This window comes from Plectropomus leopardus, chromosome 9, assembly GCF_026936395.1.
Source record: "Plectropomus leopardus strain MGB_pleo_1.0 chromosome 9, ASM2693639v1, whole genome shotgun sequence".
NCBI lineage: Eukaryota > Metazoa > Chordata > Actinopteri > Perciformes > Serranidae > Plectropomus > Plectropomus leopardus.
The window spans coordinates 30,553,666-30,771,756 of NC_142184.1; the positions used below are offsets into that span (position 1 = coordinate 30,553,666).

Sequence of the window (218,091 nt, forward strand, 5' to 3'; positions counted from 1 at the left end):
ACGGTGAGTCATGAGTGTCAGAACCACAGCAGAGCTGTTTTATCCAGTGTTAAATATCCATCAGTCATGCGAGCCACAGATGAGTCTGACAATTTTTTTTCTTTCTCTTCACTCTTTTGTCTTGACACATCTTATCTATTTTTTCACCAGCGACTTGCTTAAGTAAGGTGTCTAATACACTTCACCAACTTGCAAAAGTATTTTAATTTATAGGTGCAACTTGGGAAGAGAAAACATGATGACAAAGAAAATGTTACAGATTTGTTTTAGCTGGAGACTAGTTGGAAAGTATAGTTAAAAACCAACAAATCTTAGCCGCGTAAAGCAAAGAAGAGCCTTTTTTAGTCAGATGGTGTCTATGGCAACATACTTGCAATAACAAGTTAGAGCGCCAAAAAAAGCATAATGCAAGACAGGACACCTTGCTGCTATTCAGCATCTCCAGATGTATTATTTTTCTTTTGTTTAGAAGTACAGGATTTGTCATAAACAATTAGCCCGTCTTACACATATGCACTCTTGAAATGTTGTTTTCCTTGCTGTTTTTTTCCCCAAAGAAATAATACAGCAGCCAAATTAAATTCAGCATGAATTTCAGGCAACAGAGAAGTACTATGAGATTGGTGCTCGCCTGTGATGCCACATCTAGTTAACAACTCTGCAGCTGTACAGTTCCCAGTAATAAATTGGATGAATCATTTTATGGTTGATGACACAGAAAGAATACAATAACAGCACAATAAAACAAGCTAAGATGTCCTAAAACACACAAAAATCTAAAGGCCTCGTAAAGGTCTCCAAAGTAGATAAGTGAGATATTTTTGACGAAAGAAAAAAAAAGAGAGATTTAGAGCAATAGGTATTTAAGTAAATGCCTCGCTAAATGCATAAGATGAGGGGAGAATGTCAGGATGTTATTTTGCAGGTAGAAAGAGCCACTTTTCGATCACGGCTCCTCCAGGCTCAACTTCTGCAGGTGCTGTTTCTGCAAAGCGATTATCATCCTCCACCACGCTCTGATGGCAAAAGCAGATAGACAGCCTCCGTCTTGTATGTTTACTGCCAATATTGCTTTTAAAGAGACGCCGTCCTTCAAGGCTCTGGAGGATGGCCCTGACATTTCAAGGAAACATTCTCTGAAAGGTGGCGTCTTTATTGTGAAGTCTATTGAAAGCAACAACAACAGCTCACATTTACCGGCCTCCCCTCTCTATCCAACTTTGGTGCAGATGGAAGTGTTTGTCTTTGACCTGCCATATTTTACTTCCACCCTTGATCTCAAGCCATTTATAAAGCACTGCATTGCCTGGGGAGACTGGAATTTTGGGAAATAACTTTGGAAAAGGGGAAATAATATTGTTTGAGCTTTTATAACAAAAAGAAAATGCTTTGTTTTTCTATATTTCAGTAGTAAGTTCTATATTCAAGTAGAAAAGCATTTAAAATGTAGAGGGAAAAAACTTTTCTAAGGAACAATTTATTACAGATCCATAATTTACAAAAAAAAAAAAAAAATTGAAAATGACAAGATCTTACTATAGGATGTATTAATCATTTTATTTAATCACTACATACAACTATCTGCACATGAATGCAAAATCTTTAGACAATGGGACCAGTTCTTGTGTTCTGGTTCCCATTTGCAGTCTGAGTTATTTGGACCAATTAGGTTTGAGCAGCAAGTCAATACCATGTATGGAGAGGCGCATGACATCCAAAATTTGAAAAAATGCAAAGTCAAGCAGCAATGATGTTGCTCCTCTAATATCAGTGCAAACTGGCGGGGTGGGAGCATGGGTTACTAATGTTAGCCTGGCTCTGCTAGTTGGCTGACAATGAAGCAATGTTCTTTTTATATTTGACGTTTGATCAACTGATCGAGTAAAACTTAAGTTGTGAATGAATTGTGAGCATTCTGACAATTGCAAAAGGCTGCCTCTAGGGCTGGATTTACATTGGACACAGAAGTAGTGTGTTACAGCAACCTTGCCGAACTGCAGCTTGTTGCATGCTCATGGTGTTTGCACTGGCAGTACTGTGGCTGTGACGCTTCTGCAGGGCTACCTGCTGCTATGAGTTCTGTTGTTCCACATTTATAAGCACAAATTCTACTCATTTCTTAAGTTTTTATTTATTAATCGTTATTTCACAATAAAGTGCCTTGTGTCAACAACTGATGGGATTCTGTCAACAGAGACATTGTCAGCGGCTTCTATTTTGAAAGGGAGCAGGAAAGGTTGAGTAAAACAGACACCTTTGTATTTTCTTATCTCTGTGACAGAGACAGACTTTTAAACTTAAGTAAGAGGTGGTAATATAATATTATACAATATAATTATCAAAACACCATTTTCGCCACTGACAAGCAGCTGAGACACGCCTGACCAGCGGTGCTCATGCAGGCAGTGTGGCTGCTCTAATATGTTAACATGGATGCTGAAAAAAAAACCCAACAGGTTTGGCGACGCTCATGCACTGCTTCTGCTTCCCTTGTGAATCCAGCATAGCCCTGGCAAAAGAAATCACCACTGCAGAAGATGACATATTGGCAACATCCAGCAAAACACCAGCATATCGATTATGTATTAGAGTCTTGAAGGGTTGTCCCATTTTGTAGAGGAAGTTTACAACCACTAAATCTTGTAACTCAGTTGTGAGGGCCAAGGTGGCTTTTGAAAACAAGTGGTAGGGGTAAGAAATATTAAATGAGATTGGGCCAAAGTCTTGGTCTGGATATATATCGATTACACTGGATATTTCAAAACATTGACCACTGCCCCTAAAAGCTTATCATCCTAGGAATGATAGCCAGTGAGATCTGGAATTGAAGATGATATAAATTTACAATTGGAGCTTTCCCGTGCATGCCATTTGGCATCCCCAAATCAATTACAGAGAATCCTCACTTCAGGCAATCAAAAATGTCAGCCAGAAATTAACCGCACAGGGGAGCTAATACTCCAAGGAAGAGCAAATGACAGTAATTTACCCTCCACCTTCCTATCATACAACAAACTCCTCACTGTTCTTCAGCTCATTTTGGCACAAATAGACTCTAAAGACAAGCTCTTATCTCATCCTTTAAAACCTCAGCGTAATTGTCCTCCTTTGCTCTAAGATGGGAGTTCACACCTCTTCCTCCACATCTTGGTTCTTTTATGTGTCTGATGTAGTGGTGAATCACACTCAGCCATCTTTTATGCCCCCTTTAATAGACACTCACGGTAATTGCGCCGTTAACTTTGGGGACTTCTGGCACGGATGCTCGTGGAAGAGCGGGCCTGTGTTTTGGGGATTGGATGAGATTGGAGTGAGCGACTATTTTGGGCTTCAACTGCTGTAATAATGATATGCGGAGGAGGGGAGGCTTGGTGTTGCATATATTACACGACAGTTCCCAGTTTCATTCAAGTGCTGTCACATAACTGCATTCTCCGAGCAATGGATACAGACTTCAGAGGTTTTTGCGTAAATTCAGATGAGGCAGCTAGACAGTAGCTTTACCACGGATTGGAATGAAACAAATCTGCAAGGAAATATAAGGATGTCAACATTCCAGAGAGGCGATGAAAGTGGTATCCTCTGGCATTCAGAGTGTTCAGAGCTTATATAGAGTGGCCTTGGTTCTGCTACGTGACAGTAGCTGGCTTGCACTCCCTGGAATACCAAACAGGCTTTGATCTAAACAGCAGGTTTCCCGAACTCAACGTGATACGACCAATCTCCAACCCTGGTGCCCCTGTTTTTCTGCCCTATGCTGGGGGTTAAATGGCTTTAACTCAAGGGGCAGAAAAGGCAGGATGGACGTGAGGTGAGTTGGAGGGTGCGAGGGATTATTGGCAAAGAGCCTGGGGTGTGGGGGTGCAGTTTGCGGGTGCTCGTGGTGCTGGAGAGGGTGAATCGCTGGTCAAGCACCGCTGCCTGGTTGTCTGGAGCAACCCACCGCCACGGACGGTCCACCGCGGGCTAATTTCATCCTCCAGTGAGCAGGGGAGCAAAGGGGAGCTGGCTGTCCTCCGAGGCCCACGTCAAGCCCCCTCTTATAGGCTTGGGATTGACATGGTTCCCCTAGGGGCCTTGGGTGCTGGGTGGTGGTGGTGGTGGGGGTGGAGGTGATGAAGCAACATGGAGGGTTGGGAGCGACGAGGAGGAGCAGAGGAGCATGAGAGAGATGGATGAGAGAGGCTGACTCACTGAGACTGACAGATTCTGTGGAGCAGACGGCTGATAGATAACTGGGGATAAGAGTCTGTTTCAGTGGATGAGGAGGCTGGTAGTCAAAGGAGGAAAGACACATGGATTAAAAGGGATGATGGCTACATGGGAACATTTTTTTATTCTCTGACTAGACTTGGGTTGTCAGTCAGCTGCTTCTCCATCAGTGCTGTGGGTTAAGGAAGAAGGATATGTGCTTTAAAAACATGACATAGCAGAACTCACTAGTTATTCTTTTATATCCAACAAAATCAGCAAACTCTCTCTCACTAACATTATTGTCTGTTACATAAGTTAGACACAGCACTGAAGGGCAGTCTCCGGAGTCTGGAGTCACTATCCTCCCTGACAGTTCAACGTGTGCCCAGTTAGCACGAGCTAACACAAAAGTAACAGCTAACATCTGACAGCAAGCTGATGAACAGTACCAACAACCTTACACCAACACCAAACAGCTCGACTCTGTCATTAACCCCATTAGTAACCAACAGGTACTCATCCCAACTTGTCAAATGTTTCTGCTTTGTCAGTTGACTTCCGTGTCTATTTATTACTTTTTAGGTATCCTTCTGTATCTTCTGTTATGTTCTGAGATGCCGTAATCATGATGTAAACCCATGCACGTCATGAGACAACGCAGCACGTGGTTATGTTTACACAATAGGAGCACATGGAAAACCAACGCCGGACCATCAACAAACACACAAGCTGGCACAGAAGGTTAGGATTAGGCAACAAAGGCAAAGATGGTTAGGTTTAGGGAAAGGAGGCATGGTATGGTGTAAAAAAAAACAAAAAAAACCCACCACATTCAGATGGGCGGCAAACACCAGACTCCCACATTACAGTCCCTTGTTTGTGGGTCCCATCCACCATCCCTTCCGCCAACCCCGTGGGCACTCTCGCGCTCCATATATTATGCTTTTACTGGCAGCGTTTTTGCCTGACGCTGTCCTGCCGCATGGTATGCACACACCACCAGTTCCATCCATCTGCCTTCTAAAGTGATGCCCCCTGTGCGTATATGCAGCAGGTGCCGTCTGGCTGTCTGCCAGCGTATATTAACAAAACGATCAGTTTTGTCCAGCTGCGATTTCACCTGATGCCATCTAGCATCACTTCATGAGCATGCAAAAGGTGCCTTTTGGCATCGCGGTCTTACACCAAAAGCACTGACAAAGCAGGGCTATTTTACGAGAATAGGCTAAAAGTCATTTTTTTGTGAAACCCATCCACCACCACTCCCAAGTGCCCTTTAGGCGTACTTGTGCTCCTTATATTACATCGTTGCTGGCTATATCGTATATCGTGGCCACATTTTAAAGTAAAGCCACCTAAATGTTGCATGTGGACGTGCCTGGAGCCATCTGACTGTCTACCAGTGTATAATACCAGCCCTACAGGTTCTCATCTGATGCCGGCCAGCCACGTTCCATCTGGTTGTCAAAGGTGGCTTTTGGCCTCACGCTCATATGCAAGCACTGACAGAGCGGATGTATTTGATGTATTTGGATCAAAACAGACTGTAAATACTAGCTATGTTAACTGGCTTCATTTATTATATCTGTACACCTACACTCATGAGTTTGAGATAAAATAACAGCATCACTGAAACCACTGAGGTGTCAAACCTGGTTGAATGAATTCAAGGTTCTTATCTTTTTCACCTGAGAACTAGATTCAAGCATGAGCCTTTATTATCAGCGTTATTAGCCACAGTCAGAGAAGCTCTTACTCGCATCGACCTGTCTGCATGGATCTCAAACAGCAAATTGGAAATATATCATGTTCATCAGACGTTGGCCCCATCCATTGTGGCAGACGCATTTACAACCATTTCATATTTATAAATAACACAATTAGGCGGATAACCTTGAGAGGGCCCTTGCCATTGTTTTTTATGATAGCCATCCACGGTAATTACACATTGATTGAGTCTCCTGACAAATAGAAGGGTCGAATGAGAGACAGGGGCCGATCTCTCTCTCTCTCTCTCTCTCTCTCTCTCTCTCGCTCTCTCTCTCTTTCCCCATTATGAGTGATAAGTACAAGGCCCTGCTGCTCTGTTCTGGTCTACACTGACCCCCGCAAAGTGAAAAAGAGGGAGGAGTAGGAGAGTAGGGTATAACGGGACAAAGAAAAAAAGATTTCATTATCACTTCACATCGTTAGTAACAGATACACAGTGACAAGACAGTAGTGGCCGATAAATCAGATACGGGGGTGACGACAGGAGCTAATAGGGGTTTGATGGTTAACTAACAGCCTGGATTTATTAAACTCGTAGATAACGACCTGCCTGATCACATCCTCAGTTCATAAACTTAGGTGAAGGATTAAAAGTAGAGGGAGAAACCTTGCGGGTAAGACACTCAGAGAGAGTAAGTCATGTAATTTGCAATAAAACTGAAATAAGATTACATACATAAAATATCATAATAAAGCAATTACATTCTTGTCATAATTTGACAAGAATTACAAACATTTTCTTTTTTTTCTCCTCGTCTTTGTCTCATTTAAGTTAGTTCTTTATATTTCAGAGCTTTATAAATGAGCTTTATTACCTCTGGTAGAATTAATATTATTGAGCCTGTGCTTTGAAAGCATAACAGTCTTCTTAGAATTTATAGCTGTATATGGAAACAAATGCAATGGCAATTGTTGCTGTTGTTAAGTGCCTTTGGTCTATTGTTTTCAGCCACTTGGTGAGAGATCAATATGGACACGTTTAGATCAATGTAAGAGTTTTAATAAAAGGCTTTACTTTAGGCGCGTTTCCACTACATGGTACTGGCTCTACCCTACTCTACTTTACTCTACTCTACTTGCCTTTCTTGGTTTTCCATTAGGAAAAAGCGCCTGGTAGCACCTTTTTTGGTACCTGCTCTCCTGGGGTTCCAAAAAAAGCTGAACAGTTACTATGAGGTACTAAAAGGTGATGTGGAAACACTGCAGACCACTGATTGGCCAGAGAGAATCGTCACTGCGTCATTGCATCATCAATACGTGGCACGCACAGAACAGTGCAAATCCATGCCCGCCATTTTTAAACAGCCAAGCTATTGTAGTGGCCCAAGTTTTTTATCATTTTTTTTCTGTTCCCAAAATAGCAATCAGAAAGATCTTTCCGTGGTCACTCAAGTCGGTGCAAATGCTCCTCACCTTGCTGGCTGACGAGCATATTCAGCGAGTGCGAGTCTGTGCGTATGTGTGTGTCGCGTTGAAGATGACGTCATGGCAGTTTCGTGCGCCGTTGTTATGATGTCCAGCTACACTGACGCGGTACTATCTTCTAATGGAAAATGACCCCAGAAAAGTACCCAATACCAGCTGCCTTAGTTGCCGTTCTGCTGCTGCCTCAATGAGTTAGTGTATTTGTGTTATTGTGTGACTTTGATGATTCCGAACTAACTCTTTTAAACACCAAAGTCACAGAATTACACAATTACACCTACTGATCAAGGCAGCGATGAGACCAGCAGCTCCTGTGTTCAGTGATGTTAAATTACTGTTTTTCTCAATGAAGTCTGGCCTTGAAGAGGGCAATATAACGGCTTCATTTTCCCATAAGAAGTTGCTGTCTGACATTGAGGTAAAGCAGTGAAAACATTCTAAATATGGTGTACACTCCAAACAGGTATTCATTTCTTTTAGGTTGGAATTTTTTAGCTGGCTAATTTTTTTCATTTATTTTTTTTGTTGCTGAACTCTCCACAGCAGTACATTGCTTTGTTTTCATGTCAGACTACTGCCTGTTTCCCGAAACTGAGGGTGTGCTGACTAATATTTACTGTTTGTAATATACTCACTATTAATAAGTACCCCATACAACCCCATTTCAAAAGATCTGAACTACCTCTTTAAGTCAATAAATCCAGTCCATATCCGTCACTCACAATCGTAAGCACAGACAATGAAAATATCACATAAAACATTTGAGCCCACAGAGCAACATCTGACCCAAAACTAAATGACATTTCAGTCCAAAGGTTGTGGAAAATTTCCGCAAAGCGCCGTCCTTATCTGATTTCCAACCCGTGACTATAATGCAAAGTGTCAGTGCAGGGTTGAAGGCCATGACACTGTTTGCAGAAATGTCACCCTTGAAACATGGCACACACACATGCATGCACTCACACATACATAAATGTCAACACGCCACTATTTAGGCCCCAAGACGTAATGAACATCAGCACTGACACAAATGCATGCACTATTACACATATATGTACTAATATTAACATGTACACAAAGCAATCTGCAGAAGCACGTACACACACAGCCACACACAAACTCACACTTTCTATTATCTGTAGGACAATTTCTGCTTGTGGTAAAATGACCCTGTTGTCATTCATCTTTACATCTCTTCCCTTGAGGTTGGACTGGAGAGAGGAAGAGAGAGCGGAAGAGAGAGAGAGAGCATGAGAGGAGAAAAAGAAAGTGCCGGAGACTGCAAATCTGTTACAAAGGCGAGTCATTGATTCTAGGATGGGGAATTAATGAAGCCTCGGCCGGATATGACAGTACAGTGTCAGACGGTGAAGAGTTATGCAGGCCGTTGGGCTCTGGCAGCCATTAGCTTACAGATAGTGTGCGTCTGAGGATGACAAAAGAAGAAGCAGGACAAGTTAAAAAGGCATTCATTAAAAAAAGAAAAAAGAAGCCAATTCTCTCTGACGCGATGTAGGCGCATCTTTAGGCGTGCTGCCGCTCTTAATGGTAGTTTTCACTCAAAGCCGTTCAGAGTCTGCTCTTATCTCAAACAAACGCTCGGTGGTGTCGTTTCATTTCTGATGAGTCATGGTTGTGATAAATCAAGTGTAATGTGTCTGTTTTTGCTTGATTTTTTTTCCACAAAGGCACTGCGTTTCAGGCTATATCAAACATTCTTTTATCTTGATGTTTCAAAATAGATTAAATGTTTCCATTATTGCTGTACCAATATCATTTGGCTTACTGTATGCGTGTGTGTACATTTCTGTGTGGAGGGTACGGAAGACTTAAAATGCTACAAAAATCAAACAAAGAAATAAAATGAAATATTATACAAATTGTTACACGTACAGTGGAAACTGCTTATAGTAATAACAATTACAACAATCAACTGCTTATATGGATCAAAAATCTTGGGACAGATTTATTCCTGTACAAGTTACATTTAAATAATTTATTTACATCCATTAAGCAGTTTGCTTACAGTGGAAACGGAATTTTAAACTATGATAAATCTCTCTTTGTAATTTTTTTTTTACTTCACTCCAGTGAGACTTTGCCTTGCAGTTACCCGTCTCCCTTCAGCTGGCTAACTGATACCAGATTCACACTGGACATGGAAGTGCCGTAAAGCTTGCCAATTTTCCATGGAGCGCTGGGGGCCTCCTCTTAGTGACCGTGTTGAGCAATCAGATTGTGGGACAGTGGGACACGCCACGACCTTGAGCTCCATGGCACGCTTCTGAAATGCAGTGATAGCTTCTGCATCTGGTCTATTTTTGCGCAGGCAAATCTGGCAGTAAAACACACTGAAAATATAAAGTGCATCAAAAATATGACATACATAATTTGATTATGACACATGATAAAATATGCATCTGATGCATCCATATGTTTGTCTATTATGTCTAAACAGAGAGCGAGAGACACACAAACAGACAGAGACAGAGCTCAAACATAGCAGAGGAGCTGGACTGTTGGACTTTTTTTCTTAATTAAATATGTAGCTTACAACAAACCGCCAAAAACAAATCAACAAGATATAACAGCTTAACTTGTTTTTTCTCAGGCTACCTTTTGTAGTCTACTCAATGAGTAACAGTCATGACTGCAGAGACAGAAAACCTCTGTGCTTAGGGAAAGCACCTGTGGTTGAAGACTGCCTCGTCAAGTTAAACTCATCAGCTTTACTGTATTTTGAAATAGTCAATGAAATTCTGTAAATAGCGAAGCTGTCTACTTCATTAAGGTATACTCATGTACTAAATATACAAATGACAATTAGATGGTAATTAGCATGAAAAAGCTGAATTGAATATACCTTATTTTGAACTTATTAAAAAAATACTATGTAAAAAAACTAAGGTAAGCAATAAAAACTATAAGCATATACAATAGACTTTTAATAAGCAATATTAACGGACATTATATGTCTGAAAAGGAGTTGGAAGAAGCAATGTGCTTGTCTTGTCCCACCCCTATTCCTCTCTAATCCATCAGTACTCATTTAAATTAACCAACTGTTTGCCATCTTCTAAACATCTAAACTACCCTGTTCTCACTCTTCATTTATAATCAACAAAACTACCCTGCAGACTGTGAAAATTAAAAAAAATGAAATAAAACTATAACACCATCACCATAAAGAGGCTTTACATTCCCTTTTCTCATTTCTGTACCTGGCAAAAAAAAAAAAAGTACATCTTTTTAAACTGTGAGATATTTTTACTTTGTTTGATTTTGTCCTACAGTACATTCCACGCAATTACCCCACAAATAGATGCACATACTTGGAGGCTAGTGTGAGAACAAAACAGTTTCAAATTAAATTTCCTCTTCAGTTATAAAGTAAAGAAAATGAAAAAAAGAGAGGGAGAGAAAGGGGTTATAATAATCATCCACTTATAATGATGAATTTGACCCGGACGGATGCGATCATTATAAAAAGTTTCCACTGTTTCTTTTTATCTATGCATTTGTCATAATTCAATGAAAAACAGATGTTATTAAAACAGTTTTCTCTTGCAGGGTCACTGCTGTTGACTGTAAATGTGAAAATAACTAAAGATTAAACATCAAGATTCTAATTACAGTGAAGTGAAACTTGAATGAAAATATAAGGTTATCATTTTCTAATATGAATTTCTTTGCACTCTGCTCATTCTGCTCATTTGACAAGTGTGAAAATAGATCATACTGACATGGTTGTTTGCTAAAGACTGGAAAGAATAGTCAGGTGTAATCATGCTCAGCTGACAGGATGGTCCTATGTTTATTCTATATTGAGAAGTCAATTGCAGCTCAGCTGACAAGCAACTTTGTTCTTGAAAAAGCTTTAAGAAATACATTTCTGCATCTCTGCTTAGAAGTTGTGCTTTTTTTCCTCCTGATTGCCTAGTATTGTGGTAAGGATTGTCCCTCTATTAAAACAACTTTGATGTTCAATGTATCAAAGTAAAGGATGGACTCCAGCAAGCTTTGCAAGCACACACATCATGGAAATGTTGATAGCTTAACTAGTTTGTCTGCAAGATAAGCTTAGAGTTTTCACCTACTTGTTTCATGGAGGAGGATAAGATTAATGAAATACATGTTCTTCATTTAATTATGATACAGTAGATTTGTGCATAAGAAAGAAATTCTTATAACAATCTGTTTCACTTTGTCTTTTTAGGCATTCTTGAATCTTCCACATATGTGTATCTGAAGTGTGAACTTTAGTGTGATGTAGCCTGCTGTGTGTTTACACGCCTGCATATGGGTGTGCCTTTATCACTGCATGTCATACTCAGTTACTGGCCACAGATAAATAATAGCACAAAGCCTGGAAGCAGCACCGGCGCACATTAACCGATAGATCTGAAGTGACAAGTGTTGAGGGCAGATTTTATCGCAAACACACTCGTGTGACAGTAAGTGGGCTGTTTGGAAATTCACCAACGGACTCAAAAGTTTGCAGAAGACATCTCTAAAGAGAACAAAGCTACCAGACTGCTTTTGATTTCGTGCTGATATTAATGCCAATATTTCATAAATGGTGTTTTTTAAAAGTTAAAAACATCTGAGCTGTGAAAAAAAGTGCAGCATATTGAAGTTCAAGGTCAAACACAACCGTGGGATGGCTTTAGACCAGAGCCAACATTTAGATAACTTGTTTTTAAACTCTCCACCTTGCAGTTCAGTTTCAAGGTGGACACCCAAGATTAGTGTCACCAATTCAGTATTTAACCAAATGTCTCCCCTTCTGTCCCTGAGATATGATTATGAATAATGACCAGCAAAATGTTTCTTGTAGAACACTATAATGTCACAGTAAGTTGATATTTAAAATTTTGGATTTAAAATGTTGTAAAATGATGTCACATCATTGATCATTGATATTGCATTTATCAGAATGACACTGATGCAAAGTCACATTGACTAAAATCAAATCGGTTCATCTTTAAGTCCAAGTGAATGTTTGTGCCAAATTTGAAGAAATTCCCTCAAGTTGATTGTGAGAGATTGTGATTCATGAAAACAAGATGGATGCAAGATCACAAGATGAGATCATAGTGAACTTGACCTTCGACCCATGACCACCAAAATGTAATCAATTCTTACTTGAGTCCAAGTGACCATTTGTATCAAATTTGGAAAAAAATTCCAATAAGATGAATGCAAGGTTGCACTGACCTTAACCTTTGCCGTTCCAAAATCGAATCAATTCATCTTTCAGTCCAAGTCGACGTTTGAGCCAAATTTGAAGAAATTTGCTCAAGGTGTTCTTGAGATGCCTCCTGAAACAGCTATTGCCAGCACAGAGGCAAAAGAAAATACTGAGAAACAAGCTGTGGGATCAAGGTTTTTGGCTCTTTTATACTCAAGGGCTGTGTTGTTGAGTGAATGATGAAGTCTCCCTTTTCTCTTTCACTCCTACATGAATGCGTGACGATCCAGCCAGTCAATCATCATTTTCAGGTAATATCTCAGCCACTTTATCACTGCAGGATATCAGCTATGATTTAAACTCGGGGAACAATTTAAAGGAAGTTTGCTAACAGTCTAATCTCGGTCGAGATGAAAAATGTCAATATTCATTCCTGTCAAGAAAATATATGACACCTGAGATTCCCTGGAGAAGAATGAGGGACACGTAAGCATTTTCAGCACAGGCTCAACATCACACACACACACACACACACACACACACACACACACACCCACACACACACACACACACACACACACACACACACACACACACACACACACACACACACAATCTTTTTGCACACCACAAAAACCTTTTTGAGCCATGATAGCCGCTCATTGAGGGAAGGTGGCAGCACTGATTATCTGGAGGTATTCCTGTCTGACCTGGATTCGAGGGTTATTAGGGTGAAGTGGTCCGACTGCCTGGTCCTCTTCTCCTCCTTCCCTTACCTCCCCCACTGCCTCCCTCCCTCCCCTCTCTCCTTCATCGCAAGCCATTAATGCAGAGGCATAGCTGCGCCCGCATCTAAATGTTTCATTATAGCAAGAGTGGAGATACCAATTTCTTTGCCCATCTCTCCTCACTTCTCCTGACGCACACTCCTCTTCAACCCGCCTTCCGCCCCGCCACCCTCCACCCTGCACCGAGGGAGGAGAGCAAAGCATGACAAATTGAAATAAATGAGAGAGGAGAAAAGGTGGTGTGGGGACAATGCCAGCGCCCGGCTCCTCCTCTGGTCGGAGAAGGAGAAAGACGACAGACAGAAGAGGAAGATGATGGGGAAAAGCAGGAAAAAGGCGGCTTGTGAGGATTCAGCCAAATACATCAAGAGAGAAAAGAGGAGTGGAGGGGGACTGAGGAATGGTGAGAGAGACAGATTATTTATCCAACTATTATTATCATTTCACCACCAGCTGTCCTCTCTCAGTCCGATGTTTCATCCTCCGCTCCCTCTCTCCGCTGTGAGTAATGAGTGGCAGTAATTGGTGGATCTTATTGACCTTTCCGGCTCTTCATTTTCTATGTGCGTGTGCATCTGTATGCATGTGTGTGCACCACAGGTCCCCGCTCAGGTTACGTACATTACAATATGTCCTCTTATTCGATCCAGCTCACAAAGCGCTCTTAACAATGTTTTGCTATGTAATGTGACAAATTGGGCCGACCCTGTCAGAGAAGAGGATATAGGCAATAATGGTGTCTCCTCAGACAGGGCCACTTGTGTCAAAACAATTCCACTCCGGTCAGCTTTACCTCCAGCTCATTAGGAAAACTTGGGGTAAAATGAGATTTAGACTTTTTTAATGGTAACTCCCTGTGTGAAGGCTCATTCTTCTATTTTCTTTCTTTCACACTGTGATTTTATTGAAAGTAATTGCCCTGCTTGTCGATTTAAAATTGAGCTTCTTTGCAAAGTCAAGTGAAATAAAAAAGAAAAAGAACAAAACATCAAAGCAACAAGCTTTGCAATGTAGAAAATCATAAACTAACATGACGATTTGCCCCATAAAACGGGTCAATTGATCTACTGACTGAAAACATTTTCGATTACGATATAAATTTTAAAAAGCCGAATAAGTTCAGCTTTATGAAGTCATTATTACTGATTTGGTCCTACTTTGGTCAACTGTGTTCACATGCTTAAATGGTAAAAAAAACAAAACAACAACAACAGTTTACTGTCCTCATACTGAAATATCACAACCAGACATGATCCAAAATCCGAGAAAAATTAACAACAGTGGCAACCAAGATTATGTTTCACTGAAATTAGCATGTAGCAGTATACTTGTTGCTGGGGAATGATTGTTGCAGAAAATAGTGGCACTTTCTACTATGAAAAATCACTTAAAAACTTATCACAAATCTATTTCCATATGGAATCTGATCTGAAATTGGGTAAAAATTTTAAACATCAGCCACCAAGATGACATGTTGTCCATAAGTTAGCAAGTTGCTACATGTAGCAAAGTACTCGCTGCCAGGGTTTCACTGTAACAGGTAAAAAGTGGCACTTTTCACCATGAAAAATCACCAGCAAAAGTTTTTTTTTTAAAAGAACCAGGCATGTTAAAGCAGGAACCTGATCCGAAATCAGGGTGAAATTAACATCAATAACCATTGACCACATCTTTCCCTGAAGTTAGCATGTAGTTACATGTAGCAGTGTACTTGCAGCTAGGGAACGACTGTAACACAGAAAGCAGCACTTTCTACCATTGAAAATCAACAATAAAAGCTTTAACTCAACAGGACATATTCCAGCAGGAATCAGAGAGAAAATCAGAGAGAAATCAATAAAATCAGAGAGAAATTAATAACATCAGCAACCAAGAATACATTTTTACTTGATGTTAAAATGTAGCTATATGTAGCAGTAACGGAGTGTGACTGTAATGGAAAACACCTGCACTTTCTATCCTGAAAATCACCAATAAAAGCTTCTAACCCAAGATCCTCACAACTGGACATGTTCCAGCAAAAATATGATCCAAATAGGGGAGAAAACACCACCACATGACGTTGGCATGTAGCTTCATTCAGCAGTGTATACTACATAATGTGTAAACATTTGCAGTAACATACCTGGAGCATGACCATATATAAAAATCCAACACACTCTGACTTTATACTGTAGCCTGAGGGCAAAAAATGAAAACAGAGTATTCAAAATGGTCTCAAATCCTGGGGTTTTTGCTCACACAGATTACTTCTACACAGGTTAACCTCATTATTTGAAATGTTGGCCTTGTTTAGTGTGAACATCCTACACTGTTACACCATATACAGGACAAAAAATATGGAAAAGCAAAACAGGTCCCATTTAACACCCTCTCATTGTTTGATAGAAGCTTGCTTAATGCACCATAGGCATGTGATGTGACAGAAAGAGAAGCTTTCATTTCTCTTTGTGAGGGGAGAGAAGTCCACAGGCGAGTGTTTCAGCCTTGGGAAACACGCAGCTGACTTTAAATCATCTGTGCAAAGCGAGAAGTTAGACTCTGATATTCAAATCATATGAGACAGACCATCTGTATCAGCTTTGCTTTCAGCATTATTGTCAGAACCATAGTGTATTAAACAAATACATTCAGTAGGTTAATACTCGCCATGCTGTTCAAAGCACCTCAGGAAATACTTTCCAGTTTGATCTCTTGCAGTGTATATTTTTCATTTCAGAATGAGAAAGATGATTTTATCTAGTAAACATGAGACTTTTTAAATAATAAAAAAAAATGCTTAACCCTTATAAACCTGGGTAGATGTTTCTTTTTTATATTGTGTTAAGACATCTTTCAAAAGTATTAAAACCTTTGAACCCTGAGCAAACTGGTGCGATTTCTCTCAAAAACCTGAAGTAAAACAACAAGTAAAGTCCCATAAATTGCAATAAATTAGTGGATTTTGAAAATTAGTTTTTAAAAAGCTAAGGAAAAATATTTCTAATCATCATAAATATACAGAATTGCTGTGGGGTTTTTAGCAGTTTTTTCTTTGTTGTTGCTATTTTTTTGGTTTTGTTTTGTTTATTATGTTTTTACTTCCCCTGTTGTTTGTTTTTTGTTAATTTGTTTTGGGGGTTTGGGGTAATTTTCAGGTTTTCGTTGAACTTTTTACCAATATCTTGCTAATTTTGGGGGCATCTCTTTATTAGTTGCTCATTGCCTTCTTCCCATGTTTTTAAAAGAAATTAAGCCAAATTCCCAGGTTCTAAAGGGTTAATAAAACATATAACAGGAAGCATGAGATCACTTGATATAATTCATGGTTTCTTAACAAATGGTGCTGCCTGGCTGATTTCTGTGGTAAAAAAGCATTGGTCAGCAGAGATCATATAGCTTGACCTGTTTTTCCTGGTCCACCACAAAACCCCTACCCTAACCCCTAACCCTGCTCCCAAAAAAGTCAGTGTTCTCCAAGTAGTTCTTTCCAGTTTACGTGATTCGACCCATGCATATAGGGGTGAGTACCCATTTGAAAGATGGATGACTTAATAAAATAAATGAAATAACACCAGCAGAGGGCACACTTAACCTGAAGGGAACAACAGGTTTCAAGAAGTCTAGTTATTTATGCCAGTAAAGGTCCACCAAACACTCCACTAACTCCCCATGGCAAAACAGACATCTCAGTCTACTTTCTCAAGGGGCCGTGCCGCAGAGAAAATCAGACGCATGCTCTGAGGCAGCCGGAGGAGCCCCCAGTCTCCTAACAGACAAGCTCAATGTACACAGTAGAAGCTGTCTCTCCACAGCCCCACTCACCTGCTTCCAAAACCTCCCATTCCAATAATGATACTCTAATTAAATGAACCCGTCAGCCCAAATTTCCCTGTGATGCAGCCGGTCATTGATATGTATTTTAGAGCTAACTCAGAATTTTGCAAGATCAATAAAATTTGGCTATTAAATACAAATATTGAAAGATTCAGGTTTGTTTTTTTCCATATAAAGTTTGAACGAGGTTCAGCGGAATGTGTAGTGTGACAGCAGCATTCACGTGATAAAGTAAACAAGGGGAAGCCCTAATGTATTGATCTATATTTCGCAACAAAAAATCTGTACATGAGGTCAAAAGCCATCGGCTGTAGATCCATTACGTTTTTCCTTATTTTCTGTAATTTATACATGATTTTACGACATCAAATGCTCATCCTAAACATGGTCAAATCTTCAAATAATGAGGTAAATTTATGCAAACGTGATCCCAGTGAGCAAAAAACACATGCTTCAAAATGTTCTTAATACTCTGCGGCCAAGATTCATTTATTTTTGGCTACAAATTGACATCAGCTCTTGACAGATTTATTTACACAGGCATGCATCTGCAAGTGTTTACATAATGCGACCTTCATGAATATGTGTAGCTACATGCTAACTACCTTGCTAATGTAGTTACATGTAGTCATGAGCTTCTGAGTATGAGTTAACAAAGCTGTTTTTGGCTTGGTAACTGCAGTTTTGGTCTCTATCAGACTTCAGATGCATAAATTGAAACATTTTGTGCCAACCAATTATGTGGCCCACCTATCATAAAATTTCTGGCTACACTACTGAAATGACCCAGTGTGTTTGGGCGATTAAGGCTTTTGGATTTGGCAGGGTCCAGGCTGGGTAACTTTCAAATGATACGTATCAGAAAATGTATCGCTTGCTCTCTCTGACTGTACTAATCATCTGTGTCCTGACGTGGAGACCGCACAGGGAAGAGGAGAGGAGACAGAGTGGACAGTGTGTGCTGCAATAGCTTGGCAAAATAGTGAAAGGATAAAAATCAACAATAAATATAACCTCAGTTCTCACGTCAGGTGAAATTCTCAAATGTGGCAATACTGGGTTAAGTCAGGCCTTAAAGGTGGGTACAGGCCTTCTGGCTCTGCCATGGCCTGTAGGCTGCTGTTTGTTTGTGTCTCACTTTAGGTCCTGGTAGGTGGAGAATGTATTCTTGTATGGTCAGCCTATCCAGAATTTATTTATGATCAGCCACCCACAAACCTTGCCTCTCTGACTTTGTTGCAGGCTTTTCCTCTCGCACTACAACTTTCTTTTGTCTGGTTTTGTAATTGTCTTTTTTTCACACCTTACTACGGTGCACATTTACACACCCCTGATCCACCTTCTGATGGGTTTATATATTTTGTTACAATTTCTGTAAGTAAAAAAAACAACACCCAAACAAACAAAAAGAACTTTTCCCCAACTGTTTGCATCCTCATAACACCTACAACTTGTGAACAGAATTTTCAAACACAAGCAAGAGAGCAAGAAAGAGCACTAAAACTTGCAAATGCAATTTGGTAACTTAAGCAGAAAAATAACACACTCAACACATCACTGCTACTACTCAGGCATCATGCCTTTCTGACATTTTCATTTTCCCTTTCCACCTCTGCACTTCTCTCCAGCATCTCCTTAAAGCAGCTATAAATGATAGTTTTCCAATAACAATGTATCACAATGGTAATATTAAAGGGCTCTTTTATACATTTTTATACATTTGCCATGTGACCAGAAACTCCATTCAGAATGAACGCTAAAGTTTCTCTGTAATTGCTGGATGTGTATATAAGCAACTGCTTTGCTATTCATCATTCACCATACCAGCTTGAAACATGATGATATGTAAATCATTTCTGCTGCCCCACAGTGGGCAAAAAATTGCACTTATATGACTCTGCAAACCAGTCAAGCTGCAGTTACAATATACATCCATGTCTGTCCATGCTCATATGTAGCCATTATAGTAGAGAATACTTCTAATATGGATGTTGCTTTAAAGTACAAATTCTGAAATGTGGATGCTTCACACATAGTTTCAACCCGGCAACACATCGGCACACACATTTAGCACAGTTTCAAGGTGGGGACCCAAGAATCATGTCATCAATTCAGTTTCTAACCAAATGTCTCCCCTTCTGTTTCTGAGTTATGGTGTTAACTAATGGCCAGAAAAGTGCTCTTGTAAAACATTACGAAGTCACAGTAGGCGGGTTTCCATTACAGGATAATGCAAAACTTGAGCAATATTTTCGAAATGTCGATAAAACTGAATTGCTAGATGACTGCGTTTCTATTGAGTGATGTTATGCGACTAATGTTCACAGCATTAGCAGGTTTATATCTATTGCAGCCACTGCACTACCCGTCATTATTTCCAATCAAAGGCCCCTGCACTATGAGGGATTTTTGGGAGGTGATAGTCCACAATTTTGCAGAGGAATTGTGGAGTCAAAACTTCCAGATGATCTGCTCAACTTTTAAATAGTTATGTGATGCAATAACACCTCTTGTAGTGCCCAAATACCACCTCATGTGAACATGAAAACTTTTGGGCGATAAATGGCAGTTTTTTTCAAAATTGACATGTTCCCATAAGGCCAATCTTATATTCACAATTTCAGTTTGGACAATTTTAAAGTTAATGGAAATCTGCCTAGTGAAGTTGACCTTAGACCTCTTGGAAATAAAATGTCACCACCTCATCATTTTGTCCTATTAGGCACTTCAGTTAAATTTTGTCACAGTTAGGGTAGGAATTTTTAAGTTATGACCAAAAACACGTTTAGCGAGGGAACAGTGACTTTTGAAATCTATTCAGGTAATGTTTGAGTCCAAGTGGATGTTGGTGCCAAACTTGAGAAAATTTCATTAAGAGCTTTTCTGTTATCGCTAGCAGAATAATGAGACGGACACAACGTCACAGTGACCTGCAAAAGAAACTCAAACTGGGATTTCATTTCTCAATCTCTTAGTTTCTGGGACTAAATCGTAGAAAGATACATAAGTAACAAATGACAGGCTTGATGCTACATTATTATAACTGTATATGCTTTGCATGATAGAAATCGCAGCCTGATGTATTACAGGCTCATGTATTCAGCGCTTGAAAGGCGAGACAAAAAGAGAAGGGAAGGAGGTACTTTCAGATCTACAAGAGGGTAAAATAGCTTCAGCCTCAGTCATTTATTGCATCATATACATCCTCACCTTAAACCCCAGTAGTGTTAGCTAGAGCAGTGGCAAGACTGGTGTGGATGTGTGTGATGTTAAAGTAACCTGTCTTCCCCTTCTATTACTGTACTCTCCATGCCACTAATGCAGAAATTACACTGAAAATAAGTGTTCTTTTATCTATTTAAACAAAACAAACATCTGTAGTGTCCCTGCATTAACTGCTGCTTATCTCCTTGGTCTGGGTTCCTGGTCTTACCATGGACCAAGTTAATTATCCTCTTTTGTTACCCGTTGGCTAACGGTTGCTTTGATAGCTGTCGGCAGCTGCACACTAGAGCCAACTGGGCCAATAAAAAATGGGCTGTTTCCAGCTCCTTATGTGTGCTGCAGTGAGAAATCATTTTAAGCATATGCCAGTTGTAAACTTTACTTTTTATGAATAAAACTGTAATCAGTACAATGTCACTTTATATCTTCCTCCAACAACTGATGTTTGCCTTTGAGCTCCACAGCACTGTTCACACACCGCTGCCTATATGTGTGTGTGGGTGTATTTGTATCAGTGACACTGCAGTTGAGTTTCATATATCTCACATTTGGGGACAAAAAACAGTCCCCTACCATTATAGGGTTAAAGGAAAACTAGAGTTAATCATACTTGTGTTTTACTGTCTTTTCTAGTTCTCTTTCTGTGTTTTCCTTTTAGACATCTCCTACACAACATGCACTCCAAGTCATGCAGCACATAAAGGTCTGTCACCCACTGCAGCACCCACTAAAAACAAAACACAATCCCACAGTGTTGCCAACTCTCACGCTTATGGCACGAGATGCCCTCTTTCAGGTGCTGTCTCTCGCTCTCACACTGGCCAAATACAAAGAAAGCTACTGCTTGAACGAACGCAAAACGTTCAATTTACACTTACAGTTTACATCCATGTCAGCGAAAACACATATGCTTCACACACATCTTCACCCCTGCAGCACAGAAGATCAACACAATCAGCACAGTTTTAAGGGAAGCAACAGTTTTGGAGTGACCTTGACCCTTGGCATCCCATCACCAAATTCTTATCACTTCATTCTTAAGTCCAAGTAAGCGTTTGAGCTGAATTTGAGGAAATTCCCTAAAGGTGTACTCCAGATATTGTGTTAATAACAATAAGATGCACATATGGTCACAGTGACCTAACTTTTGACCACCAAATTCTAATCAGTTCATCTGTGATTCAAAGTGGGCGTTTGTGCCAAACTTTAAGAAATCCCTCACGCTGTTCTTGAGATAACACGTTAATAAGTATGAGACAGATTCAAGACCACAGAGACCTTGACCTTTGATGATCAAAATCTTATGAGGTCATCGTTGAGTGCCGTAATTTTGTGCCAAATCTGAAGACATTTCTTTAAGGTATTCTTGAGATATCTCATTCATGAGAGTGGGACGGAGAGACAGGCAGACAAACGGAAGGACAACCCAAAACATAATGCCTCTGGCCACAGCTGTTGCCTGCGGGGAGGCATAAAAAGACAGTTGTATAAGTTATACAGCAGAGAGAGAAAAGCTTGATGTTCAGACCTGGTTCTGTTTCGGCACTAACATCGGTCCTTAAAGATAACAGAGACTAGAAAGACAAAAGCTACAAATACAGAAACCTCTTCAGAATCACAAAACCTAAGGCTGAGTCTGTAATGGGATGAATTAATTGGCATTTTTGATAATCTTCAATCATAACCAAATGTGATTCAAGGTTTTGCAGAAACATCACTCTTGATGATCTGTTTATTGCCCACAGCTCTTTCTCTGTAGGATTCTGTCCTCTCAGTTTATTAAAGACCTGTTGCAATCATACAGCAGCAGGATCAATATGTGTGCTTCCACTTCAAAGAGTGGCTGAACACATTTGTTACACCAGTAGTCACTTCAATAATTATTCAAATCTCCCATCAGCTTCCGATAGTAACTGACCCTTTGTAATTCAGCTGGTAAGATATAAGACAGTTTTAAAAGCCAAATGTGCTGTTACATGGCAGCGGCCCTCAGGATGAATTTGGCTAAATGTGGGGACTTTTTTCCCCTTTATAGGTGAAATATGACAAGAAAAGAGTGACATGTTTACATGTACACATATACGCATAAACAAAATCGACATGATGTTGAAAAGACAATAACATAAAGCAGTTATGATGATTTATGTGATGATATGATAAGAGGCTGGATGAAGAGTTTAGATTAGGTAGGGTGTGTATGAGTAATGTGTGTGTGGATGTTTGGATGAGAGGCAGTAACATGTGTATGTGTTAAGTGATCCTCGATAGGTTGGTGTTTGGAGTAAGGAGGAGGCTTTGGGATGTGTGGTGGGAAAAAAAGCAAACACAGTATAAATGTTAAAGTGACAATAAATAAATGGTGTAATAGCAAAATCATTATAATGATACATAGAACATAATAGTAGGATAAAATAATAATAAAATAATTTTGTCGTCATTATATGCAATACAATATACTGTACAACCTCTCTGATGTTAAAACACATTTTATTGTATCATAAGTTAATGAGGCTGTTGCCTGAAGAGCTTGTCAAATAAAACAACTCAATGCTGCAGAGGTGACTGCTTGGGTGTCATAAGCCCACCTCTGCTTGAATAAGGAAATAAGGACAAGGGTGAGGCTTAAGAGTGTGTAGTGTTTATGGTTAAGGTAGTATCAATTGATCATAGAATGCAATGTTTCCCTAAAAGGTAAAAAAAAAAAAAAAACATGTGTCTAAGGTCTTATTCCTAAAATCAAACCAATGCAAGACTGAAACACTGTTTCAATTTACCAACTGGTCTGGTTTAAGATAACAGCAGCAAACCTCAAAACAGAAATTGCAAACAAAAGTCATGTGTTGAAAAGGTTGTTCAATTATTGGTTATAGACTACAAAAAGTCAGCTTTAAGAAAAAAAACTACACAAAAAACAATTAAATTATGAAATACTAGTTCAAATTAGCAAAATCATCCAGATTTGTTTTTGAAAACAAGTTAATACCAAGTCTCAAAGAACACAGATATTTCTTCAAAGTAATGTGGCCTGACTAAAAACAAGTACATTTCTCTGGATACAAGAAAATCTTTTAGAATTATTTTCTTGAATATTTAGGAATATATGCTTACATGTAGCAAATGCTATATCATTATATCTTATAACCAGTGCAGCTACAATAAAAAAGGTACATTTGTCTAGATACAGAGAAAAGATTAAGATTGATCTCTGACCTATTAATATCATCAGTGATTTATTTATTTATATTTCCCTCATTTGGGTCTCCTTCGTTTGGCTTTGATTATTCATGGAAAAACTCTTCAGGTCCAACTGGGTTTAGACAAGCCTGCCAAACTTACAATTTTCTGTCCCCCATAAGACAGGCTCTCCTGAACTATGATTAAAACCTATGATCCTACAATTCACAACATGTGTTCACTCCCGCCACGTGTCATGCCACTCTGCTCTGGACTCTCTCTTCAAAAAACAGGGCTTTCTGCCAGAAAGCCTTTTATTGGTTAGGTTCAGGAGAAAAAAAAATCATGCTTTAGGTTAAAATCCAAGGGAAGGCTTTCTGGCTACTACTACTACTACTACTACTACTACTACTACTACTACTACTTGTCAGTGTTAAATGAACAGCTTTATTAATTTGAACTGAATTGAATTTTATGAACACACAAGATGTGATAAAAAGTTAAGCATAAAGTTGCTCACAACCAGTAATAAAATTTAAGTTAAGAGCTATAATAACTCAAGATAATTAAGGGGGGAAAAAGGCTTGCAACAAGTGAAATGCTCTAACTCAAAAACTGACCACATCTTGTTGGACAAAAACAACCATATTTTGACTCAATTTAATTCTTGCTTAGATTTCACTCTTTGCAGTTAGCTGGTACAAAGACAATAAATGCCTTCTGACTGCTACTATATTAAATATCATGGAGGACCGTTATATTTATGTTGGTAATGATCTAGAGCACATATCAGCCTTCATAGGACTGTGCATATTAATGTCTTATAAGACAGCGGGCATTAAATTATTAAATAATGCAAGTATTTTGAGGAAGATGCTCAGCCATCAGAGAGTCTTATCACAGAAGATAACTGGCTCTGATGAGATCCGATGTCTTGTCCCCTACCACTCCAGATTTGGGTAGAAAACATGCAAATAGGCTACTAGATCACTAGTCTTCAAAGCAGAAATAAAAAATGTTTGGGTTTTGAATGAAATGACAAGAAATGTAGGGCTTTAGCCACCTCAGAATCATGTCAGTTAATTAACTCAGATTTGGATGTTCAACAGTGATCTGATTTATTCCATATAATGTTTAAAATGTTTGAACTGGTCCAGTGAGACGTTCAGTTTGACAGTAACATGTAAACAATTTAACGGCAAATAGGATATGTGCAACAACATTTTTTTAAGACACTAGACATCAAACAAAAGCCAGCGACTGAAGCATATTTAGTTGCTGTGAGCTTAAATTCATCACTTCTAAGCAGAAGAGAGAAGAGCTGGGCTGGGAGCCCAAAGTGCTGGTGCTTTTTCTCCTCTGTGCTGCTGCATCATGCACGCAGCTGCTTGTAACAAAGAGTAGCCTGAAAATGAAGAGCGTTCACTGTGCAGCAAAATCTGGGGACCACATTTCACAGCACACTGACTAGAAAAGAAAAAAAAAAGAGCGACTGCTTGACTTGAAGAACCATCGGTGGACTGAGGGGTCTCGGGCCAATGATTCGAGTCTTGTAAGGGCAAGCCCTAATATAAAGGTACACTTCCTGTGATAGGAGTGAATGTTCACACCAGAAGTTAACAAATTCTAAAGTTTCAGTACTACCCCTTCAAGGTGGACCAGTGAGCGAATGTTTGGTTCGCACTTGTTTGAGTCCGGCATTGCCAACAACCCAAATCAACCTCACCTTAGGGGTGAACGCTCCAAGGTTCGGCCCACCAGGACTAAACAAGGCTAACGTGAACACACCCAGTTTCATGAGCATTTCTAGCCAGAACTCTGGAGGCAAAAAGAATCTCATTGGGTGTGTTGCACCTCAGTGGGGGAGCTGAGGAATCCCAGCTTCTCAAAGTGCAGATTAGGCAAACTTACATGGGATAAAAGGAACTCTGGCCATACAGAGAAGAAGAAAATACATTCAAAAAGACATTAATTTTGCTAACGCTGCAGCTTCAGTGGTGCAGTGAAAACTAAATAGTAGCTTGAGGAGGGGTGACCATTATTTATTAACTTTTCTTTACCCACTACTTTCTGTCCTCTTTGGCTTTCCCATCCTCCCTTTTCCCTTCATGCCTCCATCTTTACCTTCCACCCTCTCTCACACCCTCTGTGTTTCTGCTCCTTCCCATCTTTCTCTCCCTGTTGCCCTCATTACTTCATCTCAGGACACGTACTCTTTCTTCACAACTTACTCTCCACCACCATCTATCTTTTCTTCCCCCTTAGCTGTTCCCACCTCTCTGCCTTCCATTTTCACTACGCAACCACACCTCTCCCCCATCCGCAGCTTCACCCATTCGTCTCGACCACAGCTTTTTTCCGTCAAACCTCCAGTCCACCCATGATCCACTTTTGTGTAGCTCTCTGATTACTTTGCCACCAATTTTCCTCACCCACCCAAAAAATCTTTCATTCCCTTCTTCTGCTTATTCATCTCGCCCATTTCTCTCTCCCTTTTCTTTTCATGATCTGGGTCATCCGCCCCTACACTTTTCCTTTTGTGTGACAGAAAGGCAGAGAAACAGACAAGCCACACACACACGCACACACACACACACACACACACACACACACACACACACACACACACACACAAATAATTTCCCTGTCTTCAAGTTTAATTCACACTTTAAAGCACTTTCCATCAATATGCAGCAAAGGATCAGGGCCATTACACCAATGCATCAAATCCAGATAATCATTCCTTTTCTTACAAAGGTAAAAGCAGAGCAAACATAATTGTGGACTGTGGGATTGGAGACCTTGAAAAGAAATAAAGCCTGATACACTTTCAGCTGAAGGCTGAAATAAAATCTGTAATGCAAAGAGTCTTTGGGCAGAATGCTCAAAAACACAAGTGGCCCACACTTTTCAGTCCACCTCCGTTCCATGGTCCACTGAGTCTGTGCAAAACTTTGATTAGATCCAAAAGAACCCGAGATAGAGTTTGAGCATGAACAATTTGTGCCATTTACACAGGGCTGCTGCTGGACATTTAGGAGCCCAAAGCATAATTACACCCTCTACAAACACACACATATGCGCATACTCTTTGCAATCTTCTTTAAAAAGGGCATATATTTTCATTATCAATGTTACAAATAAGAAAAACGCCAACTATAGAACAACGGTATAAACTGTATATTGTATATTGCACTGCAGGATCAACTGGAGGGATTGCTCTGGTCTCCACCAACACCTTCTCACTCCCAACTGCTCAAATACCGACAGTGGTCCTAATTTATGCTCATTATATGCATGTGTCTTCTGTCTCAAAATAAACTTCAAATTTTACAGTAACTATAGAAATTCCATTTTTTAATGCATAGAGGTTCTTTACAAAATAAACTTACAAAATACATATGTTTACTTCTTTGGTTTCACATGGGCAACGACAAGTGGTCCAAAAATTATGCCACCCAGCGCAATGAATACCAGCCCACTGACCAAGTGTCAGTATTTGATGAGCTGGGAGTTGGACTGGATTGTTTCTACAGTCTCACTTGTTGACAGGGCTGTGCAAATCACAAAAATAACTGTAATATCAGTTTCGCCCCAAGTTGTATTCCACAGAATATTGACAGGAGAGTGAAGTTTTGGTAAGTGAGCAAGAAAGAGAGAGTAAGAGAGAGAGAGGTGCCTCCTCCAGCACTTGATGCCCTACACATAGAGCGTGATACAAATGTACGTCATGCCAGCACTGCATTTACAAACCTTTAAACAAACAAGGAACTATAAATCTAACTTGATAGCACAAACATAAACCTCCAATCTATAAATGTCATTCAAAAAATGATGACATTTCGTTTGTATTGCAATCATTAAAATATACTTTCCAAACTTATTTTTAGTGATGAAATGAGAACACAATGTTACTGTTTGAATTTGAAGTTACAAGAGCAAAGGCACTACAACTAGTGTGGTTCAACACAAAAATATGTGTGAAAAAAAGAAAATACAAGTGAGATGTAAGGACTTCTTGACCCACAGTGCACCTGACTGGTTATTAATCACTTGGTTTTTGCAGCCTGTGTTGCTTGAAGAACACACAAGGTCATGTTTTGGCCTTGTTGCAGTTCTAAAGAACATGTTTGCCAATACTTTTGTTGATTACTTTTGCTGTCGACCTCACTTAACTTCTGGAGTGTTGACATAATTATATAACCATGAGCACTCGACTACGAAGCGGCAGAATGGCATCAAAAGAAAATCATTTTGATGTTCTGTTTATCAGTTCCTTTAAAAACCTTCCTCAGACTTAGAAGTACAGTATTTCTTTAAATGAGATGTCTGCGCACACTTCAACGAGTTAGCAAAGTTTCTTAAAAGGAAAAGTATATGCTGCCTTATAGTCTCACTTACACACAAGTGAGGATGGTGATGAGAACAACTGAGCATTAAAGGTTCTCTGACAACCAGGTGCCCCGAGCGATGGAAAGTACGTTAATCAGCCTAAGGGGACTTCAGGGTTCACCGGCCGCTGCCGGTGCTCCTGTCAACATGGCATTTCACACTGATGGTTCTTGATTAGCAGTTCATTTTCAGATGCAGAAAACACTGATAAAACTCAAAAGAAAAAACTGACAGAGAGAGCTGGAAACTTCGGCACTCAGTAGGAGCTTCTTTAATGTGGGCAATCACCTCCACCTTTCAGCGCAGCTCTGCAGCTGTAGTCAGCTTATACCCAGCAAATCCAGTAGCCAAAAGAGTGGCAGTTAAAGTTTACATCATCTGTCCAATCTCCAATGACAGTTGACTTACCTTCAAATGCGGATGTCACTGCTATAGCCACATATTCTAAATCAATCAGCAGAGATTTAAGGTGGACACCCAACATTCGTGTCACAAATTCAGTATCTCACCAAATGTCTCCCCTTTTGCTCGTGAGACATAGCGTTGAATAATCAAAGGGGTTTTTGCTGAACATTTCAGAACAGTGAAGTGGACCTTTGATCTTTTTGATTTAATATATTATCACTTCATCATGTTATCCTTTAGATATTTGTGTGAAATGTTAATTACCATATGAATTTGTGAGTTATGGCCAAAAACATGTTTTGTGAATTCACAATAAACTTTGACCACCAAAGCCCAAACCTAATTCCATGCCCTTTTCCTCTGTTTTCTCTGATCATGTAGCACCAATTTGTAAAGTATTTGCATCTCTTTATTGCATAGACAGCCCAGTTTTATGAAAGGACCATTTTTCCAGCAGTGAAATACTTCTATAAGCACCATAAGCCTGCCCTCAGTGCCAATTATTCTGGAGAAGGACTTACACATATTTGTAGCTGAGAAAAAACAAGACAGATTGTCAAAATATGATTTTGATTATATGGTGAATGGAGGAACATAAATACATGTGGCTAAGTGTTAACAAAAGAGCATTAGAAGTCATCTAGTGTTAATCTGGATATAACAATAAGTAATATGCATTGGTTATATGTCATAGTTTGATTAATTATTTTCTATTTATTTATGTAGATAATTCTACAGTTATAAAATACACTGTGTAAATAGAGGGGTAAAATACAGTGATACAATTAAAGAAACTAAAGCGCCAATTCAATTCCATAAACTACCTTGAAACTATAATTTCTATTTACCTAATACAATTAAAAAAAAAACAGATTTATGAACATTACACAAAGTCATTACATTGTAACAATAAGTTCCATTAAAAAAATTAAGTTAGAATTTACATTGGAAATAAAGTGAGGTGGGGGTGACCTTTAGTGTGAGTGTGTTGTGAGGATATGTATCAGTGTATGTGTGTGCATGAGGGTGAAAAGGAGAGAGACAAAGAAAACACTTGTGAAAGTCTTCTCTTAAACTGATGAATATTACTTCAGTGGGTTGTAATGATTTGTCCTCTGTGCGTTCTGCAATGTTTACTGAAGGAAATAGGAAAAGAAGAAAAAAAACCTTTTTTACTCTTCAAAACATTTTTCTTTTCTTGTTTTGCATAAATTACTTTTCTCTATTAGGAAGTCACCAATACTCAGAGCTATTCCTTTCCTCTGCAGCAAAACTTAGTTTAATTCTTATGCAAACAAATATCTCTTTTTCAAGGACACCTTAAGCACGCGGAACATTTTTTACTGTAGATCGTCAACACAACTCACGGCACAGAAGCACTGGGAGTAGTGAGGTGCAGTGTGGAGGCGGGTGGGACAGATCAATACATTGACAGACAGCTATCCTCATGCTGTCTGTCAATCCAGATGACTCTTTACAAAGAATTATTCATCCTTGCTCAAGGTTTTAGAACAACCTTAAAAGATAGTTCTGAAATTTGTACAACTTTTTTGAAAAAGCACCAAAATTTAATAGAATAAATCCTTGAATTCATTCAACTCAAAGAGCACTCACCCACATAATTCTGTTTTTTGTGGCAGTGTGAGTTGCTTTCAAAGGGAGTGTGCATCTCTGATATCTGCTCAGTTTATCATCGAAAACTCATTCGCTGCTGTGTCCACCCTTGTCAGTAACTGGTGTGGTCAAAACCTAAAACATCAAGACAGAGGAAGCTTAAACTTTGAAAATGAAACTACAATTAATAGAGCTTTGTCTTTTCAAGTTTCAAACCTTGATCTGCCCTGAGAAACAGCTTAAAAAAAAAAAAACTAGCTCTGTGAGGCTGTATTTAGCTCAGTGCTAAATCTAGAATTGCCACATTTTCATAGTGACAATGCTAACATATTGATGTTTGACATGTTAGCCATCCAAATATGCTAAAATTTAGCAGTTAGCGGTAAACTTAAAGTTCAGCTGAGGCTGATTGAATGTCATAAGTTTTGCTGATATTTTGTCATAAATTTTGACCTGATGATAGTGCTAGGTTAAACATTTCAAATTACTATGGGTAATTTTGTAGAGCTGGATGTCCATATCAAGTTTAATGTCAATCTATCCAACAGTTGTCTGGATATTTCACTCAAAACCACAAATGTTAGTGCCATGGTTTTAAGAAAAAAACAGAGAATCTCAAAAGTTCGCAGGCTTCATCATCTGAGGATTATGAATCTCTGTAGAGAATTTCATGGGAACCCATTCATTCAGGATTAGACCAGAATATTTTCCTGCACTAACCCCAAGGGCCACCAAGTCCCACCAATATTTTAAAAAAAAAGGCAAATTAAAAAAAAAAAAATCAAGTTCTTTGTGAACATGTCTACAAAAAGCATACATACATACAACTCCTGCTCTCATTCACTCCAATTTTTTTTCATAATCTGGCTTTTGTGTTTCTGGTTCTTCTGTAAGGATCATGTTAGAAGTTTCAGTTGGCTTAGTAAACACACACACACACACACACACACACACACCTACAAACATCAAAATCTTAGATTTTAAACCCACTTACAATGAGGCACCCAATCAAATCTTTGATCTGAAAAAAAAGTCAAACTAAACTAAAATATATTTAGTTTTCATTCAGTCTGTTTGAATTAACTCAATTGTAGATATCCTGAGGGAAATATGCAGATTTTGTGCAGAACAACACTGTGTGCATGTAAGAATAGTTATCAGGAACACTTTAAGAAAATCATTTAAAAATGCACTGCACGAGAAACACTTCCAACCCTAATTTAAAGCAACAGATTCCAGCTATGCAGAGCTCTCCTCACCTTCCCTGATAAGTTTGTTGCTATGCCGACTACTGACAATAAAGTGGCTGAAAAACATTTCTGAATCATCTGTTTGTATTATGGTACTGTACCATCCATTATGCTGAAAAGACTGACAGCACATTTCCAAGGCCATATTACTTAAGAATGGCTCTCAGTGCAAATCAGATATGATTTTGTCACAAACACAAACAAACAGCCTCAGATAAAACTGGTATATTTGTGTAAGAAAAAAAACCACACATTTATATTGCATCTGCAGTGTGTAATTGTGTACACTGCAGTATGCACTAAAAGTGTATTTTAAAGGTATTGGTCAGAATGAATGCAGAGAAGCTCCAGTGTTAAGCTGCTTCACTATGTACTGGGCCTGGACCTATAGATATGAAAAAAAACAAAACATGTTTTTTAAGTGTTGGGCAAAATGCAGGCCCTGAGGATCAATACACTGCATATTAAGAACACACATGCATATAGATATGACACAATTAAATTTGATTATAAATATGCAGCGTAAGGATGGGCGAAAAATGATAGCACAATAAAAATCTTTATATAATTTCAATATTGATGATAATCACAATAAATGTTGAATCATTATTTCTTATTCCGTTCTGTCTTCTTTTGGTGTTGTTTTTCTGTTATTTTGTTTTGTGCAAATTAAATCTTAAATTTTAATCTCAAATCAGGTTTTACAAACTGAGTTTTGCCTCTGAGTAAAAGTTGAAGAAATTATATGATTAATTGTGGTTTCAAATATTATTCATTGTCAGAATATGAACACTTGTCAAAATATGATACATTTTACAATTCTGAGAATAGCTGCAAAACATTCATAACGTAATAATGTAAATTATTTTAAAAAATCTCTAGACAAAGAAATCTGAATTCTGATTAGCAGTAAAACCCTTTGCACATATGTTTTAAATCATTTTGTGTTTTAGTCGACAATGTGAGAAGACAAAAGAAAAATATCAACTGTGATCAGTATTTTCTGTATAATTTTGAAATGCACAGTTTTGAATTTCTGACTTTTCTCAGTCAAAACAACAAAAGACAGATTTTGACACCGTCATGAAGTAGCTTTGGATCAGTCATTGGTAAACAATTATTGCAGATAAAAGTCTAACTGACATGACTTGGGCACAAATGATGTTCATGGACAAAGAAATGTAAAGTTATTCTAATGAAACAGATGGAACTAACATTAGCTTATGTTACGATAACTGTCAAACTCAACATTAGATAAACTGACTACCTGTTGAGCTACTGTAGCTAACATTATGAGGAATTCAATCATAGGTAGCATTGTGCTTTTGTCCAAAATCATAGCAGTTGTACTAAAAATAGCTTTATGAGGCACTGAATGCTGTAATGTTGTATTTGTGATGAGACTCAACAATCAATAAAAAGTTGCATTATGTTGCTTTAAGGTGCCTAAGCTTCCCTTATTCTCAGTGGTTTAATTATATCAAACACCCAGCATTATGTATTGGTTATATTTCAATCAAGAAACTTATATCGACATAGTTATCATTAACGATTCAAGTATTTAAATCCGTTGGAAAAACAACTACTGGCTCTAAGAGCCACTACAAGAAGTCAAACTTTAAATTTAAGTGCAGCAGTGGGTCTTTTCAAACTGCATACAAAAGCTGAGTTCCTGAGAAGGAGAGAGCTTTTGTAAGCATCTGACTCAGAGGCTGTGACTAATTCCTGGATGCACTGCATACCTGTGCAGAGAGGTACGTAGGTACCCACTTGAGAAAAAGTCCCAGGTTAAAAGATTTGTTGATATTTTTTTTTTCCAGGACTAGTTTAGTCAAAATCTATTCATGCCATCAATTAGCAATTTAAACAAATAGAGAGTACACATCATTTGGACATAAACCTGTTCTGTCACTGAGCATGTGTGTGCATGCGTGTGCATGTGTGTGCAGGCATGTGCGTGCGCATGCATGTGCGTGTCTATCCAACACATTCTAATCCCAACTCGTAACACGGTGCCACTCTGTCAGATACCTTCTGCGTCTACTTATGACATTTTAGGTATCGTTATGTGTCAGCTGTTTCTGTTTTGAAATGCCATTATGGTGATGTCAATAAATGCACATGATGGGATGACACAGCACGATCCTAATGTTTACACAACAGCTCATGATAACAAAGTCACGGATGGTTAGGTTTGGGCAAAAGAGGCACATGGAACGGTGTAGAGAAGAAAAATATTCACATCCGACTTAAGTCCAAGTGTCAGATCAATGTAATAGAGTAAAAAGTACAATATCTCCTTTAGAAATGTAGTGAAGTGGAACATGCAATATATTCAAATCCAATGCACTGGATTCAACTTTAGAATAGATTCAGTCATCAAAATAGATTCAGTCATCAATCCAGCAACCTATCACAGCGAGCAGCCAACCCAGCAGTCCCAGTCACTTCTGCGTGTGAAGTTCCGTCTAACTTTCTCTCTCTTTGTGTGGCTTGCCATCATGTATTCTACATCTTGTGTTATCTCACCACATGCAGCTGCGCACAGTGGCTGCTCCCTGCTACGAACAGACATTCACCGAGGGGTACTTCAGGGTGAGCGCCAGAGAATTAGCCTTTGCGAATATGCATAAAATCACTTCAATAGACGGAGAGGGAAAGAGGGAGAGAGACAAAGACATTATCTGCGTAGCTGGCATAGATTTCCTCGGATAAGACCGTCTGTAGACTTTTGTTTGAAGGTTTAGACTGTGGGTGTTTGGGGAAGCAATCATACCAATTACTTTGTGTGTGTGTCTTTGTGTGTGTGTGTTATAATGAACCCGTTTGTCTTAAATCTTTTGCTCGTTCATAAAATATAGATGCTACAGATTCCCATTAGAATTGCAATGGTTATTTATTATTTCTGTGGGATGAATAATTCAGTTTTCGTTTTTGCAAATGCAGCACTCAAAAAGATGAGAAGATAATAGTCGTCATTAACAGCCACTCTCTCTCCCTCTATTCCTGACTCTCACTCTTGTTGCTGATGTGACACAAAATGCTTCGTATTTCCACCCCTATCACTGCCACTGGCCGGGGCCCAGTTTTGTATCGCCCAAGTGAAAACTTTGCAAATGAGAGGAAAAAAAAATGGGCCATTTTCCTGCAGATCGTAATTACATACATTTTAAACATTTTGCAAGAATTGCAGTTATCTGTTACTGTGCCAGAATTGCTGCACAGAACATTTCAAGTATGAAAGGATGTGACAATTTAACCTACAAAACAGACATTTGTTGTTGATGAAATGACTTTTTATACTTCTTTATCCAGCTTTGAGATCTGGGGGCTGGACTCTACCATTGCTGGTCTATAAAAGGAAAGGAGCCAATGGCTTGGGGTCAACCACCCAGATTCTTATTGCTGTGAGCCAAAATTCAAATGTTTGGGTCACCACTTTTTGTAATATGTAATTTGAGGCAACAAGACTCTGGGATGCTGGAAACAGTCATTTACCCAGGCTTTTGAGAGCCAGAGTGATACTTCAATGAACCAGGCGAACCATGTCCTGATTCCAGCTCTGTATTTAACACGACACTGGCATCAATCTTCGCATCGCACTCTCAGAAAAGAAAGCAAATAAGTGCATTTCCCACAATGTTTAAACTATTTGTTTGATAAACTGTCACAGACTGATGATGCCATGTCAAGGGATAAAAGTATAAACAAGTCTGATTCAACAGGCTTTTATTTCCAGCCTCGTAAGTTATGACCTTTCAAAGTGTGTGTGGGCTTTTGATATCCACTCTGTGTCACGATCCTTTCTCCCTTCAATGCCTTTCTTTTTCCTCACCAGTGCTAATGAAAAACAGAAATTCAAAATGCCATAAAATCATCTTTAAAAGAGCGAGATGAAAGGCTATTGCAAGTTTTAATTCTGATGCTGTGACAGTTGCAGAGACAGATGCTTCATTCGTACTTCTGACAAGGAGCGCCAACAAAGACAGATCAGAGATTCTAACACGGAATTACTAACTTCTGAGTTTGATTTTCCTTTTGTTATTCTTCTTCTGTCAATCCAAGTCTTACTCACTTTTTTTTATTCATTTTTTTTATTGCCTCTCTAATTTTCGTTCTCTACCGTACTTTCCTGCCCCTCTTTGCGTCACTATACAACAGGCCAGTGGGGAATTGGAAATGGGATGTCTTAAAGAGGCCAGTTCTGACACTGGAGATTGAATACTAACAACACAAACCCAAATTTCTGCCACTCTCATCTTAACATTTTTACTTCCACACATTTCACTCTTTTCATATTTTTCCCCTTCCCACACTTAACTAAAAAGGTCTGTAGAGCTCTGAATTTGCATCATACAATTGGCTCTGATAATTCCTCAATACAGGAACAAATAATGGCTCTATAATTGACAAATAACTTGGGAAAGTAATGTAATAATGCTGGTCTGAGTCAATTTAACAATCCAAGAGGTGAAATAGAATAATCAGTTGTTGATTTGTTCATAAATTGAATATACTATGACTCTTTTGTGCCGTACCTAACATTCTCCAAAGCACTCCCTAAACCCAAAACAGCAATCGTCCAATCATAGTATAGAATCTTAGTATAAATGGTATCTAAAGGCTTCTTCTTTTTTATTGCCTTTTCAAAGTAAAAAATTCAAGGGTCAGAGAGTTGTTAATTGATTAAATAATGTGTTTCTTTGCTCCAACGTAAGCCGCTAATGTTGGCAATTGTGAACTAGTTAATACCCTGAGGAGTAACTCAGCATTACAACCAAGGTAAAGAGTCAGTATTTCATTTGTCAAGTTACAAAATTCTGTATTCAAAAATCATATGTATATGAAAGACACTTGAAATGCACTTTTAGAAGTCTCATTTTCACAAGACTTAGCTAGAAATATTAAGTAGAATTAGCACTTTGAGGTAGTATAATTCCATGAGCCATTCAAGTTGCAGTTACAGTTTACATCCATGTCTGTAAATACATGGATGCCTCACACACATCTTCCCCCAGCAGCAGCAGCACAGAGCATCTATACAATCAGCACAAGGTGGACATCAGAAATTAGAGCCACCAGTTTACTATCGTAACAAAGTAATGGCAGATTGTTGTTGAGTCCAAGTGAATAAACTCCCTCAAGGCGTTCTTGAGATATCGCGTTCACAAAAATAAGACACATGTAAGGTCACAGTGACCACTGACCACCACAATCTATTCAGATCATCACTGACTCCAAGTGAACGTATCTGCCAAATATGAAACATTTCTGTTGACTTGTTCTTGAAATATCACAAGAATGACACAGACAAGGTTCCAGTGACCATGACCTTTGACTACTAAAATGAAATCAGCTCATCACTAAGTCCAAATGGGAGTTTGTGTCAAATATGAAGAAATAACCCACTAGGTGTTTGTTTTTTTTTTTTTTTACATTTTGCGTTCATGAGAATGAAATGGGTGCAAGGTCACAGTGACCTTGATCTTTAACCACCCAAATGTGAACTGTTCATCAATGAGTCCAAGCTAACATTTGTGATAAATTTGAGGAGATTCACTAAAGCTGTTCTTGAGATATTGTGTCTAGACAATGAGATGGCTGCAAGGTGCACAATGACCTTGACCTTTAACCAACAGAAATCTGATCAGTTTATCTTGGAGTCCAAGTCAGCATTTGACAATTTGAAGAAATGCCCTCAAGATGTTGAGGCTTGAGACATCGTGTTCACAAGAACAGAATGGACGGATGGACGGACAGAAGAACAGACAAACCGAGCACATAATGCCTCCGGCCATGGCTTTCTCCAGCACAGAGGCATAAAAAGCCAACTGAAGTCAGTCTTCAACCAACTCACAGTCAATGAAAGATAAGCGAGCTAATCAAATCTACCAGCAAAAGTTTCAGCCTATAAAATCCACTATTCTCAAATGAAAAGTGTGTCGCGATCTACTTTTTGTGAGGTAAAAACAAACAAACAAACAGTGATTTTAATGACATCAATCAAGCAAAGGGAATCAGTCCTCTTTGTTTTTTTCCCTTTTTTATCCAGAGTCCCACAAATATAATCTTTTATACATCTTTAACCGATCTTTAATTTTCCACTATTGTCTGGTCAGCCTCTCCTTGTGTGAAGCCAGTTCTCTACTGTCCTTTAATGACGTGTCCACTGCAGTTGCTATGAAACCAGTGAAGTATCTACAAAGCCTCCATGCAGACAGTATGAGTTCTGCTCCTCTTTCAGCTGCCAGATATTGTGAAGGTTTTTGAGTTTGACATTATACAAACCTTCTGCACTGCATTGCATTTAAAAGGGAATTGTCTGCAGTAGTACTGTAGGATAAACGTGCAGGCAGACACTGGCAAGGGATACCAGTGTCCTTCATGCTATACTTCTTTATCCCCTCTCAATTCCACTGTTCAAGTGTTGAGATGGAATACACAGTCAATTTAGAAACGGTGAAACTGCATCAGACTACAATGGCAAGATGTGAGTGGACCATTCCAGCGACTGTGAAAAACGGCTGACCTCTCCACAGAGTTGCGAGCTTTAATAAGAGTCACATTCTGGTGATTTTTTAAACCTTTCCAAAACAAAAACAAAAAAACAGAGTAAAAGTGTAAAGCATGGATTAATGTAATAAGAAACTGTTACAGCAGGAACCCAATGGCCAAGGAGCATATCATTGATTAGCTAACAAGATCACAACACTGCAGGAGGTTTCAGGTTATGTTAAAAGTCCCATTCACGCCTATCACATTCACTGAGTATTAATTAACCGCTGCTTGGATTGCAAATCTGGATGATGGTTTTAGCTGACCCGTTGCCAAAAAACACAGGGTTAACATGAGCTGTTCCCCCTTTGAAACGCTGTCTCGATACTTAGTGTTTTCTCTGCTGATTAAAGGCAACACCAGCTCCTCTAAACAACAAAACTTCTCCATGAATAGACAACTGGCATAAATTTGTACCGAAATTTGTATGTGAGTAACTGCATCGTCAAAGATGGCAATGCACTATTTTGGAGTGTGTGAATCTCCATAGACCTGAGGATGAAACTAAATTGAAGAAGTTAACCACAACATTGCTAAATGAGTGGCACCTGATGGCAGAGAAGTCAACAGTCACAGGGAACAATAGCTTCATGCATACAGGACAAATCAGAGAAATTAACCTAACTGGAACTCCTGAAAAATGCAAATGGTGCCATTTGATTACCGTTTAAGAAAATCTGGTAAGAACAGCTTTACCTTGTCAATATGGACTTCAAAATTGTTTTGAAATGCAAAATAACGGAATAGTAAGCATGCAATTAATCACAATTAACTACTGAAAACCAGTGATTAATCAGGATTAAAAAAAAAATAAATTGATAGCCCAATTAAAAATTAACCCCTGTACATTGTCAAGAAGGGGAAATTTAACGACAGTGCCGATTTTTGTACCAGGTTATAAACATGTTGATTCTGCTGTAAAGTTAGGCATTTTAACATGGGTGTGTATGGGGATTGATTCACTTGTTGGGGTAAAATCAAGTGTCCATTCAAAGAACTGCCGTTTTTTGCACACCCGTGGTTGCATTTTTCAGCTCAGGAGGTTGCCACGAGAGGAAACTGTATTCCTCTTTCGAGGACAATGACAGGAAAGGACATGATGCTACCTGTGGCAGAAGTGAATGATGAATATTGCAGCATGTTAAAGGTTAATAGACCAAGGAGGGATCCACTGCTGCACATCATAAAAAAAAACCACTATCAGATGATCACTGTGGTTGCTGTTTGTCAAGGGCGAGTTGATAACACGTGACACCATGTGAGAGGCAAAGTCTATGATGGAGTCAAACAGTTTTAAGGAAATTAAACTTATTGTTCTATACAAATATCTGTTTTTGATAATTATCCATATTAATTGGTTAAACAATTACAACAGTTTTAAGCTGACTTGATGTGTACACATATACAGTATGAGAGTACTGTATTTATGTATATTGTAATAATAAACAAGACTCAAATTCCTTTTGTGTACTCATACTTATATACACAGCACAGTATATGAGTGAGAACTAGGTGCACAATGTGTGGGTGTGTGTGAGAAACGGACAGAGAGACAGCATGAAAATACCCTGTAAGTTTCACTCCAGCGCTTCTCATCCTGTCAGCCCTGTGCAAGGCCGGGTCACCGCAGGGTCAGCCCATTTCTGATTATCCCAGATGATTGGCGGCTCTGTCTGCAGCCACGGGTGAGTGCCTCGCTATGACATCGACCCTTATTGGAGGAGACCTGAGTTCAGGGGCAGGGGCAGAGGTGACAGAAGACCAGAAGAGGGAGATGTTAGCTTATGATTGGTTTATGAGTGACAGCAAGACACAGCCAGGTGTGCAGAGAAGAGGAGCGGAACATGGGGGTCAAGGTATCACTTGAATGTTGAATTAGATTAGCTGCCTTGGCAATGGTTACAAGGTTAGTTTAAATAAATATCTGCATCAGACTCATAATTCATTTGTGTACATGGAGGAGCAGTATGACGAGCAAATTATTGTGATGCTGCTGCCTGAAAATGTCAAAAACTTTTATTAGAAAAAGTGTAAAATACTTTGAGTTTTTACCTGTTTCCTGCATGCCCTTGGTTATCTAACACACGAAGATTCAATTACTATCCAACAGGGTAGAAGCGGTAATATCAAAAAATACCAGCTGTTTTATTTCAAATCTACTTTCAAGTTGCTATCATTAAAGTAAGTGTCTTTCATAAGACTGTGTAATTCTTGTTCTACTTTGATCGAGTGCTTAGTCACAGGAAAGATTGGTCAATCAAAAGTTAGATTTACCACACACACACACACACACACACACACACACACACACACACACACACACACACACACACACACACACACACACACACACACACACACACACACACACACACACACACACACACACACACAATCTAATTCTTTTATTTATTGTGAAAAAAAAACAAAACGTTTTTTCAGAGGACTGCAAATTCACAAGAAAATAAATAATATTACAGTCGCTATTACTGGATAATGGAAGACAAGGGTCCAGTAATGAATGAGTTTTCAGTTTTGAATCAACACACAATGTGCAACCTGAACTGAATTTAAGTTGGGAACTTTTAAATTGACACATTTTCATTTTGAAAATGAATCCTCTAAATAATTTCAACTGATAAAGTTTTATTTTGACAGTAAATGTGCATCAAACCTAGAAAATAAATTAGATTTTAATTTTTTTCCTTTTTTTTCTTAAGGGCTGTCAAAAATACAATATTCATTATTTCGCAGCAGACATTATGACATAATAGAAAAAGCACAGGTGTGAATATTTCCATTAACAATGGCTCTGTTCTATTCTCGTGTCCCAGTGACAGTGAGCCTGCATGCACAATACAGAGACCCTGAAACTGAAGCCATCATTTAATTCATTATTTACACCTGTGCTGACATGTCAAATTGTCCTCTGTGGAAGGGACCTACTAAAATGTAATAATCCAGTCAAATTGAAATTTCATTTTCCATTTATGTGCACATAATTTATGACTACATTAAAGGGTAACTTTTTTAACCTGGACCCAAATTTCATGTTTTTGTGTTTAAGTGACTGATTAGAAGAACTTTTTTTTTTTTTTTTTTACAATTGGTCTGATATTGTAGCCAGCGGCGGCAAAACAGGCTGGAATGTAATCTCTGCTGGTAATATAGAACTGTCAATGTTTGTGACCTAAAACTGGTAGTTTTTGTCACTGACAGGCTCAGATTATTATCCAAAGTGTCTCACAACATTATGGAAATAATCCCTACGCAGGCCAGCGTCTTTGTTAAAGAGCAAGATCCTTTGTTTAACCAGAAACACTCCTGAAACAACTTAACCCACCAATCCATACAATCCATTTACATAAAAAGTAATTTTATTATCGTAAAACACACCTTTTTCAGAGTCAACAGAAACAAAATAAAATTCATGGACACCAGCCTTGGGTCGTCTCTCTACTGTTCCAACAGTTACCAACTCTGGTTTTGTAGAATGAAAGCCTGAATTCACTCAGTTAGATGTGAAAATATGCTGACAATACACACGCTTAAGTTACTGTTTATTTAAATGTAGTCTGCTGTGTTTGTCAATGGAGATTTTTGGATCTGGCTCTGATTAAACAAGAAGGCTCTTAATCTTTAACAAAAAGGATCCTTTCCATAAATTGTCAGACACTCAGAATAATAATCCAAACCTGTCAGTGGCATATACAAATACTTTTAGTGAAGGTTACTTGACGGTGCTCAAATAACTCTGGCAGAGGACTGTGTGCTGGCTGCGGCACAAGGCGAAGCTAAACACTGTTCATCTACACACACTGCAAATGAGTAGCATATACATTCAGTATATACATATATACATTCAGTATCTAAGTCAGCAACCTAACATTAGCTGGCTAACCCCACACATTTCAGGATCTGATTTTGGTTTTGGAAGAAACATTCACCTTCTTCAAACTTCTCCAGGTAACGGTTATAACGGGTAAAATTATTGCACGTGCTCAAGACACAACGTTCAGCAAGAAACCCGTAAAACAATCTGAAACTATTACATGAGAGTCAATGGAGCACAGCTGTGTAGTTGTTGGACCCTTGTCAGAGCTAGCCAATGCTACGCTGTGATTGGCTACTTTGAGTTCAGGGGCGGGACTTAGCGAAAGATCATTTGCCTCTAAGTGCACTGCAGCCTGTTTTGCCGCTGCTGGCTGCAGTAGTTGTGCTTAATACTGGACCAGTTTTTAAAATTGTTGTTCTCATTGGTCACAGACAAAAAATAAGGGAAAATAGGGTTAAGTTACACTTTAAAGTGTAAATATCTTATCATTTGTGCAATATTTTTTGAAAATGCATAATTGTTCTCACAATAAAAAACACCATAAACAAAAAAAACAAACAGCCTGCTTATTTAAAAAGCCTGTCTCACATTTCATTTTATTACAAAGGAAGTGTTAAACTTTGGAGTAAACTGAAAATAATGGCAATTATTATGTTATTTCAATTTTTAATATGGGTATAAACAAAGCACACATAAATCAACAAAAAGAATCAAATCTGATTAAAACATGTCCTTTTAATATTGACAACACTGAACCTCCATACTGTGTAAATGGCCACTTACAGGGTATCGCAAATAAAGTAATTTATGGGTAATTGGCGAGCTAATTAATACAGTATTAATATACACACTAAAACAAAACCACAGTGGCTAAAATAAGAAGACAAGTAACTACTGGGTGAATTTGAAAGTGAAGAAATGTGTTCAACTTTGGACTCCTTTCGGACAAATAAAGGTTATATAAACTATGAAGTGCAAGCTTTTGCGATACTTTATAGAAAACAAGTGGTGCAGCTGCCTCTCCATACGCAGCTTCCTCTCTTGTTCTCTTAACTGCTGCTCTCAATTCATCCTCCCTTTCTTAATCATTCCTGCACTTCAGCCCTGCTTTGATACGCTGCCTCAGATCTCCACCTCCGCCCACGCTCCTCTTCTTTAAAGCCTTCACCCTCGTGTTCATCCCTGTCTCTGCACATATTTAGCCCCCTTTCCGACTCTCTCCCCTCTCCCTCTCTCTGTCCATCTTCATCTCTGTACACTATCTCTCTCTTTCTACCCTCTCTCAACCTCTCACTAATCAGTGTCTCATCCTTAAAAGCTTCTTGTTACAGCTAGAGAAAAAAAAGGCTGAGCTTCAGTGGAGAGTGAGCATGAGGCCAATCATCTCCACTCTCGCTCTCAATGGTCCATCTCAGGTAAGAGTTCAAGTGCTGCTAAGGGCTGTTCAGATCACATCAAATCCACATCTAACTTCACCCCAGGGACTGTTTGAAATAGTAAGATTCTTATTAAAACTGCCCGAGCAAAAAGTCAAATGTCAGAGCCCCGCCGAGTCTGCAAAACTTTAGCACCAAATCCTCTGTCCATATTATAGGCTGACAAGAGAATGTCAGGTGAAAGACTAGATCATTATTGAGCCAGCCAACAGCACCCAGTCAGAAGATGTAAATGCCATGTAGGTGATATGGAGATGAATGAAGGAGTGTTATTAAGACCTGGAGGCCTTCTGATAAATACAGGCAGAATATAAGAGTTTGAACCCCACATGGAGGAAATGTGGGTTTAGTGCCAACACATACTCTGGCCCTCTGCAGGTTACTTATTAAGATATCTTGTCTGCTTCATGGATTGGTATATAAACGTATGAATGTCCCTTTGCACCGCTTTGGTTGTGGGGTTGACAGTGCCCTGGGAGGATTCCGTTGGGGAGGCCTACGAACGGAAGAGCCTTAAGTACTCTGAGCTGGCAGCTGACGCGGAACAACACGGATGGAAAGTCTGGGTCGATCCAGTCGACGTCGGCTGCAGAGAGTTTGTGGGCAGATCAACAACCAGGCTCCTGTTGGACTTGGGAATCTGAGGTCAAGCCCTGCGGCAGGTCATCAAATCCCTCTCCAGTGCTGCAGAAGAGTCCAGTCACTGGCTCTGGATGAGGAGAAGAGACATTGTCTGGGCCCCAAAGCAGCAGCAGTAGTAGCAGAGCAAGTAGAGGATCCAGAGCTGAAGACCTCTCCTGCAACCCATGGCATGAAGATCCTAGCACCTCAGGTAATGACGGTCACAAGGGATTGTATCACCTAGTCCTATCTCTGAACTATTGTATGACAAGTCACGTTTGATAAGTGATGCATAAACACAGATGTAGAAGCCAGGAATGAGTCAAAATGAGATATGTAAACAAAACTAACTGCTTATTGTAAGTGTCACAGTGGTCAAAATACTGTACATTATTGCAATTTTACAATTACTGATCATACAGAGGGCAAAATCATTGTACAAATACAATGAATATCGTACATCTGGCAACACTGAAGCAAAAGCATGGTACTCGACCATGCACGACTATTTATGCCGAAGTGTGTAAAATAGAAATGTTGCGAAAAATGCATGTGTTTGTAAAGGATAAATGAGACTAAGATTATACTACAAGAGTTGTATAAAAGTTTGTAAGTGGATGTTTGATATAGTTTTGCTTTTGATAAACGTGGCCTCTTTCATCAAGGATTTTCCCAGTTTTCGGATTCTTTGTTCAATGCGGAGCGAGAAAAACAAAGTTCCCGTTACAAATTCAAAGTAACATGGGGGTGATTGATTGTTTTACCATTGGTCATTTTGTGGATGAAATATTCCTTTAATTCTGCTTTACTGTGTTGTAAATGACTGCATATGTGACACAGCTGTTTTGTGTATTTAAAGAGTAAAATATGATCGAGGCGCCTGGTGGCTCGGTGGATGGAGTGGGTGACTCGTGTTTAGAGGTTTAGACTCGTGTCCCTGCTGCAGCAGCCGCAGGTTTGACTCCAGCCTCGGCCCTTTGCTGCATGTCATCCCCTCTCTCTCTACCCCTTTCACACCTGTGCTGTCCTATTGATCAAAGGCAAAAATGCCTTAAAAAATATCTTAATGGAAAAAAAATATATATAATATGAAACGCTGGGAAAAAAATGCAAAAAAGAAAGAAAATCAGGTCACGACACACAGTGTTGACAAACTCCACTAATATCCTACAATAACAGGCAGAATATTTAGTTTTAACCCACTAGTCTGATAGTTATTTGGTTATTTTTTAACAGCTTGATGCCATTTGCATGTGATTTAAAGGAGGTAAACAAAGTGGATGCACATATTGGCACTGTGCTCTGACGTGGCACGTCTTTAACCAGAGCTGCAGATTTATCAACATATGTGTTCTGCTGCCTTCAGATGGCTGCAGAGATATAATAAACTTAAAGAGAAGCTTTTCAAACAGATGCACCTGTTTGCAGATAGTGTATAAATCACTCTAATAAATTCATGGATCCATCAGACCATTCTTGCTTTAACCACATTAAACGTTATTTTGTAATGCTGATTTAAATGCATCTACTTGCTGAAATGTGTTTTATTTAAATAAATACAATAAAAATGGTTTATTTTTTATTTTAATCATTGTTATGTTTTTGGTAATGTCATTTTGACTAAATACATAGGCTAGCTCAAACAAAAGTCACAGATTTATACTGTGGATAGATGTATTAGGAAAAAATATTTTAATATGGTTGGACTTTAAACTACAAAAAGAGGTATCAAATAATATAATTTATACTGCTTGTTCTGATTTTGTAGATGTTTTAGGATATACTAAATAGTTTCTAAATTACTTTGTCCAGCTGTTCATGAAGAGCAGCTTAGTACAATATTCCCTTTCTGGTCCAGAGAGGGATAGCAGCCGACAGAGCAGAGGTCGCAGATATCTAACATCCACTGAATGGAAATAACTATGCTATAATATTAGAATACCAATGCTTTTTTGAGATAGTCATTTTCACACTTAAATTTTGAGCGCAAGGCAGCAGTAGTATGAAATGTGATGCTTCACTCATTCATGGTTCCAGTCACTGATGAGTACTTGAAAATGTCAGCATGTGGGCAGAAAAATGTTTAACTTAAAAAGGTGCGTAGCTCAGCTTCATAACAGGTAATTTCATTGAAAAAGAAGAAGAAAACAAACATACAAACATAAAAGTCAATAATCTAAGCTCCCGGCCACGTAAAGATGGAAATATGAGTGCTGTAGACTGTGTAATGAATTTGTGCTATGAGACTATACTTTAAATTTTTTCCTTTATGCTCTTTGAACCCTTAACATCTCCAGCAGAAGTGCTCTCTAGTTTTATGAACTTCTCCTGCCTAACTAAAAAGAATGTGAGTCTAGTTGCTGCTGAAAACAAGCACATCTCTGAAAAAACCTCCCAAAGTAAATAGAGGATTAAACTGGAAACACGTACTTGGTAGAGTGCACATCTCTGCAAGCCGCCTGAGCTGATCGCAGCATGATTCAGAAGTGTCCCAAAATGTGCAGCTTGTGTACATTTCACAGAGCTTCAGTGCGTTCCACAGACCAGCTCAAGCTCTCTTGTTAATAGGCACTGCATAAAATGCAATAATGAGGATGAATTCATTTTTAATATACAAATGAAATAAAACACAGCCACAATTAATAATAATTAATTAAATAAAAATAATTAACTTTGTCTGTAGGCTACAGCACAACAAAGTAGACGATAAATACAAATAAAATACAGTTTTTTAAACTATGTAGCTGACTTGATTACTTAGGGTAGAAACACAAATATCAAGGAAAAATGAACAAAATTTGAGTCTTCAAAATCAGGCAGGAAAAACCCTCCACTTCTGAAAATTGTTCCAGTGCGGTATGTTACTAACGACATCTGGAACACAACGCCAGGTCGCAGCCACGACAGTTGGAATGAGGAGCAAATGCTGTAAATGTCCATCCTGGCTTCTTACAGTCAAGATGCCAGCATAGATATTTTCCCTAACTTTAGTGCATGATGACATATTGAGTATGGAATTTAAAATCGAGACTGAGCTGAAAACAAGAGCAAAGTTTTGAGCCTTGACGAAGGCCAAAAGGTGACCTGTATCATAGAAGAGAGGGCTTGTTGTTTTTAGCTGAACCGATCTCTGGGAAAACTTGCGGCTCCTATTTCCCAGTTAAAAGGAGTGAGGAGTCAGTCATCAATGAAATATGAAACAGTCAATTGTGAATCACTGCAACGACAAGAGCTCCTTGATTATACAGTCATAAATGTGCTACAAAATATTGTATTTAAAAGCAGCTGCGGACTGAGGCTGAAAGATGAAGACAATGCCGTGCCAAAAACTGCAGTTCCTCAAATGGCCACATCTTCAAATCTTAAAAAGCCCAACTTTACAGCAGAAATAGACATGTTTGGAGCCCGTTGCTGATGTTTTGGTCTCTATAGCTCATGTCAATATCAGTGATAACTGTGCAGGGGTTGAGTTCTTTCATAACTGTTAAGACACAGATAGTTAAGGGCATGGCTGCTTTCTATGACAGGATGCCCGTCACTCCTCCACAGCTTCACTCTCTCATCCAAATACGGTCACTTCTGGCTCCAAAACGACAGTGTATGGATGAAACATGGTCCCCTTTAGGCTTATTCCTGTATAAGCGATGTGGATAGGGCATGAAAAGATAACAAGAGGGAATAATTTTCCAGCACTTATTCTCTCCTGTAGAAGACAATGTGGCGCATAAATTCCCTTCTGGTCTCTAAATTCTGCACCTCTGCTCCTAAACATGCAAAATAACAGCATTTTACACCAGGAAGTGGATGATTAAAAACTGCAGCCTTACGCTGGTCCCATGACACTGAGTGGCTCGCCAGAATGCAGATGGTGCTGCAAAGTTACACTAAAAACATCGACAAAAATTATATCAGCAGTAGAAACGACACAAAACAGCTGATTAACGTAACAGTATAAACAGTAAACAATATACACCAAACGTGACTCAAATTATTCAATATTTAAAGTAAACACAGAAATGCAAAACTGCACTATGAGGGGCAGATGGAAGGAGCTACGGAAACCCCAGGAGCTACAGGAACCCAAGAGGTACAGAAAAGGCACTGTGCAGCTACTTAATCTCCACAGAAAACATTCAAAATAATGGTAAATGAGATTAACTCAGAGATAAATTTCACAAACACTTAGAAATTTTAAATGATTAAATAAATATAAATAAGTTAAGGTTACACAAATTAATAAAATGCACTTTTATCCATTTCACCTGACAGAGATAAAAATGAATTTTCTGTCTGCTAAAGTGCAAAAACAAAACCAAAATGTCAAAAATATCTAAAAACAATCAAACCCAACAACAACAAAAGAACAAAAAACTAAATTCCTTTCATAAATTAGTAGTACACGTAGATCCATCCATCCACAACATATTATTATACTCTATTACAGTTTTTATAAATTCAAAGGTTTCATCTTTACCTAGTGTAGATCCAAAACACTTTGATGACATGAATTACCTCTGAATCAAGGGTCATTCTTTTGCTAATGCACTGACCTGAATGTCCTCTTTGGGATAATTAAGTTTGATCTGACATGTTGTGCCGCGGGGCTGTAATCATAGAATGCATTTCGAGCAGCAGGGGTTGCCTTTTGTAGTTGTTCTGAATGAGTTTGAAGCACTTTGCATTCCACATTTGCACTCCAGGTGCCTCTCATTTATCCACTTGTGTCGCCCCGCTTTTATTGAGAAAGCACCTGCGCTCCTAGTTTAAAAATTGGCTGTGATTTGATGGGATACACACCAAAAAAATGACATTGCTCAACCTTTTTTTTGTGTTTTTACTCGTGTTGTCCAATCAAATGAAACTAGAGGCAGGCCTTATGTCCTGTTAGCGAGGAAAATAGAGGGGCGTTGCCCATAGCTGCTCCTATCCATGCTGTTTCGGTAATAGAGAATACTATGATAAAATAAAGAGCATCGGACTGAGACTAAAACATATGTTAAGTTTCTTCTTTAGCTAGCTAATTACATTACTTACTATGTTATTCTTTATTTGCTAAATGATTGACAGCAGCTGACTTTGCCTTGTTGCCTGGCAACACCAAAAGAGACACTTGAAGCACCTCTGCCTGCACAAGCTTTTCAAAATCAAGGCCTTGCACAACGTGTTCTGCCCATTGTGCCTGGTTCAACGACACTGAATGAAATTGCACGGAAACAAAGCAAAATGAAATGTTGATGCGGCATGAGTGTGAGACTTGAATATGAGCGCGACATTCACTCCACATGCTCCAATCTCACTTTAAATATGGAATATTTCTGATAAATATGCTGCTGGTCTCTCACACATTCACACACACTGCAGGGCTCTACCCGGGAAATGTCAGCTCACAGGATGGTCAATATCTGATAACCTTTTTATGCTTGATCAGAATGTTTAACGGCGACTACCAGGTTAGGCAGTGCCTCAAGCATCACTCCATAATCTCTTTGACAATATCAAACGCTCACCAACCTGTAGATTTGAAGGGTGACTTGAAAATGTTTGGAACTTGAGGAGGGCAGTGGCCGCAGTTGCCGTTGACCCAGTTTTATGCTGATAAAAAAAAAAGTATCAAATCACAGAAAGTTCTCAAACACTCCTGAAGCATTACCCACTGCTTAACTGTCCATATATACTGGTATGTATTTCCTGATGAAATTTGCAAAGATTAAAAGTAAACAGTGTTTCTGAAATGTTGGAAAAATTACTCAGATTGCAACAAAATATTCCAAATAATACTACAATGAACTTTACATATATATATATATATATATATATATATATTTTTTTTTTAAAGAAAACTAAAAGAAAAAAAACCCACTTAGTATTACTTCTTCTTTAGAGGTCATACCACATGATATCCAAAAGTGGCGACAACATACTGGCGAATAAAATGTTGGGCTTTTTTTTCTAAATTGGAGAGAGTAACAAACCTGCTAACTGCATACATGGCTATTTGGAAAATTGGTGTTAAATGCAACCTCATGTCTTCGAATGGATTTCGCCATAAAAGTCCGAAAGTGTTTTTTTTTTTGTTGCTGGTCACATCATTTGATATTTCAGGGGTCAGCAGGTTCAACAAACTCTGAGTGTAACCCTGAACTCTGAGTTGATCTACTCTGAGATAGGAAACTCTGAGTTTCCGGTTTCAGAAGAGCTGATTTGAGTTGGTTTAATCAACTCGGAGTAGTTTCACCTGGAGTTAAGCGCGTGCACCACAACTATAAAAAGCCAGCATCAATGGAGCCCCGATTCGATGAGTCACCATGGCAACGGGGAAGCGGAGGGCTGCGTTCTTCACCCCACTCCAATTGGAAATTTTAATGCGCTCATATGCGGAGTTTGAACACGTTTTTAGAAAGAAGTGCAACACCACTGCAGCTGCAACAGAGAGGGAGACGGCGTGGGAGAACATTGCTGCCCGGGTCAATGCCTAAGTTTAAATGTAGTCCTTTGCAATCACAATACTATTACAGGGGAAAACTGTTTGAATGGTAGCGTATTAATTTATTTCATTTTATTTCATTTAGGTGCAATCCCGCAGGGGAGAAGCGCACGTGGGGATGGGGATGGGGATGTGTGTGCCATCTATGCAGCCAATCACACTGGGAAATCCTAAAAGAAATTAAAATTACTAATCCCAGTCTGAGGTTGCAGCACAATGTCATTAACGGAATATGATTCAAAATTAATGTAACAGATCTCTACATCATTCACCTGCAGTCCTGTGGAACTCCTCCTTGATGGCTCTGACAGGTTTATGTCCAGGGAAAACGACAAAGATGTGTAAAAGTCGTTTCAGGGCCAGGCACACTTTTCTGACCGCCCTGCATACGGTTGCCTTGCTTAAATGCTCTGCATCTCCGACATTATACAAGAAACTGCCATTTGCAAAGAACCGCTGCGCAACACACAATATCTGATAGGATGTGAGAGCGTGACTGCGGTTGGTAATGTTGCAAATGTACGGACGGATTAGGTTGTGTGTGTATTATATGGACTGTGATGTGAAACGGTACCACTCAAAAAGATAAGTGTCCAGAAATGCGAGAACATCTATCCGTGGTCTGAAAACAATCTCCCGACGAATATTTAGGCCTAATTCTCTGTGCAGTAATGCTGCTCCTTCATCCACTGGATCATTAATGAAAGGGCATGCCATTTTGACAGACGGCAGAACTATACTCCGACACTCGCCTGCTGACTGAATGAATGAATGAGGAAATCAAATTGCGTATGTGGCTGAAAGAGGGCGGAGACTGAGAGAAACTCGAGGTTCATTGAGAAAAACCTGGTCCCGACCAGGTTAGGTTCATAGAGTCTGTTACTACGGTAACTGACCGAGAGCTTAAGTTACCCCTCTCTGTGAAACAGGCTAGAGTTACACTTCTTTCTCTGGTTTGAGTTACCTCCCTTTTTGAAACGGAAAACTCAGAGTTTCCCTCATTTCAGGGTTAACAGACTCAGAGTTTTCACTAAACCTGCTTTGTGAAACGGACCTCAGAAAATGGACATCACCAGACAAAGTTTGTTTGCATAATATGTTAGAAATATACATACAAATGCAGTGCAATTTTGTAAAAGACTGCAAAACACTATTATGCAAAATAGGGCAGAAAATATAATGAATTAAATAAATGCATAGATTGAGAGCTATTTCAAATACATTTTCAAAACATAAATTATGCCATGATGGTTGCACCACATATTGATATTTGGATATTTTAAATACCATAAAATTAAAAATAACTTTTTTTTAAAAGTAAAAGTGAGAATATATATAATTATTATTATATTTTTTTTTTTTTAATGTATGACATTTTCCTGTAAGAGGGCATTTCTACACTCTGGAATTGCTATTTATTTGCATACTTTGGCCATAAAGACACAATACTTGTATGTTGCCACCAGCAGCAACATGCCAACCATGGAATTTTTTAAAGTAGCTGATGATTTTAATCAACTCATCCTTCAACTCCAAAAATGTAGCAGGATCAAGGACAAATGTAATTTCTTTTTTCAACATCAGTGCTCTGCCTGAACTTTGTTTTACACTATGCTAACAATATGCTCAATCACATGGAGTTGAATGTGAAAAGCAACCACGTCTGACCATGCTACCAGCAAGCCGGAGCTCTGTATTTAACTATATATTGGTAGGTTTAAATGAAAGTAATTCCAGAAAATCAGCCTCCTTTTATTTATACTGTATATGTGGAAACACATATTTGTTCCAGCCAATACACACCCTGCAGTCATGGTATCACATCATCCAAAACAGCAAGGGAGAGGCGCCTACATACAGTGAGCGAGTGCATGTCACATCGCCCACTCACTCTGTTTCATTGATCCAAATGGCTACTGTTGGTGGTTGTAGTTTTACTCTTGAAGACACTAAACAGCAGGACTGACTGCCTATGCAGCCATGCACACTCAGGGAGTGTGGTTCACATTATTGAGAACAATGTTGCTCCTCCTCCTCCTCCCCTGTGTTAGTGTCTCTCTCCAACAGAACATGAGTGTGAAAATGACTAAGGAATGATCCGGTGATGGAATAAAGGGCATGCGTGTGTTTCTGTGTGAGGGTTAAGTGAAGGAAAAGGAAATTACAGGCAGAAAAATACCTCAAAGCTAATAAAATCTGATGGCAAAGTTGGATGGAGGTAGAATGAGTCCTAAAAAGCCAGTATGGTGAAAAAAAACATGGACAAAATGAAAAGTTCTGATGACAAAATTAGATGATGAAATGGCTTTTTCAGATTTTGGAGGCCTGTCAAATTGGACTGAAGGTAGTTATGTGGACCACCCTTTAGTCCTCCTAGCCCCTTACAGCCCATTTTAACTGCACTGTGCTGCACAAAGCCGTGAACACGTGCCTTTTCACTGCGACCTGAATGCAGGGGGTAGTCATGCTGACCCATGCACCTGCAAACCAAAGCTCATGCTAAACTGATTGAGTAAACACGTGTGTGGCTGTGTCGGTGTCCTACATGTTCTTGTTACTTTCAGTTATCATCCTTACTGTTTAACGATCACATTCTGATTCATTGGAGCTTTATTTAAGCTGTGATAATCCAATGCTAATGCAAACCAAATACTCTCTGGCTGCTCATTTACATTAAAGGTTTACCAACTAAAAAACAGCACAGAGCTCCATTGTTAAACAGCTATAGGAAATGAAATATTATCACGCTCCGTTTGCAGAATACAAATCGGCTTCATGACCAGATATGGACGTACTGGGTGCATTTGGTCAGGAGGTCAGTGAAATGTTGTTGTGAGGAATGTTATGAGAAAAAAACACCCACAGTGAGATGATACATGAGGAGCTGAAGGCAACAGGCTCAGCTGTGGTTTGGGTGAACCAGCACATCTTCAGAAAGTCACCAGTGACTTTTGAATATGCTGTGGTGTCCAGTGAAAACCACTAGTGCCACTGCACACCCATGGCCACGGTCACAGCTGCTCACAGCTGGACTAAGTGCAATTATCCCACAAGAATTAAAAGACAGCATAGATGTTCGTAGGCAGTAAACAGTCTTACTGTTTGAGTAATGAGCATCGCAGTAAATACTATTTTATTTTTATCATTAAAGTCACTGTTTAGGTGGACAACAAGTTATTCAGTTATTCAGACATGCTAGCAGCTGTGCAAGGCTAGCCACACTTAGAGCTAAACGTAGGTATATATTTATATTTAGGTAGCAGGTATATTTACCATGTTTTCCTTCAACATTTGACATATTAGCATGCAATCATTAGTTTATTTTCTATAAATAATAATGTAAAATTTAGGAATTTGATGTGCAGGTTTAAATTAATAAGGAAGCTGGTTAAGAAAAATTCTAAGACTTTTGGTGAAGGGGTGGGATTAAATAAATTTGCACTTCTTACTCCTTTTCAAATATATAAACCAAGTCATCATGTTTTTAACCATTTCTTTTCTTTGTTTTCCATTGTCTGTACATATTACTCTTTTTTTGTCTGTCTGCTTGTTTGTATAATCATTTCTCTATTTTCTTTTTTACATGTTAAAAATAAATCAAATCGAATTAGCATAAACACATTTGTAAGTACAACTGAGATTGAGGGGAATGTCATTAGATCTGTAGGCAATTAACATTGAAGTCAGTGATGGTGTTATACATGAAAACATAGTAAAAACATAGATCCATATCATCTTTAAGATATGGCTTCAATTTAAAATGTCCTTGACACTTCTGTGACATCATCCAACAGCGCCAGACAGACAATGGCAAGCAGCAAAGAGAGGACGACAAGGGGTCCTTTCCAACACGATAACCCAACTCCAAGCATCCTTCACTTAGCTCCTCTCCTCGCGTCTTAGTCCCTCCCACAGAGGATGCGGGCAGAGGAGTCAAGGAGGGGACGCGAGGAGAGAGGAGGGGAAGCTGTGAATTGGGAAATCCTTGGTCCCACAGCGTTTGTTCGAAGCGACGTCAGTAACAGATGACGTGCTGCACAGCTGATCAGCTGTCAGACTGACAGGGAGAGAAGAATCTTTTAAAATCTAATTCATATAGGAATCAGTTAGAATCATTCAAACCATCTATTCCCTTACAGTTATACACCGCACTGACTCTCTGTGTAAGACTGTGTGTTTTAGTGATGTATGTTGCCTATCAGCAAAAAAGAAACAGGTGGCAGCCACTTCTGTTATCGACTGTATGAAATGGACCTTTATGATATCATCTCATATCAATTCAAGGCCCCTGAATTGAATCGAATGAGATTTGTTACATGGAAGACTCTGATATCACCAAATGTCGCATTGATATCCAAGGAATCAGTAAAATATCATAATGTAATTAACCCTTAGAAACCTGGGCAAATGGCTTGATTTCTATTTCTCTTAATTTCTTTGAAAAACATGGGAACAAAATGAGTAACTTGGTAATAACTCAGAAATTAGCAGGAAATCAGAAAAAGTCCATCAAAATTATATGGAAATCCAAATGAACAACAGCAAAATAGGGAAAGTTTAAAAAAAGAGGGAAAAAAATAACTGCTAAAAAATTATAATAATTCTGTAAAATAATTTATAATATATAATTATAAATAATAAACATAAGAATAAAGTTCTCTGTTTTTTGGCATATGTTTTTAAATTCTACATCTGCTAGTTTCTTGCATTAGCAGGACATTTCTCACCAAGTTGCTTATTGAGTTCTTTCAAAAACATGGGAGAAAAAGGCAAAAAAAGGCTCAGGGTTCAAAGTTTTTAAATACTTATGAGAGGTGTCTAAATACAGCACAAGATAAGTGATGTTGATGCAGGTTTCAGAGGGTTAGGCAAATGATTTATACCCCTAATTCACTGCAAGAAATAAATCTCTGTACCAAGCCAGTCTCCTGTAAAATTTGACATTGATTTTATCATCTCCAGAGAACAATTCTAAAGGATTTTGGGGACCCACTTAAATTTCGAGTTGGTAGTTAAAACTAAGTCCTGGATTTTCATTAAATTATCTGTATATATTAATTGCCCACAGAGGAGGAATCTAATGTCCGCAGTGGTCCTGTGACCTTTCCTACCTTCACCATACACAAAATACATCAAAATCTAATGGGCAGATTGCCAACAATCACTGAGCACATTCATGCTCGCCAAAGGATGAAACCCTTTCCATTTGGACACTTCATGAGCTTTCTTCTTGTACCGCTCTCTTGCCAAAATAGTATGTTTCCACACAGGATATCTCATTATCCAGGAGACAGATTACTGTGAAAATGTATTTGCCAAGCACATCCAAGTAAATCAGTTAGCCTGGCTTTTTATTTCATCCAACGCTCTCATATTATCAGGTACAATAAGCTGTAGGAGGCGCTGATGTAGCTTCAGACTTTGAGTCACCAACATGATAAATTAATCCAAATACCGGCTTTAATCTTCTTTTACATTACATTAGCTTCCATTGTCCTGTCTTTGCATTAACACTTCATTACCATTTCTCACAATGAACATCAACACTATGATTTCCTTATAATTTAATCTGACTGATCTGACTTTAAAGGTAGTACAAGGTCATGCAGGAGCCAATATGGCAACAGTACCAGCAAACTCATGTGCATGTAGTGTAGCACTACATGTAGTGTAGCACAAAATGCATAAAAAATATCCTTGTCCCACCTTTTGTACCTAAGTATCTAATATAAAAAACACACATAAATACAAAACATGTAAGCACGTTAACTCCGCCTCTCTCCCTCTCTCCAGCTCTCTCACAAACACTTTCCTGTCCACTAACTAATGCATGCTTCGAGGGTTTCTCCTCTCCTTCTCCATCATTAATGCTCATCTGACGTCTGATGCTCAGTGACTGATCAATCCCAGCGTGTCAGAAGCTCCACAGATATGTCTGATTAGCACAAACGCTCATACGCAGCCTCACACCCCGTGATTGACACTTCACTGAGGCTAATGAAGGAGACATCTCAGTGGTGGGGGCTAATAAACTCATTGACAGGGGTAGCAGGATGAGTTATTTAACACCTCTGATCCTTCTGTGTGGGCCAACGGCACTGCAGGATCAGGATGATGATTATTTTGGATACACATCGAGTTCACTTTGAAGTCTAAACACAGCACTGCTCATTTTCCCCAAATGCTTGGCTTTTAAGGAATTTCAGTGGATTTATCAAAAATGTGATCAATGCTACCTGTAGATTGAAAAATAAAATTAAAAAATTGCAGACCTATACATGCATCCATGTGTGTCCAGAGACCTAAAAAAAACCCAGACAAATCTGCAAGATCATGTCTTATTTCCTCTGGCAAATGCGCCTTGTCCTCTTCCCAATCAATCAGATCTCCATCCAATCCTACCTGCTCTGGATAAATCACAACCGTTTATCTGGTGTGGAGCAGGTTTGAGACAATATGCCTCCATGTCTAACACAAAAAACAGGCTTTATGCAAAATCACAATTTTTAGTTTGCATACCATCATATCGGGGACACAAAGGCCAGTATAAACTCAGCTTAGATCTCTAGTGACGCATTTTCAAAAAAACAAAATGGCAGCTCTTGCAGTAGCTTTTTTAAAACTCTGATGGCAAAAGGTGCAACACTTGTTAACAGACATTGAAGGTACACCATTACAGCTCAGCTCAGCCGCTGATAACGCCCCACAGAAATTGAAAATGGATCAATAGGTTTTAGACTTTCATTTGCAAATTGGTCTGATGATGCTAGAACACAAACACTTTGGGCATACTTTTTACCCAAGCTTTTGTCTGAGCGAGGCATTTCAGATATTTATATTTTTGCTAGCCTTTTTTCTGTGTAACTTTATGTAATAAAGGCATAATTACTCAAGCTTACGCAAGCTTTTCGCTCTTTGCACACAACCCAATCACCAGAAAAAGTGCCAGCATGCTGTATTTCATCAAATCACAGATATTACATTTGTATGTTATTAAGTAGCTGATACAGTGAAGCTTTAAATTTCAATAACACTGCAGTTATTGTGTGGTTAGATTTAGGTACAAAAAACACTTGATAAAGGTTAGGAAAAGCAGCCATGTCATCATTGCATACATCCCCTATTCTTGGCACTATCCTTGCTGGAAAAACAGCGATGTGTTGCTACAAAACATCCACTTCCCAAAAAGCCTTTGGACACCGAGCATTAACTTGATAAAACAAAACCGGTTTTGTTGGCCTTCAACAACGGTCCTTCTGCTCGGCAAAGGTCTCCCCCAGCTGACCATGAGTCAGCTCATTCACTATGCCACTCTGGAAATGTAGATATGACATGTATGAAATGTACTAATTCAACGTATGAATGGTTTGCAGAAATGCAAGAATTTTCTTCTGGTGACTGGTACACTCAGTTGATCTCCTGACTTTCTTTAGAATAAATCTTAACTAATTAAAAGCATGACATTTCTTGAGAATTTGTCTGTAAATGTGACAATATTATATATATCTAATACATTTTATTTTTGTTTTGTTTCCATACTACAAGAGGCATATTAGATCAGTACAAATTGGTGACAGAACACAGTTGGTGCTGATTTAATCCGGAGGTCCCGGATACTCTTCTAGCAGGATCTAGCACAAATTTAATCCTGCTTTAAGCAAAGCATCAGCTGTGAGGCTGTGAAGTTCAGCTGGGTTACTACCCTAACTTCTCTGCTGAGCTGGATCCAGCGAGAGAACTTCACTGACCTGTTTTAGCTGAGAGGAAGAGGAGGACTACGAGAGATAAAAGTTGAGATGGTGTGGGAGGACGAGCAGGGGGAGGAGGAGCTGGAGAGGTGAGCGTCGAGGAGGGAGGAGATGGTGCCTATTAAATATGGATAACCCCCCCTTTTCCTTCCCCTCCCCTTACTCCGTCCATCCATGAATCTATTTCACATCCAGTCCACCATACTGCTCTTACTCGACAAGCCCTAAACACCCGATGCATAATTCACTCCCCTCCTACACACACACACACACACGCACGCACGCACACACACACACACACACACACACACACACACACACACACACACAAACTCAAAAAGTACAAAATGTCGAAAATGTTTAATTTTAACTTAAATTTTAAGCACAAACTGAGTGCAAGGCTGTTACGAGGAGGGTTGAATACTATATAGACTCTGTATTTTTTGACATGACATAAAATTGGGTGTAATTCTCTGATATTTACCTTGAAGATATACTGTAAAAAAGAAAAAAACATCCTTCTGGAGGGCGTTTGATCTGCTTGTTATGCATCGTATCACACTTCAAGTAAAGTGTGACTCAAGTGTGTGTATGCCGTGTTAAATTTATGCGTCGAGAACAACTCACATCATTAGAACAATGAGCGCCTGTATGGTAATATCATGTTGGGGAGACGTTTTTATAAAGAGAGCGAGACAAGCCCGCCGATGGAATAGAGAGAAAAGGATAAAGCGAGCGTATAAAAGCGGCGGAAGGACGGAGCGAGTCAGAGAAATGGAGAGAAAGAGAGGGCAGATCAAAGCTGTTTTTCTCGCTTTTTGCAGCACTTCATTCGGAGCAGCGGGAGGTTGTGCGATGCGAGCGGCTTCATCCCCAGTCGTAGTTCTCTGGCTTTGGTGTCGTTCAGGGAGCCTCACTGTCCCCCCTGGGCTGTATACATGCCAGCCAGCCAGGCAGGCAGCCTGCACAACCAGGCCAAGCAGGAGAGCGAGAAAAAAAAGTTTCCCATCCTACTGTATCTGACTTGCTCTCTCACATGCACTCTTTTTTCTTGCTCTTTCTCTGCTGCCTCCAATAGTTTATCCTTCTGCGCTGTATGCCCCTTTTCTTGCTCTTAACTTTCTTATCTTACAATCAATGTTTTTCTCTTTTTTTATCTTATCAGGAGAACTTTTTGTCCTCCAAGGACAAGTGCACACTTGCAAAACTTTATTCACAGACAGTTTGCAGCACAGCAGAGGTGGTACTGTTTGTTATAAAACTTTTAGGTGTGTGTGTGTGTGTGTGTGTGTGTGTGTGTGTGTGTGTGTAGGGGGGGTGATTAAAGCTAGGGTTGCTTTTATGCTTCGCTGAGCTCCTCTCTCTTATTTTTACTCTTCCTCGCCTTTTATTCCCCCTCTTCACGCCACACCATACAGCGGGCCATGAAACGTTTTTTTTTTTCCTTGTGTTCTTCAAAAAGAGCAATTGGGGGCAGCCAACAAAAGGGGCCTCTAATAAGCTGCCTACATATCACAGCGGAGGGTGAGTCCCGCGTTGCGTTGGCAGAATGATTAAAAGTTACCTGTGCCAAATGATTACTGCTGCGGTGCCCCGGGTTCAGGCGCACTGAATGCGAGGCGGCCTTTTACTTAGCCAACACTGTTTAATTAAAACGCAGTCAAATGAGATTTTGCCACAATAAGGGACGATAATGGGTCAGCTAACTGATAGGGAGAGCTTTATCCGTTCTCATTAACCACTCCCTTGATAGCATTCATGTAATGGAGGAGTCCATCACCACATCTCATTTGGGAGAGAAGAAAAAAAGGGGGGGTGGGGGGTGGGGGGGTGGAAGGATGGCAGAAGGAGGGCAGTATGTTGGAAATAATATAATTAAGAAAATGCTAACACTTTGAGACTTATTATCCCTGTAGGCAGACGTCATGGGATGCAGCATAGCACTTTTGAGCAGAATACATCACCCAAGCTCTAATTGCAATCGTATATTTAGCTGGACCCCCAGTCTGCTGACACTGATAGGCCCTGGAGTCATTGTCTGTCCAGTTGACACTTAACATAACCCAATAACTACACACAGTAATTGTATGTCAGGAGGAATACGCAGTGTCATGGGGAGTGGATAGGTACCAGTCTGACTTTCCTCTACCAACATTGATCCTTCAGCCTGGCACCCTGAAGAAATATGTCCACACTGGACCACACACAACTCATGATTTCTATTCAGTTTAAGTCAGTGCCAATGTAGGAAGTAGCATGGCCTAAATGTATGGCGGTAGAGATTAAGAGTAGGGGACAGCAATATGTTTTTAAAATAATATTGTGAAATTTTAAGGCTATATTGCGATACACAGTACACTGTATATCACGATATTGTTAAATGCCCTTTAAACTAAAGATAATTACTAAAATACCAAATTGTTCAATGAACTGCAGTTACAAAAAAGTCAAATATAGACGCTACTGTCAAATAATGAATTAATTATAATAACATTTAATACAAATATGGTTATAAGGAAGTTAGATAAAGTACTTAAGTGTCAATGTTTTTGCCGCAGACTTGAAGCTTCCAGTCAACAGTTGGATGTTAGCTTTAGCAAACAGTTTAACAGATACTGCGGCGCCTTCAACTGTGAGGAATTACTCACTGTGAGTGGACAACAATCAAACAGCTCTCCAGTTCATATATTACTCATATTTGCAAGTCACACTGATGCTCTGTGGTCACAAATTGTGACTAGTCATGACTGAGGCTCTGCAAATACAAACATATGCCTCACCTGCTCACACTACCGCAAGTACCTCTCATTAAGTTAAATCGTTACGACAGAATTGTTTAATGTGATGATTAATTCACTGTAAGCTGGAAACAAACTAAGCTCTCCAGTTCATATATTAATGGTATTTGCAAATCACAGTCATGCTCTATGTTTGCACAATGTGATTAAATAGTCACAGTCTGGAGCTCTGCAAAAGTCCTGCTTTCTGTGTGTGTGTCTGTAAGAGGCAGGGAGCCATAGAGGAAGACAAGAGAACAGAAACGCCAGTAGCTTATAAAACAGATCTAACAATTTTTACTTGATGTTCGCAATATATCATTTTATGTATTGCACGTGGAGCAAGCCGCTATTCCTCTATTTTTGATATATATCGCCATCCCTAATTAGGAGTGTGGAGATCAGAATGGTCTGACTCAGGATGCAGGAGATCAGAGAGATGTAACATGAAACAAGTTCAACAGAGCCAGGCTCGCTTTGTTGCAGGAGATAACAGGTACGACAAGGGTGGTTATCAGCAAGCTCTGCTGACTCTCGCTTTCTGCTTCAGGCTCTATCCCATAAAACAAATCAAATGACGCATTCAGCACGTCATTTGACTGTGGGCCCCAATTTACAAGCTTTGAATAGCTTATTAGGGTGTCCTACTCCCCATGTCTAATTTAATTTAAAACCATGTTTGTATTTAAATTTTCAACTGTGAATAAACTATGAAAGGAAACAAAACGAATGACTCATTTTCAAAATGATCAACCGTGCGCTCCCCACTTCCACCTTTATAGGATATTTACGATTAAAGGATATTTATTTAAGAATATTACCATAAAAAGCAACTCTGTTGCTTCAGTTAAGGCGAGAGAGAAATACAGGCCAAAAATTAATATTTGTGTGAATGCACAAATTAATATAGCCTATTTATTTTATTACTCCAATTATTTTTAATGTGACAGCTGCATATTCTACAGCTCTACTTAAAAGTCTTTAAAGTCGGTGCAGCAGATTTAAACTTGATTCTCAAGAACTATATTTAGGCCTAACACTGTCTCTTAATGACTTATACATTTAAATTGCTTTAGTTTTTTGTTTAACAAATCAAAGTGAAATTAATCTTATTGAATATTATCTGTGATGAATACCAGTAAACTAATCTATAAGCTGAAATTTAGCAGCAGTGTAAAACCGATGTCAGCAAATCAGGACCAAGCATATGTATTGTTACATGGTATGATGTGAAGGAATTATAGCACATTTTATATCCAAGTAAACATCATCCTTATTAAAAATATTGTAAACTATTAATGTATAATACTACCTGTGATTTTATAGAAGGCATCTTTTGGAGTCAATGCGGACAAATGGATCAGAGAACATTACAGACACATTCAGCAGCTCAGTGAAAGCAAGTGAAAAAAATAAAACAATATTTTTGCTCAGATTTTCAGATATTTAGACAAAATGCACATGGTGGTGCAGTATATCTAAAATCCTACCTACAGCTACACTGATGACCCTGAATTAAAATGCTAAAATAGATCCCTGAATGCAGCACACATAGCTCAGATGTAACGTAGCATGTGATGAAATGCCTCGCTGTGTTTACAATAATTTCTCCAATGAGAGCATAATAAAAATGACGCATCTCAGCACTCTTCAGCGGTCTTAAATCTGCCTCTCAATAAAGACACCGTAAGTGAAGTCAAAACTCCAGATAACCCGTGTTATACAAACACTTAAACCAAACACGGTGTCCTTGGCGCTTCAACATCCAGCACATAACAAAACACTCTGCTTTTCAGAGCATCATCTGACCCTTGAGACTGCACTTGGTGTCAGCCTTCGTACGTCTCTCATTCACGAAGCAGCCTATTGTATACACATAGAGGGTCACTGATGACTGTGACCTTGGGCGAAAGCTTTGAACAGGAACAAATGAATGACAAGGAGGTTTGGCAGATTTGTAATTGGTATAAAAAAGAACTCTGAAAAGCATTTGTGTTGCAAGAGTTGAATGGAAATTTTGAGGATGGGATGGTTGTGAGGATGCTGGAGTGAGTGAAGAAGGCCTTGGACTGGAATCCTTTTGAGAAACTGAAGAAAATCTATGCTGCACAAGATATTAAGCCCTGTTAACATTTTTTGAATGTGCTTTTTAATTGTTTCTACCTATTTCACCTATTTTACCAATATCTTGAAATAAAGCAGCTCTCTACATCCGATTAAAAAAAAAAAAACTAGTTCATCTGCAGTCAGAAAAAGCAAGCCATGATCTGATCCAAATGGTATACTGCTTTTCTTTCTAAAAATGTATTCAACTCACCAAACTAAGACAATGCGATATTACACATAGATTTTTAGAGCTATAAATTGGAGCTTGATAGTAGAACATATTTCATAAAAACTTTTCAGTTTTAATGCAGGTCTGTCTGAATACACCCACACTCACTAGTTTACAACAGTGTTTAACAGTGATACTGGAAGAAATTCATTATAGCAGCAGTAGAAACATTAAATGTAGTACTTAGAATGCATTGTTGTCGCAATGTGTGTAAATGGCAGGGCTGCAACTCATAGTAGTTTTAATATGCCCAAGGGGCTATTTCGTAGCCAACATTAAATACAACAATTAATCAAAAATAGATGTCCATGCAATATGTACACACCTACGTAATATGGACAAGGACACTGGTTAGAGCCACCATAGCTGTTGTCATTATCACTTGTCACCAAGATCATCAAAGAAACTAATGGGTAAAAGATAATAAATATTAAAGTGCCATAATAATAAAAGACTTAATGCATTTGTTTCTGTTATTTTAATGTAGACTGAACCTTTGCCATGATGGAAGCAAATTAAAGTCAATATATAAAAAATGAATTTTTTCCCCAAAGACTTTTTGTTTTTTGTACTGAATTGTCCAAACCAACAAATCAAAGTACATGCTAAAACTGAATTTCAACAGAAACTTTTAACATTAAACTTGTGATATTCCTTACGAAAAAGTCTTTAGTTTGCCTTTATAGAAATAAAATCAGCCTGATAGTTCCCGAGTATTTGCACTGCAGTAATGCAGCAGGCTCCCCTTTAGTAATGCTGGTAATTGATCGGCACGAGGACGCATATTTACCATCCGCGACAGTGGTCCAGATTGCACCTATTGTAGCAGGGACTACCACAGGAGCCATTTTCAGTATTTTGCCAGGTGTTTATATGTCTGTCTAAGGACAGATTTTCAATATTCAATATGATAACAACGCAACCATGCAAGATAAAGTTTCAAAACCTAACAGGTGGGCAGTTGAGGTCAAAATGAAGGCAGAGTTTAAAGATGGCCGTGGCGCAAGCAAGGGGGCTGGAAGCTGAGGGGCAGGAAGGAAGGAACTATTGACCCCTATTTTATATCCCTAACTCACTTAACTTTATGTGTGTATTGTGACCAAGGTTAGTAAGAAGTTAAGAAAAATGTATTTATAAAGTGCTTTTCCAGACATAGGTCACAAAGTTCCTTACCAGGGCAATAAACATTCTACAAGAATGAAGATAAAGCCACTACCTGAACCCTGTGGTTAAAAGTGCAGAACTATTTGCACTGTACATATGGGAAAAAAAACAAGAATACACAATATATAAAGGGAATACAGGAATACAAGTTAACCAAACACCTGTCAAAACAGATTTGTCTTTAGCTGGCATATAAAAGAAACCACAGTCAGCAACCCGAAAGAGTGCAGGGAAAGCGTGACAACATTTTGGTGCTACAGCTCCAAAGCTTGTTCACCATGGGTCTTAAGGCAGCTGCGTGGGCCAGACTACATATTTAGTCTATTTGACTGAAGAGCGAGCAGAAGAATACAGGTGAAGTACTCCAGCTAAGTAAGCAGTAGCCTGATTGTGTAATGCTCTAAAAGTAAGAATGACAAATATTATTATCAAGAGCAGCCATACAAAGTGACAAGAAACGCACAGTGATGGCTGAGTTCAAATATTGGTGTGGTCGAGCAAAGGTGGCGTAAGTAGGCAAGGGGGCCCGTGGTCCCCCTACTTTACACCTCTGGCTGATATTTGCTTTTAATCATGGATTGCTGTATTGCATCTGGAGTGATCCCATCTCAAATGGGCTCTGGTGTGTATGCGTTTGCAGTGTAAACACAGACAACATATTTCAGAGAACTGGTAAGCCTCCAGAACTACACGTTTAATTCCCCTACTTCTTATCCTCCTTCCTCTGGCTCCATTGCTTGGACCCAAGGTTTCCCACACAAGTGTTTCCCCGACACTTGTGTTGGGCCAGCTGGACCATTCATTAGGAACGCTAATACTGTTCAATACTTATATCACCACAATGTCGAAGTGCAGAGTGTACTCGAGGCAGGATGGAGCAGTACAGTGTCAGGTGTATTGAAACTGAAACTTAACCCTTCATTTTGCTGGGTCTAAAAGTTTGCATTCACTCACATGATCAGTTGTCAACAGTTTGACGGATCAATTATCCACTGAAAAACTACCGCCACATATACACTCTCATTACGAGGGAAACACTGTTGGACAACACCCATCTGCGTACTTGGCCTTCATTTTGATTTTAAAATTTAAAATTTTATGACTGCATCTTGTGGGGCTGTGGTGCTATCATGTTGACAAAGATCGGCTATAGACAGACAGATATAAACACCTGGCAAAGGCCTAAAACTCCTTCTGTGGTACTTCCTGCTACAGTCGCAGTCTCCAGGACCACATTTGCCATTATGACACACACACACACGCACGCACGCACGCACGCACGCACGCACGCACACACGCACACACATACACACTGATTCACAGAGTGAGAACGATGCCAGCCGTCGCAACATTGTTCCAGCTGGGGAAAAAAAGTTTTTAAAAAGTATCAAAGCCTAAAAAGGTCTGTGCACTCCACAGACTTCAGCAAACACTCATCCTACTAGTTAACTCATAACTCAGACTTTTCTGCATTTTGAATATAAGCAGTTTTCAGTGCAATCTAGAAAACAATTGACCAACATGGTTTTTGGATCAATTCTCTGCATTTAGCATATTCTCCCTATGACACTGAGAGAAAGGAGGACTATACCAAAAGTGTGTTATCAGTGCACATCACTCTCTGTGAGCGGCAGTATTTTAGAGCTAATTGTTTGTACTAATTCTCTTTCTAATTCACCACCCCCTGCCTGTTATTATCAGAATCATTAGGCAGAATCATTAAGCATTCAGCAGCAGCATGCCTACCTTTGTGTGAAACAATTGCACTGAACTGCACTAAAATCTACCCGCTTGCTTGAGTGTCAGTGAAGTGATTTTCAAATTAAAGGACAGATAGTTGATGTGATGAAGGTTCCGGGTGTTTATATGCTGACTGATTATCCTCTGCTCGCTTCTCTCCTTGGAAAATCCACTCTTTATTATACTAACAACAGGCTATGTGCTTTGTCAATGAAATAAGATAATTTCACTTGTTTCCACTGCAGTTTGTTTCCTTTTTTATGAACCACGATTGAGCTAATGCCACTTGATTAACAATGTGTTCCTCAAGCCTGTGTACATGAATTAATTCTATGCTGAGCAGCTTAAAAAGTATCCATTTTAAAGAACTTTATGTAAATATTTAGTGCTGTCTTGGTTCGTGGCATTCATGAGAAAAAATGTTCTTCTGTATATGCCTCTTTCTTTATGTTTCAGTGTGCGGCTCTTTCCCTGTATTAGCCTACATAATGATCTCTGTAGGGAGAATTCTTTGACAGAGCAAAGACAAAAAGGTTATAAATAAAACCACACTGTAAAATCTAGTGCAATCTTTCAGCCGGCAGCTAGCAACTAATGAGGCTAATGGCATAAACAGTGCTAAACAACAGCAACAGTGTTGACAGAGCTATTGGTGTTAAGCAGGGGGGCACTGCTTTTTAGGACAATGGTGTCCCTATATCAGTGAAAACTGCCACACAAGTACAGTGACGACACTGAGATAGCCAGTGGGGACAAACCACAGAGAAGCTTGGATTACAGTGCACAAAGAAGGTGTGTGACTTAATTCTCTGCTCAAGAAGCCATTACTGGACTACATCCTTACATAGCAGATAGTGCATTGTATTAATACAAGCATTAATGCTCTGAATGTTGCATACACAACCTTTGAGATTACAGTAATATATATAGTGTTTGACAGCTAAATATGTTAGCATCTTCATTTTGACCACAAAACCACTTAGTATTGTTGAAGATGTTAGCACCACAAACCATGCTGACACCATTAACAATGGTAACAGGCTAACAGTAATTACATAGTAAACAATGCTAAAGGGGTTTTACAGCTCAAAGCTGAGTCACTTACTCACTGGGGCGAGCCGGGGGGTGACCTGGGGATTGGTACATTGTTTCCACACACTCCAGTGGATCAGGACAGCGTCACTGGCAGTACAATTTTCAAATTATTTCCACTCAAAGATTAAAAAAACAACAACAGAAACAGACATTTGGTATTTCTACAAATTAAGATAGAGTCAATGTTTTTGTGTTTTCAAACTTTTCTGAGATAAAAAAAAATAGAATGGATGCAACTTGTTTACTAATACACATAAATTCCAAAGTTAATTTGTTTAATTTTGCCTACTTGTCTGCTGTAGGATACTGAATTTTTTTCATGTCAATCATGAAGATATAAATTTACCTCTCATTGGAGAATCTGAAAAAGCAAACTACCACGATGCTGCCACTACACTTCATTATTGAGATCGCTTGGTGCTCATATGCATGAGGAGGTTATCTTTTAAAACAAGGTAGAAATTCACATCAAGCCCCAGTGTGTGTGAACATAAAGTAATGTATGTGATTAGTATAGCTGTAGTATCCATGTTGTGTGCTCTCATAAAAGTATAGTATTTTTAAGCTTAAAAATGATTCAGTCAAAAAGTAAAGTGCAACAAAACAAATATAAAACAAAACAAACACCTCAGCTGTTTTGAAAACACAGTAAAATTTCTCCCAAACTATCCATCAAAATGAGTTCAGATCTGAGAAGAGCAGCTTCTGAAATATGCTTCATTTTTAATTTACAACACCACGTTTCAAAAGCTGTTTAAGAGTTTCAAGTGGATTTTTCAGACTTCAATTTTGCAGCGACAACTGAGGCAGCAAGATGCAGTCTGGCTGGTTTCCCTCCTCAGGCTGCATAATGAAATTTGTAGCTTAGTATGAGTCATATGAATCATAATTCCAAGTTTAAAATTATGGAAATGTGACTGATCTGCTAATAAAATCTGATCCATGAATATATGCCCTCTTTGATGTAATAAAACACAGTTTTATCATAAAAGTTGTAGTTTCACTGTACATCCAGCTGATGGGATAAGCAGTAAGCATGTACACAGAGCACACTCATTAGTGATCCTCCCCCATTGTGACTGTCTCATCAAGTCAATTAACACTAAAGGTTCAGGCCTGGACTCCCCAAGCGGGTGTCTGCAGACACCTTCCATGGGGGGCTACTGTAACACACACACAGGCACACAGACACACAGAGACATAGGCACACACACACACACGCTCACAAATATGCACACTTATACATAAGCGTGCATGTACCCCAACACTGTCAAATAAAACCATACATTCTCTCCCACATGTCTATGTTTGCCACAGATGTCGCAGGATGCCCTCAGGCTCAATCTGAATGATGTGTCAGTTACAGCGAGAACACCAACAGTTCATAGATTTACACATATCTCCGCAATAATTATTATATACTGTTCTTTCAGAGCCAAACTACAAAAGTGCCAGGGGTATAACAGTCCCTGGCCCTGAGAGTGCAAAAAACCAATTGTTTTTGTAAAGATTATGTTTTTCTGTCGCACAATTGTATTTTCAGGACTTGGGATGGTCGAAAACTCATTAAAAATGGCACACACATCAGAAATGGCAAAAATTGCAAAGTTCTGCAGTGACTGCATTAGGGTTTAACCAGCTGACTCCATAGCGCCCCCAAACACGAGCCAGTGTTAAGATGAAGTTCTCTTAATGTCCATTACATTTGTTAGGACTATTGCTCTCATCTTTAGGAACATATAATTATTATTGTTTATTTTATTTTATTTTTTTTGTTCTTTTACCTTACAGGAAGTCAGCCATATTGGATTGAGTGGGTTAATTTTCATTTGAATAAAAATGTAATGAGAACTTTTGGATGCAAAAAAATTTTCCACCTATGTCTATTCTGGTATTAACTTAGATATGTTATCAAAATTGGGCTTAGGCGTGGCATATTGACTCTAAAACACCCCCAGTTACTTTTAGCCTTTGAACAGTTTTTTTAAAAAAAAATTTTATGGTATACTGAAAAAACACAAAAAAAATTGCATTTATATCCAAAGATTGCGAGAATATACAGTGGATAGGTTCATGCATGTTTAGAAGGCTCTCTAGTGCCCCCTTACTGCCCAGAAGGCCTTAGTTTGGGAAAAGTTGCTCCAATATTCACAGAATTTGGTATGCCTCATTATTGTCATCATGGCAGATGTACTGTATATGCCATTTGCTTTCATGAGAAGGTCGAATATTTGGAAGGGTTTTTTGCTTTTGTTGCATATTTCATACAAACTTTTTCAAACTCCTCCTAGATGATTTATCAGATTAATTTCAAAAACTTAACTGCAAAGGAATAGCTATTTACCTACGTAATGACACAGAAATCCGTTGTAATTTGACTTTACATGTTCCAATGTGCTCCAAATTTTCATGCTGGATCGGAGTCGAGGTCTGAAGACATCTACATTCATGGTCATAGCTCTACTACTGACAACAGGAAATAAGCCTTATGTGACAAAGATGATCCAGTTAACAAACTAAAATGGTGTGGTTGACACATGAAATAGGAACAAGATGTATAATAAGTGCGTGTTCTTAAGAGCCAAGTAATGGACACAGGAGTGGTACAAAATATGCAATACATCATTTAAGCATAAGCACCACAAACTCCACACAGGGAACACTATCTAATAGTAGTGTGCATGGTGAAACCTGGTTTCCTTACCAGATCTTTCCTAAAAACACCAACGAGGAGTGTTGCATTACATGCTGTGTATGGGTAAATGTGACAGCAGCAACAGATTTGTCATACAATGACTTTAAGACAAGACATATGTAGTGCGACTGTAAATAAGCCTTAACAAACTGACAAGGCTGGCTGTTGCCACTGCTGCTCATTAGATTCACATTAATTAGATTTTTAATTAACTGTACCTCTGACTGTGATTTACTGCCAAGACTTATATACTTAAGTTGTCGGCAAAAATCACGTATCTCCAGAAAGTCTGTATCCAGGGAGCCGTTAAAGCTTGATGACAGCACACTTTTGAAACCTTGTAATGGATTTCGAAATTGTTTTATGAGTATGAGAAGTTCTTTGAACTCACAGAGGACCAGCTTTGAAAACATGATAATTACTAAACGAAACTAAATTTTTACTGACGAGACATGGGTATTCACACATATGTGGAATCAAATATTCCACACACACAGTCACAGTAACAAAAGCCAGTGACACACTCACACTCACAGTTTGCCAGCTGGGTGAGTTACATCACAAGTTTTATGCTCCTTCAAAGAAAAAAAAAAAGTCACCCTATAACTTGAATGTTACACTGTCAGCACATTTCTTTATAGCAGAAGACGACAGGACAGCCAGAGGGCCGTCAGCTGCTTCATTAAGGATCTCAGCATATCCAATTACAGAGTTACGACTGTTTGGTTAAGGGACAGAGAGCTTGAGAAGAAGACGGTACCATAAAATGAGGGGAAGGAAGTGAGGGTTAAAGAATGAGTGGATGCAGAGGACAACAAAAAGGAAAGACAGAACAGCAGAAAGTAGGGAAAATAACTGAATCCAATATGCATCTATTATTTCTAAAATTAATCAAAGGGTAGGTGCCAATATATTCTGGGTAGGCTTGGAATTTGGGAATAATTAAAACACATTGACTATCAAACAGCTTTAATGACTCAAAATATAACCAAATGCTTGATATCTTGGTGTTTGTGGAATAACAATAGCTCTCAAATTGTATTCCTGCTTCCAGTTTGCTGCATGTTTCATGTCGACCAAATGGATTTTAACAATAAAGAGTCAACTGACATGTCATATTTTTATATTTTTTAACATACTACAGAATGGCATTTTCAGTCATTTTTTGACATGATGTTTTGGCAATTTATTCAATAGTCTATGAAATAACGTGTCTTGGCATGGTATTTTATTTGGTTTTCAGCTGTTTTTTGGCAAGTCACATATTGAGATTTTTCACCATACTATAGGAAAGCCTTTTTTTTTGCCATACCGCGTATGGCATTTTTGGTCATTTTCTCAACATGCTATTTCATGGTGTTTTTTTCCATTTTTGGTCGTTATTTCAGCAGTCTATGTTTTAACATGACTCTGCATGTTATGTAATGTTGTTTTTAGCTGTTATTTGGACGTAATATTTTGACATGTTTCGCCATATCTGGTATTACATTTTTGGTCATTTTCTCAACATGCTAATTTAGGATGTTTTTAGTTGTTTTTGCCTGTTGTTGCAAAATTCTATGTTTGAAAATGACTCCATGCTATTTAATGTGGTTTTCAGCAATTTTGTGGACCTTTGCCATCCCGTGCATTTTAGGTCATTTTCTCAACATGCTATTTAATGGTGTTTTTGTCCATTTTTGGTCACCATTTCAGCAGTCTATGCTTTAACATGACTCCGCATGCTATTTAATGTGGTGTTTAGCGGGTTTTTGGATATTTCATGTTCTGACATTTTTAGCCACACCGCTTATGGCAGTTTTTGTTCATTTTGTCAACATGCTATTTCATGGTGTTTTTGTCCATTTTTTGGACTTGTCATAATTTGACATTTTTTTGCCATAGAACGAATGGCATTTTTGGTTATTTTTTCGACATGCAATATTATGGTCTTTTTTGCCTTTTTTGCAACATTCTATGCTATGACATGTCTTTGCTTGCTATTTTACACATATTTTGATTTTTCGCCATACCTCCTATTGCATTTTCAATCATTTTCGAAATGCTAAATTACATTGTTTTTGCCCTGTTTTGCAACATTCTATGCTATGATGTGTCTTGGTATGCTGTTTCATGTGGTTGTCAGCTGTGTTCTGTCATGTCATATTGCTATATTATGTTGTTTTGGGGCAGGGTTTTTTTTCGACATTCCTTGTTATGTCATGTCTCGGTATGCTATCATGTGTTATTATATATGCTATTATGTGTTTTAAATTTTCTTTTTTGGACATGTAATATTTTGACATTTTTCGTCCTACAGCATATGGCGCTTTTGGTCGTTTTTTTACACATTTATATTATGATGTTTTTGGCCTTTTTTAAGACATTCTTGCAGCTGTACTGAGAGGGACCTCATCACAAAGACCTGCAAAAGCCTTAAACTATGGCACCTTGCCAGCACTGTCCCAACAAAGTCTGCAAGTTTTCAGCCTAACATAAAACTCGGCTCGAGACAAACACCAATAACACTTAAAACGCTGACTGGCGCACGCACATACATACATACATTACAAAAATACATACACACAATCAAACTCTGCCTGGATTAATTAGTTGGGGAAGCCCAACATGATTAAAAATCTTTACAGCCACAAAATAGATTTTATTTTTGGAGCTGGGCAGTTCATTTGGAAGCGCTACTGAAATGTACCTACCAACTGGGTTATTCATTGCACAACACTCTCGGAGCATGAAGGCCACTCTGGGCACAGATGGAGCAGTAGAATGTCATGTGCATTGAAGGTCTAATGGGGTCTAAAAGGTTTTATTCTTTGACAGCAGCTGCTCTGACAGTCCATTGATCTGATCTGATCAACACTCACAGATCAGTTATCCATCATGCAAGTCATAAACTGCTGCAGAGTGGAAAAAGAGAAATCACGAAGAGATTTGCCTGTGCTGTGTCCACCCTCTAAACCTTTGAGTTTAGAGAGAGTACATAGAATGATACAGAGGGAGACACAGGGCACACATACAATCTAATTCTATGGGAAACACTGTCTACTAAGAGGTAAATTAATGACAGGCCTCAAAAACAATAACCAGTGCTTATGACAATCTTGTCAACTGTCCATTAAAGAGAAGCATAAAGCAGCGGTATGCATATACAGGGTTTTTCCTGCATATTAATTTTAGTGGCGGCCACTTCCGCCGAATTACTGGCCACCACCACTTAAAATGGTCCATGTCGGCAAAACCTAAGGCAATATAATCATTCCATATCTTCATCAGTTTTTTCTTCTTTTTTTTTTTTTTTTTTGACCAATGACTGCAGCTGTCCATCACGGCGCTGCCGTGGTACCTGACTATCCGCATCACAGACTGAAGCAGAGTAACAAAGTTAACTTTACAGTTTCCTACACTCCAGTAAACTTTATTTCCTCTGAGGAATTTCCTCTTGTCTGAAGAGCGTCAGTGTCAGGCGTTGTCCTGATTCATAAAAAGAAAAATTAGTTTATCAGATACATTTATTTATCAGCGGAGAGGAGCAGCTGAGCGTAGGAGAAATGAGGAGTGCAGGCCAGGAACAGATAAATGTTATTTATACAAACTGCACAAACAGTAAACTAAAACAAGATACCTTTTTAACCCAAGACCAGTCTATTAAAAAAAAGTGTGCCCTGAATCGACTCTAGGCCCCAAAGCTCTCTAGACCTCTACCATGTCAAGGCTGCCAATGGCCTTTTGAAATCTTACAGTGGTGACCGCTCACTGTTAGTTCTGTTAGATATGAATGTTGCTTTTAACACGATTACTCACTCTTGAAGCATTACTACCTTTAACTTTTTACAGTAAGTATAAGGTGCCTGTAAGTTAAAAACTATCTACTGCATAGGTTCCTAAATTGTTACCCCCTTGTTCGCTTATTACTAACATGTGTGTTCCTGCACTGGTGCACTATACAAACAATTAGACTATACATTTGATAGAATTACAATGTTTGCTACAAGAGGAATTTTAAAGCTATACCACACATTTCTGTACATTTAGAATTAAATTTATTTGCTAGTTTATGAAATCTGTAAAGCATGCAATGTAGAGATTCTGCTGGCCTTTCAATCCAGAGAATTTTATTGTAGATTCATCTAGTCTAGGCTTATCGTCTTAAGAAGTGTACTCATCAAAGGAGTTGCTTGAAACCATGAAAACAATGGATATGAAAATGCATAAAACTATTGGGAAAATGTTTTGCATGCAAGTTAAAAACCCTGAGTGACACTGTTTATAGACCTTTTCAAACTTGACAACAAAAATATCCTCAATGGGTCCCTTTGTATTTCCTGTTGGGATGTTTGTTAATGCAGGGGCTGATAAAGTAAACAGGGGCCATTTTGTTACCTTGGCAACAGAATAGCAATGACAAGGTCCATATCTGCTGTTGATATTTCAGTGAAAGACCTGTCTAGACATTTATTTTGTTCATAAAAGCTACTGCATCTATAATGCCTTATGGATTTCTTCAACAAGGTCTTGCATTAAATCATCAGCACACAAAGACCACAGAGGTGAACTCACAGCAAAACAGAGATAGATTTTGAAACTGTAATGCATCCACAGCACTAAGCTTTAAACTTAGTGTGATTTAACACTTGTAGTTTAGTTCATGTGGACTGGTTCAGAGGGACAAAAATGAGACATTGTAGCATTTAGTTCTGGCATGATTCCTGTTCACACTGACTTTTGACAAAGGAAGTAAGAGGAGTACAAATGAACTTACACAGATTGACAGGTAACTTGTTGATTGGACAGTCTTGGCAATTATCATACTGCATCATCAGGGCCTTTTCAGGACCCACAAGCAAGTGTATCTGGGGCACCCTGCACCTCATTGCTGTCCTACACTTCACCTTATTCCACCAGTTTATCTCCAAAAGCATCTCCACTTATGTTAGCATTGTGGACTTTAGTTTAAATTCCCAGATACCAAACCGACATCAGAGAACTAGCAGTGACAAAAACCCCCATGCCGCCCCCAAGTTGCACATAAACACAGCGCGGAGACTACGGCCAGTGGCCACCAAGCAAGTATCTTTTGCAGCTCCATGAAAGAAAACACCCCTCCAAACTAACAGAAGACAGTAGTTTGTAATCCTCATTCAAAAGGGGAAATTGGATGATCACCTTAATACTCATTTGCCTGTTGGCACATTAACAACACAATCCAATGTTGAAAGAACAAAGCATACGTACTGTACGAAGTAAACATTTTTTCACTGTTTGTTTTTCACTGATGGGAAAAAAACTTTTTTAGCACAGACAAAGACCAACAATATGGGACATACCACAGTGACTAGGGTGACGGATGCTCACCGACAGCCCAACGTCAACCGACAGTTCGACAATCAACGACCACCCGCCTAGTGTTTCAGGGCCTTTACACACGCAGCTTAGTCATTGTATACTTCCGTTAAACACATCCCTTCTCTGCAACAGCTAATGTTAACTAGCAACATGGCCCGTCCTACTCTCCCTCTGATTGGCTAGTAGTTGTTGTCTTTGTTGGATGGATTGTTTAGGTATAGCCAACAGATTGAGATTGGATAGGGTTAGGGTAAGAATTTTAGGTGAGCCAATCAGAGGCAAGGTTACGCAGAGTAGGGCAGGTTTTGCCTTGACCACCCCAGGAAAAACAACTTGCCTCCACTAGCTAACATTAGCTAGTCACAACAGCATTGTTCTTATAATACATCAATGCACTACACAGCCATGGCGTAATTGGTTAACAGTAGAGAGAGAAAGATTGAGTAGAAGAGACTTGTGGTGAAACAAGTAGTGGTACAGCTTTGGCTGGGGAGGATCATAAAAAGGATCGTAAGGAGTGGAAGGGCAATGAAACACAGCTGGGAAATCAAATCCCAGTAACTAACAGATATATATGTGACAATTTGAAGCTTCTGATGTGTTGATTTATGTTCTGTGATGTCATAGAAAAATCATGAATAAATAAAAATCAAAATGAATTCATATGAGAGGGGAAAAATATGAACACAACTTTTCTTAGCTGCTATCACCTTAATGCCGGGGATTGACGAAGACTTGTTAAAGAAAAACAGAGACAAACAAATAGATGTACATGATAACAAAGAGTAAGAATGATGTGGCATTATCCTAAGAAGTACTATGTATATAATACGTATTTTGACATAAAGAAAAAAAAATACCTTCTAAATGCCAACTCAAACAATGGAGAATCTGCCAGAGAAATACACTGTGGGAGTTTTGAGGGACAGAACAAAAGGAAAGACCACTAATATGCACGGATAGCCCAGGGCTCTCTACACTTACACTGAAGTTGATGTACCATTCTACAACTTGCACCATTCATATGCAGCCAACAGGCAACAGCCAACATTTATATGCATCTAATCTGCATTTACATCAAGTGTCAATGCAAGATGTAGTGGGATGTTTATATAGTGTATGCAAAAGTAAGGTTTTGGAGGTCAGGGAGTTGGATGGCTGTACAATACAAATCTCCTGCACAAGCACCAATGGCACTGACATCTTTATCACTGAACCATGAACGTGTTCTTTCTTTAACTTTCACCAAGTCCTTTTAGTTGCCCTAACTTAATGTATTTTTAAGATCGGCATGTCAACTCAACTGAGAGGATAATGCAGAAACTGGACTGGAAACTGGAAATGTAAATATACACTGTAGTTACGTGTGGATTCATTTTTGCGAGGTCCTTTCCATATTTACCTTAAAACATAATAAATAGACTTGATCTTTCTTAAAGCTGGGGTAGATCTATCTACAAAAGGGCAAAAAAAAGACCTGGCAGAATTTAAAAACACACTCTTCTTCTGCAGTTCTCCCTACTCAGGCCCTCTAGCCCCAATGCTCCGCCAACAGTATCATGTTTTAGTTTGTTCATTGTCAGACTCTCTTTTAGACTCTTTTTTCAACAAAAGTTTGTATTCTTTTTTTGGATTGCTTTGCAGTGTAGGCAGTTGATGCCAATGCTGGAATAGCAACTTTCTCTAAAGGATTCTCCACCATTGAATTAGGCTTTCATTTAGGGGGCGGGCACGCACATCAGCATTTGTAGAGCATCCAACAGCAAAGCCCTCTCTCTGAAATGACCCGGGATTGACCAAAGTCTTCTGTCACAGGACTTTCTAAAGTCTGACAACAGAGTCAAGAGGTGGTGAAGAAGTCCAGAATTCTTCCAGACAACTGAAATTACAGTATGCTCAAAGATTATTATGGGATTTATGCCCAAATATGCTAAAATAAAAGTGTCTACCCCAGCTAAACAAGGTCAAGTTTAACAATAGTGAATATGGAATAATTTCAAGATACACTATTCCTAATGGCCATGTTGGTGGGTCCACCACTTAAATGTCAAAACAACCACCGCATGGACAACTATAAAATTTTGTATAAACACTCATGATGCCCTGTCATAATGACTTCAATGACCCTCTGACTTTTCATTTAGTGCCACCAACAAGTACACTTTTGCTGTTTTTAGTGAAATATCTCAACAACTAGTAGTAGGATTAAGATAAAATTTGGTACAGATGCCCATGGCTCCACTCAGGATGAAATGTGATAGCTTTGGCAATCTTAGACAATTTCTTTTATTTGGTGCCACAAGCAGGTTAAAATTTTCATTTGTCCAACACTTGGGCTAATAAATGACTTCTTTTTTTTTTTTTTTGTTTATACATTATATTGTTTGACTACTACTGCTCTCATCCACCATGTAATCATGGGACAGTGGTGTCTTGCAGCCCGTCCACCTCAGACCACAGCTTCAGCTTTAATCATACTTAAATAAAGTCTCCCCAGGCTATGAGGTCCCAATCGTCTGAAGTCTCCTACTAATACAGTTGTGGAGAGTGCTAATGAGTCTCCAGGACCAGTCAAGAAGAAATTGCTGTAAATGTGTTTATTGCCACTGCTGTCTTTCCCCTTTCTCCCCATTTCTGTGTATATATTTCTAAACAGGATTGAGATTTGATTTGAATTTGTTGTTATTTTGGCACATACCTGTATATTCTGTGTTCTTTCACAGTAGCACCCACAGGTTAATGTGGTGACTGGAGCCGGCGGCCAGTGCCAGTACGCTGGCAGTGCATTTCCTATCCAGCTTGGCAAAGAGCCTGGCATTGGCAGCATGCCGTACCTGGCCAGCACAGCAGAGCAATGTGGTCCAAATACCCACAGAGCCCCGAGCAGCTCAACCTCACATTACCAGCCAGCTGATTAGCATAGACGCTTTGATATAAAGAAGCACACACTGTCGTCCCTCTGTTGCATTCACTCTGCTACTTGCTTGTAGTCCTTCCAAAATCTCCATTTGGCACAATAACGGAGGACTGTGAGAGTAACATGGCACAAACTGAGTGAAGTATTATTTTTAAGTATTTGGACATTTGTGGCCATTGATTATTTAAAAAAACAGAGTCTGTCTTTGATTATTGTACTCATTTTCTGGATATTTTATTGTGGGAAATTGCAAAGAGATTAAAATAATTGGTAGCATTAAGTATTGTATACACTTTTAAGAAACCAATTGTGGCTATAGCATCTCATTTTGTTAACTGCAAGAAAATGTCCTACATCTTAACACCCCAGATCATTTAATGCATATTCGTTTTAAAGTCACTTAAAAATGTTTCTCTAATAAAGTATTTTAAGTGATTAGAAAATGTCTCGTTTGCACTCATGGGCAAGGATAAGGATCTAGTCATCTACATAATGCACTGTTTTTCAAACTATGTCACACATGTCAATTTACAGTTGTTACATGCACTGTGTCTTTTAAAATAAACTTTAACTTACTTTAAACTTTATATCTAAATTTTACAGGAAATGTTCAGTTTCAGCTCCTTAAAAGTATGAAAGTATGTAGTCTTTTTTCAAAATGAATTTAGATTGTAGGTAAAAAAGCTTATGCTTAAAATAAGTATGTTTGTTAATGTAACATAATGTCATGTGACATATGTCACATATATCATGTGACTAGCATAGTTGATACACATACTACCACCCTATGTTGTTTCTGGGGTGAAAGTCTTGTGTTTGTTTGACCCATTCACCAACTTGACCTTCCTCCCTATGAGGACTTTGTTATTCTTAGGGATGAACTATATGTCGTCCATCACATCTGCATCGGCCGATGTTTACAGCAGATGTTTGTTTACATTTTGCTGCCACTCTGTGTCTCGGGGCGATGCGGGTGTTAGGGGTTGTGTGGTTTTTTTTTAGGCTACACAGAAGTGGCAAATCTGGTGATGCAGTACGTGATTACATGCAGAAGGAGAAAGTGAAGCAATTTCTGCAGTCTGGGCATTTTTCATGGTGAAAAAAGACGACACCAACTGCAGTATGTAATACTTGGAACGGTGAAATAATGCGAGGAGGATGCCGTGTCAAATCCTTAAACACCACCAATTTGATTACTCATATTAAGAACCGCCATCCAGAAGTTCACGAACAATGTCAGGAGCAAGCTAACAGCCTAAACGGCAAACAGCCTAAACCGCTAACAGCAGCAGCAGCAGTTGGGAGCCAAATACAGCAAGCACTTGATCGAACGAGGAAATTTAGCAGGACAGCGCAAAGGCCAAGTCCATCACAAAGAGAATCACGGAGATAATGGCCCTTGACGACCAACCATTTTCCATAGCGGAGGACCAAGGATTTCAACAGAGCCCATTGAGCCCCGCTACAGCCTTCCAAGTCACCGCAACTTTTCTGACGTCGTCCTTCCTACTTTACACAACATGGTAGCTACGTATATTCAAAAGTTGTTAGACAGCAGTGTGAATGGCATTAGCTTCATGATGGATATATGGAGCTACGAGGTAAGATAAAAAAAATTTACTATTTTCTGTATAAACTGAGTGAACCTTTAGCTGCTGTTATCACAAGTACAGAGGAGACAGACCAAGTATACATTCCAGAAATCCACAGTGAGTGGCCATTTCCACAGACTGCCTGTAGTTGTATTATGATGGGACTAAGATTATGCACGTTTCTTGGAGACACTAATGCATTTCCACCTTTTCAACATCTGGCCATAATGTTTCTCAGAGCAGGTAGAGGTGTTAATCAGATTTCAATCTTTCTTGAAGGCTTCTTGGATACATTTGCACTTGGCTTTTGGGGATTTGATAGCTAAACAATTAGTGAAAGATACATGAATATAGAAAAAAACAAGTCTGTAAAGCACTTGTTGCTGCTCGGTAAAGTCTGATTGAAAACTGATTGTTGAAAACAAGTTACAAAGACCCTTTACTATATAGTACTGAATTGTGGAGTTAGACGGTTGACTGTTTTATGACTTTTTTGGCGGGCCTAAAACCATAGCTCGATGATGCAATGGAGCTATACTCAGCATAGCACCACCCTTAGAACGTAGCAGTATAAAAATGAGAAGCATCATTAGCATAGTCCTGCGATTGGGCATGGCCTCTGCTCCTCCAGCAGACATGCCCCCAGCGTTTCAGATCAGAGAACACTGTGCATTTTTTCATGATTTTCAGACCCTCTTCTACATAAAGTACAGTACACACATATCTTTCTGTGATGTGAAAAACTCAGAACACATTTTAATTATCACCTTACCTAGACTTTAAGCTTACTGCCTTGAGTGCATGGTAATACCTGACTCAGACAAGCTTACAGACATTTTGTCAACTACTCCTTCTTTCATGTGGACTACAGTGACTGGACACTAAGAGAACAATGAGAATTAAGAAGGGCATATTCTTCCCATCCCCAAAGGAAACCCAATTATGCATTATGGACATACTCTGTTTCCTCACTTAGAGAAAAAAGTGACACAGCATGACTCCAGTGTGCTCCTGCAGCACTACACTACTATTTATGAGGGCACTAAGAGAAAAGATGAACAGGGACACTGGCCGAGCAAAGAAATTTCAGACACTCAACTGCTGTGACATTTTGCAATGGTATGTAGCAAAAAAGCCTCCAACTGTGATAGTTTAAGCCAGCTAGACAACAAGGCATGCATTAGAGATCAATGAGAAGACTAGCTAATTAATATACACATGCCACCAACTGGACAGGGGTGTGAACTACTTGATTTTGTGGTAGATCCCAAAATCTTTTCTGTCAAAATGACAGATACACTACATATTTTACTACAAATATGATTTTAAAAAATTCAGTCAATGACAACTGCTGTACAATACATAGTTACTGCTGTAACTCTGCATGCAATCATGCAGGGGACTATAATTGTTCCTTTTTCCCTGGACTAAAATGTCATTAACTACACCACATCACGTAAAAATTAAAAGGTAAGTAAGTACTGTGCTCTTTCAATCTCATCCAATTTATTCGGATCACATGTGAGTCATTAAAACCTTGCGTGTAATGAAAGCACTTCCTGTCTGTGCCTCTGATTCTCGGTGAGAGATAAAATCTACATGAGTGACAGAATCAACGGCACAGCCGTCAGCGTCATTACAACTCTTTCTGCCTGCCTGTGTTCCCCCTCTTTAAATCTGAGCTCCAGCATAGACTGATGTCTCCTTAATTATTTGGCAAACAAACAAGTTGCTTGTCATCCCGTCTTAGTCTATCTCTTCATCTCCCTCCTCCACATTCCCTGCTCTGTTGGCAGATTGCTGAATAATGGAGCAGCTCAGTCTAGTAGCCTGTGTGCAGCGGAGTGTGTGGTTTTTGTGATCATGCTAACATTTATATTATGTGTGTATATGTGTGGTGGATGGCGGTGTGCGTGGAGTTGATGCCTGAGGGTTGTCCTGGAGCTAATCTCTGGCGACCTGCTCACATGCCCCCAATAACGCGCACGCGCGCACACACACACACACACATACACGCTCTCCTGCCATAGACAGGAGAGGGCATAGAGACAGGTGAGGAAAATAATAGATGGAGAAGAGGTAAAGAGAAAGTCAATGAGACCAATCCCCAAAAGATCCCCCAATACATTATTTAGCTACAATGTCAAAAATCCACCAATGCACACATCAGCAACAACATCAGTTACCATGCCATTATATGCTGATGATATGCAATTTTCAGACATACTTATAGGTCATGTGTGGGTCATTTAAATCAAATTAAGCCCCCTCGATTTGTGGCTCTGAAGCCCACTATCTCTCTCACTGAAGGAGTGCTACCTTACATCACCCCCTTGTCTTGCAGCACCCCATATCAGGTCACACTGAATTCTGTATCACTGTGACTTTGATAGCCTCCAGTATGTCCAATTTTTCTCATCAGTTCTGTCCATTGCTTTGTGGTGGGACAGACTTAGCTGAAAAAGCTCATCTGGAAAAGCTTTACTACAGCTGTACTGCATGCAGTTTATATTTAGATAACATTAAATATGTTGCATTTATTTTCTATTTGCCCAATAGGATGACTGCACAAGGCATTCCAATTGCCTGAGCGCAGAGTTTTTTTTGCCTAGAGCAATTGTTAATATTGAGCCGTGACTATTTACAAAAAGGAGAGATAGTGGAATGCTGTTTTACTTGCGAAAAAAACTCTAATATTATTACAGATTTTGTCACAGTCCGACCAAGGTATTGGATTTCTTTTATGATGGAACTGTAAAATTTCATATATTATTATAAAAATGAAGACTATAGTTTTAAAAGTGCATTTGTGTTCATTGATGGCCATAAATACAATGCCAATTAAAAGCTAATGTTCCTCCTTTTCTGCTGGATGCATAAATAGGTAACAGTTTGTTAACTAGTTCTTCATAACTCTTTTCTATTGTCTATTCAACTCAAGTCACCTCAATACAATTTCAATAAGTAAGTAGCAATTTAAAACAAACAGACAACATATGTGTACAGACATATTTCCAAGCAAAGGAGCTTTTTAAAGATATGTTTGGCTGATCATTGACTTTTTAAAGAAAAGTCATATTACGTAAGTAAATATAGCCAACGTGTTTACAACTTATTTCACCGCCTCCAGGAGGGAAAAAAAAAAAAAAATGAATGCACCTTTAACAAAATATACTTAAGAGAGCCAATGTTTCTCAATCTAATTAAAATACAGTCTAAAGTATTAAAAGTATACAAGCCTAATAATCTGACCAAGCATTTCTAGGAGCAGTGTGTAGGATTTGTTAACATCTAAAAATAATAACCAACTGAATACATGCGTCACGTGTATGAGCATAGAACTACAACAGATAGAATGTGCACTGTAGCACGATACAAAGATCTCTCCATGATGGCAGATCGTGGACACATTCTAATTCTTCATGATCAGCTCTGAATGTATCGACAGATCAAACACCCACCTCGCAACTCACAAACCGCTGTGGGGGGAAGAAAGAAGAGGTCAGTCGGCGCTGCGTTCACAGAGTCGTGAAAACGTGAGAGGAGAGAGGAGACACAAAATAATACAAAGGGACACACAAGAATGTTTCATTGTCACCTACAACCACAGATGGACTCGTTTTCTGTAGGGAACACTTTAAAAAAGTATGAACATTATATTCCATCTCTGCCAATAGATCCCCCTAAACTGCACTGCTTCTTCAATGCTAACTTGATCCATGAAACGTTTCAATACTCACTGCAATACAAAACAATACATATCAGCCTGAGCCACGTGATTTGTAATGTCTTTAGGTCATTGCACTTTTTGTTTCCCTCTTGGTTTCATTTGTGCATAATAAAACCACCCCTCCTTTCCTTGTAACTAGACTATGGGATTTTGTGTGTGATCAGAAGCCTTCCACTGTACATCACTTGCTCCACACAAGTTTCCTACATTCTGTGGGCAGAAAAAAAGATTATTTCTCACCACATTTTGATTTTGTAAAGCAAAAATCCAGTGCCTTTTGTGGATTTTTTTGCATCATGATTGTGAATAAATAGTTGCTTAATGTTGCGTGGCCTCTTCAAGGTTTGCATGGAGCATTACTGAATGATTGGACAGCGTTAGCCTATGATGCATCCCATCACCGTGGCAGATCTTTTGTTTTGGCCCTCTCAGTACTGCGTGTGGGTTATGCAAATTTTTCTGCACCAAGCCTTGTTTTAATGACCAGGAGCCACCAAACACGCATAATTTTGTTGGTGTTATATGTAAATGATCGGTTGACTCATGCACTTCTCCTTTCCACAGCTGCCTCCGATTCATCAGTCAGCTGCCAGAGATTCGTCATCGTGTTTCATCATAGAAGTGAAATTTCACTTCGGTGGTGGGAGAAAGTGAATCAGAGATGTTAAGTGTCTGAGCATCATTTCCACAGTAGATTATGGGCTCTTTTGCACAATAGCTTAACGAGGGCTACGGATGTGATGCTATTGAAGTGAAAAGTGATAGCTGTGAAGGGCAAATGAGGGAGAGCGCAGGCGCAAACTTCACACATTTACCACATAAAAGGAAAGAGGGATGTATGGCCGATTGTTACCCTTTATTATGTGATTATGTGAGTCATGTGGTGGCTGTGAAATAACTTATTTTTCTCTTTCTTAACCACCCACAATGCAGCCTTGAAAAAGTTGAAGTATGTCAGGTGCTTCATCACCCACAACCCACATATAAAAGCTCTTTCAATGGAAGCTTCAATCATTCACACTGAATTAAAAAATTCAGCAGACTGATTGAAAAAGTTCAAAAATGCCAATGTCATTAAAAGAAGCATTTGACTTTGTACAGAAAAGGGGCTTTTTTCCCTTTTTTTTAGCCTTTACGTCATTTTTTTTCCTGCTTTGGATTTCCAAAGAGCTGCCCTCAAGACATCAGACATCATTTTACTGTTTACTACTTCAGAGGCAAAGCAGCGTTTCAGCCGCTCCTCGCACGCTGTTGATTATTCATATCAACTGTGTGGAACGGAGACAGAAAAAGTCAAGTGAGATGGCGTGGTGATGAAAGAGGACGAAATAGCAAGATTAGAGTAGGGAAATATTGGTGGAGAGAGAAAATAAAGTTCAGAGAAAAGAGAAATATGAAGGGAATATAAGGAGAAAGAAAAACAGAAAAGGAAGAAGAAAAGAGATAAAATGTGCAAAAAGGAAAAAAAGTAGAAGAGGAGTGTACCTGTCAGCCTTGTGCCGCTCATCCTCAGGCCATCTGCTCCACTACATCAAGGGCTTTGCATTGATTAGCATGCCATTACACCCTTCACATAGTGTGTGTTTGTGTGTTCACCCATACAAACTATAGTGTTTGTGTGTGTGCCTTCATATGCTTGAGTAAGTGTGATGTATTAATGTGTTTGCATCTGTGAGCTCATTCACAGATACGTTCTCCTGTGTGTGTGTGTGTGTGCGTGTGTGTGTGTGTGTGTGTGTGTGTGTGTGTGCTCATTTGTGTCCGACTGTGTTGGTCCTGCGTGTACATATGGGACTTGTTTGGCCATAATTACACCGGTGCATTGAGGTTTCCAGTTGAATGCTAGTGGGAGGTGGGTGACGGCCTGAGTGGAATAACCAGGGTTACAGATCAACAGGGTTTCCTCCGGGGCCTTCACCCTGATTATGGCGAGACGTGTGAAAGAATGGCAAGCTGAGGCTGCCTGGGACTGTTCTCACCGTGGCTTAAAAAAATATTCCTGCCAATTGAAACACTTGCAGATTCTCAGCACCTTCCTAAAACCATACGCAGCCAAGGCTTGCTATTGAACCTCAATAATTTTTTATGTTTTTTTTTGTGTGTGTGTGTGTGTGTGTGTGTGTGTGTGTGTGTGTCGGGGTGGGGGGGTATCCAAAATTATCCAAGTATCCAAAACTCAAATGTCTGGTCAGATTTATAGCCTTGTTTACTTAATGTTTAATGTGATATACACTTAGTTGTGATATCTGACTTTTTTAAAGTTTTTTTTTGGCTTTTTTGCCTTTATTAAAAATAGGACAGCAAAGAGCCGAGGCCTGATTTGAACCCGCGGCTGCCGCAGCAAGGACGCATCCTTTGCACATGGGGCGTCAGCTCCACCAATGGAGCCACTGGGCGACATACAAATTTGAGACTTTGTTCACATTACAGAACTGGATGCTCAATTTCGATTCTCTCTTAACCATTGATTACCGAATTCTAATTGGTTGACGTCTTAATTCAAGTAGGTTTTTGTGCCAAAACGAAAGAAATCCCCTTTAGATATTCTTTAAATTATTGCGTTCACAAGAATGCGGCAGATAGTGACCTTGACCTTCGACCACAAAATAGTCAGTCAGTGTCTCAAAGTGGATTTTTCTGCCAAATTTTAAGAAGTTCCCTCAAGGTTTTCCTGAGATAACATGTTAATGAGAGTAAGATGGATGAAAGGTGAAGGTGAACTCAATCTTTGACCAATAAAAATACAGTCAGTTCGTTGTTGAGTTCAAGTGAATTTTTTTGCCAAATTTAAAGATATTCCCTCAAGCTATAAGGTCCCTTGGCCTTTGATCAGGAAATCTGAATCAGTTCATCTGGTACTCAACGTGGACGCTGTGCCAAAGAAATCCTTGAGATAACACGTTAACCACAACAAGATGAATGCAAGGTCACAGTATCCTTGACGCTTGACCAACAAAAATCTTATTAGTCCAGGGCGCTTAGTAGCTCACCTGATAGAGCGGGCGCACCTTTTACAGAGGTAATATCCTCGCCGCAGCTGCCGTGGCAGCAACACCTTTACAATTCCAGTACCCTTAAAGTGATACTGATAGCAACAGAGTACTTCATTTGGTACCTTTTTTCTATTTAATTTGATAGCCAATACTTCAACTGAGGCATTAAGGTGCGAAAAAGGCCACCAATGTTTTAATGGCATCTCAGCACACTGAACTGCCAACTTCGTCAAATACACCGTGCGCAACTTCACCACACTCGATATAGTCCAGAAAACTAACTAATGAAACTAACAATAACAACAAAATGAAAAAAAAAAACAACAAAAAGTTATTTTTTTGCTAAAAAAAATCAAAACAGGTATCGTTTGACTGGAGAAGTTACATATGGAAGTGGGTTATTTTGGTTGATAGCTTTAAAGTATCAGGTACCCATACCCAGCTCTATAACAACACATCTTCCAAGGTCACATGTGAAGCTGCAGTGAAACATACTGTAGCACATACTCCGGTGTGTTTTATGGCTGAAATAAAAACTGTCCAGTGTTCAACTATCCTGTCCCAAAAAAAAGATCAAGCTGAGGAAGAGCACTGAGTATTTTATTACATAATTAATAAGTATAATTTGGTCACAGCTCATAGTACAGACGCTTCACAGAGTCCCTGCTAACTAATCTTTATATCACAGTAAAAGTTCCCATCACAGCTGTGATTGAAGAGCAGCTCCTACCTCCAAATTATACCCACTCAATAAATTTGAATTATGCATAATCTAAGCACATTATATAATAGTCTCTCTGTCCTTGTTAAGTCATCACAACACCTAATATGTATCTTGGAAATGCATATTTATAGCTTTTATTACAAGCAATCAAACAGGAGGAATTATTGTTAAAGGATTATATTTTTATAGAAGTAGAACATTAGATCCAAGCTTTTATAGACAGTACTTATTACACCATTGTGCTTCAATTATATTAGAAATGACTGTGTGTGATGATCAGACATTTTGATTCAGAAGTGAGAGAAAATAACAGCCTGGCAGCAGGTTTATATACTTTTTTTGCACCGCTGCACTGTGGAGTTACTTTCACATGGCAGACCTCAAATGTTTGATGCTCTGAATATTTGATAGTGAAATAAATCCCTCGGTGCTGCTGGTGGTGGTGTCTTTTGAGCGAGCATGTGTGTGTGTGTGTGTGTGTGTGTGTGTGTGTGTGTGTGTGTGTGTAGAGAAAACACACACTGGTACAGCAGTAGGTGTTTTTCTTTTTTGTCTGGATGTGAAGCCGCACCGATCACACGCAGACACACACAGACACACAAAGACACACACGCGGTTGGCAGTAGACAGCTTGCCAGCACGCCAGCTGTAGCATGAGGCTCCAGATCCATCTCAAGCCAACAGGATCAGAGCAGCAGGCTTCTCTCTCATGACAACACACACATACACACACGAAGCAGCAGCTCAGAGGGGCTGTGAGCGATACCTTTAGCTGCTGCGCTGTTCGGTCACTGCAAGGTTCATGCATGAGATATCGACAGAGGCCACAGGGGGAAGAGGAGAGACACAGAATCAAGCAGGCGTGGGGTCGAGAGCACGGTCTGTGATTGCAATATGGTGCTCAGTTTCTAAGCTCCCACTTGCTGCCGTCTCTGTTTGGGTCAAAGGTGGTGATAGATCCATGTTCCCACAGCTGGAGAGAGGCCCAAAAAAGTTCAAGTGGGATGTAGGAATTAATAAGGAAGTCTGAGTATAATATTGTTCAGTTAGGAACAGACTTTTAGATTACTGAAAACTACAACACATCTGAAACATAATGACTATTTTTTTTCTAGACAGAAAGAAGCACATATTAAACTAGATAATGCATGTCCTGCGGAACTTGCATGTGGATGCTTAAAGCTGAAATATCTGATTTATATCTGAAAAACTGGCAGAATTGAAAGCTGAACTGCTCTAAACTGAAGAAGCTACGAGTTGAACTGGAAGAGTGTCAAAGGAAGAAGTTGATATTAACTGAAAAGGTTAAAATAATACATTTTTTATATTTTGAGGCATGAAATGTAGAAAAAAAAAAATGAGAGGCATGCATGCCCTTCAAGAGCATAACATTTTTCCATTTTAATTTCTGCAGCTTAAAGTATGCAGAAGTAGCAGTTGAGCAAAAAAGTACAGAAGAATTACTACTAGTAGTATTAATAGCATTAGTGGGAGTTGTATTCATGGAAGTATAAGAAACAGCAGTACATATATTACTACTAGGAGTAGTAATATTATAAGAAGCAGTAGTAGCAGTAGTAGTAGCAATTGCAGTAGTAGTAGTAGTAGTTGTAATAGTAGTAGAGGTAGGTGTATTAACAGTAGCAATAGTTCCAGAACACAACTACCAGTATAAGCAGTAATGGTAGTAGTAAAAGTAGTAGTAGTAATAGCAGTAGCAGAATTTAAGTAGTTGTTGTATAACTACTTCTAGTAGTAATAGTAGTAGCAGTAGTTGTAGTAGAAATAGAAGTTGTATAAGTAGCAGTAGTAGTATTTTTGTTGCTAGGAGTAGTGATAATAGCAGTGACAGCAGTGGTAGTAGTGGTAGAAGTAGTTGTATTAGTAGTAGACGTAGTTCTAGTGCTACTAGTAGAAGCAGAAACGGTAGTAGTAAAAGAAGAAGTAGTAAAAGTAGTAGCAGTAGTGGTAGTAGAAAAAGTAGCAGAAGTTTTTGTAATAGTACTACTGTAGTAGTAGCAGCAGAACTAGTATAAGTACAGTAGTTACTATTAGTTATAGCAGTGGTTAGTTATAGCTATTAGTTATAGCAGCGGTTGTCGAAGTCATGGTAGCAGAACTACGACTACTACTACCAGTTTGCTAGTACAGCATTTTGAAGAAGTTTTTCGTATAGAATTTCAAAAGAGCAGTCCAAAAAGTCAACATTTAAAATGTTGATCAAGTCATACTATAGTATGTCACAAATGCCATACTAACGCTGTGGAAAAAATGGTTGAAAAATTAATTGTTCCAATTGTCAAAAAAATTTTTGACATTTTGAAGAACATTATAGTATAGAATGTGGAAGAAACGGTTAAAAAAGTCAACAATAAAATGTTGAAAAAAGTCATACTATTGCAGGTGGTAAAAACGATCAAAAAAGTAATCATTCCAGATGTTGATAAAAACTTATGGTACAGCATTTTGAAGAAGTTTATAGCGTAGAATTTCAAAAGAACGGTCCAAAAAGTCAACATTTTATCTAATAAAGAAACTTGGAGGATAACAATAGCGTGAATGATAAGAGTGAATAAATACAAACACAACCAAGGGAATGACAGGTAGACTATGATTAAAGTTGCGTCACTAGATAACCAAAAAATTGTTTTTTTCTTTCCAATTTATGCGCCAACGTGCAGGAAAAAGCCAATGAAACTGAGGAAAATTGCACATTTTGGTGAGATGCTGGATAGAGAAAGAAATAGCTGTCGCTCTGCACTTAGACCTAAATGAAATGGATCATAAAATGAATCTCTTTTCTGGCTCACACTTATGATCACAGTTTCTTCCCCAAGTTTGATTCCGATACCCTGAGGTGAGTACCGATCCATTAACATGCCTCCCTGTGCCAAACTGATTATGACTTTTAAGAAGTGGATACAAACATGCTTGTGAAAATGTTGTCTATATTGTTTGTAGGCTTATAAAACTGTATCTTTTAAAGCATCAACCTTATAATGACACATCATCAGGTCTTTGTCTTAGGCATGTAACACATCACAGCTGCTGTAGGATTACTGGAGCTGTGAACAGATATGGACCTTACAGACAGCAACGAGCTGCTTTGAACAGCAGGGATCAGAGTCGATGCTGCACTCCGTGCCCTCTGTGTGTCCACATGAAGCCGGTTCAGCTGTTATCAGGCCATTAAATGCTTGTTATCAGTGGAGCTGGGCAAGATATCGATATTATGTCAATATTGTGATATGAGACCAATTATTGTCTTAGACTGTTGTCTTTTCCTGGTTTTAAAGGCTGCATTACAAGGAGAAGTCATTTTCTTAACTACCTGACTGTTCTAGCTTGTTCATTAATTGCCTTTACCCATTTAGTCATTGTATTGACATTGCTGATGATCATTTAACAGAAATCTCTTTGCGTAAATATTTTGTGAAAGCACCAATAGTCAAACTAAAGATATCATCCCAATATCGATATGGTGGTATTTTGTCAAAAATATTGTGATATTTGATTTTCTCCATCAGCCTCATAAATATGGGTTAGAAGGGGCCTGCCACACACACACACACACACACACACACACACACACACACACACACACACACACACACACATTAGTTACAGAAGACCATTGTCAGACCATTAAAGGGCTGCTTACGTTTGTTGCTAGATGGTGACGTCTCGTGGCTGTAATAATTATGACAGGAGACAAGGTGGAAGCCAGGGGTCATAGCATAAAGAGCGAGAAAGTCTGCCTGGCTTAAAAATACGCAAAGGACTTCCATCCAGAAAAGTGCGGTTTGTGTGCCATGTGAAGGTAAGTTTATGCAACTAAACCTCACTGAAATGGAAACAAAACTGCAAAACTTTTCTCAATGTATGTCATTAAATTTGTTTTTAAAAAATTACACACGCAACCTTTAAAGAGTAAGTGCATACACACACAGCCATACCAAGATTCATGCACTGTGTTTGGTACCCAATGAGTAACCCACAAAAAAGATATGTATTGGTAAAAAATACAATTATATAAATTCAATTACTTATAATTATTCACCTGTAATGGGCACAGCTAAAAGTGAACTAAATTTTGGCAGGCTGTGGGTAAGAGTAAAAATAATCATATTTTATCTGGTCCGGCTGTGTGGATGCTCAGCAGCTTCTGCCAGATCTGAAATCTGATCTGATCTCCTGGCTTACCACACTCCTGGCTACAATCAGTTCATCAACCCACAATACTCTGGCCTTCCACTCATTGCCAGATTGTTGTTCCAGTCTGAGTAGCAACCACGTTCAGACAAAAGCTCTTCTGTTATTGAGAATAGTTTTCCTCGTGTTGTATTTTTATTGCTTGTTTGTTCTCTGTGCTCCAGGATTCATGTTTGTCCGTCTACCTGCTTGCCCACCTGCCACGTTGCTCTGCTGCTCGCCATACCACCTGTTCACTCTTCTGTTCCCAGTCATTCCCTCTCATCAACGCATCTCCATCTACAGTAGAATTACAATAAACCTGTTAAACTTCACCTGCATTGTTGTCGATGTTTTGACCCTGGGTCCACTCAGAAAATCAACCTGACATAACCAGCCTCAATCAACATCCAAATCATAGCTATAATGAACTCTTCAGTTATGATTAGGGATGTAACAGTTACTGATTATCATGATAATCACAGTTAAATTCCCTGATGGTTAGTAATACCGTTCAAATTTTAGTTTTATAATAACTGTGTGTGATTACCGTGCTTTGAAAACGTAATAAATATTGTCAGACTGTAATGCATTGAAGTTAGCAGTAATAATCTCCTACAGACACAGTGATGTTAAACATGCAGCCTGTCCCTCCCCCTTCTGAAAACTTCTTCGCATGAACCCAAAAGCACGGCGTAAGGCAGTACTAGTGAGAGTAATGTTCTAAACATTGCTTTGTTTATTAGAGTTCCGTGTTGCTTTTATATTTGCACATTTGCCTAGTTAAGGTTGTGTCCATTAAGACCTGCCACATGGTGCCAACGTTGCACATTTAACATGATTTTCATGTTGTTTGTTATTACGTAACTGTTTTTATTTTAATGTTAATGCAAAAAGTGTGCAGTGCTGCTGCTGATAATGTTTGTGTTTAAAACAAAATTTGGTGAAATGATTTCAGTGTGAGTAGCAGCACATTTCAACAATATCACAATAATACTGATAACAGTGATAATTTATCACGATTGTGATATGGAAAATTCATATTACATCTGTAATTGTGATAAGTATGACTTTTTACCTTACACCTGGAATTCCTGAATGCACCAAGTTAGCAAAAATTTCAACATAACTAAAACTTAAAGCATTTAATAAAAAGGCCTGGATTGTATGTTACATCTTAAATCAGACATTGATATTATTTAATCTTTTGGCATGAGTAGACCATTTAATTCTATTTTTTTTCATAGTCAGATCCCATGCTTCGCATTTCATGATCGCACATGTGACCTAACTGTTAGGTATTATCGCACAAGAGGGCTGGCAAACATAATGATGTGCAGGACAAGGCACTGGATTGCCTGTAGGCTAATAGAGCCTTGTACTAAACAGTTACTATTGATTAAGTCTTAGCCTCTAAATGAGTTGTTGTAATAAGATCAATCTTAATTTTATCTGGAGACACCGACCCTCTTCATCAGCGTGAGCTCAGTATGGTAATTTTCTTTGTTCAGAACAAATTTGACACATAGGCCACAGAAGGTTTCACATCTAATAGCACATAAACAAAATGCTTACATTAGCATAATCCAACCCCTGTTTTGACCCCTTTTCTTAAGTGGGTAAGCCATATTTAAACTGATGTAATTCAGATGGAGGAGAAATTAACTGAAATAAATTCAGCAATCAGTCTGTAACAGGAAAAAAATTGATTAAATAATTTGTTTTTTGTCCTTGATGATTTGTCTTATGATCATCAACTGGACTTGTGTATAAATAACCAATTATCTAATTTCATTGAGAGCACCATAGTGGTTAAAGTCTACGACAATTACACATCAAACTTTGGGAGATGTATGGAAAAACTTAAAAACTACCAGAGACAAACACACACATACACACTGTAAAGTGCTTTCTTTAAAAAAGTTCAGGTTGGACCTGCCGCTGACTGTGGAATGAACACCCTGGTCCTTAGAGGCTGAGATGTTTCGTGTTTTTTTTGTTTTTTTTTCTCTCAGTAAATACGGCATGTCACAGGGGTTAAATACCACCTTAAGGAACAATGGAATTGAAAGTGAAGGCAATTAGCAAATCAATAGCTGTTTAGAGCTGGCGGTTTCTAGGGAGGTTAAACATCATCATTCTAGAAGTGGGGTTGGCAGCGCTGTTTTTTTTTTTTCACCCCGTCTTTTCATTCTGAAACTTTTTTTTCTCTTTCTTTGTTACCGCTAATTAGCAATAAAATGCAACTCTCCAAAAGCACTTCAGTGGAAAATGGAACATTGATTTTATTTATGTTTGTATCAAGGCGCTTTATAAAATATTGAGGTGGGTAAAAAATGCCGCAAATTGATTTAGGCAAACAGGGAGGAAGAGGTTGGACAATCTAAATTATAAAGTAGAGGTTGCTCTGACTAAAACTTCTACATAAAGGCTTTTAATCTATCACTCTGAACGCATCTAAGATGAGAATTCTCAAGGAGAGCATTGATTTCTCAAAGTAATTGCTCACCTTCCAATTCATGTTAAAGTAAGCTGGTGCAGAGAACACTCAAAACAGTGTGGCCGCGATAAATGTTGACAATGAAATGTGTGCAACATAGTGTTGCGTTTTAAAAATACTAATAATAGAAGAGTAAGACACACTTGCAGTGTTAACACTAGAACTACCAAGGCAGTCATTTTGACTGCTTTCAAAATTTGCGACGTCATAACTTGGTTATGTACCAAAGTTAAACCTATGTACCAATAGGACCCTGACTTTTCCTAAATGTGTGTATATTTTATTCTAACATTGTTTTATCATTAAAATTTCAAAACACAAAAGAGATCTGAGTATTACTACCTCGAATGACCATAGCAGTCAAATTGACTGCTATGGTCAGGGGGTGTCATATTTCACTATTTGCTACATTTTCCCGCTCTTTCTCCTGCTCTATTGTCTGTTTGTTTTTTATGCTCTGTGAAGCTAAAACCTAGTTATAGCTTCACTCTAAACCCAAGAGAGACAAAAATGACAAGTAGAAAGAAAATGTCTGTTATGGAGGCTTTAGCCTTGCTTCAGAGTCTTGATGAGGAAGAATCCGACGGAGGAGCAGGTTCAGAGAGTGATGTCTCTTGGTGTTTGGAAGAAGCTTCATCTAGCTCTGAGAGTGATTCAGAAATCATTTCAGAGATGCCCACTAGCAAAAAAAGACGACTGGAAACATCGAATTCCACACTTGCTGACATCCCATCTGCTAATTTTCAAGGTATGAGGCCTACAGGAGGACTCCTTATTATCATCATTATTATTAGGCTATTGTTTGCTATAATGCATATTTCTGTAATGTAAGCCTGTGCTAGTTTTATGTGATCTTGTGAGCCTTTAGCCTGAGCCTTAGCCTTTATTTAGGTATTGCAGGGGGCCTCCAAATAATTTACAAAACAGCATGATTTTCTGATAGACAGCTTTTTGGTCTATCAAGTGTGCCATAAATTGGAAAAGGTCAATTAAATAAATAAAACACTGATTCATTATAGTTTTCATTTAGTGTCTTGATGTGTTTTTTACCTATTCCACCAATTTATTCTTAGATGTTTTTAATGATAATCCAAATTATAATCAAATAATGTCCGAGCAGTCAAAATGACTGCTATGGTCATTCTAGTAGTTGCAGATTTCTGGTAGACCGAGTGTTAAAGGAAACACTCGCCACGTTTTAAGTGGATATTCAACCGATATTCAACGTTTATGGTAAATGCATTCAACTGAAGCGATGACAGAGAGGCTGAGTTTTTCTGAATTTTTCTTCTTTTTTTTGCAGTGCCTACATTTCCCAATGCTCAAACCTGAAATATTGCCCAAACCTGCAGGGCTTTCATTACAAAAAGTAAAGGCGCCTGAAATCATTTACTTCATTTTTTGAATAGAGCACAGTAAAAATTGACAAATTTAGTTACACTGTCTCATTGTGCCTAGAAGCTGTGTATGACCACCACAGCCAAAAGCTGTTACTTTGTTGGCCAAAACACAAGGTTAGGTGACAAAAATGCTCAGTGTTCATCTGCCCTCTCAGCCCCGATAGCCTTGGTTGTTTTTTCCAGTTTATCTTTGTGAATCTGAAGAAGCTCTCCAGTGAGTCATCAAAAAGGCCACAGTTAGCCCGACAACTGGCGATTGACGATATTCAAACACATTATTCAGACTTAACAGGAACAAAATGAAACTCACTAAAACTGCCATGGCAGGTTAGTTTGATGTTCCTACAATGATCAACTCTGGTTTGGTCAAAATAAACTGTTAATTGACACAGTAAGATGTGAAGTGGTCTACACGCTGTTTTTCTGCACTGTCTCACAGCCAACAGCAAGCAGCGGCTCTCAGTCATTCTTCAGAGGCAGAGGCAAAATAAAATGACAACAACATGGCCATGTACTCAACCAATACAATATTGTCCAGTAGTCCAAATGTAGTCTCCAGCATACCTCTGGCCAAGTGAGGAGCAAAAGCTTCATGTATAGTAAGGCACACACAGGCTCTCTGGTTTGTAGTTAGCATCAGATTCCAGCAAAAACTGCCTACACTGAAATTCAGTCCAGCAGAATAATTATGTTTCTGTGGGAATCAGAGGGAATTATCAGTCACTGTTTGTTCTCTGCAGCTCAGGTTCAGGTGGGCCCAGAATGTTGTAGTGTTTGAGGAAATGTGATGTTGTTATCTGTAAGGTTTTGTTTTGGGAAATGTAGAGTTTTGTCAAACATAGTATTTTTGGAAATGTTATAGTGTTTTGGGAAATGTTTTTTTTGTTTTCTGAAATGTTATTTTGTTCTGATCAATGTTGTCATGTTTTGAGAAATGATGTTTTCTTGATATGCTGTTTGTTTTTGGAAATTTAGTGTTTTGGGAAATGGTTGAGTGTTTTCTGAAATATTGTAGTGTTTTGACCCTCAGGGCCACCAAATCTGCACTCATAACCTATAATGCCATTTTAACTGGTGGACATGCAGCTAGTTTGCAATGCAAGACCAGCAGGAAGAGTTGTTTTGGGGTGCATGTACAGTAGGCCTTAGTCTCCTTAATACCCACAGGCGGAGACTAGAAATACAAGCCAAATTAGCTTTTTGTTCTTCTGAGCACCAATAATGCCACCTGTTCACGGAAGAACGGCACATTTTAAACAGCCCCAAGAGACTACAATAAAAAAAAACACATGTTGTGTTATGTCCTGCTATACCCCAAATTTGGATAAATAAAAAAACTGCAGTTATGCTTTTAGTATCAGATTAGGGCAGCAACATCCCACCTTATAATTGTGCTGCAACCACTGAACTTTAATTCAATGTCAGAGCTCACGTGTCAGGTACAAAGCTGTTTCTTCAGAACATATAGCACGGTGGCTCCATTGTGATATCGCCTGTATGATCAGTGTTCTGTACTCTAAAGCAAAGGGAACTACAGTGTGTAGCTGTCACCAGACCTGGTCGGACCTGACAGGCCGGTGGGATGTTGCCCGTTGGTGCAGCTCTGCGAGGATGCCGCTGGGTCGACGTTGGGCCGACACCTCATCCATCTCAGCCTCCCTGAGCCACCTGAGTCTGCCCCTTAACAAGGAGCCGGGGGAATCGGGAGATGGGAGGGGGTGTGTGGGACATGGAGAGGGGAAAGGGGTGAAGGGGATGAAGGGCAAAGGAGGAAAGGATGAAGGAGAAGGGAGGAGGTCAAAAGAAAGTGAAAAGGGGCAAAGAGAAAAGGGGGAGCTGCCCCAGAGGAGATGTGTTCCTCGATATAAAAAATATAAAAATAGACAGGACTCATGGGTGGGTGTTGTTGAGTAGAAAAGCGTGAGGAAGGGTAGACCTAGTGGAAGGAAAAAGGGAGAAGGAGAACAAATCCCTGGTCAGCGTGCCTGCTTGAGGGGCTGTCATTATATTATAGCTCCCAAAGGCATTCTACCTTTAGAGCTGGCAAGGTGACTTTTTGTGCTCAAGCAATGGAACAAACCAACTGTCAATTAGTGTTATCGCCCACTGGTGGCCTTCGCAAGTTGAGTGTGTGATGGGTCCACCATGGATTCCTTTTTCTTTAACCTGATCTTTATCTGTTTTTTATGGCGTTTGGAGAAAAGCTTCAGGTTACCCTTAATCAGAAATCCAAAAGATTTCCTACTATATCTCTTATTATGGGAGGAGAGAAATTACATTTAAAAACAGTGCTGTTCCATGTTCATATGTATTGGTACACAGACAGTTTAACCAACTTTAATTAAGTGTGACGTACCTAATTAAACAGCACGATTGCACCGATTACAAATAGAGGTAAACCAACTATGGAGTTTTTTTTTTTTTATCTGTTTAGTTGTTGATTCAGTGTACCATGGCTGACAAAGGGAACTAAAACATTTAAGTGACTCACAAAATTCAGTATGAGAGAATGCAGGCTGTTCTCATGCACTGTTCATATGTATACCTACAAAAGGCAGTAGGATTTATATATAAAGGGTTCCTACACATTTTTATGGACAAAATTTCAAAACTCATCCATGACTTTTCATTGACCTATAATTTAGTTTTTTTTTTTCTTGCCCCACTTGCCTGGCATTCAGATTCAAACTCTGTTCAAACATAATTTCAGCCAGCAGGCATACAGCATACATTTTCCGTTATGCTACATTACATGGAAAGTTAGCCATGATAACTACAACAAATTCATTACACAAAACAAAATTTCATGACTTTTCCTAAAGCTTGAAATTATTTTTACTACTTTCAGGACTTTTCCAGTTTTTCTATGACCATGGGAACCCTATACATATCCCACTTAATCATTAGCCAGTAATTTTGTGGATTAATCAGAAAATGTAATCAGAAAGGCTGCAATCACATGATCAATGCACTGATAGGAGTGAGATGGAAGTAGTATAAAAACAGAAAGTCCCTATAAGGTGGTAGGTTTGGGTAGTGGATGGGTCACACAACACAGGACCCCCCCCATCCTGAAAACTGATGACTGGCAGAGAGTGAAACAAAGAGAAGCTCAAAATACTTTAAGGTACGACATAACCATGTTTCTTTTGCAGTTCAGTAGAAGTACAGGTGATGAAAAATGTGACAATATTGATTTTTCTTTCCTTTTATGTGTAACTGCTTTTAAATATCAGTATCAATGAATTAATGGAAGTTACCCACTTGCTGCTGGTCAACAGAAGTCTGCAAAGACTGCACAAGTGTGTCACCAGGCCAGCTCCCACTCCACTGACCAGCTCTCTCTTCTCTGGAACCTTAAAACTCTCCTCAAATTAGGCATGAGACAATAAAAAAATTGCTACCAAAATATGCTTAAAAGTCTTATAATGCAGCTAAAATATATCTGACTTGACAGTGCATTTTGTTAAGAAACACATAGTTTTATTGCATCACAGATAGGACACGTCTTTTTTTAAGTGTACGTTCTTTGTAGTGATAAATTCCTGAAGCTCTGCCCAAACACACGGACGCTTCAGGACAGACACTTAACAATCCAGCCCCACCAAATCATCTCAAAACAAAAAGAAAATGATAATAGATATTAGAACGAAATCTGGCTGGCTGGCAGAATACCTGACCACCATGACAGATATAAAACAGATGAAAAACATTGACAATGTACAGACTGAGTGTTCACTCTGTCATCACAGAGAAGTCGAGAAGTGAATCTCACTTCCTACTACACTGTGACAAATACAACGATTTAAGAAAACATTTCTTTGAAAAAAATGAACGACATATATCCTGGGTTTATCCATTTTCCAAATCTTCAGAAACTGTCATATATATGTGGAAAGAAAAGTCAGTGTGCAGTTTTAGCTGCAAAATATGTGGAATATTGTCATAAACGAAAAGAAAGAAGCTATTCACTAAATGTTTATATGTAACTAAAGTATGTACATAATATGTATATATTATGTATATATATCCGTAATGTATATATATATATATCCGTATGTATATATATCCGTAATGTATCTCATAATCTAATCATGTTATTTTCCTTTGGCAACAATGTGACAAACATTTGTGCCAATAAAGCTTATCTGAATTTGATAAATTACAAAAATGGGAAAAATGTTGCCAATGTTTGATTAATCTTTAAAAAAAAAGCTTTAAAAAAAAATTGGTGCATATGTAGCCTTTTTGACATCTCTTAAGGTGATGTTCATGATTATCCTATATTTACTTACTGTGGGTGGTTTTTTTTGTTTTTTTTATCATGATATATGAAAAAATCATATATCATCCCATCCCTACATCAAACATACAGTAAAGAATCCAGTGCAGACTGACTACAAGTTGGATTTCAATAGTTTCTGTTTTGTTTCTGCTTTTTTAGTGATGTAGCATTATTACTTGAAAAAAATTGCTCACTTATGGGAACATTACAAAATTTTGAAAATGTCAGCACAACCTGAACATGACATTACTGAGGAATGTAGTCAGACTGAAACATTCTTTTTAAATCTGTGCAAATACTCTGGACACACACACACGCGCACACACACACACACGCACACACACACACACACACACACGCACACACAAAAAGCATAACAAGACAGCAAAACACACATGAGATTATCTAAATCAGAATATATTTTGTTTATTGAAATAATGCTTGCAAGGCTTCGTTGGACACTAGTCGTGCTTCAGAATAGTACTGGGAACTTTGCTATAGTATCACCACCTGAGCAGTGCCAAAATTCAGTTCCAGGAATGCATCCAAGAAGCAAAGGAAACAGTGGAAATGAGACCAGAACACATAACAATGGTGACGCGTCAAGCTGTGGAAAAGGCCTATGACTGAATCCAATACAGGTGATCTTGTCTCAGTGCTATGCTATTTAAAAACCATTGCAATCTTGGGGTCTTAGTTTTTATCTCATCCTCTTACCTGTACATGTATCAACACCCCCCACACCTCCACGGACACTTTCAAAGTCATCCCTTAGACACTGTTGTGTTCCACATTTTGACCTCTACAACATCAACATATCCATAAAAGTGAATCTATGAAAGTAAACCAAAGTATAAATCATTAAGCATCCTCTCCAACTCCAGGGCCAAACTGACTCCACTTCAGCACTCCCTCTCTGTGATTTGACTCCGAAGAGAGTCCACTATTCTCGAGAATGTTCTCTCCGCTCTCCTTTAAAACACTCTCCCCCAAAACCCAGAGTCACTAAAAAGCCCTTCCACTATCATTAATTAATGCAGAGTTGATTAGTTTTCCCCACTTGCCGCTTCACAGCCCGGTTGACTTTTTTCCACACTTATAAAATAGAGAGAAGCAGTGTTGCGGTGTTGAAATGTGGTCGATCACTGCTGGAAATTAAACCCCATTGAAAAGTGGACTGAGTGGGTTCAGTGGTGCGTGTGGAAGGCGAGCCTGAAGGGTGTGCATGAAGTGTGCATCTGTTAGTGTGTTGCAGGAAAAGAAAATAAGCAGAGTGGTGTGATGATGCATCTACATAGATAGAGAGAAGAGCATGATCTGTGCGATGTATTGCTATTAAATAACTGTCATGCAAGCTTATAATGTTCATTTTTTATTGTGACTTTCAGAGAATTTGTGGGGTTTTTTTCAAACCACAGTTTTTGTTGTTGGTCTCAGTAGAAACTGATTATGTGGCCTCAAAGGTTTGGATTGCAATATTTTGTAAAGGTGTTGCTTTTATTGTGTTCAAAGCTTGCAGATATCCTTCCTATCTGTGAATTGCACTTTTGCATATGTGTGTGTTTCTGAATACGGTGCAGCAGAATATGAGCACACATGCATGTGCAAGAGCTCGGAGGAAAGCCGGAGCAGGTGAGAGAAATGAGCGAGCGAGACGGAGGATGGAGGCAGAGGGATCTCATAGTAAACACACAGCCTGGAGCTCATTAAAAGTGTCTCTCAGAGGGCTTCAGAGGCAGCAGCAGAGTTGGACTCAGTCTAGCCCTTGTCCTCCCGGCTCAATACTAAACAGCCTAATTAGACTTAGATTCTCCTGAGCTCCCTAATGATAGCGCTTCACAAAGACAACATAAGGAAATACAGCACGTCGGGTGCCTTAATCTGATGCTCTCTGGTTATGCTCGCTCCCTCTCCCTCCCTTACATCAATAGTGTCACTTTATTCACTTGTTTCTTTTGCCGCAGTGGAATTGTGATGTGTTCAGGGAACGGAGCAGTTCAACTGTTAACGCCAGTTGTTTTAATGCTCGGCAAATAGACTATACAGCTATCGAAAAATGCAGCATGATGGCATGAAAAACAACTCGAAGCTCAAGAATAATGCTGCGTTCACATTTAATCCAGCAGACTGTAGACAACAAACCGGATGTCATCTTAGAGAACGAGAGCAGGCTGGGAGAGAGAATGGGAAACAATAGATGGTATTGCTGTCCAAAGTAAAAAAAAAAAAAAAACAACAACTTTTCGCCGCCCTCCGCAACAGAATTTTCAACCAGACATTGAGTTGATATGTTGATATTGAGTAGCTCCCACACAAGAAAGAAAAACACAGTCAATTTGGACAATAAAAAGCTAATAATTTTGGTGCAACAACACTCAGAATTGTATGATCAAAAATTGGAATACTACCAAGACGCTATAAGGAGAGTGGACATATGAGAGGCAATCAGTGCTGAGCTGGGTGGAATACCAGGTGGGTAATATGGAAAGGTTATTGTGTGCTATATTGGCTATCTAGTGTGCGTATTGTATTTTGCAGTCCTGCCATTCCGTCACATTGTTTTTTTCCTTTTTCCAAGTGCCATCTAGGAGGTGTCGTCAGCTTGCCGTCTAGCATGTGCCAGATTCCAAGTGAACGCAGCATAATTCAGAGTACAAACATTTTCACACTAAGGCCCTGTACCCTCAACCCGTATAGTCCTGAGCTGCTGTGATGTTTCTCCTCTTGATTTACAGTTAGGGCTGGGCAATATGGAAAAATGAATTCACTTTTTATTTCTTTTGACCAAATGCTGTGTTATAGATATTGCGATTATGACATTATTCACAAATAATCATCTGTAATGAGGATAATGACTAAGTGTGTAGAGGGAACTTCAAGAATAGCTAAAACAGACTGTTAAGGTCAGAAAATTACATTTTTTGCGATAATGCAGCCTTTAAAACCAGAAAAGACGACACTTACAATATTACAATATCCAAAATCTAAGACAATATCTAGTCTCGTATCGCAAAGTCGATACAATATTGATATATTTCGCAGCCTTGCTGATAATGGCCATTTAATGCCCTGATAGCAGCTAAACTGGCCCCACGTGGACACACAGACGACAGCGAATGTGACATCGACTCTCAGCCCCGCTGTTCACAGCAGCTCATCGCTCTCTCTGAGGTCTGTATCTGTTCACAGCTCCAGTAATCCAACAGCAGAAATGAGCTGTTGCATATGCAAGACCAAAAAAATATGATGATGCAGTCTTTTAAACCAGGCAAAGATAACTGGGATAACTAATCTCAAATGTGATAGATATAATATCGATATGGTTAGAGGTCTGGTTACAGGTTCATGGCATATTCACTACATGACATGAATTACAAATACTTATTACTATTTTCAGAATAAGCTGGACTACTCTGACATGTCATCATGTCAACATCTTCTATGACAATTAGATTATATAATCATAAAATTTGACACAATTACTTGGATTTTTGTCCAAAGCTAAAGCTCTAGTCTGGAGAAGCTGAGAGATTTCTGATGAAAAATCTATCTTTTAGGTGCTGAGGATTAGCTGCCTGCAGTCTAACAACCTTGCCTGTTCATGTGTGTAAATTATGTCTGCAGTTAGTATGCATGATGATCTACATTACACTTCCCACACATCACTTGCTCTGTCCAGAAATGCGAATTTTCTCTTTAAATTACATGTTGATGAAGTCTGTGTTTCTGAACATGACTTTATATTTTTCCTATTAAGCCATCAGGCACCTTTGCTGCTAAGCATAGTGCCTCTATTTTTGTTAATAAGCATTCATATGAAAATGTCAACAGGGCCTCTATGTTCTAATTACTTGTGTTTTTGTCATGAACCACTCTCAAAGCCAACAACATGGAGACTAAATATGCGACAGGAGTGCAGTATGGAAAAATAGAAACAAATAAAGCAGGCAGAGGGAGTGAATCACTGACAAGAAGTCAAGTAGAAGAGGGCAGCAACAAACAGAGAAGGTTTTCAATATTTGTCCTTTCTCCTTATCAGGCTAGCTGTTACTTTCTTTCATTCGTGTCTTGATGCTCGGTGGCTGCGAGGAAGAACTGAAACACTGAGCCGAGAAAGATGAGGAGATGAAGAGGAGAGGGGTGCAGGGGGTTCACGAGGAGAGCAGAAAATTGAACGATCAGCTAACAGGCTTTGTTGAAACAAAGCTTGCTGGGGGCATCAAAGGCGATGGGAGTGAAGGGGGTGGGAGACGATGAGCAAAGGGGTGGGGGGGGGGTACAAACAGACAATAAACACTGTATCCCCAAAGGGAAAAACAGGAAAATGAGGATGTGACAAGAGTTCTGATACCTTGCTGTTACTCCTCGGCTATGAAGTAGTCGCATTGAACTTACAGAATGCTCTCACAGCTGCAACAAGACACACAAATTACACATACCTGTACATACATATTTGTAGACACACACTGTATGTATTAGTATCAGCACTAGCACAGGATCATACAGGGGCTCAGCAGTCTGCAGGCTTCTTCTAACATGCAGGATTACAGTGATTTGCTGTGATTAAGCAGCAGCCAGTTAAGTTCAAGCAGGTTTTTGTAATAGTTTAATTCATGGGCAAGGAGACGGGCTTAAATGAGATTGTAGAGTGTGGTCGATTAAGCTCATTAGGCGTTTTGAAGAGGGCAGCCCTTCTCACATCCCTCTTTTCTTGCAATCAGATCCAGGATGAAAATGGGAATTAATTAGGAAGAGAGGCACCCTCTGTCCTGTCCCAGTGCGTTAAACTGTCAGTGTGTGTGTGGCCTACAAGTTCACCACGTCAGTCTCAGGCCAGACTGCTCACTTTGCACAAAAAAATCCACACTCATACCTGTATAACTTCCACATAAAGAAATAATGTGACTTTTAAATGCAAAAAAAAAAAAAAAAAATAGCATGTTAGTAAATAAATCACCAAGCAAGACAAGCCAAATATTTATGGCTCACATTAGATGAGTAACACCTGAAAGGTGATGGAGGGTACTCGGCAATGAGATGTTTATTTTGGTATGTATATACTGTATTGTGTATGCGTATGTATGTAATATGTATTTCTAAAAGCGATTGGGGTGTTAGGGTTGGTTCTGTGTGGTTGCCCTTTAAATTGGACAGTTTGGGTTTTTTGTTTTGTTTTTGGTTTTGATTTAGTTTGGTATGACTTGATTTTTTTTTCTTTGACTGCGGACCCTCTTATATCTACATCATTTGTATTTATGTATAAAGTCCATAAAGTCAATATGTTTAAATGAACGTTAAAATGAATACGAGTTTTAATGACAATTTAAAAAAAAACAAAAAACGTACGTCCTTTCTCAAACTAGAATTACCACCTCATGGTTATACACGTCTCTGAACCAGTCAGTTGCACTTGCAATGTCTGTGAAAACATAGATGCTTCACACACATCCTCCACAGTTTCAGGGTCCAAAATCTAATCAGTTCATTGTTTTGTTCAAGGGACATTTATGTAAAATTTAAAGAAATTCCCTCAAGATATTGTTGAGATATCAAGTTCATAACGGACATACTGACTGACACAGGGACAGACATCATGAAACCATGATGCCAAAAGATATATTTCCAAACCATAAAATAATGTACCACACCCACCCTAACTTCTGCTTTGACCGCTGCACCCTATTTTTCTCTCAGCACTTGGGAGAAGTCTCTCCCAAGGCCTTCTCTACCAGAAAGGGATTTATTTGTTAGGGTTATGAAAAAATTTGGTTTCGCTCAAACATTAAGATTTCTGTTACAAAGGGCTTTCTTAAAAAAAAAAAAAAAAAAACTACAAGTACAATTTCTCTGTTGTGCTCTTTGCAGCTACAGGTAAAACAAAATTTTAAAAAAGTTAAACAATAATTTCAGCACTGCAGAAACTGACCTAAAAACTTCAGTGCTGATACACTTGGCTGTGTTCTGGCACTGGGAGGCCAATGGTGGACCAACTGTGGACTGCTGGATTTGGCTAGGTCTTCAAGGTGCAGACCTGGACTAAATTGGGATGCGAAACAGATGTGAATATTTTACCTCCAGCCACCTCTCAGCCACTGTCGACACTCAGAATCTGACCAGTGTGCCTGGACCTGTTCTGCTGCATCATTCATCAGGAGTCAGCTGCTACCAGCTGTGCCAGATTTAGGCTGCTGTTGGGATATGCCACTTCCAGCTTGGCTACCTGGGACATCGCCTCATACTCTGCTTCAGAGGCACTGGGAGCATCCACCCATTTATGTCTAAGAAGTTACAAGAGAGAAGAAAAGACTGAAAAAGGTCAGTAAAACTGCTTTGCAGCCAATTGAAGGAACAAAGTGTCTACCGATGGGAAAGCCAGAGGTATGTTCTTCCAAACTGCTGAAACAGTAGTGACACCATTGGAAATGCCCCCACCTCTGCAATAATTCAAACTGGGGCAAGCCAAAATCATGACAAGTGTCGACAGTGCTTATTGGCCGAAAGGCTCAAGGGACAAGCCCTGGTCAAACAGCAAAACTTAACTCCTCCGACTTCTCACTCACATTTAGGTCTGGGATCATTTGGAATGTCTCTATGCGCATCACTCAATATTCACAATTGGGGCCTTTTTTCATGCTGTGAAGTAACTTCTGTGTGGGACTATTCTCTCTGCAAGAGCAAATGAGCATATTTCACAAAATGCCAAACAATCCTTAAAAACAGGTATGTTTTCAAAGTCAGCATTTCCCTTATATTTGTATCAAAAAGCCCAAGGGAGCCTCACCAGTCCAGAAATCTATTTTTTTATTGCCAAATATAACGCCAAATATCCATCTACTCAAGAATCAATGATTTGTGTATGTGGGGGCCTCTGTGCAGCGCTGCCTCGAAACAAATTATATATTCACTCATTGAATTTTCAATTCATTGCAAGAATCTTTACTGTGTTTTGTTGTCTTTTTCGGACATTTCTCTTTTTCACCAGTGGCCAAGCTTTGTCGTCTGCGGCACAAGAGAAAGGACTACTGATGTATATGAAGAAAACCGGATACAGCATTGAAGGAAGGATCCCTTTCATTCCTATGAAAGTTGCTCAGTGGAAGAGGAAGCCTAACCAGTTCAACAGCCACTTGTGAAATTACCAGGTTGAACTGCACCACTTCCGCATCATTGGGGCCATAAGGAAAGCACACTAGGGACTTCTACTAGCCGGGCCAGCTATTGTGAGCTATTGTAACTATTTATGGATTCACGGATGTCTTTTTCACAACAGCAAAAAGTGTTTTTTGTAGCATCACGTGATCTGGAGTTGTAATTCCACTGTTTGGCTCCAATGAAAATTGGTGTCAAAGCCCTGCACACTTCCCAGATGCTTGTACAGGCTTTGATCATCCACCACCCAAAACCACCAACCTGGGGGCAGTGACTTGAGTCCAGATTCAATTTGTTTGGATATAAGAACAAATTAGATCTACTACAAACATGCAAATTTCCCTTTCCCCATGTATTTTAGACATAGTCCAGTAGGATTCATATTGGATAACCACAGTTAGTCAGTGCCAATGCAGGGAATGGCGCCTTATTTGTAGCGAGGCTTAAAGCATCTCTTCGTTAAACATTTAGCCATAAGGAGAGGAGGTGCTGTGGAAGTGTAAATAGAAGCCATTTAGATATTTGGTATTCCCTTTGTCTTTGACTGGCCTGCCAGAGCCACTTTTATGTGGTTTTATGTTTACATTTACAACCCGCAGAGAGTTTCCCAGATGAAGACAAATGATATTCATTGCTGTTAATTATTCAACGTGAATTCATAAAGGATAGTTTAGTGTGATAAATAAATAATTTAAGAACAGGCAGTCTCTTTGAGAAGCCTCTTTTTAGAGGGTAGTTACAGACGCAGCTCTACTTCAGTGGAGGGTCACTGCAGACTGACAGAGCCATGACAACACCGCAAGCACTTGGTATGCTTCTCTGTGCACTGAACCATCAGAGGGCCCGCGGGCCCCTCACAAGCTTTCTGTTCACATCCTCCAGAGGTTGTGTTATGTCAGATTTTTTTAATCTATCCACTTTGAAGTTAGCTTTTTGAAGCTTAGTTAGTTAGTTTTAACCCAGTGGAGCTCTTTTAAGTCAATAGTGGGGCTTTCATGGGGAATCTGCAGTTATTATTGTTATAGTATATTCTCCGATAACTGAATTTAGCTGAGTTTTAAAGTGTAATAATAATATTCAAGCAGTAGCAATGGATATATTTTTAAGGTTTTGTGGTGTACCCATTAAGAAGAAAAACACTACTGATGGCTCACTCATTACAAAAGATGAGATACTAATATACTAATTACTTCAAGCCAGATTTTGATGGAAAAAATATGCATAAAATGGGTGTGCACAAAACATCTAGGCCCCAATAAAGCCATTAGACAGACACTTCGAGTTGCACGAAACAAATTGGTGACACTAGTTCTAGACTAGTCTGTCTGAGACTTGGATTATACTGCATGAGTTGGTGTGATAGTTTGCAAACTAATGTTTTGACATAGCTTTGCTGTTGTAACACTTGGATGCTTATCATTTAAATTCATCAAGAATTTTTTTCCATTTTAGGATTCTCCATTCACCATGAGGACATGTCAGAAACAAACAGAAAAAATATTTCTTCAAGAATTCAACGTAATACAGGGTGAGAATTTGATACACAAATGTTCATTTATGGCGTGAAGTATCTCCTTAACTCTGCCTGCCAGCCTGCCTAGCAACAACTCTGCCTAACCGGCACTGCAGCCTCACATATTAAAAATTTATATTTATCATTAAAAGTAATTACATCCCCATTTTTCAGACAAACATTTTTTAAAACACTTTGTTGAACCACTTTGTGTAACCTCATCTCAATGAACATTTTGTGCATCTATTCCACAGCTGACACAATATCTGCTTTAATGTTACATTACTTCGCCACTGTGATTTTATTAGAGCATTAAACACCGCTAATGAATGAAAATAATCAAGGTAACTGACAGTCTCAATCGTTTTATCATTCAGTTATCATCACACAGGAATAATTGGCTTAAATAGGTCTGTGTATCCGTAGAGATGTTTCACAAGTGTTTAAATGAAATCAATCATAGACGAGCCTCTCTTTTTCATCCTGCCTTTGAAGCCAAACCCCCTGGTTTTCCTTCTTGGGCTACTTTCTGGTAGCTCCACCCTCTGTGCTGCTGAGCCAGATGTTTGGTGGAGACAAGGAGGGGTGCATCTACACACACATTTTACTGGGTTTGTATTACCAAATGCACATACTAAAATGGCAAAGTAGGTGGCAGCCTGTTCTCATTCTGAACTTGTCAATTACAGCAGCTTTTGCAGTGCACTCAGCATAAGATTCTGATGCCAAAAGCCACCTATCACATCCACATGATACAAAGCTGGACAGCATCAGCTGGCAGCACAGCTGGACAGAACTGTTTACAGTGTAATTATATGCCGCTGGACAGCCATGTGGCACCTATGGCATCCGCATGATACACGGAAGTTCGGCTTCAGTTGAGGATGCAGTAGGACGGAACCTGTTGCGTCTGCATGATACATCGCTGGATCGTGTCAGGTTGAAACGCTGCCAGAAACTATGGAATATTAGGAGTGCGTGGGTGCCTGTAGGGTAGATGGGAGGGGTTTTCCTAAACCTAACCATCCATGGCCGTGTAGCCTAATCCGAACCATCCATGCCAAATGTGCTTTTGTTGACCTTCCAGCATTGGATGCCATGTGCTTGTGTTGTGTAAATCTAATCACATGCAGCATCACCCCACCATGTGCATTAGTTGACATCGCGGCAGAGTCTTTCTGAAACATCAACAGCAGACCCAGAGGGATACCTAGGATACCTAATATGTAGATGCAGAAGTCGACTGCAAAGCAGCAATATGTAACAACTAGGGATGAGAACGTGTTAGAATTGATCATGTGTGCTATATTGGCCCTGTGTTGTCCATTGATAATTGACAGTATGGTTGGTATTGTTTTGATCCAGTGAGTCTGTGCATCATCATGACAAATTGTGGTCCTAGTGGCACTTATTGCAGGGGGACCTACTACATAAGCAGTTTTGAGTGAGAACTTTATATGTCTGTCTGTCCATCTGTGGATTGATTTTGTCACTGCAATGGTGTCAAAACTATTCAAGATACAGTCATAAAACTTTACTGTTGTGTACATGAGATAATGAAGGTCGAGCTGGAAGATGGGTGGGGTTCGAGCAGGGGAGCATGAAGTCGGGGTGTAGCAGGTAGGATAAAGGCCATCGTCCCCCTCATGTTACGCCCCTGGCAAATTCATTTTACGTTGTAGAATGGCGTGATCCCATCACAAGATGATCTCTAGTTTACTGTGTTATCTGTTTATGATGAATGTAAAAATGCAATTTACTAGATTACTAGTATTAAAATAGTATTTCTCTCTGCCTTGGTGCCCTCCAGGACATTCAGAGGTGCATCCAGGAAAACTGGGAATCAATATATCAACAAAATCCTTTAAGTCTTAGTGATCCCTCTCACCATCAATGGATGAAACGGATAAATCATTCAGAGTTATATTCGGGTTAGAGGGAATATAAAAAATCAGTAGCTCTTCAAAAGAGTTGTTAGAAACTTCAGCGGTTCATTACTTATGAACGCTGATGTTTGTGATATATTATTTATTCAGTGAACGCATTTCAAATGCAGCGCTGTTTACAGTATTTCTTTACAAGTCGTTCAAAGACATGCTTCAGGCTAGAAAAAGCATTTCATCATAGCATGCAAGTTCGCCCTCTGCAGTAAGACCGATTCCGACACAAAGAGCTTTATTGAGCTGATGCTGGGCTTACCTGGCATTCTGCATTAGAGGAGAAATAGTAAGCTGTGTTCTCCCTCAAACCAGGATGAGGAAACAGGTCTATACTGGCTTTAGACCATACTTGACCCTGAACTAAGTTTGCTCTCAATCTTTAACTCACGTCAACTCTTGTGATCACTTCCTTATTGTTGTTTTTTATTTGTTTGTGTAAGAATATAACACCTATTTTTCTATAAATATAATTTCTTTTTCTAAATTTAGTTTATCACATGTATATACTGTATGTAAAAGTTAAGGCCAGAACACATCACCACTAAATGGCAGGCATAATAAAAGTAACCCCTATTGCTTTCTTCATACAACACTACACTAGCTGTGTTTACATGCACACTTTTTTTTCTGATTGAAATCAATGTGATGGAAGATTTCACGTCAAGTGTTTTTATGAGATATCCTCTAATATCATGTAAACGGACTAGCTAAACATGCGCAAAAATTACAAATATTGTAATTTGACAGGGCTGCCAGCTCTCACATTAACCATGAGACGGATGTAACTGACACTTTTCGCATGCCGCAACTGCATTTTCAGCAGCACAGCACGCTCTCTCACTCTCTCTCTCCTCTTGTGCACCCAGGCAAGACATCAAACTAAGTTGAAGTTAAACTCACGACGAAATTGGTATTTATCAGCTGTTCAGAAGCGGTGCTACCTGTTATTTTGAAAATCTTTATCAAGCAACAGATAAAAACAAGCTCTCTGCTATCGTCCACTTCTGATTGAAAATCACCATTTTCTGGAAGTTGAGAAATGTATGTCGTCACATCCCCTTACGGGAGGACGAAGCATTGCAGAAAGAATGCAGCCAGAGATGAACAAGGTTCATCATTTACATGAAACACAATTTCTTTTGATGGGTTTATGAAAAGGTTTAAACTACCCCTCTGCAGTGAAATTTCAATCAGTTTGGGCCTGTTTAAACTGATCGAGGTGTTTAAATGGATCATGTTTAATCTGTTTGGGCTTTTAAACCTATTCTAATCAGATCAGAGGGCTCCATGGAAACGTGCCTACTGCTTATGTCTATAGGCACGCACCAGCACTGATGGACAAGCCGCCCCATGACATTTTTACCACTGTTCTACCACTGCTCCCTTTAGAGTTTAGTAGTTTTTGTTGGTCTGGTGTGTCGAATGAACTTAAACCGGTTTGATTTTATGCAAGCTGAACCTGCATTGTTCATGATGACACTTAAAAAAGTGGTCTATAACAGAAACCTGTGTTGATGGTGTCACAGCACTAAATCCAACACATATAGTAATTAGCAAAATGACAACATGATTAATATACTATTTTATGCATAAATGGACTAACGGAGCCACTAGTGTCTGACGAGGCTGTGTGCAGTTTACAGCTGCATCTATGCTGGTGTCGGCATCATGAAGGAGATCAAATTTTAGTTGAGGTGGAAGGGGGAAGAGTGATGTATGCTGTGTTTATTTACTTGAAAGTTCATGTGTTTTTGGGGGGTGACAAGGCTCATAAAAATGTCTGAAAACATTCACACCCGCCCAACCCTAGCTCTCACAGCAGGTCTCTTTTGTTGAAGACTGGTGTCCTTTTTGGAAGATTTAAAATAATCATTAAGTTACCCACATTGTGCAAGCGTATTATTTCGGATAGTTTTATGAAGGTGTGAGCATGTGTTTGATACATTAGGTTGGTCTGAGCAGGAGGAAACACAACTGAAAGTAATTGGAGGCTGCAATCTTCACGTCTTTGTTTTATTTCTTTTTTAACATTTATTTTGTCCCCTGTTGTGTAGTTGTGCGGTTTGTGCCTACACTGCCCAGGAGACATCTGGGAGCAGGTTTGTTGACCTACTGGTCAGGTTGCGAATTGATTTAGAGATGACTGCAAGTAAAGGGTTGGTTCTGATGCTGAACTCTGCAGACATACGGCTGGGAAATGTCCAGAACTTGGGTCAGAACATACAAAATGTCTTTCTATTCTTGCAAATTTGTTTAAATGTGTTATTCTGGTTTTATTTCCCTATTATTTTTATTTCCCTTTGTCTCCCTCTCTTTTTCCCACAGCTCAGTTTTTCCCCCCTTCCTTTTTGCTCTCAAATGCCCTGCGGAGATGTGACTCCCTCTGGCATCCTTGATATACTCAAGGGTCAGCCTGATGTGGCTTGCTCTAACCATGAAGAGATACCTGATTAAGATGTTTAAAAAAAACTGAAAAAAACCCTCTCTTAAATATCCTCTCTTACTTCTCATGTTACAGCTGCTGGAACAGAGCGAGGCAGAGCTGGCGGTGGATACGGTCACAATGTAATTACCTCTAATTACCTCGTCTAAAAACAGACACATATCACACATTCGCACACAGGCAGATAGATTTGTACACCGCAGCATGTAATCATGCTGCAAACATCATAATAGGTTTTTGGTATGAAAACGCCATAATGATAGAGAGTCCTAACAATTATTCTTTCTCCTGCCGTCTCTTCTTCTGATGTCCTCCCCTGCACTTAGGTCTATTGAAAGACTTATGAGACTTGTTTTGAACGGTATGATTTCACATTGAGGTGCGTACAATGTAAAATGATTGTGTCACTCCCCTTGTGTGTTTGTGCAGAGGGGAAAGGTAAACAAGTAGCCTCATAAGAGTGCGTAAAATAAAAGCGCACAAGAGACCCTTGTGTAGGTGCACATTTTTATCATCTGTCTGTCCCTCTTCTTATTTCTATTCCAATCACTCACACAAGGCAAACACACTTAGGCAAGCACTGCAAGAAAACTCACACCCGAGCACTCACTCACACAGGTGCATGCGTACACACACTCGAGCGAATGGCTCTGGTAAATCAGCCTCTTTGCACATGCTAATACTATTCTGCCTTTTGCTGCATTAGAACTTCCTCCAGGCTGTGGATTTGAGAGCTGGTACGACTGACTTTGTTTACTATAAAAGGCTGCTAGTTGATATAGCAATAAATTATATATACATCTGCCTCAACTTACAATTTCACAATAAATCAGAAAAGCTAGAAGTCTACAGGTAAATGTAGATATAGATGTAAACACATCAAGAGTCAGGACTACACACCTGCTCAAACACAAACTAACAGCATGCCCATATTTATGCACAAAAAGCATGCATGCACGCGCGTGCACACGCACACACTCTCACTCTCACACTCTTACTCACACACACTCACACTCACACACACACACACACACACACACACACTCACACTCACATACATCTTCTAAGTGGAATCAAACCAAGGAAATCAAACCAGAGTTTTGAAGTCGTCTTACCCTAGGGCTGTTGCCCTGGCAACCTTGTCTTAGAGGAAGAATATTCCTGCCAAGGATCTAGAAACAGGGTGGAAAATCACTCGGAGCAAAATCAATTGAACATCTATGGTTCTGTGTTAAATCAACGCCGTTTTACAAGAAAACATTTTTGGTGTTTGGTGTGAAGATAGTGCCGTGAATTTCGAAAATAAATGAGAGTCGTCTAGAGTGTGTTAAATTTGTAGCTGGGAATAAACATATGCTAATGTTTTAACTTTAACTTGAAAGAATATGTGCTCCTGCATGGGTTGGGAGAAATCTGTGATGCCAGTCGATAAACTAAAAAACGGCAGGTTGTCATTTATGAACAAGAGTGATTTGATGATTTCTTGACTAGTTGACATAGCTTTTCTACCAAACGCACCAACACACCAGTTACACGGATTATAAAAGACAAGACAATTTGCCAGTTTTCTCTTTTTCAGTTGGTCTTACTGTATGTGTTAAAACACTTACCAAGATCATATAGTATGTCAGTGAAAGAGAGGGTGTGTGTGTAAAGATCAACTTTGTCTTCATCTACAGAGTGATGTCAGGGAGGGGGTGACATCACAAATAAGGATAGGACTAAAGCAAACTGCAGAGTTACAATTTTAAACATTAAACTGCAGTGTAAGGTTCTTGAGGCCACAAAATCCTGTTTCAGAAATGTTAAAATACTGGCTTGAATTAATGTTTATAAAGAAGGCAGACAAATAGGATTAAAGCTGCAAAAAAAACCCAAAAAACACCATCTACAGTTTAATTGCTCATTAAAGCCGAGAGCAGGAGTAACTTTGTTGGCATTTCAGAGAAAAAAATGAATTAAACATCATTATAAAACAATAAACGCAGGCCTCTCTGTCAGAGTTATCTGTTTACAGCTGAAAAACAGTTCAAACTGAATACAGAGCAAAAAGGAATAATTGAAAGTGCATGACAATAAATAACTAAATTAAATCAATATATTATTATTAATGCTGTTTGATTTAAACAGAAGTATCAAATGCATAATAAATGTTATTTCACAGCCTGAAGTCTTCTGTTGCAAAATGAACACTGGCCTAAAACAAAGGCACATACAACCCTAGTTAACACTACCTGACAGAAGGCAGGATTCTATATTAGATTTGCACAAAACCTAAGAAATATTTTCGAAATGGGATAAAACACAATTGCGAGATGACTGCATTTCCACTGAGAGATGTTATGTGACTTCTCTCAGCTTAATATTCCAAGAAGCATGGCGATGGATGTTCAAAACATTAGCAGCTTTGTTTCTGTTGCAGCCACCACACTAACCAATCAAAGGCCACATAGGCGTGTTATGTGAGCAATAATAGAAAGGTGAGCCCCTTATACGTGGTACCGGCTGCGTATGAGGGATTTCTGGGAGGTGATAGTCCACGATTTCACAGAGGAATTGTGGATTCAAAAACTTTCAGATGATTTGCTCAAATTTTGAAGAGTTATCGCTGCAGTAACATCTCTTGTAGTAATTCTTTGACTCTTTGTTGTACATCATGTGGCCAACAAAAGCAAAAAAAGTGTTGCAGTTTGCAGTTTCGCGAAATATGGCTTTTTCGAATATCCTGAAATACCACCTCACGCAGGCGTAAAAAAAGTTTGGCGATTTGAGGGTTAATGGAAGCCCGCTTACTGGCCACACTGGCTTTATCAGTAATGCTGATATGGGCCAACAACTGTTCTGCTTAGGCTTGTGATTAAAAACAATTACAAACCAGTCTCAGAGCCACAGTGAGGACATATAATTAAATCTTAGATTGTAAAATTAGTTGAAAGATGAAAAAAAAGATGAAGTTGAAAAATTGGAAGCACAAAGTTGTATGTTCAAGAATAAAACCAATATTATGAGATTTCAACTGTAATTTAATGAGAAAAAAGTTTTATTATTTCAAGAAAAAAAAGAGGAAATTCTACGAGAATAAAGTCATAATTTTATGAAAAAAAAGCCATGACATAAATAAAATAAAATTGTAAATTGATGAGAAAAAGTCATGTAATTGTGCCCGGGTGACATGGTGTTGAGAGTATCAAGCAGCAACTGAAGGAAAAGCAATCGGTATGTGGCCAAGGACCGGAGTGTAGAGTTTGGTTGCAGAATTAAAACAATTATAGAGACAGAACATGTAGAGATGTAGAGACCCATAGAGACAAAACAGCAGTGTCACAGGGAGGTGGAGGCTGGGGATTTGGCTCCCACAGTGATACACATCCTGGAATGTAAGTGCCTGCAAAGTGCACAGAAACACTGAAATTTCTAACTGAGAGTTACACTAGAATTAAAATTAGGCTAAGGCAGACTTGCATAAACATACAAGAGTACGGAGACGCAGCTTCCCAGACAAAAAGCGCATGCGAGTCACCAGACTGCGGCCCGTTCACTATTTACAGCAGAACAAGAAAAGATTTATGCAAAGTGGCTGGGCAAATAGAAGCCGCCTGAAGTTACCAACATTATATACACCAGTCTGCCTCAACAAAGCGAAAGCGTGTTCAGCAAAAGCTCAGAGCAGACAACGTCACTTGGATCTATCTGCCCTGTAATGAACTCATTGCGCTTACAGAGTCCAAATCAGCCAGACTGTGAACCAGGCAATAAAGACAGACGCCAGGAAGGAAATGCACTTTCCGAGCAGAAGCCACGTCGCAAGATGTAGCACTGAAGAGGTGGTAAGTTATGCAGCCCTGTGACAAGTTAATGGGCAGAAAAAAACATTTACTTTATAATGATTTGAACTGCATTATCATTACTTTTAGTTTCATCTGTCAGCCATTTATCCATTACTTCAAGTTAACTTTTCGCTAACCGTTCAAAAATTAACTATGTTTTGTGCATTTACACATGACTTTTGGCTAACTGTTTAGACTCTGCTCACTTGTTAACTACTTTCACAACACATTTTTCTCATGTTAAGACCCAGACACACCAAGCCAACATCAGAGAATGAGCTGCAATGAAAGGCTCCGGCTGCATCGCCTCAGGTCACTGTGTCTCAGACATAAAGTTGTACATGGACAAAGCACGAGGACTACAACCGACAGCCAACAAGTATATACGTTCTGCACTAGTGAGAGGAAATCACTCTCCACACCAGCAGATGGCAGTTGTCTGTAATCATCATTCAAAAAGGCAAACCGGAAGACCGTCTTGAAGCTAGTTAGCCAGTTAGCATATTAACAATATGATCCGATGTTGACAGAACAAAACATATTTACGATGCAGCCGTAAACAGCAGCATAAACCATCAGGAAATGTTTCTGCTAAAGAGCTCAAGGGCTAAATAAAAACAGTCTTATATAAAAAATGTAATGACCTTACTTCCTCTTGACTTTAGCCCTCTGTTTACTTTCCTCACTTTCGTTTCTCTTCTTGTGCGCTGAACTGACCAGCCAATCAAAGTGAGTTCATTTTTTAACGAGCTTCGATGGCGCCAATTCAACATGCTGGATTGGTGGAAAAAAAGGCAACTCGCCCCAAAGAGAGTAGGATGCACCATAACAACAAGTGCAACAGCCTTACACTGACCAACGCCCGATTGTCAATTTGGTGTGTCTGAGCCTTTACAGCTGATTCAATACATGAATATATAGAGTATATACTCAGATTGTTTGTGTTGGGGTGTGTGTGTGTGTGTGTGTGTGTTTTAAGTTTCAAATTACATGATCTACACAGCGAAATGTCCATATATTCCCAGGTAAATGCAAAAGTACCATCTGGGGCACAAGTACACCTGACTGAGAACCACTGCCGTAAGAAATACTCGTGTTTGATTTGTCACTAACTGAAAGAGCTAACTTTGTGTTGTCTCAGTAGCTGCTGTACGCAGCCACCACTTCTCCCTGGAATTCTATGTCTCAGGTAAGTTTGCAAGAGCTGATAAATATCTATCAATGTAGGGCTAATAAATACTTTTAAGAAGTATTTTCAGTAGTGCTTTACATCACACATTATCATCTGATCCACACTTTAAATGAAAATATTAATTACTGGAGCTTTAAGGCTTATTATCATTTGTAAATGTTCAAATCATCATACCAAAGAAAGGCGCGACTTAATCTGCATCACCATTATTACTTCTCATTATCTGACCATTTCTCTTTTCATTCTCCTTGCCCTCATCACCCTCAAGTCACATCCTGGTATTTTGATGGCGAGTTCAATAGAGTAGTAATAGTGTTATGGGAGATGAGAGCAAACTAGAGTAAGAAGAAATAGTGAAAGAAGAGTGTTGAGGGAGTTACCTGCCTGTGCCTCCCTCTGATGGATGGCCTTGCCTGCAGCCCTACCACTTTTAACACTCTGCTTTAAAGAGCGGGTGTCTTCCATGAACACACACACACACACGGTTTGAATTGTTTGAACTATTTCTTTTGCATCTCCTGATGTGTTTGTGTCCCCTGAACACACTTTTACAGAGAGCCAACTCAGCTGTTTTCCCAGCTTACCCCCCCCCACACACACACACAGTCTGCTTGTCTTCTATATTGTACCTGCACTCTTCTTTAATATCATGACATTCAGAGGTAATATGACAGCCTCGCCAAAGCAGAGTGCCTGTACCTCAATATTCATCTCACCGGGAGCTGCACACAAGGCAGCACTGAGTCCTCTCACTGTAAAAGCTGTATTTTTGAATCAGCACTAAGCCCAGAATTATTGTCAGCACTGCTTTTGCGTGACTACATTTCTCTATTCATACCATTGTGCTGGTAGCTGGTACTAAAGCTGCCACGGAGTCCCGACTCAGTGTTAGAAATGCAGTCATTTTCAGCACAGGTAGTCCCACTGGGGATGCAAACCTTAACCCTGACACACTACTCACCCTTAAAGAAAAGAAGCAAAGACAACACAAGGGGGGGAAAACAAAGAGAAGTTTCTTTCTGTCTCCTCTTCTCCCTCTTGGAAAATTCTGCTGTGCTTCAGCAGGGAAATCCTTAAGTCTACACAACAGATGGCAGCGATTGCCTTTTCGCAGTTCCTACCCGAATCATGAGCTCGGTGTGTTTGTATGTGTGCAAGTCTGTTTACACGTGGGTGAAACATGAGGATGGAGGGCAGAGAAGAGGTGGCATAGCATCCCATGAGGAACTGTGACAAGGGATTGTGGGTTGCGGCGCGGGGCCCTCCCTCCAGTCTGTCCGTCTAGCACCCCACCTGCCTTGTCCGAGCGTCCATCTGCCCAACGCTACACAAGCCCACTCCTCCCAGCAGTGCGGCTTTAACAATAGATGACACTGTTTTAGCTCACTGATTAGCACATTACAACTGAAACTGGAATTCACCACATTTGGCTGAACAGCAGGAAGAAGTGTTATTGGCTCTCGCCTGCTAAGGTATTGTACACAGTCAACAACATCAACTTAAATAATAGCAGGGATGGGTTCACATCTGAACCGATACCGTTGCCAAATGGTTCCCCTTTTTTTGGTACTTTACTTTCTTTGTAAAGAGAAAATTGTAATTTTTGAACAAGCTGCAGGGGTGACATGACAGACTAAAAAGCAATTTTGCTCCCCTGCTTTTTTCTAATCACACAGAAAACTAAACTTCTGTCTCCGTCTGTTTCTGTTTGTATGTGTATGTGTGTGTTAGTCTGCTCGTCTAGCAGTGATAGTGGGCTATTATTAAAATAATACAGAAAAGAAAATAGACCAGACGCCAAAACTATCACGGCAGATAAGCCGGCCCAACTTTGGCCTGCTAGGAAGCTAAAGAAGCGGCCAAAAAAGTGGCTGAAGAGGTCGGCTTCCCAGCTCTGAAGCGTTTCCGTCTCCTGTCTGAGGTTGAACCTGGCGGCTCTGCAGAGCTCTGTTGCCAGCCTCAGAGCTGGCTTCCAGGCTTTAAAATGCTTCACAGCACTTCCAACTCTCATCTAAACCCGGCGTTGTCACCCAGATGTGGTCTAAGGTACCAAAATTTGGCACATAAGGATTTAATTTGAATCAGTACTCAAATAATATAAAGGTTCCAAGCTCAGGTGGCATTGATTTGCATGCTTTAAGACAAACATTGATTATGGATCACGGTGTTAGTTCATCAGTAGCTCATTAATCAGCTGACTAGTAATGTCAAATTATAGTCATACGGGTGTATAGTAAATTTTTGTCAGTCAAATGTTAGTCAGATTTAGCGGTTCAATATGAATATATGACAAATTTCTTTTTATTCATATAGACTATCAAGCAGCACTTTACAGAGCTGCCAAATTTTTGAATTGGGTTCAGCGATTTATTCGGGGTAACAGCAACCTAATATAGTAAACAAGCCAAGTGAGCCCTCCAAGGCAATGCATGCTAAATATGGCAACAATGGATCAAAAATGGGCAAAACCATTTCTGCTGACACTAGACATCAAACAAAAGCCAGAGACTATCAGCATTTAGTTGCAGTGGACTGTAAATTTACTAAGTTTAAGCAGAAGCCAGGTGATGAAGTTATATCAGAGCCTGATTGGGTAAAGCCTCTCTTCCTCTGGACAGCTGCCTCCGTCTTATTCAGACTCGCAGCTTCCACTGCAGACATCTTCTCTGAGCCGATGGAACAATTTGACCAGATGTGGTGGGTGGTATCATGGTACCAAGGTATTTAGAAATCCTGAAAGTGTGGTTTTAAATACTGTCAAAAATACGGACCCTCATCTTACTTTTTCTAACTTCACACTGGAGAGGTTGTAATGAGGATATTGTCCATGCTTTGCGCATCACTTGACATCGGAGGTCAGTGACTTGCAACAGGCAGCTGAGCTAACAAGACTGTAAGCAGCCAGTCAACGACAAACACGTGACCGTTTCATCCAAGAAAGAGCAGAGAGACTGCAGGAAAAACAGCTTATTTCACATCTAACCTGGGGAATTATGATTGGGATTTTTTCAAAACAGAGTTGCTGATTAGTACAACAGGTAAATAACTAACTAAATGACTGACAAAACTGACTTAACGCAGTTTTGGTGAGGTTTTTTTTTTATTCTGTTTGAACGAAGTTGGAATTCCGGTAAAAAGAGAAACATTCATTCAGAAGGTGTATGGTTGTCTTTCTCCATTTAATATGAAAAATAGGTGTAAGAATATTAACTTTTGTTGACATCTCAGTCAGTGGATGGTGCACTGAGTAGGATGAAAATGGAAAGTGAGCCTCACCAGTAGGCGGTGTAGGGGTATGATGGTATGAAAAAATATACACCGCCCAAGTCTACATCCCTCCTCCTCTCCTCCCACCATAAAACAGCAGTTCACTTGAAAAATCGCAGTCGACCAAGGGGTTTCAGATTGATGCTTCAAATCTTTGACTTTCAGAGACCAGCTCTAATTCATATCACACAGTCCTGTGGTTCATCTGATTTCATTTCACACCATCTATGAAGTGGACCAGACTCTGCACGTAAGCAAACAAAAGCCTCCTTTCAGGCAGTCGCCTGAGTTTGACTGACAGCTTTCCCAAAAAAAAAACCCATAGGATCAATGAAAGGTGGCCATCACACTAGCTGTGGGACTATGTTGCAGCATTTTAAGTATTGAAGTGATGATATTCTTTTAAAAGTAAGCTCTGCTCAAGTTTTTCACAGCAGATGGAACATTTTGGCAGTGGGCTTTTTGATTAAAAAAAATAAGCTCTGTAGTGAACAAAGACTTATTATTTGAACACATTTTGTTCAACAAAATTCCCCCACACACTTAACACATGAACAGACATTGTATTGAAACTGTATTTTTTCAAAAGCCCGTACTGCCTTAATATTTAGGATATTCATTTGTATTGGGCTAGCAAAATTAAACCACAGATCTCAATTTCTGAAAATCCAGCACTGAAAATCTGGCTCATGTACTTCATTACCTTTTATGTATTGTCAGGCTGAAACCATCACTCTTATTCTACTGTTAGGCAGCTCAAATGTGTGCTGTGTGATGTGATGCCTTCACACAATTTGAAATTTATGTCGTAATGATGTTTAATACCCATCCTGATTAAGCTGTAAAGGCCCTGGGGTCTGAGAGGTTAGACAGACAACTTTTTCTGTGTAATCTATGCATACTCTACACCAGCCTGAATGCACTGACATTGTCAGCTGATGAAAGTGGTGGGCGGACGCCTCGAGAGTCTTGTTTGCACCGAGTAGATGACCTTGTGTTGTCTCCAATCAGATACAGTAAGAACATAAAGTCTCCAGGCGATCGAAGCTGTCACACTTCATAAGGGAGACGTTGAATAAAAACAGAAAAAAATACAAGTTTTTTGTCAAGTGGAAGAGTAGCCTCTGCGCTGACTTCTGCTGTGTGAATATTGAACAGAGTGTATAAATATCCTCCAGACTTTGCTCACTAGCTAAACTAAGACATACAATAAACTGCCGTCTGTGTTGCTTAAGTTCATTTTCTCACCATGGCTGAAAATAAAAACTTTTATGAAGTGTTAGAATATGTGGGTGGAACAACAATTTGTGTTTTTGACCTGTTTTGACATTTCAACAGAAACTTTGTTAGACTTTGTAGTTATCAAGAAACTCACATAATTGTGAAAAAAGAAAAAAAATAGATCCTTAAACAACTTGTCCGCTGCAAAATCAATAGAAGAGTCCTTAGTCCATTACATAGCTACTCATAATAAATAGGTACTCCTTTAGCACAGTTTTGGCAATCAGCAAGTACAAGTAGCACAATTATCTGTTCTAATAGGGGAGCTAATTGTGCCACTGCTGTAGTATTTGTACATTGCATCTCTTAAGCCCCATTCGGATTGGATTTTTTTCTCTACAAGTGTGGAGACTTTAACATTACCTGCACTCATCAGTGATTTTAATCCCGTCCACCGGACTTAATTATTAGTAATTTTTCAGCAGTTTCCTACTGTTATTCTGGGAACAGGCTGGTCCTTTAGTAATTTAAAGTCAGTGCATCATATGTCCTTGTTTTATTTTTAAGTGGATCTTTAATAAGCAAGTTTTTTTGTTTTTTTTCTGTGTGAGGAGCTGCTTGTCCCTCTGCTTTTGTCTTTCTTTTTGAGCTCAGCTTGAAATTTCCCTGTTTTTTCAGAGTGGAGTAAATAAAAAATAATTCTGCTAATCTGATAGATGAAATGATTCCTACAAAAATAAGTAAGCGATGTGGGAACAAAGATGATGACAAAAATAATTAAAGCAACAGAAGAGCGACGCTCGTTAAAGTTCATCAAACCTGCAATAGTATTGACTGACACAAGAAGACACTGCTATTCTCCCATGAACCTATACATTTTTTCACTTTATGTTTTCAAATTGGTGGCAAGAAAAGTATGCCGAATTAGGTATAAGTAGCTTCTGTTTGCAATGCACCTCTGTACATGTATGTACAGACCAGAGTCTCACATTGGGTCAAATGACTTGCAATAAGGTGATTTGCCACAGGAAATTTGTCTTAACTTATTTCCAGGTTCAGTTCTAGGTGAAAAAATATAATGTGGGTCAGATGGCAGGCACTGAATGACAAAAATAATAAAATAAAAAGACACATATAATCATTAAATTTAACGTCTGAACATGTTAATCCTCAAAATTCTGAGTATAATAAAATAGCATTTATTTAAATGGCATTTCCCAAATAGCATTCATCTTAAAATATAATGGTTTAGTTTCACTCATAATGATCCCTAAATGGTCTCTTTAAACGTGCTGTCTAACTAATTTATTTGAACCGCACATGGTTATTAAAGATTCTCTGTTTAGGGTCGCAGATCTTTTGTTGACGGGGCACACTGAGTTGCAGGATTAACTGGTCATACGAGCATGTAGTGGGTTGTGGGCATGTGTTAATGCACATCATGGTTTTGGTTAAGGAGCAGGTCTTGGAAATCACTCTGTTTGGCTCTGCATTAGACCTAAATTTATGTGGTTAATTTCAACGTCTCATCAAAATAATGCCGTTGTTGGCAAAGGAGAGTAAATCGTCATATAGCTTGCTGGAACACTGTTTCATTGCATAGATTTACCTTAAATAGCTAATTCTAAAACTGTTGTGTAGGCCTGCCGAATGCAACAAAAACATGGTTCTAGACAGCTGACTGATGTAGAAGGCTTGACTTTCAAAGTTAATATGTGACGCGGAAACATGAAGCCAGTTTCAACCATTCATGCTTCAGTTTTCAGACCCTGTTCAGGAAGCATCAGGGAGACTTTGTTTTGCCTCAAGGGCCAAAGTTGATGCTCATATTTACTACAACTGGCTGACAACTTCACTGTTAAATTCTCTTATGCTCCAATCACCAACACTTGAACACCTGTTCACCTGTCTATTCTGAGCACATCCACCTAAACTCTCGGTCTCTCTTGACCAACCACACGCTCTCTACTCAAGCACTGAGCTACTTCTGAAAGTGCCTGTTATAACACCTTGTTTCCATCCAAACATTTTTATGAATTACCTAATTAGAGAACAGCAACTCCAGTATAACTTTCCTCTAAGCTGTCAAACACACTGCTGCACCCATAGCGGAGTCTACCTGGACTCTTATTCTCCTGATTGATATCTGTATTCATACATTTTACATTAACACACATCTTGGACTATATTATCTTTGAACATTGTATACCTATTCACTGCAAACTTTTGCACATCATGCACAAAACCACACAGCTTTCGCTCTCTGAAACCGCTATTGAACATATGTCAGCATTTTTATAGTATGTTTCCATATTTGTTTTGCTTTTTTTTAGGGATGATACGATACGATCTCAAACATCTGTATCAGGGCCAATCAAGGCATTTTTTGACTCTTCAGGATCTGGAGTTTTAAGCTTATAGGAGTCCGAAACGATCCTTGGTGTCATGTCAGCTGTCACACAGGTGTTTTTACTTTCAAGTAGAGCAACATGAAGCGTAACCCTCGTCAACACTCATCAACACTCTGTCTCTCCCGTGTGTGTAAAAACAGGACTGAGCCCCGCCCACTGCAAAACGCCACACACTATTTAAATGCAGTATATGACTGTTTATTTACATTATTTACCTAAGTTATGAGTCCTTGTTTTGTTTCAGCTTAGTGTGAGATTATAGCATTTTGCCTCCAAATACAGCGTATGGTGTTTCTCCAACCTACACTCTACAACTACACGAGCTTAGCAAGCAAGAAGCAAACATGATTTATATATTATTGAAGTGTAATCTGATCACAACGTTGCCAAATTGCCAAATATGGTGATAGTTTTATTGATGTTCTCTAAAGATGACCACAGCATGTATTTTCTCTATTTGTATTCAGAATGCATTTTTACTTGTTTTGCTTTATTTTAATGATTTGTGAAGCTTTTCTCCCATTGTTTTTTTTTTTCTATACGGTTTACCACACCTCCATTATGGTGCTTGTCAGCCTATTGGTGTCCGTTACCTATATATATGGGCGTGGTCCCCATTGTTCAAAAAAGCTATCACTTGAGGAAGACCTTTGGTCGAAACATTGTGATCCAATGTTGTGGCATTGAGTAAGTGTGCGGGCATACCTCACCCATTTCACTCTTTATTTGTTGCCATATCCGTAACATCGCCTTGGATTCCACCAGATTGTGAAATCCAACAATCATGCAAAATGATCACTATCGGGCCATTATGTCAGAATTGTGACAGGCCCAGTACAGACAACAATCAGTGGAGTTCTTTGACACTGAAGAAAATTTAAAAATGCAATTGTTCTCCAAGAGGATTTATTATTTTCAACCGACGTGGGAGATAATGATGTCCTCACAAAGTGTAAGTCACTCCGAATGATATCAGTAAGTGTTTCATGTCTGAGTGTTAAAGATTTGAGTTATGACTCCAAGAGGAGTATGATTTTTGACAGCTATTGGCTCTCTTTTTTGGCTTTGTTCTGCTGAATGTCCATGTCTATTACAGACCATATCCTGTAATTTTCTGATGGTTAAAATACTGTCCGGAGTTAAATTACAGAGGAGCACAGTGAAAATTCCACCCTTCATATCTCGCTGCACTGTTAATCCCACCCGGAACCAGGCTGTAGCCAGTATTTTAGTCAGGAGTTTAAGATTTTCCAAGTTTTGCATATTTTTAGGACAGATAATGATGCATGCTACATTTTTAAAAGCTCAAACTTTATTTCCAAATTCACTCAGTCACTTCTTTCTACCTTATTCCATAAGGTGCACTCCTAATAACAGAATACTTTCTGATAAAAATTAATGTTCCCTTTAAAATCTCTCAAAAACTTCAGGGTTTTGATATTTTCTTATTTCCCTTCAGCCACTGATACTCTCCTCAGAGCAGATCGAGATAGTTAAGGCTCCAGGATGTGAATCAGATGGGGAGGGATACGTGTCAAACCACTATAATCTTTCTATATTTACATCCACGGCTCCCATCGCTCTCACTGTGTGTTTACCTTGGCAGCGGCTGTTCTCGGATCAGCTCCGTGTTGCCTTGGCCTCTGCCCCTTCCCTCTACTCTGCCCACTCAGGTTGCATTCCTGCCTGCTGCCAGCCAGGCAGGCCTTCACCAGTGGCAGAGAGTGAGAGAGAGAGAGAGGGGGGTGGATGGAGAGGGAGGGCAAAGAACATCAGGGAAGAGAAAGTTTTCTCTTCGGTACAAGGAAAACTTTTGATATGAGCTGAAGTTACTGGCAACTGCACGGCAGTAGCACAGTTTACCCAACTGTAGCGGCTGTCATGCCAAGTTTGGGCAAACTCTTAAAGAGACACAAAGAATAAACGATGAAGCCAGTAAATCGGCTAGAGAAATAAAGAGTCTATCAAAGGCTGTTTTTTTGGTAAGGATGTTATTTTTCTTTGGTGGCAGCTGCTGTTGGTTCTCATTTTGTACCGCCTCAACATAAAAACAAAAAAAAAACCAGACTGGCTAAGACCAATTAATGACCTTACAATCAAAGAAGACATGCAACAAAGGTCCCTGAGCAGAGTCAGAACTAGGCAACTACAACACTAGGGCATTATGCAGTAGACTTGGGCAGTATCACAGTATTACAGTACACCAGGGTAATTAGAAATCCCAGATACCACATACAGGCACTCCGCTTTCTATTAAACTCATTGTATGTAGTGCACAGCATGCAGCACAAGAGTACAGTCTCTGGTCTCTACTGGTGGAAGAGGCAGCTGAGGTGAAAGACACCACAACACCTAGTGGTGAAGGGACGTGTAACAGCACTGTAAACAGCTGGCGGTCAGCAATGGACTGAGAGACCATGGGGAATAACAGCATGTTTTTTATATCCAAACTAGTGAATTAAGGATTTATTTTGACCAAACCGGAGCTGGTGATTGTTGGAACCATGGACTTACTAACTAGATTACTGGCAGGAGTAACCAAGACGGGTTTGGTAAGTTTTATTTTGTTTCTGTCGAGTTGGAATGAAGTTTTGTTTTATGATGAGTTAACAAGCCTGATCAGTCTTCTGTGACCAAGATTTAGATAATTCAGTAGGTGTGCAGTTGTATTTCTCTTTCAAGCACGTGTCACAGGCACTCTCACCTACTGGAAATACCCCATTTGGTTTAGGTGCTAGAGCATTCACGAGGCAGGAGATGACACAGATTACACTGGTGTTATGTAGCCAGTTCGTGACTTGGTCATAAACAACCAAGTCTCTTGCTATTCCTTAAATTTTTTTGATGATTTCAGCTTCGGCCCTTACCAAAAAGAGTTCCCAAATCTTGTCATCTCTCTAGTTAGATGTTTTTCTTGGCCACTTTGTGTAAATGACCCTTCCTCTTCACCTATTTAGAAAAATATTTGAAAAGGACTCTAATTTGCAAAGCCTCATAGTACTTCATAGATTAATCTGTGATGCATTTCTTTGTAAATAAATTTTATCAGCTTTGTATTACTGCTTAGCCTTGATATTTTGATCAATTATGCAATCTTCATTTTTTATCTTTTTCTTTTTATGATTGATTCTCGATTTTTTTAATAGGGAGGTCCCTGTATAATGTCCAACTGATTCGGACATTTGTATTCTCACATAGATTCTCCAGGCAATGTCTAGATTAGACTAGGTTTGCAGTGTGTGATGATGAAAGAGGCACAAAAGAAGGATCTCTGTTTTGAATTTTGATACACATTATCAATGGTATTAATCTCACATTTCTCATGGTACACTACATATTTGTCAGCTTTACTATATCTAGACAGCAGCTGGCAGTTGAACCGTTATAGTTCCAGTTCTACAAATATGTGTGCCATACTGGAATTTAATCATATTATGTTGCATTGTAGAATAAGACATTAGGCTATCAAAATCATTTAAGAGATAAAGCTTCTAGTTAGCTAATTGATTATTTATTTAGAGTTTAAATCAAAACTAAAAAGAAAACGAACACTGGGGCTCATGTCCTGTCTAGTGCTTTAAAACAGTCTTTAGCTGCTCAGAATTTTAAGCCACCATGTCTAGGATTTGAAAATCTCTGACAAACTCCAATGTAAGCACTAAAACTGTCATGTGCTGGCAAAAACTCCACTGCTATTTTCATAAAAAATAGTCTATTTTTGACATAAGAATAGTCTATTTTTTCACAACATTTGAAGTGAAGTTAATTTTAGTTCTCTACATTATACAGTATCAAAATCACAATATTGCCTCAGAGGGACTTACAGTCTCTACAACATATGACACCATCTTTTAGACCCTTCATTCTCTTCAAACTCATAAAAGTGAGACAAATAGTTTCATTAATAACAACTTCAATCTTTCCCTATCTTTGTAAAGTATTTTTTGTGCCTATTGTTACAATACATTAATACCTGGGAAACAAATAAGAGAGAAACTCAACTGACTTTCTTTTGAAATACTTTACAATATCAATAGCAATATTTGAGAATCTTAAAAGCCACAGTTTATTTTCAGATTATGTTTTCAGATAACCCTGATTTTTTATTTACTCTTTTTTTATTTAAAGATTATTTTTTCTGGGCATTTTCCCTTTGTTCATGGGACAGTTACAAATAGACAGGAAAGGTGGGAGAAAGAGGTGAGAATGACACGCAGCACAGGGCCACAGGCCGGACTCAAACCCGGGCCGCTGCATAAGCCTCAGGCATATGGGGCGCACACTCTACCTGATGAGCAAGAGGTCATTCCGTTTTTTGAAAAAAAAAAAAAAAAAAAAAAATGCAACTGAACGGAGAATCTCACCTTTATGTAAGCTGTTTTTAAAAATGAGAGATTTTGCACATACTTCTATCAAGTTTCAAGTTCAAATTATGCAATAAAACCTTTGTTCAATCAAATCTAACCCTTCTCTTTTTATTCCTTTAAGGGTCACTCTGACTGATAATAATAATAATAATTCTGTAATTCCATGATGTAGTTGTTGTATCATAAAAATCCAACACCGTTGCAACCCTACCACTAACATTAACAAAAAAATAACTATTAAAAATATTCACTGTCACAAACTGTCATTTCTCATTTTGTGGTTGCCAACTTTCAAGCAGGTCTTAATTTCTTTGAGCAGGTTAGAGGACAGACACAAGCCACTGAAAGAAAAGAGTATAGAGATGGAGGCATGACAGTGATGTCCTATAGAAAATGGGAAGGACACTTTAACATAACAATGAATGATGACCCTCATCAATGAATATGCTGGTTTAGTGTCTGTCTGCATCTGTTTGTTTATAATAAGAAACTGAAACTAAATGACAGCCAGATACAGCACAGCCTGTTCATCCAAAGTAAGGGGTCGCTGGATAACACTTAACTCATGTATAGATTTGAAACATGATTTCACTTGTCTTATGAAGTCCAGAAATATTACAACAAAAAGATACATTTTACAACTTTTGCATATGTTTTTTTTTTATGTCTCTGTTATTCTCTGTATTGTTGTCTTTGATAACTGCAGAGCTGGAGGACAGCTTAACTAAAAATGCATGCTCACACACACACGGACACACACACACACACACACACACACACACACACACACACACACACACACACACACACACACACACACACAAATGGCATCAGCAGTGATGGCACCAAACTTGACATCAGAGACCAGGGAGCATTCTCATATTCATAAGAATGAAATATGAATGAGTGCTGCACGCATGAATACTATGGCGCAGTTACACATTCAAATAAATTAAACATTCGTATTTGCATTCGCAACAAAGTGGATATTGCAGTTCCACTAACGTTGAATATTGTATAAAGGGCGTTTTTGTTCCGGCACACATTGATTCTGTTTGAATGTGATGGAGGCTGCAGCATTTCCAACAAAGGCCTGGAATATTGGACATTTTAAAATCCTTAGAATGTGAGAATGAATGGGAAGCTGCAACCTTGGTGTGGAGCCAACAACCTCCACCTCCACCAAACACCAAAACATTCACACACTGTGTGTCCAGTGTGTCCATCTATATAGCACACATCAGCTTTCTTTGCTGCAATCTGCCCTTCAACACTTTTCCTTTCACGTCACCAGCATCTGTAAAAGTATGAGGTATTTCACATCTCTAAGAAGATAGAACATTTGTGTACAGCAGCATACTGGTGATTCTGGTAGACGTTCATTGAAAGGAATAACTGGAGATAAGACCCATAATTCACCAAGGGTATCATGGGGCTAAGAATAAAGCTCAAATTACGAAAGCTAAATAACAATTTGAGCTTTACAAAAGCTCAAATGTCTTTGTACTTAGCAAAACACCTTTAACAAATTCAACTCTTTCACAGTGCTCGACATTGCCTCCTCCATTAGTTAGTGGTCCTACATCAAAATGCCCAATACCTGATTAGCTGAAGTATTCTTAAAACCCTATTGTAAAAATCAACAGTGCTGTCTGCCTTTTATTTACATCACAGCCTTAGTAGAAGAAATACCAAGTCTCCAGGGATTTTGAGCTGCAAGTGCAACAGAACCAGGTATCTGGTACGAAGAAGTGGCCACTCTTCAGTCTCCTTTGATCAGAAATAAGTAGAGATGACCACTGCAGCATACAGGTAGCAATCAATATGAAGAGGTAAAGTAAAATGGGTATGTGTTCTAAGGTTCTGACAGAACACCACCCGAGAAAATGGCAAAATACAGTGCCTATCATAAGTATTCACCCCCTTTGATGTTTTACCCTTTTATTGCTTTCATAAATCAATCATGGTCAATAAAATTTAGCTTTTTTAACACAAAAATTTATTGGAAAAAACTCTTTAATGTCAAAGTGAAAACAGATTTCTATAAAGTAATGTTTATGAAAGAAAATTATATAAATGAAAATAATTATTTGCATATTTATTCACCCCCTTCAAGTCAGTATTTAGTAGATGCACCTTTGGCTGCAATCACAGCAGTGAGTCTGTGTGGATAGGTCTCAATCAGTCTTGCACATCTGCCCACTGCAATTTTGCTCCATTCTTCTTTGCAAAACTACTCAAGCTCTGTCAGGTTGCGCGGGTATCGGGCATGAACGGCCCTTTTCAAGTCCAGCCACAAATTCTCTATAGGATTGAGGTCTGGGCTTTGACTCGGCCACTCCAGAACATTTACTTGGTTCTTTTTTAACCATTCCTGTGTAGCTTTTGCAGTATGTTTTGGATCATTGTCGTGCTGGAAAATAAATCTTCTCCCAAGTCGTAGTTCTCTTGCAGACTGAAAAAGATTGTCCCCCAGGATTTCAGTGTATTTTGCAGCATTCATTCTGCCCTCTATCTTTACAAGCCTTCCAGGTCCAGTTGCTGAGAAACATCCCCACAGCATGATGCTGCCACCACCATGCTTCACAGTGGGGATGGTGTGTTTTTAGTGATGTGCAGTGTTTGGTTTCCGCCAAACATGACGTCTTGTCTGATGGCCAAAAAGCTCAATTTTGGTCTCATCAGACCAAAGAATCTTCTTCCACTTGACCATGGAGTCTTCCACGTGCTTTTTGGCAAACTCTAGTCGAGATCTAATATGACTTTTCTTCAACAGTGGCTTTCTCATTGCCACTCTCCCATAAAGCTTTGACCGGAGAAGAACCCGGGCAGCAGTTGCTACATGCACAGTCTCTCCCATCTCAGCAGCTGAAGCTTGTAACTCCTTCAGAGTAGTTGTAGGGGTCTTGGTGGCTTCTCTCACTAGTCTCCTACTTGCACGGTCACTCAGTTTACGAGGGCGGCCTGATCTAGGCAGATTCACACAAGTGCCATATTCCTTCCATTTCTTGATAATTGATTTCACTGAACTCCGGGGGATGATCAGTGCTTTGGAAATTTTTTTGTAACCATCCCCTGAATTGTACTTCTCAATAACCCTTTCCCTGAGTTGCTTCGAGTGTTCTTCTGTCTTCATGGTGTAATGGTAGCCAGGAATACTGATCAACCACTCTCTGGACCCTTCAGACACAGGTGTTTTACAACTCAATCACTTGAAACACACCCACACCACTCAGGTGATCTTCATTTCACTAATTGTGAGACTATTGGCAACAATTTGATGGACCTCTATTGAATTAGACCATTAAATTAAAAAGGGGGTGAATAATTATGCAAACAATTATTTTTATTTATATAATTTTCTTTCATAAACATTACTTTATAGAAATCTGTTTTCACTTTGACATTAAAGAGTTTTTTCCAATAAATTTTTGTGTTAAGAGAGCCAAATTTTATTGACCATGACTGATTTATGAAAGCAATAAAAGGGTAAAACATCAAAGGGGGTGAATACTTATGATAGGCACTGTATATATTTTAATCCCTCAGGAAAAATCAGCTGTTGTGCCTTTATTCATGTGTGAAAACTAAACTGAACAGATTTGTTTGGTCTTCCACACCTGGTGATAAGTGAGAAAAATTTAAAAAAAAAAACAAAAAACATGCCAGTTTATTATGCTGTAAAATCTTAGTTTTAAATCTGCCGAGGGGCTCATTTATGCTTAACATTACATAAGGAGGCAGTCAGACGGAGCCTTCCGTCCATGCTTTTCATTCATTTTGTCTTTATTTGTGCATGTTTTCTGGTAACCTACAGATACAGATGAAACAGAGCAGTGCCACCAGAAAGCCTGGAGGCACTGCATCGTGGATCAAGTGTGTTCTGACTATAGGAGACTACTTCAAAATTTAAATAATGGTGGAGCGTAATCAATCAGTTATATTGCTTAATTTCAATAGTCAATCCTGATTTATCACATATTAAATTGTATGTTTAAATCCCACAATTTTGCATTTCAAAACAGTTCTTAAGTCAATATTCACAAGGTAAATCAAATCTTTTAATCAGCCGACCAATCAGTTGGGATCGAAAACGAACAGTTTTGTTTTTTGTTTGTTTTTGAAGTTGATTGAGACATTTAGAAGCCTAGTGGTGTCATTATTTGCCTTTCCATCACAGCAGCAGCGAAGGAAAAACACAGCAGCATGTGATTGACGTGGTTAAAAAATTATTTATATCGCATAATTTTTGGACCTTAATTGGGTTGTGTTTACCACCTTAACGACATCAGCCACAATGATAATATGGAGTAAAATATACTGAAAATAGTAAAAAGAATTCTCCGTCCATGTCTGAGATGAATCTAATGGGCGCACAGACCACTGCCCTAACATCTACAAAGCTGCCTCCATTTAAAGGTACAACATTATGACCTCTTCCACCGTTGCCGCGACCTTTGTGGTGAGAAACTTTTGATTCTGCCCTCTTGTCCCATTTCTAGGCTGTATCTATGCCAACATAAAGGAGGCATGGAAGTATGACAGTGACCATGTTTGAAACGGACGCGTCTGTTTTTGTATGTAAAATCAGTATACATGAGCATTAAAATGCTTTGATGAGCAACAATGAAATGGAAAGTTTAAATTAAATTAGGTTTGTTGTTTTCGCATCAACTGCAGGACAGTCTAAAACACCGATGTCCAAGTAAAAGCACTCTGTGTCCTTAGACAGCAGCAGATATTATTGAGTCTTTTGCCATCAGAGAAGCTGAGGCAAATCCTGTACCTGTACTGTTTAAAAGTTAAAAAATATTTGATGTATTACCACTTTCAAAAATCTTTGGCTAACTTAATATGTATTTGGTGAGGGACACACCTGCATGAGATCTCATTCATTCGTTCATTTCGTTGAAGAATCCTTTTCGTATTTGCTTTCTCTACTTTTTACATTTTGCTCTTTCTTTTTTATCTATTTAATTTTTTTGGCTTCTCACTTCATTTCTTTTTGTGGCAAAATGCTTGTGCTTTCTTCCGAGACATGTGACACGGAGCAGTGTCTTTGATCAGAAGTGCTGAAAGAGACAGCCCCGGAGTGCAGACGCAGAGCCGTGATCAGCAAAGGGGTGCGCTCACAGGCAGCTTTCCAAAGGAATTAAAAAAAGGAATGTTTTTCCACTGAAGATTTGGAGAAAAGGGCCTTTCATAAAGTAGGTGTTTAGCTGGAAAAATGAGTCATTTTGGGGTTAGTCCAAGATCAAAGCTTGAACATCCCTATAAGGTACTAATAACAAGGGGATGGTCAACAAATTAGCTCCAAATAAAGAAATTACCTAACAATAAATACTTAATCTCATTTAATAATGCAGAATGTAAACAAACAGTTCTGTTTGATTATGTAAATTGCTATATTCTAAGGTAAAACTGAAACTAAGTTCACCTAAAACTTAATAATCTTTAACTGTACAGGAATACTGTGTGTACACATGCAACTGTACAGTGCATCAAAGATAAACCATGAAGTCAGCATGTGATTAGTGTTTACAACTGGGGTCACAATTTTACCCAGAGTTTGACTTAACTTCAGGGTTTGTTCAAAACCTGTGAGCCCCGTCAGACCTCCATTAACAAGTTTGCAATTTTCCAGATAAAAGTCCTAAACTAAATAGGTGAGTGCATTATTGGTGTCACTTATTTTGTGAATTGCCAAGACTAAAAACGAAAGATCCAAATTGTAAATTGAGAAAAAAAAAGTTTTTACACGTCGTTATCACCACCAGGCACAGGCATATGTCTCAAGTGGATCATGCATTTGCTTGTGTATGTATGAGTATCTTGTCTTTTCACAGCTATCTGGCAAAGTACTGGACCATTCAGCCTAATATTGTGTGTGCACATTGCTGATAGTATGCTCAAGGACCTCTTGTGGTTATAGTAATTCACAATCGTTTAAAAAAATCAGTTTACTGACTTTTATACCATCATTGACTGCTGATACCTCACTCCTCTTAGCAGGCTGGACAAATGACATAGCGAAGGCAAAAGGCATTTCCAGACACTGTCTCAGCTGAAAACACAAAGACTTACTGTCTGTTGCAGACCACATTTTCGGTTTTGCTGTAGCTCAAAAACTGACATCCATTGAAAAGTTTGGTCTAATTCTGAACAGGAGCATCTGCATATTAAAGTAAAAAAACTCTTTGCTGTCATCTTGACTGCATAAGAGCCAGGGGGGACAATTCCACTGGGGGCAGCTTCACAGCGTTCATTATCTGTGGCTAAGTGGCTGCAATCAGCTACAGCAGCCAGTGCCAGAATACAGACAGATATCTGCACTCAACTGAGTGTGCTTTTATAGTTTTATGTTTTGTACACTCAAGCAAACATTTGCTAATTTACACATCCAGCAGATACGAAGCAATAGTACCATTAATTTTCGACTGTATTTGTGTCCACCTAGTAAATCTAAAGTGTCATTCCCACTGCACAAAAAAAACGGCTATCACCCGCTAACATCAGGCTTTTTAATGCAATGAGAATGTGTACGATCGGCATCCACACCCGGGGCAAATGACTCAGCAGAAGACACGGGTTTTTATCGCCTCTGATTTTATGGGACCACAACACAAGGTGAACGCGGTAATTTCAGCTCCTCAACAGGCATGATGCAATGACACGCCGTCACTAATTACCCTCCATCTCTTCCTAAGCAGTTAAAAAACTGATCAAAATACATCTACACCAAGATTGAAAGAGAGACTGAAGAAGTACGAGACATAGAAGAGTAGAAAAACCACTGAAAAGTTTTCACAGACCTCTGCTCCTGCTGTTGTCTAGTTTTTACCTGTTCTCCTGCCTGTCCGTGACGGCGCATGGACACACCAACAAAATAACCCATTCACACACACACACACACACACACACACACACACACACACACACACACACACGACAGAAACTTGACAGAAAGGCATACTCGACAGAAATGGCACTGATGACAGCGATGAGCCCAAAAACCATATAGAGCCGTCAAACAAAACAAAGGACCTAAGTTCCACTAATGCTCTGCAGATTCAAGGTGAAATTTTCTGTGAGTTACTATTTTTGCATTAGCCATTTGTTTTATCGCTTGTATGAATATATTGATTACGGTAACTTTCATAAAGTTTTGCTGAGTTTCTGTGTTTAAGTAACAGGTTCTCTCATCATCATCAAGCTGCTTGACTATCTGGACAGACAGATGGAGCCAAAGTGGGCCTGAAAAATAATGAAAAAACTTGGTAAGTCTTATTATTCATAGCAAGAATGATGCCGTCACTTATTCAATCTCAATCTGTCAAGGCGTGCTATGTCTGTATTTGTTTTCTCAGGAAGTTATTTCTCTTTGTGACAACTCGGGGAAACTATTTTCTGCTTGTACATTTTTACAACATTCATCTGCAGTGTTGGTGCATCTTGAGCAGATCGTAGGATTTCATGAGTCAGCTTCTCTAAAAGAAGGCATCCACAGTTGTTTCATCATATTTCTGTACAAACAACATTGGCCTCTGAAGTCTGACTTCAGTAATTATTCTGATATTTCACTTTGACTCAATTTATCAGTGCAACTTCATTTTGTATGAATCTGCAGCATTGCTTTAATTTTGTATTCAGCAGCTTTCCTCTCCATGGCTCTCTCTTATCAATAATTTAATAAGTACATGCTTTGTGAAAAGTGATCCACGAACCAAGGGAAAACAGTCAACCTGCCTAAATGCATGAACAAACATATGCATATGCAGCACCAGCGTCGCAGTTTACATGTGAGAATAGAGGTTTCTGAACGTAAGTGTTCAGAATGAAATGCAGGGTCAAGACTGGTACAACACGTAACTGCAGGAGTTACCTATATATATTTTTAACAATAGTCTGAAATATTGTTCACATTTGCAGTTAACTCAACTGCCTTGCAACAGCTCTGCTATCACATACAATATAACCTGGCTCTCAGCTTACATGACTAATTCTCCACAGGCTGACAAACCCTGTCTTTTGCTGTAGCGATGTTCTCTGCTGTTACAAAGACTCAAATACAATAACACTGCAAGTTTTCCAACTTTCAGGCTCACAGGCTCTGTTTCACTCTCTTACGCTGCCCGAACAAATCTCACACCAAATAAGAGAAAGCCTCAAAGCCACTGCTTCTGAATATGTCTTTGAAAAAGTTAGATAGGTTATGTCTGCATGGTTTTAGTGGGCTGTGTCTCGCACAACCCAAAACACAATATCACATTTACAAACCAAAATCTCAATTAAAAAAAACAACTTTTAATGGGCTTAAGACAAAGCTTATCATAATGTGGTTTATCAAGTATGTCTCCTCGTGCCACCAAATATAATCAGATGCCAGGACAATAAAAGGTCCACTGAAATTTTGTTTGTTGCTTACAGCCTGTAGGATTCTTTCTTCTGAGTTTATCAAATGTCTCTAGCTACGGCTCAGCAGCAGGATCGATATGAGCGGCAACAAAGTGAAAGCAACTACGAAAACACATTTTATAGTACGAGTTACTAGTTAGATAAACCACCATTACATATGGACCGGATTTTCAGTGTTGAGAAAATCATAGTCACAGAAAAAAAAGTATCGAGAAGGTATATTTTTTTTGTTTGTTTTGTTTTGCAGACGATACGAATTACAGATTATCTATGAGCGATACTGACCAATACCCTTCTCTTTTCTTTTTTTTTTTTTAACTTTTTTATGTTATAGCATCTGGTATAGTTGTATTACAATACAGGTGAGGTTGACTGCTCTGAAGTGTATTGGGATCTCCACCAGGAGGAAAGGCAACTATGCTGTTGCACGTATATCTGTTTTACAAACTGCATGTCTTTTCACTTCCAATAACTCCAAAATAGCATTACCTTCACCTCCAACCTTAGTGATCCCAGTGAGTTTCTCCTTCCCTAAATGGTTAACTTTCGTTTTCACAAACAGCTCCTAAGAAAATTTTTAAAGTATTTACCGTTGTTGCTGTTACTGTTTACTGTTGTTTTTCCCGCGCCGAGAGTCTTTGCTAACTCCGGAGTTAACCCCGTCACTCCATTCAGAAGCCTGCAAACAAGAAACAAGAAATGCTATTAAATATTCAAAGACATGACCTAAAAGATGGCAGATTCCAGAGAGACATCTAGTAGGTTACAGATCCCTCTGCAAGTCAAAATACTGTTGTGTGAAAATAATGTGGCAATGAGAGCAGCAATGACCAAAAGCAAGATAGAGCACAAAAAATGGGGTGAGTTAAATATCAGGGGGAGCAGTCAAAACGCCTGCAACAGAACATCAGCAAGCAGAGAGTAACATCTTTGCTGGCCCAGTCTCCCCAACCATTCTCTTCCTCATATATATTCTCTCTTTCTTACTTCTTTTATTGCTGCAAATTAGTGCACGGACATGGTGAATCGTTAAGTACTCTCATGTGTAGTCTTGCACTTCCGCAAGTGTTTTGTTGATATTTCTGACTTTGGAAAGACTCGTCAGGGATTTCTGCCAGTAAAATGTTTTGTAATGTGTCACTCTGTCGCTCATAACTTGTGTAATGTGTAAACCACAACAACTTTGAGATAACCCATTTTAAGACAGTCGTATAATGTGATCAGTACAGCAATCTGATGACTTTGAAACTGCTATAGTGTCTTGGTGCCATTTTTGCCATATGCTTGAGAACTTTCAAAGGTCCAGAGTGTAGGATTTAGAGGGATGTTTTGGCAGAAATATAGCATAATATAATAACTATGTTTTCTTTAGTTTATAATCACCTGAAAATAAGAAACTTTGTGTTTCTGTATCCGTAGAATGAGCCAGTCATATCTACAAAGGCACTGGGTACTTGTTTACGGAAAAAACATTGTTTCTACTGTAGCACAGAACGGACAAACCAAGCACTGGCTATCGATACCCTATTTGTGTTTTTGAATTTTTGTGTCAAACACTTGTCAAACAGTAAGCAGTCCCTCCCTGATGAGAGCAGAGAAACAGACCTCTGCAAATAATTCGGCTCCTGGTACAAACCTCCTGAACAATGAACAACAAAAAGTTTCAGCTGGTTGCAATCAGCAACTCTCACCGCTAGATTCCACTAAATCTGCCTAAATGTTACACACTAGACCTTTCAGGGGCTAAAACTGCTGAAAACTTTATATTGTTTGTAAAGTTGAAATATCTCCAAGTACAAGTGGAGATGTGTTTATTACCTGTGACTGAATGCAAAATTCATCAGGCTGAAGACATGAATGTGACCTGTCAGACTACATTGTTCACAGCGAGTCCTAAGATTAACACCTGTCTTTGAGACGGAGGCAGTTAATATCAGCCGGGGCCACGGACTGACAGTGATTGAATCAAAATTACACATCCATCGCAGATTGACAGTGCATTAGCTTGCAAATGAGGCTTTCAGAATGTCTTTTTTGACACGGAAAAGTTGCAGTGAGGGGCAGCAATTCTGCCTTCACATCATCTCAATATTTTCCCTCCTCTAGTGGTTTTCTAATGGTCCTACTTAAGTAAGACCTTGTGCTGCTTTATCACACTGAGTGTTGCAGTGCTGCCTGACAAGAAAGGGCATTTCTATTGAAGTCACTGATGTCAGCCATCACCGCTGATAGCGTTCTGTCACGTGCAGTACAGTGCACGGGCATAAAAGCATTCAGACCGGACTTGACTTTTTTGCTTATCCTATATTTTTTGACTTATCGGACAAGTATCATCAAAAAGTGGCTGTTCTTCTTATTCCTGATCCCACTTGAGTGCTCTGTTTGAGTTACGAGGCTGGAGCTGTCCGCTCCCTCCAGTGTAAATCTATGCAGGCGGTCTGAATCACAGACAGGATGTCATCACTTTGTTTGCAGGAAACAACGTTCTGACACCTCGGAGAAGAGTGGTGGCGTGCTGTTGGTCCCTGGAGAGACACTTTCCTGGCAAACGAGGATACTGTCAAAATGCATGCACGCGCACACACAGATAAACAAGACGGCAGACGATTTAAGCAAGCAGACAGCATCGGAGACGGAACAAATCCACAGACACACACACACACACACACACACACACACACACACACACACACACACACACACACACACAAACACACATGCACAAAAGATTTAACAGTAGGCAAGATTGCAGGGTCCAGGCAGCACTTTCACACCTCTCCGTCTTCCTCATCTCTCATTTGTCCCTCTTTTGCGATGACAGGGCCCAGAGGGAGAGTTGTGTGAAGGACAGGAGCGAGGGATGCTGTTGATGTGTGTGGGCTCCTAGTTTGAGGAGTGCATGTGTGTGAAAATGTATGACGGGGCAATTCGAGAAAGAAATAACATTTTATTGTAGGATGATTAAGTCTTGTTTGTTCCTACCCAGAAAAAAATTATGTTGTCAAGCACCGCTGGCATTAGATTAATACATTTGTTTCAAGGTAACTGGTCTTTATTCTTCTAAGTAATATGTTAAAGCTAAAGTTTCAGATTCAGAGTGCTGCACTGGATATCAGCATGGCTGTGCTTCAGTCTTAAGCACAAGCCGTAGACCTGGTGCTGAAAACAGTTGTGTTAGTTGGTGAGCTTTAGAGGTTCTGGTAGGCAGATTTTGTTATCTTTAGAAAAAAAACAGACTAGCTGTTTACCTTTTCTGCTAAGCTAAGCTAACTGGCTGCAGCTTCACATTTAATGGACAGATGACATTGAAGTATCAACGTTGATATCTAACTGTCCTTCACAAAAAAGTAAGCGCATTTCCCAAAATGCTGAACTACTGTAATACAGATCCAGTGTGTAGGTTTTCGGGGGATATATTGGCATAAATAAATATAATGGGTATGTTTTCTTTAGTGTATAATTTCTGACCTTGAATGAGATGTTTATCTATACAGAGAGAGTAGGTCTTCATCCACAGAGTCCGCCGTGTTGCACTACCGTGTTTCTACAGTAGCCCAGACAGACAAACCAAACAGTGGCTCTAGATAGGGCCTTATCGCTTTGTTGTGTCAGCATAGTTAGTAGCCCCTCAGCAACAAGCAACATCAGAGAAACACTAAACTGTAACATGAAACTGCTTTATTAAGTGTTTTTACTGTTTTAAATCAACAGGTGTATTTGTTTTGAAGAGGAAGAGACCTTTGCAGATAATGTGGCGCCTGATTTCTAATGTTAAACTGCTTTACTCAGTGATTTTACTGGTTGAAATCAGCTGTTCCACTTGTTTTGGAAAGGAGGAGACCTATGTCAATAATTCAGCTTTTCGAAACAAACAAACAAAAAAGAAAACCTTCTGAAGAATCTCCTGAACAATGAACACGAAAGGAATTATAACCAGGAGTTCAAGTTCGAAGAAGTATCAGCTGGTTGTAATCTGCAATTCCCATGACTAGATGCCACTAAATCAGACAGGCAAGGTTCACTCACACGTCACATGTCAACGTTCACCGAGTGGAGTTTGATGCAGGAGCAAATTTAGCCTTACTTTTCCATGAAAGTGCATCCAACGATAGCAGCATTGAAATTAATTCACTTTACTTCAGAATTTTGCTATTTTAATGCTTTTGTTTGCATGCCATCAGCACTATCAGACAACAAGAACCTGAACCGCACACACACAGACCTGCATTTATTTTCATAGGCTGTTATCAGTGATACTGATTACTGTGTGCACAGTGAGAGAAGAGGGAGAGACAGCAATGCTTTGCTGCTGCCACTGTGCTGCTGCCACTGTGCTGCTGCCACTGTCCTGCTGCCACTGTGCTGCTGCCACTGTGCTGCTGCCACTGTCCTGCTGCCACTGTGCTGCTGCCACTGTGCTGCTGCCACTGTGCTGCTGCCACTGTCCTGCTGCCACTGTCCTGCTGCCACTGTCCTGCTGCCACTGTCCTGCTGCCACTGGGCTGCTCAGTTTATTCTGAGCGTCAAGCCACAAAAAGACTCTGAAAAGTCTGTCGCTTAGCACACCCGTAGATGAGTGTACAGCCAAATAAGCAAGATAATCATTTATAGAGAATTTATTATAAATAGCTCATTTGATTCAGATTTCTGCACTAGTATAAACTTGAGGAGACAATCTAGCTTTAAGCACCGATACTGTGTAATTCCTAAGGTGTCATGACTTCTTTCAAGTGCTTTTACTAAGTCTATGGTAGGTTTACTTCAAGTCAGACACAGTTTACTTTGGCCTGATCTTTAGTTTTGAGAGATCTTACCAAGGTTTTTTTTTTGGGGGGGGGGGTTAGATGTGTGGAGCTTGTGGATGTGTTCACAAACTCACATAGTGTACTCACATATTTGCACTGTGTGTTTGCATCTACATGCGTGTTTGGCAGGTACTGACAGTTTAGCATTTAACACCTGTGTGCCAGCGTCACCTCCGAGCCTCTCCGCTGCTCTCTGCCTCCACAAGATGCCACTTTCTTCAACAGGCTGAAAATGGAGTTGACTCCAGCTGAGTTCCCCACGAGAGTACACACCGCGGGTCTGCGGGGAGTATATTTCAACACTCCACATGAATAATAGCAGCACTTTGTATTGAGGGAAATCTCTCTCTACCCTACCCCCCCTCCTTTTTACCTCTCTCTGGCTCTCTGGAGACCTCGGCTGCTCACCGCAGGGGGACATTTCTTTAAAGTAAAGACGTTGACCTTTACAAATAGAGGTGGACTGGGGCCAAGGCTGCTGCTCGCTATCTGTGTATCACCATATGGGAAAGATGCATTTATGCCACAAATAGCTCAGGAGGCACACTAAATGGGCTCACATGCTTTTTGTGTTTTTTCATCATCTTCTATTTTCCAGCCGATTTCTGGAGAGTGGTGGGAATTGGCAAAGAAAGTTTGATGACACAGGCTCAAACTTTTCATAACGTAAACACCCGATGATGAAAAACACTCGAGCAGTGCTTGAAATTTATAAAAGGCCTTCTGCCGAGTGTGAAAGTAAATGGCTTTGGTAGATATCTGCCTGATACCAAAGCCACCGCTCAACAGGAAAGTAACATCCTATTATATTTGTGATATTAAGTTTTCTGTTAATAAAAAGCTATGAATCTGTGTCTGTGAATTCTCATTTTTATCAGTTTCTATTCATCAGTCTTACACTTTTCTTTCACAGAGGGAACAATGGCACTTTTTTTATTCCTGTGTTCACATGAGTGACCTTTACCGTTTTACTCCACACAGAGTTTCATTTCTACATGCCAACACGTCTAAATGAGAACTGGCCTCTCTGGCAGGCGGAAATAAATAGTAGGATTAATGCATTAAATAGACTGTCTGATCTTAACTCTACCCTAAAAGATTAATCAAAATGCACAAAATGGTTAAAGATGCTACGGACAATGATGTTAAGTCAGAGCTTAAAAAAAGCCTAGCTAAAATCCAGAGTTTATAAAGTCTAAACTAACGTCCTTAGGAGTTTGAACTTGAAAAACTGAACTCAAGCATCCAAACTCTGAAAAGGAGAATTTTAAATTTCCTATTGGTACAATAATCATCTGACATAACCAGTTTAACTGAGCTCTGGTGATTACACTTTACACATTACAATGCACCAACAACTAAATCACCCTCCGTCACAGCTAGATTTTAAAGCTGGACTGTAAATTAGGAGCACTATTGGAATATATAGGCAATACCGTTTGGTTATTTATTGCGCAGCAGAGACAAAGCAGCGTCAGGGCCACTTAAAGTGAAACTTAACAATTCATTCTGCTGGTTCATTCTGGCCGTGAAAAGATCAACAGATCAATTATTCACCCCTTGAGAAACATTCTGCTGTGGAGGAGAAAAAGAAGTCACAAAGAGCTCCACCTGCTGCGCTGTGTATAAAAACCCACAAAAAGATCGGATACTACAGTGAGGACACAGAATGATCCAAAGGGACACAAAGGCATTTAAAAGATGCCGATGCCAAAAAATAAATAAATGACACCCCCAATCAACCCGCCCACCCACCAAGCCTCCTATCGCCACCTACAACCACAAACACTGGCATTCTGCAGGAAACACTGCTTGTTACCTACACTTTTGTTTTCAGTCATACAAGTTCCGTTTCGTAAGTTTTGTTTAAGTGTGTCGAGAGCTGTACATAGTGCTACTGTACTGTGTAATAACAACATGAACATTGATTAAAAACAAACTAATTTTGCATCAAGAAATGCAAGATTTCAACTCTTGAAACCAAAAGCCAGTCTCACCTGATTTGCAGGTTCTCACATCTCCAAAAACGAAAATTGAAAAGCATTTTTTTAAGGATGCCTTATTTCTATAAATCAATTGAAGATTCAAAAGCTAAATGGGTAATATTTCCCCTGAAAAAAATCTAAACAATTAAGTAACATAGCATCTGCAGGTATGACCTATCACTTCCTTTACAATAACACTGGTATAATTTTTAACATTATTTTTTTTTAAATCAGGCTGTGATAACGGCAGTATTCCGACTTTTTGACATAATGTCTTACTATTACGCAGAGCAACAACAACCATGGCTGACCACCGACTGATGGTCTGTGTTGAGTGACACAGCAGGAAGAGCAAAGGAGAAACTGCAGAGCGTTCAGGTCAAGGTGGACAAACAACTCAATCTTTTTGGATTTTTCTCTCTTTTTCTTATTTTGATGCTATAGTACACACTTGAAATGAATTCTAACATATTGTTGTTATATTTTGTCGTACCATCAAGAATATCGTTATCGCATATATACCCTGAAATGTTGTGAAATTATTTTAGGGCCACATCAACCACCCCAAATGGCATCATGGGCAACTGAATCAAAAGGTTGTATCATCTGGGGAGCATGACTGTTTCAAAGGTTTCACAGCATTGACCATTAGATTTTGAAATTTCTGGTGTGTGTGTGTGTGTGTGTGTGTGCGTGCGTGCGTGCGTGCGTGCGTGCGTGCGTGCGTGTGTGTGTGTGAAAAGTTTGGCCTGATAGTGTTTTTAGAGTAAAGTCAAGGAGTCACAAACAACATTAGGATTTTTCCTCTATGGAACATAAATATCCATAACATAATTTCTGACAGCTTCTCATGAACCGAAGAGTTGTTCAAGCGGGCACTGTGACGTGGCAGTGGTGCGAAACAAAAGGTCAGCAGGTCACTATAAACATTAGGAGTCACTCTCCAGGGACCACAAATACACCAAATGCCTTGATAGTCTGACATGTACCTGCCAAGAATCCTTGCTCCAGCACTAAGACAAAACTTTCACCAAATTCTGATCGAGTGAAGAAAATAAGTCGTACCATAGTCTGTTTCATTCGTCTGTACAGCACTGCGGATAATGATGACTTTTACTAGTACTAGCGTTGCAACGGAGTGTATTCTCCATCGCTGGAGACGTAACATCAATGAAGCTCTCACATTTCTTCTTACTTTCTTCCCCTCCTCCTTTTCCCCCCAGAACCCAGAGAGCAACTAGTAAGATTTTTCTGACACTTTTATTATTCAATTACAGGCAGGAGACTGTTAAATGCTTTCAAATGAATGCACTTTATCTTTTAAAATAAAAAAATGCTGCATACTTTTAAACACTTTGCTCAGTTTTTTTTCCTAATGGTCAGATGAAGAGTTCAATCTAGACAAGTTAGCTGGCAAATATATTTCATATTGCAATTCGGTTGACTAAGGACATGAGTGAATGGTTAGACACACAGTGCCCTAGAGTAAGAGCCTAATACCATTACTTCTGCAGACCCTTTTCTATTTGTTTTATCAAGGATCAGTTTTGAATAAAGAGTTAATTCTGAATTTAATTGTGACACCAAAAATCAGAATCTAATTGAATCATGACATTTGCAAAGATTTCAACCCAACCGGCCATTGAGGGATCATTCTCTGAACATAAGGAAGATTTTATAGCATGAAAAAATGCAAAAACTGATTTGATATGTGACATATAAATGCTAAATGTAACATTTCATTTTTTATCAGCTACATGTTTATTGCTTGCCTTGTTGATATTACGATACTTGCTCTATTTGAATATTTTTGATAACACAAGGATACAATGCATTAAAAAAGGGCTCTGCAAAGCTGCAAAGTTAAAAATCACAAATCTGTATTTGAAACTAAAGTACAGTATCATTTTATAAGTACAAAGAAAAAGGAATTTCAGCTGTTTTTCTCTGGGTGCAAGTGCAGTGATCTGTTTACCATTAAGGTGGTCGATGGGTCACAAAATACAGGACTTTTCCTGGAGACTGTTGTTCAGAAATGTCTGAACTATGATTCATTTTGTGGTATGGTTGTTGTATGGTTGTGGTATGGTTGTGGTATAACCAATTTACTTTACTTGCCTAAATCTAACCTCCATAACTTTGCATTAATTACATATCTTTATGCTCACAATGTAACTTGACATTAAAGAAGTAACATCATTCATGGGGCGCTAATTCACAGGCTATCACAAAAGCTGTTGTAGGTGCATTTTCACGGGATATCATACAATGCATTGTTGTATGTTGATAGGGAAGGGTCACTGCAAATAAATATTAAGTTGCTCTGAGTGACTTGAAGAATCAATGCTGAGGTGCAAAGAAGCTGTTCTGAATGCCCCGCACTTTACTTGGACAACTAATGTTGGTTTTTCATTTAATTTGTCACCATTCTGGTAATCTAAACTGAACTGGAGGGGCATTTTACTTTTGGAAAATGTTTCAGATGTAAACACAAGGTGATTTTTTTTGTACCATGACAGGAAAAATGGCATTTTAAGAAACAGAATATTTCAGGTTTAATGTGAGACTAAATTACTTTTGGAAATTCCTCAGCAGTACAAAGCGTTCGACTGAAAGTTTCCTTTTATCTCCAAACACACACTCATACACACACACAGGCACACACTGCATATTTCTGTCCAAACCAAACCAGAACCCGACAGAGCCTGACTGGCATTGTTTTTTTATGTCCGCACCTGAACCGAGCCCGTTGCTGTGTCATGTAATTGTTGCTACCATGGTTACAGCTTTTCTGCCCAACACAGATAATGGGTCCATCATTTTTGTTTATTGCCCAATATATCTACACTAAAAGGAACTTAAAGCAGCATGTCAAGCCAACCCAAACATCATATGGAAATATTTGTCCAAACCTGGCCCTAGTTGTAAGAAGAGCTGTAAAAGTTATGCCACTAGATGTTATTAAACAAGTTCTGAATGCTTTAGTTTACAGCTCAATTGCTGTTTTGTGATTGGTCCAATCTTTCAACAAAAGAGATTATTAAATTACAAGTAGCTCAAAACAAAGTGTGCATCACAGTGTTCTTATAGAACCAATGTAAAAGACATGCATGACAGACGAAGGTGGCTAACTGTAAGTAACAGATCCCTCTATGCTGTGTTAAATTTAATCAGAAATGTACAGGTGACATGATCACTTACGATATGATGTGAAATGGTCAGGTGGAATTCATTGCCAGTGCAAGAGAATATTAAGGATTGCTTCAAAATTTGGTTAGAACAGTATCTCCAAACATTTCAGGGATTATAAGTGAATTGTGTTCAGAATGGTGTAAAAATAATATATACCTTGTTGAAAGTAGAAATTCCCCTTGGAACGTGTTTTTAATACCCTATTATATGTAAGACAGCACGGGATGGATAAATGGTTTGGGCAGTGTCAAATTATAACTGTATACCAGGATATTTAGGAATCTCAAAGTATGTTTGTCAGTACTGTCATAAATACAGGCCCTCCTCTTTCTATTAAACTTAAGAGTTCAGAATTTGGTCTTTACTGATGGAACAGGAAGCTGAGCTGAAAGACACCACGACACCTAGTGTTGAAGGGATATGTTACAGGACTGTCAGTGGCCAGCAACGGCAGAGAGACCGTTGGGAATAACGGCGTGTTTTTTACGTCTAACTTGGTGAATTAAGGATTTATTGGATTATTGTTGGAACAGTGAATTTATTAACTAGATTACTAGCAAGAGTAATCAAGACTGTTGAGGTGAGTTTTATTTATTTTCTGTCGAGTTCGTATGAAGTGTGCTTTATGGTGAGTTAACGAGGCAATTAATCCTTTTTAGTCTTTCATGACGTTCACAGTTGTATTTCTTTGTTTAATACGGAAAACGTGAGAATATTACTTTTCCTAACATTTTAACCGTCGGGGGATGGGGGTGTGGTGTTAGCGCTGCACACCTATACCATCATTTACAGCATACCCTGGTGAAATTTCAGGAAGGTACTAAGGTATGAAAAATTAGATACCACTCAGACCTAATGGATAAATAAAGGTCAGTCAGACTATGAATTATGATTATTAAGACTTACTATTTATTTGTATAATGATCAAGGTCAAGTCTGATATGAATTATGAGGAATTGTGACTAAATTATAATTCTGTGTTTGTCTGTGTTTTATTTTTTGTTAAACGGATGACAATTTGTTATTTTCCATACTCATTTTTTTTTTTTAAACAAAAAAAGATGAGATGTTATGTCTGTTGTGTTTATCTGTGGTACTGTTATAAGTGTGTATGAATGTTTGTGTGTGGATCCTCAGAGGAACAGCCAATGCTTATACTGGTGCTAATGGGGATCCAAGTAAAGAAAGAAAGACCCTTCGAGTCCCGTCCAGCCTGGGTTAGGTATACGCACTCTCACACACACATACACACACATACACACAAGCAGTCACTGGTGCTTGTTCCCTGCCAGCCAGAGCTGCCAACCACCCTGCAGTCTGTGCCGTTTTTTTTTTTTTGGTATGGTAATATCCAGACAGGAAGCAGAGGAGAGTGAAGAGAAAGGAGACAAACAGCTCACATCAAAGACTAACCCATTCTCTTCCCCTGACCTCTCTTTTATCTGCATATGTTTCTTTCACATCACACACTGAAATGCTGCTGCATATTCACTCATTTTGATTATCTTTACACTCTTCTTTAACTAATCTAAATTCTTGTTTCTAAATCAAAACATTTCCATATATATTTCCTGTTCAAAATAAAACAATGTATGCCCACATTCAATGATCCTGTCTTTCTCTCAGGAGAAGGAGGCACAGAAGATAGTGGGCGCCTCTCCAGGGTGTCCTTTGGATTAGGTTGAACCACCTGGACCTGCAGCACTTCACAGACACACAGGCAGACGAACAAAAACTGGGAGGAATAGGCCAGCTGGTGTGTGTGTGTTTATGTGTGTGAGTTATGAGATATGCAGAGCTCCTTGTGCCATTCCCAGTGGGTTTCCTATCACAACACATTACACACTTTCTACCTCTCACCTCCTTGTAAATCCATCTCTCTCGTACACACACTCTTAAATGCACACACACTTCACTGCAGAATAAAACACCACACACACACACACACACACACACACACACACACACACACACAATGCTCTATAGCTGAGTAACAGTCAGAGACAAAGTGCAGTGGGAGGTTTGGATGCGGTCCCAGTGTTTATTGGGGAGAAGGCCAGTGGTGGAGTGATGCTGAGAGCCTTAGTGGACCCACTCTACCTCCCACATGACATCCTCTTAACGTTGTACACACGGAACGGGAAAGCTCAGTGGTTATACTTTGATGGAATGAAATTCAAAAGGGGCTACTTAAGAGTTTTGCTCTGAATACATATTAATTTCAGAAAACAAAAGCCCTGACCTGTGGTTCATCACAGACAGGCAGGGGGGATGATTCTGCATTCTCTTAAATGGATTTTCAGCAGAATACTATCACAATGACATGATTGTTTTACTTCTGTTTCACAAAAATTACTCATGCAAATGAAGCTTTGAAAGCAAGTTGTAGTCATAATCTAAAAAAAAAGCATTTAGCAAAGTTAGTAAAGGATTTTAGTGATGAATTACATTCAAGCGGAATACAGTTCATTCAGTGAACTTAAACTTGAACCCATACTGTACAGTGGCTGATACATTAGTGAATATAAGCTTGAGTTGTACATTATAGGTACATTATATTGAATTGGTTTTCAGTATATGTTGGGGAATAAATAACTAGAAATGTCATTACAAAAATAGCAAAATACGTTTGAGGTGATTTAAAAAAAAAAAACAGTGTCTTTATGCACATAGACATAAAATTAAAGTACTATAATACTGTAAACCAAGAGAGTGCCTCAGGGATTACATTCTTCTGTAGGGTCACAAAGAAGTTAGTTTCGCCCCGGTTCCCGTACCAAAAAGTCACTGGGAGTTTTCCATTGAATTTTGGATTATTGCAGAAAAGGAGCTCTGTGGCAAACAAAAGTTTATGATACCTACACGTTTTGCTCAGCAAGATAATATTCACGAATGAACACAACTTTTAGGATTTTTTGAAGAACTTGATGAAAAAATGGCCCTCATTAAAGTACTATACAGGGAATCTGAGACACTTTGCAAAAGACTGGAATTAAGTCATGACCAAATAAAGACACTCAATAGGAAACAAATCCCTCCAGTTCCTGATTTACAAGCACGCAGCATGAGAGACTTTTTAGTTTTCACCAGCATTTCCCCAAAAAGAACCCAGAGGACCATGAGAAATCAATACAGGAATTCATGAGCACACAGTTTAAACTTCCCGCAGAGACAGTCAGCAGCATCACATTGCACCACGCACACCATCTGGGACTGAAGAACAACAACCAACCACTACCGACCAGATCTACATGCAGGCACTGGAAACTTGAACCTATTAAGTGATGAGGGAAAAAGCTCAACCAAAAGACTAATCACACACACACACACACACACACACACACACACACAGACCTACAGTTTATAAGTGCAGATATCCAGTGGCTCATAATAATATTGACATTTGATACCTCCAGTGTCAAGGATATATATGGTTATTACAAGGAGTGCACATATAGTAATCAGACTGTGATAAAATGATTGTTTTCAGCTCACAAAAATACAAAACGACCCATCAGTATAAGAGGTAACATTTGAAGCAATTGACTTGCCTGTCAAAATGACAAAACCGTTCGTGAGTGACTTCTTCCTCACCAGCAATTCAATTATCACCCAAAAATTTCAGGATCCACCTCATTGTTATTAGAGACCATGCCTCCTGTAACACTAGCGCACTCTTTCCAGAGACCCTGGATTTGGCAGTTATGCTGTATTAAAAGAGTTGAAATAAACAATTCTCCAAAGGCTGTTACCCTCTCTTCTGCAAGAAACAGGAAAGGCTGTATTAAGAGGAAAAAAAAAACAGTCTTCTATGTTTACTAAAAAAAGTAAGAGAAAGAACAAGTTGGAAAAAGAAAAAAATAAATAACTTCATAATGTGAATTGTGTAACACAAGAGAGGAATTGAATGAACAAAGACCATACACATTTCAACTAAATGTAGTTATAAATGAGAAAACTTAAGTACTATTACACAGACTGCGACACCAAGATGCTAACCACAACAAACAACTGGCAGATGCTTTGCAAATCAAATGAAAGGAGATGAAGAAACAACAACCCAGTCATTAAGTAGTTGGCAGGGAAGTTTTGTAGTTTTTATGCCAGCTTATATTAGACAGAAAAGGATCCAAGTCAAGAAGATATCAACTCATTTCTATCAGTAATGACTTACACTGACTTTACAAAAAGCATCTATCCAAACACCTAACACAAATCATAAGATCAGTCTCTATGTAGATGACATACTGCTGGTTATACAAAAATCCTCCCTCATTATTACAAGTGATTATTAGACCGATTGAATGATTCTGCAATATCTGAAACCTCTCTATTAACTGAACCTTAAATTCCATCCTTTTGCTGAATACTGTAGCAACAGCTGGGATTTGACAGCCAAAACACCACCTATCTCATTATGCTGAAGTCCTATTGCAAATTTAGGCAATTAGGTTTCTCCGAGGCTGGCAGAGGTGTTCAAGCTTAACTTAACTTCACTGCTAAAAACAACATATGACCTCCAGCACTGGAGGATCCTACCGACATTAATTTTGAGCAGAATGGCCTCAGAGTTAATTAGCATCCCTTCCTCGAACAAAAATATTATTATTTTATTATTATTAACTAAATCTGACAAAATGAAACCCATACAATCAATATAATTGGAACCAGACTTATCAATCAGTAATACTGACATTATATATGGTGTATATTTTACAATATATATATTTATTCATTTAATTTATTGTGTGACACCTGTTGCCCACAACCAAAAGAAACTATTAATGTACAGGTGATAATGTCAATAATAAGATTACTTTATGTTGGTTTTGTTGCTGTTGGGGTCGTTGGTAATACAATCAATATTATCATTCTGGATATACCGGTATTTCTAATCAATAAAGGGCAACAGTTTACATCCCCTTGTTTTATCACTAAATCCTTGTAACTGTACTGTATTAATTGTTCTGTTCTCCTTATGTTGTCCTATAAATGTTTTGTATTTTGTCTTGCATAAAGGAGAAAAAGTAAACAAATAATCCAGTATCTCCCAGAGCACAATAAGAATATTATAGGATTCTCTGTAGGAATAGTTGATTAAAAATGTTCCTGCTTACTTTTGGTGAGCTTTCAAAAGTTGCATATTTCACATAAAAATACATACTACACAAGCAAAGTTTAGGCACACAGGACAAAAAATATAACAGGGAGATTTAAAGGCGAATGACAACACACCCCACTGCTTTTCCAAACGGACTACTCAACTACTATACATTAACGCATGTATTGGATATGTATTGGTAACAATCAAAGACCTACGTGTATTGAGAGATTTTAAAGGGATTACATCGTAAGCACACTGGTCAAATTATGAGCCGCAAGTGCATTATCCACATAATTGTTTGGGGGAGGGCTGCAACTGCAGAGCCATGACAGATCATTTAATAACACAAATGCTATAAGGCACTGCAAAACAAACAACAACAGAGAAACTATCCAACCCAGTACGTGAGACGTGTATGTAAGACCTGTCAGAGATGACATGCAGTTCCAAAACTAACCAGAAACATCTCCTTTCCATCACTATGTGGGTGGTTCACAATCACATCTATCACACCCTCTGTGGGTTGTGTGAGGCTTGCTAGCTACCATAGCTGTCATCCTAATATGATGGATTTTGATGAAATGCCTCCCACAAGATTAGGAAGAGGTACTGGAGCTGTCAAGGGTCATACACTGTGGACGTCCATCTGAATTATATGCTGCCTTCACTCTACTTCACTCTAACTGCCTTTAAAACAGTTTTAAAAATTCTAATATATGCTGATGAATCTTGCAGGCATGCTCTTAAGTAGGGAAAGCTCACAAGCAATAACTACTTGTCACGCCTCATCCTGTTATTATTTCTGCAGTTAATTTCAGGCACACCCCACACAGAGTTCGACAGCGGGACTTTGGTTGGTGTTGGAAATAGTCACCGCACCTGAGGGCAGATCTTGGGGTTAACATGAGGATCCCAATTCTGGCAGGGTGTCAATACAAAGCAATTTACGGGACCCCATGAAGAATCGACCCCCTAGATAACAGGCAATTTCTCTGCTCTGCTGGTCACCACGGCCCGCAGAAGACCAAATCAAAGCAGAGAGAGCTAAGCAGTGACGGAGAGAGGGGGAGATTGGAAGAAAGAAGTGAGGGGATGTGATTAAGACCAGCACATAATATAGATCATCAACACATGCCTACAGTTTTGCCCAGGGTAAGTTCACAAATACACTCATACACAGGTTTAAGCATACATAGCATGTAAACAGAAACCAGACACACACACAGGCTGGCACATTTCTGCACGCACACACACACAAACACACACACACACACACACACACACACACACACACACACACACACACACAAAAATCTGGCTTACACACCAACACAGAGCAATTCCTCTCACACAGCTGATATTGATGCAGCTAAGGAGAGGGAGGATGTGAAAGCAGCGTTAGGCTATGGATAAGCAGCAGAACCAGACTGAGAGAGGGAGACAAAATTAAACAGAGACGCAAAGCAGGCAGAGTCACGCTGGAAGGAAAATTAATTAATAAAGTTATTAAAAGGAAGGGAGGAGAGTTTTTTTTTAACCCAAAATGTTGTATTCATAGCATATGGACAAAAGTTTTCCCATTTTGGTGTGGAACAACGGGAATGGCCTGCAAAGAGCCCTGACCTCAACCTCATCCAAAACTCTTGCAATGAGTGGAGTGCTGCCTGCAAGCTTCAAGGCATTTATGGGAACAAATTTCTGGTGCAAGGTTCTAAAATCTGGTCGAGAGTTTCCCCTAAAGACTGTTTTTTTTTCTGTCGGCATTATAACTGCCATGCTTTAGGAATTATGTGTTCAATTATCATTAATGGCTATAATGTTAAGGTTTCGCCATATTTCCAGCCAAATAATGGATATTTATACACCGATGTACAGTGAAACAGTGGAGAGACAACTGCAGAGCATGAAAGCCGAGTCAAGACTAGCACTGAGATGAGACAGTGAGAGAGAGAAAACAACTGACACAGAGAGCGATGCAGAGGGAGAAAAAGATTTAAAGAACACACCACTTGAAGCAATGTCTCTTCTGACATCATCACATACTGCCTGAAACAGTGCCAGGCATATGCAATGAAGTGCAAAGGATTCTGGGTAAAATCATAAGTTCGCCTGCTGCCAAGGGTGAATCTCTGAACTCAGTCTGAGAGGCAAAGGAAAGCTGGGAAAGCTCCACTAATCCAGAGCCAGTCTGTCAAGAAGTGAGTAATGGTGAATGACATCGCTAACCTCCCCCAATCCTTTTTTAACATTTTATTGTTTCTTCTTCAAAAGGGTACACATGCCCCATGTTTGTCATTTTCAGTCTTAAAAAATGTCCTTGGCTCTTTACTTTCTTGTATTTCCTGCATGTATTCATCTTACCTGATACGTGATTTTTTTTGTGTGTGTGTGTGAAAACTTTTTTAAAAATTGTTGTTTTTCTTGTCCCACAACATGAACGCTCTGTTGTATGTGTGAATGGGTTTTTGTGATTGCTTATCAATACCAATGACCCGATGGCTACTCTTCATAAGTTGCAGAATTTTCTCACTTTTCAAATTAACACTTCTCACCTATACTGTTTGTTGCTTGAAACAACAGTAAGACTACGGGTTCTTTTCATTATGCTAACTTATTATGCATCCTCGCATCCTTTCTCCTGTTATATGCACCTCAAAAAGACAAGGAGCAAGGAAGCTTCTGGAGAAGCATAGAGCGAGGAAACTCAGGTGTATCCTACAGAGAAGTCTCTTATCAAGTGGCATGGCATATAAATGCTGCACCTCCCCCAGTGCCTATGGAACCTATTTCTCATTTGGCAGCTTCAGCTCCTCTGTCCTCGTGTCTCGTTCTCACATTCATCTCATACATCCTTACTGGGAAGAGTTAAGACGCAAGGCAGAGAAGCAACTGAAGGAAGCAAGGAGACGAGTTGAAGGTTTTACAGCCATGTTGGCATCTCTGTGAGGCTGTTTGTAAGCACAGCAGCATTGTAAGTTAAAGGTGGACATCAGCATGCTAACAGGCTCATAATGACAATGTTAATGCAATGATGTTTAACATGTTTACCATCTTAGTTAACATGTTAGCATGATGCAATTTGATAGTTAAATACAAAGTACAATTGATGCACATGGCCATAATGAAAGTCTGACCCAATTACTCTTTTGAGGAAAAGTCAGGGGGTGCCAAAAATTATTACAATTCATCTTTGTGAGGACGTGAATAACTGTAAAAAAAAAAAAAAAAAGAGGAAAAAAAAGTGCCAGGCAATACAGTGGATGTTGAGATATCTCACTAGATAAGAAAAATTTTCATAAAAAAAAAACATGACCTCCTCATGACCACCTCATGGTGCGACAGGATCATCAAAGTCAGTAGGACTTGTGTCTATAGGTAATAATACATGTGAGCATACAAGTGACATTCGGAGTTCCCCAAGGCTCCATTCTGGGGGTTCTCGTGTTAACATTATGATCGGGTTTTGGAGTATTCAGTGTGTGTGTTCAAGCACGTAGACAGCATATTCTGTTTATGAAAAACATGACAATACAAGCTGGAGTGTTCTGAAGGGGTATATACTGTTATGTATATGCTGAATGTGTATAACCCAATTTTTCTATGCTGCTTGAGTCATCACGGACACCAAGGAAGTGCATCACTTCACAACAGTTCTGCTTCCTGTTTGTCAGAGAATCAGCTTAATGCTCAGTCAATGTTCCCTAAATAAACAATGGTTGATGATAATGATAAGGCACAACATGGGTTAAGCTGACCATCTGCCAACGTATGAACCATCAAGACCTTTCAGGTCATCTGGGACAGGTGTGCTTTGTGTTCCCTGAGTCAAGACTAAACATGTTACTTTATATGCACCACATATCTGGGGAAAAAAACTCCCAGAAAATTGCTGGTCTGCTGCAACTCTGAGGTCTTTTAAATTAAGGCTGAAGACTTTTCTTTGCCTCTGCCTTTTATTAAGTCAAATATTTATTCATTTCTTGCACTGCATTGTAACTGCCTATTCTCATATTTAATACTTGTCTTAGACCCTTTTTTATTTTCTGTTCTCCAACTCTTTAATGGTGCTTTCAATTGCAAGTCCTTTTATTAAGTGTTTCTTTTATATTTTGTCTCCATGCTTTTGATGTTTTATTTTAATACAAAGCACGTTGACTTATCTTGTTGCCGAAATGAACTGTATAAATACGTAGACTTGCCTTGCCTGTGGATTCATACTCTGTAGTCAAGGAATTCTGTATGAAACTTTATGTCAATACATCCAACAGTTGTTGAGATATTTTAATCTAGACCAAAGAGACCAACATTAACATCCCCAGAGCCAAATAGCCAGCTTGGATAAACATGACTAACCTTACCACATGACTGTTCAGAGGGGAGTACTGCGTCTGGCAGCTTACTGGGACAATGTGGCATAAATCTGTAGTGTTTTGGGTTATTTGAGTAAAGTGGCTGCTGTGTCACCCTCAGGGCTAACCCTGTCCACTCACTCCCCACCGGCTCAAGATGCCAAGAGTAATATGACAAGTCTACCTCAAGTCAAGGTAACGCTTGTTAGGAAACTTAATATTTATTAACTTTAGAGGGCAACATTACCATATACAGCTCAGTCATTAATTCTAAGAGCACTCTGCAGTTGTGTTCTGACAGTTCTCTTGCAGTCAAAATTAGGCAAATCTCAGTGCAATGCAATTATATGCAAGCCGAGCATTTGTAATTCCATCCTTCAGTCTGTCGTCTGATCTGCTTTTTAAGCAACTAATGTACATACATATGTACACAGACAGTTGCTGCTCTCACCATATGAACCTCCAACCTCCAGGAGACAGCATCTTTTTTTACTATACTGTACGTACCAAATGTTAAATCGTCCACAGATCTAAGGCTGTAGACCAACAAGCATAACTGGTCAAAAATATTTGTTGGTTAACGTATCAATGCTTAAGTGGATAGCACACTGATTTTCTGCCACTCATTTGGCAGTGTTTCCCTAGTTCTAGGGGCTGTTGCTTGAATTATAGGCTGTACTTCCACATTTTTGTATTGCCCGCCACCAGCCACTGCTTCAAGGAATATACAGCTGATCAAGAGAGCCACCCGCCTCTCTCACTGTCTCTCAAACTCGGACTGAAATCACAATAAATGGTAAAACTGGGCAGTGCTGATAAAATATTATTTCTCATCTAAAATGTTTTCAGAAACATATTTTAATGCCCAGTTTCATGGTAATGGCAAGACTTTTTGAGCAGGAAGAGGGCACCACACTGCTTGCTGCACAGTGAAAAAGGGGGCCAACAAAAAAGCAGTAAAACTAAGCAGCGCTGATGAAATATAAACCAAGATTTGGTTACTGAGTTGCATATTTCTTGCCTCAAATGTTTTCAGAAACATGTTTTAGCATACTATTTAATTGTAATACCAGATCTGGCTGGCCACCCTTTTTCACCAGTCCATATTACATCACACACCAAAGGAGGTCTAGCATTCTGGTAGCTGTACGTTTTCTACCTCTTGAGGAACAGTTACCTTTTTCTCTGTTTTTTTTCTGGTCATGTAGCACCAATCTTTCTATTGTAGAGACGTCCTGGTTTTATGTGAGGGCCTTCTTTATATTGGTGAATTAAGTCTTTAACCATTGACATCCCTTACACACACACACACTCACTAAAAAATAAAGGGTATATTTCAAAGGACCACTAGTATGACATGTTTTGAATTTTAATTCCAAAATAGTCTCTAACTGTAAGTATATGGCTGCAGTGTGGAGTCCTGTAGTTTTCTGTAGTAACTGTTCTACAGTTTCATCTTACATAAACAATTACTTGTTTTCATAAGAAACTTTAAGCCTTGGTTTTCCATCTCAGCTCAATTCAAAAGGCTTAATCGGTATGACATAGGCAGGACGACATGGCTTTAAAATATGATCACATTATTTGTAGGTTAACTTGCGATACACAATATTTTAAAATCTCCTCTAAAGTACTATAAACTACTAAAATAGAAAATTATTAAATTAACAAAAAAAGTAGCTACTGCAATAAAATCAAGTTACAAAAACTACTGTTATCAGAAAGTTCAATAAAATATTGTTATCATGTTGAACAACGTGAAGTATATAGTTAAAGTACTGTTATAGTAAAGCTCAATAAAGTATTGTTAGAATCAAATTAAATCGGACTCCATGGTACTTTTATTTTGAGGAGCCACAGTCCTCTCTGGCCGGAAGTGTCAATGTTTTATCTGTGGACTTAAGGCTTCCGGTCAACAGTTAAATGTCAGCGTTAGCAGACAGTTAAACTGTATCCAAGAATTCATGAGGATTCATCCACTGTGAGCTGGAAACATACTAACAGCTGTCCAGTTCATATACTGCAAAGGTTTTTTAAGTGGCACTGGTGCTCCGTGGTCGCAAAATGTGACTAAATAGCCTCACTTCACATATAAAAACACTGCCACTCATTAAGTAAGACTATTACCACAGCAGCATTAAACATAATGATTTATTCACTGTAAGCTGGAAACAAACTAACAGCTCTCCAGTTCATATATTAATAGTATTTGCAAGTCATAGTGGTGCTCCATGGTCTCAAAATGCGAAATTGTCACAGTCTGGAGCTCTGCAAAAGCCCTGCTTTTTGTGTGTGCATCTGTGAGAGGCAGAGAGTCGTAGGGGAAAGAGGGGGGAAAAAAATGTTGTAAGTTTCATGCCTACGGCTGAAAACAAGACAATTTATACTTGATGTTTACGAAAGTCATTTTATACATTGCATATACAACAAGCCGCAATAAGAGTGCATTCGATTTATCACCTACCCAGAGTATGACATTTGACATGTGTCCAAAGCACAACTACATTTAAAGACAGTAATTGAAGTTAACAACTGATCACATGAATAAGAATTTTAGTCTATAGCATTTTTCTTCCACTCTGTTGCTTCATTATTTGGTCACTCTTTCCCTTACTTCTGTCTCATCTCCCCTTTGCAGCCCTTTTTAGAACAGGCAGCGAGGTGATTCAGAGTGTCTTTAGTGTTGACAGGTAAGCAGGCAGAAAGACTGAATGGCAGAGGAAACCATATTCCCCAGCCACACACGTCTGTTTGAGGGATGACCTTCAATTGGCTGCATTTATTTGCCCTTTACTTTACCTCAGAAGTGGTAATCATTACTTTTTGCTGTTTTTCTCTTTTTTTTGTTATTTTCTTTCCGTTTTTAGTCCAAAGCACCTTTAAATGAGGAGGATACACTCGAAGATATTTCACATTTTCCAGAGGATGCTTATGGGCATGCAAGATCACACACACATACAAACACTGACAGACACAGGAAGAGCTTACAACTGTCAAAATGACTGAGTTTTTTCTTCATCTTCCTCTTCTTTGATCATACTCTTCCTTGCCTGCCCGTTTACTTCCTGCCACTCTCTTATCTCTGTTTCTGCCTATGAACCATAAATGTATGAAAAGGAGCAGGAGAAGCCAGGTGAATACACTATGACTCCGTTACCATGGAAATGCAGGTAGCAACTCTCAAGGTGATGCTGCATTTAGAAGTCTGCCTTGGAAATGTTTTTTTTACTGGTATTATTGTAAAAACATGATGGACGGCTTTTCATTTTCTCTCAGCTATCTGTCTGAGCTTTAAAATGCAAAGTAAAGGTTTTACAAATGATCTCCAAGAAAACACACCTGAGCCTTTATTTTTCAAACATCTCAGACTAGGACATTAATCCTAAGTAAACAAACATTCTCAGTGCTTCTCTACTTTTATGACTAAGCGTAAAAGTGTGTTGTCAACTTTTTTAACTGAAACCCGGATAAGAAATACCTTTCTTGTGCTGCATTCAGACACCTTTGCAAGTATTTAAACTTTACGTAATGAGCAAATTAATTCATTTTCTTTTAAAAAAACGACAACCAATGAACAGCTTGGCAAGAAGTGTACCACAAACTGCAGGAAATTAGTAAAAAAAAAACAACTACAAAATAAATAAAAATTCTCCAAAGCTATAATTATGATTATAATAATTATATGCTTAAATTATTATACAGAATCATTATTATTTACGCACTTTTTCAGGTAATTTCACCATTTATTTATTTTACTTTTTTTACGTTTTGTTTTTTGCTAATTTTCAGGTCATTTCTTATGTATTTTACTTTGCATGTGTGTGTGTAGCTGCTCACTACATTCTTCCCATCTTTTAGAGAGGAATCAAGCCAATCAGCTCAGGTCTCGAAGGGTTAACTAAGAAATTAGTCATATCTCTAATACGTTAAGGAGAACTCCAGAGGTATCCTAACATGCTAGGAGTCCCCAGGAGACGGCAATAAAGCAATGCCCTTGGAGGAGAGACAGTCATTGATGACAATGAGCTTACAAATAGAAAACTTTTTTTTTGTCACTGACCTGGTGCAGGATTCAAAAGGGAAGCACATGCTATCTTAACAACCTCCAGTTTTACATACTGACAGGCAACATTGATTTCTGAGTGTCACCCTGCATCATCAGTGCTACATGGACTGACATGGGGGAAATTTATCTTCACTAGTTTTACAAAGAGCTCATCTTGAAATGGCTGATTACAAGCATTATGAGTATTATTAGATGTTAAATCAACCACATGTTGTAAATAATGACCTACAGCTAGAGACAGGATTTTTAAAGCAAGTAGGATACATGGACTAGGACAACACAGTTTTAATTGCCTTTGACTGTATGACTGATCAAAGGAAACCCCTCATGTGGTTAAGTGTATTTAGTTCACCTCTGACACTAAATAATTGGCAAAATATAGATATAGCTTATACTGCACAGATTGCTTCTTATAATTTCATAAAACATTTCATAGTTGGTAGATGGAATGGTAGTTTTTGAAATCATGCCAAACTGCATTATACACAAGTGTTTGGACTGAGATGGCTTTTACACCAGCTCAGAAAAAAAAACCACTTGAAATGGGCAAATGCACCAGAGTTTGACTGAACAAAATCAAACAGATTTGCTGTGAAAGGAAACAGAGAAATGCAGCTTGCAGAAGCAATGATTTGGCAGTAATACGTTGAACTTTGGTTGTTCATACAGCTCCTCAGACGAGTGGATTCATTAATTTCCACAAGCTGCATTCGTGCATATCCTGCTTTAATTCATACACTGATTTATCTGAAATTACTCATATCCAAGGCAGGCTATAATGTCAGAGAAGAAGGTAATATTGTTACAGTGAATGTCCCAACACTGAGTTATGTAACAGAAATACAATATACTGTGTGCTGTCATTGTATTAAATATCTAAGGACATATATATATCAGCCAGTGTTAGAGAAAATACAACAATCTTTCCTTTATGAAAGTGGAGGTTTCATACATAACTAAGTCCTAGGTGGGAGTGCTCATATTGTAAACTCAGATATTTTGGAACCTGCCTAAAACCACCACTGATGTTAGTCTGGTTCATAAACTTGAAAATGAATTGCTTTATGTGGACCTAAACACATACTTGGGTTTTTTTTGTTTGTTTGTTTGTTTATTTGTTGTTGTTTTTTTGTAAGGCTACAGTGTTATATTTGGGAGGGGCAACATGTTCAGCCCACTAGCTCTCATTCACATTCTCCATCATTTAGTTGAAGTGACTTTGTCTTCAAAAGCAACTCTCTTGTTTTGGTTCATAAACATAGCTGGGGCAATATGCAAGTTGTTCTCTCTCCGCTATACTCTACCTCTCTCTTATAGCGTTGTTGTGTATAACTGTGCATTATTTGTGAAAAGGGATTTGAAATATATCAAGCCATATCAATAAAGAAAACACTCTTCTTCTTCTTCGTCTTCTTCTTGTGTGTAATTGCCCATAATGATGTGGTGACCTGCTATCAAGACTGAAACAAGTGTTACAGTGAGCTATTATCTCTCAACTAAATTAGAGAGATTATATGGCTATAAAAAGGATATAGGCACCAAAGCAAATTATAATCAAATACTTAATTTGGTCTGCTATTTCCATCACTTCATGGAGATTTAACAAACGCTGATTACAGAGGCATGCTTTAATCGTTTCATATCATAAACACACGTGTCACAGATTTAGGGGGTATCTTCAAGCATATGATGTAATGACATACATTTCTATTGTGAATACATTTAATAAGAAACTAGTATTGAAGTGTACAAGTCATGTGGCAACAACCATGCATTTTCAGGTCAATGTGAACATTTTTTGAGCAGCAGTGTCATTGGTGACTAAATAAACAAATTTGAAAAATAAAAACACACATCCCAAATGCAGGCCTCTAAATGGATTGTCACACATACTGCACAAAATCATGTTTTTTCTTTACAGCCTGTAGGTTATTCAAATAAGTCACCAGTCACATGATATATTTACGATGGTTATACCAAATTAAAGAAATTATGGATAATAATATGCAGTCACTTTAAAGGTCATGATGGGGGAAAAAACAATTCATGTCATAATATCGTAAAAACATTCTTATATTGGGGCGCCTCGTGGCTCAGTGGATAGAGTGGCGCCCCGTGTCGGCCGCGGGTTCGTTTTCAGCCTGGACCCTTTGCTGCATGCAAAATTTACTGCAGGACTTTTGCATGCATTAATTTTTGCAAGGTGTGCCCAATAAGCAGGCAGCATACCATCTACCCATAAAAAGTAAGTTTTTGTATGAATATCATGGTAAGATTCTTGAATTCTCATATTTGTCTAACAATAGTAGATCTAACAGTTTGCCCTAAAAATTCCATCCCTTTTCCTTCTCTGCCACTCTTCTATTTTCTCCTCCTCCACCTCCCCTTCCTGCCCTCCATCTCTTCCCTTCCTTTTTCCTAAGATCTCTCAGTATTTGCAGTCTAATCCAGCCTTGATGTATGGCTCATTAATAAGGTGAGGTAAAGATATTGGATTAAGAGCAGATTAAAGATGATTAATGCTGCATAATGAGGACTAATCTGGCGCTCTTCTGTTCCACTCTGTGTTTTAATGTGTGTTTTGCTCTGCCCCTCCTCGCTGGCTGAGTCATCTGCCTCTAGGTACAGCTGCTGAAATATACATGAGATGTTGGTTTACTGAAATAAAGAAGATCTGTTAGAAAAGAGGCGCAGGAGCTGTTTAAACAAGAAGGCTTGTGTCTCTTAAATCCAGCGGAGGTAAATTATTAGTCCTTGTCGACAATCCATTACACACACACACACACACACACACACACACACACGCGTGCGCAAACACACACAAATCTACAGCCTCAGATAGCCCTAGTGTTAAGAGTCCTTGAACACACCACACTTAATCTTATGCACACATGCACATTGCCATGCCATACTGTAATGCCAAAGTGCTTAAAAATACATATTCTCACACATACACACACACAGACACACACAGGCTTTGCCCTTGAACAGTGAAAGGAGAGGGGGAAGGTCACAGGCAATCATCCCGTGGTCCTCGGAGGCCTCCCAGCATTCAGGACGCCACCTTTGGGAGTCCAACTCCTTCCCCACTGCTCTGTTCTCCCCCTCTGTTCTCTCTCTGCCCTCCTCTTTCTTAAACATCCCAAAGAGATCTTTTAAGAGCAGCTTATACCATGAATCATGTTCCAAAATTACAAACACTACTATACTGTCTATAATGGAAAATGACTAGGAATTATATCCAACTAGCAGCCGTAAATAATGACCAATATCATTGGCCGTACTCCTGAAAATAAATCTTCACAAGGCCATCACAACTTACATGGTACTTGCTGTCCTTTTCTTATCTATGTGGTCAGTTCTTAGGTTGGTGGCAGGAATCAAACACTGTGTGATATTTAAAGTCAGGCAATATTGACACTTTCCCTCTGGCAATACCACTTTAAGAAAAACAACTATATACTAAAATATCATCCAAGAAAAAAAGCAAAGATCGCGAAGCACATAGAAATAAATGTCTATGGACTGGAGACACATATGTTGCAATACACACTTGCAGGACTGCTCAGTCCTGTTATCATTACATTTATATTTTGTTGCCTTTGAAAAAAAGCCCCGATTATTGAGAGCTGATTTGCAGGGGGAAGAGTTTTGGTCCGGCTGCTCTATGTGGATGGAGTCGGGGCCCCGCATCCGACAACGTATCTCATTCTCTTAACACCTCCATGGTCAAACTCTGTCTGTAGCAGGGGGCTCCCATAAGTAGCCATATGGAGGAGGTTTGGAGACGCATTTTGGTCTTTCACAGGTAGGACGACATGTATGACCCAGCTTGTTTGTCACAAACAGACAACTTTAACTGTACTGACTTCACAACATACAAGTTGTATCTAAAGGAGATCTAAATAATGTTCAGCTTTAGAATTTTTCTACATCTATCTTAATCGTTCATGCACAAATTTATGGTTCTAACAGTTACGTTACAGTTTGCTATCTGGACAGTTAGCTAAGAAGCAGGCAAAAAAGTAAAAATCAATCAGACATATTAATCATGGAATTTAATGCCCAAATCATTTCTGTTGAACACACAATCGGCTGTTCAAAAAACCACTGCTGCTTGAGGATTGAAGACATCCAACTTTGCATCTTGAGGATGTCAAAAAATCTTGTGGTTATTATCAAATGTAAATGGCATGTTCATGTGTATCATTATGTAATTTGGACGTTGGCAAGCAATGAATATGTTGGTGTTTCAGATGAAAAGTTCTTTGAAAGATGGAAAAAAGCAATCCTCATTGCCTATGTTGTGTTAAAGCCTGTTATTAGAAGAAAAGTGTCAGTTAGTTGTAGCCATATTCTCTTTTCATTAAAAAGAAGTGAAAGTATGGGTTTAGTGTGATGAATTCAAATAATGGTTTTGATCAACGGAGAGACACTTTCTCCTTCTTTCAAGACTGTTCTGTTTGCCGGAGGCAGAGCCCCCTGCCAGAAACTTTGAAAAATATACTTGTCTTTCCTCACATCGTATAATTGAGAGTTTTTGCTGCACCCAAGCATTAATTTGCCCTTTTCATTCCTCCTCTACCTTTTTTCCCCTACCATCCTCCAACTTGTCTTTTTCTCCCTCCTCCACCTCCACTTCATACTCCCAGAGTCCCAATTCCCCATTTCCCTACCAATCAGACTCCCCAAGGATTTGAGGCCCTCTCTAGTCATCCTCCCCCTACAAGATCCTCACAGACACATAACCAAAAAGCACAGACAGCTTCATACATGCACACACAAACACCAATCTCTCTGCCTCATCCCTTTATCCTCAATCACCATCCCTTTCCCAGATGTGCCCTGTCCCATGAGAGAATCCCTCCTTGCCCCAAAATAATAAAATAAAATCCTGCCTTCTTACTCCCCGGCACCCTCCAGCCCCTTTCTGTAGAGGGGAAGACGAGCGGATGAATGTGGTGGGGCAGATGTGGATGAGAGGAGAGCAATTAAAATCTTCTCTGCTCTCCTTTTCTCTCCAGATCCAGAGGGAAAAGTGGGAGACAGAGATTGTGTCTGGCACAAAAAGAAAAAAAAATCCATCTCATCTCAATCAGAAAAACCTATTTTGAAGGCTGAATAAAGACAAAAGAACTACTGGCTTTTATGGGACCTCTCCCATACGGAATCAAGGACATTTAGGCCTATTGAGGACAAAATGCTGGCACAGACAAAATGGAGCACATATGGAAAATCTGATTTGAATTTTTGGAGATAACTGTGGTGCAATTGTTATATGGGAGAGGATTCTGAGAGTTCAACAGCTACCTCTAAATCAAAATTGTTTGGCCTCTGAAAAACATCATACATTTTCCCTTCGTATTGAGCCGCTTTTAAACTTTTAAACATGTTTCAGAAAATCCACTCTACAGATGCAATACAACTTTTACTAAAATGATAATAATCTATACAATCAGCACAGTTTCAAGGAGGGCACCCACGATTAGTTTCATCAATTCAGTATTGGACCAAATGTTTCCACTTCTGTTCCTGAGCTATAACCCTGAATAATGGCCAGAAAAGTGTGTGGGATTTTTTCAAAACATTATGATATCAGGGCTGCAGTGGTTTACCAGTTTCAAGGTATATCTTGGTATGAAAATGGACGGTTATCATACAATGTACAATGTAATTGCGGATATAAAATGTCACCCCTTCATTACATCCTGTTAAAACTCTGTTTGATTCTGTCATTTTTAGTGTTTGACTTCTCAAATTATGGCCAAAAAACATGTTTTGTGTAGTCACAGTAAACTTGACCTTTGACCAGAAAATTCTAAAGTTCATTCTTGAGTCTAAGTGGATGTTTGTACAAAATTTTAGGAAACTTCCTTGGGTCCTTCTTGAAACATTGAAAAAAATGGAAGGTTACAGTGACCTTGAACTCTGACCACTAGATCAGTTCATCGTTGAGTCTAAGTGGTTGCTTGTGCCAAATTTGAAGCAATTCTCCCCAGGTGTTCTGGAGATATCGCGTTCACCAGAATGAGACTGATGCAAGGTTAAAGTGATCTTTACATTCAATTACAAAAATTGAATCAGTTCATCATTGAGTCAAAGTGAATGTTTGTGCCAAATTTGAGGAATTACCTCAAGGTTTTCTTGAGATATTGAATTCACAAGACTGAAATGAACACATATAAGGACATATGTGTATTAACAAACTACCCAAAAACATACTGTAATGCCTCTAGCCATGGCTATTGCTGACGTGAAGGCATAAGACCGCATTCAAATCCCAGTGAAAATGAGATGAATTTACAATCTCATAATCAATATTGCCATGTGGAGAGCAGAGCCCTGCTGTGCTTTGTTCTTTGCGTGAGACCATTTAAAACAGGGCATGCATTGATGTCTTTTTTTTTTTTTTTCCCCCACTTGAAACCACTGCTCTTCCCCCTGCTGAGTGGCCAAATATATTCACTATGGCTGCTATGAATGGCACTGCTATGGAGAGAAGAAAGCTCACTAATAAATCAAACTAACAAAAGAAAAGGCCACAGAATCAACAATGATCCACACATACCCATTGCCTGTAGTCTATCCCACTTTCCAGAAGTAGAGTTTCTTGATCAAAGACATACGGAGTATATGTATATAAATAGGTATCTGACAACTGATCAAAGCCAGAAAACATTGAAAGGACTGGTCAGAAATCTAGGAGAAATTAAAGGACATTCTTGTGTCTCTGGACAAGTTTGTAAAACTGTTTTTCATCACATTTCATTCAAAAAACTGGGTTTGATTAATGGCTTTACACAAGTGCCCCTATTAAGAATCACTTCATGATGTTTCCCTTGTCTTTATGTCATACTGTGGACAGTTCCTCTGCTGAAATGAAATGGAATTGATGTACTATGTGAATAACTGAAAAAATATAAATTTAATTAAGTTATTCCATCATTCTTTGAATAATACAGTTTAGATTTGCATTTGTATCAAACAAAAGAGGTGTGCATCTCACAAACAATGAGACTACAATATTGAAAAGAAGAAAAAGAACACAGTAACCAGCTGTTAAAAAAAGTGAAATACAATATTAGATATTATCCATCGTTCTTGCACAGTTCTGAGAAGACATGATGTCTTTTTTCAGCAATAGAAGTGCCGGCTTTAACTGCAGCCATGCAGATCAAAACCTAACAAATGACTTAAAACCCAGTATAATACTTTTTCCCTTTTCACTTCATTTTTACACTGCCTTCTAGGAGACAAAAAAAGGGAAATGCATTCAAAATGTGCATGTTTGCATCAAATCAAAAACACTGTGACAATTAGTTAACATAAGTCTTACAGAGGAGACAAAGTTCACACATCCAAATGGCGACATGCAGGTGTGTGACAAAGAAAATTAGCTACTATTTTGGGTTAAACTCTTTCAGTAGGTATCCCTGCATGATAATAAGGTGTTATGCGTGAGTTTCCTCTGAGATCGCAGACTGAGAGGTGAGATAAGCAGATTTTCTGGTACAGTAAATAGCGAGAGAACTAGATGAATTAAATTTGTCATTTGTCTTTTCCTTTCAAAAAACTCATCAAGGATTTCAATCACTTAGTGTGGCTTTTTTTTAAGTGAAATAGCTGCTGCTCAAATGCTGAAATCGTTTGAGATAAACAATCTACTTGTGCTTGGATTTACATGAAACCTTTTTTTTTCTTCAAAACTAGCGAGTTCGGCCTTGTAGAATGCTTATCTGGCCCTGTCCTATCATCCCATCATCTTCAAACTCTCCAATCAGCGCAATCAGTCAAGACCAGTGCAATCACCGTGGCCAACAAATACAGCAAAAATGATTGGTTTAGATTGTCAGTGTCCTACAGAGATGCTATATCTCCAAAAAAAGAACTGCTTCTCAGCCACTGCTTGAGTTTTAGTTTCTCAAGCAAAGGAAAGATATGCCTAAGATACATCCTGCTTTCTGCTTCAGAGATACTTAGTTTGAGTTCTTTTAGGGGTTCTGGTTGTTTATTCTTGTCCATTTACATTAAAACTCCCCAATCAGTGCAGTCAAGCCAGGCTGGGATCACAGTTTTATTTTACGGTGGCTCAGTGGACAGACTACTTTCACACTGTGACCAATTAGTCTCCCTGGCCTTGTTATATAAGCACATATGGCAGGGCCGAACGATGAATAAAATGGTAATAACTTAAAATTAGATGCAACTTTTCACACACTAACTAGACCTAAACTTTGTTGGTGAGTGCAGCGGGGCTTCAGAGACTTCAGCTGTGAAGTTGTTCCAGAAGAACAACTTTTGGTGACATTAAATAGACAGCGATGTATGGTATCCCAGACACCAGGCAGAAGAACATTAGTTGCTCTGTATGATCAAAACAGATTCAGTGTCTGGACAATTTTTTTTCTTTCTGTTCCTGACTTATGAAGATGAGTTATGGCCAGAAAACCACTTTGCAGGATATCATGATATCACAGTTGACCTTTGACCTCTTTAATGAAAAATGTCACAACTACATTATTATATCATATGAGACATTTGTGTAAAATTTGAGTGTATTCATTCTCGAGTTATGGCCAAAAACATGTTTTATGAGGTCACTGTGACCTTGACCTTTGACCACCAGTTTGATCAAGTGGACAATTGCGCCAAATCTGAGGGAATTCCCTCTAGGACATATTCAGATATTGCATTTATGAGAATAAGGTGGATGTAAGCTCACAGTGACCTTTGACCTTCCTTCAACCACCAGATTCTTATTGTTTCATTCTTGAGTCCAACTGGACATTTGTGCCAAATTTAAAGCCTTAAACAGATGTTGCGTTCACAGCAGTGAGACAGATCCAGGGTCACAGTGACCTTTGACCTTTGATCACCAAGATCCAATCTATTTATCACTGAGTCCAAAAGAATGTTTGTGCCAAATTTGAAGAAATTTCCCTCAAGGTGTTCATGACATATCTTGTTCACAAAAATGAGAAAATCTGATTTCTTCGGTTCAGTGTGAACATTTGTGCTAAATTTGAAGAAATTCCCTTTAAGGCCTTGGTCAAGGTCTTCAGATATTGTGTTCACAAGAATGGGCCAGCAGGACAGACAACCCGAAAACATTACGCCTCTAGCCTGGCTATCACCTGCGCAGAGACATAAAAACAAACATATAAAAGAATCAAACATCAAAACTATGCCATTCGTGTGTTCCAGTGTTTTACATTATATTAGACGTATCTCTTCAAAGCTTCAATACCGACAGCAATTCTATCCTCAATCAAAAATTTGGACGACAGAATTTTGTTAAATGGTAACACTATATGATTATATGACTATACCATTGCAGAAACACAAAAGAAAAATGACACTGCTTTTGCTCAGTATGGCTGGAGTTGAGACTAACTTAATCGATTTCAAGTCAAGTCCAAGACCAGGTCCAGTTGGATCTAAGTCAAAACCAAGTCTAAAGGAGAGTCGAGACAAAGTCAAGTCCACCTGAAGACCATAACAGCACCAGCGTCTTTCCATGACATCACAATGCGACAGTAGGTGGCTGCAGTGACTTCAAGAAGTCTTGTCATGACTGCAGGGTTTCCAGGGCACCAGCAGATACTACAGCAAGAGCTGTAGGAGATTTATCTTCCAACACAGACAATCCCCAGGAACACATTTGAATTTTTCAGAAAAACTGATGAAATGAGCCGTCAATGAGAGATTGCACTGAGTTACAGAAGCTAGTGGAACAGCGGCTACCACATATATGACGTCTGCTCTCTAAACAATCACTTTAGATGACTTCTGTAGCAATTTGTCCATGTTATTCACTCATGACTCAGTTTGTCCCTCTTCCTGCTTTTCCCTAAAAGAGTTTTACCTCGCAGCGCTAATGCTGAAGGTCCCATTGTTCTGGAGGTGTAAAGGACGCCATGCCCTACACTATGTAGTATACCAAACTCTTTCTCTCCTCTGTCTCCCCCTCTCACTCTCTCTCCCCCACCAAACAACCCCACCTCCCTCCCAGTGGGGGACTGGTGCCATGTGGTGATGAATAGTCAGATCTGAGGCAGGAGGACGCACAATGTAGGTCGAGCTCCAGGGGTTGTCGTCTACTGGTGTGTGTATGTATATGTGTGTGTTTGTGTGTGTGTGTGTGTGTGTGTGTGTGTGTGTGTGTGTGTGTGTGTGTGTGTGTGTGTGTGTGTGTGTGTGTGCGCGCACATTGAGGCACTAGGGGGGTGGAGGTGGGGGCTGCTGGGTACATGCTGCTCTCCAGTGAGTGGTGGTGTTGTGGGGGGGGCGAGGAGGTGGTGATGGGGTGTGCGTATACCTGCTACAGTATGATATATGGAGTGTCCGTACCCCCTTATACACCTGTTCCCGTAGCCTATTCTGTCTCTGCCATACACACAATAAAGTGCACACACTTGCATACACACACACACACACACCACCCCTGCACCCCCACCAAGAGACAAGGTTTGGATAATCAGCTCATTTGTTATGGTGCAGTTAGATTAGCGTACGAACATATGCATGATGATGAACTGCACTGCACCAGAGCGACAACCTTGTTCTGTAGGACCACAAAGTCGCACATAGAAAGAAGGATGAGCTCATAAACGACAGGGAATTCAACTTCAATGACTCTGGGGTCAGACAAAGCTGGGGTGCAGTGCTGAATGGCAGGCCAGGATGTGGTTAGGTCATGCAGGTTTTCCTTTTTTCTTTTTAGGTTTAAAAACTGTAGGGTGTAGTATAAGTTATCTAAGTTTGGGAAAAAGGAGAGCACTGGTACTTGATGGCTACTCGATAAAGGCAAATGACGTGAAGTAAGGCACAGATTCCAATACTGGGACGAAATACATCAGACTGGTACATCTCTGCTTGAAAGTGAAATATGGTAGACAGTGAATCATGACACTGTTGACATATCTTTGGGGTTTCTTACCACGTACCAGCCTACTTATACAGATAGCAATATAGTGTTTATAGGCTTATATTAGCAAATTTCATTGCCTTACTGATTTATTGGCAATTACACTCCTTAACTCCTCAACTCCTTAACTTCTGATTTGTAAAAAAGGTTCAAATGGCACACGGACAAAAACTCGCTTATCTATATGCTCCTATGGTATATCAATTTTAGGACACACACTAGGCTGTTGTTGTTATTTTCACCAACACAAAATGGCAAAAACTTTCAAGCAATGCTGAACAAGTTATCATGACACCATATCATCTGAGAGGTCATGTGAGCACATTGTTTGTGTGACCACAGATGGAAAAATCAAGGATAAAATGAGGCTGTCGGCTGCCTTACAGTGACATAAGCTTGTCCCTCAGGTGAGACAAAAATATTTTCAACAATGTATTGTTAAATTATGTATTATTATAATAAAATAACTTAAGTAGTCTGATTAGAGTTGTGAAATAGGAAGAAGCCACTGATTTCAGAACTTTTTTTTCCCAAATTAAAATTTTTATTTTAATAATATCCAAAATGCTGCTTAATGTCCCTCTGCAGTGCCCCCTGGTCTGTGGATACCTGCGTCTACAATGTTTACATGTGACACAAGTCGCTCAGTAACTGACATCATTTTTACCCTGGATATATGCCAATAATAATTTCTTTAAAGCAGATTTCACCTTTTGTCTGACTTGGAAATTGACATTGGCTGTGGTAGAAGAAGTACTCAAAACTGTTTTTCTAAAGTAAAACTATTAACTAATAATAGTAAAACTATTATAACTGCACAGTAAGACCGGCATGTAAATTTTTACTTAAACTGAAGATTGAGGGTGAGGCATTATCAGCACAATGTATCTGTTCAAGGTGGAGTTTTCAATTCTAGTATATTGATGGAGAGTTTTAAAAAATGCATGATATTTTGTGATTTTTGTGAGTAAAATATGAATTTGCAACGAAACCAGTGACACACCTGTCAGGATAAAGAAGCAGCACAAATGTTCCTATGAAGTGTAAGTGAGTAAGTAATATAACACTGACTTGCATATTTTTAAAGTGCTTTTTTGGGGGCTGCGGGTGCACTGCTCAGGACCCAGGGAAATGCAGTGTCAAGTGCTAAATTATTTGGAAAAGCAGTCATCAAGAAAAGTGGGAGCAGAAATACCAGAGGCTGCATGTTCTGAACAGGCATGTTTTGAACGGGCACTGCACTGGCTTGTAGTAAGTGTCAAGAGAAAGTGAGATGTATAAGCCATTGTGAGCATATTTTGTTTGGGTTTTTTTTTCACTTTCAGGAGTGAACCTGAGGGAGAAAGTGATAGAAACTCTGATGCTGAAATTTAACTTTTTTGATAAGGCACATTTGTGGAAGTAAAATATGTCCCACTTGAGTCAGAGTACTCATATTTGTAACTGTGACTCTTACTGCTGTGCTGTGTGTTTTCAGATGAAAGGAAGTATTATTTGCAGTCTTTTCCTCATTCTCATTGTGTGTGTAGTAAACTGGAGCATGTGTTCTGGCTGTTAGCATTCGTGCAGTCACCAGCTGGGGCACAGTTATTTTTATATTGCTCTTATGTATAAGATCTATACAGTAAGGCGGTTTTAGTTTAAACGCTTTGGTGAACACAGGGCTGTATTAAAGTAACACCAGAGACAAAAATCTGGTCGGACAACACTATATTGATCAATTGACCAGATATTTAAAGCCCTATAATATACATATAATCCTTTCCTTTTGTTTTGGTGTGTCAATGTGAGGTCATGGCTGCACCGGAGAACGGAAAAACTGTAGAAAGCAGCATTGGACAAAAGTCTGCGTAAAGCTTATGGTGGTTACTTCTCTTCATATATCTTTCTTATTCAGTGTCTCTGTCAAACTCGGTGCAGACTAATTTGGATCAATGTTTTAGCGCTGCTTTGGAGGAAACGCGAGGTAATTAGTAGCGGTGTATCCTTGCATCTTGCTGGTTAAGGAGCTGAAATTAGCACATTCTCTCAGTCATCTTACTCGGGTAAATGCCATTGCATTAAAAAGCCAGATGTTAGCAGGTGTGCAGTGGGAATGAGGCTTTTGATAACCTCTGCTCACAAGTTTTTATATGTTTAGGCTTGTACATTTTGCTTTTAATCAAAGAGCCAGACATTTTGTAATAGAGTTGTTCATCTTTTATAATGATGAGGGCGGCTGTGTCTCAGAGGTAGAGTAGGTTGTCACCTAATTAAAAGGTTGGTTTGATCCACGGGTTCACCAGTCAACTTGTCCAGTATCCTTGGGCAAGATACTGAACCCCAAATTGCCCCCTAAATTGCTCCTACTGGCTGTTCCATCAGTGTGTGAGAGCATGTGAATGGTTAAAAACTGACTAGCAGGTGGCACCTTGTACTCTGCTACCAGTGTATGAATGTGTGTGTGATTGGGTGTGAATTGTGAATGTGCTTTGAGTGGTCATAAATGACAGATAAGGGCTATACAAGCACAGATCCATTTACCATCCATGATTCAACAGGCAAGTTCCCTGCTGATCCAAGCCGAAGAAGCGCCCCAACTGTGAGTCATGTAACACAGATAACATGACTTGACAATAGCTGCTTAGAAAGCTATCCTTTAGCATGTAGCAGCCACTAGCACATGTCAGTTGTTGAGTGGATGAAGTGTTCCTGTGGAGCACAGTGTCGCTCTGAAGAGCTACAGATCTTCCCTTAGCATAGAGGCACAACATACCACAGCTGAGCCAGGGGAATGTTGCTGGGACACAAAGCGTTTTTATTGTTTCTTCTCTTATTTCACTCACACCAATATAACCACCTCCAACACATTCAACTTTTCATGTTTCAAATCTTTTGTCAAACCACCACTTTTGGTCCTAAACCTTTTGCAGCAGTTTGTCTTACTTTTAAGAACCCTCCGCTCCTCTCTTCCACTCCTCTTCTATCTCCTCTCTCCTTCTTCTTAGTGCAACACTGTATTGAAACAGCAGGGAGGCACACCCCCCCCAAAGCCTTTTCATCTTCTCTCTGTTTCTCTCTCTCATCTGCCTCTCTTGTGTAACGACCTCAATCTGTCTGTCTCTGTTAGCTATCGTCTGCGACAATAATTCTGTAATACACTCAAGTGGGAAAACCTTGAAGTGGCGTCTTTCCTCTGCTCTCTCCTTCATTTCGCCGACTTTATTGGCCGGACTGTTTATCAGAAACAATATTGCCAAAGCAGAATTCAAAATAAGCAACGGGAGCAAGTGCGTACCACAGTACAGAAGCATCATATGCAGTATATTTAAGCATTGATACACATGTGAGCAAATGTGTGTGCGCCTGCATGCTGTGTCTGTACAAGCACTCTGGCAACTCTAAGCAACTCTATGCAAGTGTGTATGTGTGTGTTCACCACAGTATCTGTGCCTGCGCCGGCCTCGTAGCAGAACAAAACAAAACAAAACAGAGCAGAGCACATCTGCGCTATCATCCCCAGGCAGGCCGCTGCTCTCTGTCTCTGTGCTCCGTTACCTGTTGGTCCTCATATAATTACAGCAGCCACACTCATCCATCACAGTATTGTTGTGGTGTACGCCGGGCCATTCTTTCTCTGGCTCAGCAGCGTTACATAAAGAAACAATAACAAAGTCGAAACAAGCTCCATCCACTAGAGGAGGGGAGGGCGCAACAGAGAGAAGGACATAGTGCAGGGGAACTCTCTCACACACACACACACACACACACACATGCAAAAGATTATTACAGTAGAGTGCAGGTTGTTTCTTTTTTGTCCTGTCTGGAAGTTTGTTTTGACAACTGATACACAGCAAGCCGGAGAATGAAATATTAAAAAAAAGACTTGGTCTTTTTCTGCAATAGCAGGAACAGGACGAGGTTTGAGCCATGACAGAATTCACTTTAAATCTGTTTTACCTGTGAAGGGCAGATATGATGTGGCTGAAAAAAAGGCAGGAGGCTTAAGAGACAGTTTTACTGCTGTAGACAGCTAAGGTAAGATCTGTGCTACACGGTGGTTCGTAGGCCTGTACCATAGGAAGAAAATCTGTGATATGCGAGACTATTGTTCAGTTTTGCAATGGCTATATGACTTGCAATAAATAAACAAAAATTCAAGTGTGCATGTAAGCTATTCAGTTTCTATGACTTCCTGCTTTAATAGTTACTCTGCTGATAAAGACCCTGAAAACTGAATAGCCTGTGTCTCTAAGAAAGAAAGAAAGAAAGAAAGAAAGAAAGAAAGAAAGAAAGAAAGAAAGAAAATCATTTTGAACATGCACATTTTTGCTGGCCACATAAATGCTAACTGAGTGTGAATTTAGTATTTTATAATTAAAAATGCTGCAGTAAAACAAGTGGAAAATAATATACAATATTATGGAAGTTTTTTTTTTTTTTTTAAGAATTACGCTGATGTAGAACTGAATGCAGTATTATTATGATGTGAATAGAGCCTCACTGATATATTGGTTTACCGATATCATTGGCGGATATTAGCCTTTCACGGACATATCAGAGCATATTGGCATCGGAATGTATTTTTACTGATATGCAACCAACTCCATTGTTTACACTACTCTCAGCACTCTGAAGCACATGCGAGCAGAAAGCGTTGCAGCAGAGCAGAGTAGAGCAGTCAGTCAAGAGTGTTGTCTCGGTAAGCCACATTAAAATATTACTGTTAAGTTAATAAACAATGGCTCCATCATTTGCACATGAACAAGACAATCTAAGGTCCCAGGGTGAAGGGAGGAGAGGACTACAAACGTGCCGACTTTATCGCTACTTAGCAGCTTTTCGGACCCTCTCAGTGGCGTTATATTTAAAAAGCAACAAGAGACACATTTAGCGACGTATTTAGATCATCAGGGTACAAGGAGGAACTATACTGTCATTTATTCCCATGCTTGCTGCTCTCAGTAACCGCTGGAACACTGCAGTAAGCTGTCGACAGGCCACCGTCTCTCCCCCCGCTCTCTCCTCCGGTGCCAGGCATGTGTGTGACGGTGACAGGCGAGAGGAGACGCTGCTCGTGGTTTGAGTTCAGGTGTGGTGAGTTTCCAGCTCCGTTATGTTGAAGAAAAAACTGATATCTGATGTTTGATTCCCAACAAGCAGAACAATATGTGAATATGCAGAGATCACAACAAAAGCGTCAGGCCTACTTAGGGACTGTTCTGTAACTGTGGTGCTTCCTGACATTTTGAGGAATGTTCCGCTCTGTAGTTCCACTATAACTCAGACAGAATAATCCTCCACCCTCCCTGTCCCCATTGAGAGGGTTTTTAGCACAATAGGGAACGTTTATGAGGACAAGAGGAGCTCCCTGGCAGGTGAAATGCTGAGAAGCTGCTTCTTATTTTACAGCCATCATTGACTAGCAGTATTAAAATAGTCAGCAATTTACTGATACTGAAAAGTACTGATGTTTTTTTAGTTATTTATTTTACTGTATATATTCTTTATTTAAATGGTCAGCAGAGACCATGCATTACAGATATTTATTTTCCTTTTATTTACTCTTTATTTTTGTTTGTGTGTAATGTTCAATCAGTAAACAAAAGTTGTTTGTTTAAGAAAGCAGCCTTCTGAGTACTTTTGCATAGTCACATCGGTGCAATATCAGTGCACCATCCACATAGAAATGATCTATTTTTATTCCAGCTCAAAAATTCACTATATTGGTTGCCATGTCGGTAGTCAGTGAATTTTCCCACCATAAAATCACTATCAGTCTCAAAAATCCCATACCGGTCGGGCTCTAGATGTAAGCATTTAGTTAATAAAAAATACTGTAGTGAAGGAACAAGACAGTAATGATAGGTCTATGCCTGTGTATTTTAACAACGGAAAATTAGACAAAATAGAAACTTAACACATTTAAACAACCTTTGTGGCCATTAGAAAAGAGATTACTGACATTGCAAGGTGCACTCTACACATCAGTGGAATTTCAGTTGTCAGCCTGTGTCTATACATAATTTCTAAAGGTATCATTGTATTTGAATTACTGAAAGTAGCTTGTCCTTCATACAGCAGAGACAATATTGGTACAAGCGTGTGAAACCCACCCCATTTAAATACAAAGTACAAAATAAATGCTATCAGGACAAAATTATGATCTCAGCACAAAAAATAAAAGCAAAAAAAAAAAAAAATCCACCTGTGCGTCCCTTGGACAAGGCTAAACAGCCAAGCACGCATCTACCCCTCTAAACATTATCCAGCAACATGTGCAAAACTTTGAGTAAATCATCTCTAAAACTAAAAGACACATTAGATAATTCATTGTGTTTTTCCACACTGTACTCTCCTACACACACACACACACTCACACACAGGTAACATAAAGCATCCAAAAGACATACTGTATACACATGAGCTCTGGGGAGCCTCTAATTCATACATCTGTACATGATAGTGTCACTTCACGATCTCAAACTGACTTATTGCCTACTGTACATTCATTTAAAAAAAACACACATGAGAAATGTTTGTGTCCTGGGATCTACCCCACTTTAGACTAGACATTAATAACATCCTTTTTTTCTTCTGTCAACACAGATGCAGTAATTAAAAGCAGCCGACGCACTCTGACTGAGGTGAGGATGGCCCTAACAATGCAGATGAAAAATGGGACAGGCAAGTGGGAGGGGGAGGGAAAGAGACAAAGACAGAAAGGGATAATTTAACAAAATGCCTCCTTTTGACTTGCTATACAAATACTTTGTTTTGACAATTAAAGTTTTTTTATTATTATTATTTCTGAGTATCTTAATCCTACTTTAACCTAATTTTTAAATGACCGTCTTCACTTAATGCTCTTTAAAGTGCTATATGCATGAGTCATTTAAAGAACCTTCATGCTTTAGTTGGATTTTTCCAAGTCCGGAGTAGAAATATGAGCCACCCACAGTGGGACTCTACAGTGTCAACCAGTATCATGCATTTATAGGACCCCTGGAGGGCCTAAAACCACACTGCCTGCAAAACTTTTGATTTAAACTCTCTCTCCCTCTCTTGGCTAATCCATCACATAAAGAGCCAGGTTGGACTCAATCTGGCACACACGCACTTTAGAAAAGTAATTATTATTACAGGGAAACTTCTAGCTCTGTTCTTTTCGGACAGTTATTCTGCATTAGAACAAAGGCAATCAGACCTTCACCTCTGAATTTGCCCTGGTGAGGCCGTCTTATCATTAACACAGTGAATGGCAGCGTGTACCCACTTGGGTGTGCATGTATTTAAAATGTCAGCCGAGCAAATGTCTCACACTTTAATATTTTGACTCTGCTGTTGGCTTTATACTTTTTTTATACTAAAAGTTGCTTTCATGTGCAAAAGAGGAAAATCTACTTTTCTGAATTAAATCTGAAGGCAGAAGTAAGATCAACAGGTTCATATCTAAAAATTAAAACTTAATTTGCAAGTTTGGTGAAATATGCTAATTATATTGCTCCTTCTCAAATGATATTTCCAGAGTTTTAACAGAAGTGAGTCTTTGTTATGCAGGTGTTAGGTACAGCTGAGATATTTGAGGTATTCATATTTTTTGATTAAAGAAACTCTAATGGAGTATTCTAATTTTTTTACCCTTCTTATTGAAACTCAATCAGAAGCCTGGTGACACCTAAGATTACATCATATTTGAGTTGAGTTAAGTTGAATAAATTCAAATTGTGTTACCTTAACAGTGTCAGCATACAGTAAGCTCACAGTTAGTACTTGCCTTACTCAGAGGCATGTGCTGCAGTCAAAGTTAGATTTTTTGTAAAAGGTGGAGATATAACATGTTGAAGTGGGTGTTTTCATTGTTCATGCTTTGATCACTGTTTATAAGTCACAGCTCATTTCATGTAAAACCTTCTCTCTTTCCCCACGCTCCATTACTTGTTTTCAGCCTATGTTCCTGACACAGATTGCAAAATGTCATTCAGAACAAAATCCTTGACAGAAGTTTGGCTAGAAATGGTTTATGAAATGCCTGAAAACTCCACCAACAAGTCCTTCAAAGTGAACTTCAAAATAATTTTCCGGAATTGCTTCCAATTACTGTATATAGCTCACAATATGGATTGTCGGCATTTCATTTGAGCATCAAAAGTCTGAGTGGAAGGTGAATCACTAAACTCAAATATACTCACAATGGAATACAAAAAAACATGTGAATGGCATGTACACTGCTATTTTACTACCAATCTCACAGTGCAATGCTGTGCATCATTTAATTGTAGAAATTAGAGTAGTGCGACCTATCAGTGACACAAAATGATGACGATTCAGACAGCTCTGAAATCCCTTTTAATGCTTACTATAGAGTAAACCACAAAGAATCTACAACAGGAGGAGTAAATGAGTGAACCAGAAGGTGATTTTGAGGTGCCTTGCCACATCTAAAAAGAAATGTGCCATTACAAATAGAAAAAAAAAACAGTCACATTTATATATACACATATAAGGCAACTGAGGATTCAGGGAAAACAATGGTGCTGCATTACAGGCCACGCATTGAATGAGGTAGAGAATTGTCTGACCCGTTGTCATGTAACAACATTGAGAATGGGGTAAGATGCATCAGGATCTGTCTGATTGAGCTCAGCAGGTGACTGATTGATCGATCACATTGTACATTCACTTCATAGTAATTCATGAAAACAGCAGGTCGCAATCTCAGTATTTAAAAAGTGTTTCTACAAGTTGGGAAACGTGGAGACAATCAGCCAAATCAGTGACAATGAGGTTCTTATGTGTGAGGAAAACACCACAGAACCTTGAGGCCAATAAGAATTTGTGATATTGGCCTATAAAAAAAAAATATTTGATTTGACTTGGCACTTGAAGATAAGTCAGGGGCTCTTTAAAGTCGAGATTCTCTGGTGACCTTACTTCTCTGTACCAAATTTATGGCAAGTAGGGTTAAGCACCATTCACATTTAAACCAATATTGTTACGGGTTCCTGTACCCAACAGTAACTTTCATGGGTACATTATTTTCTCTGCAAAAAAAAAAAAAAGATATTTTTGATTCAGCTGCAGTGGTGACATTGAAGACTGAAAAGCAATTCTGCTCCTCTGCTCTTTTCTAATCTCACACATAAAGCCAGTCTTCTGTCTACTTCTGTGTATATGTCTGTTTGTGTATGTGTCTGCTTACCTAGCAGTGATACTAGGGCTATTATTACAATAAGAAAGAAAAACTAGATCTAACGCCATGTGGTTATTTGCCTCTGCACAACACTCAGTTTGCACTTACAGTTTAGATCCATGTCTGTCACAACATGGATGCTGCACACACAGAGCTATACAAACAGCACAGTTTTAAGGGTTGAGGGTTCTTCAGTTATGGCGAAAAACATGTTGTATAGGGTCACCATGACCTTTACCTTTGATATGTTCACAAGAATGGGACGGGCAGACAGACACACAACCTGAAAACATAATGCCTCCAGCCATGGCTGTGGCTGGCACGGACTTACTTTATTTTTGTAGAGAATAGTAAATATATACTCATAACTATATGCATGTATGTTGCTTTATGTTATGTATGTTAAGTAAAATGGATCATTTGTTAAAGCCTCTGGAAACGTGGCTTGAAATAGTAAGAATGCACATATATCAAAGTCGAGTGTCTCATTAAATGTCTACAAAAATCTGAGTGAAAATGAATGTTCCCATTTTTTTAGAAAAGCGAGTTGGAAACAGCCCATTTTGCCGATAAAAGCATGATATAAGTGTCAGTGAATGTATCTTGGTAAACGGAGCAGATCAGACAAACAGGTCTTCGCCGAGCAGTAAAAGTGGTCAGCTTAGCGGTAAATGTGTGTGGTAAGTCAGTTTTTGGGTAATAAATGCTGCTGCTTCTCAAAACCAAGTGGAGCTCTGTTGTTTTGCTTCCAAGCTGCTGGATAAAGTGAAGGGAGTTAACCCCAAAGTTACTTCAGCCCTGGAGGTAAATAAATCTCCCCTGTGCTCGCTAACTGCAGTCAGGTAGCTAAAGCAGGAGAGGTTAAAAGTATCAAGTGACACCTGACTTTTGATTAGCTTTATCCATATTACGTAAAATGGACTGGGGATAACCATGCCTAAATCAACCCAGCCTCAGGAAACTGTGAAAAAACTAAAAGGAAAATATTTTAAATTTGGATTGAGGCTGATGTCTGAGAATTTTTGACACTTTTTATTATGCATGTATGACCCCAAATCACATATTTAGAAAGTTTTGGGTGATTTGGGTTCCCAGAGGCTTTAAGACAATATTATCGCAATGCTAAATTCTGTTGTTAGCGTGTTCCAATTATGTGTTATCATTGAGCTAATGGACTAAGCGCTTAATCATTTGCCTCATTGTTGCCATTAGAATCAGAATAAGGTTTATTACCCAGTTAGTTTTCACTCAGCAGGAATTTACCTTAGTGTTGGGTGCATGGGATGGGACAGGAGTCATTCTTCCAGGACTGGGACAGGAATTTTTGGGGTTTTTTTGCTCTGTCATAGAATGGGGACCAGACAGGAGTGTTTTTGTGGGAGTGGGATGGGATAAGAGTTAAAATCCACTCCCATGTCATCCTCTAGTCTGAAGTTGAACATGGTACTTTAGCCTCTTGCCTTAAACCAAAGCTCTCACCCAAATGCGCTCTCAGGTACTGACATTTGGCGCCAATAGATTTAACATGAATCGGTAGAACATAATTTAGTCAGTATCTTAAAAAGTATCGAGTTCTGTACTCAACGCAAATGGATATCAATCCAAATGGTGCAATACTTCTCTCCAAACCACTAATGTCAACACATGGCGCGACAATAGTAGATTGGTTTTAAAATGGTTACTCACATGCTTTGATCAACTGTCACACTATTTCCATGTTTGCTCCAGCTGCACTGGAGGTCAGACAGCCATTATTCACACAGCCAAAAGAAAATGTTTTTAAAAAACACATAAACATGGGTAGTTTTAAGGAATAAACCAAGCTACCAATGTGGACTATCTCCAATATAGAGACAAAAGAAATGTGCACACTCTGTACAGAACAATGAAACAATTACAAAGGCAAAGCAACCAGTTGGAATTTTCCATTCTCATCCATATACATGTAAAAGCGCTGACTCCCTGGACATAATTAACCTTTCAGTGGCAGCCATTTTATGTATATAAAGGGTCTGCCGTCGCGCATCAGGCTATACGCTTTCTATCCAATTAACTCTATGACCTGTTTACTATGCTGTGTACATGAACACAGCCTACCTCTGCAATCTAACAAGTAGCTAATCAGCAGCTCATTGGACATGGAGAGTTCATGCTAAATTGCTGTTGTCTGTTTCAGCAAGTATGTCCTCTTTTGAAAACCCATCATTCATAGCCTGGAGAGAGGACGGATATGTACACGTTGTTTACTGATGGTACTCTGGCATGCTTCGGCCTAACCTTAAGTGCATCCTGAATATCAAATGCAATAACAAAAGTGTCTAAGCTAGTGCGCGTTGAGAGATGGGAATGGGAGTGTTGACAGCTTGATTGCAGAAGTTTCTCTAGCCTTGGCCTTTACAATAGCCACACACCACCATTTCAATCTGCCTGGAATGAAAGCTGCTCTGAAGGGGGTGAATACAGATCGGCCATGACTTGATGTGATTATGGAAGTGCCAAACAGAGCAGAAATTTTTTTATAGTGATAAACGATAAGTGATAAACATCTTTGTAATTGCTCACCGCCTCATGTCGGGGAGTGAAAATAGGCACTTGGCAATGCTCTAGATGTCTTCACAAGACATCTAATTTCTCCCTTTTATGTGCTACAAGAGAAATAAAAAGTGTGTCATTATAGCTGGAAGAATGTATTTGCTTAATTTACAATTTGACCTATACAAGTTCCACATTACCTGGAGCCGTGTAACAGCCACCGTTGAATCCTTAACAGGACACGGTCATAATTTTATAAGCCACATTAGGGTGTATTCATTTTCAGACAAATCGCTTTGATGCTGAGATCAGGCTGCCAAAGTACAGTGCACTCTCATTTATTTGCACCCTAATATCACCGCTTGCTGAATTGAATTTCTCAACTTGTGTTATCCGTGATATCATTCTTCATAGAAGATATCCGTGATATCTTCCTGTTTGTTAGATTAGTCAGTGAATCTTCACGGTTTTGATCTAGATTGTTTTAACTGAAAGAACTATGATAAATTAGCCGATTACAGCTAGTTAAAGACTTGAAAATGCAGTGTGTTAAAGATGGTATACTGTTAAAAGCACATGTATGGTTTGATTTGATTTTTGGTTTGACCTGTTTACCTTATTGGACTGGAATGACAAATACGTAGTGAAATGAGGAACACCATTACCATCATGACAAAAAAAAACCAAACAAACCAAAAAAAAAAAAAACACATATTAGTTGAGGAAGTTTAAAGGATGTTATTTTTTTCCAGGGATTGTGACACCTTTTTCCTGCATCTTCATCTTTACAGAGCCACATTGGGTATTCCTGGTTACACCAACTTACTTTTTCTTCAAACTAAAAAATGATGAAGGGATTAACCTTCAGGCCAAACCCCTGAAGTCCAAAGAACAGGAAACTTTAGGATTCAGACAAAGTGCTGGTCATATTGTCAAATAGCCTCTGCAACATAAACTTCTCTCAAGCCTCTCTTTTTACAACTACGTTTTGGGAGTGTAAACAACTGAAACAGCATGAATGCCTATGAGGAGAGCCTGATTGAATCGAATGTGTGTTTTGAAAGATCATCACATTTCTGCCCTTTTGCTGATAGTACACACACATCTTTGAGTGTGGCCATCATACCAACTAGTTTGTTCCAAACATACCTCAGCCTTAAATGCTACACCGTATTAGGGCTGTATATCAGCAATCAATATCTTTCCAGTATCGATGAAATTAACCCAATACCAAGTTGTATTGAAACCTCTCCAGTCAAATGATACCGGAATTGGATTCTTTTTGTGCTGGGGTCTGATTCTGGACTATCCAAATTCCCTATAAGATCAGCAAATTTTCTATTGCCACAGTCTCCGAAGTCACTCTCCAACATCAGTTTAGAGTCTGCCCAGTAATTGAAATGAACAAGTAAACAAAGGGGCATTCACAAGGACATATGTATCTGACAACAGCAGGTGCATTTGACTTAAAGTTGCCGGTTAATAGGGTTACGTGTTAATCCGAAACACTGGTTAGCACATGCTAATGCAGCAGTGGCCAACATCCAACACAGAGCAATTCAATGGTCCCAACAAACTCAAACCGACACCAAAATGACCCGACTCTGTCATGAAACCTCAAAATAACTTTTTTGGCAATGTTAGCTGTGTGATACTAACAGTAAGCCCTGTCAGTGTGTGTATGTGTGTGTGTTACATTATTTTCCCCAGCTTGGAGCTCACACTCCCGCAGCAGCAACTACAACCCACACTGTCTGTAGTATGATTAAGTCGAGCACAGTGTATTGACAGAGTTGGCAGTTCAGCATGCAAAGATGCCATCAAAACTAAAGTATGGCTATACTACACACCACTCCACTGACATGATGGGTACCATCATGATGAGTATGAAGTACTCTATCTTGCACCGTAAAGTGCTACTTAAGATAATATCAATCTTCAAAATATGAGGAAGAGGCTTTTTCCTGTTTAGGAAGAAATACCCCTGTGCACAAAGCAATGTCCTTAAAAAAATTGATTTTCCAAATATGAGCCCTGACCTCAACCTGATCCAAAACCTTTGGGATGAATTGCAAAGAGCAGAACAATGAGCATTTAGTTATTTGGAACTTCACATGTTATTAGCTGACATATACTGTTTAAAATGTCTCCTTTGGGCCTTTGGAACAGCAAGCATATTGAGAAAAATATGAAATGACTAACTTTCCTAATGTCTGCATTCCTTGAAAGTGTTACAGTGTTAGCACCCTTCTACCACACATGCTGGCTCACTGGCATGAATTACTGACACACTTCAATGGAGGGGAGCCACCGTTAATGCTATTAGTTGCAAGATTATTAAGAAAGATTATTTACTTAACCGTATTAGAAAAAGAGATGGGAGATACTACATAAGCCATGAGAATTCTCAACTTCATAATTCACAATTAAGTGCTGCCGTTGCATGGTTTCAAAAATAGTAACAGCTGGTCCAGTCTGATTTAAGACGTTTTGTGTCAAGAGTTCAACAAACTTTGTTGCAAACATGGCTAAGAACTCTAAGGGACATGTTTTTAGCAGGGGTTGTTTCTACTGGACATTACAGATGAAGACAAACACAGTTGTACTGGCACATCCAAACAACCTGTAAGAAAAATCTGACAGATTTGGGCATGACTACAGTGTCAAGCATGTTGTGGTTATTATTATGTTACCCCATTTCCCCCCTACAAAACCAATCCCATCTTAGTTATCTCTTTCTCTCTTTAGGCTCTCTCTGTGCAGTGTGAACCTATCTAGAGACTAATTACTGAGAGGAGCTGTTGAGTATCGATGATGACATACAGGTCTAGAAGATTAGAATTTCTTTTTTTTTTTATTGCGTGTATGCGCATGGTTTGGGAGTAGTGCTTAATAACCCACGTTCTGCTCTGAGACAAAAACACGGCACACATCCTGATAGATGCATCATGAGTATTGGGCTCCACACAAGCAACTACAGACACACACACACACTTGCATTCCATGTCTACTGTACCACATCCACAACAGCAGCCAGCTTTGTTTCATAATACATAGATAGTCTTTTATATTCTCCCTCTGCATGCACTATACATTACAGCAGAGGATAGCTGCAACCTTGGAATGAGCCTGTAACTATTCCCTCATCAGTTTCACACTGGTTGTCTCTGCCTCACTTGTACTGATCTACACAGCAGGGGGTCCCTCTGTAACCACATTGCTGTACAGTCTGCACGGTGCAGAGGGGCCGCAGACACACGCTGAATGAAGAAACAGATGAATAAAGTTGAAAAGGGAACAGAGAGAGAACATGATAGCGGGCTGATGCTGGTGGTCAATACCACAGGCATAATTATAACAGATGGACAAAATATCTGCGGAATTGAATTTCATAAATCATGTAAGAAGTGCTTACACTCTCATTAATTTAAAGTGATACAGGTAAATATCCTTTTGCATTTGAAACAAGGCCCTCTGTATTGATTCCCTGTCATTCTGCAGCCTATGGCGAACACCGCACCATCATTTATAGACCAGGTGCTCAGCTTATCATGCCCTGAAGCCACTATTACATTCAAGATTAGACTATGAATGATTAAAATGAACCAAGGTTAGGCTATTGATTGAAATCAGGAAACTCAAAACACTCTGCGTTTGCTTCAGATGCATTTATAGATTTGGCTTTGTTTTGCCCCCATAGGCTACATACTCTGGAGCAGGCTTGCACAAAACCCACTCCAGAAGAAAGACAGCACATCTTTCACTGCGTGATGAAACATAACAGAATGCAGAGCCTGGTGAAATGGCAGCAGCGCTCATTAACCAACCCCCAAAAACACAGCGGCTGTGCTGAAATTGCTATCGGGAGCAGCAGCTGATAAAAGATTATTATAATTAAGTCGGCGCGAGCCAGCCACGAAGACGACAAAATCATTTAAAGAAGACAAAGTGTGATGAGGAGACATTACATCACATCAAAAATACCCAGAAAGGCATGTCACACGGAGATGAGATTTGATAGCACAGTGTTTCAAATCACCAATCAAGGGGTGCAATGCAGTTGTGTGTCATTCAGGTGGAAATCGGTGCATGTGTTGACGTGTCTATAAACGAGTGCAAGATCTGCATGATGTAAATCCTTAGAATGACAAACAATAAAGGAAGAGATTCAATATCTCTGCCTGACAGGCTGTTATATGGATGACGATGTGAGCTCATTCGCTCCAGTCTGTAAGTCAGACTGTAGGACTTTTGTTTTCCTCCGACAGGTCAGCCAGTTCAGGGCCGAGAGGGGAAAGTAAGAGCAATGGATGGAGGAGAGGAGAGAGTCAGTGAAAGGCGAGAAAAACATCTCTTTACACAAACTCACATGCACAGACATACACAGCCACCCAGAACATCCAGTAGCCACACACAGGGGAGTATTGAGCTGTATATAATAAGTTTAGCCGCCAGCGACCCCGGTTGGCTCAGTGGAGGTCCAGCTGAGAGGGTCAGGCTAGAGTAGAACCAGGAATGAGAGAGGAGTGAGAGCAATGAAGAGCAGTGATTTAACAAATAAAATCTTATCAACAAACCCTAAAACCATTTACTTCCTGTGCACCAGGGGAATTGTCTTTGAAAAGATTTACCACCTCTTATGCTGCAACTAATGATTATTTTCCTTATTGATCATCTATATTGATTATTTTGTCAATTAATCATTAAATCCATGAATTGAAGCAAATAACAATTTGAACAATAACCATCAAATTTTCCAAAAGGACAATGTCTTCAAATGCCTTGCTTTGTTAAACCAACAATCAAACCCATTTTAAGTCAAGTCAAATAAGCCTTTTTGTCATTCATCAATATACACTGTATACAGTGAAAAGAAATGTGCTTTCTCTTGGACCAGGTGGTAAAGAAATTACATAAATAAGGCAGAATATGTAAAATAGAGAACACTATTTACAATAAAACATTATATTAACAAGATAAAAACGACAGCAAGTGCAAATAAACAAAATAGAGACAGCCTTACAATTATATGTATATACGAAAAGAGGACGGTTTAGAAATAGTGTGCAATGAAAAAAAAGTGACGTTACGTACAAGAATGGAAAAAGACACAATGGTGATGGACAAGTACAGTAAGTTAACTGTTGCTGAAGATGTAGGCCGATGTTATGCCTGTCTTTTCAATGCAACATCTGTCATCTGATCATGCCGTGACGTACTAACTGTCAAGTCTGTATGCTCTGAGTAGGAATGTCAACAGTTAACCATTGATCAGTTATCTACGAAGAATATTTTTGACCGCTTATGCATGTAGGTCTATAGGTAGGTAATTTTGCTACTCTGCAGTTTACTGCACAGTGCACCACTCAGGTCTGGTAGGAGCTAGCTACCTATTGCTCATGTAACAATTACCATTAGTAAACAATAACAGAGTGCCCACCCTGCAGTCACTCCCCCTGCTTGTCCCAGTAGGTAAGCAGCTTATTTTTTTTTTTTTTGAGTTGTAAAACCCTTTAAGCATTGTTGACTATGCTATCCTGTTTTTATCAAAGAATTGCCCCAAACAAACTTCCATTAATTCTGTAATCAACACATTTTATTGCCAATAAATCCCTCACAATGAAAGTCCCCTGTTCCTTAGTCAATATAAATGCTTTTATTGTGAAGCATCAAAATTAGGAAATGTTAAGTTTTTATCAGTGGTAACTTCACTTGAATCATGTACGGCTGAGGGCAAACATGAAACAGTAAAGTAAAGCAAGTATCTGAACATACAAACAGGAACCTGTCAGGGCTGTGTGCTCAACTATCGCCTACTGGAGATGTTACCATTTAAAAGATGGGTGAGTACTTGCCATTTTCCTACATTTGTACTTTTTAAACAGAACACATGAACACTGTTCATGAATGAGGACCAAGTAATATATCTGCACGGAAACAGAACTGATTACTATCAGTTCAGACAGGTCGTACTGAAGTCACAAGTGAGGACACACATATGCAGACACAGCTGAGTTCCGATCTAACTCATCCAATCCAAAAAGTTGCATGTAACCACGACTTAAGAGAACGCAGGCTTTATTGTAAATATATTATCTTCATTTTTATTTTACTCATTTGACTGTGATGGCATTTATTTGAGCACAACTGATTTGAATGAAGACGTGTATGGTTTTCACGTATCTGTGCACCCATGTACACTTGTGTATAGTACACCTGCATGCCAATAGTGAGTGAATAAGTGAGTAAGTGAGTGAGTGTGCGTGCGTGCGTGCGTGCGTGCGTGCGTGCGTGCTTGAGGGAGAGGCGATAGAGGAGAGGACCACCGCCAGCGAGTGTCTGACTTAACAGAGATAAGAGGTAGGGTCAGCCAGAACACCCGTGCTCCGGTAGGGAGGGGAAATGGCTGCTGGGCAGTCCCTGACCCTGGATCAGAGTCGGGGAGCCCGGGAAGAAATGAGACGTGACTAATGGAGACACTGCAGGCTGACCCCTGATCAGTCGAGAGCGGGGAGAAAAGAGGGAGCAGGAAGGACAGAGGGGAGAGGGGGCGGAGGAAAGGACGTGTGCTGAATGAGGTGAGCTAGATTGAGGCTTAGAAGTGGGGTGGAAGGTGTCTGTGTGTCTGTGTGTGTGTGTTAGTGTATGTAGAACATGTTGAATGTGACTATTAAGAATACAATCTGAGATCTAAGAAGAGTTGTTTGTCCCCTTGTGTGTTTTAAAAGAGTGTAGGTATCCGAAGTGTGTCAGAGCCCCTGCAGCGACAAAGTCAGTTTATATTCACCAATACAGAAGACAAGACAACACAAGAGAGAGAATGGCAGTGCGAGGTAACGAAGAGTTAAATGGGGATAACATGTTAGCAAGGTACAGACGTAAAGTTTTAAGAACCCTGCAAGGTTCAGTTAAAAAAAACACCAAAACCTTACTTTGTAGGTGACTGGATCAGCATTTAATAAGTCAAATTGCACTTTGATTTTCAAAATAAAGTTATAAACTTGACCACTTTCCAAAGTTTGCTGATTAGACTGGCTTCCAGCTGCTTGGTTGATATATGGATGTTTTCCAACAGTTGCTTCATCCTCTCCACTCCTCTTTCATCTAATGATTCTGCCGATTCACTTTTTTTTAATTTTGTCTCCTAGGGTTGAACCCAGGGTTCTAAATTAACTTTTTGGTCTTTCTGCAATGGCTGGTAAACTGAAAACATTTACCAGCGATGGTGTGCACTTGCTCAAGTATTGTACAAAGTTGAGGTACTTATATTTTTTTTGAGTTTAAGAAAATGTATACTGCTGATTCACTACATATCAGAGGCAAATATTGTACTTTACTGCACTACATTTGTCTGACAGCTTTAATTACTTCTAATGACTGCAAATTACAGTTTTCCATATCTTTCCTGTCCAGTGAAAACCATGTATCTCCAGATGATTTGATTTTCTGTGTTTTTAGAAGTGTTCAGAAAATTCCCCTACTTCTTAAAAAAATCATTTAAAGACTTTCTTGGATCAGCTAGAAAATCTGTGCTGTTAACCAGAATCAGGGCTGTTTTTCTGATGCCTTCAAAGGCTGACTCTAGGGTTGCAGAAATATATTGATTTTAAGGTATACAGTGATATGAATGTTGACAATCATCATATCATGTGCATTTACTTATGTATAACATTGAAAAAAAAATGAACCTGGATAAAACTGGATGAGAATCTCACATTTATTTTAGTTATTTTCAAATGGGGGGCTCAAGTCTTAATTACAGAAATAAAACATTTGTTCAACCAAAACTAACTAACCATTGTTTCTTTTTCCTTTAAAGGCCATTCTGACTTATAACAATTATGTGATACCGTGATATCAGTGTGCTTCAGACTTTTCATTGGCAATAAAAGAAAGCTATAATAACATCAGAGACATTAACCTTGATATCCCCACAGATACTTGCAGCTCTGTTACAGATTGAGTGAAGCTGCTGCTCACTTTGCAGCACATCTCAAGTTTGATGGTGTGCAGGACACATCTTGCTTCAAGGCATTTTATCTTGTTCTGTGGTTTGTAAGCACTGATGTCTTTCATACTGCCAATTTTTAAACTGTAATAGCACTGCAATACCTGTGGATGCTGTAAGATACTGAAAACCTTGATCTTAAAAGGTTCTGTGTGCAACATTCAGAACATTAATATAACAGCACACCTACATTTGCTATGTAAAACCACAGAGAAGAAATGGTCCTGAGCAGAGACTGAAGTCACACCTGCCTCTGTACAGTATATGCTGTAATCTGAACTTCTCTGTGGTTTGTTGTGGTAAGCCGCTGCGGCTGTGTGTGCATGTTAGTCATAGACAAAAATCATACCAAGATTCCAGATGCCAATCATTCCAGTAAAGTTGCTCGCCTGGCATTTACGGCCAAAAAGTTTTCTAGCTTCCCGGTTTAACGTTACTTTCTTACTTTACTTACCACCATATTTACTGCAAAAGTCGTATCGTAAAAATCTCATAACGTTGTAACCCCAGTTGACTCTTAAGAGATGTGTGGCTCTCACAAGACAGCCACACTACAAACACATGATGCAATAAAAAATGATTCATTGCTGTTATTGTTGTCAAAAATGATCAATTTATCAAGATGTATTGATTCTGAATATTTCAAACAATATAAATACTCATTTTCTGCTGCATCAATACGCTGATACCAGCTGTGCAGTTGTATATTTTGTTGCAAGGTTGACAGCAATGAGATGGGGATAAAACAAGGTTGTTTTTCAAAGGCATGTCAACATTGTGAAAAAATGTCACAGCATGACAAGTACATTTAGCATTTGTTGTTATTTGATAACCAAATAAATAAATAAAACAAATTGTATAGGGACAAGTTAAAAAAAACATCAACATCAATGTGGGTGTAGACTTATTTCAGTAACCTACAATAGCAGCTGGCCTCATTTATTTTATTTGCCTGCATATATTTTTATTCCCATTTGGCGAGTCTGTCTTGGACCCTTGCTGTGACAATTCAAGATGTCACCTAACCTAGAAATGAGAAATACCATATCATTTATGACTTCTGCACAATTATACTACAGTCCAGCACACCTGTGGAGCAGCTGCCCTACAACAGTCTTCATGTAGAAGCTCAGCATTTCATTACCATTTCTGATGTGAAAACATCAGCTTTGCTCACCGTCAAAAACAAAAAAATATGCATGCACTACAGAGTTGCTCTTCGTTTTGGTTGGGGATTGATGACAGAAGAGATGCTCCTGGCTTCTTGTAGTCTGTAGTAGCCCATCACCTGACTCATTCCCCATTAGTCCTGTAGAGCACTGTTCCTTGGTTATTTGAGCTTTCCAGCCCTCCTCTGCTCTGCTATTTCACTGTGCTGATGACCTACTACCCACTATTTTGATGACGCTTACCTGCCTTTGCACGTTGAATTTGTTTACTGAACCAGACTGCCTGTTGTCTCATGTAAACCTGCCTCCTAACCAACTAAAGATTGTTTTTTCTTTACTTTTCTGTCTGCAAATTCTGATTTTGTTTTTCAAATCCTGTGTTAAATTGACACAGAGATACTAAAAACAACTGTATTTACTTGAACTGTTGCGCAATATAATGTGACATAGTTGGCCGATATGGAGCAAAGCACGTCAGAACACATTGTATAATGCTATGCAACAATGTCAAAACCATCTATGAAAAACCACACTATACGAAGTGCATAATCCTTATTTACAGCTTAGAGTACATTTCAAAACCAGGGAAAAAGTGCTTTACCACAAAAAAAATGAATAAATATTCCAAGGAACATTACAAAAATAACTTAAATAAGAAGATATATATATATATATATATACATACATAGAGAGAGAGAGAGATTATATCAAATGGGGCAGTAAAAGACATTAAAAGAGATAAAAAAGAAATCATATAATGATAATAATAATAATAATAATAATAATAATAATAATAAATAAGGCTAATTTACAATATTCACAGAAGTTTTCTCTGCAGTAAAACAGTCATCATGCATTTGTAGGGTATTTTTAAGAATAACTTTGTTTACTTATAAAGTCAGTTTAATTTGGTATTTTCAGTTATTGGTAGCCAAACTATGTTTTGCCTGTTCAGCTCACACAGCTGTCAACTACCAGCTAACACCTTAACCAGTACCCACCTGGATAGTGTAAAAGTAGCCTAAAATTGGTTACCCTGAACTCTGAGTTGATAGTTACAGGGCTGGAACATAATGTTTCTAGGCTGTGTGACAAAGCTTCACTGAAGCTGCTTTTTCTTTTCCAACTCACCTCTGTCAATAAAGTTTTTGTTTTGTTTTTTTTATTTTGTTTTGTCCGGTCCCTACATCTTGTATCGTGGCTCCTAACTTTAGTGGTATGGGATTATCTGCAGATGCTCCACGAAAAAAAATTACACCAAAGTTTTGTATGGATTTCAGTTTAGAGCCGTAACAAATACTGACACATGACCTGCAACAGATAGTAAGGTCTTCCTGCTTTAAGCCTAGATGATTTCTGTCAACAGCCATTAGAGGTCCTTGGGCATACAATCACAAATCTTCACATGTAGTAGTTTGTGAGATTAGATGCAGCAGACAGAAAAATACACACACTCATTCACACAAACTGTGGTCTCCTGGGTGAAAGTCTTGTTTGGTTTGACCCATCCACTTTCCCTCCCACCGCCCTACACGGACTCTCACTTTTTATACCACGTCAGTTACTCGCAGCGTCAAGTAATTCCATGGATGGTTTTACAATGGGGTTAGTTGAAAGCCTGATGCGTCTCATAAAGACATAAAAAAGTGACTTCCGCATCAGGAAGTAGGATATTATTATTATTATTATTGGTATATGATGACTCACCCCAATCATCAATGAAAAAGGCTTAAATGTCCACTGATATCAGCAGCTGACCAATCTCGGCATCCCTAACATGAAAAGAGCAGTCTCTCTGAAGCTTTTTAAAATTAATTTTTGAAAATAAGCCTATCCTTGGTAAGCATGGTATAACTGGAGAAGCACAGTAGGAGCTTCTGAGCTTGCCAAAAATCAGTGTGCTTCAGACTTTTCATTGGCAATAAAAGAAAGCTATAATAACATCAGAGACATTAACCTTGATATCCCCACAGATACTTGCAGCTCTGTTACAGATTGAGTGAAGCTGCTGCTCACTTTGCAGCACATCTCAAGTTTGATGGTGTGCAGGACACATCTTGCTTCAAGGCATTTTATCTTGTTCTGTGGTTTGTAAGCACTGATGTCTTTCATACTGCCAATTTTTAAACTGTAATAGCACTGCAATACCTGTGGATGCTGTGAGATATTGAAAACCTTGATCTTAAAAGGTTCTGTGTGCAACATTCAGAACATTAATATAACAGCACACCTACATTTGCTATGTAAAACCACAGAGAAGAAATGGTCCTGAGCAGAGACTGAAGTCACACCTGCCTCTGTACAGTATATGCTGTAATCTGAACTTCTCTGTGGTTTGTTGTGGTAAGCCGCTGCGGCTGTGTGTGCATGCTAGTCATAGACAAAAATCATACCTAGATTCCAGATGCCAATCATTCCAGTAAAGTTGCTCGCCTGGCATTTACGCCCAAAAGGTTTTCTGGCTTCCGGGTTTAACGTTACTTCGTGGTTTGCGGCCTTTTGAGTATGCAGAGTAGTATTTCTCCTACTAGCCCCGCACAAAAGTTCCTGCTTGGCTTGCTTGACATTGTGATGACATCACAGATATTTAAATCACACTTCTCAGCTTGAGGAAAGTTTTACAAATATATAACAACCATGGCTCAAAAAATTTGAATCAGAAAAATACATTATTACATATTTTTCAGTTTGAGGTATCCTGTCACCTACAGGAAAAATGCTTTTTTGGGCCACAGGGATTTTTTTTGCTGCAATACTCTGAGTGGCCACCAGGAAAAATGTTGAGCAGTTCTGCTGCGGGCCTAATGTTAGTGCATGTGTGTACCCCCAATGACTAGCTCATTTGCGCTGCTTTGCACTGTGCTTGTATGGCCTTTACTCCGGATATTGTGAAGGGGTATTTGTGGAGGCATAGCACATAGCACAGTTAGTTAGTTAAAAGCCCTGACACCTCCATGTTAACAACAACCCATTTAACAGCAACCACAAACATGTATTTTTTTCAACAAGCAAACTATACATATATATGTATATATCAGCAAACATTTCTTCAGTTTACAGGGACAGTTCACCCCAAAATCACTACACATATACATTCCATTTCTTTTCCTGTTACCTGTAGTGCTCTTTATCAGCCTTGATTGATTTGGTATGAGTTGATTAGTGTTGAGATATCAACCATAGAGATGTTGAGATATCAACCATAGAGATGTCAGCTTTGGATGTTGAAAGCACCAAAAAAAATTAATTTGAAAAACTCAACAGCAATACCTCTTACCAGAAATCATGACCCAGTTACTCAAGATAATTCACAGATCTAGTTTCATGTAGGACATATTTTGTTTCTCCCAAACAACACCCACTAACCATGTTACCATGCAGAAGAAAGTGTGCATCCACTGCTAGCTGACCAAGCAGCACTGAGCTAACTGTATTACAGCTAAGCCTTTCAAAGACACTCACTAACACGCCCCTTAATGCCATCATAATCATTAAGAAAATATGTTTCATGATCTTGATGTGAATTTTCATGGACATAGTCCCAAGTAGAGTAGTACTTGGTACTAGGTGACACTTGTGTTTACACTCAGGTGACACTTGTGTTTACACTCACTTTGATTGTACTAGGTGACACTTGTGTTTACACTCACTTTGATTGCATAAAACGACAACTAATAGTGACAGTTGAATGCAGTCACCCCCAGAAAGAACAGGACCCAAAGTCAGCAGGGACGAGCTTAAACCTGCAATAATGCTTCAGTGTCAATGAAGCTGTATGTATGGGGATGATAGGTTACCTGTATCATCACCCATCCGTTCGCTATACACTCCTATCCTGTAGGAGGGTAAAGGAGCCAATCCCCGCTGACACAGAGCGAGAGGCGGGGCACACTCTGGACAGATCAATAATCATTCACAAGGTTGACACAAAGAGATGGACAAGCATTCATGCTCACATACACGCCTCTGGGCCATTTACATTGACAATAGTTTGCTGTGCTTTCAAAGACTCATTCAAGAAACAATGGAGTCTTATTGACTTCAATTTGAACACGGTCTACATATTATACAGATTTTATGTTGATAAAGTGGTTCGCGGTGTAAGTTGAGTAAATATGGTTGCTGTGTTTGGTGCTACGCTTTTAGCAAAGCATAGAGAAGGAATTTGTTAGGCAGACATTAAAGAACCCTTATTGCTCCAAACAGCACAGGTTAAAAGACAATATGGTTTGGAGAAACTCATGTTCATCAAGATTTCAATTTCTCCAACACTGAGATGTGCTCCTTTGATTAATTACTGCAAAGGATGTGATCAACGAATCAATGGATGCATTCACATGAGGGGGGTGCTGACTAGGGTTGGGTGATTAATGCAATATCACAATACTGCAAGGTATTTTTGCAATAACAAAATAGATTTGACAACTACAATATAAAATATGGAGATCATCATAAAAAAATTATTTCACCGAGGGCTGTAAAATATTGTCAATGTTTCCCACAGAATTTTAATCTATGCATAGCCTCCAACTCAGGGATGGAATCTTTATCTTGTGTTTATGTGCCCCTTGTTATTCTGTGCCACCTCTCTAATTTCGCTTGTTTCGAAATTCATCATTTTTGTTGGTTTCATGAACACAGTGCAGGTGGGGCTCAGAACTTGTGTTCTTTTTTCCTCAGCAACAGCTTGAGAAGTTTGAGTTGCGGTGTGGACAAATGATCTGTCGATCCAGTCAGAGCTGATCAGATTAGATTGATGGACAAGAGGAGCAGCTGCTGCAGAGCTGAGCTACAGCAAACTTTTAGAACAGTTCAGTTTCACTTTCACTGCACCCAGCGATCTGCTGCTCCATCTTGGTCATGAGTACACTCTGCAATCCTAGAATGTGGTGCAGTTCATAATCTAACAGTGTATATATATTCCAATAGCGCTTCTAAGGAATTGTTCTGCTACAAAAAAAAGACATTTAATATGTGGAAAAAGATTTTTTAACTGTGGCGGGCCTCCACAAACATAATGAATAATATAAAGAGTTTTGTGTCTGATATGCTCTCAAAGTCATGGATCAATTACTCAAACTGGCCTCCCTTAATCAACGTTAGTTATCTTACTCATAACTAATACAAAATGCCCCCACAAAAAACGCCTCTTGCATTTTTCTAACAAAGTGCTGGTTTTGTTCTGCATGCCCAGTGATGTTTAAAAAGAACAGATAAATTATAATTTTTAAAAAATATTAGTACTGTCAGTTCTTTCCAAACAACATCCTCATAAATTAATAGTTACAAATCTGCTGCCCTCTAGGAAGTTATTCAGTGAATTGTCGACCCAAAAAACAAAGTGCTCCAACACTCCAACTTCCAGTGGAGAGGGCGACAAAATAATAGCACTATGCACATAAATCAAACCAGGCTCAAAAGGCAACTGATCCTAAAAAGTAAACAATAATGTCTGTGGTAATGTGGGTGCAGCAGTGCATTGAGAGGCAAACGGTAAACATGGTCCTCATAACAAAGTAATTATCCTGGGACTGAATTAGACCTTAATATGCTGCTGGACATTTGTTAACAGATTAATTGAACGGACTGGGTTTGTCCTCGGTGTGTTGCCATGACCAATGCTGTGGATGACAATAGCAAGCCAGCATCGGGCTTTTGGGATGAGCTTTTCAAATGTAGGCTAATCCAATTAATATGACTGATTACCTGCATGCTGCAATCAGTAATCCAGTGTATCACTGCTCAGTAATGAAGTCCGATTTCTTTCTTTTTTTTCTCCATTTCACAATTATGTTGCAACAGAAATCTATCGAGAACATAGTCTGAGAGAAAATATATTTTAATTTACGAGATTGTAATTTTAATAGTTCTTCAATAAACCATTATGAACTCTTTTCCCTTTTCAGTATATTTAATTTGAAGCAATACCAAATGTAAAAAGAAATACATCAGATTACAGATTCTTTTTAGAAAATGATTATTGGAAAGTATCTGTAATCTGATTCTTTTGGATTCAGATGACTGTAATCCCATTACATATACTATGTTTCTCTCTAAGCCCCAATGGTAGAGCAGCAGCTATTATCGATAAGCTAAAGGCACAATGTCATGCTTTGAGGAGATTCTCTTTAGATTCATTCACCCTCATTTTCTACTTTCTTTCATCCACCTCGGTGTCTCTGTGCCCTCGCTGTCGTCTCAGAATGAAATGCCATTCTGCATTAAGGAGTGAATTGGTGAGACTGATGGTTTTTGAGGGTTTCGGGAGATAGCTTAGTTGAGAGTGAAAGAATGTGTGATGGTGCGTGTTTGATTCTGTTTATGTGTGTCTGTGTGTGTGTGTGTGTAACTGCAAAGGTGAGAGGCGAAGAGGAGAGACATTGAGAGAGAGAGAGCTTGTCAGCCAACACGGGTCATGAAAAATGCATGGAGGTTGTGGTGTCAGTTTGCTGGAGCGAAAGCTGCAGAGAAAGAGCACAGTCCGGGTTTTCTGAACTCTGCAACTCTCGCTGTCTGCACTCTCATTCACCCGGCCAGCCTGTGCCTTTCATGCGCAGCTCACTTCATTAGTCCTGCTCGCCAGCTGTACTTTACATGTGCTTTCTTTAGGTTTCACCATGCTGTTGGCACTGATTGTAAATAATTCTTTTTTTCCTACATTAGATGTTATGGTGCAGATGGTATACATGCATCCTCTAAACGTGTTTGGGCAGTATGGGGATTCATGTACTCATGTGCCAATAGCTCAATCTCTAGTCCACACACATCAATCCAGGCTACAGGATTAGGCTAAAGGACAACCAGCTATCAAAAAAGAACAATAACCAACATTTCAAGTGAAAAACTTTACTCAGACTTACGAAACTAAGCTGTACCTAGGAGCGATTTTAGAGTCAAGGTTTGACATAACTGATAGCCCATGCAGGACATGTAAAAGTTTATGCCGAGCAAGGAGACTGACCCCATGGCGAATCAGAGTCTGCAGCCTAAGTGATGTCATCATCTGTTACAAAGACGAAGCATCTTTGTTACCAACATTTGAAAAATGTCAGCTAACAAAATGTTTGTCACAGACCCTTCTTTTGATTTCAGCTACAGGGTCGCAAACTGTCCACATGAGCAGCGCAACTTGGCTGCAGTTCATCCATAAATTCAGCATGTTGCCTTTTTTTGACAAGACACACGCCGTTCTCAGCCAAAACATATTGTCATATTGTCATCATTTTTTGTTATTATTTACAGCTTAGCACTCACTTTATCTAAAATAATAATAAATGACATTTGAAATTAAATGAAAACATGGAAAACAATGACTGTGGTTTGTTTCGTACACTGCTGTATAACAGCAATACATATCAACTACAGGGGAAAAAAATCAACCTTAATCCAACTTCACTGTTGTACAAAATTATGGAAAAAGGCCAGTGAAAATATACTAGGAGCCACTAAAACTATGATCTGTTGACCAGGGGTCACCGGTGGAGGAAATATGTTATTTTGGACACTGCGTGAGTGTAAGAACAGTGTACAGTACTTTACTATTCGACTATAGTTGCTGAGCTTAGGAGATCCAGCGGGAAATGCCACTATCACTCATCATCAGATATACTTTGGAAGACAGCCACAACAACAGTCATTCTAATGATAATGATCTGAGTCATACTTAAAAAAAGGAACAACAAAAAATGTGTGCCTATTCAGTGATATATGCAGCTTTTTCTAGGGACAGGCATATCTAATGTTTTGACAGCATAACTCCAGTCATACAGTCATACTGTACTGCAGTACAGCAGCTCTAAAGCTTTGAGCACATTAGGCCAGGTTTGCTCAACAATCAAAACCACCAAATCATAACAACATGCTATCAGTTCACCATGACAGAAAACTGACTAATACTCCTAAACCAAAGTAAAACTTCCCTTAATTTCCAAACACCAAGACAGACATTTAAAAGAGGTGAAAGGTGATGCACTGCAATTTCTGCAAGATAAAAATATAGTCATTGAACACAAATTAGGGTTGCAAGCCAAAAATATTGACTGCCATAAGCTTTTCTCACAGAACATGTTTTTACTGTGGTACTAATAGCACTAATGATGGCTCTGTTCTTTTAAAGAGCTCAAGTGACAGTAAGCCAGCATAGAAAATAATTGGGTTTTAAATATGTTACCAGAAATTCACTTTTTATATTTTTATAAAAATGGAGGTAAATTATGGTATTTTTTACAGCAAATGTAAATGTAACGTTTGCTGTAAAAAGTGTTTTACAGCAAATGTGTGTTTTGTAAATGTAACTTCTTCTAGGAAAATGCTCCAACATAAAATTAAAGTATAACGCAGAAACTTTGTATTCTATACTTCCATCAGAATGTTTGTACTGACCTTGAAACATTTAGTAGTAAATGCACAAATTCAGATGTTGATTAAAAAGTAAGGGAAGAAGCTAGAATTAAATGTTGTTTTGTTATGAAAGCTGAAGATCTGTTCTTTATCTTGATATATTCATTGCTTTTATATTCAAAACACAAAATATTCTGGAGGTTACAACAGTCTATTACCTATCTGTATTCATCAGTGTTTTATCTACAGAGTAAGCAGCCGTAGGCTTTTGGTTGTAGAAAAGCTTTTATAATGTTATTGAGTGATACAATTTACAGTTACTCTGATTTGACAGATTGTCAGAGCATTTCATTTTAAGAGTCAGAACTGTTGTTTTTGTTGTGTTTACTGTAGTGATGTCAGTTATATTTGGTTAGGTCAGAGCTATAATGTTAAATTCATATGTACTCACCATATCTCAGCCTTTCATATCCTCTGGAAATGAAAAAAAATATTGTGCATCACTAATCAAAATATTGATTTATAAAAAGTTTCAAAAACAGTTATTGATTCCAGACCCTGGAGATCCCAGAATGCCTTGCCAGATATTTTCTGAGGCAACACAAAGATGCAAATGTCCCTGCTGATAACAATAACAAAATGAAAACTGAAATGAAATGAAAATGCTTTCTCCCCATTTACCATGTCACTACAATCTATTAGGCATCTAACCTTGTTTTGCTCAAAATTACACTCTTTGGGAGTTTTCCTTTTTCCTGCAATCTTATTAATTTTCAAATTCCCAAACACTGCAACATACAGTTAACCAAGGTTGCAGTCACCTCCTGCTCTTGGCCTTAAAGAATGAGCAGAGTAGAAAGAAAACCAACATGGTATTCCTGTATTTGTCAACTCAGTATACATTAAGAAGGCTTTTACACGCTTGTTGAGACAGTCTACCTTAATGGACTTTATGTGTACAACATCATCAATGACTGGTGCTGCACAATGAATAATTAACTGCACTACTGTTGAATACGCTGTACACTTTCATTTATTTAACCATTTTCACATATAATAAGTCCGTGCATCCTGAAAGCCAACGCCAAAATCACAGTCTTTCCATGAAGATCTGGCACAAAAAATGATTTTCAATAAGCTTTGCGTCATCAGACACATTAACCATAAAAGCTGATCTTTGTATCCCACCTGTGGTTCATTCATGCCTTCTGTGCTGGCTGCCACCCTCATCTGTCTGACCTTTGGCAGCAGCAGTCAAGTATGGCAGAGATGCAACATATCATGACATACAGCTATATGTGTTTGATTTCCACATTGCTCTGTTTATATACTGTGTGGTGCCAGCATCTTTGGCTCCAGGCAAAAGAGGAGCCCATCCATGAGTCAGTGCCTCTCCACATGCATTGCATATGTTGTAGCGAAAGCTTTGTGCTTTATACATATGCATACCGTGTGTGTTTGCTGCTCACACATCTTTATTTTTAGATATTACTTCAAACTGCAGCGTGGGTTTTTGCTTTTCCTATCTATATGCAAAGAAGACTAATGAATGCAAAGCAGAGTCAAGCTGACTGTATTGTCCCTGTCCTACTTCTGCTGAATTGAAGGTGTCACTTTAATGTCAGAGGTGAATCCTGATTTGAGGCAAATTCAAGGTCAGCTTTTTTTGGTGACATTTGAACTCTAGCAGGTCTTCGCTTGGTGGTTTAGTGTGTCGGTTATGTACCCTAGATGGACTGGATGATAGAAACGCTAAATCTAAAGTACATTATTTGACAGCAAATCATAAACAACACAAACATTTGGAATCAGTCATATAGACAGCCCACTTCACTTGCCACAGCCATGGAGGCTGAGTTAGCTTTTAATGCAAAGACAGTGGTAATACTCAAAGACCAGTTTGGGCTATAAAAAGGTCAAAAACCTGAAATAAGCAGAGCGGCACTTAAAGAAATACCCCTGATACTAATGAAAATTATGCTCTCCTGTTTTGTTTTGTTTTTATTTGAATAGTTAATGTAATTAAAAATATTCTCTGTTTGCATTTCATGACATTTGCTGCAATATTATTTTTTTTTGGAGCCGTGTTTCTCTGCCTTTCTCTTTAGTGGTAGAAAATACTCTGATCACAAAGGGGGCAGCAGAGCACCAAGTGCAGTGAAAGTGAAACTTAACTGTTCATTTATTCTTAAAGCTTTTGTGTTTATTGTTTTTCAACCTACTTCACATGTTTGTTTGTTTGCCACATTGCCCAGCCCAACTTAGTCATCTTAATAATAAAACTTTTCAACCTGATTTAGCCCAGTTTAAACCTAGACATTGTTGGACATGCAAATAAGTGCCTACTTCTGGTCTTCTAATTCCCATAATGTATTCCATCCCATCAAGTTGTTTTACAGTGCGTTCAGATGGGCTTCATCAGCTTGAAATGTTGAGAAATATAACTTAACTGTTGTCGCATGTCATTTTTACCAGGTTGCTGGGTATATTTGTTGATAACTGGTATATTATATGAACCCTACTAATGGCAAAGCCACTACAGGGCTCTACAGAGTGAGCATTTCACTCACATTGGCAAATGAAAATTTAACTCGTATCATATCTATAAATTAAGCAGATCATCTTCGAGCATCGAATAAGGACCTTCAGAATTTGGGGCGTGTTGCTTTAAAAAAATAAGGTGTGCCAAAGTCAGAGCTGACTTAAAATATCTATGAGGATGCATTAAGCCTATCTTATCTGATTTCAAGACTGTAACTGCAGGTTGTGAATATAAATAAGGCTGACTGTTCAGTCTTCTCAACCTACAGATTAGGACCAGATTTTTTTGTTTTACTTATTTATAATTTTAGTAACTTCCAAAGGTTGAACACTAAACATGAACCAATAAGAGGTTTCAAAGGATTCAGACCAAATAAGTCATTTTAACACTGAATTCAAATTGGATAAAATGCTAAAACCCCAAGCCTAAACTCAAGAGGCCTAAAAATCTTTAGTAGACTCCATGCTGCTCGAAAAGGGATGTTATCATATGATGATTCATCTCAGTCCTTTGTGGGGTTCAAAATACATCTTATATTTAAAAATTCTTTAGTAATCTCCAAGTAAAGTCAGTTTGTTTTTTATGCATACTAAAAGAGATGCATTAATGTTATTTCTTGAAAAAAAAAATACATAGATGTATACCTCCATGCACCAGTCAACTTTCTCTTACAGTTGACATCCATGTCAGTGGACACATGGTTTTGCTTCACACACACATCTTTCCCCCAGCAGCCCAAAAGATCCACACAATCGGCACAGTTTCAAGATGGGCACCCAAGACTTGTGTCACCAATTCAGTATCTGAACAAATGTCTCCCCTTCTGTTCCTGACATATGATGCTGAATAATGGCCAGAAAAGTGTTTTACGAAGATGATTATGATGTCACAGTGAAGTTGGCCTTTGAAGTTTTGGATATAAAATTTCATCATTTTACCATTAAATTCTATCACACATTTGTGGGAAGTTTGTTAGCGCAAGCATTATGGCCAAAAAACTTGTTTTGTGAGGTCACACTGACTTTGACCTTTGACGACCAAATTCTTATCTAAGTCCAAGTGAACATTTCTGCCAAATTTGAAAAAATTCTCTCAAGGTTTTCCTGAGACACTGTGCCCCTTAATTGCAGGCTATCTGGCCCTTAAAAATAAAATAAAAAAGTGAGTGTTAAGAGAGACAAGGGATAAACTCTACTACTATAGGGACTTACATTAAAAAATTGTTAATAACTATATAAACCATGACAGGAAACTAAAAAATGTACAGATACCATTCACTTATAACCTGGTAAAATGTGCCAATATTTTTCAATAATGACTTGCAATGAAAAACGACCTATCAAAGAATCTAATCTTGGGTAAAGAGGAACATTCTGGCGACATTTAGCACATTTATCACCTGTCTGTGCAATATGACAGAATATATCATCTGACGAAAACTAAAAACATTTACTGTTCATATTATGCTTTGTCGTTCATATTTTTTACGTCATCTGATGGCACTTTATGTCCAACCACTTGGCTGAGGGGGGCGTCTACACAATGCGTGACACCGAAACAAACAAACATGGAGGAGCTGGAAAGCAATACTGAACGTGGGAATTCAACACAAGACACTGACAAAGACCGGCCTAATCAAAGCAAGGAGGAGCTTAGACCAAACAGAGGGGCTACTTATCTATGTCGTTTCGATGTGGTTTGGGTATGAAAAGTCAGAGACTGCTTCACGTGTGCTGTATAAACAAAAAATGGTTTTTTGCAGACTATTTAGTCGCATTTTGTGACCATGGAGCACCACATGACTTAGAAATACTATTAATATATGAACTGGAGCTGTTAGTTTGTTCCAAGCTTACGGTGAATAAATCATCATGTTTAACATGTTTAGTTTACATAACCAACTTAATGAGTGGTAGTGGCGGTAGAGTGAGTAGGTGAGGCTTTGTGTTTTTCTATCTGCAGAGCTCCGATCAAGACTATTTTGCGACCACAGAGCATCAGCGCGACTTGGAAATCTTTGCAACATATGAACTGGAGAGCTGTTAGTTTGTTTCCAGCTTGCAGTGGATGAATCTTCATGTGCAGTTACAGTTTAACTTTCTGCTAACACTAACATCCAGCTGTTAACCTGAAGCTTCAAGTCCACAGCAAAAACATCAACACCTCCAGCCTGACACAAGCCGGGTCCTTCAAAATAAAAGCTCCATAGGACCTGCTTTGATTTATTTAATTATAACAATACTTTATTTAACTTTACTATAACCGTACTCTTTACTCACTACACTTTACTCTGTTTAACATTATGACAGTATTTTTTTAAACTTTATTATAACAGTTCATGTAACTTTATTTTGTGGCAGTAGCTACTTTATTATTTGTTCATTTAATAATTTTGTGTTTCAGTAGTTTACAGTAGTTTATTATTTTAAAGCCATATCGCCCAGCCCTATGTTTGAGGGTTACATGCTTTTATTACAGTTGGCATGTTTGCAGTTTTCATCAAGTCTAAATCTTCCATTTGTTGTAGCAACTCACTTAGCCTGCCGGACAGCAGTGAAACATTGTATTTCAAGGAGGTGGACTCAGGGCACAAGCTGAATCACTATGAGATGCAGGGGCACAGCTCTTTGTGCTTGACCGATGACCTCCCAGCTGACGAGGGCAGTGGAAAGGAGACTGGAACATAACAATATATTAGGTCTCAATCTTTTTTTGTTTTAAGTAAATAGATTCCTAGACAATGATAGACTCTGTGTGCAAGTGCTTCATTCTGCAAAAAAACAAGTTTATCCAGTCCAGTATGTTAAAAACAATAGCTTTGCAGTCGGCACCGCTTCTCTTTCCCCCTGCAGAGTCTCCCAACACTTCAGTCTAAATGTTCTCTCTTTATGCCTGGCAAGTCCACCTTATTATCTCCAACCCTCCAAGGCAATTTCCAAACAATGTGTCGTTTATTCCTTTTCTATATGTCTGTACTCTGCAGTCTGCCATCTACCTACCTGTCATCCTGACTGTCAGTAGTTTTTTCATCCCTCCTCTCAGTCTGTCTGCCTACCTCTCTGTCTGCACTTCCTTTATCGCGAGGAGGAATTGTCTACCTGTCCTATGTTTAGTTTGCCTGGCTTGCATTGTGTCTGCCAGACTCACTGTCTTCGTATATCACTGTCATAGTGTTTGACAGCCACACCTGTCTGCTAAGTAGTAAGCAGTGTTTCCCCTGTCTGTCTCTATTTGTGTAGCTTGCAGTCTACGAGTCTGTTAAGCTGGTCGGCCGTGTCGTTGCGCTGTGTGTCTGATAATCAATGCGACACATACAGAACCTCGGTGCCTTGACCTTGTCTGCTACAGTGAAGTCATCTCCAACAACATTCTCCTCCGCCCTGCCTCGGCCTGTACTGCTCTGCTGGGTGTGTTTGTGAATGCACACACTCTGTAGATATGGGAGCTGACAGATTCAAGGTTTCTAAAGTACATATGGACTAGTTTATTCTAACTGAGAAGCCTCAAAATAGACATCTCAATCCTCCTCTAAAAGAACTAGAGGAGAATTGAACTCCATCAGACTGGAATAATTGGTTTTTACCTACATGCTGCAAAAAATATCAATGGTTATGAAAGATCACCAAACTATGCGCAGTACATATGCTATTTGATCAACCTATTTGAAAATAATTCCGAATTACTGAGTCTGTCACTTTATACAAAAATTAAGGATGCCACGTTGAGGTTAATTTTCCCACCAGCTAATACACTTGTGGCAACAACGATGTTACCAATTACACCTTAAAATATAAAAGAAAAATGATTCGTCTGTGGTGCTCGATATATGTAGGGCACTTAATTTGATGCCTGCGTGTGTGAGTTGGTGCGGGTACATCACAGAACCTTTTTTTCTCTCTGTGCCCATTTTAACAGGTTGGAGCAGCTGCTGCACTGCATTTTTTCTTATGACATGCAGTTTTCGGCAAAAATAGACATTAAAATGGTCTTTTGATCATTATATTGACATTTCACCACAATTTACTACAGTTTCAAAGTCTATAACAGAGAGATGAAAAAATACAGAAATTTATTTTTAACTAAACTTTTCCTGTTTCCGTTTTAAAATAAAAGCCATCTGAAAACACACCATCTGTCACCACAATTTGTGAACACAATGCATTTTATTGCAAAATATAATCATGGCCGTGTTATTGACAATGCAGTGGCATGCATGGCCTCATACTATAATTTAGTGGAGTATCAGTTTTAATTGTGAAAATACAGTAATTACAGCAGCCAGCAGCTCTGCAAGAGAGCCACAGCAGCAATGCTGTCAATGTGAACACTGCACATGTGAGAGCAGCAGCAGTTCAGCAAAATCGCTGTCCCATGCTGCTCACGCAGGGAGTGTGGCCGAACGTTACTACTGGCAGAACTCTGCGCCGCAACTCTACTGCTGCTGCAATACGAAGTAGATACTTTTAGTTTAGTAGTACTCCATCATCCGGTACTGAAAACAAACTATTTTTTACAAATATATACAAATATAGTTATTTGTATTTGATGAACATGGGCACTAAAAGGAAAAAATGGTTTTATTTATATTTTATGTTTTGAAAAAATCTAAAACAAGTAATTTAATTGGCATATGCCATGTATTACCAGTGACACCGACTGCCATAGTCATCTTAACAAAAAAGTATAACAATGTTGCACTTTATTCCACAATGCCACTATTACCTCTGCTCATTTCTACTTTAGCATTAACATAATTAAAGGAATAGTTTCACATTTTTGGAAAATGCAATTATTTGGGGTTTTTTTTGCTTAGAGTTTAAGTTTAAGTTCAATATAATTTTCATATGTTTTTGCTCAATTTGAAGTTACAGCCAGCAGCCGGTTAGCTTGACTTGGCATAAAGACTGAAAAGAAGCAAACAGATTGGAAACAGACTGGATTTATCCAAAAGTAACTAAATGTTTTGCCAGCACCTGCAGGGCTTATTAATTACCACATCTTGTTAAATCTTTACAGTTATGTGTGCCTGAGAGTGAGAGGAAATAAAGTACTTCCATAAAAGTCCCAAAAATTATAAATTAATTTCACTCCACCACTGAGTGTATTTCTGTGAAAAATGTGTATTCACCATCTTTTGTAGATGTCAGAAGTAATGCAGCAAGGCAATGGCAGTGAGTTGCAAGAAAAGACAACACAATTCATTTCTGCCCTACCAGCTTCAAGGAAGAGGCGGCTGTGACAGCTACTCTGGCACTCTTTAGGCAGCCTTTTCAACAGAACTGATGCCCGCAATCTGAAGATTTCATCACCCGCACTTTCAGACAAGATTTTTAACAAACTAAAAAGGACGCTGCCCAAGGATCCCTGTCTGCCACGGGGCTCATAGGGAACTGAGAGCTCACAGATGTAATTTGGTGCTCGTCCAACACATGCCTCAAAGCTATTCTGCAAAATGATTTCTAAGTGCAGACAGGCTAAAATAGAGCAAACAAGGACATGCTTCTAAGAATTAGTTCACAACCAGATGTGATCTAATATCACTCCGATTTCTAGCGGCAGCTTTAACACTTGAGACTACAAACATAAGGCTCAAGATGGGTAATTAAATCATTCGGGCTCCCAGTAGCATTTAATCTCAGATTTGTTGTCAATTTATGTCTGTAAGCCACACAGGTATTTTACTAGAGCAAGTAACCTATCTGATATGGGAACACAGAGCCTGAGTCACCTCCATTGTATTTACTGTACCAATGTTGCAATGTTTTTTTAAGCTAAACCCTGAAAATAGAGATGAGCAATAGACCTAGAATTGAACTTCGAGGGGCACTAGATGCAAAATACTCGAAATATAATATGAGAATGAGTTCCATGTTACCACTTAAAGGAGTGGCTGCTGGGATACAAACAGAAACTCTAACTTAACATTATTTCAAGCAGGTTGGTTGGTATTAACACAGAGACACCATCAGTAGAAAATGCCATAAGTGACTGAAAGGTTCACTGTGTAGGATTTAGGGGTATCTATTGGCGGATATGGAATATCATAATCATAACTTTGTTTTCATTGCCTTATAATCACATGAAAATAAGAATCCACTGCGTTGATTCTACAATCACCAAGAATGGACAAACCAAACACTGGCTCTACGTAGGGCCACTCGCATTTTTTGTGTCGGCCACTGTAGTTCTCCTCCATGCTTGGCACACATGAGAAGTTTCAGTTGGTTGCAATTCGCAACCTCACCACTAAATGTCACTATTTTATTTTATCTTATCAGGTATGCAGGCCAACCCGGAAGCTAATGTTGCCCTGGTTCCCTTGTCAAAATGCTTGTGAGATTTTTCCATTGCTTTTTGGATCACTGTAGAAAATAAGCTCTGTGTTAAAAAAAAAAACATTTATAATACTGACATGTTTTGTTCAGCAAGATAGTCTTCACAAATGAATACAACTTTGATGATTTCTGAAGCCTAAATGCAATCGCCACAAGTAAAAAGCTATTGTTAGGCTACAAACGAATTACACTACTGTCGCGTCGCCACCGCTATAAGGCTGTAAAGCCGTGCTTAGCAAGGCCCACCATGATGATGTTCTGTAGTTTCATTTAGCCACTTGTTAGCAACTTCCCTTTTTAAGACATATAAAATCTTCAAAGTTCAAAGTGGGGTATTTACTAAAGTATTTTTTGACACAGAACAACACATGAAAGTCTCTTAATCTTGTATTAACCACAGACGGCTTCTGACCAGAAACCCATTCAAAAAAAATCACTGGCTTTGAGACAAGGGAACTGGAGGTGCTGAGATGTTAATTCATTTCTAGGTCTCATCCCTGGCATTTTCTATAGTCTCACTGAGATCCTCTTAAACATTTTCAAAGGCGTCCTGGCCGAGAAAGCAGCGTGAAGACTTTAATATATAAGAACAAACAGACTTAAAACACAACAGCAAAGAGTTAAAACAAATAGCATAAAATTTTCACAAGCAAAAACAGCCTTTAAACAGCCAAACAATTTAAATTAGCTGCTCTAAGTAGCCAGACATGTGCATTCAGTGGTCAAATAGTCCTTAATTGTGTTTTAAAATATCCAATGCTCATAATAGAGTCTAGTTTAAGGTGACTGTAGCTGACACCAAGATGAGGGAGCAAAAACTTTAAAAGCACTTTTTAGGAGTCAGAAGAGAGCATAAATAAGGAGACATTTCATGTACTATGGCCTCATAAAGAAAAGTATACCGGTGTTGTATTCTACTGTTGTAAAGACAAGACAAACCAACTTTCCCATAAAAACTGCAAAAACTGCTGAATCAAACACAAATCACAGCATAGCATAGTACACTGAATCTAAACATTTCAAGCAAGATGAGTTTGCATGCATATATAAAATGTCTTCATAATCAGTGGCTGATAAAAACGCAGCTTGAAACATTTTTTTTCTTGCACCAAAAGAGAAACAGCTTTACCCATCCAACTTTACCCTGAGGTTTTGTTTTGTAAGACACTCAATGTGATTTTTTTAACCGACAGATTGTCTTCCAGGGAAAAAAAACAAAAACAGGTATTTGTAAGTTGAGACTTGTTAATTCACCTTATAAAAGTAACAATCTAATACACATCATTAGCTGTCATTTTCAACCAGAATAAACTAGGGCTGGGGCGACACGTCAACGTAATCGATTACGTAAATACGTCGATTCATGTAGCGTGCGTCTACACGTTTCACACAGCACGCCATGAGAGCATGAGCAGCGCTGATCCTGTTATTTTTCATGTTATCAAGTTAGAGCGTGCACACTGCTCGCCCGAGCAGCGCCTGTCAGGCGTGTCTGACCTGCCTGTCAGCTGCAGCACATTTAGAGAAACGGTGGCTCTCCGTTTTTTTACAAGTGACGCTCGTGTTTGTCAGCGAGAATAGACTGCTGACAAACTGAATGATTATACTGACTCTATACCACTTTATACCATAGTTTACAGTCTCTCTCTGTCACAGAGATGAGGAAATACAAAGATGTTTGTTTTACCTCAACTACCTTGCTTCCCTTTCAAAACAAAAGCCCTCTGACTGTGTGTCTGGACAGAATGCCATCAGTTGCTGATACAATGCATTTTATTTTGAAACATTTACAGGATGAGGTTGTAAGCTGTGCAGGAGCTTGTATAACTTCATAAATGAATGGAATATGTTCTTATCAATATGAAAATACAGCATTCATATCAGCAGGCAGTGATATGCCTTCAGGCCCAGTTAAGACTGGACTATTTTGATGCAGAAAGAATGGACTAGTTATAATTATTTATGTTAGAGAAAACTTAGTGTTATTCAAATTGCACTAATTTTACTGTAAGATGTTTTGTTGGACTGCTAGACTTGAGGTTTGTTACAAAGAGTAACTGTTTTGTTAAGTGACTTGAATTTTACATTGTTGGATTACTAAATGTAGATTGCACTGCATTCCTTTTACTTAGATGGAACAAGCTCTTGCATTAATTTAATTTTGTAGAGACTTTATATCAGACTGTAAAACACAGATTACCAGTTAAGATTGGGGTATTTTTTGTTGGGGAATAATGCCCTATAGCGTTTTGTATTGTTATTTTCGGTAAATTTGATAGATTAATTGATTAATCGAAAAAAAAAATCATCAGATTAATCAATACAAAACAATACTTTCTTTTGAAAATATGAAGGCAATGAGCAAATAACAACAAATTAATAGGCTAGGGAATGAAGTCCAAAAAATATATTTATAATTATCCTTATTAAATGTTCATCTTACTTACTTAATTAAATTAAATTTAAATTATTTTTTCAGAATTGTTATTGCTATTGTTATTATTTTTATTTTTATTATTGTTGTTATTTTTATTTTTCGCATTTTTTCCTGCTCATTTCCTTTTTTGGGGGGCTGGTGGTTGTTATTTTAACTTTTTTCTGTTTTCTCTCATATAAAGTAATTTTCTGGTAATTTTTTGTTTGTTTGTTTTTGCAAATTTACAAGTCACTTCTCATTATTGCCTTTTCAATGTTTTTGAAAGAAACCAGCTAATTTGCTCAGATTTTAAAAGGGTTAAACAAAGTGTTTTGGCTTGCAATAACAGAACCAAAACCGCTGTTATTAAAACCAAACCAGTTGGTATTAATTAAGTCACTGGGTGATCTGAGTAAAACAGGCATTAGTAAAATGTGAAACAGCAGGTGACTTGCATATAATCACTGCTAAAAATCACAATAATTAAAGAGATAAACTAACCCATAACCTTTTAGAGAGCTCACTGATGCTCACAGCAACAGCTATCAAATGATATTGCATAATCATGCTGATTCTAATACTACTCTAATAATACATGTCATGATAAGATGCTTCATTGCAAAGCTTTCCAATGAAAATCAATAAAATATCTGAGAGGCCATACACTTAAAATATAAACAGTCCCATGCTACATAAACTGATAACCACAATGGATGCCTACAGCAGTACTTCACAGTAGATATATTAAATGTTGTCAGAGAAAGTGTTACTGGACATCCAAATGGCCACCTCAGGTTCCACCTCATTGTGACTGGCCATCTGCCCAGTCAGTTATAATAGTTTAACCAGTACATTTAATTTACATTTATAGGTGCAATTTTGTCTTAAACCTGAGAGGAAGTAATGTGCCAGAGTAGTGTAGCCTAACTAATTTTACAAACAAATAAATCGACAGAACCGTTATAAAGTTTGTTCACACCAACATGTGTATTTAAAGTGTTTGGCACTTTAATTTTGTTGCCACTTTATACTTGCTATTGAACTATTTACTATTAGAGAAACGATTTCTTTAACAAATTATGGAAGCTTTATTTTACATTTGAGTGGTGTCACTCTGTTATTTTGTGACTTTTAGGTCTATTTATCTCTTAAACTAAACTGTAAACAGGAATGTAAGACAACAGCAATGTTAGTATTTAAAATAGGTATGGGTAATGGATACAAAAAAAATAATTAAAACTATGCTGATGTGTGTGCCTGCAGTCGCGCTCATTCTTCATGCCACCCTTGCACAAGTTAGTGCCCCATTTGGGCTAACCCAGTAAAAGAAAAAAAATCTAGACAGGCCACTGCTGCTTCGTTGCACAGCGAGCACACACACACCCACACACAAGCACTCAAATAAAAATCTTTGAGTGGCCACACACTTAAAATATCAGCGGCTCCATATAACATACACTGTTCTGAATAACCACCACAAATAGACCTACAATAGTCATCTTTTAACAGCAGACAGTTTAGATGTTGTACATAAAGTGTTTCTGGAAACCAGCCTTAACTGGCTAGTCTATAAAAACAGAGACACACAATCAGATGTTAAGTGCAAAACGGATAATACTGCATTGCTAAATTGCATATGGGTAAATATCCACACATAAGCACCTGTATATGTGTCACCTGCAAAGATTCACACAGCTACAACAGCAGTCACTCGGCCATAAACCTGTTGGTCACTTTCTTTAACAAATCATGAAAACATGCTCTGATGCTGTTTCTCTCTCTAAGTCCATCAGTCTGCAACCTCTATCAAACCTCACTAACACTATCAGCGAGAAGAGACAGTGTACAGGCGTTTAGCATTAGCTTACCAATTAGCAAAGCATTAAACACTGCAGCACAGCTCATTAAACCAGCAATAAAGACGCTATAAAACAGCCAGCAGTCTTACCTTAAACCAGGTGTCTGTCCCTCTTCTGTGCAGAAGCATGGAATTCAGGGCACTGAGCATTTCATTCAACATTTCCTCCAAATGATAGCCGTGGCTTTCCATTTTAGTTCATTCTTCTGGTTAATACTAACCCCGAGCACATAAAAGGAGCCTGTAGCGTAGCAGTAGGCTAGTGAAGCTAGCTGGTGACGCAGGTTAATTAATCTCTTCTTCTGGAGCACCTGGCTGTGGCAGCGCTAGCTTCCATCAATATCTGCAAAGAACCGCCTGTAACTAACTCTGACTGCCGCGCAGATTCATTCTAGTAATTTTCCTCAAAGTATGTGCATTCGCCGTCCTCCGCGTGGTGTTTATGTCCTCTTCTATTTAGTAAAAATGCGATTTTCTGCAGCACCTTACCACCAATGTTACTTCCTGTTTGCACTGCGGTGCTACCTGTTGGTGGCCATGGATGTATTAAAGGGAAGTCGGTGGTCGCGCGAGAAACGCGCGTAGGGATATGACGTTTATAATTAAAGGGACGGTTCACCCCTAAATCAAAATAGGGCCCTAGTCTACACATTGACTCCTCTTGCCTGTATTTCTATATATCATTCTAGTTTGTAGCACAAACATAAACTCACAGAAACCAAAATGACAACACAAAAGTGATGGCAAACTAATACTAACAAATATTGTAATAATAACAATTAAAAGACATTAGAAGTAGAAAAATGTGAATGTGTAAAAAAAAAAATGGCATCCTCTTCTGCTGAGCTGTAGATACACACTTACTTCTGCGTGATGAAAATAATTGAAGAAATAAGTGATGAAAGTAATTCCAACATGAAACTGCTCACAACAACGTCTATGTATATCTCCAGCACTTAGCAACTCACACCAGAACAATTTGGATTGATAAACAGCAACACAGGTAAGAGAAATAATATGTGTTTTTGATTTGGATGTGAGCTTCCCCTTTAAAGCTGCAATAAGAAATATTTTTATTTTACATCAATATGTGGAATACTTTTTTATTCAATAACTTTCTTGTAAAAATTGTAAAAATTTTAATTACTTAAAACATTGATATAAGTCAATATATCCCCATACTAAGTTGTCATCGTGTCTGTCTAAACCTGGCGAGCCTGGTTAAACAGGGTGCTGAAGTGTTTGCATACATAACATTGACACAAACAGTCTGAGTGGCTTGACCTTATCTGAGAAAACCAGATCAGCTCTGTATGCAGAGAAAGTTGCTCTCACCAGCCGTCTGCTGCCCTCAGCTCCATATGGCTCTTAAAAACGTATTACCAATGAAAACGTCCTACAGACTCCTTCTTAATGGTGGAGAACAACAGTTGAAGTAGTCTTGCTGATACTGGAACTTTTTGGGGTCCCTCACCTAAACATCTAATTATGTTAATTATGGTGACACATAATGCTCTGCAGTTCCTTGACCTTGACTATCACCAGCCTGTGCCATGGACAGAGATGAAGCAAACCTCAGCACGTTACACTTTTTTGGTGAAATGCCTGTAAAATAAAGGACTGTGCTGATGTGACCTTATGTATCAGAGGGGGAATCATCCCTTAGGCGAAAACTTGTAAGGCTGTGATGCACAACAGAAAACTGATTTGAACTAAATCAGAGAGAAAACAGTGGGATTAAAGAGAACTTCTTCACCATAGAAAATCTGAAACATTTCCGAAAGCTCCAGTCACTGTTTTATATTGAGCATTTGGGATTACAGTACAAGAGCTAAAACAGCACAGGAGAGTACTATACTTCAACTTTTTGCTTGTTTCATTTCCATATTTTTCTCTCAATCCCATAGCATGTACTATGAATGTTTGATAAAAAGGGTGTAGATCTAATTACTCAGCAGTCAAACCCAGAACAGTGTAAATTAATACACTTGCCAGTTTATTAGGTCCCTAAGCTAAAAACTATTGCAGGATAGGGAAGTCATAAAAACATCTTTCAGTGGACAGCAGTGCAATCTCACAGCACCGAACCTCAGAAATTACAATTCAGTTTTATCATCACAAAGTAGTTTAAAAAAAAATGTATTTCATAACATAATAAAAGTATGACTTATTACGGGGCTTATGTATCAACTTTAGTTTTAGCTAGCTGTACCTAATAACCTGGCAACTGAGTGTGCTGAAGTGCTGAAAATAAAAGAAAAGAGAAGTCAAAAGACACATAGGCACACACATTGTGAGTCTGAAAAGGTTATCACATTTAGCTTAATTAACAGCTCGCATTTTCTATGCTTAAATGTCTCTTGTTAATTCAAAATGAAACAATTACAAGTGGCTCACTATTCATGAGCGGGAAGAACACCTTCAAAGAAAAAGTCCTCCAAATTAAATGTTTGTCGTTGCTCTCCAGAACGATACATTGACTGTGTTTCATGGCTTTTTATTTTTTAAACATTACAATTTTAGTTCAAGTCCTCCAAGTTATAGGACAGAATACGCTTATTGAAATTGGCCTCTAAGACGACACATAGATGTGTTTGCCTGATCTGATGCCCTTATCAGCAGGACATCATTTGTTTGAGCCCTTCCAAACCTTCCCCACAAATCACAGCTGAAAACCCGATCTGTTCTGTGCTATGGTTAAAGGGATAGTTTGGACTTTTTTTGAAGTGGAGCTGTATGAGGTACTTGTCCATAGTCAGTGTATTACCCACAGTCGATGTTGGTCAGCAGACCCAGTTCTGAAGGGCAGCCAGAAGTACCACTTAAGCCATGTACTACTGTGGACATGGGTCTGCATCAAAACATATTTTTGTGTGAGACAGTGTGCACAGATGTGCAAAGGGCCCAAGCACCTCTCCTATACAGAAGCAGAACACAGACTTTTTGAGAATGTTGCCTGTTTTTGTTGTTGTTGTTTTGTGTCTTTCTGTAGTTGTTGTGCATCTTTTGTGGTGTTGTGTTTTCTGTGGAAATTTTGTGTCTATTCAAAGTCATTTTATGTCTCTATGTGGTTGTTTTGTATTTCTTTGTTATTGTTTTATAACAGTGGTTGTTTTGTGTCACTGCAGTTATTTTATGTCTGATTGTGTGTTTTTTGTGCCTCTTTTTGGTTTTGTAGTTACTCTGTTTCTTTGTAGTTGTTTTGCATCTCTTTATGGTTGTTTTTCTCATTTTTATAGTTACTTTTTGTCAGCAGTTCCTTTGTAATTTTTTTCCCTCACTCCCTGGTCAGTATGATTAATCTGAGTGACATTTTGCACATGGATCAGGTTGGCTCCAAAGGCCTGGAACACACCGCTTGCGTGTGTAGCATGTAAGCATCTTGGAATATTCATGTTAATAAGTCAGAGCGGCCACACTGCCTGCGTGAGCGGCACTGGTCAGGCATATCTCAGCTGCTTGTTAGCCGTAATACATCTAGAGAAACATTTTTTCCCTGTACCGGGCATGGTTGTCAGCAGAAATAGACAGAGAAATGGTGTTCTGATAATTATATTGACTATATCCCACCTTTTATCACGGTTTCAATATCTTTATCCATCACAGAGATGAGGAAATACAAATATATCTATTTTCCTCAAACTTTCCTGCCTCTGTTTCAAAATAAAGGTCCTCTGACATCGTTTCTGTCGACAGAATCCCATCAGTTGTTGACAGAAGGTATTTCATTGTGAAACATTTGCAGGACTGTGTTGTTGACAATGCAGGAGCTTACACAACTTCATAAATGAGCGAAATATATGCTCATGAATATGGGAATATAGTACTCATAGTAGCAGGCAGCCCTGCAGCAACAATGCTGTCAGTGTGTTCCAGGAATAACATTTTGTGGCCCTGAGCTTCGGCCCATAGGCCAGTTCTGCAATCTATCCACAATTTTAGTCACTTTAAAATAGGCATACCTAGGTAAAAATGGATATCAGTTTAAGTGTATGTTATATTAAAAATATTTTATCTGCTTTACCTTGCAGTTAGACAACTCTTTCCTTTGGCACAACATTTTTATGAACAGTAGAACTTCTGTATTGCTAGGCATAAGTGTAACTGTGCTGCACACTGTATCAAGCCACCGGTAAAAACCTCAT

The 218,091-nt window shown here is 38.9% G+C and overlaps 1 long non-coding RNA gene across 4 annotated transcripts; it reads right to left on the bottom strand.

Moving 5' to 3' along the window:
• Positions 1–39,372: 39,372 nt before the first annotated feature.
• Positions 39,373–214,501, bottom strand: LOC148188771 (uncharacterized). Of its 4 annotated transcripts, none has more exons than XR_015777347.1 (3): positions 214,037–214,501; positions 137,737–137,825; positions 39,373–39,525 (listed from the first exon to the last, which is right to left on the bottom strand). It is a non-coding gene; the product is annotated as an uncharacterized LOC148188771 (long non-coding RNA). The 4 variants fall into 4 exon arrangements; XR_015777344.1 differs by lacking the exon at positions 39,373–39,525 and adding an exon at positions 42,314–43,897; XR_015777346.1 differs by lacking the exon at positions 39,373–39,525 and adding an exon at positions 91,359–91,516.
• Between the last annotated feature and the right edge of the window lie 3,590 nt (positions 214,502–218,091).